General features: G+C 39.9%; 3 protein-coding genes across 7 annotated transcripts; all 3 read right to left on the reverse strand.

Moving 5' to 3' along the window:
• Positions 1 to 21479: 21479 nt before the first annotated feature.
• LOC113884550 (cytochrome P450 26A1) lies at positions 21480 to 25613 on the reverse strand. The gene is made up of 7 exons (XM_027529178.1): positions 24834 to 25613; positions 24434 to 24658; positions 23897 to 24187; positions 23650 to 23808; positions 23035 to 23169; positions 22277 to 22429; positions 21480 to 22016 (listed from the first exon to the last, which is right to left on the reverse strand). Exons 1-7 carry the CDS (start codon positions 25020 to 25022, stop codon positions 21675 to 21677), a joined length of 1494 nt encoding a protein of 497 aa, XP_027384979.1. The 5' UTR covers positions 25023 to 25613; the 3' UTR covers positions 21480 to 21674.
• A 3826-nt stretch (positions 25614 to 29439) lies between these two features.
• On the reverse strand, positions 29440 to 37878 carry LOC113884513 (cytochrome P450 26C1). The gene is made up of 6 exons (XM_027529137.1): positions 37485 to 37878; positions 36744 to 36968; positions 35981 to 36256; positions 34458 to 34616; positions 32284 to 32613; positions 29440 to 30116 (listed from the first exon to the last, which is right to left on the reverse strand). The coding sequence occupies exons 1-6, from the start codon at positions 37686 to 37688 to the stop codon at positions 29739 to 29741; spliced, it is 1572 nt and encodes a 523-aa protein (XP_027384938.1). The 5' UTR covers positions 37689 to 37878; the 3' UTR covers positions 29440 to 29738.
• A 1492-nt stretch (positions 37879 to 39370) lies between these two features.
• Positions 39371 to 229286, reverse strand: EXOC6 (exocyst complex component 6). Of its 5 annotated transcripts, none has more exons than XM_027529582.1 (23): positions 229091 to 229286; positions 176190 to 176361; positions 174880 to 174927; positions 174701 to 174791; positions 171995 to 172040; positions 167008 to 167212; positions 164506 to 164658; positions 161808 to 161876; positions 160068 to 160151; positions 153976 to 154022; positions 153735 to 153855; positions 152174 to 152245; positions 147181 to 147278; positions 144551 to 144656; positions 139011 to 139120; positions 130250 to 130361; positions 129575 to 129709; positions 118576 to 118755; positions 105821 to 105850; positions 94422 to 94563; positions 77388 to 77461; positions 41636 to 41748; positions 39371 to 40636 (listed from the first exon to the last, which is right to left on the reverse strand). In XM_027529582.1, the coding sequence occupies exons 1-23, from the start codon at positions 229204 to 229206 to the stop codon at positions 40504 to 40506; spliced, it is 2457 nt and encodes an 818-aa protein (XP_027385383.1). In that variant the 5' UTR covers positions 229207 to 229286; the 3' UTR covers positions 39371 to 40503. The 5 variants fall into 5 exon arrangements, with proteins under 5 accessions (XP_027385383.1, XP_027385384.1, XP_027385387.1 ...); XM_027529583.1 differs by lacking the exon at positions 229091 to 229286 and adding an exon at positions 215726 to 215864; XM_027529586.1 differs by lacking the exon at positions 229091 to 229286 and adding an exon at positions 215251 to 215427.
• Between the last annotated feature and the right edge of the window lie 59072 nt (positions 229287 to 288358).

Consider the following 288358-nt stretch of genomic DNA (forward strand, 5'->3'; position numbering starts at 1 on the left):
TATCTATGTGAGATACACGTTAATCATGAAGACACAAATACACTGAAAATAAAAGGATCATTAAAGATATCATGGTACCAGGGGCAATTCTTCAGGAAGGTAAAACAAATCTAAATCTGTAGGCATCTAAGAATAGAGTTTCAAAACTCATGAAGAAAAAAATAAAAGAAATCAAGGAGGAAATAGACAAACCTCTAATTGTGGTTAGATATTTCAATACTTCTCTTGCAAAATTTGACACAAGCAAAAAAAGTCATTAAGGAGCAACATCAACCAACTTGATAATCACTTTGAAAACATTTTGACAGTTTCTTAAAAAATTAAACCTACCTTTACTCTTTGATCCAGCAAATCCACTCTGAGGAATTTACTCAAGGTAAACAAAAGCATATGATCACAAAAAGACTTGTTTACAAATGCTTAGAGTGATTAACACCTTTTTCAGGCCCACATTGGAAACAACCCAAAAGTACATCAACAGATGAATGGATAAACGAATTGTGGGATATCAATAAACTAGATTTTTACTCAGCAATAAAGAAGGATAAGGGCTTTCCTGGTGGCCCCACGGTAAAGAATCCACCTACAATGCAAGAGACAGGTGTCCAATCCCTGGATCAGGAAGATTCCCCTGGAGAAGGAAATGCCAACCCACTCCAGTATTCTTGCCTGGGAAATCCCATGGACAGAGGAGCCTGGCGGGCTACAATCCATGGGGTTGCAAAGAGTTGGACCCACTGAGCAGCTAAAACAACAACACAGAGGGAGAAACTATGACAAACATATCCACATGGATGAATCTTGAAAAACTTTATATTGAGCAAAAGAAGTCAGATCCAGAAGAGTACATACTGCATGATTCCATTTGTATGAAGTTCTAAAATAAGGAAAACTAATTTACAGGGACAGAAAATATATTAGTGGTTGACTGGAGGACATGTTGACGCCATAGACATGAGAAAGCTTTCGAAGGTGATGGATATGCTTTATTTCTTGTCTGTGATGGTAATTATGCAAATGTATCCATTTGACAAACTAGTTGAGCTGTACACTTTAAAATGTGTGCAATTTAAGATATGTAAATTGTGCCACCAAAAGATTGGCTATTTAAAAAAAGAGTCTGAGAATGTAAAATGGTCCAGCTACTGTGGAAAACAGTTTGACAGTGCCTCAGAAAGTTAAGCATAAAGTTACATTATGACCTAGCAATTCCACTCCTAGGTATATACCCAGATGCTGAAACAGACACATGTACAGGAATGTTCATAGCTGCACTTTTCACGGAGCTGAAAGGTGGAACTAGCCCAAATGTTCATCAATGGATGAATAGATGGACAAAATATGGCGCACACACACACACACACACACACAATGGGATACTGTTGGCCATTAAAAGAAATGAAGTACTAATACGTACTACAAGGTGATGAACCTCAAAAACATTATGCCAAGTGGAAGAAGTCAGACACCAAAAGTCACATATTGTAGGATCTCATTTATATGAAATATTCAGAATAGGTAAATCCGTAGAGATAGAATTCAGATAGTGGTTGTCAGGGACTGAAGGAAGTGGGGAGATGGGAGAAAACTGCTTAATAGTCTTCCCATTGCGGGGACGGAAATGCTTTGGAATGAAGTAGAGGTGGTGGTTGTCCAACACTGTGAACATGCTCAATGTCTCTGAACTGTTCACTTAAAAGTGGTTAATTTTGTGTTATTTGAATTTTACGGCCATAGAAAAGAGGAGTTTCTTCCATTTCCAATTAAAAGAGAAACAGAAACCAAATTTGCCTCCATGCCCAAAACAACCAAAATGAATGGACAAAATACACAAAACAACGATTTTCAGGACACTTAAATCCTTCAGAATCCTGCAGCTGCTGTTTTCCCGGTCACTTCCCCTCCCCGCTGCACAAAGACTGGGACAGAGGCTGGAGTGACTGTGGTCAGCTGGACACCAGGCTCTGCTCCATCCGCATGTCTCCCCCTCTCCAAGTCCCTCCACCCACTATGTCTTTCCCGATCCCCCATACCCAATACCAGCTCCAGAGCTTTTTCAGCTCCCTCACAGCCTGCCAAAGCTTCACTGGAAAGGAAGATCGGCCCCAATTCCTACTTGTGCCCTGCCCTTCTGCTTTCCATGGACAGAGGAACCTGGTGGGCTACAGTCCAAAGGGTCACAAAGAGTCAGACATGACTGAGCCACACAGGCACGCACTCTACCCTTCTCCGTGTGCGGCTCCAACCACCCTCCCCAGCTCATCAGTTGTCCCCAGCCAACAGCTGCGTGTCTGCTGCTCTGGGCTCTTCTCTCCCCTTCCTACACTGAGGACAGCAATTCCAGGACTCTCCCTGACCGCTCAAAGGCCCAACCCAGCCCCCACTGTCAGGCACTTCTGGGGAAGTCCCCTGCTGTCACTCCAAGGAGATTGAAACAGTTTGGTTCTGCTTAAAGCTTCTGTTGGAGGAGTTTGTCACACATGCTAATGAACAGCCGGGCTGACAACAGACACAGCGGCAGAAGGGGCAGGAGTGGATTCTCATGAATTCTTCCTGGCTGCTGGGCTTGATAAGATTCAGGGAGATGACTGGGGCCTCTCCTAAATCCTAGACCTCCTCAGGGAGGTCGCTTCACCTCCCTGAGCAGCTAAGCTCTCAGGCTGTGCTTCTGGGGCCCTCCTGGGCTGGGCGAGGCAGGAAGGATGCGTGGGCAGAGCAAGTGTGGTCAGTGGGCTGGTGTGGAGGGCTGGAGGGCCCAACTTCTGTCCGTTCTCCCCACTGTGCCCAACCTCAGTGGCTTCTAAGCCAAGACAGAGGAGTCGCTGAGCAACTTATCTGAGGGTTTCAACAAGTCAGGACAGCACCCTTCCCACCACTATTCTTAGTGACCCTTTTCCTTCAGACATGAGTGGCTCTTACGCATTGTGCAGCATTCTGAAATACAGAAAACACAGAGGAAAATTAAACTACATGTGATCACATCACCTAGAGACAACCATCTTCATTCTGTTTTCATTTCTTCCTTATTTTCCTTCTGTTTTTAATGCATATGATTTTGAAAGCAAAAGTGGGTTCATGAAAATCACAGTGATGATTATTGAGCAAGTGCTTACCTGGCCTGGGTAGTTTATGCTAAGCCCTTCACCTGGATTGTCTCAATTTTTGCAATAACTCTGAGTGATGATATAATTATTATTCTACTTATGGAGTAACTGAAGCTTAAAGAAGTTAAATAGCTTGTCTAATGTCATCCAGCAATGAAATAGTGGGGCTCGGATTTCAACCCAGGAGATCTGATTCCAGAACTGGCCCTCTCACTCTTAAGTGTTTCAAAACCAACTAAATATCCTTAAATGTCTCTGAGTCCGTAGCCTCCAGGGTAATTTTTAATGACTACACAATAGTCTATTGTTAGAGGTACCATAATTTCCCCAAACCCCTATCAGAGGACATCATGTTGTCTTGAATAACACATTCTCCAACGAGCATCCTTATAGTTAAATATTTGCTCACAAACTAAAATTAGACTCCTTGGGTCAAAGAACATGTATAATTTGAAGGGTTTTGATACACATTGCCAAGACTGTCCTCCAAAAATAATGGACCAAATTATGCTTCCTACATCCCCATCCACACCAGACTACAAAGCATTCTTCATTCAAGTGATTAGAGGCAGCTCAAATTCTGCTGCACGAATAATAAAATTTAGATTAATTAGGAGCTCAGGGTAGCCCAACCTTTTCCAGGGGGAATTCCATCCCCCTAGGGCAGGAGAACTAAAGCCAGACACAGGACAGCAAGGAGCCTGGAGCAGAGAGCAAGATCCAATTTCTGCTTGATTGAATCAGCTCAGTAATTCTAAATTTCTCAGAAATGCCTTGTTTCAGCCATTGTCACAGAACAGTCACTGTCAGTGATCACAAGGGAGAATACTGTGTCAAATGTCATGAGTCCCTTGGCTGCCGAGTCCAGCTGGCAGCAGCCTGGAGCAGGGTGAGGACAGAGACCCGGGGGCCAGAACTCGTGGGTTCTCATCCCAGCCCTGGCACTGCTTACAAGCCCGAGCAAGACGAGCCTTGTCTCCTGCATGGGCCAATGCTGAGGGCCTGTGGTTCCTGCCTGCTCCAATCATCTATGTCCCAGAAGGAGACACTAACAAATACTAACAATTATTATGCTCCTATGAGATATCAGGCACACACCAAGCCCTTGGCTTGTGTCACCACATTGAATCTCCCCAAATCTAGGTGGTCTGCTTTGCGGTACTACTTTGGTCTTGTTTGACAGACGAGAAACCCAAGGCACAGGAAGCTTGAGAAATCTGCTTGAGGTTTGACTGGGGGCAAACGGCAGAGCCAGACATTGAACCCTGGACGGCCTGACTCACTTCTGGAGGGATGGCACTTGTCAACACTGGGCCACGGCCACGCTCCTATGATTCTGAAACAAGCTCCCTGAGGAAAGAACCATGTCCGAAGAAAGGTAAGGACCTCAGCCCCAATTACCCCGTCTCCTCTTTCTAGTCCATGCTGCTGCTGCTAAGTCACTTCAGTCGTGTCCGACTCTGTGCAACCCCATAGACGGCAGCCCACCAGGCTCCCCCGTCCCTGGGATTCTCCAGGCAAGAACACTGGAGTGGGTTGCCATTTCCTTCTCCAATGCATGAAAATGAAAAGTGAAAGTGAAGTCGCTCAGTTGTGTCCGGCTCTTCGCGACCCCATGGACTGCAGCCTACCAGGCTCCTCTGTCCATGGGATTTTCCAGGCAAGAGTACTGGAGTGGGTTGCCATTGCCTTCTCCCTTCTAGTCCATAAAATAACCCTAATCCATGACTACATTCCTCCTGAGTATCAGAACAGGCCCATAGAGTTGGACAGGAGCTAAGCCACCATCAAGAATATTCCCCAGAGGGAGAAACTAAGACAGCCTCCCACAAGCAGTTGCCTTTCAGCCTGAAATGATGACCCCTTAGTCCTCCACGAGCGTGGTGGTAACCACCTCAGACTCTTGTGTGTAACTTAGGAGACTTTCCTGTCTGAGGGAGAAGGGGAATTACCACCCAGGCCTGCACCCGAGGAAAATGCCCCCTCACTCAACCTTGAGTGACCAATCACCTTCAGACATATGGGTCCCCCCACCCCCACGCTCTATGGGATTTCCTGACTGAAATGCGTCCTCATCCCTTCAACAGTGATTTTGGAAGACCTATTGGTCAGGCACTTTGTTCTAGGTGCTGGGGGTACAACGATGTCAAAATAAAAACTCTTGTCTTCAAGGACTTTTGATGTAGTAAGGAACACAGACTGCAAACACGATAAGGAAATTATATGACATGTGAGATGGGGCTTCCCTGATAGCTCAGTTGGTAAAAGAATTTTCCAGCAATGCAGGAGACCCTGGTTCAATTCCTGGGTCAGGAAGATCCGCTGGAGAAGGGATAGGCTACCCACTCCAGTATTGTTGGGCTTCCCTTGGGGCTCAGCTGGTAAAGAATCTGCCTGCAATGTGGGAGACCTGGGTTCGATCCCTGGGTTGGGAAGATCCCCTGAAGAAGGGAAAGGCTAACCACACCAGTATTCTGGCCTGGAGAATTCCATAGACTATATAGTCCATGGGGTCACAAAGAGTCAGACACAACTGAGTGACTTTCACTTCACTTGTGAGATGGTGACTTGTGTGTTCTGGAGAAACACAAAGCCAGGAAAGGGGAGAGAGAAGGTGCTGGGAGGAAGGAAGCAATGTTAAACAGGGTGGGAGGGAAGGATGTCTGAGAAGGTGATGTGCAAACCTAGTTAGGACTTAAAGGTGATTAAGGGGCCGGTCAGCTGGGTGTGTAAGTAGTTGCAAGTGCAAAAGCCCCGAGACAGTAGTGTGGCTTGCACACGTGTGTGAAACAGCAAGGAGGCCAAACACAGATGAAGCAGCGGGGAAAGAAACAGGAGACAAGACAGACAGGCGAGAAGGGCAGGGGCTCCAGAGCACACAGGACCTCCTTGTGTGTGTGACCATCACAGCTTTGTTTGACTTTTACTCAGAACGATACAGGGAGCCCTTGCAGGGTTTTGAGGAGAGGGGTATCGTGACCCTGCTTGCACTTCTAAGGGGTCACTCTGGCCCATGTGTGGAGATATATAGGGGTAGGGCTGCCGCACTGGGCCAGGAACACCAGGTCAGGATCTGAAATATTGACCCTCAGTAAGCATTTCTTGAGAGATGTGAGTTGAATGCCTGGGTGTAAGGCCAGCTGAGAGTCCATGAAAAGAGTAAGACAAAAGGAGGACAGAAGGGGGACCAGGGGACACGGTTACCAGCGCATCGGGCAGCCGGGGCTGTGGCGTATAGACCTGCCAGGTGGAAGGAAGAAGCTAGTGAGACTGGTAACTAGCTGGCCAGCAAGTGGCAAAGCCCGTGGTGGCAGCCGGTCCTGTGGGCAGATGGCGTTTGTCCGCTCCTAAGCATTTGGTTTTTTCCACTCCTCTAATACTTCCTAAACTCCTGCTGTGTAGCCGGTGCCTTAAACAGAGAGCTCTAAACAAGACAATCAAGAACCTGCTGATTTCATGGGGAAGATGGCTAAGCAATCATATAAATAAGAAATAAAATAATTACAGGTTGCAGCAAGTGCTGTGAAGGATGCCACATTGATATAAAATAACTGGGGTCTAAGAAGAGATCTAACTAACCAACCAGTGAAGGGGAAAGAGTATTCCAGACAGAGAATACAGCATGTGCAAAGGGCCTGGGGAGGGAAAATCCACAGTCACGCTAGGAAATAAAAGGAAAGCTCCACGGGTTAGAAAGTTAAGCAGGGGCCCTGATACTCCCCACTTAGGTGGCCCAGGACTGTGAAGGGCTCTGCAGGAGGAATAGGACTGGGAGAACAGATGCTAGGAATACCTGCTGCAGGTAAGTCTTGGGCTCCAGGGATGCTCACTCCCCCAAGAGACCCCAGGAAAAAGCCATCAGCACCAGCAGCTCCAGGACTCACTCAGAACTTCAAAGGGCACCAATAACTGTTGCTATTAATAAGTGATCCAAGCATTTTAATACGTTTACACCTATTCCATGAGAGTCATATTTCTGCTTAAAAACAGAGAGAAGAAAACATCAAAACAGTCATCCCTTGGTAACTTCAGGGGGTTGCTCCAGGTATCTGGTATTTGTGTATATCAAAATCCATGGATGCGCAAGTCCCTAATATGAAATGGCCATGGTACAGGCAGCCCTCCGTATCCACAAGTTTCACACTCACAGTTAAACCCGCAGATGCAAAACCCATAGATAGGAAGGTCCTGACTGTACTGTACTCCTTCTGGGTGGCACCCCAAAACAAAGGAACTCTATACTAACTCTATACTAATTTTAAGCTCAATTTTTTGGTTAAAATGAAAAAAGGAAAAACAAAACCCATGGGAATGCTAATTAAAATTTGCCTTCATCATACATTTTTAAAAATCACAAAATATGCCAGTTCTATTCCAACTAATGTGAAAATGTATATTAAATTTATGATATCCCACTAAAGGAAAGATCCTGTTCCTCAGAATAACAGGGGGAAAAGGAGAGACAGTATTTCCCTAGTGGCCCAGTGATTAAGGCTCCACACTTCCACTCAGGGGGCACAGGTTCGATCCCTGGTCAGAGAATTAAGATCCCACATGCCGCATGGTGAAGTCAAAAATTTTTTTAAACAAACCGATTAAAAAATGGATAGAACCCTTCTAGATGATACAAACAGGTAAACAGCATTTGCCAACAAGAAAAATCAAATCCTCTCTCAAGTACTTCTAAAGTAACATCAGCAGCATCTTCCCAACTCACAATACCGTCATCTCCCTTCTAGAAACCCTGGAAGCCCCACTTCTCCCAGGCTCGAGTGCAGACACCTGACCCCAGCTGGACCAATGGAACTCTTGCCCAGGAGCCTGGATGACAATAGAGAAATGGCTTATCAGTCTTGACAGACGGACAGAACAGATGGGAGACTGACTCAGTAGTTCCCTGCCACCTCACCTGCCCCATCTTCTGGAAAGTGAGAAACCACCCAGTCTCCCCACAGGTATAAGCCCTTTCTGTGGCTGGATCTGGGGAACCCAGGATAAGCTGAATACACAAGGGCTGGGGCATCCAGGATCCCCATCCAGATGCAAACAAAGCACTTTCTCCTTGGGCCTCCCTTTCTCCATCTAGAAGACCATTGAGTGCCTCTTGCCACTCTACAGACTGTGGCTCCTAAAGACAAAAGCAGTTTTGGTTGGGAATTGGGAGGCAGATTTAAAGTTCCTACCTGTTGTAGTCTGAATATCAGTGTGTCCCCCACCCCCAAATTCATATGTTGACATCCTAACCTCCAAAGTGACTGTATTTGGAGATAAGGCCTGTGAGGAGGTGATAGGTTAAAGGAGATACTACAGGTGAGGCCTTAACCCTATGGGACTGGCATCCTTATGAGAAGAGGAAGAGACACAAGCTCCCTCTCTTTCTCTCTCTCTCCCTCTTTCCCTCTCCCTCTCTCCCTCCCTCTCTTTCCCTTTCCCTCTCTTTCTCTCTCTCTCTCTCCCTCCCTCTCTTTCCCTCTCTTTCTCTCTCTCTCTGTCCTTCAAGGACACAACAAGAATGCAGCCACCTGCAAGTCAGGAAGAGAGCTCTTACAAGGAATGGAATCAGCTGGCACCTTGGTCTTGGACTTCCCAACCTCCAGAACTGTGAGAAAATAAGTTTCCCTTGTTTATGCCACACAGTCTGTGCTATTTTGTTATGACAGTCTGGGTTGACTAAGAAGTCACCTCTTTCTCAAAATTGGGCATAGGAGGCTCTCCTGTGGTGAAGTTGCCCAGCAGCACCGCCTGAAAGACCTCTGGAGCACACACAGCCTGCTGCAGACAGCAGGCACCAGCTTCCGAGGCATGAGCAGGAAGGTTCTTTGGCAAGCCCCCCAATCTGCCCTGGCCTTGGCCCTTGGCCACCCCACTATCAGGATCCGAGAGCAGACACAATTCTGCCAGCCGCCTGGGTGTCCATCCTCTGGTCCATTGCCTGGTCCATTCCTGCCGATTCCTCATGGGCAGAGGCAGCCCCACTGGGTAAATGAGCAGCCTTGAATACAGGAAGCACAGCCCAGGACTGGCTGGCCAAGGAGAACTGGCCCCTCCTGACACGTTTCCCAGGCTTTCCTGCTGGGACATGTGGAAAGTGCCAGACAGGCAGGGGCGGGCTTGGGGGGAGGCCATGGAGTACTGGGGGCTGGATGGCTCTGAGCCCTTCCTCCAATGAGGCTGCAATCACCCCAGATGTATATAGAAACTCCCCTCCCCCTCCACTTTCATCATCTCAGTTGACACACGGCTTCCCCTAAAGCTCCCAAAATGCTATTTTCATTCCATTGTGTTTTCACTCATGTACGAAGACCTTAACATTCACTAAGATGGAAGACAGGGAGGCTTCCGAGGTAGCTCTAGTGGCAGTCTCCATCCGCCAACACAGGAGACTCGAGAGACGTGGGTTTGATTCCTGGATCAGGAAGATTCCCTGGAGTAGGAAAGGGCAACCTGTTTCAGTATTCTTGTCTGGAAAATTCCATGAACAAAACGATCCAAAAATGGGAGAGAGGGATGACAAAGCAGATCTTTGTCCTATTTAAAAGTGAAAGCTTGGTTCCTCAAAATCCAACTTTTACATCTTTTACAAAATGCTTCATCCTCCCTTTGTAGCTTTCTCTCTCTCTTAGGCTTACATCTTGCTTTGTGCCCTTTGCTATTACCTGCTGAAGAGACCTGAAAAAAACAGAAGCACAAAAGCCTCTCTCCGTCCTCCCTTGGCTTCCCTCCCATCCCCTTTTCTACACACCATGCCCACTGACGTCATTCTCTCCCTCCAAACCTGTGCCCACAAGCCAACCTCTCCTGAGAAGCAGACCTGCTTGGGACACATTCCCCTGGTGTTCTGTGGGTTTCCAGTCCACAGACTCACCTATCCCTTCCCCAAACCGGCTTCTGCTCCTCTCAACACTCTCAGGGACCTCACCTGTGCCAAGTCACCTTGGCTCTCAAGCTTGGGCTCTTGGTTCCTCATTCCCTGATCTAGAGAATCACAGAGCCCCCCTGCCTGCTTGTCTCTGCTTCTGTCTCCTCCTTACCACACCCAAATGTGCCCTTGCTTGCTCTCCTCTGAACTTCTCCAATAAACTCACAACCGATTACCAGCTGGGGAACTTGGGAAAAGCCAGTTTACTTCCTTGAGCTTCAGTTATCCTCTCTGCAAAATGGGTATAATGACCGCACTGCAAAGGGCTGTGGTGAGGATAAACTCTGGTACCATATGTAAACTTTGGTACCTAGCACCATGCTCAGTAAGTGCCAAACAAATGTTAATGTGTCTCTCCTTCCCCCCACTTCTCTATGATGTGGTTTATCCTCTAGGGGCAAATACGATTTCGAGAGCCACAGTTTGCCAAAGACATCCTGCAATTTTCTGCTTCCAGTCACCAGCTGCAAGGGTATTGAGTGTCATTTCTTTCCCATATTAAACCAAGTTAATATTGTATAAAATTATCTGGTTATTTTGATTACTTACCTACAATTTTCAGATCAGGTATTTTAAAAATATCTGAATTTTTAAAAATAATTATGATTTTTTAAAGCTTGTCTCAGGAAGTTTTTATAAAACCAAGTAGAAAGAACTCATTCCCGTTAGGCACTAGTCCTCCTTTCTACTCTGCTTGTGAAAGGATTTGCAATTCAAATTGAGGATAAACTATATTTTCACTTAGAAAAGCACATTCCCTCTAGCAGTAAAATTCTTTTGAATAAATTCCCCACAAAAAGCCATATCTTTATATGTGTAACAATTTAACAAGAAAATGCTATTGATCTCTTTTCTCTTTTTTATTTTTTCCCATCATCTCTTTAATGATGAAATTTTAGAACTGCACAATCATACGCATTCACACACACCTCCTTTGTCTTTTTATATTTCTTCCCAACAAATCCTCACAAATGAAAGTGATCAGATTTAATTTAAATTATTTTCACTGACATCAGCTTAGGGTCAGATTCTCAGTATCAAAACGAAATGGAAAATTGAAATAAAATCCAAAGCTCCCATTGAATTATCCTGACAATTGCCCAAACTTCAATATCTCTCAAGAGAACTGCTTTCAGATCAGCAGAGAAGAAAAGGTGGGTTGATGTGTTGAGAAGTAAAGGACAGATGGCTCTGGAGGGTGGAGCTCAGTGCTTGAGCTCTGAGGACAGACCCTCTGGGTTGGACTTAAAAGCGAAGGGGCCCTGTTTGAGCTGATAACATCTTCGAGTTTCAGTTTTCTCATTTGGGTTGTTGTGAGGATTAAATTAATTCATGTATAACAGGACAGTGCCCAGCATACACTAAGCATTCAGTGACAACAGGAATCACTATTATTCCAACTAAAAATCAGTGCCCATTCCAACTATAAACCTGGAGGCAATATAATGTAATGATCAGAACCTTTTCCTCAGACAGCCTGGGTTCAAATCCTCTCTACCACTTACTAGCTGTGTGACTCCGGGCAAGTTACATAACCGTTCTGTGCCTCCGTGGCTCCATTTGTAAAAGGGGTATTAAAAATTGCACCTGCATCATGGAAATGTTGTGAGAATGTGAGATAATGTGAAATACTTAGCACATATAGCACATGCTCAATGAAGCCTGTCTGTTATTTTTACTTGCACTGTCTGAAAATATGGTTGCTGCTGCTGCGTCACTTCAGTCGTGTCCAACTCTGTGTGACCCCATAGATGGCAGCCCACCAGGCTCCCCTGTCCCTGGGATTCTCCAGGCAAGAACACTGGAGTGGGTTGCCATTTCCTTCTCCAATGCATGAAAGTGAAAAGTGAAAAGTGAAGTCGCTCAGTCGTGTCCGACCCTCAGTGACCCCATGGACTGCAGCCCACCAGGCTCCTCCGTCCATGGGATTCTCCAGGCAAGAGGGAGTGGGGTGCCATTGCCTTCTCCGGAAAATATGGTTAATTAACTCAAAACTGCTTTCCCAATCACAGCGAGATTTTCAAAAGGCTAATGCTCTAAGGCGAAAACTTCAGTTTCTGCTTAGGGGTCAGGCTGTATCACTACACATCTCCTGTTCGCGGGTAATACCTAGATAGCTGGGCAGGGAAGATAGGTGGATCAGTTCAGTTCAGTCGCTGAGTCGTGTCCGACTCTTTGCCACCCTTTGGACTGCAGCACGCCAGGCTGGATCAAACCAGGTCAAACAACGCTTCCCTGCGCAATTAGCAGCTAGAGTGTGGGCATGTGAGTTGGGCTCAGCCAATCAGATGCTCCCACCTGGGATGCGGTTTCTGAAAGCAAAGAGCTGGGGGCGGTTGGAAATGCGCAGGGGAGACTGAGGGCAGATCTGTAGAATATCTGTTCACTTCTACCACAGCACCTTCACTTTTCTTCTCTCCTAAAATTCTTAATTACAAAATCAACACATATTCTTTACAATCATAAGAAGCATCCATAAATGTACTCAGAAAGTGTAATTAATCCCTTTGTATAATATCCCCCTCAATTTTTCCTGCCAATTGCCTGAGTCCCTCTGCAACTTTTCCTCTCTGTTTAACAGTACTTGGTAGTTATCCCTCAAGGTCCGTGGACATCTATCATGTATGAACCTTATTATGGCTCTATAACTTTCCATGACATAAATACACCACTATTTTTTCAGACATTCCTCTTTGGACACACACCTTTTTGTCTATTCATTACAATTTTAAAAGCGTATTCACATTGACCCAGCAGGACTTTTAGGACTCAGTCCTACAGAAATAAAGCAATAGATTGTACATAAGCCCACATATACAAGGTTACTTATTGATTGCCGGTTGCTTGGAGTATCAGAAACTGGAAATAACCTAAATTCCCTGACATTGCCCCTAAACTCTGTTTTAATGGCATTTTGTTTGGGGAGGGGGGAGAATGTCAAATCTGAAAAGTGATTTATGAAAACCACTACACAAACCCAGGTGAGAATTGGGAACTTTCAATTCCTTCCAACAATGAAACTTTAGCTCCATTTATTTGGGGGAATCTGGGAGGCAGGAAGTAAAAGTAAGATGCTCATGTCAAGGTCAGATTACCATAGCACAAGTAGGTCATTGTTGGATCTAGTTCACCGACATGGACTGCAAATCTGAATCCTCAGAGAGCCCAAGCTCAGGTTTTGCTCCTATTCAGGAAGTCCTAGACCACCATGTGCATAGGAATCACCTGTGAAAGTCACTCAGTCATGTCCAACTCTGCGACCGCATGGACTATACAGTCCATGGAATTCTCCAGGCCAGAATACTGGAGTGGGTAGCCTTTCCCTTCTCCAGGGGATCTTCCCAACCCAGGGATCAAACCCAGATCTCCCACATTGTAGGCAGATTCTTTACCAGCTGAGATACCAGGGAAGCCCAAGAATGCTAGAGTGGGTAGCCTAGCCCTTCTCCAGCAAATCTTCCTAACCCAGGAATCAAACTGGGGTCTCCTGCATTGCAGGCGGATTTTTTGCCCGCTGAGCTACCAGGGAAGCCCCTAAGAATCACCTGGGACTCTTGTTAAACTTCAGATTGACTCAGCAGGTCTAGGGTGGGGTCTGAGAGGTGATGCACGTACTGCTGGTCCATGGACTATACTTCGAGTTGTAAGGATCTAATCAATTCATATCTGCTGTCTGAGCTGAATTTTGCTCATTTTGCAAATAATGTGGTTGATTAGGGTGATCGACCATCTGACTTTTCCCAGGACTATTGAGTTTTTGCATGGAAAATCCTGAGTCCAGGAAACAGGACAGTTAGATTAGGCAGAGTCAGAGGCCTGGAAAGTAATAGAAGTGAATGCAGTAATATGATTGGAGGCACTGGCAAACACAAGAGTCTACCACAACAGTCCACCGGTAGGCTCTACCCAAGAGGCTCCAGTTTGTAGCCTTGGCACACGTGATCCCTCAATCTCCATCCAGCTGAGAAATTCTGTAATAAAGTTTTTTTTCTGGTAGCAGTTTTAAGTTTCCATAGGTGATAGGTCACTACAAAATGTTGGAAATCAAGGACTGTCCAGAAAAAGAGATGAAAATGCTTCTAAGAGAGATCAGGAAAAGACTCTACCCACACACTCAAAAATTGAGTAGGGTAGCCAAGATGGCCCTCAATGGTCCTCACCTTCTGTATTCACACCCTTATGTGGCTCTCTTCTTCAATGGACAGGGTTAAACTCTGTCACCAATAAGATACTGTGGAAATGGAGTGTGACTGTCAAGGCCAGGTCATGAAAAAAACAGAGGCTTCAGCACTGTCTCACTGCTTTTTTGACCACTTGCTCTAAAGGAGGTCTTCTGCTTGGATACCCAAGCAGTCCTAAGAGAGACTCAATGCAAGATATGGAGACCTCCTGCCTTGTGAGGGAGCCATCTTGGAAGTGAATCTTCCCGCTTCAGCCAAGCCTTCAGGTGACGCAGCCACAGCCAACAACTTAACCCCAACCTTATGAGAGACTGTGACAGAACCACACAGCTGAGCCATTCTCAAACAAGCATTCTGAAAACTTCAAGGATCAAAGACCCAAGATGAAAAAAAAAAAAAAAAAAAAAAAAACCTATGATGTTGCAAACTGGCAGCCATCAGGGCCACAGATGGGCTTCATTTTGCCTGCACAATGTCTTAATGCTAATTAGTTGCCAACACCTAAACAGAGTGCATGCATGTGCGCTAAGTCACTTCAGTCAACAGAGTATTCCCATGCAAATCTGGATTTCCAGCACCTCCTGAAAAACTGGAAGAGTTTTCATTCCTACAGGTCAAGGACAGGCCAGACTGAGCAGCTCCTGCCACTTTAAAGGGGATTGGTAGGGAAAGAGACACATGTACCCCAATGTTCATCGCAGCACTGTTTATAATAGCCAGGACATGGAAGCAACCTAGATGCCCATCAGCAGATGAATGGATAAGAAAGCAGTGGTACATATACACAATGGAGTATTACTCAGCCATTAAAAAGAATACATTTGAATCAGTTCTAATGAGGTGGATGAAACTGGAGCCTATTATACAGAGTGAAGTAAGCCAGAAGGAAAAACACCAATACAGTATACTAACGCATATATATGGAGTTTAGAAAGATGGTAACGATAACCCTGTATACGAGACAGCAAAAGAGACACTGATGTATAGAACAGGCTTACGGACTCTGTGGGAGAGGGAGAGGGTGGGAAGAATTGGGAGAATGGCACTGAAACATGTGAAATGTCATGTATGAAACGAGATGCCAGTCCAGGTTCAATGCACGATGCTGGATGCTTGGGGCTGGTGCACTGGGACGACCCAGAGGGATGGTATGGGGAGGGAGGAGGGAGGAGGGTTCAGGATGGGGAACACATGAGAAATAAAGGTTTAAATTTTTTTTAATTAAAAAAAAAAAAATGAAAGGAAAAAATAAATAAATAAATAAATAAAGGGGATTGGTATGTCTTGTATCAGCACACGCACCAACCCCAGCTGTTTCTCTCCCTCATTCATATCACTTGTTAAATTACCTCCTGGCCCTCCTGATTTTGTGGTCCTTGGCTTAGAGATCAGAAAACTTTTTGTCGATTATTCTCTAAGTGTGGTCCTGGGACCAGCAGTATGAGCATCACCTATGCTATGCTATGCTAAGTCACTTCAGTCGTGTCCGACTCTGTGTGACCCCATAGATGGCAGCCCACCAGGCTCCCCCGTCCCTGGGATTCTCCAGGCAAGAACACTGGAGTGGGTTGCCATTTCCTTCTCCAATGCATGAAAGTGAAAAGTGAAAGTGAAGTCACTCAGTTGTGTCCGACTCTTAGCGACCCCATGAACTGCAGCCTACCAGGCTCCTCCGTCCATGGAATTTACCAGGCAAGAGTACTGGAGTGGGGTGCCATTGCCTTCTCCGTGAGCATCACCTAGTAATTCAGATTCTTGCATCGGTCTAGAAACTCCAGAGTGAAGCCTAATAATTTGTATTTCAGCAAGCCCTCCAGGGGATTCCAAAGCACGCTAACTTTGAGAACTAGTGTTTTTCCCAAATAAGAGACAAGGTTTCTAGTCTTGACAAATTTGGTTTCTTGCCTTGGGAAACTGTGTTGGTTTCCCAGGGCTGCCATTTTAAAAAGTACTGCAACTTGGTGACTTAGAACAACAAAAATTGATTTGTCTTGGGACTCCCCTGGTGGTCCAGTGGCTAAGACTCTGCTCTCCCAATGCAGGGGGCCTGGATTTGATCCCCTGGTCAGAGAACTAGATCCCACATGCCATAACTATGAGTTGCATGCCACAGCAAAGACTGAAGAGCCTGTGTGCGGCAACTAAGACCTGGTACAGACAAATAAATATTTTTAAAAAATTTAGGCGCTTCTTGTCTAGAAGTCTGAAGTGGGCTGCCTCAGAAAGCTGCAGGTGAATCTTTCCTAGACTTCCCGTAGCTTCTGGAGGTTTGTCGGGAATCTTTGGCATTCCTTAGGTTGCAGATTCATCACTTCAGTCCTCCATCTCTACACGGCGTTCTCCACGCATGTCTTCACCTCATCTTCCTTCTGTGTGTGTCTCCCTGTGTTCCAATTTCCCCTTCTTATAAGGACTCCAGTCAGATTGGATGAGGGCCACACCAAAGATCTCATTTTAACTTGATTATTTCTGTAAGGACCCTATTTCCAAATAAAGTCACATTCCTATGTACTGAGGGTTAGACATGTAACTTTTTTTTTTCTCTTCCGGGAAGAGAGATGCAATTTAAACCATACAGAATTCGTTTTCAGCTGTTCAGAAGAAGGCACTTTAAATGCTGAGGGTCCAGCCCTACTAATATGCAGCACCAGCCCCCAGCCCCACAAGAAATGCCAGCAGTCTGTACCCAGCATGCTCTGAGAGTCACAGTAGAAGGAAGAACCTGTAAGCAATTTAGTCTCAAATAATGTGCTCACCTGCCCTTGATTCCTGACACCTGTGTGAGAGTGTGTGAGAGTGTGTGTGTGTGTGTACACATATACACTTATATAAATACAATAGTTTTTTTCAATTGAGGACTATGCTACAATGTATCAGACACCGGATAGACTAACAGACACTGAACAGCCAATCCTAATTCTCTGTTGTGACCTTACATTTCTGTGAGCCTCAGATTTCTCAGCGGCAAACTGAGGGACCTGGATGATCTATCCATAATCTCCCTTCCAGCCCTAAAAACCTGTGACTAATTGACAAATGAACTTTCCATTTCAAAATACAAAATCCCCTACTCTATCATTAAATAAATCACTGTTATGTTGGACAGTATGACTGTACTTAATGAATCAACATGGTTTTGTCGAATATCTGTTGTAAGCAAAGCACCTTGTCCTCTTTTCACAAAGCATCTGAGTTAAATGGGTCTGTGAGTTGCTCAGATAAAATTCTTGAAGCATCTATGGTCAGATATGAGTGAGTAGATTTCTATGGTCAGAAATGAGTGAGTAGATTTCTATGGTCGGAAATGAGTGAGTAGATTTCTGACCCCTGGATAGTCTAGGGAGGGGATTGGCAGTGATGAAAAACTATAAGGTGTGTGTCGGCTTCGGTGCTGTAGTGCACGGTTATGAATATTGCAACATGATAACTCTCACCCAGAAAACCCACCACGTAATCCAGGGCTAAATTTCCACCCTGTCCCAGGGTTCTAACTCAAGTTGACTCTACTTCAAAAGAAGGAAAGCTTGTTTGGCCAAAAACCCATGAAGCATCAGTTTCAGGAATGTGACATGCTGTTAAACCACAGCCTTGTAAGCTTGCGGCTGCTGAGATTTTCCAAAGATGAAAGTTTCACTTTTCAAAGGAAAACATGGCACCGTGAAGCTGGAGAGACATAAGGTGAATGGCGTCGATTGGCCCCAGGAAACGTTCTCTCCCAAAGAACACCTCTTATGCGTGAGTGTGTTCCAGAGGAGGGCAGGGAGATACACAAGAATGGGCTGAATTTATAAGATTCCAGTGATGACACAGAGTGCCTACCTGTGAGTAACTTTTCAGGAGATGGAGAGAGAGGACAGTTGGGCAGAGTCCAGTGTCAGCGTGCAGCATCGTGGAGACCGGGGAGCACTGGGGAACATCTCAGAGCATTACCCCAGAAGCCAGGTCAAGTGGACGGTCAGCATGGCACAGCTGTGAGAGGTTTTGGGGTGCGAGAGCAGATGCAGGACTCGGGAGCCGCGAGCACCAGGTCACAGGGCAGGAGAGAGGTCTTCCAGCATCAGCATAGGGGTTCAGTGTCTCTCTGAGGACACGCGTCAGAGTCCCCAGGTCCCACCTCGTTTGACTCGGAGCTTCGGCGGAATGATCACCAAGGACTGCTGAATGCCTCTGAAAGAAGCTGTCAGGATGTCCCATCTCCCTAGATTGGAGTTCATCTGCATTTCAAAGTAAAATAAGGATCCGAGCAGTTGATACAGAGTCAAGTCTTGGGCTCTAGTTGTCTCACGTTTTCCTTATGTGGTACTAACATCTCCCTTCTTCTCGCTTACCCTCCTCTGTCCTTCAGAGCAGGTCTGAACCTGTATTTACTATAGCAGTCCTTTCACCGTTGGAAGGAAGGTGGGGCCCCCACAACCTCTCTATAAACATTCCTGGTTCCTCACACAGTGCTTTTGTGGGGTGGCTTCTAGGCTTGGTGAGGGTCATCTGAACACTGGCTAGTATGCACACATACATTGAAAAGCATAGGCCCCACTCCCAGAAAACTGAGAGCCGTTTTTCAGGGATGGTGAAAGCAACATAGGCAGCCCATGGACAAGGCTCGAAACCAGAGCCAGCTGACCTTAGATTCACAGTGGATAGTGGCTGCTTCTGAAACCAAAAGATGGTAGAGATCAAAGATCAACCCAGCCAGGGTGACCCTCCCAGAGGGGCCTAAAAGCCGTGACCAGGCCTGAGACTGAGGCTAAGCCACGGGTAACTGTGGCCTTTTGCTGTCTGGGGTAAAAGGAGGCCCTGGCCCAGAGTCTGTGGACACTGGATTTCATGGACACTGGTGGGGGAACCATTGGGTGCTGAGCTTGGCATAGCAGGGAGAAGCCCGCCCCCTTGTGGACCTCTGGGGGGTGGCAGGATGCAAAAAGCACCCTGAAACCTCCAAGAATATGCGGGTTCTGGGAGGAGCAGCCACTTCCTGTCTCTGCTCCCATTTTCCCAGTTGCCTGCAGTCTCCTGATGTGGACTGTCACAGGACAGAGAGTGGTGGGGGGGGACACAAAGGGAAGTTAGGAGGTGGACACTCCTGGACCTAGCTATCTGTAAGAGAAAGAGAAATCAGGCAGGTGTTATTAGATGTTGGGAGGAAAAGAAGGAAAAGGCAGCAGGAGGTCCTTCCTGGTTCTGCCACTTCCTGGGTGGCCCTGGGCAAGTTACAGTGCCCCTCTGGGCCTCCTGGGGCTACACTGGTGAAGGCTACAATCCCATTGCATGTCCTGCTTTATGGACTACGCTGGAAGTCTTCACATGCCAGTCCTGACAGTACTCTGTCCTTGGTGACACCATACCCCTGACTGAAGAGAGAATGGGAGGCTGCCAGGGCAGGAAGTACATGAGGAAGGGGAAACAGAGGGCCAGTTGGCAGGTTCACCCAAGGCCCAGGAGGGCACAGCATTGTGCCAGGCCCCTGGGAGCCCCAGAGAGTCCTTTCTTACAGTGGTCTCCCCGCCTCCCCCAACTTCCGCCGTCTACAACACACAGACCTCCTCCTCCTGAAACGCTTCTCCACCAGGTGACACATGGACGCTGATCCATAGGAGCCTGGGCTGTAAAACACACCTGCCCAGACCACGTGACCTGACCCATCTAAAGCCACACAGCAGCCACAGACATCAATCCTGCCTCACACTCACACACGTGGAAACCGCCTTCACTCAGTACTAAGCGCATTATCAAAGATTGTGTTTTTAATGTATTTTCAAGATAAATTTCTGTACTACTCTGTAATCGATGAATATAATTAGGCTAATTGCTTTGGGAAATGCAAGCCAGAAGCACTTTCCTCCAAGCTCTCGGGATAAAAATAAAGGCAGATTTTAAAAATTAAATTATATGATAAAATGGCTCAAATTTCCTTCTGCACTATGCTCATAGAGACACACGCTCACGGAGTCACCTAAGACGGTGTTTTGAAACACTGACTGTCCTCTGGCAAAAAGAGAAGTATTGAAACTCTTAAAAAATGACCTTGGATAAATTATCTGAAATAATGTCCTCAGGCTAGTGTGTTCCTAACTGGAATGATCCAGGGTGAATGTTACGGGGGGAAGAGTCAGCTTTGCACACCAAGGGAACTAAAGCTTTGACTGGAAAAAAAAAAAAACAACAAAACTGTATTTTCTCATTAAAAAAAAAAAGGCATTATAAGGTTATTATAAGGTATTATAAATTATTCTGTAAATACCCCTTAAAACATCAGAGGGTTCCAACTGAAGTTACAATCCAAGCTTCACCTAAAAAACTAAAGTCAGGTAGAACATGTAACTCTCATTGTAGTCAGAATTCTTTTCAAACACCTATTTAGACCACCCAGTTTTTCTGCAGTGTTGCCAGATTCTAAAATTGTAATGAAAATTTTAAAGTCCAAAACCGACAAGCCATCAGAGGTTCAGTAAGCAGATTGTGCCATTTCAAAACTGAAAATGTGCTTGCATAAGCAAGTCACCAGGCTAACCTTTCTGGATTGAGAGTCTGGCCTTCAGTTCAGAACATGGCTATGCCAGGGTCAGAAATGTGACAAAATTGCGCTTTCGCGGAGGTTAGCCAAGGTTCACAGGGTCATGACTGGGCCATTTTATCAGTCATGTCAGGCTCACACCCTATTGCCTGGCACAGATAAAAACTTTATCTGTCAGTTTGCTAAATCTACTCTTCCTGCCTCATTTTCAATAAAGAAAACCTGGATTCGCTTATCTAAACCAAAGACTGGCCTTTTCCAATACTGTTTTCATATGCAACTTCAGAGTAAAGGAAGCAGGCCAGTGATTTGGGGTCGTAGTCAATAACTTTGTCTTACCTGAAACTTTAATTTCAGAAAACAGTTCAAGCACTATGCAGTACCACAGATTTATGTGTATTAAATGTACTAATTATGAAAGTGTTATATTAGAAGAGGATCAACTCAAAGTGTTCTCTTTTCAAATTCAACTTTCTCTAAAGTAAAGCAAACCCCTTCTCATTTTTTAAATTAATTCTGATAGCTTTCCAAATACAGAATATAAACTATCATGGAAAAATTTACTAAATTACCTTTGGACACACACATATAATATATATTTTCTAATAACTATTAAGAGAAAAAAACAGGTAAGGTTTTTTCTTCCCAGAAAATAGATAGGCACAGATGACAAAGTCATGCCTGTAGACATTAGAAATCTAGTTAAATATATGAATATAAAACCGGTGAGTTTTTTCCCACAGGAATATTAAATGCAAGACGAGCACCTTCAGATTTTATTTTATTTGGAAACTATCCAAATTCATTATTTTAATATTTAAAGACTGTGGTACTGTAGAAGAGACACATAAATATTATAATATACATTTAAAAATTAAATATAATCAAATCAACACGACACTAGGTAAAAATGCCTATGTACACTTCAAATAAGTCTGAGGTCTGGGCTTTCTGGCCCATCAGATTTCCCCCTGGAAACGGGTGAACCTGGCCGGGAGATCATCCACAGGATACACAGTGGGACTCGTTTTCATTGTAGGAGGTCCATTTAGAAGCTGCCAGTCACAATGCCTGGCCAGCTCCACTGTAAATATTTTGAGAAGAATTTTTGCAAACTCTTTCCCTACACAGCTCCTAAGGCCTCCTCCAAATGGAATGAAGCTGAACCTGGATGCATCCTCTGGGTGAGGCAGCAGAAAGCGGTCAGGATTAAATTCCTCCTTGTTGGTGAAGATATCGGCAACATCATGAGTATCGCAGATACTGTAGATTACATTCCAGCCTTTGGGAATCTGGTATCCCTGCAAAAGATTATGATGTCCAAAGGGCTGACAAACTGAAATTCAACTGTCAACAGGAAAAAAAAAATCTAACACTTATATCCTTGGCGGAGTTTTGAGTTGAAAGAAAAGGAGGAAAGAGAGGTGGAGAGAGAAAAAAACACATTCAGGGGCAGGGCAATGTTATCAAAAGAAATGTAAGTCAAAGCACAGGAAACAAACGGAGATTTAAAACTACTACACAAAAGGTAGGGGCGGGTGAGAGAGAACTTTTAACTTACATTTAATTCAAAAGTCTTAAGGGCAACCCGAAACCCTCCTGGAACTGGGGGGTTCAGTCGAAGGGTCTCTTTAATAACACACCCAATGTACTTAAGCTGTTCCAAAATTTCCACATCCAACTTGTTGTCTTGATTGCCTTTGCAAAGTAAACCCTATCAAAACAGTCACACAGAGTGAACGGTTATTCTGCGCTCCAATAAAATCAGCCCAGCAGACGTAAACAGGGCTTAAGTGGCGGCTGGACCCAAAGAGCCTCATGATCCCAGAGTGTGGGGGGAACAAGGAGCAGCTAGTGACCATTTGCCTCCACCCCTGGGCCCAAACCATTATTTACAATTCCAAGATAATGCAGCTCACCAGTTAGAACCACCAAGTTTCTCCCCATCCCCCAGTCTCCACCAAGGCTGCTGGATGCCACCGCAACCCCCTAGGGGTTCCCATTCATGCCCTTGAACACACAGACCCAAGAAAGTCTGAAAATCTCCAAGGAGCCACCAAAAGTGGAGAAGAAACACAAGGTTGAACCCTGCCAGAGTGGGATCACAGCTCAAGATTCCTTCCTTCTTATTCACACAGTTAATTATCTTTCCCACCATCCAACCAACTCACCCTTAGCCCTGTACTTCCCAGATACTCAAGGAAGGCAGCACACTTAACTATTGGGAACTTGGCTAGAGAGCTGCTGAGGTTTTTAAGCTAATAGCCAGCCCCCCCTCAACTCATGCCAACACCCCACCCCCACTGCCAGTTTCCCTACCTTATTCTTCAGCTCCTCTCGAACTTTCTGGAGAACATGTGGGTAGAGCCCCAAGTAAGTGATCAGAGATGTAGCTGCACTGGCCGTGGTTTCATGCCCTCCAAAGAGAAGCTCTGTTGAAGATTGCTTTAATGCCTACAAGTGGATTAAGACCAACGTTTTGACAAGTCTGCATGCAATTTTACAGAGCAACTACTCAGAATAGAACTGAGGATTCAGGAGGGAAGATGAGAAGGGCTGAAAGTCGACTGACAGAAAATCCATTTAAACAAAATGCTAAGACCCTTTAGTTCAGCTAGAGCCGGAAAGGCCAGTAAGTTTCCACTCTCTTTGGAACTCTTAAAAGCGTTAGTTGTATTAAAGTCACCCAACATAACTCACATCTTGCAAATTCCAACTTTCCCTTTAAAACCTGAAAGGGATGGGCGACGAGGCCTCTCCGCAGAGCTCTGTAGACCCGGTATCTCAATCTTTGGGTCCAGTCCCTGGGGTCTGGGAGGGCTTCTCACTCTGGGAACCTGGGCCCCTCTGCGCGCACTTTGGAAACCCTAGGAATTGCTTTTGGGAAGCCAGGGGATCAAACTCCACCGTGCGGCTCCTGAAGCTGCGGCTTACCTGCATGTCCAGCCTCTCTCCTCTCTCCCAAGAGTGCTCGATCAACAACTGCAGGGCATCTTTGCAGCCCCCGCCCGCCTCCGCCGCCGGCAGCCTGCGGATCTTGGCGCGAATGTTCTCCTCGATGCGCGCGTGGATGAGGTCGCGCGCCTTCAGGCCCTGAGCGCAGAGAGCGCACCGCGGTGAGCAGACGTCCGGATCCCACGCCCCCGGAGCCCTAGCTCCGAACCCCACAAGGCGCCCTTACCCGGTACAGTCCGCTGAAGGGCACGTCTATGGGCAACGAGAAGAGATTGCGGGTCATTTCCTCGAAGGCCTCTACCAGCTGCTGCTCGTCTTCTCCGCCGCTCGCCAGCCGGGACTCGCAGCCCAGCAGGATGCGCATGGCAATGCGGAACATAAGGCGCTTCACCTGGGGGTAGACCAGGAGGCCGCGCTCGCCGCAGCTCAGCCATTGCTCCAAGTAGTTGCCCACTTCTTCGGCGATCACTGGCACGTAGCACTGAAGCGCCTCGCGGCTGAAGGCCTGCATAATCACCTGAACTCCGAGGAGGGAAGAGTATTAAAGCCCGGCCCCACCCGCCCCTCTTGCCTTCCAGGGTCTCCTAGACATCTACAACCCCACCAGACCCAAGGCACTTCCTGGCTGGGAAAGCTACACCGGGTTTGAGAGGGTCCCAGCCGATGCCTTATGCAGCTGGCGCTCGCCCAGCACCTATCTGCCCGAACCCCTTACTCGAATCGGGTCCCACTTCCTGTCCAGGCGCCGCCACCCCTCCCTCACCTTCTTGCGCTGCTTGTGCGAGGAATCGTGCAGGTTAGAGAGGCACCCAGAACCCAGGATGGTGCGCACTGACGCGGGCCAGTGGACCGACACCAGCCGGTGCTCTCCGAGCAAAATGCGCCGCACGTTGTCCGCTCCCATCACCCGCACCGTGGGCCGCCCGAACAGATGCGTCTTGTAGATGAAGCCGTATTTCCTGCGCTTCATCTGCAGGAACTTCCTTCGCTGCGAGAGGAAAGCGGAGGAGTGAGCGGGCGTGAGGGGGCGCCGGGGAGCGCCGAGCCTCCCGCCAGTCCTGATCCTGGCCCCAGTCACCTCCCTCCCGGGGGGCGCTTCAGTGGAAGTCTGGAACCGAGTCGGGCTCGGGAGAATCGTCCAATCCCGCCCCAAGCTCCCTTACCTGTAGCACCATCTGCAGTGTTTCCCCAAAGAAGGGGAAGCCCATCGTTCCGGGAGGCAAAGGGAGGGCACAGCTGCGGTCCCGGCTGCTCACGCAGTACAAGTCCCAGAGCTTGATCGCGGCCAGGAAGAGCAGCAGCGGCAGCACGAAGGTGCAGAGCGCACTGGCCAGCAGTGCCGGGAGCCCCATGGCGCGCCGCGACCTTCCGCGCCACCTGCCGCCACCCTCAGCGCTCTGAATCCCGCCGCGCGCCCGCTTTATAGGCGGCCCAGGTTGCTGCCCACGTTACCTTAGACAAATTAGTTCACCCAAAGTTCATCTTTAATTGCGGATTGGGCCCCTGGCTCCTCCCCCCGCGAGGCGCTGCCCAAATCTTTAACCGTTTGTTCCGCGCCGAGGCAGAGGCGGCGCCGTGGCGGCTTCTCTCGGAGCGCGCCTCCTGGGGCGCGGGGCTAGGAGCAGCCTGCTGCCCCCATACAAAGTGTGCGGGGCTCCCAGACGGCGGCAGGGGCTCCGGGGAGCGGAAACTCCACGCCCCGGGCTCCCTGGCGGTGTCTTCGGAATCTCTCCCGCCGGGTCCGACGGTAGGTCCCAGCCCAGAGCTTCCTGCACCCGCTTTCTGTTTTACAGGGCCCCCTTCCACCTGCAGAGGAAGTAAAGGGGAGTGCGTTCAGGGATCTTCAGCTGCCTTGTCCCGCAGGTGAGGAAATTGAGATCCAGAAGGCGGAGCAAAACGCAGGCCTCCTGACTCTTCCAGAGACCCCACAGAAGAGCCCAGAGCCAGGACCCAAGTGAGAGTTGGCGGGGATTCACGACCGGCTGACCACTAATTCCCAGATCCCCAAACCCCTCGAGGCTCACATCATGAAGTCTTGGAAGGTCCTACTTAAAGGTTCAAGAGAGCCTCCAGATCCCCAGGACTCCAGGTGCAACCCTGCTCAAGTCTGAGCCCTGACTCTGACTCCCTAGCCCGGGACCGCAGGGGCAATTCATCTGCGGCTCAGTGGCAAACAGCGCTCTGCAATCCGGCCAAAGCCGGATTCCGAGGGCCCTGGGGTTAGCAGCTCCAGCTAGGCAGAAGGGAAGAGGGTCCTTAATCCTCGCAGGATAAAGACACAGATGAGGAGGATGGATGGAAAGCCCAGAGTTTGGGCTCTGAGTCCCGGATCCATCTCTACTTGAATGATCTTGGGCAAGTCACCGCACATCCTTGAGCCCGTTTCCTCCTCCTTGATGTGAAGGTGATCTTTCCTGACCAGTCTACACCTACAGGTAGTTGTGAGTTTCCAAAAGTGGCTTATGGTTGCACATACCTTTCCCAGCCCCAGGCTGGGCTACCTTCGGCTAGGCTAAGGTTGCACATACTCTTCCCTACCCCCGGCTAGGCTACCTTACCAGGGTGACCTGGGATCTCCAGCTCCCACCCGGCAGAAACCCACCCAGAGGAGAGGGGGTGCTGGGTCCTAAACCCAGGCCTCTACCGGCCGCTGATTAAGAGTGTTGAGAGAATCCTGACTGGGAAGTGGGTCTTCTGGCCATTGTCCACCTATACGATTGGCCGCTCCTGCAGCCACAGCCTGGAGCTCGGACACTGCGAGAACCGCACGTGCGCTCCCCGTTTCCAACCCTGTCGAGCCAGTGGGACAGGGTCCGAACTTCCTCGGGCCAGTCAGGGCCATTCGCTCCCTCGGTTTCAACGCTGAACCCACCAGCCGCGCCGAAAACGAAACAATAATGTATAAGTTTGTTTAAAGCCGAAAAGCGGCTCTCACAGGAGCGAGTCTCACGCCTTGGAAAGCGTCCCTTGGAGATGGAAAACACTTTGATCCCGAGAGCTGTTAAGTTAAATACAAGACCTTCCCGCGTGGTCCCCCAACCGGGCGGGTCCGGCAATGTCTGCGGAGTCGCCGGGACCTCACGCTCGCAGAAACGTTCCACGCCTGGCTAGCCCCAGGATGTCTTTCGGAGAATCGGCGGTTCACCATAACCCTACACTGGTGTTTCAGAGGCTCCAGGGAAGGGTCTCGCCCACAATCGTTTCTTCAAATGAACTGACAACTGTAAACAGTGACAGACCACTTGGGGGCACCGGCTGGAACCGGGCGAGACGCCCTGGAGGTAATTCTCAGAAACCCTAGGCCCGCCCCTTTCTGGACGGTGCCTCCGGCCGGTGAGCAAAGCTGGCCAGCGGGGGCGTGACCTGGGGCCCAGTCCCAGTCCTCCGGCCTGACCCGCCTGTGACCCCTGCGGGCCGGACCGTGACATCTGAGTGAACTCTGCAGGGCCATCTCGCCAAGTTCAGCGCGCGCCGGGTCACAAGATGAGCGGGGCCTGCCCGCTGGAAATCGCCACAAAGGGGAAAAATGTTTTACTCTATCTGCCATTCAGACCCGCGTGGGCGACCAGGGGAAAGGATTAAATGGGATAGTGAAGAGCACTAAAGATCATCTTGAAGAGGGAAAGGGTCGGTAAATGACCAACCCAATAAGAACTTTGACCTAGAAACCTTACCAGGCTTTCTTGGGTGCTGGTGGGTAGAGAGAGGGCTTCGTTAGCTGGAAAACAAAATAATGTTTCTAAGATGTTTACAAAACAGACTGATGGTAAGGGTTAGTAGGGGTAGGGAGTAGTTTTTTGCTGGGCGGGGAGGTGAGCTCCTGACTGAGGTCAGCTGAAGCACCCCTCCCCCACTTTTCTCCCGTCAACACTTTCTTCCCTCGTCTTGAGCAGATTCCCACCCCTTCGGTTCTAAACCTCCTGTACTCTCTGCTTGGGGCTCTTCTATCCCCGGACACCCCTGGCTGGTTCCTTCCAAAGTCGAATGCCACTCTTTCCAGCCCCCAGCAGAGCCGCCAGGCACTCTGTATGACAGCCCTGTTTTATTCTCTCGAAACAGCTCTACCATCATCAGAATTATTCTTGCTCGTTTGTTAGTTTATTTACTGTCTCTTTCCTTTGCGAGCACACCAAGTCCAAGAGGGTAAGAATCGTATCTGCCCCTTACTCAGAGAATCAGAAGCAAGAGCTCTGATTTTCCTTGAAATGATGAGTCGATGTATCACTAGGAAGTCACAGTAAAACTGAAGCTGCCCTTTCAGAGGCTTATAGTTTAGTACAGACCACACAGCACGTAAATCAGGTATCTTGGAACCTGGGAAGTCCAGGCTTCTGAGAGCCCCGCCGCATCTATCTCTCCTCAAATCAGAATCAACCCCAAGCCCTGGTCTTCCCACCACCTCACCCTAGTGGAGCTTCTGAGATGAGATGTTGTCTCTGAAGCGTCAGGAGCGCCCTGAGGGCAGGCCTCAGATCTACCACTTTCACCGGCTCTGTGGCTCTGGCGCCTGCCTACAGATCCCATGGCGCCAGGGCCTGTGGTCAGCCGTGGGTGATGAATTGTTGCAGATGGGGTTATGACTGTGTCAGTTGAGCTCAGAAGGGCCCGCTGTGCTCCTGCTCCTGAGCTACTGGGCCCTGCCTAAGCCTGCTGCCTCCCCTTCCCTTCTGGCCCCAGGATCCACCTTAAGCCTAAGGTCAGGAGGGCACTTTCTGGTTCCTTCTGGTTCACTAAGGGGTCAGCTCAGGACTTGGAGGCAACTTCTCTGGCTCACCCATCATGTTCAACTGCCCCCAGCCTGTCCGAAGGTGGGCAGCAGGTTACAGCGTGTTAGGAAAAAAGGAGGCTCTTGGTTTAGATTTAAGCACTGTTGGGAACTTTTGTGTTGGAACCTAGGGATCACTATGAAAGGATAAAAGGCCAAGAGCTACATGGTGGCCACAGGCCAGAGACTGGAGCAGGGGGTAAGGGATGGGGTGGAGGAGAGCACTGGCTGAGTGGTCTAATCTCCGGCCTCAGTCTCTGCTTGTAATGAAGGAGGTTGAAGCAGTAAACCAGGGCGTCCCTGCAGTCAGCTATCATCTTGGAGATAATCTGTAGCTCAGTTCCCTGGGGCTATGCTCGAGAGTTTCCAGCAGCCTGGGCCCCAGGCTGTCCAGTTCCTAGCCCCTCTCTGGGTATATGAAGGGCAGGCCCTTCTGGGGAGGGGGTCTTTCTTGAGTCTCTGCCAGCTCCATCCCACTTTCCCACCGAGGAGCAGCTGCCCAGCTAAGCTGCAGCCTTCTCACTCAACTACTGCCAGGAAACGATTTCTCGGCCTTCCTGTTTTGGGTACAAATACCCCAAACCTCTCTGATTATGTCTCAACCTCCCATGAAAATAATCCAGCCTTAGAATCCTCTCGGTGTACCTATTCTCTCCTGTATAAATGGAAAGATTATATGCGTTCTTGAACTAGGAATTTTTCTTTTAAGAAATCGCCAGTAGAATCCGGAGCTGTTGATCCTGTTTAGAGCCCTGAAAGCGCCCGCAATTCTGGGTTTCTGCCGAGACAGGCAGAGTGGCCAGGGCGCACCTAGCGGAGGCCAGCTGCCTGAGGGCCTTCCGTTGGGCGCCTTCTCAGTGTCTTCCTATGGCCCAAAGCCAGGCCAGATATGCCCTCCTGGCGTCCCCGCTTCCTCGCTACAGTTGCGGGCCCTCCCTCATTCGACGGCCCACCCCACCCCACCTCCCCACGACCCATGCCTCCTCCCCAGCTTGAATCCTAGGGGGAATTTTTCCACCATCCCTGCTTTGAAATCCTGGGAAAGGCATAAGAGACTTGGGCCACCACCTTTCCTCCCTAAGGGCGCGAAGTGCTGGAGGCACCATCCCACCAGCCAGGACGCTTCACCAAGTGCGGTGGCGGTGGTTCATGAGTCTCCTCCCTCAGAGTCGGACACAGAGCTGCGTTCAGTAACCTTCTGATGAATGAGAGCGCGCCGGACCCGGCATTGGAGAACGGCAGATGGGCGGCGCCGCAAGCGCGCCGCAGCCGCTGGCCAAGCCAGGTTCCACAGCGCAGCAAGTCAGAGGCGTTGCCCATCCTGCGCCGCCGGAGACGCAAGAGGGTGGAAAAAGAGCCGCAGCCCGTCCACCGGGTGCACAATGGGCACGGTCTGCATGGCGGGGAAGGCAGGCGTGGCCAGTTCCCAGCGCGCCGTGCGCACCAGCTCCACCGCGAGCAGCTGGAGCACGGTCTGCGCCAGCTCCTGGCCAAGACAGCTGCGCGCACCACCGCCGAACGGGATATAATGAAAGCGGCCGGCGGCGCCCAGTGCATCGTCGCCCGCAGTGCCGAAGCGCTCTGGGTCGAAGCCCTCCGGCGGGCTGCGGTACACTGCGGCCGTCTCGTGCGTGTCTCGGATGCTGTACATCACGTTCCACCCCTTGGGGATCTGGTAGCCCTGCGGGGAGGTGAGGAGACCCGCCTGACCACCAGGCACCCGGAAACCCAGCCCTCACCGATCCTTCATCAAACAGGCTTCCAAACGGGCAGGGACGTGCGTCTTAACCGGAAACTAGGATACTGCTTTGCATTCCCGTCTGTTTCAGCTCCTTCTCTGGTGAGCTGTGTGACGTTGGCTACATCATCTCTGAGTCTCAGTTTCTTAAGTGATCAAGTGAGACCAAAAATGCCCACTTTGTTGTGAGGACTCAAATAACGGGTCTGACATATGTATTAGGGGTCAGTGAGTGTGCTCTGTTACTGTTCACTGTTTTCTCTGTTTTCTTCTCACATTAGGAGACCTAAATTCGAGTCCTGCATGTACCAGCTGCCTGCGTCAGAGCAAAGCAAACGACAGCTCCTTTACAGTCATCTCAATTTTTCAGCTCTTTACACTCAACTGAAAACTGCCTCTCTGTACTCACTAGCCATGAGCTGTACATAACCTTCAGATCCAGTAGCCACACTCTGAGAAGGTGCATGTGAGGATTAAATTGTTGGAAGGAAGCTTAAAATGATGAAGGCTTTCATGTTCCCTCAGCTCACCTCTTTTTCAACTATTCCACTTTTGAGAGGTCTTCCAGCCCCGACTATCCGGCTTCCTTGCTCGAACAGGCTTCAGGAGAGCCTTCCTCTCAACGGGCAAATAGAAAATCTTGAAATCATCAAGGCGTGCCCTCTCCTCTCTAGGCCTCAGTTTTCCCATCTGGCTGAGACCCCACCCCTATTCACTCCGGTGGTCCAGTGCTCTTCTACCTTGGTTTCCCTACGTCTTGCACCCCAGGCCTGCTCAGTGGTGTCTGAACTCCAAAATTCAGCATCCCAGACACTACTAAACACCTCACTAACCCACCTACCTTTGGGCCACGCCGTCTTGGTGACATGTGGTCCCCATCTGAGCCTTTCACTGCTCCAGTTCAAATGCCAGTTCCCAAAATGTTTTGGTATCATTCAGCTAGAGGTCACTCTCTTCTTCACACCAGTTTGTGATGAAGTTGCTGGCTCTGCCCCCCTTTCTTTCCACAACAGCGCCTCAAGGGCAGAATCTCTTTCTCTTGTTCAGTTGCTAAGTCGTGTCTGACTCTTTGCCACACTGTGGACTGCAGCATGCTAGACTTCCCTGTCCTTCACTAACTCCAGGAGTTTGCTCAAATTCATGTCCTTTGAGTCCGTGATGCAATCCAGTCATCTCATCCTCTCAAATTCTGGCATGCAATGGGGATACTGACTGTTTAAGGCGAAGGGGAGAAGGTGCCCACTCTGCCTGGAGCTGCCCAGGGATCGGGCTGGGGGTGGGGAGGTGCAGCGGCAAACACCCTCAGTTTGGCAGCGTTAGCGTTCCCCTCCCCCGAGTTAAAGTTGGAAGGGACCAAGGCAGCTTCCCTCCAGAGAGCAAACTGAGGCCCAGAGTGAGAAGGGAATTAGCCAAGGTCATACAGAGACGGAGCCGGGCCTAAACCTTAACTTTCTTGCCCCGCTCAAGCCAACCAGATCACTACCCATATTTTAATAATCCCGTTTTCCTGGAACCTGGCCTCAGCCAGAACCCTGGACAGGTAGCAATGATTGGTCCCTTTATCTTGTGAGAGTGCCAGAGAAATGGAGCACAGGACAGAGTGGGCGGCTCTTTGTGCACTACCCAGGCTCACTGGCTGAAAGGGGAGTGCTGGGCAGAGAAAAGGATGATTTTATTCTAAAACTGGCCTCTGAGTTGACTACCCAGACAGCAGTCAAAATCTTCGCAGGTGGCGCTAGTGGTAAAGAACCCACCTGCCAATGCAGGAGACGCGAGACGTGGGTTCCATCCCTGGGTTGGGAAGATCCCCTGGAGGAGGAAATGGAACCCATTCCACTATTCTTGCCTGGAGAATTCCGTGAACAGAGCAGTCTGGAGGGCTACAGTCCATGGGATCGCAAAGAGTCGGACACGACTGAAGCAATTTAGCACATAGCCCGGGGTCCCTAACCTTGCTTTGCGTCCTCAACTGTGGTTCCGGGAAACGTGATCGGATTCAGCCCATTTTCCAGGAGGCCCGGAAAAGGGAAAAGGAGACAGCGCCGTCCTAACCCCTACCCCACCTCCCAGCGGCCGGCTGCAAGGCGGGGCGGGCGAGCAGCGCACTTACGTCGAGCTCGAAGGTGCGCAGGGCTGTCCGATAGCCCCCGGACACCGGCGGCAGGAGGCGCAGCACCTCCTTGACCACGCAGCCGACGTAGCGCAGGTGGCCCAGCGCCGCCAGGCTGAGGTCGGGCTCGCAACCGCAGTCGGGCGGGGGCCCAGCGCCGCCCCCCGAGGCCGCCGGCGCGCAGCCGCACGCGCGCCCCAGCCCCTGTGCCGCCAGCTCCTGCTGGATCTTGGCGATGGCTGCGGGGTGCTGCAGGAGTAGCAGGACGAGGGACGTGCTGGCACTGGCCGTGGTGGAGAAGGCGGCGAAGAGGAGCTCCACAGCTGATTCCTGCAAGACAGCCCAGGGGCGCTGTCTCCATTAGCCGGTTCTCAGGCTGTGGTGCAGGGGCCCCCACATTTGCCATTGCGCACAGGCCAGATCGCAGAGTGCTCGGAGGCACGGCTACCTGGGAGGGTCTGGGAGTGGACTGAATCCCAAGTCCGCCACCTGGGGAAACCACAGATAGCCTTGGGAGGTTCCCATAGATAATGCCAGAACTTTTTTGGTGTAGTGTTCTTAGTGCTTTAAGGGAATTAAGTCATTGGATTCTCACCCGCAGTGTGTGTGGCACAGTTTCTGCCCGTTTTACTGAGGTTCTGAGAGGTGCCCAAGGTCCCTTCAGTCACCAAGCCCAGTAGTCAGGGCCAGGAGTCCAGCACTCTTAACCATGCAGTGTTGCCGACAATGCAGCTGGCCCTCCTGACCGGGACTGCTGCGGAATTAACCAAGGCACCTGCAGCAGCAGAAGCAGCAGCCTGGCACCAAAGTGAGCATCGTGGTCCCCTTCCCGCTTAGTGGTGGTCCCAGTGAGTGACTGCACTGCTTCCCCATCTGCACTGTCTGGAGGCTTCATCATCCAGGCCCCAGTCTTCACTGCCTGCCTGTGCCCTCCTCCCAACTCCTGGTATGGTGTCTTCCTTCCTGGCAGCAGCAGGTGTGTGTTTACACCCTGATGGATGTGATCACAGGGTGAATGCGGTGCCCTCCTCTCCAGCAGAGGCTATGTTTGCTCATTGTATAGAGTCTGGCACTGAATAGGTAGAATCTGCCTGTGGAATGAATGAGCTGATCCAAGGCTAACTGGCTGTTCTGGAGAAGATGGGGAGCTGGGACGGAGACCCTGGGGCTCCAAGGTCCTTCCTGACCAGCCAGAACTGAAGATTTCTGGCTAGTGGGTCCCTTCCTGAGAACCTGGACAGTGTTGTCATGCCCTCCCCAGCTCTGCCAAGGCAGAGGGAGTGTCCACGTCTTTCCATACCACTCCCCTTCCCAGCCTAGAACTATTCCTATCTGCCGGCTCCCCCACGACTCACCAGCACCCTGCTCATCTACTTCTAACCCCTTGACTCTTCCAGACTTCACAACCACCCAGAAGTTAGGAAAGAGATTGTTCGTCCCATTTTCAGAGAAGACACTCAGGCTCAGTGGCTCGCTAGTGGGAAAATGAGTGTCAGAGAAAGGATGGAAGCTGCTGATGGAAGGGATGAAGTGTTTCCATTTCTAACTCCCCTGCCCGCTGCCCCCCCCCCTCCCCCAGCCGCTACATTCCTTTTTGGGTTCTCGAGCAGGTGGGCCCAGGGGTCATTCCAAAGCTCCCCTCCTTACTTCCACTGCATGTGTTCTATGCATACATGGGGGAGGGGGTGGCAGTTTCTAATTCTCCAGTAGATGCTCAGTGGCAAAACAGACCAGTACCCGAGGTACCAGGTGCCGAGCTGGCTCATGGATGCGTAGATTTGGGGAGGAAAGGGGACACTTGAAGGAATTGTGGAATTTGACCCTGAACCCTTAGGATTTGTAGAGAAAAGGGGTGAACAAAGCGGCATAGGCAGGCAGACTGCAGAGGAGAAAGCATGAAGTGACAGGGAAGTGGGGAAGAGGAGAGCTGTTTGCTGCCAGAGGCTGTAAGGGAGGGCCTAGGATTCATGCCTTCGCTTGGCCCAAAGCCACAGAGGTAGGGGGTGCGGCTGAGCCAGGACTGGACCCAGGTCTCCTCTTTCCCTCACCCTGAGGAGTGTCTGTGGCTCCAAGTGGGGCCAAACAGGATGTTGCTCTGTTGTTCCAGGGATTCAGCCTGTGTGTAGAGACCTGCTATACATGCAAAAGAGGGGAGGAGAAATCCGGCCACATACCTTCAGTTCCTGCACTGAGAGCTCATGGCCCAGTTCCCTAGTGCTGTGGATGATCCCATCGAGGGCATCGCCTGGCTCCACAGCAGTCTTGTCTTCAAGAAGCTTCTGTGCAATGGCCTCCTCCAGGTGCCGATGCAGCTGGTCCCGGGCCCGAATGCCCTGATGTGTGGGGAGACAAGGGAGTTGGGGTAGGAAGGCAGAGGGGGCTAGCCCTGGACACCTACCCCCCACATCTTCCCAGTGCTGGTCTGGCTCTGCTGAAAGCTAGCATTAACAGATTCCCAGCTCAGCTCCACATTGTAGAAGGGACTCAATATAAAGGCTCAGGAATTTGTCCTTTACCCTCATACACCATTCTCTCTTGATGATCACAAGCCCCTCTTTGGAGCAAGGCAAACAGTTTACTGTCCTCCTAAGGGGAGGATGCTGAGGCTCAGAGAGGTCAAGCAATTGTCCAGGGTCACGCAGCTTCAAGTGTCTGTGCTTGGCAGATTACCCAGCCTGGGAGTTAGCCCACCGCCCTTCTCCTGCCTGCAGGGGCGGTTGGCACCGGTGCAGAGAGGAAGGGACACCTTGATGTACTCAGGAAAGCTCTGGCTTAAAGAACACTACTGGAAGTTCTAAACATTAGCCTTTGTAAAAAGGGATAGCCAGGAGGGCTGGGGTGGTCCCCCAGAGTTCAGGGAGCAAGCACAGTGAGAAAGCATCTGCCAGGGGAAGCATTTTGAGCACATCGGCTTCTTATCAGGGGAGACCGAGATGGGGTAGGGAGGTGTCAAATCTTGCCTCTGCCCCTACTAGCTGTGTGATCTTGGGCAAGTCATTTAACCTCTTGGAGCTTCAGTTTCTTCATCAATTAAATGAGAATAATATTTTGAGGAGGATTAAATCAGAAAAACGTACCCGAGGCAATCGGTCCATATATCAGGTCCCTTTACACATAACTATTATTTTTAATTGGGTGAATGAAAACCAGGACATTGGCACAGTAAGAAGCCCCAGATCAGTTGCTCTCTAAGTCCGGCCCATTGCTCTGAAGTTTGAAGAGGCCATGGTTCTCTAATCCGGAAACTAGCGGGCCTGGGGCCGCGGGCGCTGAGCCGACACCCACCCCTCTCCAACCCCGGCTGGCGCCGGCCTGGGCCGGGGGCGTGTCTGCGGCCCTTGTGCTCCCATCCGTTGCCCAGCCTCGGGGCTTCCAAAGAGGCGCTGCAGGCCGGGCCTGGAGGCGCCGCTCTGAGGAGGGGCTGGGGCGACTGGCTGGGCTCCCGCCACCGAGACCCAACGTCGGGAAGCCCGCGGCTGCTGGGGCTGGAGCTCGTCCCGCCAGGCGTGGTCCAGAGAGGGTGTGTGGCCCGCCCCGGCTCACACAGCGAGTCAGGACAGAGACCAGCCCCAAGGCCCACCGCCACCATGCCGCCTCCCCACACTAGGCAGAGCCTCCATCTCCCAGCAGAGGTGATGCCTATGGCGCACCAAGGGAGCCTCAAAGGGAAGGTCTGGGGCGGGCGGGGCGGCAGTACCTTGCGCAGGCCGCTGAAAGGCACATCGAGGGGCAGGGAGAAGAGGTTCTCCACGAACTGCTCGAAGGTCCGGGCCAGCTCAGAGCACTGCGCCTCGTCTAGCCGTAGCCCCAGCAGGATGCGCGCGGCCATGCGGAAGGTGAGCGCTTTAGCGGCCTCATAGACAGCGACCGGCCCGCGGGCCGCGCACCAGGAGCGCACCTCCCGCCGCAGCGCCCTCTGCAGGCGAGGCACGTAGCACTCCAGTGCCGCACGGCTGAACGCTCGAGCCAGGATCTGAGGGGAACGCACAGGGTCAGCCCTGCCAGCCGTCCGGTTTCCTCTGCTCCACGACTCCAGCGGAGCCAAGAGGCCAATTTCGGCCCCTTCTTCCTCTTCTAAGCGACCCGGACCCAAATGTGTTGGGTTTTGCTCTCGCCATTCCCTCTAGTTCTTGTCTGATGTACACAGTGCCTCCTCTCCATCCAGGCTCCAGGGGCCACCTACTCCAGGAAGTCGTCCCTAACACTGAGTTTGAATTTCCGTCGGTTCTGGCATCAGAGTCGCATAAGATAGAAGATGAAAGGATCTTTAAGTCCCAGTCCTGGCCTTATAAGCCAAACCCGGAGAAGGTAAGGGACTACCAACCCAATGCCACCCACTTGTCAGGGGCCCTGGTCAGGTTCACAGTGTATGCCTAACACCTCGCCCCGGCCTGGCCCACGGCAGCCGCTCAGAAGCCGCGGGTCCGACGTCCCGACGGCCGCTTCTGTTTTGGGCTCACCTTCCGCCGCTGCCGGTGCGACTCTCCAACCGCGCCGAGCAGAGTGTGCGAGCCCAGAAGGATGTGCGCACTCTGCGGCCACTGGCTACGCACAAGGCGGTGCTCACCCAGCAGGACTGTGCGCACGTTCTCCGCGCCGCTCACGCGGATCACTGGCCTGCCCAGCAGGTGCGTCTTGAACACCGTCCCGTAGCGCTCCCTGCGAGAGCTGTGGAAGCGCGAGCCCTGCGAGCCAGGAGCGAAGAGGGATGGGGCCACTGGGTCTCGGCTGCGAAACTAGCCCAGGGATCCCAACTGCCTCTTGATAAAAACCTCCTGCTCCAGGCTGGCATCTTCTTCTTTACAAAATGGTCTCAAAGGTGCCTGGCGACTGACTACCCTACGGGGATGTACATGCTCCCGTTCCCATTGGTGAGATGGGGAAACAGAGGCTTAGAATGGGGACCTGAGTGCCAAATAGCCCATGGCTGAGACGTGCCCCTGACTCCCGATTCAATGGTGGCAGGACATAGGGCCCTAGAACCCCTCTGTTCATCCCTGCGTGGCGTCGGGTCTTAGGTTGTGCTGGAGAGAACCCCAGTGACACACGGTCCCTTCGAGGGAGAAGCTGGGTAGAGGGGAGGGCTGTATATGCTCCCTGGAGCCCTGGGCGACAGAAGGAGAATGGCTACGAGCCCTGGGAACCTTGAGAGGCAGTGGGGGACAGAGAAGAACAAGGTGCGGAAACGACCGAGTGCTCACCTGAACTAACCAGTGCAGCGTTTCCCCGAAGAAGGGCCAGCCCATGGAGCCTTTGGGCAGGGGCAGGGCAGAGGCTCGGTCCCGACTCAGCGTCCAGCGGAGAGTCCAGAGGTGCTGCGCCAGGCTGAGTAGCAGTCCCGCGCCCAGGAGCGCGGTGCCCACCGCCCCCAGCGCGGACAGGCAGCTCAGCCCCCAGGGTAACATGGCGAGCCTGCGGGGGACGGGTCGCTCTAAGCGCAGGAAGCGCCGGAGCTGCGGCGCGCAGTGCTCACCTGTTCTGTCCGGAAAGGGCCCGGGGGCCTGGGGACCAAAACTGAGATTTACCAGGGGCTTCGCTCTACAAGCAGAGGGGCAGCGGAGGATCTCAGTGACCACGCGCCCTTAGGGAACGTGCCTTCATAGAGACCCGCGAGCTCAGGACTTTTTCCTGAGTCGGATGGCTCCCGGGCCAAAATGCCACCTCCTTGCGGGGGTGAGGGCTGCCTCAGGACCGCTCGCGCCGAGCACCTCCCACCGCCCTGGGTCAGCATTCCTTCGACAGAAGCAGCGAGGGAGGGCAAAGAGAGGAGCAACTCACCGGCTTGCCAACGAGGGCTGCGCTCACCCGGGTTGTGTAGACCCCCGCCCACCTCTCTCTTCTCCAGCCTTTTAACCCTTCTCGGCCTACCCCGGCAACATTTATATAGATACTGGATTGCTCCCTGCGGATTGCTCCCGATCCACACGACGTGACGCGCCTCTGCATATTTAAGGCGCTCCACGCAGGGTAATGATTGGAGGCGGTGGGCAGCGGCGAGCTCTCCGGGGGGCTGGTGTGGGGAGTGGCAGTAACTGCTGCGCTACAGCTCAGCCGGTGCCGTGCCCGACGCAGATCCTCGGGCGGGGCCTGCGGTTTCGCGCCAAGAACTTCCCGACTCCAAGCAGGAGCTCGGCGAGTGGACTGACCTAGCGCAGGGAGCTAACGGGGGCTCTCTCTAACTTCCAGGTGCGGGTTCCCAAGGCTCCCACGGCACTACAAGGTTAAAAGGGATAGGGGTTCTCCACTTTGCTCTGCTTTTATTTCAGGGAAATTGCGGTCTTCGATGCCTGCTTTGGCATCGCAAGCGCCTACAAAGGACGGCCTGGGTTGCGATTCTTAGACATCCCCTCCCCTCCGAGGTCTCCGGTCCACCACTTCCAGAATCCTTCAAAAGGGGGTAGTGTCACTGCTCCAAAGCTTCACGGAGACTCCCCCTAACCCCACGAGGAGCAGATACCCCCGGGCGCCTTTCGGGTCTCGAGGACCAAATTCACCGATCCCTCCCCCTTTGTATCCTTCCATCCCATTAGGCTACATAGTTGCTTTTCGGGCTTTTTGTGGGGCCCTAAATGCCCAGGACTCGGGCGTCCTAGTCACTACGGCTCAACCCAAGGGGTGTGCGTGTTGCGGGGCGGGGTGGTGGTGGGGATTGCCGGGTGCTTGTTTGCCTGAGAAAAGTAAACTCCTCAAGACCATCGCCGGTGCGAACCCACAGTTGTCTGCTCCAAACAGTGAAAAGGCGGCGTCTCTCTGAATCGGGGACGCCTCAGCCCAAGCCGGGGAGACGTCCCAAGTGCCCTGGAGGGCTGGGTAAGGCACTCGAGGGCCACCGCTTTCCAGTCCTCAAAGAGAACTAGCAGCTCGCCGTCTCCAGTAACTTCCAGAATGTATTGTATTGTACCTAGAAGTAACCATGCTTTCCATATAATATTTTTTAAAACGTTAAATACTTTAGGATTAGAGACGGTCAAGAGAATAAATGCTTTTCTTCGTTTTGGCGATACTCCCATTCCAGTAACTAAATAACAGCCTTTCTAAAGAAAGCAGTTGTTTCAAATCAGGAAACTCTAAACAGATGCAACAGCAATGAATTTTCAGCAACTTGCTCAACCTTTTTAATATTTAATCACAAAATCAAGAAATGCACATATAATTCTTTACACTTATTTTACAGAGTCAAATATAAGTTTCTTACAGGCATAAATTCTGAAAATGCAAAAGGATTATTCAGCATAAATACAATGAAGACAAAGTAAGGATCAGATTGATACTACCATTTGGACCACAGTAATTTACACAGAGTAAAATGTACATTCGTTTTAGGTTTTCCAGAGTTCATTTTGGTTTGGCTTGTTTCTGCAATAAGGATCCAGCACTGAGGTCTGTGCCTTGAAGAAAGTAACCCGACCCCTGTGGTAACTTGTGTGTGCAGGAGTGTGTCTCTCCTAGCACAAGTGGCACCTGAAGTGGTTAGCCCCACTTAGCTTCTGTCCTCCTAACTTGAACCAAACCAAACCAAATAAATGGGGTCAGCTACAAACAATATAGTTAGAAATATTAACCCTGCTGAACAGAAACAACATTGCATCTTCAGAAAATCCAAATACCTTTTCTTCATATTCAGATTAAATTAAACCACCCAAGTAGAACAAGTAATTCACATTCTTATTGGGTTACATTAAGTTCGATTTCAGGTTCCTTTAAATATTTGTCTATTTCCTCCCTCAGAATCAGCAGAATTAGACAATTTAGTCTACTTAAATACTAGTGAGGTGAAAATTCAAGCTACAAGTCAGAAAATGTCAGGGAAATGTCATACATGATTGCATTCCAAAACCAGATACTGGGAAGAAAAAAAAAACAACCAGAACAATCATTGAAGTCTAAATAGAAAAAACACCTATAGAGGCATAAGTTCTTCTAATGTATTTACACAATCAGTTTCATGTACAATTTTTGACCTGATTTATATATTACAGTTTTGCCTTTTTCCCCTAGAAGTGAAAAAAATTAATGTCACATTTTCCATATATAAAATAGTATTCATTTAAAAATCCATACAAATGATATTTATAATTCTTGTTTCTAAGCTCTCATCAGTGTCTTTTCCCTATTGTATTTTTTAATTCTGCAAACAATTTTCTGTATCATGACCAGTGCCCGTTAGAGATCAATGTTGAGTCACAGACTTGGTGTCACTGAGTACAAGCGATGTGAAGGCTATGTGTGTTGGGACATACCATTCACCAAACTTCTCAGCTGTTTCACAACTGTCTCTATCAACTTCTGTTTGTCTCGATCATTCTTCCTGAATTGAGCAAATATATTGTTCTTTTTGCTAGTATCCTTCATCCTAGGAATATATGTGAATGAAGAAGCTTAATAGAAGGAATTTAAAAGTTATACTGTAACAACTAAGATATCTTGGCATGCTCTGTGTTATCTCACACTAAATCTATGCTTGAAAAATATACTTCAAAGAAAATAGGTATTACTAATAGAGTTACAGAGATAGCAAACGCAGAAAATACTGGCAGCTTTATTTTGCATTCTACATGAAATGGTGTTTTTGCATTAGTATGTAAATCTAAAAGCATGTTTTCTTACATGATACTATTTTCTAATATCATTCCATAAAGTATGCTAAAATACACACCCTCTCAGACTCTGAAAATCATGCTCATAGCAAGACAAGGTGAAAGGAAAAACAACAGAAAATTTAAAGCAGTAATTTGTTTTGCCTCAGTGGTGTTTCATGGCACTGTAAAACAATTTATTTAAAACCGTTCCTTGTGTCCTTCTCAAATCAAATACACCACAGATATTTTGAAATGTGGGAAAATAAGACACAAAAATTGAAATTTTTAATAGTGATATCTGAAATATGATACAGAGAAAAGAAAACATGCTGCATGAGAAGGAAAAGAAACACCAACACCTGTTTTCTGGACAAGATGCACCAGTAAGTGTTCTGTTACTTCAGATTTCATAATATTATTTTTTCAAAAGGCATACTTCTCTACCTGTAAGGAATCCAAGCCCATCATGGTAGGCTTTAGATAGCATTGATGGCAAACTGATTCCAGTCCCTTTCTAAAGCTAATTAAGCCAGATATTGAGGACACAATAGGAAAAATGTTTAGTTCATATCAACACAAACAGAAATCTCGTAAAAATCTATACCAACGCTGAAGGCCAGAAAGAAGGCGGCTTATATTTTGGTCATTAAAATGAACTGAACTTTTAAGCTCCATGTAGACATTTTTCTTTTGATTAAAAATCTCCAGTTCTTCAATTATCACTGAATTACCAGCTGCTAAAATGATATGTGAAGCTTTCAGAATATACTCACTTCTCCAAAAGAGTAAGGGCTGTGTTTGGATTCACCCGAAGGTACTTAGACGCTGGCTGACCATAATCAGCTAGATAAGTAGACCAATCCCAAACCATAAACAGGTCGAGGAGCTGAGGAAGACGGGAAAAATGTTAAAGCAATTTTTGACTATTTATCCACAGCTAATACATAAAGTATATGCTACTCTTGATCCATTTGATCCATCTGCTTCTCAGATGGAACAGAATAACCAATCTTATTTTTAAAACTTCATTAACTACATTTTATAACCAATGTAGTGTATAGTGTCTTTTCACTTTTGAAATAACTAAAATTGTGAGGGGTTGCCTTTCTAATAAAGTACTTCATTGCATTTCCAAATAATTGTAAAATAATGAAAACACTTTTATATAAATACATTAACACTTGTTCTAATGTATAGAGGTTTAATCTTTACACATTATTTGGTTCATACTCAGATTTAATTAGTAAAGGTTGCCACTAACTGAAGAATTTTAAAGAATTTAAATTGAACCTTTTTTTTTTTTTAAGAGGTTAAGTATGTTTACCTTTCAAAGAAGTCGTTTACACCTAGACTTTCCCAAAGTAATTTAAACCAAAAAGCTCAGATAATCTCAATGAAGTGCATTCAACAACCTCTGCTGGATTCTCCCTGGTGATAGATCCTCAGTAGTGTTATGAAATGAGGTCTTCAGGACTCAGCTTGTTAACTCTAGGCAATCATTTTGTATAAACAAACAACAACAAAAAGGAAACCCTCTTGTTTTCCATAGTGTTTTAAAATTGACTATTTGCTTTATAATCTCCAGTTAGAATTGTTGTCAAATATAGACGTAATCTTTTAAAAGCAATGCCATGCCTAAACCAAAGCACCAAACTCCTTATCCAACTTTAAAACCCTAATCCCCTTTAAGCCATTTAAGACCAACTTCCTATCCCCATCTGAACTGTTTCAGAAAGCTAAATGCTTTACTTACTACCTTCCTTCAGTTTTTATATTATTCTTTCTTTTTGTTTTAGCTCACTTTACAAGTACGGGGTGTAGTGGTTTTGCTTTCAAATGAAGTATTTGTATTTCATAGAATACATGAGCCAATCCACTGACTCTGAGAGAGAGAAAACTTCTGGGGTGGTTAAAAACCAGAGAAAAGTTACAAGACACTAGCTCTTCCTTAGGAAAGACAATGGATTTGTTTGACTCTTCCCCTCTCTACTAATTAGAGACTTTCTTGTACAAAGAAGAAAATTCTATAATGAAAATGTTTGCTGCTAATATGAAAAGCCAGGCTATTTTTTCTTTCAGACAACATTCTAGGCCATACCAAGGGTTAAGACACTGGTACAGAAACTGCACTGAGACAATGTTAAAAGAATACACTGAAAAAGAAAAGGGAAGTACTCCAAGTACTCCAAGTTTACTCTTGCTAAAGCAACATTTCCCCTTCTTTCACAAGGAGGAATAGTTACTTTCTACACTCTGCAATGAAAATATAAATTAATATAACTTCTCTAGACTGTGATTTTGCATTATGTAAGAACCTTAGAAAAAAAATGGCCATTCCCTTTGACTCTAATCCTACTTCTAGGAATCTAACTTCAGTGAACAATAATAAAGGTAGATGAAATTTTATCAACAAATATATTAATCTCAAAAATGTTATTTGTGTTATCAAAAATTGAAGAAGGAAAAAAAAACACTGAAATCAGGTTAAATCTCAATGTTAACAGAAGGGTTAAACAGTGAGGTATATCTATGTATAGAGTGGTTATTCAAATCAATGCTTACACAGAATTTGAAATAACTTGGGAAGAAGCTTATGATAAACATTACTAATAAAATCACATAAAAACCCATCAAAAGAGACTGGAATAAAATTTGAGAAAATGTTAAGAATAGCTGTAATTTGTATGGTGGGATTATGGGTAACTGTGATTGTCTTTATTTTCATAAGGTTTACATACATACTTTATTTTCCCCCAATAAATTCCAATAACGAATTCCCCTCACACAGTTGTTAAAAGCCTCATTTTGAAGGAGTCCTCTTTCAGGTATGCATTTGTGTTTGCTCAAGTGTGTGTGGGCATGCGCACAGTCAGCAGAAAGTAACCACTTAATGTACTGGCTGCAAATTCCCTTTCTTTCCGAAAAGCAGCAGCAACATGACCTTTGGGATTTGGAAGAGGAAAAGGCCTTAAAATAAGAGCTGATCTACCCCCAGGTGAGAAAGGAGGAGCCCATTTAATGAATTTAAAACCTACACCAACTCCAACTGTGAGTACAGAAGTGGTTCTTCTACAGCACAAAAACAGACTTTCCTAGATATGCTCTTTTCTCACAAGGTCGGATACTCATATGCAAAGTTCTTATCTCTATAAATTTCTTTAGAAATTACAGAAACCACAAAATTTAACCTAATTGCCCATCTGTTGTTGTTCAGTCACTAAGTTGTGTCTGACTCTGCTACCCTATGGACTGCAGTAAGCAGGTTTCCCTGTCCACCATCTCCCAGAGCTTGCTCAAACTCAAGTCCATTGAGTCAGTGATGCCATCCAACCATCTCATCCTCTGTCGTCCCCTTCTCCTCCTGCCTTCAATCTTTGCCAGCATCAGGGTCTTTTCCAATGAGTCGGCTCTTGACATCAGGGGCTTGATACAGAGGATAGATTTCCTCATTACAAGGCATTGGGTCTAATGTTAATTCAGGTAAATGAACTTTGAGAAAAAAGCACTGCTTTTTCTGAATGGACTACGGGTGTCCCTCCATCCATAACAATTATAAGGTCCTTTTTCACTTTTTAAAGTACAGTTTTTTTGAGATGAAAGATGTAACACAAAACCAGGGCATTATTCTTGGGTCCTACGTAACACTATGCCGGGCCAGGCTCATGGACTGAGTCCATTTCTGCAAGCTGCTACCTGTGCCTATTTTGACCAAGAAGCAGGATCCCAGGTTTCTGGGATGGTTTAAAAACATGACTGCTCTGGAGCCAAAGTGTGACAGGAAGGGATGAGGAAACTGGAGTGGTGCCACCGACTTCTTCACTCCACAGTCACTGCTTTGGGAATGCCTCTCACATTCGTTGTGCTTTCACAGGATGTACTCTGTCCTTAAGGAAAACTTCACTTCTCTGTCGCAAGTTTTGCTTCCTTCAGATGGCAGTACACAAATAATACATCTGTTATTAATCACAAAAAATCTCCCTCAGTCTTGTAAATAAACTGTGAGACATGCTCTCAACAGGTGCATTTATTAGTTAACACATATAACTGAAATTCAAAGATGTAGATCAAACATGAACAAAAACAAAAATCTCCCCTAGATTATCCGCAAGCAGTTTTACAATTACTTATTAAAGGATAAACTCAGGCATATTATAACAAAAATTGGTATTAGGTTCTAAAAATGGGTTTGTTCCAATAGTCAAGTAAAGTAATTCCATCTTAAATCCTTTGGGGAAGTAAGCAAAGTATGGATCATACAAAAATGAATAGCAAAATAACGTGTCTCAGTTCTATTTCATCATGATTTATAAGATTACCTAAAATTAGTAACCTAACTTTTTTTTTTAACCAAGGATTTAAAAATGCCCTTCATAAGTAATCTGATAATATAAGGTGGATTTATGCCAACTTTTTAAAGTGAGTTGTACATTTCACTTCCTCAGTGATTCCTACGTATGTCCAGCAAACAAAAAGATTCGGCTTAAGAAAAGAAATGGTTCCATGGGTGGTCCATTTATATGCTCAAAATAGTTGAGAATCACTTCAGAATCACTGAAGAGTTAGTCTGTGTCAAAGCATTTAGCCTGCTGACAGTTTCCCATCCTAAATTGCACTCCAAATCTACACCCAAGAAACCTGGGGTCTCAGACCTGTTGAGATCACTTTGTGCAAAGGACACAATGAATCTAGGCCGACTTAAAACCATTCTATGGAACTCTTGAAGTGACTTTTTGCCTTTGTAAAAGTGAACCCAGAGTGCTAGGTCATTTTTTCCTTGAATCTGGTTTAGCTTTCTTTGTTTTGGGTCTTTGGGTTTTGCTTTTGAAGCACCTCAGGGGCAGTGACCCAAGGCAGAAGATAAATAAAGTTAAGCCAACCTCAAGAGAAAAGCAATTGGGGACACCAGGTTTGCTTTTGTAAATGTGAACAGTGATCTGGGGGCTCAGGGTCAACCCTAGTCCCCCAAATTCCCCTTTCCAAACACTAAATCCACCTGGGACCTCAAAGTTGCTTTGCAGATTCCAAAAGTAAACCAGGAGATCATTTTTCCTTTGCTTCCAAAAAAACAAAGCCAGAGCAAGGGTTCCTAGAGTGCTTCAGAGACTTAAATGACAACAAAAATCCTAAACCAGAATGTAGCTTTAAGGAAGAAATATGAGTAATTAGGCACTGGGGATTCAAGAAAAATGGGTCTTATTAAATTGGCCACAATTGGGGAGGGGGAATACAAGTACTTTTTCTAAATAGATGTTGAAATCAAATGATGAGCTCCATATGCTTTTTAAAGCACTTGGCTTTTACCCCTTTCCAGCTATCTGAAAACACATTTGGAAAATTCCACCTGCCGCACAGAAAAGAATTTTCAGTAGCAGATAGAAGGGGCTTGGGCAAAAACTAAAGAAGCAGTGTTGAGCTTCTATCCACTTCATTTTTTTGCCTCCAGGTGTTCACTGCCCTTGTGCTGCCTTTTGACTCTCTGATACACCTGACCCCTAACCCGTGCCTGCCCTCTTCAAATAGTCCATCTGCCAAATCCACTCTCAGCCAGCCTTTCCACTCCTAACTACGTGAGGATCAGGAGCGAGGTCTCAGCACATTGTGGCTTAAAGGCATTCTTCTCTTCAAGTCACTTAACTCCAGTGAACTGCACACAGCAGAAGCAGAATGCTCCTAAAGTATTTCTGATGATAAGCCAAGTAGTAGTCCTAGATAACTACTAGGTTGGTTTGGAATTTGGGGAAAAAAGAGGCAAAAGGAATTTACATCATCAGATTTATACACATCTGTATTTACTTTATCTTGAATTTCTTGGTCACTACCATGGCTAAAAGACCATGCAGATACATATATGTGTTTGATTTTATGTGGTCTATTTCTTTATTAAGATTAATTTTATCAAGTAATACATGGTTAATAATCAAATGGGGCACATCATAAAACCAACAGTCCACTATCCTACACTTTCCATTCTCAGACGCAGTCATGTTAACTCCTTCTAATACTGGTGATTACCTCAATATTTCTAAATATACTTATTTTTCTTGTTTTTATTTATCATCATATAGTTAGCATATATGAGGATTTATCTTACTTATACTACCTTCCTATTTTTGATAGTTATAATAATTTTTCTCTATTTTTGCTTTTATAATTTTAATATAATTAAACTATTTCCTCTTGCATCACCTTAATTTTTTTTAACAGTTTGGAGATGTATTTCATATATGGTCCAATTTATCCCTTTTAAAGTATACAAATCAGTGGTCTTGTGTACATTCACGGAATTCTCCAACCATGTCAATCGATCTGAGAACACTTTTATCACCCCATACCCATTAGCAATCAGTCTCCAAAGTGGAGTCACATAACATGTTTTTTGTGTGTCCAGTTTCTTTTACTTAAGGTTTATCCATGTTGTAGCAGGTATCAGTAATTCATTCCTCTTTACTGCAAAATAACATTCTGTTATATGGATATACCACGTTTGCTTATCCATTTATCAGTTACTGAACATTTGGGTTGTTCCCATTCAGGGGCTATTATGAATAATACTGCTATTAACACGTTTTTTGGTGGACATGCATTTTACTCTTGGGTATATATCTGGGAGTAGAATTGGTTACAGAAACTTTTAAGAGGATCTTTTGACTTTCCGTTTAGTAATGCAAGAATATTAGCACCTTATATAGTTGAGTTTTAAATAATTCTTTTGGCAATTGGGGTTTAAAATATTTATATTATATATTTAAACTCACATAACAAAAGATGTTTAACTGAAGTTTCCTAAAAAGTTCTGTATGAATCCAGACAGGTATTAGTAAATTATTATGAAGAATTTTTTTGGACTTTCCTGGCAGTCCAGTAGTTAAGACTTTGTGCTTCCACTGCAGGGAGCGTGAGTTCTATCCCTGGTTGGGGAACTAGGATCTTGCATGACATGAGGCACAGCCCCCTCCCCCCAAATAACTTTTTTATCTTCTACTTCTAAAATACAAAAAAACCTAGTAACTAGCCAAATAGAAAAGAACATTTCAGATATTTTGCTCAAGTAGCTGAGTGTGGTTTTGCTTTGTATGCCACCTTCACATGTATATGCGGCTTGTTTTTCTTCATGAGTACCTTGCTCAGTTGCCTCATGTTGTGGGATGAGTCACACACTGAGTGCTAGCACTTAACCTAATTACCCAAACCAGAAATCTGGATTCACTCTGCTTTGAATCTTCTCTCTCACAACTTCTGCTCCTTATTTATTGCCAAATTATGTCAATTTAATGTCTTAAATATTTTTTTCCTAAATATTTCTTGAATTCACTTGCTATCTACTTTCCACCACTGCTATTACTTCTGTCCTAGATTTAGATATCAGATTCTGTCCCCTGGGGCCTTTGGTCTTGCCTATTCCCTCTGCCTGCTCCCCAGGATCCATCAACCTCCACACTGCTGCCAGACAGAAGCAGCTAAAATACGTATCTGATCATGTCATTCACTTGCCTAAAACTTTCAATGACTTCCCAGCTCCTACAAGATAAAGTTCCAGTTCCTTAACATGACATGCAAAGTGATCTTTTGGCTTCCTCTCCTGCCTTGGAAATTCAAGCACCTAAACAAGGAACTACTCAAGAGTTTTTTTAACCATGATGATCCCCCACGAAATTGTCATTTTCTTCTGAGTCCCTTTCTCCTCTTTCTTCACCCAGGGAACTCTCACTTATTCCGTACAATTTAGGTCTGGATTCACTTCTCTCAGGAAGCCTTCCCAGACCACCGTGGGTTAGCTGTTCTCTCTCGTGTGTCCTCACATTCCCCTTCACAAAATCTCTATCACACTGTTTTTCACACTATGCTGATATCACAGTTACTATGTCCGTCTCCCCACGAAAGAATCAAATATCAATAATTCCTTCTGTAGTCTGAATGATGCATGACTAACTCAGCCCGACTTTTTCTTATATGGCAGTAGTGAAGCCTTTTCTCCTTCCTATTAATGTACTTTGTAAGTGCCTCAAAGCTGGTGACTTGTTTTGCTTAACATCTGTACCTTCACCTTTGGCCCAGTACATAGTATATAGCAGGAACCAAGCAAATGTTACCTTTTGACACAGAGTTTATGTCTATGCAGAGCCCACATCATATATACTAATAAGATAGCTATGTTATTATTTACTTTACTATTTACAATCAAGACAACTCTGAATTTTTAGTAATGCCTTATATTATTCTGAAAGCCAGATACTTAGTCTCTTTGATTTAATTTGTGCTATAGACTATAGTAAAATATTTCATAACCAAAGTTCTACTCCTGAGATTACCTTTTGTAATCAGTGATGCCACAATCAAACATGCTAAATAAACATTCCTGGGTCATACCTTTAATTTTCTATCCGGATTCATTACATCACATGCCACACATTACATAACAGGGAGTTATGTAATGACTTTACCAATGAAGCTCAGACTTCCAATACTAAAGAAATCAAACCTTGAAACTCATGATGTGAGGTGTTCCCTAAGCTTTTAGTTCTCTATGATAAGTCATTCTGTCATTGCAGCTCTGAAGAAACATGATCTGCTAATATGAACTGACTTTGGAAGAACTCAAACAACAAAGGAAAACAATATGGATCAGCCAATGAAGAATTGTATGCCAATGTGTCTTTACTCCAGGATATAGTAGTTGCTCAAATGAGAGAAGCTAGACTGGGCTGGGATTTCTTTAAGTACTCCTGTAGAGTACACTTACTAAGAAGAACAAGAGGGAGAGGATAACCATTTTTAAAGTTTGTAAGAGTCTAAGTGGCTACTCCTCTCCTCTCCTCCCCATGGTTGTGTTTTAAAATAATGCAAATGAAAACTTGGAGGCACAAATAGCTGGGTTAATTTAGTCTTAAAAGTAATTAGTGACATATGTTTTACTATAAAATTTTAGCAAGTCAAATAATATATATTATTTATAACTTGTCACTAGTTATAAACAGTGACTTTTAGCTTTTGAAAAAACAAAGCTAAACTAAAATTAAAACTAAATACTTCAGGCCCCAATACATATTATCATTCTATTCTTTGAAATGGAACTCAGGCCATTTGAGACAAATGAAGCACAACATGACCATTATATCCTAACTGCCTCAGGAGGAAAAGGGGGAGAGTTTCTATGGTAATAACTTAGCAGGAACTGACAAAGCAAATACCCCGGTTCTGGTCCTTGCAAGAAATTTTTGGGGAGGTGGGGAAGTGAATTTCAGATGCATGTCTCATTTGTTCAGCTTTCTAGAGATAAAGGTCTCTGTTTTATGTCCTAGAATATATTAATAAATGCAGACCCTTTGCCCATTTGCCTTAGATTCCCAAAGAATACAGAGTTAGCTAGTCTACTGTACTTAGTATGATGGAATAAGGAATATAAGGACCTTCGCAGTCTATATTAAAGACAATACTATAATATCTTGGTGAATATTTCTATGAAATATTTAACAGGGCTTGCATTGTCATTCATTTTTTTCTTTCAAATCTTATATTAGATTTTGTAACTTTTACTCAACTTAAAAATATATGTATTTTTTGTTCCTCTAAATCTAAAAGGCACTTACTTATGTTAAATAATTTATTAATCTCTAATTATCCAGGCCCCCATGAACAGTATGAACAGGCAAAATGATAGGACACTGAAAGATGAACTCCCTAAGTCAGTAGGTGCCCCATATGCTACTGGAGATCAGTGGAGAAATAACTCCAGAAAGAATGAAGGGATGGGGCCAAAGCAAAAACAATGCCCAGTTGTGGATGTGACTGGTGATAGAAACAAGGTCCGATGCTGTAAAGAGCAATACTGCACAGGAATCTGGAATGTTAGGTCCATGAATCAAGGCAAATTGGAAGTGGTCAAACAGGAGATGGCAAGAGTGAACGTTGACATTCTAGGAATCAGCGAACTAAAATGGACTGGAATGGGTGAATTTAACTCAGATGACCATTATATCTACTACTGTGTGCAGGAATCCCTTAGAAGAAATGGAGTGGCCATCAATGGTCAACAAAAGAGTCTGAAATGCAGTACTTGAATGCAATCTCAAAAATGACAAAATGATCAATGTTCGTTTCCAAGGCAAACCATTCAATATCATGGTAATTCAAGTCTATGCCCCAACCAGTAACGCTGAAGAAGCTGAAGTTGAACGGTTCTATTTAGACCTACAAGACCTTTTAGAACTAACACCCAAAAAAGATATTCTTTTCATTATAGGGGACTGGAATACAAAAATAGGAAGTCAAGAAACACCTGGAGTAACAGGCAAATTTGCCCTTGGAGTATGGAATGAAGCAGGGTAAAGGGTAATTTTTGCCAAGAGAACGCACTGGTCATAGCAAACACCCTCTTTCAACAACACAAGAGAAGACTCTACACATGGACATCACCAGATGGTCAACACCAAAATCAAACTGATTATATTCTTTGCAGCCAAAGATGGAGAAGCTCTATACAGTCAGCAAAAACAAGACCAGGAGCTGACTGTGGCTCAGATCATGAACTCCTTATTGCCAAATTCAGACTTAAATTGAAGACAGTGGGGAAAACCACTAGAGCATTCAGGTATGACCTAAATCAAATCCCTTATTATACAGTGGAAGTGAGAAATAGATTTAAGGGACTAGATCTGATAGAGTACCTGATGAACTATGGAATGAGGTTTGTGACATTGTACAGGAGACAGGGATCAAGACCATCCCTAAGAAAAAGAAATGCAAAAAAGCAAAATGGCTGTCTGAGGAGGCCTTACAAATAGCTGTGAAAAGAAGAGAAGCAAAAAGCAAAGGAGAAAAGGAAAGACATAAGCATCTGAATGCAGAGTTCCAAACAATATCAAGGAGAGATAAGAAAGCCTTCCTCAGTGATCAATGCAAGGAAATAGAGGAAAACAACAGAATGGAAAGACTAGAGATCTCTTCAAGAAAATTATAGATACCAAAAGAAAATTTCATGCAAAGATGGGCTCGATAAAGGAGAAAAATGGTATAGACCTAATAGAAGCAGAAGATCTTAAGAAGAGGTGGCAAGAATACACAGAAGAACTGTACAAAAAAGATCTTCACGACCCAGATAATCATGATGGTGTGATCTCTCACCTAGAGCCAGACATCCTGGAATGTGAAGTCAAATCGGCCTTAGAAAGCATCATTACAAACAAAGCTAGTGGAGGTGATGGAATTCCAGTTGAGCTATTTCAAATCCTGAAAGATGATGCTGTGAAAGTGCTGCACTCAATATGCCAGCAAATTTGGAAAACTCAGCAGTGGCCACAGGACTGGAAAAGGTCAGTTTTCATTCCAATCCCAAAGAAAGGCAATGCCAAGGAATGCTCAAACTGCCATACAATTGCACTCATCTCACATGCTAGTAAAGTAACGCTCAAAATTCTCCAAGCCAGGCTTCAGCAATACATGAATCGTGAACTTCCAGATGTTCAAGCTGGTTTTAGAAAAGGGAGAGGAACCAGAGATCAAATTGCCAACATCCGCTGGATCATCGAAAAAGCAAGAGAGTTCCAGAAAAACATCTATTTCTGCTTTATTGACTATGCCAAAGCCTTTGACTCTGTGGATCACAATAAACTGTGGAAAATTCTGAAAGAGATGGAAATACCAGACCACCTGACCTGCCTCTTGAGAAATCTGTATGCAGGTCAGGAAGCAACAGTTAGAACTGGACATGGAACAACAGACTGGTTCCAAATAGGAAAAGGAGTACGGTCAAGGTTGTATATTGTCACCCTGTTTATTTAACTTATATGCAGAGTACATCATGAGAAACGCTGGGCTGGAAGAAGCACAAGCTGGAATCAAGATTGTGGGGAGAAATATCAATAACCTCAGATATGCAGATGACACCATCCTTATGGCAGAAAGTGAAGAGGAACTAAAAAGCCTCTTGATGAAAGTGAAAGAAGAGAGTGAAAAAGTTGGCTTAAAGCTCAACATTCAGAAAACGAAGATCATGGCATCTGGTCCCATCACTTCATGGGAAATAGATGGGGAAACAGTGGAAAGAGTGTCAGACTTTAAAAATAGAAGTCTGGGCTCCAAAATTACTGTAGATGGTGATTGCAGCCATGAAATTAAAAGACACTTACTCCTTGGAAGGAAAGTTATGACCAACCTAGGCAGCATATTGAAAAGCAGAAACATTACTTTGCCAACAAATGTCCCTCTAGTCAAGGCTATGGTTTTTCCAGTGGTCATGTATGGATGTGAGAGTTGGACTGTGAAGAAAGCTAAGCGCCAAAGAATTGATGCTTTTGAACTGTGGTGTTGGAGAAGACTCTTCAGAGTCCCTTGGACTGTAGGGAGATCCAACCAGTCCATTCTAAAGGAGATCGGTCCTGGGTGTTCATTGGAAGGAATGATGCTAAAGCTGAAACTCCAGTACTTTGGCCACCTCATGCGAAGAGTTGACTCATTGGAAAAGACCCTGATTCTGGTGTTAGGGAATGCACACTGATTGATACTGCCTACCCTGGCCAGGCACCATGTAACCATTTGCATGAGTTGTTTTACGACAGGAGATCCTGAGAAGGAATATGGAACTAATTAGCCACCACCAACCGGAAGAGTTCAGGAAAGGTCAAAAGGAGATATCGCGTGTCCTCCACTTCCCAGAATTCCTCTCGCTAGCATCCATCTTGGCTGAGCGATGCGTGTGCCACCAGGAAAGACTCTGAATTAGAGTGATTGGCCAAAGACAACCCAGAAACTAATCCCATCAGCATAAAACCCGAGACTGCAAGCCACGCAGCAGAGCTGTTCTCCTGGGTTCTCTTACCCTACTGCTCTCCACCCGGTGCCCTTTCCCAATAAAATCTCTTACTTTGTCAGCAGATGTGTCTCCTCGGACAATTCATTTCTGAATGTTAGATAAGAGCCCTGTTTCGGGCTCTGGAAAGGGTCCCCGTTCCTGCAACACTGAGAGGGATTGGGGGAAGGAGGAGAAGGGGACGACAGAGGATGAGATGGCTGGATGGCATCACGGACTCGAAGGACCTGAGTTTGAGTGAACTCCGGGAGTTGGTGATGGACAGGGATGCCTCGGTGCTGCAATTCATGGGGTCGCAAGGAGTTGGACACGACTGAGCAACTGAACTAGAACTGGAATTATCCAGGGGCTTCCCAGAAGGTTCAGACAGTAAAAAAAAAAAAAAAAGCTGCCATCAATGTAGGAGACCCAGGTTCGATTTGTACGGATATAAGAGTTGGACCATAAAAAAGGCTGAGTACCAAAGAATTGATGCTCTTGAACTGTGGTGCTGGAGAAGACTCTTGAGGGTCCCTTGGATAGCAAGCAGATCCAACCAGTCCATTCTAAAGGAAATTAACCCTCAATATTCACTGGAAGCACTGATGCTGAAGCTGAAGCTCCAATACTCTGGCTCCCTGATGCAAAGAGGCGACTCACTGGAAAAGACCCTGATGCTGGGAAAGTTGAGGGCAGGAGAAAGGGGTGACAAAAGGATGAGATGCATCACTGACTCGATGGACATGAGTTTGAGCAAACTCCGGGAGATGGTGAAGGACAGGGAAGCCTGGCGTGCTGCAGTCCATGGGGTCACAAAGAGTGGGACATGACTTGGGGACTAAACAATTATCCAGACCTAACTGTATGTAATTACCTTTTGTCAGGTATAATAATTTGCTCAATAAACGCGTCAGAACACTTGCTGCTTAGTCTGTTTTCACAGATAAATTTGGTTTTTCCATAGCCCCAAGGCATAACTAAATATGAAAAAAAAAGGCGGGGGGGGGGCAGTTACGAAACTACATGCAGAAGCTAATTCACGAAGGTAGTAGGTGTGTAGAAGGTTCCATAGTTTACTTTGAGACTGGCGATGGCTGAGTGCTTAATTAGTTACAGCTCTCTGGTAACTCTCTGCTGCTGCTGCTAAGTCACTTCAGTCGTGTCTGACTCTGGGCGACCCCATAGATGGCAGCCCACCTAGGTAACTGGTTAACTCTCTGGACAGGGTAACAGTAACAGCACTGTGATGTGAACTTCAAAGGGGCAACAATGCAAACTTTAAGATGCCCCTTAGTTAAGAAGCAGCTATGGGTAAACAGCTATTGGCATCACTTTCACTACAGGTTTTAGCAGTAAAATACAAAAGGAGAAACTAAATAAAAACAACAGAGGAACTTTCTTGGGGAGATAAATGCAGCCAGTGGAATTAAAGGGCTTGTGATCTAAGTCCCACAAGGCTTGCAGGATGTGAATCTGCACTAAGGAAGTGCAAAAAGAAATCCCTACCTGACCTCTGGATAACCTAAACAGGAAATTAGGACATTTCTAAGCAAAATAGGCTGTGTCATCCTGTTAAGATAATTGTGTTTCCACTGACACTCTGCATAAGCATCTTTACACTAGGCCATCGGAAAAAGTTCGAGCCATAGCATCTCTTCTTTGTAATACGTAAAACACGGCGCCTGGCCCAGTGCCCTCAACATAGTTGAGGAGGTAAAAGTTTGCTGATAATTAGGAAGACAAAGAAGGGGAAAGAGGGTTAACAAACAGGTAAGAAAGTTGGAAGCATTCTTTAAGTATTTACAGAGAAGTTGAAAATAAGTATTCTTTTTAAAAAGGAATTTAATTCTTAAGCAGAAGCTGGGTTAATTAAGAGAATAGTCAATGATTTTAAAGAATGATTCAACAAACACTACAACTTACAAAGAATCAGCATTTCCTCCCCCCTCCACAATAATTAAAAAATATCTGACATTAGGTTTTAGTGCTGTAGGATGTTAGAAATCAGGTACCATTTGGTTTGGAAAACTCAAGCTCCTCCAATGTCTCACATAATCAATACTCTATGGATATGACTTGGTTTATTTGATTTCACTTGGATAAGAAGTGCTGTTTCGGGATTTCCCTGGCAGTCCAGTGGTTAAGACTCTGAGCTTCCACTGCAAGGGGTATGGGAATTCAATCCGGAGTTGGGAAACTAAGATCCTACATGTCTCACAGTGTGGTCAAAAAAATTTTTTTGTAATGCTTTTTCTTTTGACACCAACAGAGCATTTATATCTATACCTTATTAAATTCTCTTCCAATTAAGTTTTTTTTTAATCAGCTTTCATTTTGAACTAATCATTTAAGGTAGTAATAAACTCTGGATCTCAACTTCCTCTTTCATAAAATGAAGGGACTGTGTTTATACATGACACGTACTCTATTTGACACTAGCAATTAAAGATGATGATCCAGTGTTTGGATTCAAGGAGTTCCTAAGTGTAATGGAAGAGATAATACAAACATAATTATGAACATGTGAATTACACTGATAGAGTTATGTGTAGGTTATTATTATTAGAGCCTTCTCTTGCTTAGGAGAGTGAAATGCAAACCCAAGAAATTATCTTAGATGGTCCCCAAACTGGGTTTAATAAAGGAGTTAATCAAAGGAAGAGTGGTGGTTTTTTCAAATAGATGGGACAGCATGAAAAAAGGTACAAAGATAAGAAATAGTTTTGCTTATGGGGAATATAATGCACTTTATAGTGTTGCTGAACTGAAATACAAGTAAGGAAGTAGGTAGCACAAGATAGACTGGAGAAGGGGACAAGGGCTAGGTCATAAAAAGACATGTATGTCTTGTTTAGGAACTCTGGGCAGCCACTGAAAGATTTTACCCATGGGATGGAGAGAAGATGATGGATAGGTAGTAGGCAGGTAGTTAGGATGCAAAGAAGAGGATGGGTTTGAGAAATATTTAGGAGGAAAAATCCCCAGGGCATGATGAATGACTAGGTGTGGGATACAGCAGAGTGGTGCCATCAATCAAAACAGAGAAAATGGAAAGAAGATGTGATTCAGAATGAGGGAAGATGATGTGTTGAGAGCTTTAGCCACACAAGATGTAAGACACACATCTCAGTGGAAATGACTACCGAGCAACTGGATATAGCATTTCTGTCAGAGATAAGATGAAAATGGATGCGTTCACCCAGGTAAAGTGTATACTGGGAGGTGTCCTAAGAACAAAACCTCAGAGACACCAACAATCAGGGAGTAGTTGAAAAGAAAGCCACAAAAGAGACAGAAAAACAATGTTAAGAGAGTATAGTCTTTGAAGAAGAGAAAATTGGAGAGGATATGATCAACATTATCAAATGCAGTAGGAAGAACCAGTAAGATAAGGGCTAAAAATGTCCACTGGCCTTCCCTGGTGAATGCTGTTTTAGTTAGCAGTGTAGCAGAGCAGGTAGGATTGAAGAATCAATGAGAAATGAGGAAATAAGGATATAAATGCTTCTAACTCATTCTCTTAAGGAATCTGGGTGCAAAGGAGAGAAAAAAGGGATCAGAAATAGCCAGAAGGAGACTAGAGAAGATACTGTCAGATTCCCCTAGCAGTGCAGTGGTTACGACTCCATGCTCCCAAAGCAGGGGGCATGAGTTTCATCCCTAGTCAGGGGAGATCCCGCATGCCCCTGGGAAAGCCAAACAAGATTCTCTTTCTTTCCTCCTCTCAGATAGGAAAGATCTGAACATGTTTTTAGGCTAAGGTAGTTCGGAAAAGGATAAAGCAGAGGAAAGGTTCAGGAGTAATGAAACAAAGTCCCATAAAAAAGGAAGACAAGAGAGCCTTGAATAAAATGGCTACCTATCATCTGATTCTAAAGGAAGGAAAGGAAGATGAGTGCAAATACAGATAAACTGTGACTGCAAAAGCAACAGGGAGAGATGGACAGTGACGGTAAGGAAAGAAGGAGGTATAAGAGGCTGGAGCTTTCACTCGAGTGGAAGAACAATGAATCTATGAATAGAGATGAGGACCTAGGAGAACATCAATTTCTTCCACACTGTGCAGCTTGTGGAAGAATACGTGGCTACCACTAGTGAACTACTACAGGGTTAGCATTCCCCTTGCTGCTACTGCTGCTACTGCTAAGTCACTTCAGTCGTGTCCGACTCTGTGCAACCCCATAGACGGCAGCCCACCAGGCTCCCCCGTCCCTGGGATTCTCCAGGCAAGAACACTGGACTGGGTTGCCATTTCCTTCTCCAATGCATGGAAGTGAAAAGTGAAATTGAGTCGCTCAGTCGTGTCCGACTCTTAGCGACCCCATGGACTGTGGCCCACCAGGGTCCTCCGTCCATGGGATTTTCCAGGCAAGAGTACTGGAGTGGGGTGCCATTGCCTTCTCTGTAGCATTCCCCTTAGAATTCAATAATTAGGTAGCAGAGAAAACATTCTGCCCCAGAACAAAAGCCGTAGGGCTGTTTACATTGGAATGAAGGTATAAAGAAAGGGCTAGAAGAAGCAAGAAGGTACAGAGTAAACAAAACAACAGGGAATGAGACAGGAAACAGGTTGGGAGGTTGGAAGGAGTGGATAAAGAAAGCAGAACGAGTAGGGAGAAACTTTATTGAGCAATCAAATATTTAATCTTCTAGAAAGAAAGATGCATGCCTGGGAAGTGCCAGAAATGATAATGACCAAGACTCAGGAAGAAACGGAGAAGGCTGCCATGAGGTTTTTAAAGGGCAGAGAGGCCTCTGAATGTGGATGTCTCAGGACTCTGAAGAGCAGACCATGAAAATTACTGACTCACAGACTGAAGGTAATTAGAAGATGATCTGACATTTAAGAAAACAGAAGAGAGTCAAAGAAAAAGAACTATAAATTGTAAAACACTTTAGGGACTAAACTATCACTTAACATTAAGAACTAAGCATTGTAATGTATACCTAAGAAGGAAGTTCAGGCAAAAATGCTATAATGATTAATTCTCAAATCAATTAATCCCTTCAGCAAATCACATCCTTTCCATATATATTAGCAAAAATTTTCATCATGAGTGTATTATACATTTGGCTCTTAAGTCACTACTGACTTAAAAGACACTAACCTAAATTTAATATTTGGTTTTATAAATATATGAGTGGAATGCATTCCTTCCAAGTGCTAGCTTAATGTTAGCAGTGTTGAGTTCCCTGAGCCATCTAAATTTGAGGATGGATGGCTCTATAGGCAACTGAGAACTTCCTGAAGTTTAGAATATATACATATACCTAATCTGGGGGTTATGTCTGTTCTCACTTTCCAACCAAATTACGAGACTTCCAAGGGCAGCATAATATCTCTTAATTCTCTTTTGCTGCTAAGTCGAGTCAGTCATGTCTGACTCTGTGCGACCGCATAGACGGCAGCCCACCAGGCTCCCCCGTCCCTGGGATTCTCCAGGCAAGAATACTGGAGTGGGTTGCCATTTCCTTCTCCAATGCATGAAAGTGAAAAGTCAAAGTGAAGTCGCTCAGTCGTGTCCAACCCTTAGCGACCCCATGGACTGTAGCCTACCAGGCTCCTCTGTCCATGGGATTCTCCAGGCAAGAGTAATGGAGCAGGCTGCCATCGCCTTCTCCGAATTCTCTTTTAGGGTACTCTATAAAAGCTGGTTAACTGAACTAAATTACATTTCCTAGAACACTTTGAGAAGCAAAAGTTTAAGGACTGTGTTTTTTCTCTGAAAAAAACATTGCCACAAAAGAAGAGCAGAGAAATTTACACACAAGTAAAAGCTTCTAATTAGGCCACTAAAAAAGATTTGCACAAACACAGCCTGACTCTCGGGACTCCTCTACACATAGATTACTTAGAAGATTCTGATAGTCTTTACACAAAGTTCATTAATCACCTGTTCATTTTTATCTCTATTTCAGACCATTCATCATATTTGTATATAACTTTCACTTGACCATTTTATTCCAGTGAAGTGGAGACTTTTCTATACTTTATAAAAGGAGAAACTGAGTTTCAGGGAGATTGTCTAGTTCAAATTTATATAAAGATTAGAATCTAATTCCCTAAATTTATAAATTAAGTGCTTAAGTAACTTATTTAGGATGGTTTAATTATACAAGATTTCCTTTTATTTGTATGTATAACCTATCTGCTTTCAATAAAAAATGCTTGGTAAGGTTTCTCAGAACACTTCTGTAAGATTTCACATTAGATATAGCAAATATAGTAGGGCCAACCTAGTTGCCCAAAAAACCTAAATTTTGTTTTATGCTGCAAAAAGATAGTAACAGTGGATATGGTGTTTCTGGTTATAGTATTCATTAGTATGTGAAACAAATAGTACATTATTCTTTCTGACAAAGCATTTAAATATTTAAACTTCTCATAAATTATCCTCACAACTCAAAGAAGTTGATAATTAAAAAGAGAAACATTTCTGTTTAATAAAAGAAAAAATTATTAGAGAAGATAATTTTTCTTATAAATGAATAATTGGAATTTAGACAAAAATATGAATTAATTTTGAGAGAAAGGATAAAGTTCCCTTTTGGAAAGCATCAAATACTGATTTTATATCTAATATTACTGGATGTACAATATTTATTAAGAGCCAGAATATCACTTTTTTTTATTGATGGCAGACTATTCTAAAAATTTTAACCTATCCCATGTCAGTGAAAAAAACAGCAAGAATATCAATGATTTAAAAATTTAAATTTATGACTATCTCTATTTACATTATGCACTGGCTTATAATTCCCAGTCCATGGGGACAAAGCCTTACTTAAGTAACATACTGACAATGTACATCAAAATTAATCATACTATAATACTTACAGATAAGGAATATTCCATATTTGCCCAAATGCACACTTATACAAACAAGAAATGAAAAAGAGTAAAGCAGATTCATATTTACCCATATGAAACAACATAGTATTGCATGAAAAATGCAAATTATAGCATATATGATCCATTCCCCCCCAAGAATTCTACATGTGTGCACAAAGTGGATGCATGTGTGTGTGTTTAAATGTGTGTTTTAAAAGGTCTACAGGGAAACACAGCGATGATTCTGAGAGACTGACGAGGAGGAAAAAAATGAGGCCCTTCTTTTTATACATTTCTACATGTTTGATTTTTTTGTGTTTTAAACAGGGAGCATGTAATGTTAATTTTCTGATTTTAATAACAGTAGTTAACTAGTAGTTCAGTTCAGTCTCTCAGACATGTCTAACTCTTTGCAACCCCATAGACTGCAGCATGCCAAGCTTCCCTGTCCATCACCAACTCCTGGAGCTTGCTCAAACTCATGTCCATCGAGTCAGTGATGCCATCCAACCATATTATCTTCTTTTGTCCCTTCTCCTCCTGCCTTCAATCTTTCCCAGCATCAGGGCCTTTTCCAATGAGTCAGTTCTTCACATCAGGTGGACAAAGTATTGGGAGTTTCAACTTCAGCATCAGTCCTTCCAATGAATATTCAGGACTGATTTCCTTTAGGATTGACTGGTTTGATCTCCTTACAGTCCAAGGGACTCTCAAGAGTCTTTTCCAACACCACAGCTCAAAAGCATCAATTCTTTGGTGCTCAGCTTTCTTTATGGTCCAACTTTCATATCCATTAATGACTACTGAAAAAAACCACAGCTTTGACTAGACGGACCTTTGTTGGCAAAGAAGTGTCTCTGCTTTTTAATATGCTGTCTAGGTTGGTCATAGTTTTTCTTCCAAGGAGCAAGCGTCTTTTAATTTCATGGCTGCAATCGCCATCTGCAGTGATTTTGGAACCCAAGAAAATAAAGTCTGTCACTGTTTCCATTGTTTCCCCATTTATTTGCCATGAAGTGATAGGACCAGATGCCATCATCTTAGTTTTTTGAATGTTGAGTTTTAAGCCAGCTTTTTCACTCTCCTCTTTCACTTTCATCAAGAGGCTCTTTAATTCCTCTTCACTTTCTGCCATAAGGGTGGTATCATCTATGTATCTGAGGTTATTGTTATTTCTACCAGCAAGCTTGATTCCAGCTTGGGCTTCAATCTGGATCTAGCCTGGCATTTCGCATGATGTACTCTGCACATAAGTTAAATAAGCAGGGTGACGATATATAGTCTTGATGTACTCCTTTCCCAATTTGGAACCAGTCTGTTGTTCCATGTCCAGTTCTAACTGTTGCTTCTTGACCTGCATACATAATTCTCAGGAAGCAGGTAAAGTGGTTTGCTATTCCCATCTCTTTAAGAAGTTTCCACAGTTTGTTGTGATCTACACAGTCAAAGGCTTTGGCATAATCAATAAAGCAGAAGTAGATGCTTTTCTGGAGTTCCCTTGCTATTTTGATGATCCAACAGATGTTGGCAATTTGATCTCTGGTTCCTCTGCCTTTTCTAAATCCAGTGTGAACATCTTAAGTTCATGGTTCATGTACTGTTGAAGCCTGGCTTGGAGAATTTTGAGCATTACTTTGTTAGCATGTAAGATGAGTGCAATTGTGTGGTAGTTTGAACATTCTTTGGCATTGCCCTTCTTTGGGATTGTAATGAAAACTGACCTTTTCCAGTCCTGTGGCCGCTGCTGAGTTTTCCGAATTTGCTGGCATATTGAGTGCAGCACTTTCATAGCATCATCTTTTAGGATCTGAAATAGCTCAACTGGAATTCCATCACCTCTACTAGCTTTGTTCGTAGCGATGCTTCCTAAGGCCCACTTGACTTCCCGTTCCAGGTAACTATACAAAACATTAATTACCATTGGGGAAGCTGGGTGAAGTATACATAGGACCTCTCTCAACTGTATTTGTAACTTCTTGTAAATTTGTAATTACTTAAAAAACCAAAAAGAACCATGAACATGTATTATTTTTGTAATTACTATGTTATTTGGTTTTTTCCCCCTTGCTTTCAAAAAATCATTTAGAGAGCAACTTTCCAAAACTACAAAACAGCTCCAAACTTTTAACCTTAATTAAATATATCACAAAAATCTATTAGCTTAAAATTTGAATCAATAACTGAAGAAGGTATGAGCATAAAACTCCATACCTAGTTAAGTGCATAAGCTGTAAGGCACCAGAATTACGACACTGAAAGGCAAAGCCATTCAGGTACAGCCTAATCCTTCCTAATCTAAGCTCTCCCAAAGGGCAGCATACTTTTCTAATATCTGGACCTTAGAGGTAAACTTTGCGAGATGTCTGATCTTGTTATATTCAGAAGTAAACCCCCAAAATGTCTTCCTTTAATTCTCTGGCACTTCAAATGAATTTAGGATTGTCGAAGGGAAAAATGCTTGCTGGAGGAGCTGTGTGAACAAGCTTGTTGTCCTGCTACTATATCTAGTCAAGCATTTGGATACTACAACTTTGGCAAATCCCATTAATACTTTAAGAAGTCAAAGACTTTAAAACTTCTAAAGAAAGTTCCTGTGAAGTAGTCAGAGGGGCATGTTTAAGCAAGCAGAATGTGTATACAATATAGTAACAAATATAATGCAAACAAAAGAAGATTTGTTTAATTATAGTGGAAATAATTGTTATTTAAAAGTGCCTTCTTCCTCATCATAAAAGAATAAACTGGACTAGTGGCAAAAGAATTGTATGTTATGATGCCTCAAGATTAGTAACAGAAGACAGAAATTTCAAAGTAAAGTCTTGGCAGACACCCAGTCTCCAAGGCAAGAATTATGGCCTAACAATTCCTTCATAACTTTCAAGGCTCGTTCATGTCCCTTTGCTGCTGCTGCTGCTAAGTCGTTTCAGTCGTGTCCGACTCTGTGCGACCCCATAGACGGCAGCCTACCAGGCTCCCCTGTCCCTGGGATTCTCCAGGCAAGAACAGTGGAGTGGGTTGCCATTTCCTTCTTTAATGCATGAAAATGAAAAGTGAAAGTGAAGTCACTCATTTACGTCTGACTCTTCACAATCCCAGGGACTGCAGCCCACCAGGCTCCTCCATCCATGGGATTTTCCAGGCAAGAGTACTGGAGTGGGGTGCCATTGCCTTCTCCTTTAGGTAGAAACCAAAGTTGTTCAATTTGAGTCAAACACAAGTATATATTTATCAGGTTTCTCCTATCTTTCTCTGGTGAAGTACACTTGACCTTCTTTCCTAAATTTTATAACGATTTGAGGGCATGTTAGAGAGAGATTGTCAGACTATGTAGAAAAGGATAGAAGAAATTAGGTGAGAGTGGTAATGAGAACAGAGAGGTGGGTTCCCAGGGTACGTCCCTTATTAAACAATATTATTAGAAGGAACTACACTCATAGTTTAACATGATACAGAGCTGGCACACCAGTCTTGCCATCACCCTGATGAAGTATAGTATACTCAAAGAGATGGTAACTGCTCACTCAATGAACTAATGATCCCTACAATGCAAGTTTCACACAATCCACTAATTTTAGCAACAAACATTAAGCATGTCATGAAAAAGATCTCTCCCATAAGTAAATTATACACCATTTTCCCACACAGATTTCACTAAATCATTGAAATAGTTCAGGAAACAGTTTCCTAACAGCACACGGTAGTTATTAAAAGAAGGAGGAATTCATCATATTAGACGATTTCCTCTACAATAATGTCCTCCTCAGCACACCATTTGGATTCTTCAAAGGCTTTCTTTCTACACTCCTTAATTTCCATCCTATTAGCCAAGATACCTTTCTGAATCGAACAGTCTTTATCTTCAACTTTATCTTCTGTGATACTAGCTAACTCATCTCTCAGATTGTGTAGCTCTTTTATTGCCTGCTGTTCAATTGTTTACCCAGTAGCTGGCTATAGAAGGCACTCAATAAACACTTGTTGAATAAATGAATTAGTAAATAAACAAATGACAATCCATACATACATAATGCCTTTTACGACAAATGCTTCTAGGATTCCACTAACAATGTTTAATTTACTTATACACTTCCTGTTGCAAAGGCGTCTTAAGGTGTGTGTGCATGCTCAGTTTCCAGTTTCCCAGGAGCAGTGGCGGCGAGATAACTGCTGTTAGGTCACATATGATGCCTTTGTGAATCTACTGAAAACACTGGACCCTCTTCTCAGAAATATGCACATATAGAAAAGATTTTGTATAAATCCAAACCAACCGGTGATCCCCAGGTTAGAATCCCTGATTTAAGGCATGTAAGGACCTTTATGCAATGCAATCTATGTTATAACCAATTCCTGCTCATGGAGTTGAATGCGTAAGGAAACAATAATAAAAAGCTGCAAATCATTCCTAACAGATCTGTCTATAAAGTGGTAGAATATAAGAATCAGTCAAATCAGTCAAATCAGTAATAGTCATGGATAATGGGCTGTTGAGTTACCTCATGCAGGTTGAGAGGTCCAGATTTGGAATTTATCATGAAAGAAAATGGCATGTGTGTTAATGACATATGTAATTAAGAAAACAGATCTGCAAAGGGAAGAGGGGTTTTAGGGGCTGCCTCTTTAAAAAACGGCATGTACTATACTCCTGTTCCAAGTATATGGAGTCACACTGGCTCAGGATATGGATAGTCAAGTTCCAGACATTGATAATGTTTTTAAAAAAAACTAAAAGGAATCGGCTTATATTCAGAATTCAGAATGTCCATTGACTCTTCTGGGAGCCAGAGAACCTTCCCTGGGTACCATTAATAAAAGATGCATATGCAGGGTCACAAAATGACTTTTAAAAAACATCTTCTTTAAATTAAATCAGATCAAAGAAGTGATGGAAGGTAAAAGTTTTTTTAGGTGTACAAGTCCTCCTTTGCTGCCAGGGAGGACTTGGTGATAGGTAAAAGAGACAAACTGAATAAAGCAGCTTTTGTTTCCCTAACTCTTCTCTTTTTTGTATCTTAAGGTGCTTACGGCTAAGTTAATGTGGCTACAATCCATGGGGTTGCAGAGCACAACTGAGGACACATACCCCCCCACACAACAAACTGTCCAAGCAAAAAATTTCTGTGAGTCCTTTTCCTAAAGGACTCACAGAAGTTTTTTCACCACATTATTAGTACCACTAAGTAGTAATACTATTTTCTTTGTGACATTTTGGCTTTAAGATTCTTAATTTGGAAGGTATTACGGTTTTCTGTCTTAAGGAAAGGTACAATTATCTTGAAAAAAGTCACTTCAAATGTATTTGCTTTCCAGGTGGCACCATGGTTAAGAATCTGCCTGCCAATGCAGGAGATGCAAGCAATGTGGGTTCAATCCCTGGGTTGGGAAGATTCCCTGGAGAAGGAAACGGCAATCCAGGAGATGTTCTTCACAACAAACAAAATATAGAACTTGATTATTTTATCAAAATATCTCTCTTTCAAAATTTTCTCATCTCATTTACAGTGCATTACTAATGGAGAAAAAAAAAGTAGCAAATATATTCTTTATTTCTCTCCAAGTATGCATACAGTGGCTCAATAACAATAGCCTTGATGATTCACTAAGGAATGTGACAACTGTTAGGATCTGAACTCCATATGAGCTGGTATTTTAATTTCCCTCTTAAATCGCTTCATTCTTCACAAGCAATCCTGTATTACCGTTTCATTCTTCTTAAAAAACAAGTTATTCTGTATGACTGACTGACTGGTTTACTGAAGCTAAGCAGCATTAATCCTCTAGTAATTACCATCCTTCATAAAATCATCTGAATTTTTTTAAAAAAAAAGGAAGTTCAACAAATTATTTTTGAAAGCTTTCTACTATTTTTCATCATTTTTGTATTATCTGTGTTTTAATATTTAAATTTCATCTATCTACTAAAAGGCTTATCTATTTGCTTTCACAGGCTTCTGTTTTAACCAGAACATAGTTCTAGAAATCCATAGATTAACGCATTGCAGCAGTCCAGGTAATTCAGTGTTTTCAAACTGTGCTATAGAGCACTGATTTGCAGGACAGGAAGAGATTTTTTTTTTTTAAGACTATATTTGTGTGGATTCATACTTGGACTTTCTGTTCTTTCTCTTACAAAAAAAAATTCATTTATTTATTTATTTGGCTGCACATGGTATTAGCTGCAGCATGCAGGATCTTTCAGTTTTGGCATGCAAACTCTTAGTTGTGGCATATGGGATCTAGTTCCTTGAACAGCAATCGAACTTGAGTCCTCTGCATTGGGAGCTAGGAGTCTTAGCCATGGGATCGCCAGGGCAGTCCCCAGAGACTTTTTTTTTTTTTTTTAAGTATTTTATACTCAAACAAGCCTGATGGTGGTGGTGGGAGGGAGGGATATACCTTAACTATAGGACTCTCAAAGCCTTCAATGTGCTAATAAAATTGTGAATTTACAAGAGAGGAACACAATATTCAGGATTTCCTAAAATTAACTGACTATAATCTACTTTCTTCATGACTCACTGTTCCAAATAAATGTTGCTTTAAGTTCTAGTTTATATTTAGTCATTGTTGATCACTCAATTAAGGCATATACTGCCTTTGTCTAAATTCCTATAATTCCCCTACTAAAAATATTTCTTTATCCGTAAAAGAACAGTTGGTTTTGGAGCAATGACAACATTTCTTTTACTATCCCTAAATGACCAAGAGAAATCAAGAAATGTTTGTAATGCTTACACTTTTACATGAAAAGGCAGAGAAATGTGTCATGTATTTTTTAGAACTATTCCCATAAAAAATAACTGAAATAGTAAAGAAAATTTTATTTCTTTTAAAGTATGTTTTTTATAGGGAACATTAACTTATATGGAGTATCCCAATTCCTAATACCAAATTAGGAATATTTGGTAATACCTACACACCAAAAATATTTTTTAATATAGCTGAATAATTTGCATTCACTTATTCAACATTTACTGATTGTTTACTATGTGCCAGGAATAGCGTTAAGCAATAGATGTACAGTAGTGAACAAAAAAGACATGATTCTTGCCTTCATGGGCTTATCGCTTTGCTTTTTTCTTTTATGTTACCTGTATTGTTATGAATACTTGCTCCAGAACTGCTTTATTTTTAAAAATACCCTTGATGTGGTAGGGATATAGTTAGGCTGCTATTTTAAAACCTCAGCCCTATAACTAATTTGTTAATGAGGAATGGCATGAATCATGAACTATAAGCATACAGTTAACTGGGGGACAACAGAAAGCATGTTACTTGTATATTACAAATACATATCATTTATGTTTCAAAGTCTTGTGTTTTATAATTATTTTACATTGAAATGCTATGAGAGCCAATTCTTTTCAATAAATGGTGCTGGGTCAACTGGATAACATATGGAACATAATGAATCTTGAACCTTACACTCTATACCATGCACAAAAATCAATTCCAGATGCACTGTAAACCTAAATATGAATGGTAAAACAATAAAACTTTTAGAAAAAAAATTTACAATTTCAGGGGTAGGTAAAGACTTCTTAAATTGAACAATGAAAAGAACTGATTAATCTTGAAGGAAAAAATGATAAATTGGATTTCATTAAAATTATGAGCTTTTATTTATCAAAAGCCATCAGTAAGAGTTAACAGACAACTCACAGAGCAGAAGATACCTGCAATACACACACTTGAGAAAGGACTCATAGTCAGAATATACAAAGAACTTCTAGACATCAATAAGAAGTAGACAATCCGACCCTCAGTGACCCCTTGGACCGCAGCCTTCCAGGTTCCTCCATCCATGGGATTTTCCAGGCAAGAGTACTGGAGTGGGGTGCCATTGCCTTCTCCAAATTGAAGAATAAATGGCAAAAACTTGAAAAGGTTATTCACAAAAGAGGATATTCAAATAGACAACAGATAAATGAAAACGAGTTCAATTTTATAAGTTATCAAGGAAATGCAGATTAAAGCCACAATGTAAAAGTATTTAATACCCACTAGAAAGCCTGAAAAGGAAAGACAACTAATATCAAGTGATAGCAAGGACACAGAGCAGAAAGAACTCTTCTACACCGCTGGCTGAAGTATGAAGTAGTACTCTTGCTTTGGAAAACTACTTCACAGTATCTATTACAAATGATTATAAACCTATTCCCCTGACTCAGCAATTCCACTCCTAGGTAAAATACCTCAACAAAAATGTGTGCACATTCATCAGAAGACATGCAATAGCATGCCATGTTAACACAATTTATAACAGTAAAACTATTATCAATTCATATCCCGTCAGTATATAAATTACAGCATATTTATATAATGGTAGACTACACAGCAAAGAGAATGAATGAACCATAGCTACATGTAACAGCATGGATAAATTTCACAAACATAATACTGAGCAAAAGAAGACAGAACCAAAAAGTTAGTAGTGCATGATTCCACATATATAGATATGCCTATATGCTTAGACACTCAGTTGTACCTGACCCTTTGCAACCCCATAGACTGTAGGCCATCAGGCTCCTCTGTCCATGGGATTTTTCAGGCAATACTGGAGTGGGTTGCCACTTCCTTCTCCAAGGGATCTTTCCCACCCAGGGATCGAACCTGCCTTGTACTCAGATTCTTAACCAACTGAGCCACTGGGGAAGTCCTGATTCCATGTACACAAAGTCCAAAATCAGACAAAATTTATCTGTGGTGTTAGAAATCATTAAAGTTATTATCCTTTGAGAGGGAGAAGTACAGTGAGGGCTGGTGGTCTCTTTCAGGGTACTTCCTAGTCAAGTTGTTCTTTTTGATTTGGGTGTTACAGAGATGTATTCACTTTGTCAAAAATTAGTAATAGTACACCTATGAGTTGTTTGAATGTATGTTATATTTCAATAAAACATTTATCTGAAAAGTGCTGTGAGTTCCAAATATATCTTACACAATGCGAATTCTCTCTAAAATTCTCTACACACAGTTCAGAGGAATGATCACTCCTCTTTTCTCTATTTTGCCAGAAATAAAATACTTGAAAATGGAATCTAATCCTATATAGGAAAAGAAAAACTGTAATTTTTATGGCACAGGGTTATTGCTCCTTGGAAGAAAAGCTACGACCAACCTAGACAGTGTATTAAAAAGCAGAGACACTACTTTGCCAACAAAGGTCTGTCTAGTCAAAGCTATAGTTTTTCCATGGTCATGTATGGATCTGAGAGTTGGACCATAAAGAAAGCTGAGTGCCAAAGAATTAATGCTTTTGAACTGTGATGTTGGAGAAGACTCTTGAGAGTCCTTGGACTGCAAGAAGATCAAACCAGTCAATCCCAAAAGAAATTAGTACTGAATGTTCATTGGAAGGACTGATGCTGAAGCTGAAGCTCCAATACTTTGGCTACCTGATGCGAAGAGCTGACTCACTGACAAAGACCCTGATGCTGGGAAAGACTGAAGGCAGGAGGAGAAGGGGATGACAGAGGATGAGATGGTTGGATGGCATCACCAACTCGATGGACATGAGTTTGAGCAAGCTCCAGGAGTTGGTGATGGACAGGGAAGCTGGGAGTGCTGCAGTTCATGGGGTCAAAAGAGGCAGACACAACTGAGCAATTGAACTGAGCTGAACTGTAATAGGCAGCAGAAAATGGTATAGAAAATGACTCAAATATAAGCTAATAAGAACCACGTATTTGATTTTCACTATAAAAGGATACCTCTCTAATGGTTTAGACTATATATTCCCAGATTTTTTTTTTCTTTTAGCCACACGGCATGTGGGATCTTAGTCCCCCAATTAGAGATCAAACCTATGTATGGCCCTTGCAGTGGAAGCACAGAGTCTTAGCCACTGGATTGCTGGAAGTCCCCTAGTATCACATCTTTAAAGGCTCTTCATATGACAAGGTATCCGATCTCTCATTATCCTTGTAATTCTCTCTTATGTGTTCTCAAATCATGCAATACTTAAAGCACAGTCTTAACAGCCTCAAATCACAATAGTCTAACCCAAATATCACACATTCATTAATGCAGTCTAAGAATTCCCAGCACACTGCTGGTTCATTTAAAAGTTAACTAAAACAACCAGATCTTTTTCATAATAAAAGTCAGATTTACCACATTCTGTATTTTTAAAAATTTAATTTTAAAAAAGTTAAATAGAACACTCAACATTTTTCTTGCTAAATGTAACTTTGTTGGCTTTGGCTTATCACTCTAGTCTACAGAGAGCACTTTGATTCTGTCTTCTATCATTTTAGGTAAGTCTTCTAGCTTTGTGTAATCTATATATATAATTCATATTTCCTCTATGTATTTATCCAAGTCATCACTTAAAAAATATGTTCATTCCAAACTGTCAAAGACAGACATCGAGAGGGTGTTGCTAGAATCCTGACTTAAAGCAGCATTTCCCAAAGTATGTTCATGTAATACAACTCCAAATTAGCAAGGGATATATTCTGTGAGTTTAGGTAATGTTGGGTTACCAAACCATTTCTCAGTCCTTACAATTCTAATGCACGTGGTAAGTCTCTAAGAGGGGATCAGAGTATAAAGTGTTTCCTAAACTTAGCTGACTTAGAATCTTTTTTAAAGAAATCTCTTCTCATCCTGAGAAATCAATGTTCCTGGAAAGACACTTCAGGACATACTGCTTGAGGGTGATAATGATGCATTAGCCAATATTCTCTGGGGAAGAGACTGTTTTATTAGCTTCAAACCTATCTAACTGCATTATCATCTAACCTACCTCAAGCTCTCCCTATTATCTGAAGGATTATCAAGATATTGTCAGATGCAGCAATAATATCTTGCCAGTCTAATTTATCACAAAGTGAAATAGGACCAAGTAAAGAGGATTTGGTATTAGGATTATTAGTGAGCCATGAATGCTCAGTCTACTGTGAGAATTATGCTCAATAAGAAGCTATGAAGGTGAGAGAGATATTTTTAAAGTTTCTCACTAACTTGGCTACATTTTAAAAGTTTTAGTGATTAAACACTAATCTTTAGTTTCCTGGGAAATTCAGTTATATGGGACACCTCTTTTTTCAGTGACATTTAGTGAAGTTTTGCTATGTATTAAGAATGAGTTATTTTAAAATGTATTACTGAATACTATATATTATATAAAGAATCTTATAATAAAATATTTAAATTTTTTAAGGTTTTCATTTTACATATTTTGAAATTCTTTTGAAATCCATTTGAAAGATTATATTTAACAAAAGAGATGGTCTTCGTAAAAGAAAATAGATACAAACAAGTTTATCAAAGTCCGTCATCATTTAGTGACTTCATTTCAGAACTGGGGGTAGAAGGATGGTAGGCTTTACTTACTAAAAAAGTATACACAGACAAATCATGTTCAAATAGCACATTTAAAATTGAGTGAGGAAGGATACTCCCATAAGACAGTACCAGTACTGCTAATCCTCCACACTGTCTACTGGGTCAGTAGGTCTTAAAATGTTGTTGAGATAACTGGCTTCCATTAGCAAGCATGTGATTGGCAGGATGATAAAGTCTTTTCACTCACAGGTCAGCTATTTCCTTTTCTTTAGAAGAGGGCAATTCTGATGATCCATCTTTTAGCTACAGTCTCTCATTGAGTCCCAATTCTCTTGCCTTCAGCTTTGATATGGTTCTAACTTTCCTCTTGTATCAGCTCATACTTGTCATCAACTCCTCTATTCAGAACAGCAAGTACCAGGAGTTTGACCTCAGGGCAAAGTCCGGGTGGGCAGGTAAAATTTGACCACTGGACCTACTTCCTAATCTTTCATACCCAGCAATTCATGAAGCAGTATCAAATTCAAACTGAAAAACAGAAGCATGACCTCTTATAAGTACTATGAAAAGGGCTCTTTTGCCTTTCTAAGTACACTTGAAAAGAACTGTCAGCTGCCCTATTAAGACAGAAATGGATCACAGACCAGGAAAAAAAGAAGGAAAAGTGCAGAAATTCAACTGAAATGTAAATAAAAGTGTTAGCACCCTCTTTATGTTTGGTGATATACTACTTTACATAAAAGTGTTAAAATAATATGCTGCTATGAAATATCTTTATGAAGGCAGGAACATAACACTATTGAAACTTTAAGGCATCCTTATTTAAATAATCAGTGACACTGATAAAAAAATTATATCACCTCATATGAGATTAAAGCTTTCAAAACAAATTTTATTTTTGGCCAATTTCCATTCTTAGAATTTTACCACTAAACTACTTGTAAGTTAATCTGAAAAACAAATATAGGTGATAAGTAACTATTGTTATCAAGTTATTATTAAATCCATGCCTCTGAAATCATAAAATTCATGTTATATCACCATGGTCCAGGACTTAAAGAATTAGCTGCATCCTGTTTTAGAATAGATAAGTACAAGAAGAAAGTATGATTAAATGTTAGCATTAATAATCAGGGAAAATAATTTTAAGCCTCTTTTAAGACTAGAAAAATTAATACATAAAAAGCTAGTTCATCAAAATTTTCTATCCACTACTCACTTTCACTGCATACTAACTACCATACTTTAAAATTGTGTTTTATATTAACTGGTTATTTCTATATTAATCTTTTAACAGTTCTATGTACTTGTAATAATTCTAAATGTTTTAGAATTCTAATGTCAGAATTCTAAATGTTTAGAACAGACTTTTTTATTCACTTAAATCTCTTCAAGAAATTACCTTGATGAGGAAATGTCAATCTGGACTTAATGCCTCTAAGTGCACATACCTGATAAGTAAATCAACCAAAAAGACTTGAAATATTTATTAATATTTATAACTATGCTTTAATAACAATTCCCTAGTGGGCTATATGCTTGTAAAGAGAATTTTTTTGCTGTCAAATGATGATTGTTTGAAGGAAGAAAGTACCTAGGATTAGTTTTAATCTGCTGTGAACCAACCACCTATCTGGACAAATCAAGGAACAGAATCTTTGCCAAAAGCATTATAAATTATGTGATCCTACAGCAACATGGATGGACCTAGGGATGAATGGACTTACCATACTAAGTACACAGACAGAAAAAGACAAATACCACGTGATATCACTCATATGTAGAATCTATTTAAAAAAATGATACAAATGAACTTACTTACAAAACAAAAATAGACTTACAGAGATTGAAAACAAAATTATGGTTACCAAAGGGCAAGCGTGAAGAAGATGGGTAAATCAGGAGTTTGGGATTAACATATTCACACTACTATATAATAGTATAGTAGTATGCTGAAGTGCTGTGCTTAGTCACTCAGTCAGGTCTGACTCTTTGCAACCTCATCGCCAGCCTCCTCTGTCGGAGATTCTCCAGGTAAGAATACTGGAGTGGGTTGCCATACCCTCCTCCAGGGATCTTCCCAACCCAGGGATCAAACACATGTCTCCAGCTTTGCAGGCGGTTTCTTTACCATCTGAGCCACCCAGGAAGCCCCGTAGTAGTATAGCACAGAGAACTCTACTCAATATTCTGTGATGACTTATATGAGAAAATAATCTGAAAAAGAATAAATATATGAATGTGTATAACTGAAACAACTTGCTATACACCTGAAACTCATATAACATTGTAAGTCAACTATACTCCAATAAAATTTTTTAAAAATTATGTGATCCTAACTACAATCCTCAGTTCAGTTGCTCAGTCGTGTCCAACTCTTTGCGACCCCATGAACTGCAGCACACCAGGCCTCCCTGTCCATCACCAACTCCCGGAATCCACCCAAACCCATGTCCATTGAGTTGGTGATGCCATCCAACCATCTTATCCTCTGTCGTCCCCTTCTCCTTCTTCCCTCAAACTTTCCCAGCATCAGGGTCTTTTCCAATGAGTCAGCTCCTCGCATCAGGTGGTCAAAGTATTAGAGTTTCAGCTTCAACATCAGTCCTTCCAATGAACAACCAGGACTGATCTCCTTTAGGATGGACTGCTTGGATCTCCTTGCAGTCCAAGGGACTCTCAAGAGTCTTCTTCAACACCACAGTTCAAAAGCATCAATTCTTTGGCACTCAGCTTTCTTTATAGTCCAACTTTCACATCCATACATGATCACTGGAAAAACCATAGCCTTGACTTAGACAGACCTTTGTTGACAAAATAATGTCTCTGCTTTTTAATATGCTGTCTAGGTTGGTCATAACTTTCCTTCCAAGGAGTAAGAGTATTTTAATTTCATGGCTGCAGTCACCATCTGCAGTGATTTTGGAGTCCAGAAAAATAAAGTCAGCCACTCTTTCCACTGTTTCCCCGTTGATTTGCCGTGAAGTGATGGGACTGGATGCCATGATTTTAGTTTTTTGAATGTTGAGCTTTAAGCCAACTTTTTCACTATCCTCTTTCACTTTCATCAAGAGGCCCTTTAGTTCTTCTTCACTTTCTATCATAAGGGTTTTGTCATCTGCATATCTGAGGTTATTGATATTTCTCCCCGCAATCTTGATTTCAGCTTGTGCTTCTTCCAGCCCAGCATTTCTCATGATATAATCTGCATATAAGTTAAATAAGCAGGGTGACAATATACAGCCTTGACGTACTCCTTTTCCTATTTGGAACCAGTGTGTTGTTCCATGTCCAGTTCTAACTGTTGCTTCCTGACCTGTATACAGGTTTCTCAAGAGGCAGGTCAGGTGGTCTGGTATTCCCATCTCTTTCAGAATTTTCCACAGTTTATTGTGATCCACACAGTCAAAGGCTTTGGCATAGTCAATAAAGCAGAAATAGATGTTTTTCTGTAACTCTCTTGCTTTTTTGATTATCCAGTGGATGTTGGCAATTTAAGAAGAGGTGGCAAGAATACACAGAAGAACTGTACAAAAAAGATCTTCACGACCCAGATAATCACGATGGTGTGATCACTCACCTAGAGCCAGACATCCTGGAATGTGAAGTCAAGTGGGCCTTAGGAAGCATCACTACAAACAAAGCTAGTGGAGGTGATGGAATTCCAGTTGAGCTATTTCAAATCCTGAAAGACGATGCTGTGAAAGTGCTGCACTCAGTATGCCAACAAATTTGGAAAACTCAGCAGTGGCCACAGGACTGGAAAAGGTCAGTTTTCATTCCAATCCCAAAGAAAGGCAATGCCAAAGAATGCTCAAACTACCGCACAACTGCACTCATCTCACATGCTAGTAAAGTGATGCTTAAAATTCTCCAAGCCAGGCTTTAGCAATATGTGAACCATGAACTTCCAGATGTTCAAATTGGTTTTAGAAAAGTCAGTGGAACCAGAGATCAAATTGCCAACATCCACTGATCATCTACAATCCTACATGAGATTATAAACTAGAACAGCATAAAATTCATAGAGAACTGAAAAAATAGTAAACAATAAATATCAAAGGACTCAGTTTTCTATATAATCTTACTAAGGGAAGAGGACAGCAACAAAGATAACTACTTGTGAAGAAAATAGCTCTACCATCAATAGTAAGAATATCTTCTGGTAAACTGAAATGGAAGTTCAGAATCCACTTTTTTCATTTTCTACTATCTTCTCCAACTTAGTAAAGCTAATCATCTATAGATCTAGGTAGCTAACCATCTACAGATCTAGGTCACTCATAACAGTGTCCCTTGTTTGGTATAATACACAAGTGCTGACTGTAAACATAAATAAATGTGATTATATTTTAATTGTTCAGTGCTTTACAGATTATAATTGGGCAACAGGAATGGCTTTTCCAATTTCCTTCTAAACATGACTTGAAATACGAGTTATTTCCACACGATTCACTGTCATATAAGTATTCCTAGCCAGTTTGTGGATACCATGATTCTCTAAAGGATTGTTAAGTTCCATAAGGATGGAACTATCTCTAGTGATACTTTGTGCGTATTTTAACCACATCTCCCCTCTCCAAATAATTAGTACCTAGTAGTTCATAATTACTTATTGAACACTTGCTTGGAATGAGAAAAAGCAGCTCTATGTTCAAACATTTATTGAAATCAGAGCTCTTTAACGTCACTGTGGAAGAGTTTACTCATACCAATGGTGGAGCCCCATCTATCTCCACCCCCCAAAGGGGATGGGAGCATTAATAGGCTGATATTTAATTCTATCTTCATCTGGTTCTTCTTGCCAAAAGCAGCAGTCACTCCTGTTGTCAATCCTAACACTCCTGAGCCCTCTTACTTGGATTTACCCCTCCTCCACACTCTTGCTTGATTAAACATCTTAATCCTGGGATTAAGAAAGAAAAAGGAGGGGGAAAGAGGAAGAAGAGCATAAGAAGAAAAATTATGAGGGAGATGGGACAAGGTAATATGGAGAAAATAAAGAAAATGACAATATAGTAGAGATGTTAAAGACTAGTAAAAAGAATAGAAGAGATTTAAAAATCATCACATTTGTCATTATATTTAGAATTATATGACTGGAAAAGAATTATGTAAACGTCACCACCACCACCATAATTAATTACCTTTAAAAATTAGTTTTATCCTTCTTTCTGGAGGCATACAGAAAAACCATAAAAATAGCATTCTTTACACTGACATTTTAATCAAGGGATTCCTTTTTAGGTTGTAATAATTTATACTTAACTTGGGTCCTAACACTAATGTTATACTACCAAATTTTCATATATGACCATAAAATCACTAAGAACTTAAAGTATCAATAAACCAAAGGATAAAGTTAGTATTTAGTCATGTGCTTTGCTAATAACAACTAAATTAAATAGTCACCAACAAGAATGCCCGATGAGGTTGAGACACTGAATGGATACAGGTTCAGAGAGAAGGACCAAACACCTAGTTATCAAAGAAGCACTTCTCTAAAGAAAAGTTGTTTCAAGGCAAAAACAAGCATTACTGTAGCATTAAAAAAAAAAAAAGAAAAGAAAAAGGCAAGAGGTAGAAAGCAATAAATGAAAAGCACATTATTACATCTTACTTGTCTGAGGTCAATAAATGCAAGTTGTAGGGTATCCCCTTGGAATCCTGGCACCGGCTCAGAGCTGGCAAACACTATTAAAAAAAAAATATATATATATATATATATAAACAAAATTGCAAAATATACAAGGGTTTAAGTACTAAATTAATTTCTACTCATTAAAAATATATTATAATATTTACAAGTAATCATTTCAAATAAAGACTATTTATAATCTTCAATTTCACCACTGAGAATGTTCTCCACACCTATTACCACAAATATTTCAATCATTTTAAATTTCTAATCTGCCATTTAATTACTCTAAATCATTAATTACAATAAATTTTAAATGGTTATCCCACAAAAGTTCAAGGATAGTAATATACTTCAATCAAGAAATGTTTTTTGACTCTTTTTAGCCTAAGGTGAATAGAAGCATTTTGAAACTATACCGATGGCATGGTTATCAAAATATTTCAAAACATCTGCTTTGTTATAGAATATGCTCCATAAAATCCTACTTCTAGCTAACAGCAATAATAGGCAGCCATGTAAGAAAGCAACATACAGGTAAGATGTTCAAATTAGCAAAATGAGAATGATGCAGAAATGTCTTTTTTTCAAATAATTTTTTTCCATAAAGGAATCCCAGTTCTTTAAAAACTAGGGATATCTTAAAAATTAGATTTCATAAGACAGATTTCTTAATATCTTTAGACAAAAAATATTTTGAAAGAGCCAAGCTACACAGTTAGAGATCATAATTCCCAGACAAGTGATTAAACCCAAGCCACTGCAGTGAAAGTGCTAAGTCCTACCCACTGGACCACCAGGGAATCTCTTTCAAAAATTTTTTGTACTTACAAAAATTTAATACTAGTAACACAGCTTTGTTTAGTTAATTGAAGACAATCTAAATACTAGTTATTCTGAAAACAAAAGCCTTGTGGCTCATTAAAAAGACCCTATCATTTTACACACTTGCTTCTCTGATAAGAATATGAATGTCTGCCACCACTTGCCCTCCCCACTAATACCTGACTTTTCTTAGAAAGTATGGCAAATTTTCCATTTGTTAATTTATCTGAGCCAGTATTTTAGAAACCACAAAAATTTTTATATAGATTTTGGAATAACAAAAATAATTCTTAAGTATTTTCTATGTGAAATATAGTTTAGAAAGGCTCAAAATCAACAATTAAAAACCATAAATATATGAAAGTCTAGAACAGCTTAATTTATTTGGCATTTTTGGAGAATGAAGAATTCAAATTAAGTTTTTATTGTGCTTGTTGTACAGTTAATGACCATTTTTACTTTAAACAGAAAAACTTTTTTTTCATCATAAGCATTTTTTCCTAAAATTTTAAACTGCATCATAATTCTTTCCATGTCTTTTTAAAAAATAATACTAAATACTATTTAAACTTTTCTTAATTCTCCTCATTGATAACCATTAAGAACAATTTTTATTCTACACAATAAATTCCCAGGGCTGCTACAGTATTAACTGTTTTCTATTACATTTAATAGCTCAGAATGCTGTGTTAAGTTCTTTTGTCTATATTTTATAATTTTTCTGCCTTCTCTCTTACAGTTTTAACATAAATTCGTACTCCCTGCTCTCTCACTCATCTCTTATTATGTCATCTATAATCTTCTTGAGCAGGTAACTCAGCTAATTGTACTAGAATAGTATCTAAAGGAAGAAAAAATACAGCCTGAACAGGATCGTCTCCCACAAGTAATGTGAATGAGTTTATATATGCCTTTGAGTATATGTACCTTTTAGTTACTCAGAGTTACACCATTTTCCTCCCCACTTCCTGGTTCTCTGCTAGGTAGGTACTAAGTAGCTATGCCCATTAGATAGATGACTATATTCACCTTTCTCAGGCCCCCTATTTCTGGAAAACTAAGATTCATTCGGCAAATCTAACCATACTTTTCATTGTTTAGTATAATTTACTCACATCACTGTCTTTTCATATAATGGAAAGTAGAAAACTTTGGGACATCCCTGGTGGTCTAGTTGGCTAAGACTCTGAGCCCCCAAAACAGGGGGCCTGGGTTCCATCATTGGTCAGGGAACTAGATTCTACATGCCACAATTAAGAGTCTGCATGCTGCAACTAAAGATCGCATGCTGGAACAAAGCTCAAATTTCCCATGTGCCATAACTAAGACCTGGCCCAGCCAAAAAAGAAAAAGAAGTAGAATAGTTCCTACTGGTGCACCTCCATCACCCCCTACCATGGCCCAGATAACTGGGTTACCTCTCTTTAATAACATGAGATCTTAACTGAAAAATAACAAGCAAAATTCTAATACCTTAAAAGTAAAGATTTTTTTTTTTTATCTAAAAAGTTCTTTTCTTAAGACCATCCAGCATATTGCTGGCTTTTTTGGCAAGTCTCAGGCTACTCTTTCCAAGGAACAATTAACTATTAATCCCCAGTGGTCTCTAACCAAGACTATAAATGTTAGCTCAGCTTCTACCATCACCATATATACATACACACACACACAGACTTCCTATAATACAAAGAGACTTACTTTATATATCAGACACAAAAATCAGCTCAATTCCAATTATACTTCAATTATTATCTACTTAATCTTCCAGAGTTTTTCTACACGGAAAATAATCTGTCAGTTTTCTTCTCTTTCAATTCCTATTTGAGAAACTATAGTTTAATAAGCCCCAATGCTTGGCATTAAACCAAAGAGCTTAGTGTTAAAATTACAATAGTACCATAAATTTATATAGTACTTTATAGCTTACAAAGCACTTTCTCACATACCATCGTCTTTGATCATTATAATAACTTATCTTAGTAAACAGGGCATGCAGATGATGGATCACAAAGTCCTGCAGCTAGAAAAGACACTTTCTTGAAATATCTCTAACAGTCCTCTGAAGGCTCAGTTTAAAGGCACCATGTTCTTAATTTTAAAGGGCAGGAACGTTTAAATTGATTTGTCCAGGATCACACGGCTAATTCAGATTTCCTGATATTCAATTCATTGATCCATAATCTGATTAAGTATTCAGCCTCATCTTATATACCATCTCTCCTAATTATGTAACCAATATGGAAGTGAAATTCACTACTTTATAGCTCTCAGGTCTTTCCCACAAATGATTCTTAGGGATAAAAGGCTTCATATCTTTTTCTTTACTTCTTTAAAACTCAGATGCAGTCAATCCTGTTGTTTTTAATCTTCTACAGTATCTTGAGTCTGAATTTGTATCTACCTTAATTCAAGCAATCATCATTTCTTGCTTGGATTACAAAAATACACTCCCTATTTGGTCTCTCTGCTTCTTGTGCGCTATCTTTCCATCCACTTTCACCAGTATGATTTATATCAGATGTAAATATGATTTGTGACACTTCATAGTTTAAAACCTTTCACTGGTTCCCCATCACCTTCCCAGTAAAGTAGACAAGATCCTTTATAACCGATCTCTTTAAACTGATCTCTTAACCACTTCTGTAGGGGCGCCTGAAACTTCTTCCATTCCAAACCACCTGCAAAGAAGGAAGTCTTCTTTGCGCCACAACCTCTTTCACAGCACCTCTGCTCCTTCTGCCTGGAGCATCCTTACTCTTCTTCTTCAGTGGGGAACTCTTATTTATCCTACCTACCATTCCATGTATCTTCTATGGAAGACATCCATTACCCTGAAGGTTGGGTTAGGTCCCTCCTCTGTGATCTCACTGCAACTCCTAACACAGCCTAACTACAGTACCTATTTTGCTATCTTATAATTCATTGTTTACCTGTCTGCATTTTCCCACCAGACCATATAACTATGGGACAGTGTAAATCTAGAACATTCTGTGCATATTTAGTGTATTTATTTCAAAATAATTAAGGGTGGCTAAGAATACTCCAAATGTTTCCTTTAGCCAAAACTAAATTGTGAGTTCATCCACCAAACAAGAAGCTCACAGAAAGAGAGATTTTGGGGCTCTTTTTAACCTTCACATACTCTGTGCCTAGTGTACAAGAGATATTCAGTAAATGTGTTGAATGAATGAATAACACAAATAATTCATTTATTCAAATGTTGTCCCAGTAATTCTAGAGACAGATTTCAAGCTATGAACTTCTTAAAGAACTGATGACTAATTTTGTTTGGGGATCCCTTTAGTTTGTCTTCAGATCCCTCCTTGGCTCATTCACATTCTCATTTTGTATATGCTTTGTCATTTTCTTTGTTCTTCTCTCTTGGGCCAGCTTTTTATTATTTTTATTTAATGATACCTACTTCCTAATATGATTTCTTTGTCTTTGTCATTTAGTCAGACCATTAAGAGTATTTTTTAAAAACACATGTTGATTTTGATCTTTCAATAAGATATTTAAAAATAGGTTCCCAGCTTTCTAAAGTTTTTTGTTGCTTTTTTTTTAAAGAAAGCCAAAATCTTTGGGTTTTTTTTTTTCTCTTAGTGCCTCCAATTTGATTATTTCTTCTTAAAAACAAAATAACTTCATGATATATTCATTTCCTCTTATTTTTTGCTGTAACATGGAACTTAATATTGATTCTGAGTTTAAAAATTCTCTAAGATTAGAGAAGAAGGTGTCATCTTATTGGGAAGGTAGAACTTTGCTGTATTAGTCTAACTGGGAAGAAGATAAGACTGCATTAATTTAGATGAAACTGAAAGCAAAAAATAACATCTGCTAGAGAAGTTGTGGTAATAATGACAGAAAAAAAACAACTTCCAAATTGTAAATCTATGAAGTTTTAAGAGAATAAACAGTATCTATAGGGGAAAAAAAAGAGCTTCCCTGTTAGCTCACATGGTGAAGAATCTGCCTGCAATGCGGGTGACCTGGGTTCAACCCCTGGGTCAGGAAGATCCCCTGGAGAAGGAAATGGCAACCCATTCCAGTATTCTTGCCTGGAGCATCCCATGGACAGAGAAGCCTGGCAGTCTACAGTCCATAAGATTGCAAACAGTCCAACATGACTGAAGCAACTTAGCACACATACACATGGGGGAAAAAACACTAATTATTTGTAAATATAACAAGACTTTAAGTAGGAAAATATGCCCTTCCTGCCCTCAGGATCTATGCACAGATGTACAGGATTTGTATGGAGGAAGGAAAGATGGCTAAGAAGTCAGGCTATAAGTATATATCTTTGGCATGAAAACATAAATCCTTAAACAATCTTGTCCTAGGCAGACAGTTATCTATCATAAGATGTAGATTATTTGGAAACAATCTACACAGAGTAGGAAAAGTTGTCAGGGGTTGGGTGGAAGTTGAAGAAAGAATTTCCAAGGAATCAGAAGAGTAAACAGATCAAAAGACTGAAAAAGAAGATGAGGAGGCTAAGCTAAATAAAGTCTCAAAGCTTTGCTTGTGGATAACAAGGCAAGGGCATATAAAATGGAATAATTTTGTAACTAAATAAATGACTGACTATAAATACAAACAGTCTGCCTATTGAGATTTCTCATAATTCCATTTCTCATGCTGAAGATTTAAGGTAGCTAGTTAGAACCCAAACTTTGGCTAGGCAAAGTATTCTATGTGGAACAGATGTGTTATTAGAAGGGATGATGAAGAGCACCATCTAGTGGTTTTCCTAATGGTGAAGAACTCATGCCTGGAATCCGAGGACTTGTGAGATTTCTGGACTGTTATATTCCGTTACACGTGGCGGTGGAGGGCAAGCCTCTGGAACCAACTGCCCCTGTACATTCGTCACCCCACTCATATAAGGTAGTGTCTATTCCTCTCCCTTTCTTGGAAAAGGAGCAAATTTGATAAATTTGATACCCTAAAATGCCATTAAAACCAGGAACAAATTCAAGTAAGCAAATAATATAATAGCATCCAGCTCACTTAACAACACCAAGAAAAAGATACTGAAATATCCCCTCATACCATCAACATAATTTTCCCAGAATCCTTTTATTTTGGCGTGCAGACCTTTTTCAAGGCTAGAAGAGAGGCCCTGAGATCATAGCCACATACATACAAAAAAGTCTTTATAGGTTTTTTTTTGTTTGTTTTTTGAGGTGGGCTAAGTCTTTATCCAAATGCAAAAAAACCCAGGCCTTCAAATGTAGAGATTCACCTACTTCTCAATAACTCATCATTGAAAAAGATACCAGTGCTCTTTAACTTGGAGCTTTTCTAGTGCTTATGAATTTAAGATGTTAAACTCTTAGGAGCTGATGACCTCAACTAGATTTTTGTATAGAATATGTTATATGAAAAAGTATATTCTCAAAAAGTATATGAAAAAATATAGTCTTATTCTGGGTACTTCAAATCCTTTGGAAATGTTTGGTTATTTTTTTTAGAGTTGTGAAGGATTTCTCAGATATCATTACAGAAGCTTAAGAGGGTATTTTAATTTTTTCCTCTACACAGTTGCATTTGTAAGATATCTTATATTGGAACCCAATATATAAGACATGTTTAATAAAACAAAAGCACATACACAGACTTAGAACATCAGCTTCATGCCAAGCTTGGCAAATGCCTCTCCAACTAAGAAGTGATTTCTCTGGAACTTATATAAACTCTGTAACAGGATCAAAGGGTCAGTGTAGTTCAGAAGGGGGCTACATTTGCAGTTCCAAATGGATGCCTTCCTGACTTCTCCAACCATATAGTTATACTAATAATATTGGTTATGGTCAAGTTAACAAAAAATACGCACTTTATTCATGCATAAATACTACCTAATACTCTCAATCCATCCACCTTTTAACTAAATTAGGTCTGCTTCTTATACTCTCTCACAGTGCCATCTACTTCTCTAAAATTTAACAACTTGTAATCATATTTATTTGTGCAATCATAAAATGAATGTCTTCCCACTGGGCCTAAAACCCAGAGGGTTAGGACCTTTTCTGTTTTGTTTACACTGTATCCCCTAAATGCCAAATACTTTGTAGATGTGAAGAAAGTAATTAACATATGACTTTGACGTTCATACTCTTCTTTGTCTTAAATTTTACTACCTCTGAATCCTAGGACCTGCCTCTTGAGAAACCTATATGCAGGTCAGGAAGCAACAGTTAGAACTGGACATGGAACAACAGACTGGTTCCAAATAGGAAAAGGAATATGTCAAGGCTGTATATTGTCACCCTGATTATTTAACTTATATGCAGATTATATCATGAGAAATGCTGGGCTGGAGGAAGCACAAGCTGGAATCAAGATTGCTGGGAGAAATATCAATATCAAATATCAATACCTCAGACATGCAGACACCACCACCCTTATGGCAGGAAGTGAAAAAGAACTAAGGGGCCTCTTGATGAAAGTGAAAGAGGAGAGTGAAAAAGTTGGCTTAAAGCTCAACATTCAGAAAACGAAGATCATGGGATCTGGTCCCATCACTTCATGGCAAACAGACAGGGAAACAGGGGAAACAGTGGCTGACTTTATTTTTTGGGGCTCCAAAATCACTGCAGATGGTGACTACAGCCATGAAATTAAAAGACACTTACTCCTTGGGAGGAAAGTTATGACCAACCTAGACAGCATATTGAAAAGCAGAGACATTTCTTTGCCAACAAAGGTCCATCTAGTCAAGGCTATGGTTTTTCTAGAAGTCAAGTATGGATGTGAGAGTTGGACTATAAAGAAAGCTAAGTGCAGAACAGATGCTTTTGCACTGTGGTGTTGGAGAAGACTCTTGAGAGTCCCTTGGACTGCAAGGAGATCCAACCAGTCCATCCTAAAGGAGATCAGTCCTGGTTGTTCATTGGAAGGACTGATGTTGAAGCTGAAACTCCAATACTTTGGCCACCTGACACGAAGAGCTGACTCATTTGAAAAGACCCTGATGCTGGGAAAGACTGAGGGCAGGAGGAAAAGGGGACGACAGAAGATGACATGGTTGGATGGCATCACTGACTCAATGGTCATGAGTTTGGTAAACTCCGGGAGCTGTGATGGACAGGGAGGCCTGGCATGCTGCAGTTCATGGGGTTGCAAAGACTTGGACACAACTGAGCTACTAAACTGAACTTAACTGAACTGTAGGAAAAAGTTCTATATAAGTTCATATGATTTCATCCCTAACTCAGACATTTTATCAAGTCTGACCTGTGTGTGTGTGTGTGTGTGTACATGCACCCTCAGTTATGTCTGACTCTTTGTGACCCCATGGACTATAGCCCGCCAGACTCCCCTGTCCATGGTATTTTCAAGAATAACAGAAAAAGACCTGAAGATAAATGACAGAAAGGGGAATGAAAATAATTCTACAAGAAAATACTCAAGAAATTATGACTGCTCAGGTCAGAACAGATGAAGTTAAACGGTCATTTAAACGTAGTCATCAAATATGTGAAGAATTTCATAAATGATCAGTTATGTATATACCAAGAAGTTGAATGGTCTTGAAAAGAAGTACAGCAGCATCAACTGGCCTTAACTTTTTACCCCAAAGAAGCAGCATTTTATTTATTCATTTATTTATTTTTGGCTGTGCTGAGAGGCATAAAAGATATTGGTTCCACATGACCAAGGATCAAACCCATGCCATCTGCAGTGGAAGTGTGAAGTCTTAACCACTGGATCTCCAGGGAAGTCCTTGTCCTTAATTTTTTGATAACAAAGTTAGGAGACTCTAGAAAAGTAAATGTAGACTATAAAGACTTCTTGATTTGTTAATTTGTTCACTTATGCAACAGATACTCTGTGAGCACAGCATTCTGCAGGGTGCTGACAATTATAAATTCTATATTGAATTTAACTTCTATCCTACATGATTGTATCTCTTCTCTTTCCCCTTTCTTCTTACCCTTCCTCATCTTCGTTTTTTCCCCTCTTCATACCACCCACCCCAAACATGGGATGCATTCTCAGGTCTCTTCCACTAGGAGACTCTCTGATTCTAACCACCTAATTCATATCAAATTTATTTATTTACTATCTTTATGTATTCCCACCTTCAAAGTGTTTGGAATCCATTTTCTTCTCTTCACTCCCCCTGCCCAAAGTCAAGTTCTTTCTATCCTTCATAGGAAAATGTTCAATAGTCTTTTAAAACGTCTTCCTACTTGCAGTACCTCTCTCATTTCAGTTTAATTTCCACATGATAGAGTTAGCTTTCTATAAATTTTACCATGTCCTGGTCTTTATTAAAAAGTTTCAATGTATCACTATTGCTTATTAACTAAAATCCAAGCATTCAGAAGTCAAGTTTTTTCAGCCATATCTTTCAATACTTTCAATCATGCATCTTATAGTCTAGCTACAAAAGACTGTATGAAGATTCCGTAAGCATTCTCTCATCACAGTGCTTTTTAGAAAACTGTTTTAACTTTTACTTATTTATTTATGGCTGTGTTGGGTTTTTGTTGCTGCACACGAGCTTTCTCTAGTTGCTGTGAGTAAGGGCTACTCTTCGTTGCTGTGCACAGGCTCCTCACTGCAGTGGCTTTTCTTGTTGTAAAGCACAGGCTCTACGCACACGGGCTTCCGTGGTTATAGCACCTGGACCCAGAAGTTGCAACTCATGGGCTCTAGAGTACACAGGCTTTAGTTGCTCCATGGAATGTGGAATCTTCCTGGACCAGGGATCAAACCCATGTCCCCTGCATTACCAGCTGGATTCTTATCCACTGTACCACCAGGGAAATCCCAGGACAGTGCTTTTCACCTTTGCCATTCCCTCTGTTCAGAATGCCCTTCCTTGCTTCTGACAAAATCATACTCATCCTTTAAGACTCTCAAATTTCACTTCCACGATAGTCAATCTTTTCAATCCCATGGCATGTATAATTAATTGCTCCCTCTCTTCAAGTAATATTTACTTCTATAAAGAATTTATGTTCTACTATAGCTATTTACATGTCTGTTTTCTCCCCATCCAGTTGTGAGATCTTTGAAACCTGATTCATCTTTTTTATTTCCCAGTAACAACAGGTAATAGGTTCCCATTAAACATCTGAATCAAAATGAATCTTTCCTACAAACTAGTTGACTCTACAAGGAAAAAATTCAGTTACAGACTGAAATTTGAGTTCAAGCCAGTTTAAAGCCTGAGAAGTCTGTGTGTCACAAGAAATACCAGGGAAAAGGGCACAAACATATTTGAAAAAATAAGTGAGCACATGGATGAATCAGTTCTAACTCTTTCACCATTAGAAAAATGAAACAACAACTAAAAGCATAATGGCTGAATGACATGAGAAACTGAATTACTTCTAACTTTCTACCTCCCCAACTTCAGCTGGTTGTGCTATTTGTTTCTACCTGCAGAGTGGCATTTTAAGGCCTAGGAAATATATGCATAATGTTTTTACAAAGTAATAAGGATGGAAAAATAATCAAACTAAATAAAAGGAACATTTAATTCAAAATAAAGGCCATTCCTGATGCTTAGATTTGATGTTCACCTCTTATCATTTAAAATCTTTTGACTCAATTTCTTGAGATGCCCAGAATCTTTGGTGGTTTATGATACCTAGGTCCTGATCTCTGCTATCTGACTTTCTTGGACTCTGGATTTCTTACTAGCATAAAACAGACTAGTAGGATTTTGTGTTAATCCCACAAACCAATCACAGACTTTTAAGTAATAGTTTCTGAACCTTTTGAAGGGAAAGAAATTATTTTGAATTAATATGGACTTATGAAGAATCAGAGCAGTAACATTTTCTTCTTTGAAAAACTAATTAAAACTCAAGGACAAGGAAAACTCAATGGCCATTATTATTCCTATATGCCAGCAAGGCATCCAGCAAAGTCACTCATCACTTTGACTTACGACTTAGATTCAAAACTATGAGTTAAATTCAAGTAGGGAATTAGCAACTGGCTAAAGAAATCTAAAGACACCCACAAGATTCTGAATAATGGATCTAAGTCAATATGAACAGATAGATCCATGCAATGTGGTTCTCAAACCTTACTGTGCATCAATACCACTTGAAAGATATATTAAAAAAGAAATTGCTATGTCCTGTGCCAAGAATTGCTAGCATACTGAGTGCAGCACTTTCACAGCATCATCTTTTAGGATTTGAGATAGCTCAGCTGGAATTTCATGACCTCCACTAGCTTTGTTCATAGTGATGCTTCCTAAGACCCACTTGACTTCACATTCCAGGATGTCTGGCTCTAGGTGAGTGATTGCACCATCGTGATTATCTTGGTCATGAAGATCTTTTTTGTACAGTTCTTCTGTGTATTCTTGCCACCTCTTCTTAAGATCTTCTGCTTCTGTTAGGTCCATACCATTTCTGTCCTTTATTGAGCCCATCTTTGCATGAAATGTTCCCTTGGTATCTCTAATTTTCTTGAAGAGATCTCTAGTCTTTCCCATTCTATTGTTTTCCTCTATTTCTTTGCACTGATCACTGAGGAAGGCTTTCTTATCTCTCCTTGCTATTCTCTGGAACTTTGCATTCAAGTGGGTATATCTTTCCCTTTCTCCTTTGCTTTTCACTTCTCTTCTTTTCACAGTTATTTGTAAGGCCTCCTCAGACAACCATTTTGCTTTTTTGCATTTCTTTTTCTTGGAGATGGTCTTGATCCCTGTCTCCTGTACAATGTCATGAACCTCTGTCCATAGTTCATCAGGCACTCTCCATCAGATCTAATCTCTTAAATCTATTTCTCACTTCCACTGTATAATCATAAGGCATTTGATTTAGGTCATACCCGAATGATCTAGTGGTTTTTCCCACTTTCTTCAATTTAAGTCTGAATTTGGCAATAAGGAGTTCATGATCCCAGCCACAGTCAGCTCCTGGTCTTGTTTTCACTGACTGTATAGAGCTTCTCCATCTTTGGCTGCAAAGAATATAATCAGTTTGATTTTGGTGTTGACCATCTGGTGATGTCCATGTGTAGAGTCGTCGCTTGTGTTGTTGGAAGAGGATGTTTGCTGTGACCAGTGCATTTTCTTGGCAAAACTCTATCAGCTTTGCCCTGCTTCATTCCGTATTCCAAGGCCAAATTTGCCTGTTACTCCAGGTGTTTCTTGACTTCCTACTTTTGCATTCCAGTCCCCTAAAATGAAAAGGAGATCTCTTCTGGGTATTAGTTCTAAAAGGTCTTGTAGGTCTTCATAAAACTGTTCAACTTCAGCTTCTTCAGCATTACTAGTTGGGGCACAGACTTGGATTACTGTGATATTGAATGGTTTGCCTTGGAAATGAACAGAGGTCATTCTGTCGTTTTTGATACTGCATCCAAGTACTGCATTTTGGACTCTTTTGTTGACTATGATGGCTACTCCATTTCTTCCAAGGGATTTTTGCCCACAGTAGTCAATATAATGGTCATCTGAATTAAATTCACCCATTCCAGTCCATTTTAGTTTGCTGACTGAAAATGTCGACATTCACTCTTGCCATCTTCTGTTTGACCACTTCCAATTTGACTTGATTCATGGACCTAACATTCCAGGTTCCTATGCAATACTGCTCTTTACAGCATTGGACCTTGCTTCTATCACCAGTCACATCCACAACTGGGTATTGTTTTTGCTTTGGCTACATCTCTTCATTCTTTCTGGAGTTATTTGTCCATTATCTCCGGTAGCATATTGGGCACCTATTGACCTGAGTAGTTCATCTTTCAGTGTCCTATCTTTTTGCCTTTTCATACTGTTCATGGGGTTCTCAAGGTAAGACTACTGAAGTGGTTTGCCATTCCCTTCTCCAGGGGATTACATTTTGTCAGAACTCTCCACTATGACCCTTCTGTCTTGGGTAGCCCTACACTGGTGGAATTCCAGTTGAGCTGTTTCAAATTCTAAAAGATGATGCTGTGAAAGTGCTGCACTCAATATGCCAGCACATTTGGAAAACTCAGGAATGGCCACAGGACTTGAAAAGATCAGTTTTCATTCCAATCCCAAAGAAAGGCAACACTAAAGAATGCTCAAACTATCACACAATTGCACTCATCTCACATGCTAGTAAAGTGATGCTTTAAATTCTCCAAGCCAGGTTTCAACAATATGTGAACCATGAACTTCCAGATGTTCAAGTTGGTGTTAGAAAAGGCAGAGGAACCAGAGATCAAATTGCCAACGTCCGCTGGATCACAAAAAAGCAAGAGAGTTCGAGAAAAACATCTATTTCTGCTTTATTGACTATGCCAAAGCTTTTGACTGTGTGGATCACAATAAACAGGAAAATTCTGAAGAAGATGGGAATATCAGACCACCTAACCTGCCTCTTGAGAAACCTGTATGCAGGTCAGGAAGCAACAGTTAGAACTGGACATGGAACAACAGACTAGTTCCAAATAGGAAAAGGAGTATGTCAAGGCTGTATATTGTCACCCTGCTTATTTAACTTAAATGCAATGGCACCCCACTCCAGTACTTTTGCCTGGAAAATCCCATGGACAGAGGAGCCTGGTGGGCTGCAGTCCATGGGGTTGCTAGAGTCGGACACGACTGAGCGACTTCACTTTCACTTTCAGGCATTGGAGAAGGAAATGGCAACCCACTCCAGTGTTCTTGCCTGGAGAATCCCAAGGACAGGGGAGCCTAGTAGGCTGCTGTCTATGGGGTCACACAGAGTTGGACACGACTGAAGCAACTTAGCAGCAGCAGCAGCAGCAGAGTACATCATGAGAAACACTGGGCTGGAAGAAGTACAAGCTGGAATCAAGATTGCTGGGAGAAATATCGATAACCTCAGATATGCAGATGACACCACCCTTATGGCAGAAAAGTGAAGGAGAACTAAAGAGCCTCTCAGTGAAAGTGAAAGAAGAGAGTGAAAAAGTTGGCTTAAAGCTCAACATTCAGAAAACTAAGATCATGGCATCTGGTCCATCACTTCATGGCAAATAGGGAAATAGTGGAAACAGTGGCAGACTTTATCTTTTGGGGCTCCAAAATCACTGCAGATGGTGATTGCAGCCATGAAATTAAAAGATGCTTACTCCTTGGAAGGAAAGTTATGACCAAACTAGACAGCATATTCAAAAGCAGAGACATTTCTTTGCCAACAAAGGTCCATCTAGTCAAGGCTATGGTTTTTCCAGTAGTTATGTATGGATGTGAGAGTTAGACTATAAAGAAAGCTGAGTGCCAAAGGATTGATGCTTTTGAACTGTGGTATTGGAGAAGACTCTTGAGAGTCCCTTGGACTGCAAGGAGATCCAAGCAGTCCCTCCTAAAGGAGATCAGTCCTGGTTGTTCATTGGAAGGACTGATGTTGAAGCTGAAACTCCAATACTTTGGCCACCTGATGCGAAGAGCTGACTCATCTGAGAAGACCCTGATGCTGGGAAAGACTGAAGGCAGGAGCAGAGCCAACCATAGGCATAATCTTATAGGAAGCTGAGTTATCCTCTGTGATTTGTCTTTAAGTCCTGGTTTCTCCCTTTCTGTATCTACAGTACCAGAACCTTGGCCCTCATCAGGCTAGGGTTTATCCCTCTTGCACCTGATCCTGGACATCTTTAACTGAGTTATACCTTACAGTTTTGTATAATTTCTTCTAAGAGATTAGTCTTTTAAGAAAACATCAGTGTTTTAAAAGAAGCCTTCAGTAACTCCACCCAAATAAGTAACAAATGGGAGAAAGTGTCCTGTGATGGGAAAAAGAGGCAAAGCTGTGTGTTTATGTGCTTTTTCTAAGTAGAGTTAGGCTTGCTCTTCAAGGAGAGGTAAGAGAACAGAGAAAAAATCTAGGTACCTGAAGCTGCCTAACCAAACAGTAATTTCCATTTCTGAACAAATATCTAATTGAGAAGACACAAGCAAATGCTAATAAAGGGTTCAATGACCCAATTATCAATATTCTGAAATGCCTCAAGCAATACTTATATAAAAGTTTACATGAGTATTATACTGAAATGATCTCATAAGACAGCTTTTTAAAAATTCTTTTGGCATGCAGCATGGCTTGTGGGACCTTAGGTCCCTACCAGGGATTGAACCAGAGCCCTCCATAGTGAAAAACGCAGAGTCCCAACCACCAAACCACCTGGGAATTCCCCTGTAAGATAGCTTTTAAAGACTTTTAAGAAATCAGTTTCAAACTATTTGTAGAATGAATTAACAATTGCTTTGCGTTAGAAACTTTTAAAATTTTATTTATTTATGCATTTATTTCTGGCTGGGTCTTTCTGTACTTGGGCTTTCTCTAGTTGCAGTGAGCAGGGGCTACTCTCTAGTTGTGGTGCTCCAGCTACTCACTGCGGAGAAGGCGATGGCACCCTACTCCGGTACTCTTGCCTGGAAAATCCCATGGATGGAGGAGCCTGGTGGGCTGCAGTCCATGGGGTCGCACAGAGTCAGACACGACTGAGCGACTTCACATTCACTTTTCACTTTCAGACATTGGAGAAGGAAATGGCAACCCACTCCAGTGTTCTTGCCTGGAGAATCCCAGGGATGGGGGAGCCTGGTGGGCTGCCGTCTATGGGGTTGCACAGAGTCGGACACGACTGAAGTGACTTAGCAGCAGCAGCAGCAGCTTCTCATTGAGATGCTTCTTTTGTTGCAGAGTACTGGCTCTAGAGCGTGTAGCTTTGGCACACAGGCATAGTTGCTCCACAGCATTAGGATCTTCCTAGATCAGGTTTCAAATCCATGGCCCCTGCATTGGCAGGCAGATTCTTAACCACTGGACCACCAGGGAAGTTCCTGAAACAATTTTTTTTTTTTTTTAAAGATCTATATATTTGGCTGTGCCAGCTCTTAGTTGCTGTATGTACGATCTTTAGTTGTGGTATGTGGGATCTAGTTCCCTGATTAGGGATCAAACCTGTGACCCCTGTATTGGGAGTACAGAATCTTGGCCATTGGACCACCAAGGAAGTCCCTAGAAACATTTTAAAAAGTGCTTTTTGGTAAATATTTTAGTAAATACAATAAATATCATCTTGTAAATGACAGTTTTATTTTGAGAAAGAAATATAATAAAGGCTTTCTAATTTGAGAAAATTAGAAATGCTTTCTAGGAAAAGAAAATGGGTTCTTCTATGAGGGAAAACTATCTTTCTTTTGCTTTGTAGATTAGTATTTCTCTTTTTTTGAAGGAAATCGGTGAGTCTTTAAAAACTCTATTTTTTCGTGTAATAAATGATTGATAACTGTAATGAATAATTGAGCCTATACACTTATTCTTTTTAATGTTAATTATGTTTTTCCTAGCAGAATGCCTTGTATAGAAGCAAATATTTATTACTCACTGAAAAAACTGCCACTCCTGCTTCATCTGCAAGCCACTGACATTTAATTTTCTAATGTCTTTTACACAGAATATATTATTGCAAAATCTGCCCCAAGCAAGTATTTTATAATCCTTCTTGTGCCCCACTGTTTTTCAATTTATCAACAGTGGTGCCTGCCTAAACTGTCAACCAGGGATTTTCATCATTTAATCAATATACCATACATTTGAAAGAAGTGCTTAAAAATTATTCCATAAACTCATGTCTTGTATAGGGGTAATAAAACCTACAGCTAGAAGCATTTATAGCAAGGCTAATAACTAAACAGCACAATCAGTTTTGAAGGTGACTGGCTAATGTCAACATTAGATTATGGAATCTGCTAACCCGGTCACCTAAAGAAAATAAAGCGAAAAATAAGGGCAAAGGTAAAGACTTGAGAAATTCTTTGGGAGAGAGAATCAAAATGTCAGACTATAAAGAAACTGCAGTTGGAATACAGGTTCCTAAGAGCATTCTTTAGCAAGTATCTGAAAGTTTATGTGTGGAAAATAAGAATGACAAACAATAATTTCATTCATGTACTACAAACATCAGGAGAGTTCTGGCAAGAAGACAAGAATGACCAGAAGGAATAAAGAAAAAAAAAAGAATTATAAATAAATCACCTTTTTAATTATCCATTCAGACTGTCACTTTAGTGCCACTCTAGAGCCCTAAATGTGAAACTGAAATGTTTTCCTCTTCTTGGAAAGAAGTTGCTTCTAAGGCTGCCGAAAGTTTAGCTGGATCAGGCCTCCTCTCTCTTTAATGAACTATGCTACTCTATACCATTTTCCCATATAATTTACATATAGATTCCTAGAAATGCATCATTTTAACCAACAAGGTACTTACATTCACACTGTATGACATCTAGGTTAAACTGCTGAACGGCTCCCATGCTTATCTGTTTTAACTCACTGTCCAGCAGCATCTGCATTAAGGATGTTGACAGATGCTGGCAGGCTGACATGCAAGCAGTCTGGGCAACTTTCCCCTGTTGAAAACAAACATCCAAACCAAAAAATAAACAAACATAGAAACGTATCATATCATAAAGTATCACAAAAATTTTTCATGGCATTTTTTTTAGTGATGGCCTTTTTCTTTCTGTATTCTGAGTGGCTGTCTTTTAGCATAAGAACTGAAAGTAACATTCTGTTGACTTGTCATTCTCATGATATAAACATCATTAAAGCTATAATTGTATGTAGACAAATTAAAGTTTGTGTTTAAACTCTATTGATTATTTCATATCTCTTTAAATATCTCAAGTATTTTAAAAAATGCACATTAAAATATGCCATTTGTGACATAAAACAACCGTCATGTTGATGGAACATTTATTCATATAATGCTTTTTAAACTTTCCTTTATGTAATTAACCAAGCCAAGAATTAAGTTAATAGTGCAATTTATTATAATTTAACTATACCTAATATACTTTATAACATATACTTTCATATGTATGTAGTAAGTAAAATGTCTTTATAAAATATACTTTGAGTCATTAAGTTTTTACTGCTAATAGGAAGCTTAGTTTGGAGTACAGCTTCAATTAGGAGGGAGAAAAAGAAGCTTGCATACCAATATGATTTCACAATCATCTACAAATCTTTTTATTTAGTTTTAAAAATTAAGTTTTAAAATCATCTGATAATTTAGAAATATAAAGTTAAGTGAGCTACAAATACTTGTGGTTGTCTTTTGGTACAATATCATTATATTTTCTACTATAATAAGCTCCTAATTCTCCACATGAATTTTGACAGCCTTGATTCAGGCTGTATTTTCTTTAAAATTATAAAAACAATTTAAAATGTCTAGCTTCTAGATTATATAGCTGAATCACAATATTGCCTTTAGTATAAATTATTCTTTCAAGCAGACTTTTTATTTTAACTACAGTTGAAAAGAAAATATTACAAAAACTTTCAGGTAAAGCTTTCCAGTGTAATATCACGGCTAGTATGGCTATCTCCAACCCACAATTATGTGATTTGGTGAAGGACTGACACCCATATGATTCAAAGATCTATGACTAAGGTTAGAAATAAGAACTTTTGGAAGATGTGCCATGTTTTGCCTTATTAGCATTAACAAATATTCACCCAGTGATATGTGATCATTATGCTTTTCCTACTTATCACAGAGGCCAATAAAGCTACAAAATCACCAAAATCTTCCAAACATAAATGCTATAATATACTGATGCAAAAATGTTTACATAGGACTGATCTGTTAGAAAACAAGGAACACAAATATATTTTAAAGATGTTTACTTGAACAATTGTTCATTCGATTACACATTTAAAGTCAGACTAGAAACAAGCAACTTTTATGAGTCCTTATGAATCTTTAGCATTTAGACACTATGCACAGTAAAAAAAAACTGTGCATTTGAAATGGAATGCCAATATCTAAATCAGAAACTGCAAACAATATATTTGACAAATACTGATGAACTGCCAAAAAGGAATGTAACAAACAATGCAAAACCCAGCATGCTTCAAGATCCCCAAACCAAGAAGAATTAGTCTAGGAGACATGCAGCTCCATTTCCCAAGCAGAATAATATCAATATGAATGAGAAGCAGGAGGGGAGAGACAGAAAAAGAAGAAATCAATGCATGTAATTTAATTACAATGTAATAGGCTTGAAAAAACTTAATGGAAATGTCATTTTGATCTAATGGAACAACTAGCATGTTTTAGTTTTAATGTACTTCTCCATCAAATCAGCTCCGCGTCCTACTTATGTTGCCACTTTATATAATGCACTAACTGCAAAAACAGATTAATAAACTGCCAAAAACAGTTACTACTACATTCATTTCATAAACAAACACATTGCGTACGATTTTAACATGGGTTCAGATGCTACATATGACTATGCAGCAATAGTACTGGAGCCAAAATAATGGTACTAGTACAAGGCACAGGCTATTTCATAAACGTGGTGGATACGGGTAATGAAAACACACAAGTGTGCATGCGCGTGCATACACACACACACACACACACACACACGTGTTTCTCTTTAAGTAACACATGCAATTTCCTTTGATTATGCATATTAAATACAGGCTTATTGTTCTCAAAGATAGAAGTTTAAAATGTTTATAAAATATTGAAATGAAAAATTCCTTTTTATAGTTCAAAATTGATATCAAAGGTTCAAATCCTTTAAACAGTTATATTCTATAAGATCAATTTTTTTAATGTGTACTTTTTGACTATAAAATGTAAGCAAATTTTATCTATTACTTATTTTGAAACAGAAAATTTTAATATTCCAGAAACTTGCACATCCCCCAAACATTTTTGATGCCTGTAGCCCTTGGTACACTTTTGTATAACCAAAACACTTCTTTCCAAACACTATTTTGCTTTAATACTGTTTAATGCTTTAATACTGTATCACCTTCTAGAACAAAAATAATCTAAGTACTTTTACAACTATCTTTAAAAACCGGCCATTTTCATTACAGATGTCCTGGTTTTTCACAATACAACAAACAAAGCCAAAATAATTAAACGACATGACTGAGAAAATATAGCACATTTAGTATCAAGCACCTAGAAATTTCTGCTCCTCTCATCTGAAAAGTTAATCGCAACTATTGCTAACATTCTTTTTCTTTAACATAAATTTCAATAAGTAAGTAAAAACACCTGCCAAGCTTTTAAAGGTAACTACTTTTTTACCCTGCTCTCACATTTTGCTGAAAAACAACTTGCAAAGAGAGAAAACCCCTGGACAAACTTCTTGTATTTCAAAGGAACTTGTAAAAGAGAATCTGCTGACATATTAGATCCTTTTCGCATTACCCAAAAGCTTTTCTTCTAAGAACAATTGTGGTAAAGAGACATTTGGCTCCTAGGAAATTCCCAAAGGGTCAACCATATGCATCCTTCCATGGCACCTTCACAGTGCTGCTTTCTAGATTCATGTCTCAAAAGCAGCTTTCATCATTTACTTGTGTGTCAGTCAATATGATTTATGGACTGCATTCAACAAAGTCAAAGCATATAGAATGAGAAATATGACTACAATCTGCTAATTTGTTTTGTATTGAGCCACTTAAGAGTCAAAGACCTAATGTCAGACTGAGACCAGCAACACAATTAACCAGTCGGTGACAGATTCATCCATCCTCCCTGCCAGGCTGTGCCAATCAAAGACAGCATGAGGCGACATTTGGTGAAACCAGTAAGAAAACTCATTCTCTAAGTAACCTATGTGAGACCTTGATTGACACTTTTTGAATTTAGTTTGTGGAACACAGACAGTCTTTACCCAATAGTCCCTCACTGCAAGCTGTGAAATAAGGCTTTTAATGCCAATCACAGGAACAATAAACCACAAACCACCAACCCTCAGTTTAAAAGGAATCAAGAAAACACATCTGTTTTTATGTCAAGCCAAATTTCCAGAATAATTTACTATTATAGATTAGGTAAAGATACTCTGTTTCCTTTGAAACATCATAAAATGACATGGTAACAAAAATACAACACATTTTATTAGATTATAACTCAAAACAGTTTTGGTTTCAAAGTAACACTCTGATAGATCTATTCTAATATAATAGTAGGAGAAACGTAGAATACTTAAAAACTAATTTGACACATTTAAATTTTCATTTGAAGTTTTCATTTCTGTCTCACAATTCTTTTATTTCAAAGATCTAATAAAATAGGAAGGCTTGATTTCAATAATAATTATTTGAAAGCATTTTTCAATGCTGCTTTCATTCTCTCAAATACACTTTACATAAAAATGTGCTCTTGAAATTACAATCATTCTTTCTGTGTTGGTCTATTTTCCTTAAAGATCCCAGGAGAATCCATTTTCTTTTATTTATACCCTCACAAAAGATCAACCTTGCACAATATGCTACTTTTTATTTAAGTTAAAAAAATATATAGACTCAGAAATATTATGCACTATATTATTCTTTAAATTGATAACAGGTTTTGTTTTGAAAAGTTATGTAACTCTTGTCAGGAAAAACTTAAAAACTTGAATAAAATAATGGTCAATTTGAATATTAAATCTAACATTGGAAAGCAAATTTATTTATTCTGATTCTATGTGACTTTTAAAGTTATTTAAATAAAAACAGCAAAATACTGCTATAGTATTCAAACTTATTGCCTCTCAATTTGCAACGTGAATTTCAGTTATGAGATACGAAATAGCCTTTTCAGAGGGAAGACGAAAGAAGAAAGTAAATATTTTGATGAATTGGTCAGTCTCCTAAAGAACCACAATTTTTAGCCTTTTAAAACACACTGTCCAAAAGAGTGAGGTCTTTCATCAAATATGGAGTATCCAACACTAAAACCAGAAATGAATTCTTATTGAAAAATGATGCCAAGTTGAAAAAGACATTTTAATCTAAGAAATCCATTATAATTCTTTTTATTTTACAAAAGAATCCCTAATTTAAATTTCACTATATGAAACTACTTGAATGTACTACTATTCAAACATAAAAAATATTATTCAATCTGGAAAAAAAATACCTAAAACACAAAAATGTCCCCAAGGTGACTTCACAAATACACAAAGATTCCATCATCTAGTAAGGTTTTAATCTATTTTCTGGCTAAACACATGGTAAAATACTGAAATGTCTCTGATTCCCAATAATATAGAATGTATGTTTAAAGGTTTAAATATCAAGATGAATTTCTTTAGCAAGTTTTAAAAATAAATTTAATACAATCTTGAAAACAGTTTTGAGATTATGCCCCCAAAATTAATAGGTCTACCAAAATATACTTATTCTAATGTTCCTAACATTCTCCAAAATACCTCCTTTACATTTCTATATTCCTCTCATACTCTTCCTGTCTGCATCTAAGTAGCTCTAGTCCCCAAAGAACTGGTTATCACATCAGTTAACCACAATTCCCATAGCCAATTATGAATTCCCTTTCTCCTCTTAGGCTTTTCTTCTTTTAACAATTCTCAACCATAACGATATGAGACATAACATAAAGTATTGCTCTTGGGACACACGAACATGCACATTCACACACACACATGCACAGATTAAAAAGAACAGAAATATCTTAAAGTTGGGAAAAAAATTCTCCAAACTGGGGAAACTTCAGGTCACTTATATGGCACATTTCTATTTCATGCCTTATCCTAACTTCCTTATCCCAACTGTGTGTGTGTGTGTGTGTGTGTGTGTGTGTGTGTGTGCGCGCGCACGCGCGCACGCACGTGTTGTCACTTCAGTCGTGTCCAACTCTTTGCAACCCCATGGACTGTAGCCTGCCTGGCCCCTCTGTCCACAGGATTTTCCAGGCAAGAATACTGGAGTGGGTTGCTACGCCCTCTTCCAGGGGACCTTCCCGACCCAGGGATCGAATGCATGTCTCTTAAGTCTTCCACACTGGCAGGTGGGTTCTTTACCACTGAGCCACTAGGGGAGTCCCATCCCAACCACAGATCTCATTAAACTTTGGTGGCTTTTTCCTTCTTCTTCTTTTTTTGCTTTTCCTTCTTCTTAAACAATCTTTTGAACATGACCTTAGATGACATATAGCACTCAGATTTTTAGGTTCCTGCAAATATCATTGCTGCTGTCACAGCAGTCCCATGATATCTTCAAACCTCTCTTAACTTTAATAAGCAGAAAGAGAATGCAAGGACAAGTAGGGCAATGACGTCTAGAAGAGGTCAAGGTTTTGAAGCTATTGATTATACCAGAGTGTATACTTGTGGTGGATTCATGTTGATGTATGGCAAAACCAATACAATATTGTAATTAACCTCCAATTAAAATTAAAAAAATTTATATAAAAAAAAAAGAAATCTAGATTAAACACACTTTCGTCCAAGGTAGCATGAAGAGGAAGCTCGTCTGTGCTGTGTAGGAACTGACAGAGATATTTCCTACCTTCTAAATTCACTTAATAACAGCAAATTGGGCAATTAAGTTCATGTTTAAATAGGGAAGCAATAAAATATCAAGGCCCTATAACCTTCTCCCTTGGCAAATGTAAGAAATGCAAGAGAACCTTAAGCTGTAAACTTCCACATGTGACTGAATACTATGGTCGAGCCACAGGAATTAAGACTGAAAAACTGAAACATCCAAGAACTGTTATTATAGCAACAACTCTGTCCATAGCAGAGTCAGAGCCTCATTTTTTTTACATAAGCACCCAGCTCAGAGTATTAGGACTATATAATCATTAAAAACTACTATTTCACAACCCCAGTACAACTTAAAATTTGCAAAGAAGTTGTCAGAATCACTAACAAGTTAGAAGAGTATAGACTATTTCCACATAATCATTAGTAAAGTGGACAAATGTCACCCAAGCTGACTCTCTCTGATTAATACATATAGGTAGGAGGCTAAGTAAGTGAGTGTTAGTCAATCAGCATGTCCGACTGTTTGCGACCCTATGGACTGCAGCCCACCAGGCTCCTCTGTTCATGGAATTCTCCAGGTGAAAATACTGGAGTGAGAAGCCATTCCCTTCTCCAGGGGATCTTCTCCAACCAGAGATCAAACTCAGGTCCCCTGCATTGCAGGCAGGTTCTTTACTATCTGAGCCACTGGGGAAGCCCAATATATTATGAACATAGCCGTACATATGTAAACATAACACAGAGTAGGCCTTTGTCATTCAAGGCATTTATATCTAGATTTCAGCCTTTTAAGGATGGCTCCGAGAGGCCAGTACAAGTAGGGCTTCATTTGCTGAGACTCACTTTTGAGTTAGGTACTCTGTGAAATGGGTTGTGGGCAGGGAGGAACTACTCAGAGACTGAATACAGTCAAAGTCCCAACCTCCCCAAGTCAATGTGGCTTGGCTGTCTTCTGTTAATTGACATGGGTAAAGTAACTGTCATTAAGATCTATAGTTTTCAACTGTATCTTACAGTGTTTTCTGAAAGAAATTACATGGCACAGCCATATTCTCAAATTTGGGAATTCTCAAAGGTTTGGGGTATACTCATCTAGAATGTTAAGGATTTTTTGAACAGGTAATTTCTTTGGGCTAAATCCTAGATTGTGGGGATGTGGTTGGGGTAGATACTATTAGTCACTTTCAGTTGAGGGAGTACCTGGAAGAGGAGTTTAAACTACTCAGGGAAATGTATCCTGTGAGGAAAGGATACATATTAAAACAGAACGAAACTCATTATGGGAGGAGGGAGCAAACAAGGTAAGTCATCTACTAAGCACTTTTTTTCTAAAAACAATCTTGCAAATGACATTCAACAATATTCTGAGAGTGAAAAATAAGTCCTTACAGACATCTACAGTAGGTCTGTGTCAACTGTCTCCTTGTTTCCAAACAGACAAAGGCTTTAAATCTCAATGCTATTACCAGCTATCAGACCAATTTTCATCAGAGGCAGAAAGTTTTAAAACAGGACAGCTTCCTTACAATGCCTAGTCTCCTGAATGAAAGAAAAGGAAGTAATTAAACATTGTTTCATATATATGTAATATTCATCTAAACTTGCGCTTTTATTGGGACTTCAATGTGCAAAGTATCATCTCTTTTATCCTCACCCTTATCCATTCCTATCTGTTCTATACAGGGAAGAAAAAAAATACAGGTTCTTGAGCACCATCAGATCGTGGCTTGCACAGGAAACTTCTGACTCCAACATCTTTCCCTACCATCTCCTTTCTTTCACTCCAGGGGATCTGACCTCTTTTTCACTTTCTTTATCTGCTCATAATAAACATAATTCCAACTCAAACAATCTCTTATCCACATATTTTAGACTCTTTTCTCCCCCAATCCTTGGCCTACTTAACTCTAGAGGGGGGTGGTATGAGGAGAGAACTATCTTCTATTTTTTTCTTTCTATTGTGTAATACAGGTTAAAAGGAAAGACTATTTGCATTCCTAGAACTTACCCCTATGTGCAAAAACTCAAGTACCCTTACGAACACAAATTCTCTGCTGCCATCTGGTAGTGAAACTGCTAGATGGTATGTTTTCATCTGTTTTTGATACTGAATCTTCCTGTTAAAAATGATCCTTTGCTCATAAAGCTTTCATCAATTATATAGTCTGTTTCATCTATAGCCATAAGAGAGTGAAGTAAAAGGTTATTTGTAAGTGTGCATATACATGTATGTACTAATACTCTGTGTGTGTGTATACAGAGTCTGTTTTATTTCCATTTAATAAATATCTCCTTAATGTTACTTACAGGTTGGTCTTGTACTTCTCCCCTAATCCACTGATTTCCTACCAAAATTCTCTTGCTAAAAGCCCTTTGTTATTAATGCCACTACTTCTTCCAACTATGCCCTCATTAAAAGCAATTCAAAATACTGTTTTCTACAACCTTCAACAGCAGGGAAATATTTAAGTATGCTATGCTATATATGGGCTTCCCTGGTGGCTCAGAGGATAAAGCATCTGCCTGCAATGCAGGAGACCTGGGTTCAATTCCTGGGTCGGGAAGATCCCCTGGAGAAGGAAATGGCAACCCACTTCAGTCCTCTTGCCTGGAGAATCCCATGGACAGATAAGCCTGGCACATAAGGCTTACAAACTTATGAAATCAAATTTCTCACCTAGATTAGTCAGTATTTAGCTAATAGAGACATCAACTTAATACCCAAAAGAATCAGAGTTATAAAATTCAAGTATGTTCACTTTCAACTAAAAAGCAAGATTTTTTTTGCAAGTAACTTCCAATAGTGAAAATCACTTAACTGTTTTATCACATTATGAAAAAGCTTAAGAAAAAATAGAAATTCTATTACTAACACTGGACCTTGACTGCTTTCAACTTTGTCATTTATGTTTTCTCTCAAAGTTCTCTAACTTTCTCCACTGCACTGATATACTGTCAATGGTTTGCTCTTGTTGATTTTTGTGTACTTGTAACTTATTATAAAGTACGGAAATAAGTATCAAAATGTGTCACAGAAATACCTCGCTTATCACCATAGAAAGAACTATTTCAAATAAGTAACTTTTTTAAAACACTGGACATTTAAGTGCCAAATCTTTCTAAATTATTCAGTCACATTTATCTAAAACTGATCTCCAAATACATCCGTCCTTCTTAAATACAGGACAAGAAACAATCTGAGGTTCTTTTTTTTGGATAGCAAGGTTAGTTTCACTTCTGTATTCTGAATATGCATATGGTCTGTCTGCAGGAAATCTGTAAGCACGTTTAATACGTACTTAACAACTACTACATTTATTGAAATGAACTGAACATTTATTAAATGAGCAAAAAGGTCAAGTGAAAGCTTGAGGGCTGTCTCTTCAATAAGTCAAAGTGTTAGTCCTTAGTGTTGGGAATTTGCAAATTATTTTCGTGCTATAGGTTCGTCTTAATCACTATTCAACATTATAGTATCTACAGAGTGGTGATCTGAGTTGTTATACTATTCTTTCAAGGAGTTGTACAAGGAATGAGTAACCATGCAAATATTTCTACTCATCTGATGGTACTGATACCATCTTTACTATATCATATTCACATAGACATTTTCTAAATTCCTGTCTGCAAATAACAGAATGTAAACTTTCTCTTCAAAACTAGAAAGTATTCTATATTTGACAAATAAATTTCTTGATTCAAAACTTCTGATTTTTACAGTATACTTTTTTTTCTTGGTCACACCACACAGCTTGCAGGATTCTCAGTTCCCTGACCAAAGACGGAACCCAGGGCCTGGCAGTGAAAGCCTGGAATCCTAACCCCTAGGCCACCAGGGAACTCCCTGCAGTATACTTTTCATACTTTTTAAACATACAAGAAAATTATCTTTATAATAGTCTAGTTATTCACTATTCCTCTCACGTTAACTTTAAAAGTACTTATAAAGCACTTCCTCTACGTAAGACATTGTTTAGGTACTACAGAAGACACCATGATGAGTAGATATAGTTCCTGACATAATGAGATTAAATTCTGAAAGTAGAAAGAAGGAAAGTCTACAACCATAGTTCAAGACAAAATATAAATAAGTACCATAAAAGTGGGACAAAGAATCAACATAAGGTTAAGCAGAATCAGTAAAAGCTTCATGAAAGAGGTAGCATTAAAGATGGCTCTAGGAAGAGATTCAAAATTTTTAGTTATAAATGAAGACAAGGTAGAAAACTCAAGCTAGATGCAGGGCAGAGTGAATTTTCCACTTTAAATGCCCAGGTTAAATCATGGTCAGAAATGTATCAGAAAGAGACTGAGGTCATTTATTTGTTAGCCTGTGCAATTTTCACTTAATTCAGTAGATAAGTGAGAGACCTTGAAATTTTTGAATAGAGAAAATGAAATTAAAATGTGCTTTGGAGAGGATTATCTGGCTTTGATATGTAGGATGAATAGAAGTAATGAGAGACTATTGGCAAAGACAAATTAGAAGACAATTACGATAATCAAAATTTGAACTTTGATAATAGAAATAAGAACAGAAAGGACAAAATGCAGGTTAGGAACATTTAAATTTCAAATGCTAGATGGTATTTTTTCAAAAATAAGAATATTTTTCAATATCTATACTCAGACAACATTTGAGTTCTTATTTCAGCTCTTAAGAGCTTGTAACTGGAGGTGAAAAGGATGAACAAATACAATAAAAAGCAAAAATACGACAAAGCCACTAAAAAAGAGTAGATGCTGAGGAAGGCAATGAACACTATTGGGCTTGGTGAAAAAGAAACATTTGAATTGGGTAATAGGCTATACTGTGTTATGCACTGAGATTTCTACAAGTAGAGTCTGGGATAAGCGCTGTAGAAAAAAAGCAGTCATGAAAAGCACAGATAATCTTACAACAAATATAACAACTAATATGTTTTGAGTGTTCATTTTACGCCAGGCACTTTTCTGAACATTGCATGTATACTACCTCTTTAAACCCTCACAAAAATCTCCAGAGTATATATTCTTATTGAACTATTGAACTCATTTGCAGATAAGGAAAATATCTCAAGCATGGCCTGTCATACCTGCGATGACCACAGAGAGATATCCTCAAAGCACTGCACTCACCACAGATGTACCATAATATTAACTTTCACAATCAAGTCTCAGAGAATCTTGATTGCTTCACCAAAACAACTAGTTATTATCTTCAAACTCTGGCTTCCACAAAAACTACAAATGCATCAAGAACACTGTCAAAACAATTAAAAATTTCCATAAGCACCTAAGCAGAGAAAAATAAGCCTGCAGGAAGTTCATTATTTTCTAATTCACATGCTAGCTTGAGCTTGTATCTACTTACCGACATGGCTGCATGATCACTGCTGTTAGTCTGAGAAGGAAGTCAAACAGGCAATCATAAAAAAGGAAAATGTATTCCGATATCAACAGAAGTGGTGTTTAAAGCAGTAAAAAATTACACCATACACAAGCCAGCTGACTCTCTGTTGTTGTTACAATTTAAAACTCAAACTCTGACACCTGAATATCTGGTCTAGCCTGAACTGAAGGTGGCTCTACATATGGGAAGTTATCCTTTTTACCAAACACACAAGGAGTAAAGGAGAAACCACAAGCAGAAATGGAGGAAGACATTTAACTGGCCAGGTAGATACTGTAATTACCCACAGTAAGCAGTGGGTTGGCAGCTGTGTTATCCAGACAGTTCATTCTTCTGGAAGACTGGACCAGACTCTAGGTAACCTCTAGGTCCTTTCTAGATTTAACTTCCAAAAAAATTTGTTTGGATTAGCAAAATCCCATCACAACAGTTATTCAACTATGTTTTCCCAAAATCTTTCAAATTGTATAACAGGTATATAATTTGTATGTGAGATATAAAAGTCATAAAGCCAAGATGAAATTTAGCTAAAATTCTGTAATGTAGTCAATAAAAGTCAGTCAACAACATTTAACATATGAACATGAACACCAAGTAAGTCACAGGACTTGTGATGCTTTCATCATTGTTCACATTATACAATTTTTATGTTACTAAGTCATCAGATCAACATTATTCATTATTATTATATATTTAAAGATTAATATTGAAATAAGAAAAAAGTAATTTGTTAGCATATATGTATACAAAAAATATATGGTCATGTTTTCACTTGATAAGGAAAGTACCAATATGTATTCAAAGCTACTTATGCAACAATTTAAAAAATATAATTTTTGTATTTTTAATATAATTCTTTCTGGTATCACATAAAAGAAGAAAGGGTGACTAAAGCCTGTGATTGTACTACTGACTATTAACGTTCTCCTCTGCAGTTTCCAGTGAAGTCAAAGGACATGTACACCTATATATTTAATTCAGGGAAAAAGTATGAACCAAAGGACAAAGAACATAAAAGAATAAAACTAAAAAAGAAAATAAGGTGCCAGAATGAATAAATCTAAGTTTAAGTTAGGACTTTACACCTGTGTGACACTTAATAATAAATTTTATAAATAGGGACGTTAGAGGTGATCTCATCCAATCATTTTATTTCAAAGAGAAGGAAAGAAGTTGTTCAAAATCAAGACAGTAGACTAAGTTAATGTGTTTGCTTCCCACTGATCCTGAGATACAAGTGATACAAGAAGCACAGAATTACAAAACAGGAATAAAATGTTTAACAACACAGAAAATGAAGGCACGTGGAGGAATTCATTAAGGGATACCTTCTAGAAGACAGAAAACAGATTTTTCTTTAAAAATGTTAATTTATTTATTTATTTTGGCCATGCCACAAGACATGTGGGATCTTAATTCCCCGACCAGGGATCAAACCTGTGCCCCCTGCATTGGAAGTGCAGAGTCTTAACACCTTGACCACCAGGGAAGTCACCCAGAAAACAGATTAAATAGAGAAGAGAAAGCAACTGCCCATTACATGCTACCAGGGGAACTACAGTGGAGTTGGGAGCCAGCTATGTACTAGAGGTCCAGTTGTGCATATGAGAGAGGACAGATACCAGAAATGCAATGGGAAACAGGTTAAGTAACTAAAGATTTCTAGAACAACCGTGCCAGTGATCCCCTAACTACAGAGCACAAGCATTTTTCCATAGTGAGAGAAACTTCAAAGGGAGAGTTGAGACTCCTGGTGTAGGCAGAAAAAAAAAGAGAGAGAGAGAGCAGGAAGGAGGAAGGGGGGTATTGTGACAATGGAAAGAGGGGCAGTGATGGCTACACAATTTGTGGAGCTCAGTGCAAAATGAAAATGTGGGGTCCCTTGTCCAAAAATCTGTAAGAATTTCAAGATGCCAGCAAAGCACCAAAGCATGTGCAGAACCCTTCTAAACTCAGGACCATGTGCCATAGCACATGTTACACATCCATGAAGTCAGCCCTGAAGAGAGGAAACCACAATCTCATGGATAGCTCTATACCTGCTCACTCTAAGTTAAGAATCCTAGGCAAAGTACCTCCCAAATTTAAAACATTTCCAGTCAGATTCCTAACTAAGAGGGAAAAAAAAAATCTATCAAAAAATAGAGTATTTATACAGTAGCAGAGTAAACGCAAATCAGCGTTTCAGGCATTCTTTGTTAAAAGAGAATGAGAAGAACAAAGAAAGAAAAAACCTATTCAAGGGTAATATAGATAATTCAAGGAACAGAAAATATCTTTTTAAAAAACCCTCCAGGGACTTCCCTGGTGGTCCAGTGGCTAAGGCACTGTGTTCCCAATTCAGGGGGTCCAGGTTCGATCCCTGGTCAGGGAACTAGATCCCACATGCTGCAACTGAAGAGGCCACAGCAGTCAATTAAATTAATTAAGGATGGGGAACACGTGTACACCCACGGCAGATGCGTGTTGATGTATGGCAAAACCAATACAACATTGTAAAAACACCTCATGGAGATTTGAAAGATAATATATACATTAAAAAAAAAAGAATAGCATTCTATGAGAAAAGAACACTTTTAAAACAGAGTGACTCCTTAAAAATTAAAATATATAACTAATAAAATATTCTCTAGATGGACTGCAAATAAAATTGAGAAATCCTCCCAAAACAGAGAACAAAAAAAGAGATAGGAAATGAAGGAAAAGATAAAGAAGATCAGTCTAGAAACTCTTAACATCTAGTTAATGAGAGTCCAATAAAAAGAGAACAGAAAAGTGGAGGAAAAAATTATCTAACAAATAATAAAAGAGAAGTTTCTTGTGCTGAACTTCCCCTTTGACAGAAAGGGGCCATTGAATAAAGAGCTAAGTAAATGAAACACAAGCTTACATCTCCTCACATTATCGTGACATTTTAGAATATTAAAGAATAAAAAATAGATCCTAAAACCTGGATGCCAAAAGACAATGGAGGAACGCAACAAACATTGTCAGAGAAAAACTATTCAACTTAGAATTACTAAAGTATCAATCAAACACAAGGATACTGAAGGTATTTCATGATACGCAAGGACTTAAACAGGAGAAAGTTACTGTGGCAGTTTAGCAAAACCAACCAGTAAAGCTCTAAAAACACTTGAAATCCACGAAACAGTTTCCAACTCTGGAGATCAGAGAAAGAAAGTCCCAGGTAAACAGCTATACAGCAATTCTAGAGAGCAACTGGTACAAAGCAGACAGAGGCCTCTGTAGCAGTCAGAAAACATCAGATGAAGAACTGACAGAGTGAAGGGAGGGAGGCTGCTGTCTTTATCTTATATAGAAGTAAATTAAGATACTGACTAAAGAATAGGAATAAAAATAGGAGTATAACTATTTTATATAAAGAAACAATAAACATAAGAAATAAAACATCAAACTGAAGAAAAAGGATGAAGTGAGAAGTCACTATTGAATACATGTGCCTTATCTTTCATAGTAGAGACTCACAAGATATTCTCTTTTTAAGATAACCACCAGAAGAAATGAAAACATGGTGAAATGGTAGTCTGGGGTGGGGGAGATGGGAAGGCTATTTTCCATCCCAAAGTCTTCTGAGATACCTGACCTACTACCATGTATGCATATTAACTTAAGCAAATTTAAAAAATAAACTTTATTTTTAAAGTATTTTTTAAAAAACAACCTTCATTTTTAGTTCTATGAAATGAAATATATTAATTCTGTGAACTTCCAGATGTTCAAGCTGGTTTTAGAAAAGGGAGAGGAACCAGAGATCAAATTGCCAACATCCGCTGGATCATCGAAAAAGCAAGAGAGTTCCAGAAAAACATCTATTTCTGCTTTATTGACTATGCCAAAGCCTTTGACTGTGTGGATCACAATAAACTGTGGAAAATTCTGAAAGAGATGGGAATACCAGACCACCTGACCTGCCTCTTGAGAAACCTATATGCAGGTCAGGAAGCAACAGTTAGAACTGGACATGGAACAACAGAGTGGTTCCAAATAGGAAAAGGAGTACATCAAGGCTGTATATTGTCACCTGATTATTTAACTTATATGCAGAGTACATCATGAGAAATGCTGGGCTGGAAGAAGCACAAGCTGGAATCAAGATTACCGGAAGAAATATCAATAACCTCAGATATGCAGATGACACCACCCTTATGGCAGAAAGTGAAGAGGAACTAAAAAGCCTCTTGATGAAAGTGAAAGAGGAGAGTGAAAAAGTTGGCTTAAAGCTTAACATTCAGAAAACTAAGATCATGGCATCTGGTCCCATCACTTCATGGGAAATAGATGGGGAAACAGTGGAAACTATGTCAGACTTTATTTTCTGGGCTCCAAAATCACTGCAGATGGTGACTGCAGCCATGAAATTAAAATACTCTTACTCCTTGGAAGGAAAGTTATGACCAACCTAGATAGCATATTCAAAAGCAGAGACATTACTTTGCCAACAAAGGTCCATCTAGTCAAGGCTATGGTTTTTCCAGTAGTCATGTATGGATGTGAGAGTTGGACTGTGAAGAAAGCAGAGCCGAAGAATTGATGCTTTTGAACTGCAGTGCTGGAGAAGACTCTTGAGAGTCCCTTGGACCGCAAGGAGATTCAACCAGTCCATTCTAAAGGAGATCAGTCCTGGGTGTTCTTTGGAAGGAATGATGTTGAGGCTGAAACTCCAGTTCTTTGGCCACCTCATGTGAAGAGTTGACTCACTGGAAAAGACTCTGATGCTGGGAGGGATTGGGGGCAGGAGGAAAAGGAGACGACAGAGGATGAGATGCCTGGATGGCATCAACGACTCTATGGACTTGAGTTTGAGTGAACTCTGGGAGTTGGTGATGGGCAGGGAGGCCTGGTGTGCTGCAATTCATGGGGTTGCAAAGAGTCGGACACAACTGAGCGACTGAATTGAAATGAACTGAATTAGCAAATTAATTTAGAGTCTGAATGATTTGTCAACTTACATAATGTTGGTTAACTGGAATAATCAGGCCTAGACTGTGAATCTCAGGATTTTCAATATAGTACTGCATCTCCAGAAAAAAAATGCTTTAGAGTATGGTTTTAAAAGTTAGACACTATCCATTTCTATCTAAATCATGCACTTTCGTTCACTGGATATATATACTTATTTCTCACTTACAGAAAGCATAATGTTTTTTAAACTATTTATGGAAATTAAAAGTGCAAATTAAAAAGTTAGTGGCACCAGGTTCATTATTTACATATATCCCTTAGTGGTTGTAAATCAATAAAACATCTTTATTTTAATAAACACATCACTAGCATATATGAAAGAAAGAAATGGTAACTACTGTTTCCAGCGGATCACCACTGGGTCTTTAGGTGGTACTGTATTCACAGTAAAAGATTACTGAGTCCCACTTGGCCATCATGAATTACTAAATAACTGCAAGCTATTCAACAATATCTTGTATTTATAGACTTGTAAGTGGTGAATGAATGCTGAATGCTTTTAAAAATTTAACACTGAATGGTTTTCAAATTTTCTAGCTAATATAAAATCTTATTTAAAAAACACAAAGCTTGCTTACAAGTTAGGCTTAAAAATAAGTGTTATAAATGCATTAGAAAAAGATGACTTGTAGAACACACGTCAAAATGTTAACAGTAACTTTTCTTTTAAAAGATAACAGAAGATAACTTTTTTTTTAAATTTTCTTCTTTACTGAGCAATAGTTTTTAACTGTCAGGGAAAAATTATCAGAAACAAGAAAGTTCACTTACATGTTTGAAACAGTAAACGTTGCTGATTTCAAGAGTACTGATTTGGGGATAAAATAATATTTATATCTTTCAATAATCACACTTCACTGACATCAGCCAGCATGTGACCATGAGTCACTGTAAGCACTGTAAGCAGTCAAGCTGTAACAATTATTCAAACAAATATACTTTATAGTGAGTATCTTTAACAATTAATGAAGCTTTTAAAATACTATACAATGCAAAAGCACAGAACTCAAAACTAAATAATACAAGCCAAAAATATAGGCATAAATACAAGAGAAAAAAACTGTAATGATACTGAACTAAAACTAATACTATAGGCCTTAAAACAACAGAGGAAGAAAGGAGAAGGAAAGATAAAATATTTATTAATAGGTGCTATTTTATGTCAAGCACCCTGACAGCCGACTATTCTACACAAGATTTTATTTCATCCTCTGATAGTGCTACGGGTGACTGTGTTGAAGCTGCAACTCCAATACTTTGGCCATCTGATGCAAAGAGCTGACTCATCTGAAAAGACCCTGATGCTAGGAAAGCTTGAGGGCAGGAGAAGGAGATGACAGAGGATGAGATGGTTGGACTGTGTCACCAACTCAATGGACATGAGTTTGGGTGGGCTCCTGGAGTTGGTGATGGACAGGGAAGCCTGGCATGCTGCAGTTCATGGGGTCACAAAGAGTTGGACACGACTGAGCGACTGAACTGAACGGAACTGAACTGAAGTCCTATGGAGAAAATGGATTATGTCTATTTTGCAGAAGTAAAGGAGTTCAGAGAAGTTAAGCAACTTGCCAGGACTCCACAGCCAGGAAGTTAAAAATCTTAGGTTCAAACATAAGTCCTTCTAACTCTAAAGGCCACCCTGTGCTCTCTTCCCTTCATCACTCTGGTCCCTAAGAACAGTAACATATAAGGGGGCTTGACTCTGAGTCATTAAATGGTAAGTTTCCTGAAGACAATATATTTAGCAGGGCAGTTTAACATTCTGGGTATGGGAAAATACCTGTCATTATTATAAATATTGCTTTTTAAGTTACTGTTAATTCCTGTGGCCAGCAGAGAGCCTGGATTCTCTGCTATAGCACAGGGAAATGCAGATGAGGAAATAATCTAACATGGAAGCAAGGCAACTCTTTACTTTTAGTCCTCTGCATAGGCTTGCTGGCTGATTCTTAAGAGAAATAGGTGAAGAGAGTAATATACCAGTTCTCTCAGCCATTCAACCAGAGACTGGAGGCATTTAAAGTAGACATTATTGGTGACCTTCCAAATTCTACAGCTTCCTACCACAACCACAGTGTAGTAGAAAAGAGAAAAACAATAAAGTTCTTTCTCTGGGCTCCATCAGAACCATTATCATCCATTAAGTTCTATTGTTCTCATACCCTGTGAGAAGAGAACAAAATCCTATCAGGTGGATTATAACCTTTCTAGAATCAATGAAACCTTTACTAGGCAATGTGGTCAGCAACTACAAGTCATGACTCTCTTTGATGGGGAAAATATTATTTTTCCCCATTGTTATGATGCAACAATCATAGGGACTGACAAAAAGTAAATACGCAGTGAAGTTAAGAATGGAGCTTTTAAACTGACAGTCTTAGGTACATTTCAGGGATGGGGCGAGACAGTTATCTTTATCCTACAGGATCTACTTGTCTGTCCAATTACTTGCAATACTGGCCAATACTTGCACTATTTGAAAGAGTGACCCTTGGTTTCACAGCTCCCATTGACTCTAACTCATGGCACTGTTTATTAACCCTGTCAAAATCAAGAATCATGGAGCCAGAGCCAGCTCCCCCACATAATTTTTCATGGATAAATAATTCTACGTAAGCTGGTTGACTTGGGACTGACTGACTGTGATGAACAAATACATTATTAAGATTCTTTTAGTTTGGGAGAGTCCAAAACTGGGCCCTCTCTCTATCTGGGTCTAAAGGTAACCTCAAGATGAGGAATTATTTTTAGCTTAAAACATTTAAATCAAAATGGCAGCTTATACATCGCCATATATTGCTTAGAAAAATAATGCATTTAATAACACTGTTTTTTGCTTGAAAGAACACAAACTAACTGAATATTTTATACAATTTCAGCATTTCAGAGAATTAATATACTCAGCCATAATAATCAATCTTGCTAAAATTTACCATAGCCAACAACTTAATATTTTTCCTTGGGAATTATGCTTTCAGCTCATCCCTTGAATAAGAATATACTGTTATTAGTACCATTTTTTCTTTTCCTAACTGTAAACCATAATTTTCTTATTTGGTCATGTCCTATATATTGCTGTTGTTGAATTTGTTGGTCTACATTTTATATAAGTGAACTTTCCTTGCAGAAAAACCCATGTTAGATGACATAAAAATCCCAAATGGCACACACTCACCTAAAACTATACAAAATATTGTAATAGATCAGGTGAGTGACAGGAGTCTGTCATTCTCAATGTCAGCAGAGTCTGTCCTATGAAAAAGCAGGATTTCCCTCTAGATGTCAGCCACCTGAGGCAAGGCATTTACCCTAAACATTTCTAATATATAATCTCTCTTAATCTCACCTGAGCTAGGCACAAAATCCTTACCCATCATCTCATGTCAACCTGTGAAGCACATACTGCAACACAGAAACATGATGTGTATCTGTGTATACGTGCACACACGAGCAATGTGTTTACTTGTGAGAACTGGTTTTGGCTGGAAGCACAGAGATTTGTACTGACAAGGTGAATTCAAATTAATTCAGTACCTATTTAATGCATACTTTTTTGAAATTGCTGTAATACTGTTTAGTTGCTCAGTCGTGTTCAATTCTTTGTGACCTCATGGACTATATAGCCCACCAGCTCCTCTGTCCATGGGATTCACCAGGCAAGAATACTGGCGTGGGTTGCCATTCCCTTCCCCAGGGGATCTTCCTGACCCAGGGATTGAACCCGGGTCTTCCACAATGCAGGCAGATCCTTTACCAACTGAGCTACTAGGGAGGTGGTATAAAAATTATATATATAATACACAGGTTCCCTTTTTCAACTCAAGAAATAGTGAGGAATATAGTATCAACCCTGGGTAAGCTTCTAAAAGCTCTTTGACACAGACCCACCATAAAAATCTCTTTAAGAAATTCTTCTATTTTTAAGCAATATCTTCCTTCAAATATCCTAACTGGCCCTTTGATAGAGAAAGAGATGGAGAGAATAATATCTTTTTTTTCTTTTCATTTTAAACAAGGAGATGGTTAGAGGCAGTTGGGTAGGCTTCAGATTTAACTTTTTTGTGTCCACCTATATCTTATTATGATATTAAAAAGGTCAAAATTTCTTCCTACTTTTTTTGTACAAAACTATTCCATTCACATTTTAACAGTAATTCTTTTAGTTTAGAGTATAACTAAAGAGGAAATGTGGATCACAATAAACTGTGGAAAATTTTGAAAGAGATGGGCATACCAGACCACCTGACCTGCCTCTTGAGAAACCTGTATGCAGGTCAGGAAGCAACAGTTAGAACTGGACATGGAACAACAGAGTGGTTCCAAATAGGAAAAGGAGTACGTCAAGGCTGTATATTGTTACCCTGCTTATTTAACTTATACGCAGAGTACATCATGAGAAACGCTGGGCTGGAAGAAGCACAAGCTGGAATCAAGATTACCGGAAGAAATATCAATAACCTCAGATATGCAGATGACACCACACTTACGGCAGAAAGTGAAGAGGGACTAAAAAGCCTCTTGATGAAAGTGAAAGAGGAGAGTGAAAAAGTTGGCTTAAAGCTCAACATTCAGAAAACGAAGATCATGGCATCTGGTCCCATCACTTCATGGGAAATAGATGGGGAAACAGTGGAAACAGTGTCACACTTTATTTTTTGGGGCTCCAAAATCACTGCAGATGGTGACTGTAGCCATGAAATTAAAGGACACTTACTCCTTGGAAGGAAAGTTATGACCAACCTAGATAGCATATTCAAAAGCAGAGACATTACTTTGCCAATAAAGTTCCATCTAGTCAAGGTTATGGTTTTTCCAGTGGTCATGTATGGATGTGAGAGTTGGACTGTGAAGAAAGCTGAGTGCCAAAGAATGGATGCTTTTGAACTGTGGTGCTGGAGAAGACTCTTTAGAGTCCCTTGGACTGCAAGGAGATCCAACTAGTTCATCCTAAAGGAGACAAGTCCTGGATGTTCATTGGAAGGACTGATGCTGAGGCTGAAACTCCAATACTTTGGCCACCTCCTGTGAAGAGCTGACTCATTGGAAAAGACTGATGCTGGGAGGGATTGGAAGCAGGAGGAGAAGGGGACGACAGAGGATGAGATGGCTGGACGGCATCACCGACTGGATGCACACGAGTTTGGGTGAACTCCAGGAGTTGGTGATGGGCAGGGAGGCCTGGCGTGCTGCAGTTCATGGGGTCACAAGAGTCGGACACGACTGAGTGATTGAACTGAACTGAATGAGAAAATGTGCATCCCACCATCATCTGTTTGGTCTTGTCTTTCTTTTTCTTTCTTTGGTAGTGCCACTAGTCTTGTGGGATCTTAGTTCCTCAACCAGTGATTGAACTGGCCCCACGGCAGCAAAAGCATGGACTCTTAAACACTGGATTGCCAGGGAATTCCCTTTGGATCCCTCATAGGAAGAATCCAGTGTTTCAGCCTACTCATACTCAAATGTCCCTGTCATATCTTAAGAAACATTTCATCAACATATTATTCAAGATGTAACTGTACTATGACTACATAATAGGATGGAGCAATGCTCCTATTTTAGTCTCTGGTCTACAAACACCCAATAATTTCTTGGCCTTTTCTAAAAGAAAAGTCACTGATCATACTGAAGTAGTTTCATGAAAACTACTTCTATCAGAGTTTATTTCTAGTTAAGAATATGTTGTCAGTTTCAGGGCTTTGTTTTGACTTTGGTGGGAAGTGAGTTGTAAGTTATCTGGCTTAAAAAGTAAAACAAATTAAAGTTTCAAACAATTGACTCAAGAGGTATCATGATTCCTGATTTCAAACTACACTACAAAGCCACACTAATCAAAACATGGCATTGGTATAAAAATAGACACACAGAACAGTGGAGCAAAGTAGAGTGTCCAGGAATAAACCCACACATACATGGACAACTAATTTACAGCAAAGAAGCCAAGAATATACAATGGGGAAAGGAGAATCTCTTCAATAAACAGGGTTGGGAAAACTGGGCAGCCACACACAAAAATATGGAACTAGACCACCATCATATACTACACATAAAAATTAACTCAAATCGATTAAAAACTTGAAATTGGACTTCTCTGGTGGTACAGTGGATGGGAGTCTGTCTGCCAATGCAGGGGACACAGGTTTGATCTCTAGTGGGAAGATTCCACATGCCACAGAGCAACTACAGCCTGTACACCACAACTACTGAGCCCACACTCCAGATCCCATGAGCCACAACTACTGAGCCCCATGTGTTGCAGCTACTAAAGCCTGAGTGCCTCGAGCCTATGCTCCACAACAAGAGAAGCCACCTCGATGAGAAGCCTGTGTACCACAAGGAAGAGTAGCCCCCACTCACGGCAACTAGAGAAAGCCCAAGCCCATGAGTAGCAACAAAGACACAGCACAACCAAAAATACATAAATTAAAAAACTTAAAAAGACTTGAAATTATAAAGTTCCTATAAGAAAACATAGGAGGTAACCTCCCTGACATTGGTCTTAGCCACGTTTTTTTTTAGATCTGACTCCAAAGGTAAGAGAAACGAAAGCAAAAATAAACAAATGGGACTCCATGAAACTAAAAAACGTTTTCTGCACAGTGAAGGAAACCATCAACAAAATGAAAAAGCAACCCACCAAACAGGAAGAGATTTTTGCAAATCATATATAATAGCAGTTAATATCCAAGCTGTATAATGAACTCACATAATTCAACAACAAAAAACCAAAACAACTCAAAAACTGGGCAGAAGATCTGAAGAGCCATTTCTCTAAAGACATTTTGCTGGCCATATAGATGGCCAGCAGGCACATGAAAAGATGTTCAACATCACTAACCATGAGGAAAATGCAAATCAAAACTTCAATGAGGTATCACCTCATATCTATTAGAATGGCTATTATAAAAAACAAACAATCCCAAAACCCAGAAATAATAAGTACTGGAGAGAATGTGGAGAAAAGGGAACCCTCATATGCTGTTGGTGAGAATGTAAACTGGTGTAACCACTATGGAAAACAATATGGAGATTCCTCAAAAAATTAAGAGTAGAACTGCCATATGATCTAGCTATTTCAGTTGTGTATATTTCTTTGAAAAAAAAGGAAAAATAGTAATTTGAAAGTATATACACCACTATGATCACTGAAGCATAATTTACAATAGCCAAGATATGAGAACAACCTAAGTGTCCATGAATGGATAATGAAAATGTGCCATATATATGTATATATACAACAGAATGCTACATAGCTATAAAAAAAGGAAGGAAATCCTGCCATTTGCAACAACATGGATGGACCAGGAGGGTATTATGCTAAGTGAAATAAGTCAGATTGAGAAAGACAAATACCATAGGATTTCACTTTTATGTAGAATCAAACAAAACAAAAACAAACTCACAGATACACAGTACAGACTGGTGGTTACCAGAGGGTTAGGAGCTGGGGGAGGGTGAAATAGATGGTAATTCGATTTATGATAGTGGTCACTGTAGTGTTCACAAATACCCATTTATAATGTTATACACCTGAAATTTATATGATGTTATATACCAATTTTAACTCAATAAAAAAATAGCTAAATTAACATTTTTCACAAATTGATTTACAGAAAAGGAAATATTCAAACTAGGAAGTGGTTTAAATAAGTAAGCCTCCAACTAAAACTGAATTCTAAAATATATTTTAGTAAGCAAAATTATAACAATTTTTTGACATTTTTTATACTTACAGGCAAATGAGTAAACACTTGAAAGATGCTTCTCAAAAAATTAATAAGATCCATTAAATAACCACTAGCTCTTCCATCTGGCTCAGACATTGTCCAGTCATAATCAGCAAGCTGAACAAATTCATCAATTTTTTGATTAAGCTTGGTATATATTTCTCCCTCTGCTGCATGTCGGGCATCCTGACAGGATACAACAAAACAAAAAGTAAAAATCAAGTTACAGAATCAGGTTAAAAAAAAAGTTTTCTTAAAATTCCAAATTTTATTTTTTATATTTCTTTGGTTTAATATTTTAAACATTTATTCAAAATCCAACAAAACTGTAGGATTTCTGGTTGAAAGTACTCTATTTGACATCACTTTTCCCCCCAACTTCACTTTTACCTTTTTTGTCTTTATTTGGTAGTATAACTTATTAATTATCAATTCTGAACTGTTCTCACACCTCTAAGACCCTTCGGAGAAACAGAAATGGAAAACAAAAGTTGTCAAGAATGCAGACGACTTATATCCACTGACCCACTGAGGGAAACTAAGTTGGACTATCACATAAGAAATTAAATCATTACTGGTGTTTTGAGTAGAAGAGGCCCACCTCCCCACCCACTGCTCCCAAAAAGGTTAACTTCTCAAAACAAAAGAAATGGAGTGACCAAAAAAAGCAGAGTAAGAATACTCAAACATTTTCTGATCCATTAAAGCAACAAGAAAACTAGCAAAAATTGTCAAATCAATTTTTCCAGAGGTCTGGAAATTAATTCAAAACCTGCAGCAATTCAAGGAGGATCTACTCATGAAAAACTGCTGAACCTTGGTATGGAAATAAGCTCTGTGATGTTTTAATGTGCCCCTTTTCACTTTTCCTCACTAGCTCCAGGTTCACAGTATCCTTGAAAATCAATATCCCACAGTCAGTCAGTCAGTTCAGTTGCTCAGTCATGTCCGACTCTTTGCGACCCCATGAATCACAGCACGCCAGGCCTCCCTGTCCATCACCAATTCCTGGAGTCCACCTAAACCCATGTCCATCGAGTCGGTGACGCCATCCAACCATCTCATCTTCTGTCATCCTCTTCTCCTCCTGCCCTCAATCTTTCCCAGCATCAGGGTCTTTTCAAATGAGTCACCTCTTCGCATCAGGTGGCCAAAGTACTGGAGTTTCAGCTTCAACATCAGTCCTTCCAATGAACAACCAGGACTGATCTCCTTTAGAATGGACTGGTTGGATCTCCTTGGAATCCAAGGGACTCTCAAGAGTCTTCTCCATCACCATAGTTCAAAAGCATCAATTCTTGAGCACTCAGTCCAACTTCACAGTCCAACTCTCACATCCACACATGACCACTGGAAAACCATAGCCTTGACTAGAGGGACCTTTGTTGGCAAAGTAATGTCTCTGCTTTTGAATATGCTATCTAGGTTGGTCATAACTTTCCTTCCAAGGAGTAAGCATCTTTTAATTTCATGGCTGAAGTCACCATCTGCAGTGATTTTGGAGCTCCCCAAAATAAAGTTACCACTGTTTCCACATCTATTTGCCGTGAAGTGATGGGACCGGATGCCATGATCTTAGTTTTCTGAATGTTGAGCTTTAAGCCAACTTTTTCACTCTCCTCTTTCACTTTCATCAAGAAGCTCTTTAGTTCTTCTTCACTTTCTGCCATAAGGGTGGTGTCATCTGCATATCTGAGGTTATTGATATTTCTCCCGGCAATCTTGATTCCAGCTTGTGCTTCCTCCAGCCCAGCATTTCTCATGATGTACTCTGCATATAAGTTAAATAATCAGGGTGACAATATACAGCCTTGACATACTCCTTTTCCTATTTGGAACCAGTGTGTTGTTCCATGTCCAGTTCTAACTGTTGCTTCCTGACCTGCATACAGGTTTCTCAAGAGGCAGGTCAGGTGGTCTGGTATTCTCATCTCTTTCAGAATTTTCCAGTTTATTGTGATCCACACAGTCAAAGGCTTTGGCATAGTTAATAAAGCAGAAATAGATGTTTTTCTGGAACTCTCTTGCTTTTTCGATGATCCAGCGGATGTTGGCAATTTGGTCTCTGGTTCCTCTGCCTTTTCTAAAACCATCTTGAACATCAGGAAGTTCATGGTTCACATATTGCTGAAGCCTGGCTTGGAGAATTTTGAGCATTACTTTCCTAGCCTGTGAGATGAGTGCAATTGTACGGTAGTTTGAGCATTCCTTGGCGTTGCCTTTCTTTGGGATTGGAATGAAAACTGACCTTTTCCAATCCTGTGGCCACTGCTGAGTTTTCCAAATTTGCTGGCATACTGAGTGCAGCACTATCACAGAATCATCTTTCAGGATTTGAAATAGCTCAACTGGAATTTCATCACCTCCAGTAGCTTTGTTCGTAGTGATGCTTTCTAAGGCCCACTTGACTTCACATTCCAGGACGTCTGGCTCTAGGTGAGTAATCACACTATCGTGATTATCTGGGTCATGAAGATCTTTTTTGTACAGTTCTTCTGTATATTCTTGCCACCTCTTCTTAATATCTTCTGCTTCTGTTAGGTCCATACCATTTCTTTTATTGAGCCCATCTTTGCATGAAATGTTCCCTTGGTATCTTTAATTTTCTTGAAGAGATCTCTAGTCTTTCCCATTCTGTTGTTTTCCTCTATTTCTCTGCACTGATCACTGAGGAAGGCTTTCTTATCTCTCCTTGCTATTCTCTGGAACTCTGCATTCAAATGGGTATATCTTTCCTTTTCTCCTTTGCTTTTCACTTCCCTTCTTTTCACAGCTATTTGTAAGGCCTCCTCAGACAGCCATTTTGCTTTTTTGCATTTCTTTTTCTTGGGGATGTTGTTGATTCCTGTCTCCTGTACAATGTCACGAACCTCATTCCATAGTTCATCAGGCACTGTGTCTATCAGATCTAGTCCCTTAAATCTATTTCTCACTTCCACTGTAAGGCATTTGATTTAGGTCATACCTGAATGGTCTAGTGGTTTTGTCCACTTTCTTCAATTTCAGTCTGAATTTGGCAATAAGGAGTTCATGATCCAAGCTACAGTCAGTTCCCGGTCTTATTTTTGCTGACTGTATAGAGCTTCTCCATCTTTGGCTGCAAAGAATATAATCAATCTGATTTCGGTGTTGACCATCTGGTGATGTCCATGTGTAGGGTCTTCTCTTGTGTTGTTGGAAGAGGGTGTTTGCTACGACCAGTGTGTTCTCTTGGCAGAACTCTATTAGCCTTTGCCCTGCTTCATTCTGTACTCCAAGGTCAAATTTGCCTGTTATTCCAGGTGTTTCTTGACATCCTACTTTTGTATTCCAGTCCCTTATAATGAAAATGACATCTTTTTTGGGTGTTAGTTCTAGAAGGTTTTGTAGGGTTCATAGAACTGTTCAGCTTCTTCAGCATTACTGGTCGGGGCATAGACTTGGATTACCATGATACTGAATGATTTGCCTTGGAAACAAACAGAGATCATTCTGTCATTTTTGAGATTGCATCCAAGTACTGCATTTCGTACTCTTTTGTTGACTATGATGGCTACTCCATATCTTCTAAGGGATTCCTGCCCACTGTAGTAGATATAATCGTCATCTGAGTTAAATTCACCCATTCAAGTCCATCTTGATTCCTAGAATGTTCAGTTCACTGATTTCTAGAATGTTGATGTTCACCCTTGTCATCTCATGTTTGACCCACATCAGTGGTAAAAACCTGTGTTGGCCTGTCAGCGAACACAGCAGGGGCAGAATGAGTTGGCACTCCTTTAAAGCCATATTCCCAGAGAATTATCATTATTTGATCTATCTGGTGATTGCCTGGAAGACTCCACTTGCAGAGATGTCCTTTACATGACCTAAAAACAGGATTGTTGAGAGCAAAAAGGCTTTTTCCTGGGAGCATTTGTTAAAAACAATTAGAGGCAATTGCGTAACATCACAGACACTTTAGGTGGCAGATAACAACTAGGGTACACACTAAGCGAACCAAAAAGCTTAAAAGGAAAAACTTGGGAATGAAATGTCCATAGATGGCTTTGAAAAGCTCTGACGTATTCCTGGGAAGCTAGAAGACTGTGTACACGTGTAGGGCTGTGAACATACTCCAGAAAGACCTGAGAAAGCTCTAAGCTCTCATTTATAGCTGACCCTGAAGTTCTGTGTAAGAAGGACGTGAAGGTTAACGCAGAGGTGTCAAATGCCTGATTGCTGAAGGCATGCCCCAATAAATACAGAGAGTCCCTCAAAAAGACTGGGAGACTGATTGGTTCCAGATTTTTATGGAAATCTGTGTCCAATCATTAGCTGGTCACTAAGCTAACTAAGCAGAGACTTCAGTGGCCACAGATGACAAAAAATACAGACTTTACAGAATTAATTCAGAAAAGTCATGAAACAACCAACCATCTACCAGGAAGAAACAACAAACCTTGGGGAGAAAGGAGAATCTGATTATCAGAATTGCCACATTACAATACGACTTTATTTTTAATTTTCTTTGGCATATAATTGATTTACAATGTTGTGTTAGTTTCAGATGTACAGCAAAGTAAATCAGTTATACACACATATCCACTCTTTTTTAAGATTCTTTTCCCATATAGGCCATTACAGAATATTGAGTAGAGTTCCCTATGCTATAGAGTAGGTTCTAATTAGTTATCTATCAGAGTGTGCATATGTCAATCTCAATCAATATGTCAATCTCAATCTCCCAGTTTCTCTCTCCCCCACTTATCCCCTGATAACCATAAGTTTGTTTTCCACATCTGTGATTCTACTACTGCTTTGTAAATAAGTTCATTTGTACCTGCTTTTAAGGTTTCACATATATGTGATATTGTATGGTATTTATCTGTGTCTGACTTACTTCACTCAGTATGACAATCTCTAGATCCATCCATGTTACATTATCTTAAATGTCCAGATTTCAATAAAATTTGAAAGTTGCACAAAGAAACAAGAAAGTATGAGACACTGGACTTATAAGACAAAGGTTTTAAATCAGTCTTTAAAATAATCAAAGAACTAAAGGAAAATATGAGAACAATACCTGACAAAATTAAGTATAAAGAGATAGAAACTACTTGAAAATAAAGAACCTAATAGAAATTCTGTAGTTGAAAAATACAATAAATGAAACAAACAAAAAAATCACTCCAGGAGTTCAACAGCACATCTGAGCAGGCAGAAGACAACGACAATTTGATCAACAATATAAACCAACTAGGCCTAACAGACATCTATTGAACATTCAACATTAGCAGACCGTGCATCAGTCCCAAATGAACACGGGACACTATCCACAACAGAGCAAATGTTAGGTCATAGAACAAACCTTTAAAGCAAGGTTCCCCAACCAGGCCATCTAGCAGGAAGTGAACAGATGTGAACCTAAAATTGCCCACCTCCCACTTCACCCCATCCCCACCTGTGGAAAAGCTGTCTTTCATGAAAAAAGTCCCTGGTACCAAAAAGCTAGGACTGGGGCTTTAAAAGACTGATATCATACAAAGTATGATCCTTGACTACAATGGAATGGATATTTCTGGCAAAACTAATACTTATTGGAAATCCCCTGGTGGTCCAATGGTTGAGACTCCATGCTTTCACTGCTGAGGACACAGGTTCAATTTCTGGTCAGGGAACTATTATCCCACAAACCATGCATCATGGCCAAAAAGCAAAACACACACACAAAAAAACCTAATACTATTTAAATTCATGTCTTGACTAAGAGGAGACCTAAGTATCACTCACCATTATCAGTCACATACATTTGAACACAACTTAACCTAAGGTATCATTTGTATCATGTCCTATGAATTAAAGCGGTATAAAGACACTGAGACATCTTTCACCCTCAAGGATCTCACAATTCAGGAAGAGAATCAATACTACAAAACATGATTAGTGCTGCTGCTGCTGCTAAGTCACTTCAGTCATGTCCGACTCTGTGCGACCCCACAGACGGCAGCCCACCAGGCTCCACCGTCCCTGGGATTCTCCAGGCAAGAACACTGGAGTGGGTTGCCATTTCCTTCTGCACACTACTGAAGTTCAATCCCTTGGGTTGGGAAGATCCCCTGAAGAAGGGAATGGCTACCCACTCCAGTATTCTTGCATGGAGAACTCCATGGACAGAGGAGCTTGGCAGCCTACAGTCCATGGGGTTGTGAAGAGTCGGACACAACTGAGTGAAGAACATTTTCACTTTTATCAGAGGAATAAAACAAAGCAGGCTGAGGGACTTCCCTGGTGGTCCAATGGTTAAGACTCTGAGCTCCCCAAGCAGAGGCCTGAGTTTGATACATGGTTGGGGAACTAAGATCCCACATGCCTCTGGCCAAAAAACCAAAACATAAAACAGAAGCAGTATTGTTACAAATTCAGTAAAGGCTTTTTAAAAAAAAAAAAAAAGTCCACATCAAAAAAATCTTAAAAAAAAAAGAAAAAGAATAGAAGGAAAGAAGCACACAAAAAGATTTCATTATATCTTTTTTTTGTATTTATACACTAGAATACACTGAGTTATTTGGTAAGATATTTCTAAAAAAATGATCACTAATTATCACTTACGAGACTGTTAGGAAAATCAGTTTGGACTTCCGAGAGAGTAGTACTACAGTTGAAACCAAAACACTCTCAATCCTTATGATCTGATTAGAAAGTCAAGAACACATCAACTAACTCCTAAATTAAATTTTAAATGAATCAGCTTATAAACAAAGCAACTAATTTCTTCTTTGCTTCTTAAGGGACTTCCCAGGTAGCACAGTAGTAAAGAATCTGCCTGCCAATGCAGGAGGTGTTAAGAGATGCAGGTATGATCCCTGGGTCAGGAAGATTCCCTGGAGTAGGAAATGACAACCTACTCCAGTATTCTTGCCTGGTGAATTTCATGGACAGAGGAGCCTGGCGGGGGTCCCAAAGAGTTGGACATGAATGAGTGCACGCAGGCACATGTGTGTATGTGCGCGCGCGCACACGCACGCGCGCGCGCGCGCACACACACACACACACTGCTTGTTAAAGAAATAGTGCCCTCTGGAGGCAGAAACATATCTCACATAACTTAAGAACTTTTTAATTTCAACGTACAAAAATTAAGTGATATCATACTATCAGCGGTTCTTGACCACAGATGTGCAACAAAATCACTCAAAGAACTATTTTAAACAGATATATGCACAAACTCCATGCTAGTCCTCATAGACTATAAGCATATGTGTTTTAAATAAAAGATAAGTAGTAATATCACTGAAAATTTTAGTAAACATCTATGATTTATCATCTACTATCTTTTCTCCCTTCTTGGAAAAGTCTGCAAATATATTTTGGAAAAATCACTCTGCCCCCATTCACAGCTCTATTTGGTCTGGAGAGAACTGAATCTCTATCTAGTGCCAAGGATGGATACTGATGAGCTGATCATCCTCTTAACTCACAGGGAGTTCCACAGCAGCTAGCTATCTGCTTTTAGATTGATAGAGCATGAGGATATAAGGTTTAAAATTGTGACCTCGCAGCTGTTTTGCTACTAGAGAAGAAAACCTACAGCTGCCATTATAGGCTGAACATGAGGCCCAAACTACAAAAAGCGGAGTTAAAAATTAAAAGATGGAGGGACTATGGACACTCAATTCTACTTTAGGTTTTCCTAAGTTGTCATTTTCTGTATTTGCCTATTACTCCAATTTTGGTGGCAGCAGTGTGGTCTGTGATTTCACTTCTCTGAAAGATCAAGGAAGAGTTGTTGATATTTTCACAATCTTCTCAGCTTTTCACTTGTCAGGACAGAGTGACAACTTCCTAGCTCTTTACATGCCAGACTGGAAAAATGGAAGTCTGTGTTCATTTTTTAATTGAGCTATATCTATTTATAATTAGTGCCTGTATAAATTGTATATGTTTATATATGAATGTTATTTTTTTTAAGTGTTTTTTAGAGTCCATGTACCATGCCCTTGCTCCACAGGAGGAAAATTTCAAGTCCTTAATCAAAGATAATTTACCACTATCACTTTAGCCATAATAAAAAAAAAATTTGCTACATACTCATCAACAGATTAAAAAAGGCAAACTGATGAAGATCACAAGTATATACTTTCTAGGCACTTACACCTGCAATCACTGCCAGGACTCAAAAGGAAAGAACTCTTCAGGGCGGCAGGTTGGAAATGCTTCATGGAGCAAAGTTAAAGAGCTCTGATGCCAAACAGAAAGAATTGGGCCATTCCTCTACTACACAGATTAAAAGGGGAATGCTATTCCCGCTTTCCCCTCTGTTCTGATGCAAATCTTTCTAGTTAGAAGTCTTATATTAGCTTCAAGTAACTCTCAGTGTGGGTCCACGTTAATTTAAAAAAAACTGCAGTACTGCTGAAGGGCAGGAACCATTTACTTTATCACTCACAGATTTAGTACAATGAAAGGCAAGCTAACGAGACAGTCTACACAGTATTTCATAAAGTAAACAAATATATAAAATCACACACTTTGTATATGCATATGTGGGATTTTGGAGTATGGGTAATGGATGTATGGGTAAAAGGACCATGCATACAAGTGCTTATTTCTATAATCATTAAGTAACATAATAGGAATATGCTTGATCAGGCCATTGGACTGAAAAGAATTAGGCTGAAGAGGTTAACTAAGCAATCCATGCTAATGTCTGTAATCAAAACTGTACTTTAATCATCTACAGACTACTCACTATGAATGGAAATTCCCCCAATCTCCCTCAGGAATTCACTTTAATATTGATTTACCAATTCTCCCTGTTGAATTGCTTTCTTGTATCACAGTTTAAGATAAATAATTCCTCTTGAAACAGATCAAAGGCAGAACTGAAGAACACTTAATCTTCACATATTGAGCTTGAAATAGCTCTTGTTTTTATATCATCAAACAGAAACGGTTTCCTAAGTTCTGTGTGAAAATAAAAAATAAACAATAAAAAATAAGGATGCTCTACTATTTGTACAAGCTGAACTTGATTTCCTGATTTCCAAGAAAAGTCAAGGAGTATATCTTATGACAGTTGTACTTTCAGCTAAATATCTACAACTTAAGGAACACTGGCAATATGGACCAGAGCTAACACTTCTAAATTTCCTCCCAACAGGATGATTCTGAGAAGTGTATGTAGTTCCAGGATTCCTTAATCTAAAGCATCATGTTCCAGTATCTGTGGCACTCTGACTTACAACTGGTAATAAAAATTGCTTGACGATCCCTTGATCAATGCATTTCATGTTTTAATCAGAGTATAGGGTTAGCCTATTAAATATAATGCGAATCGTTAAATATGCTTACAATTCCAGTCCCCAGTAAATCCCTTCTTGACAGCATATGAGTAACACATGGACATAAGGACAGAAAACAATAAAGAAAGAGGATTGTATAAAATCTAACATTGAAGCAAAGAATCAATCAGCCTGTGGATAAATAAATGTTCATAAACTTGTGGAATCTCCTTCTATATTATGGTACTTATTATATCATATTTTCAAGTGTATTTTTACAGTTTTCCCTCCTTAGGTCCTTGAAGGCAGGGATTTATTTCTCTATTTTCAGCACCTAACAGAGCGCTCGGAGCACAGATCATGTACAACAAATGGCACTGCGCTAAGTATCCCCTTTAATCCTCATAATAACTGTATGACACAGATAATATATTACTACTCTAATTTTATAGATGATAAACCCAGGAGTCATTAAAATGAAAGAATGTGGCAAAGTCACACAGTAGTCTAACTCCAGAGTATATGCTTGCAATTATTGTACTATTTGCTGCTGTTCACTCAGTCAAGTCCAACTCTTTGTGACCCCTAGACTGCAGCATGCCAGGCTTCCCTGTCCTTCACCTTCTTCTGGAGCTTGCTCAAACTCATGTCCATTGAGTCGGTAATGCCATCCAGTCATCTCATCTTCTGTCATCCCCTTCTCCTCCTACCTTCACCCTTTCCCAGAATCAGGGGCTTTTCCAGTGAGTCAGTTCTTCGTATCATGTAGCCAAAGTATTGGAGCTTCAGCGTCGGCATCAGTCCCTCCAATGAATATTTAGGATTGATTTCCTTTAGGATTGACTGTTTGCTCTCCTTACAGTCCAAGGGACTCTCAAGAGTCTTCTCCAACACCACAGTTCAAAACTGAATATGTGAATGCCTGTTTTGTCCAGCTTCTATCTCAGTTGTTATAAATAATTTTATTAATTTGTCCACTCAGATATCATCTGCATTTGTGTCTTATGGATCAGGATGACTACATGTGCTCAAGAATCATCAGAGGAGCACATCTGGGGCTCAGGCTGCTAATTTTAGGAAACTAAGGGTCTTCTCCTGACTTAACACTTTCAAAGTCTGATTACTGTTAACGTTAGTTATATCTAAATACAAGTATTCTGAATTTCTAAAATATAAGTGATTATACTATGATCTTAAGGGATAAACTGGGTAATTTATCATGACTTCCCAGGTGGCACAGTGGTAAAGAATCCACATGCCAATGAAGGAGATGCAAGGGACATGGGTTTGATCCCTGCACCTGGAAGATTCCCTGGAGAAGGAAATGGCAACCCACTCTAGTATTCTTGCCTGGGAAATCCCATGGAGAGAGGAACCTGGCTGGCTATGGTCCATGAGGTCACAAAAAAGTCGGATATGACCAAGCGACTGCTGCTGCTGCTGCTGCTAAATCGCTTCAGTCGTGTCCGACTCTGTGCGACCCCATAGACGGAAACCCTCCAGGTTCCCCTGTCCCTGGGATTTTCCAGGCAAGAACACCGGGGTGGGTTGCCATTTTCGTCTCCAATGCATGAAACTGACAAGTGAAAGTGAAGTCGCTCAGTCGTGTCCAACTCCTAGCGACCCCATAGACTGCAGCCTACCAGGCTCCTCTGTCCATGGGATTTTCCAGGCAAGAGTACTGGAGTGGGGTGCCATTGCCGTCTCCAAAATGTCTGCTTACAGTGACTGAAATAAAAACTTTTGGTCAGATTTTTACATACCTTAAAAGTAGAAAGTCCATAAAGTCTTGTGGTATGGACAGTTTCTTGAGAAATATTTGTAATATTAGTTATAAAGTCCTCAAGGTATTTGCAGGCTTGTTCTAGGTGTGTGGTATTTATGATGATTTGCACTAGCTAGAAAATAGAAAATATCTTCAGTAAAATGCAGGTTACATGTATATACAAAGTCATTACATTTTTAAAAATAGGATTATTACTTTCAGCAACTGTACCATTTCTGCATAATTATAGCAGAAATTATAGCAATTAATACAACTGATTATCTGGTATCAAAAGCCTGCTACAAATACTGCTTATGAATGCTATCATTAAAAAAAATAGTCTATCAATTAATTTCAAATAACTTTTCAAGATACTTTTTCAGATTTTATACATTCACAAAGTTAAAAAAGAGTATTTTCACTTCATGTAAAGTCTGACAAACATAAATCTCTATATATCTTCTAACATCTTCAACTACCCACTATTCTCCATGTAAACCCTTTTCCCTCATATCACTTGAATTTACAATGAGACTTTAGTTTTAAAACAAATCCACTTCTATCAATAAATTTAAAATGAAAAGTTAGTTTTATGGGATGATGTTCAGCAATAAATTTATAATAATTGTTTCATACAATGAAACATTTAGCTATAAATATCTTTTTAACCTACCTCTGTCAAACCTATATGAGGTTTTTTAATAAGATTCAGTAAACAGCTACTCAAAGTTCTGGTCAGCAGCAGATTTGTAGATTTTCTAAGCATATCATCTATTTCTGTTGAGCTGAAAACAAAGGTTGATATCATTAAGCTTTCCACAAGGGTTATAGTTAGTTTCCTAAATAATTTAATGCAATTTACTAAAGTAACTTGCTCCAATTTTTTGATATTGTTATATGAATTACAATCATTCATATTTATTAACTCACATATTTCAATTCAACTTAGTTTCACAAAAAGGATACTTGCCATAAATGAAAATGTTCATTTATAGAAAAATTTAATTGTATTCAATTAACTGTTACAGTAAAACCATAGGGTACTTAGTATAAGGAAATAAAACTTCTTAAATTATGACTCCACTGTGTGACAGCCAATGACACTTTATATATGTGTATATAAAGACACTTTATATACACTATAGTTAAAATTATTTTTAAAATACAAATTGATGTGAACTGTCTGGATATAATTAATTGCTAGATTCAATTTTAATATAACTAAGCTATCCATTTCCACTGAGTTTCTTTTTTTAAAGATTTAAAGAAATTAACTGCCTTACACTAGTTTTAATTTGGGAGAGGGAGGAACTAACCTTATGTTTCTTAGCATCCTAAACATTGCTAAAAAAGGACTAAAAAGACTATTTTCTTCTAACCACTAGGCCTTTAATTTCAGTAAATAATGATATATTTTTTTGGTATACAGCCTCATAACCAAAACAATTAAGCTGTGTCCTAGATCAAGTTTTCACAGTCTTAGCACTACTGACATACATACAGGCTAGACAGTTCTTTGTTGTAGGGCTGTCTTGTACCATTGAAAGATGTGTAGCAGCATCCCTGGCCTCCATCCGCCTGATGCAGGTAGCATTCTTTCCCCTAGTCGTGACAACCCAAAATGTCTCTAGATGGTATCAGATATACCTTGGGGGAAAAAACTGCCCCAACTGAGACTCACTGACTCAAATACAGTCTAACATTTTAATTTTAGCACCCTTTTACTTTTTATTAAAATATTACTCTTACAAATCTATGAAGCACAAATATTTACTAGTTTATATTAATATTTATTTTAAATATGCAAATAGAGCATGATTTGATAAATCACAGGTAATTTTCACTACTATCCTAATGTTCTCCATTTTAATGCAGGTATTCTTCAATTTCTGCCAACTCTAATTCTGGCAGACCTGAGGAGACTATGTCTCTCTGATTCTTTTTATCTAAAGCCAAGACTGCCCAGGCAATGTATATAATTTCAGTAGGGTTTCAGGGTTACACAGCAGCAAACTAACAGAAAACTCTAATCTATCAATAGTGTCCCTAGAACAAGCAACGTACTCACGCTGATAAAAAGGAGGTGGTTGCCAACTCCTCTGGTTTCTTTTCTGACACACTCAAAATTATGCTTAAAGACACCCTGTATAGCATCCTTTTCAGATGAAAAGTTATCCATGACAGATAATGTCTTTTATTTCCCCTGAACTTCCTTGAATGCTGAATCAATACGTCTTTTTCTTCCATAAGTAAAAGCAGAGAAAGAAAACCTATCAGCACCTATGTCCTATTGGTACTGGTAAGATTTACCCAACAATCACCAGGATTTCCCCCACAAGGCTTTTATCCTAACTGAGCCAATTTTTCCCTTAACTCCTTGTCTTTTGAGATTATAACTTGTACTCTTCCTAATTTTTAAATAGCATTTCACAGTAATTAAATCTTAATATACAATGAATCTCCTAAATTATGCTACAGCTTAACCTTTTATGAAAGCTGAAAATTTCTTAAAGGTCATATTAGATCCAGATGTTTCCTCTGCAACCAAATAACGGAGACTTTGGAGTTTCTTCATGAAGTCATTTCATCACTGGCCCTGCTTTTATTCACATATAAAAAGAAACCCAAACATTTTTACTATAAGAGCTCTAAAGCATCTCCTTGTTCTAAAAATTTAACTGCAAAATGTTTAAACATAATAAAAGAGCTTTAAACACACAAAGTTATTTTCTATAACTCTTTTACTGACAAATAAAAAAAAAAAAGCAACGCCAGTAGCTCAATTTTAGGTCACAGATATAAATTTTTTAAATAAAAATACATGTCAGAAAGCTGATAATCAAGAATAAATTTATATACTTTCATATTAACTATGCTGTTTCTGTATTCTGAGGTAGTTATTACTTCATTAACAAAATGAAAATAGGCAATGTACTTAGTAAAGCTAATTTTTTAAAAACGTAAGCATAAATGCCTTGCAAGATGAATAACACAGTATAAGAGTTAATGAGAACTGAATACTGAAGTAACAAAATGACAATATTTTTATCAAGAAGAGAAGGAAAAACTAGACAATGTTTCCTGCTGTAGCATTAATATACAACATTTACCTTTTAGAATACTAGGAGTTCATAGGTAAAAAGAATCAGAACTGAAGGGGAAGTAGGGAAGCTTTTGGGAAAATTACACATAATATTGTGACTAATGGCTTTTATCTTTGGTATTACAAATGCTGTAAAAAAAATCAAATAACAATAGAAATCCACTGCCTCTCCTCTGTAAAGAAACAAAATAAAAGTTAATTCTAAGATGCTAAATTTCTATACTTCCTACCAATTAACAATATCTTAACTAAGTATCAGTCCTGTATTTCAGGAATCAACAGATTAGATTAGATAATAAAAAATACTTGTCAGGATATACATATTATACATGATACCCAGTGTTAAAGTAATATATATTTAAAGGAAAAATGAGGAGGACCAGTTTATAAATTCAGGATTGCAGCTTCAAGAATAATTCTACAATATAACATTTGAGCCAAGTTGTAGGATGACTGTTGAGATACTCCTTTTTTCTCCTTTTCACTTGCATACTTTACCCCAAAGTAAAAAATGAATGTATGCATCGTTGTTTTCAAAGGTAACTATAACCAGAATCAATTTGAGTGTATATAAACAAAGTTAAGTCCACCCAAGTGTAAGTCAAATTCTTTTTTGTCCCTTAACTTTGTCATCTAATTATTCATAAATACTCTAATTTTAGGGCCCCTAAACACTTTTTTGAGTGTGTGTGTATGTGTGTGTGCAATGCCTTTCTATTAATTATACTGAATGAGTTTTACTAGATAATTCTTATATGGATAATTTCATACATGCATTTAAGATAAAGATAAATCTGATATGCACAGATTTATCATAAATACCACAAAAGCGCCATCTACCAAGAGCATGATTAAAACAAAAAAACCAAAGAATATTAAAAAACCCAAAGAATATCTAAAATCATGATATTAAATTGATAAAAATTCACTTTATACATGGAAAATTATTCATATGAAACAATTCAGGTGAATCAAAGACAGTTATAAATTGTGCAAACTCAGGAGTGCAATAAAAATCTCTGAATCAAATAATGTAGCTGATGGCATTCAGTTAATGAATATAAAATAATGCTAAACAGTCCATCTAAAGTCAATCTGGAATCATGATCTGTTGTTATGGTATCAGTGAAAATGAAAGTGAAAAGTCACTCAGTCGTGTCTGACTCTTTGTGACCCCATGAACTACACAGTCCTGGGGACTTCAGGGACTATATATCTCCTCCTGGAGAAGGGAAAGGCTACCCATTCCAGTCTTCTGGCCTGGAGAATGGACTATACAGTCCATGGAATTCTCCAGGCCAGAAGACTGGAATGGGTAGCCTTTCCCTTCTCCAGGAGATCTTCCCAACCCAGGGATTGAATCCAGGTCTCCCACATTGCAGGCGGATTCTTTAACAGCTGAGCCACAAGGGAAGCCCCATGGTATCAGAATCACTACCAAATTGATTATATATTTCTAAAAATAGCTTGTTAACTACACTGATTCATAAAATGTGTGACTTGTGATATTGACAATGAGAGAAATTTACATAGATAATTATCTTTTATAGCATGAAACATTTCTCATTGACATTCTGAATCTCTACTACAAAGTGATGTGGGGGAAAAAAAGACATATCAAATGATATGACAAAAACAAGGAAATCACTAGATATGAAAGAATCATTTGATTTGAGCAATCAAAATATATGTTTTGTAATACACTTTGTGTTTTGAATTAAAATAATAAATGCAAACATTTTGTTAGCATTTTGTTATATGAAGTTCTTTCTATCCCCAAATAGTGAATTGGGAGTTGAAATGCAAGTTTTTTATAGTCTTCATTCTGGAACAAATTCACATGACAGACAGTAAAGCTAATAGGTGATTTAGTTATTATAATTTAGGTTTTCAAGTTCAAAAGATAGCACAAAAAAACCTGAGAATGTAACACTGTATTGTTTTAGTCGCTAAGTTGTGTCCACCTCTTTGTGACCCCATGGACCGTAGCCTACCAGGCTTCTCTGTTCATGCAATTTCCCAAGCAAGAATACTGGAGTGGGTCGCCATTTCCTTTTCCACAGGATCTTCCTGACCCAGGGATGGAACCCGCATCTCCCGTGGCTCCTGCACTGGCAGGCAGATTCTTTACCACTGAGCTACCAGGGAAACCCAGTGCTCTTTTTAGATATTTTAGATATTTAGATATATAGTGTATATAAGTCAGATGGTTCAGTGGTAAACAATCTGCCTGCCAATGCAGGAGCTGAAGGAGATGTAGGTTCGACCCCTGGGTTAAGAAGATCCCCTGGAAAAGGAAATGGCAACCCACTCCAGCATTCTTGCTGGGATAATCCCATGGACAGAGGAGCCTGGCAGGCTACAGTCCATGTGGTAGGTAGCAAGAGTCAGACACGACTGAGTGACTGAACATACATGCAGGTATATATGTCAAACCCAATCTCCCAATTCATCCCACCCCCCACTTCTGCCAGTGGTAACCATAACTTTGTTTTGTAATCTGTGCCTGTATTTCAGCTTTGCAAGTAAGCTCATCTGAATTATTTTTCTAGATTCCATATATAAGCAGTGTTGTATGGTATTTGTCTTTCTTTTTCTGACTTACTTCACTCTGTATGACAGTTTCTAGGACCATCCATGTTGCTGCAAATGCCACTGCTTTCTTCCTTTTATGGCTGAGTAATATTTCATTATATATATGCACCGTATCTTCTTTATCCACTCCTCTGTTGATGGACATTTAGGTTGCTTCCATGTCCTGACTATTGTAAATAATATTCCTAAACACTTTTTATATGTTTGTTCCTTTTCACCACTATTGATTCTGACTACTTCAAGTCTTTCTTCATCTGTCTTGAGCCACTGCCTTTATCAATTCAACATGACTATTTCTTCATCCCCTCCAAACTACCATACACATTGAGGCCAGAGTAAACTTTCTAAAATATTCCTCCAGTCATGTCATTTTTTAGTTTAAAATACTTCAACAGTTCCCCAAAGCCTGCAAATAAAATATAAACACTCCCAGCTCTAGTCCCACATCTGATACTGTAGTAATCCATCCTGTTTTATGCCTTATGTGCCTACCATGCGCCAAGCTACACTGAGTGCTCTATATACATACATCACTTCATTTAATTCTTAAAATAAACTATGAGTTATTTCTCTCATTTTATAAATGAGGAAACTACAATTTGATTGCCCAAGGTCCTACTACAGTGTGTCAGCATCAAGACTCAAACTAAGATGTAAGTCTGAAGCTTATGTTCTTAACTACTACACTATACTGCCTCTTTTAGATTAGAACTTTTAAATGGAAAAATAAAAGGAAAAAAATAGGTATAAATTTTGGCAGCTCTCAGACCATTAGAGCTCCACTATTGAAAACTACCATTGTAAAAAAGTTTGTAAAAAGTTTGTCATTCTGTTTCAATGAATACTCATTTGTATCCATTGTTTTCCAATGCTGAATGATAACAGTGTGTTATGTTGTACAGTTCAGAGAATACGTTACTTCTAGTTAGTTTTATGATTGCAGTTATAAGCTAATGTCTTTAAAACATATCTTTAGAAACTACAGTATGAGAGGCTAGTAGAGTATGATGAGGCAGTGGTTCTTAGAGCACATCAGAATCCCCCAGAGAACTTGAGTAAAGCCAAGGGTCCCATCCTCAGTTTCTAACTCAGTAGGTCTGCTGCTGCTGCTGCTGCTGCTAAGTCACTTCAGTCGTGTCCGACTCTGTGCGACCCCATGGACAGCAGCCCACCAGGCTCCCCCGTCCCTGGGATTCTCCAGGCAAGAACACTGGAGTGGGTTGCCATTTCCTTCTCCAATGCATGAAAGTGAAAAGTGAAAGTGAAGTCGCTCAGTCGTGTCCGAATCTTAGCGACCCCATGGACTGCAGCCCACCAGGCTCCTCCATCCATGGGATTTTCCAGGCGAGAGTACTGGAGTGGGGCGTCATTGCCTTCTCCATCAGTAGGTCTAAGGTTGCATTTCCAGCATTTTCCCATGTGATGCTAAGGCTGCTGGTCTGGGGACTATACTTTGAGAGTCATTGGCTTGTGAGAAACACACACTACAGAGTGCTATGTATTAGGTATTTGTATTCCTTTCCTTTCCTTTGCTCTCTAACTCATATTCTCTCAGAACAAAAATTAAGAAATCTTTTAAAGAATCCCTATGCACAAAAAAAAAGCAGTATGAAACCTAAAATCAGGTAACTCTTTTACCCTGGCAGAACACACATTTTATTTACTATTTATTTACACATTGTTTAAATCCAAAATAGTGGTAGCTTACCATAAGAGACACACATACAACAAGAAAAAAACAACTGTCATTGGCCTCACTGTTTTGGCCTGAAAAATACCTATTTATTTGAACTGCCTTCATGCCTTTTTATGACTTAAAATTCAGAAGAGGTCCATACTGAAAATGATTACGGCTATTAATTATATGAATTCAGAAAAGTGGATTTCAAAAAGGAAGACATGAAAGCTAGCATCACCACTCTCTCCTCCAGAGCATTCCCAATTACAAATATATTATATGAATATAATGCAGGGTCCATCTAGGTAGCCAGATATTTTCACTAATTTGGGAGTCAAAAGAACTGCTCCTTTATGACACATCTCATACTAGCTGGGTCATTCTGGATGAGGATGATATAGCCTCTTTGAGTCTCAGTTTCCTTATGTGCAAAACAAGGATATCACATTTCCCATATCTATAAATGTTGGGTATTGCCTTCATCACACCAGTTAAACGGTATTCTCTTTCCTATATAATTAATTTGGTTATAGGAACCAATAGATGCTTGTTGCTCTCCATTACTGAGCATGATACCAATTTGCTATTGCATTCTTTAGGTAGATATAGTGGCTCAGATGGTAAAGAATCTGCCTACAATGCAGGAGAACAGGTTCAATCTCTGGGTCAGGAAGATCCTCTGGAGAAGGGAATGGCAACCCCACTACAGTATTCTCACCTGGAGAACCCCATGGACAGAGGACGCTGGTGGGCTCTGTACTGTAGTACATGGGGTCGCAAAGATTTGGACATGACTTAGTAACACTTTCATAGCATTATTTATTAATTCTCACTGATTTTGTTTGAATCTTCACTTTAAGCCTACTCAAGTAAAAACTATTAAGAATATTAGCTTTTTGACAAGTCAGTGAAATAAAGGAATATTATTTAGCCATTGGTAACCTGAGCAAGAGAGAAACTAAAATAAATAAGATCTAAACAACTAGAGAAAAAATAGAAGAGATACTGGTAAAACAGATTTAACAACAAACCTAAGGTGAGAACTGTATTTAGTCCCTGATTCAAACATACTAGCTAAAAACAGACATTTGGGTGACAATTTAGAAAATACTGATATGGGCTAGAGAACAGATACTATGGAATAGTATTAATTTTGTTAAGTGTGTTAAACAATGAAATGTCCTTATTGTTTTTAGAAACACCTAAGTAGTGAGGGATAAAATGCCATTATTTCTAGAGTTTGATTTAAAATAATTCAGCAAATAAAACAGCTTATTATGGAAAAAGCATTTATTATTGTTAAATCAAAATGCTGAAAATACAGGAGTTTCTTTTCCTATTACCTCTACTTTTATATATATTTGAAGATTTACATAATGAAATGTCAAAAAATATGTACCATCAAATTTATATCAACCTAACCCTAAATGTCCGGAGAAGGCAATGGCACCCCACCCTAGTACTCTTGCCTAGAAAATCCCATGGACGGAGGAGCCTGGTAGGCTGCAGTCCATGAGGTCGCTAAGAGTCGGACACGACTGAGCGACTTCACTTTCACTTTTCACTTTCATGCATTGGAGAAGGAAATGGCAACCCACTCCAGTGTTCTTGCCTGGAGAATCCCAGGGACGGGGGAGCCTGGTGGGTTGCCATCTATGGGGTCGCACAGAGTCAGACATGACTGAAGCGACTGAAAAAAAAAAAAAAAAAAAAAACCCTAAATGCCACTAAAATGGGCTTGCCTGGTGGCTTAGATGATTAAGAATCTGCATGCAATGTGGGAGACCTGGGTTCAATCCCTGGGTTGGGAACATCCCCTGGAGAAGGGAATGGCAACCCATTCCAGTATTCTTGCCTGGAGAATTCCATGGACAGAGGAGCCTGGCGGGCTACAGTCTATGGGGTCAGACACAACTGAACAACTAAAACTTTCCTTCTACTAAAATATATAAGCCTTCCAACAAGGTACTAGTCCAATAAAGAGTCACGGCCTATAAACCAAATAATGTTTCACAAAAATAGCTTTGAAAAAGATACATTTCTCATTAGTAAACTTACCTCCGGTGTAGTGACTCTGAAAATTTAAGGCTGGCATAAATAAATTCTTTAACTTGAATATAAATATGAGGCACTGACTGAGACATGGGCAATTTCTTTGGGAAAGGTTGCTGTTGGAAGAAAAAAGAAGTTGATATTATTTCTGAAATTTTAGAAAAAGATATCCTAAACACCTCAAAAATGTAAAAATTAAATTTACTTCACATCTGAATTAATAGTTAATACCTGCATTTTAAAGCCTACTGTTATATTTCAATGTTATTTTTTAGATTTTAAGGAGAACCAAAATATTTCTGAAGAAAAAAATATGGCAATTTATCTGTTTCTTAAATCATATTATCAGACTTCTAACAAGCACAATACCTCTACATGTTCTGATGATAAGTATCCTACAGAAGATACATAACTACCTGTTTCTTTGCAGCCATAATACAAGAGTCAGTTTGTTGTGAAAGTTATGGGCCAGGTTCCTGGCTTAGTGTCATCAAATAATTCTAAGACTCCCTTCATTTGTTTGAATTGATGTCAATTCAAGAAGGTACCCATTTCATTCCATAACTCTTAGAATACCTTACAGCAGCTTTCTGGCCTGTATACCATCAAACACCAGAATGCAGCTAATGGTTTACAGTGTGCTTCTTGGTTAAAATGCCTTAACAGCCAACATCCACTAGCAAATTCTCAGCCCTAAAAGGTAAAACTCTTGAGGATTTTTACTAAGAGCCCTCTATTTATACTTTATGAAATCTAATCTTTACTTTTATCTTCACATGAATTGCAACTTAGTTTACATCATTGAAAGTACTCTCACCAAGGTCACCAATGACCTAGTAAATGTTAAATCCATGTGAAATGCCGAGCTGGATGAAGCACAAGCTGGAATCAAGACTGCCAGGAGATATATCAATAACCTCAGATATGCAGATGACACCACCCTCATGGCAGAAGGTGAAGAAGAGCTAACAAGCCTCTTGATGAAAGTGAAAGAGGAGAATGAAAAAGTTGTCTTAAAACTCAACATTCAGAAAACTAAGATCATCTGGTCCCATCACTTCATGGCAAATAGATGGGGAAACAATGGAAACAGTGAGAGACTTTATTTTGGGGGGCTCCAAAATCACTGCAGGTGGCAACTGCATCCATGAAATTAAAAGACACTTGCTCCTTGGAGGGAAAGCTATGACCAACCTGGACAGCATATTAAAAAGCAGAGACATTACTTTGCCAACAAAGGTCCATCTAGTCAAAGCTATGGTTTTCCAGTAGTCATGTACGGATGTGAGATTTGAACTATAAAGAAGGCTGAGCGCTGAAGAATCGATGCTTTTGAACTGCAGTGTTGGAGAAGACTCTTCAGAGTCCCTTGGACTGTCAGGAGATCCAACCAGTCCATCCTAAAGAAAATCAGTCCTGAATATTCACTGAAAGAACTGATGCTGAAGCTGAAACTCCTAATACTTTGGCCTTGGAAAAGCTCCTGATGCTGGAAAAGATTGAAAGCAGGAGGAGAAGGGGACGACACAGGATGAGATGGTTGGATGGCATCACCGGCTTGATGGACATGAGTTTGAGCAAGCTCCGGGAGTTGGTGATGGACAGGGAGCCCTGGCATGCTGCAGTCCATGGGGTCGCAAAGAGTTGAATATGACTGAGTGAGTGAACTGAACTGAATTGAACGAACTTTTCGTGTTAACTGATTTATCTGAAGAGTCTGACACAATGGGCCTCCTGCTTCTTAAATGACCTTTCCTTTTTTGGTATCTGTGACCTATACTGGTTTTCCTTTTATTTCTCTACCTTCTCTATATCTCCTCCTCTAGGTATGGTTCTATCCTATACCTTCTTTTCTTCTTACCATACATACTGTTTTTGGATAATCTCACCTACTCTCATCATGTGAGAGCCAATACCTCCCAAATCCACAATCTCGGCCCAATCTTTCTCCTGAAGTCCAAATGTGTGTATTAAGATACCACTGAACACGTCCATTTAGCTGTAACATTTGAGACATTCTCAACAGATCTCAAAGTGAAATAATCATCCCTTCTTTCTAAATCTGCTACTCTTTTATTTCCTATATTAGTGAATGCTTCCACCATCCAATGCAGAACCCTGGCTAGCATACTTGCCCCTCTATCTTCAGCATCCCAAATAAGCAAATGATAATCAACTTCTGTCATTCTTATCTCTTAAATATCTCAAATCAAATTCCACAGCTATTAACTCCCACTCAGGTCACCAATTTCTCTTGCCAAAATTACCAAAACAATCCCCAAGCTAGTCTCCCCACCTTACTCTTCTCCTATCCATTCTCCACACACTAGTCACAGAGATCTTTCTAAAACACAAATCCGATGAAGTATTTACTACTTGAAGACTGGTGGTGACTTCCTATAGCTGTCAGAGTAAAGGCTAAACTTCCTAACACTGTATAGAAGGTCTATTTATAGTCTGGCTGTTTCTACTTCATTTTTTGATCTTTATCTCTTGTACTTTATTACCCTGCCACTGATACTTTATACTATAGAATTACAGCTTTTTTTCCATTCTACTTGTCTTAATCCTTAGCATGGTCAACTTCTATGAATTGTAATTTCCCGTTTATTTTATCTATTCCTCTCTTGGCTACAAGTTCCTTGACAGTAGAGATGGAAAAACTAGCACATGGCACAGTGTCCATTAAACAGGAGGTAAATGATAAACCCATAAATGAACATTTATTCTTAGGTACCTCCAGCAGAAAGCAGCTTACAAAAAGTTGGTAGTAAAGACATTTGCAGAGAGCAGTCTCTCTAAAACTGGTAAGTTCAACCTTTCCAAATGTAGGGACTAAATTAGGAGGACTACAAAAATCAACTAAAGAGCTACCATTCTTTAAAATCACTTTATAAACATGGAAGAGATAACTCACTTTCAATTAATGCTTTGCACAATAATGAACAATATTAACTATTTCAAAGACATTTCAACAAGAATTTATTTTAATGACATTAAAGATAAAATGACTATGTTCTTATTTTAGCCAAAGGGTACTAGTTAAATTAGCACAGCTATCTGCAAAAATAGATATTTTTGCATGTATGTTCAGTCTTACTTTTCTCACTTGGTATTTCCACTGAAAATAGTAACTCAAGTTATTTGAAAGATAATTTTATATCTTTTAAAACTATTTTAATTGAAAATTATACTTAAGTTAGGAAAAAATAAGTATATACACAAACAACCAAGAGACTACTACAAAATAAGTTATGGGATTTCTAAGTTACCACATTTAAATTTTCCATGTGGCTTCTGCCTTAGTGATAGTTCTTTTAATGACAAATAATACACAAACCAATGAATACAATTCCTAACAAATTTAATCCTAAAATACCGTGGGATATACCCTACAAGCAAAGCCAAATATCCTTTTAACTATGAATCCATTTAGAATAGTTCAGTATAATTAGTAGAGATATTAGAGATTATTTAATTCAAAATTCTCATTAGACATTTAAGGCACAAATGCCCAAACAGGGTAAGTCACTCGCCCATAGTAAGCCACAGACAGATCCGGCACATGAATCCAGACCAAATCCAGTGCTATTTTTGCTGTTGTTTAGTCACTAAGCCATGTCCAACTCTTTTTTTTTTTGGGGGGGGGGGATTTTTTTTTAATTTAATTTTATTTTTAAACTTTACATAATTGTATTAGTTTTGCCAAATATCAAAATGAATCCGCCACAGGTATACATGTGTTCCCCATCCTGAACCCTCCCCCCTCCTCCCTCCCCATACCATCCCTCTGGGTCGTCCCAGTGTCTTTTGTGACCCCATAGGCTGCAGCCTGCCAGGCTCCCCTGTCCACTGGATTTCCCAGGCAAGAATCCTGGAGTAGATTGCATTTTCCTTCTCCATAGGATCTTCCTAACCCAGGGAACAGACCTGTGTCTCCTGCATTGGCAGGTGGATTCTTTATCACTGAGCCACCAGAGAAGCCTAGTGTTCTCTTTACAGATGCTATATCCTGAACACATTTATTACCAATAACTAAAACTAAACCAAGCCATGAGACAAAGCATATTCTTATAATATTTCCTGACAAGGATCTTTGATTGGGGCTTCAAAAATACAGAAATAGAATAATTAATCTGGTCTTCTGTGTGTATTTAGAATACAATTAGGTATATGCAATGGCAGCATTAGCTATAATCTAAAAGCTATGCATTTAATTAATTGGTCCTATATTTAGTGACTGTTACACATAATTTGGAACCAGTCTGTTGTTCCATGTCCAGTTCTAACCGTTTTATAGGGTCGCAGAGTTGGACACAACTGAGCGACTGAACTGAACACATAATTTGAAGCTGGAGCTCCAATACTCCGGCCACCTGATGCGAAGAACTGACTCACTGGAAAAGACTCTGAAGCTGGAAAAGACTGAAGGCAAGAGGAGAAGGGGATGACAGAGAATGAGATGCTTGGATGGCATCACTGACTTGAGGGACATGAGTTTGAGCAAGCTCCAGGAGCTGATGATAGACAGGGAAGCCTGAAGTGCTGCAGTCCCTGGGGTCACAAAGAGTCAGACACAACTGAGCAATTGAACTGAAATGACACATAATTTGCTTTGTCTATGTATAAATGAATATAACATAGAATTTTAATAAAAATTTATTATATTTACATAAAAATTTACAGTCACAATTCACACAACTCACTGAGAATTCACTCTTGTTCATTATGAAGGGATAAAAATGTAGAAAAGAACTAAATTATAAAGTGTTGGAAAAATAACAAAAAAGATTAAGGGAAAATATCAAGAATGAGGAGAACTAAAAAGGTGATATGAGCAGGAAATATGATATCCTTTTCTCATAAGATCTAATTCTACCCAGAGATACTGGATTGGTACAAGCATGTGTGTTTTTGTGTGCATGCACACACACGGGCAATCAGGTATATTTACAGAATATTCTAATGCTGGAAGAAATTTCAGTATTTCAGTATTTCAGCAAAAGAAATTTCCTTTCTCTATCCTATCTTTTGTTCACATCCTAATTCCAAAAATATACATTCTTACTTCAGAAAAAAATCCAGATGACTATTACCTTCATACACCTCTTACTGAACCAAGACAAACTTTTTTACATGAGTACGTTTCTAGAAAAAAAAAATTAAAATTAAGATCTTTCACAGTAATGCAAATTTCATAGAAATTCTCTCTTTCCCTACAAAATTCTCTTATTCCTATAATCTACTCAACATGTTTAATTTGGAACCCACCCAACATTTGTAACACCTGCTCTGGGAATCCACCTAACATTTGGGACAACTGCTCCTAGTAGCCCCAGGAAAAGTCCCTTCTTAACCTCACCAAAATAACAGTAGTAGTAACATAATCTTTAAAAGTTAACAAAAACATAATTAATTTTCTCAAATAACACAACAGTAACAACAAAAGCCTCAAAAGAAGCTATTCTCACAATGTCAGGTTAATATAATGTATTACTGATTAATTTATTTTGAAGAAAATTCTTGAAGTAAGAACAAAGTTGTACCTTTTCAAGGTCTGGATCTTGAAAGGGAAATTTACTTATGATTGCTCTATATTCTTCTTCACTAACAATAGGGATGGGGCTATAATTATCTTCTTCAAAAATGTCCCTGTTAAGAAAGAAGACAGAATTGAAAATTTAATATTAGAAAATACACCAATAGAGTGCTATAGAACAATAAGAAAACCCAATAATTACAAAATAATTTTTTGTTTGTCAGTTAAGGGTATAAATAGGAAAACAGTGCCTAATCACTCAGAATTCTAAAATCCAGTATCAAATAAGTGTCTTTCAAAATTAACGTGTGATCCTCTTTCTACCTGTTTATTTTACATCCTTCAGTACTTCAATTCCTTAGAACAGTTCCCAACATGATATAGTCTGAATGAACTAACTACAACTAAAAATGAGTTGAAGAGTATCCCAGTCATATTTCTTAACAGGAACAACTCTCAAGTTCCATGTCTTTTGTGTTCTCTTTCCAACTAGATCATAAGCTCCTTGAAGATGAAAACAATGTCTTCCATTTGTCTGTCTCTCACAATGCTGTACTTAGAAAAGCAGCTTTTACACTTAGTAAGGCAGACACATTTACTACTCACCAAACATCTATGTGCTTTCCTTGCAAACAGGCAGTCATATGACTAGTTTCAGCCACTGGACTGTGAACACAAGCTACATGTGTTGCTTTAAGTCTAAAGCATTTATGAGCTAACTGTGTGATCCTCTGTCCCATGGTGACAGGAGAGACCCCCCCATGTCGAGAAAGTAGAATCACAGATGGCAAAAGCCTGAGTCGTGGACTACTAGACCCACTATAAACTTCTGTGTAAGTGAGAAATAAAATGCCTATGTTTATCCAATGAGATTTTGTGTACTTTTGTTAGTAGCTTAACTCAGCCTTACTAATATACCTGCTGTCCAATCAACTTCTTTATAATCAATAATTCAGTCTGATTAGTATTTCTTGAGCACCTATTATGTGCTAGTCTCTGGGCTAACTATAATGAAAACTCTCTACCCCCATGAAGATAAAAGCAAGATCTTTGTTCTCAAGCCTAATAGGAGAGAGAGATATGCAAACAGATTATGTTTATAATGATGTTATGCAGGCAATAAATGAGGTACAAGTTTCAGATATAGGACAAAGGAAAAAAGCAACTAACTTTAACAGACTAGGTGGGGGATATCTCATGAGAAGTTTTACAGAGAAGCTATGGGCTGTGTAGGGGTTTTACAGATAAAACGAAACACTTCTAATGAGATTATGGGAGAATAGCATTTCCAAAGGATGGACCATAACATGCAAAAACATAAGGCATGAAAAAGTACGACTGTGGGGAGGGGCTGAATAAAACCACAAGTATGCAGTATTACTGGAGTATAAAGTATGCAAGGGACATGGTTTAAAATAAGGCTGGGCAGGTGGACAAACTGAGACCCAGATTTTATCCTATAGGCAATGGAATATCATCTGAGGTTTTAGGCAGAGGAATATGATAGGAAGAATTTCACATAGTAGGAGGAAAAACAAAGAAAAAGACAATAATGAACAGAGAGAGGCCAGGTAGAAAGATTGAATGATCCAAATAAAGAGCGATGAGGATTTGAATTAAAGCTGTATTTGTGGAGGCAGAAAGGGAGTGGCAGAAACAGTTTTTAAGAAGTAGAATATATGGGACTTACAAACTAAATGAGGATTATGAGGGAAAGTATAATCCTAACGAATCTGTGGTTTCTAGATAAGGAAAATGGACAAATGATATATATCTCACCTCATCACAGACATCTGCAGAGGTAAGGAACATAAGAGAAGGATATGGTTTGGGCAGTACATAATGAATATCTAATTGATAAATGGCTCTGGCATCTTAATGAGAGGCTGGAAATAAGTCATGTACCTGTGGTGCAGCCATTGTGGAAAACAGAATAGAGGTTCCTCAAAATTATTTACCATATAATCCAGCAATTCCACTTCTGGGTATATGCCCAAAAGAACTGAAACAGGGACCCAAACAGATAACTGTTTGTCAGAGTTCACAGTGGCATTATTCATTAATTGTCAAAAGGTGAAAACAACCCAAATATCCATAAGTAGATGAATGGATAAATAAAACATGATACACACAATGGAGTATTATTTAGCCTTAAAAAAGGAATGATATTCTGACACATACTACTACACCATGGATAAACCTTGAAGACATTATGCTTAGTGAAATAAACCAGACCAAAAAAACCAAACAAATTCAGACACAAAACCCAAACAATGTACAAACTACTTATATAAAGTAACTAGAGTAGTCAAATTCAAAGACAAAGTAGAATGGTGATTTCCGGGATGAACCAGAAGAAAAAGAGGTTGGGAAGGACTGTTTAATTGGTACAGAGTTTCAGTTTAGGAAGATAAGAAAGTTCTGGAGATGAACAGTAGTGATGGTTTCAACAGTGTGAACATACTTACTGTCACTGAACTATACATACATAAAAGGTTAAATGGTCAATTTTAAGTTACACATACTTTACCACGATAAAAATATAATTATAAGCAATTTTATTGCTAAATGCAAAAACAATTACTTCATAATTTGGCAATTTTTTTCTTACATTAAGGTACCATGGCTTAGACTAACCTGAAAACTCCAGCCCATTTCTTAAGCAATGTTTCATTGTATTGATCTCTTATTTCAAATAAAAGGTCAAAAAGTCGATTCACTGGAAAACCATAACCCTAAAACACACACACACAAAGCAGATATACAAGTAAAATAATTAAAGATATTCATTTTTAAAAGTTCAGAATACTAGAGAACTGTTTGAAGTGATCACTATATCAAATTGTATGCCATCTCAATAGTATGAAAAAAAGATGTCCTTTTGCCTTTCTACTAAGTTGCACCAGTTAAAAAGAGTCTAGAAAGTTTTATGAAGCTGGAATTATTTTTCCATTTCTTCTCTCTCTTTTCAGTATGGATTACATTGTTAACCTTAAAAAGTATTACAAGTCAGAATTGAAGGAAAAGTTCAAGATCACTGATCCACATAACTGCGTCTTGGGAAGCAGTCTCTAAATAAGATAGAAGAAAAAAAGAGAATACATGCTGTCTGAAACACTGTACTTTCAATTCAACGCTGACTTTGTGGTACAGGGAAAAATGATCAAATAGACACTCCAAAATTTTATTCCTTTGCAACTCCAAATCCACTGAAATCAAAACCATATTAGGACCAAACATTTCTGCTCACATCAGAGTTGTCCCTCTTCCCCTTCAAGGCTCACCTCTTCATCTTTGGTCTTGATCCTATCTCTTCCTGAAGGAACTGCTCCATGGATCAGCTACTCACTCTATTGCATTTTTAACTTCCACTACCTCCTTTCTCTTCACTAAATAAACTTGCTAAATTGCCTCCCATCTTTAAAACAAGAACAACTAAAGGGAACAAAAAAGTCCTCCTACAATTTTCTGTGCCCTGCAGCTGCCTCCTCTGTCCTTCCCTAGCCAAACCTACTACAATCTAATTCCCACCCCTATTCCTTTGTTGAAACTGCTGTCAATAATATCACGGAGTATCTCCTAAATAATTCTATGATCTCTCATTCTATCTTACTTCTGTCTCTTCTGCTTTTAACACCACTCTCTCTTTGTTCTCCTTTTATCTATGAGAAATCCTTCTGGATTCTTTTTCCTTCTATCTCCATCCTTCAATTTTTTCTTCTAGCTCTCTAGGGCAATTTCAAGTCAATTGACTTCAAACACACGTTCACTGACTATTCTCAATCTGTATCTCTAGCTAGACCTCTATAAATTCTAAATATTTAATTCCAACAGCTATTAGACATCTCCAGTCCACCAACAAGCACATTAAACTCATATCTTCCTACTAAACCAAGTGTTCTTCCTACTTCCTATTCCTGTTAATAGTTCTATCATCAATCCAATTTCTCAGGAAAGAAAACTAAATGTCATCTGCTACTGCTGCTGCTGCTAAGTCGCTTCAGTCGTGTCTGACTCTGTGCGACCCCAGAGACGGCAGCCCACCAGGCTCCTCTGTCCCTGGGATTCTCCAGGCAAGAACACTGGAGTGGTTGCCATTTCCTTCTCCAATGCATGAAAGTGAAAAGTGAAAGTGAAGTCGCTCAGTTGTTTAAATGCCCCCAAAACAAATATCTAACCACTCATCAGATTCTTTTGATTATACTCCTTTACAAATTTCATTCAAACCTATCATTTTTCTCCATCATCTACTACCTTTCTTTCTTCAGAAATCTTTCCAGTACCACTGTTTTATTTTAGGTCCTTAACATCCCCTGCCTAGATCACTGTAAAAGCTTTCTAAACTGAAATTCCAACCATCTGTCTCTCTCAACTCACTCTATTGCCAATTCATAAAATTATCATCTAAAAGTGCAAAGCTGATCATACCATTCCCCTAGAGGAGGCTTACTAAAGCCTCACAAAACATGCCACAATCTGGCTAAAACTACCTAATCAGTTTTTATTACCACTCTCTACCCTTCTTTGCTTACATTTAAACATTACAATTTCTAACATCACAAAGCTGGTCAGCCAGTTTCATGCCCATCACACTATTTGTTGTTGTCATTCAGTTGCCAAGTCCTGTCCTACTCTTCGTGACCCTATGGACTGCAGCACACCAGGCTTCCCTATCCTTCACCATCTCTCGGAGTTTGCCGAAGTTCATGTCCACTGAATCAGTGATGTCATCCAACCATCTCATTCCCTGTCGCCCTCTTCTCCTTCTGCCTTCAATCCTTCCCAGCATCAGGGTCTTTTCCAATGAGTCAGCTGTTTGCATCAGGGGGCCAAAGTACACCATACTATACTATGGTGAGACAGTATAGTCAGTTACCTATAACTGACACACGCTATTTGCCTGTCATTAATGCCTCTTCCTTCATATCTACTTGCTGAACTCACATTTCCTTCAAAATCCAGCTCACATTTCAACTTTCCATATAACCCTTCCCAACTCCTGGAATCAAAGTTATCATTCTATCTTCCAAGAACCCAAAGTTCTTTAATATATTACTAAATTAGTATGTCTTATTATACATCTTATTTGTTTACAACTGAATTTCTTAAATCCAAGAATCTTTATGTCCCTATTGTTATACTGATTTATATATCTATATTATCTAGCTGTTAGCACATAGCAGGTGCTCAAAAAAGGTTAATGAATGAATTGATAAATGCTTGCTTTTCATTTGCTTAATAGGCAATAAGCAGAACTATGAACATGCTATGTTGTGTTTTGATTTTTCACTTTATTGTTTAGTTAGCTTTGTTTTAGGTGATGAAATAGTAACATTTTAAAAAGAAAAATTCCCTTAGGATGGTAAAGTACCAATTTTTAAAATGAACTATTGTGCAATATGCTTTAAGATTAATTAGAAAAGATCATTCTTAATTCTCTCAACTTTTCAATTACTAAGTACAACTTAAAAAGCCAGCATTTATTTAATTCAATGTAAGATCTACCTAATAATCAGCTTGTCAATTTACAGCAAAATGAAAATATGGCACGATTTCTAAATAAGCAAGAACTGATTTGTTTTCCTCAACTTTATTTCAAAGCAGTAAGATCAGAAAGGTATATTTACAATCCATCAATGTTACTTTTTTAATGCCTCTGTAACCTGAATATTGCCTACTACTCTTTGATTCTCTGCAGAGTTCCTTGGAACCATACCAAATACTTAATCTAAAACCGAAATCTACAGTTGTACTCAAAATGCCAATTCAAGAACAGTCTGTACGGTTTTTAAAAGAGAGATAAAGAGTTTACACCAGAATATAAATCAATGCTGCTACTGATATCAATCAATGCTGCTATTGTTATCAAAAACAAAAACCAACTGAGCTAAATTTTGTACTTTAGTGACGTAGTTGATCTACATTCTGACAGAAATTTCTTTTCATTATTGATCCATAACAAACAATTTGTTGACCTGGGGTCCCCAGACCATATTTTGAGTAGCAATGCTTTGAGTAAATAAGGACAGCAAAACTCCAAGTTACTTAAAAATAGTCCCCAAATATTAAGGCAGTCTTTAATAAAATTACTAAAGTTTTTTTGCAGAGAGATCAGTATTACAGGTACATTAGTCACAAAATTTATGAAAGAAAAAAAGTCCCAAATTATTCTGGTTTTATAAGCTGTAAAAACTAATGAAGATATAAGGCAATAAAATAATTTACTAAATGAGCTTGTGATATTATCTCCTTAGGTTTAAGAATAAAATAGATAAAATAATAAAAAATATTATTCTAGGATGGACTCCTGTGATAAAACAAATAGTTTAGCATTTCCTAAAAGTAAAGGTCACTCAGTTGTATCCAACTCTTTGCGACCCCATGGATTATACAGTCCATGGAATTCTCCAGGACAGCATACTGGAGTGGGTAGCCTTTCCCTTCTCCATGGGGATCTTCCTAACCCAGGGATCGAACCCAAGTCTCCCACATTACAGGCAGATTCTTTACCAACTAAGGCACAAGGGAAGCCCCAGCATTTCCTAAAGCACTTTATATGAACCTCTACATCGAAAAGATACTCTAAGGGAAAAAAAAGATTTAAGAGTCAGATATGTTGGGAAAATGCTACATAATCACCTTACCTTTGGAAATGTATGCTATAAACTTGCTTCTAGCAGAAAAATCTCTTTTACTTCACTCCGCATTTTCTAAACATTTTTGACCATACAACTAGTATCACACTTTGGAAAACGTTGGTCTATATTTCACAAAAAGTTATTCCAGCTGTAACAATCCCATAAATTTAAGCATGGTTGAAAACTTATCAACCAATCAAACATCTATCAATCAATCAAACATCAAAAATCCCATAAGTTTAAGCATGAAAACTTAATCAATTCATTATTATCTGTGATCAAAAATGAGGGACAAGTTCAAAACTTTGATATTGATAACCACAAAGACAATGAGTTTTCAGACAATTCAGTTTTAATCTTATGTTAAAAAGAAAAAAACTCCAAAATGCAAAGTAAAGTGATCTGCTTACAGTCATAGCACACTTGAAATTAGGAAGAAAATGAGTACATACAGCTTTCAAACTAGCGTTTATTTTCATATACCGCATCACATTTAAAACTCAAAACAATTCTGAAAACTAGTAATTAATAAATTCACTTTCACAAATGAGGATCTGAAGTTCAGAAAACGTGTAAGCATACAATTAGTCAACAGCAAAAGCTGAACATAAACTCGGGTCTTTGTGATTCCACAGCTCACGTTCACTCTCCTCAGGCAGAACTTTAATATTCTAATTTCTAGTTCAGGGTTTTTCCCATTACATTGCGTACTTTTTTTTAACTGCAAAAATACTATATCTACTCCAACAGAATGACCAATATTTTAAAAGATGGTAATATTCCCTGATCTCTGTCCAAGCTTCATAATCAGGAAAGCAGTAGTATGAAAAGTTCTAAATGATAGGAGAATATCAATACATAAGTAAACATTTGATTATTGCTAATTTACTACCATTAAGCCACAATACAAGAAATGAGTATGGTCTACACTATATTTTGAATAGTTTTATGTGCTCAAATAGCCATTAACTGAATATCAGATTATCACCCACCTGTAGAGTATCTGCAAATATTACAATGAGATTCTTCAGCTCCAGAACAAGATCAGGATCGGTGCAATAAGACTGGGAGAATGAAGGGTAAGTGGGGGTAGAAACACAAACAAACACACATACACACACACCAGAGTCACTTGGTTAAAAATTAAGAAATAAAACTTGAAAATTTTTCCTTAAATTTGCTTGACTTACAATAAATTTCAAGTCTTGATTATCAGATTCACATTTGACTTCCTCTATTCACTAAAAAATTATTAGGGAAAGATCATGACATGACAAACCACTTTAGGTACTATATGAAAAGAAATTTTCCTGAAATTTGCACACACTTACTTTGGTCAAAGCAATGATGCTTGTATTTCCAAAAAAGTCTTTAGATTTTAAAGAACTAGTTATTTCAAATTGAAAAAATGGTTTATATTTCTACTTTTCAATTATTTATTTATTCTATTATAAAAGAGATGCAATCAATTATATTTTTCTAAGTGACAATTTAAGTATTTTCTTAGTAATCCATCAAAGGAAAATAATTAATTTCAAAAGGATAGTGAAATTCACTCGTGCTCCCTTAATAGCATTTAGTAAGATTGTAAATATGATATATTGCATTTAATATAATACGATTTCATACACGATGTCATGAAATCAATAGGGAGCATACTACAATATTACATATTCTTAGCTGGTCAGAATATAAACCATGATAAAATATAATGTTCTTTATTATATATGATAGAAAAAGTTGTAGTTCATTGGACAAATAGTGTACCCAGAATCTATGTCCCTGACAAGTAAAAATAAAATGTATTTATAATCTAAGTATCACTTAAACTAATAATCTTTCTTCAAAATATTTTCAATCTCTATTCTCAATAACAAAATTTTAAATAATAGATTATAAAATTTTAAGTTTGGGGAGATTTTACTGAAGGCAAACTTCCAAAACTATCTTAAGAAAAAGTGCACACTAAGAAATTATTAATTTCATTAGTCCTTATAACATAATTTTTACTTCCACAAAAGGCATATTATAAAAATATTTTATCATTTTACCCTTCTTCATAAAAAAGTTTTCATTACCTAAAGATTCACTACTCCAAATGAGTTTAAATTTTGACAACTGCACATTATTTTTAGGACATTTATAAGTGTACTACTGCAAATAAGCTATAAACATTCAAGAACAAGTTCTATTGAGTTTTAATGGTGGAGTTTATTTTGGAAACAAAGAATGTGGAATGATAATTAAAAACCCTTTCTTCATGGTGCTTTTCAGTGATCTAATGAAGAGGTCAGTTGAGACTAATGAGAACAGCATAATTCTCCATCTTCTATAATGCTGGACTGAAAGTGTCTTCAGAAGCCCCAGTCAGTTGCAAAATCACAGCTCAATATTACCACACAAACAAAAGCCTAACATTACTGCCTCCAAATCTGACAATTTTCAAAAAAATGTAGAACTAATGAAGGTACAACTTTCTTTTGACACTATCCAATTCATAAGTTCTTGAAGTAACTGAATTAAAAATTTAGTAACATAAATTATCTAACTTACTGAATGAGCTCTAAGGACAGCAATTATCTTTGAGAGGGCCATGTTCCAAAGTTCATCAGTGTATGCCCTGGTTACTAATCCTTGGGTCACATGTAAAATGTGATCTTCCACCACAAAGAACCTAAAAACAGCAATTGCAAAATAACGAGTTGAAACAAAATTCAAACCTAAATAGAAAATAATTAGTTTTGACATTTAACACAGTATCAAAATAATATTTGTTGCCATATTAGATACATACCCTACAATTTGAGTGAAATATCTTCTATAGCCATCAACTGTTTCATGCTGTAAATGAAAAATAAAAATCAATTTAAAACAATAGATATCAGTAACATAAAAGTAGTTGCAAATCAGTACAACATTTGTTAACAAATACTTATTGAGAGTCTACTATAAGCATATATTTTAAGGCACAAGGGATACACTGGTAAATAACAAAAAGTCCTTACCCTCATGGAATTTGCATTCAAAAAGAGACAAAATAAGCAAATTAAAAAGTCAGAACCTTCATCTCAGTAAGCTAATTCAATCCACTATCATCTCTCACTAGTCCTATTACATCCTTCTCCTACCTAGCCTTCCAAGCTTTCAGGCTTGTTTCCTCAGTCTATTCTCCAGACAGCTGCCAGAACAATACTTTTCAAAATTAATCAAATAAATATATCGTTTCCTAAACACCTTCTAATGATTTTTTTATCTGATTCATAATAAAAGTCAAATTCCTCTGAAATGGTCTACAATTTCCTATTGTTCATAATTTTAACAAAAAGAAAATATTTGATTATTTGAATTTCGTAAGAGCTTATTACATAAAATATTTCAATTAAGTTCAAATATTGTATTTTATTTCATGAAAGTGATCAAAATTTTCAAACATCTGGATTTTTTTTCAGGGAGGAGGCTGTTATTACACTTTTGGCTTAAAAATACTATGATCAGGGAATAGAGTCTACATGACACAAAAGTTGGATATGTCTTGATACCTGCTTTATAACATAGTATGTTGTCACATTTTACAGTGCTCAATATGTACTCTTAAAAAGTGTTTTTACAGGTGTGAAACAGAATTCTTTTTTTTTTTTTTTTGGCTGTGCTGCATGGCTTCTGGGATCTTAGTTCCTCAATCAGGGATCAAACTGGGCCCATGGCAGTGAAAGTACTGAGTCTTAACCACCGGACCACCAGTCTATTCAGTTCAGTTCAGGTCAGTCACTCAGTCAGGTCCAACTCTTGGCGACCCCATGAACAGCAGCATGTCAGGCCTCCCTGTCCATCACCAACTCCCAGAGTTCACCCAAACTCGTGTCCATTGAGTCGGTGATGCCATCCAACCATCTCATCCTCTGTCATCCCCTTCGCCTCCTGCCCTTAATCTTTCCCAGCATCAGGGTCTTTTCAAATGAGTCACCTCTTAGCATGAGGTGGCCAAAGTACTGGAGCTTCAGCTTCAACATCAGTCCTTCCAATGAACACCCAGGCCTGATCTCCTTTAGGATGGACTAGTTGGATCTCCTTGTAGTCCAAGGGACTCTCAAGAGTCTTCTCCAACACCACAGTTCAAAAGCATCAATTCTTCTGCACTCAGCTTTCTTTTTTGTTTTTAATTTTATTTTTAAACTTTACATAATTGTGTTAGTTTTGCCAAATATCAAAATGAATCCGCCACAGGTATACATGTGTTCCCCATCCTGAACCCTCCTCCCTCCTTCCTCCCCATACCATCCCTCTGGGTCGTCCCAGTGCACTAGCCCTAAGCATCCAGTATCGTGCATCGAACCTGGACTGGCAACTCGTTTCTTACATGATATTTTACATGTTTCAGCTTTCTTTATAGTCCAACTCTCACATCCATACATGACCACTGGAAAAACCACAGCCTTCACTAGACGGCCCTTTGTAGACAAAGTAATGTCTCTGCTTTTGAATACGCTGTCTAGATTGGTCATAACTTTCCAAGGAGTAAGCGTCTTTTAATTTCATGGTTGCAATCACCATCTGCAGTGATTTTGGAGCCCAAAAAGATAAAGTCTGCCACTGTTTCCCCATCTATTTGTCATGAAGTGATGGGACCGGATGCCATGATCTTAGTTTCCTGAATGTTGAGCTTTAAGTCTATTAGATAAGCCTATTATTAAACATGTTCTGTATTCTTACTGCTATTCTGTCTAATGGCTTATAAGATACTGAAGCATCCACAATGCTTATGGATTTTTTAATTTACCCTTTTAGTTGCAGCAATTTTGCTTTAAATACTTTAAGTCAATGTTATCAAGTATTTATAGATTCAAATTAACATTTTTTATCAGCTCTAAGATGAATTTTTTATAACTTAAGCTTTTTAAATTATATTTAACTATATACTGTTTCTATTCTTCTAATTGTTACAGAAATTACATTATGCATACTTAAATAATCAAACTCTAAAATTAATTAATAATTTTATTCTTTTCTGGATAATTCCAAAACAGTTCAGTTTCAATAACTTCCTAATATTTACTCTATTCACCCTAATATTTATGCTATTGTTATTGTGCATTTTGACTCTATCTCGTTTTAAAGATAAGATTCTATCTTGTTTTAAATTCTATCCATAATACTGTATTAATATTATTTTCTATAGTCAACACAGGTTTATCCTCATATTTATACTTTCTTTGCTATTCATTTCTTTTAGAATCTCATTTTTTCCATTTGGCATCACTTTCTTTTTGACTACAGTCTTTTCTTTCCTTCTAAGGGTATCTCGGTAACAAATTCTCCTCCTCTTTGTCTGAAAATGTCTTTGTCCTTGTTCCACTGAATAGAGAATCTCGGGTAGAAAGTTGTTTTCCTTCAGCATTGAAAATACTCCACTGTCTTGTTTACTTGAAAATAACCTCTTCTCTCTGGGTATTTTTAAGGTCTTCTCTTATCTTTGTTTTTAAAGTTAAATTTATTGTTATAATTTACATAAAGCAAATTTTACATATGAGAGTCTAATGAGTTTCAACAAATATAGACATTTGTGAAACCACACCAAAATCAAGATAGAGAATATTTCTACCTCATAACAAAGTTCCCCTTATGCCCCTTTGTAGTGAATCACTCTGCCCAATCCCTAACCCTTCACCACTGATCCCATTCTATCTTATAGTTTTGCCTTTTCAAAAATGTCATATAACACAAATTACACTATATGTAATTTTTTTGTATCTGAATTTTTTCACTTCCAGTAATGCTTTTAAGATTTATCCATGTCAAGAGGATCCTGAGATACACCAAATATGGACTGTGAACCAGGCAAATCAAAATGACTGGCCAAAGGAAACCCAGAAGAAATGCCTGATATAAGTGATTTCAATTGCCACGAGACAGTGACTCAGGGACCCTCTCTGTGAGCTCACCTGTGTATCTGTCCACACATACTATACTCCTTTTCCTCCTAATAAACACTTTACTTGTTTAAAAAAAAAAAGGATTTATCCATGTTATTGCATGTATCAGTTCCCTTTCTACTGCTAAGTATATAACATTCCATTATGTAGAGATACAACAATTTGTTTATCTATTCACTACCTCATAGACATTTGAAATGTTTCTAGTTTCTGGTATTTATGAATAAAGTTACTATGTTGCTAAGTCGCGTCAGTCGTATCCGACTGTGCGACCCCACAGAAGGCAGCCCAACAGGCTCCCTCGTCCCTGGGATTCTCCAGGCAAGAACACTGGAGTGGGTTGCCATTTCCTTCTCCAATGCGTGAAAGTGAAAAGTGAAAGTGAAGTCACTCAAGCAGCCCAACAGGCTCCTCCGTCCATGGGATTCTCCAGGCAAGAGTACTGGAGTGGGAATAAGCCACTATGTAGATACATTTTCAATTCTTATGGGTAAAAACTTAGGAGTGGGATTTCTGGGTCATATGATAAGTATTTGCTTAACATTATAACAAACTGTCTAACTATTTTCCAAATAGTTACAATTGGTACAACAGTCATATCTATCAGAAGCCTATGAGAGTTCAAGTTGCTCTCTGTGATATTGTCTAGATAATTTCTTCAGGTCAACTAAGAGAATTCATCAACTGTTAAAAGTTGTTCACAAAATTTTTCATTTTGGCTCATATATCTTTACTAGGTGTTCTACTTGATTTTTTTCACATTTTTTTGGTAATTTCTTTATAGTTTATGGCTCCCTATTGAGAAGGGCAAGCTTTTCTTTCTTTAAATATAATACTGTTATTTTATATAAAATAGTGTTATTTTATATTCTATGCCTAATAACTCAAATATTGAAAGTCTTTAAATACAATTTATTTCTGTTGTCAATATTTCTAAAGATTCTCACTTGTTCAATAATTAGTTCTGAGTATGAGTTGTTAATTTTCCTATTGAAACTTTAACTGTGGATACTCTTAACTTGGTATGAAGGTTCAGAGAAGATCTGCATTTGCTTCTAACAGACACCTGGAGACAAGATCAAAATGGAACGACTTTAAATTTTCAGCCTGAGATTTTTTTGACGATCCAAGTAGAATGAAATTGGATTGCAAACACATGTTAAGAACTGCTTCTTATGAATTATTAGGGATTTTTTTCTTTGTTCACTCAGCACCAGGATTTGGGATAGGCAATTTTCTTTAGTATGTTTGGCAGAAGGACCTGAGAGATTTTGCAAGATGGCTTTCTCTCTAGGTCATTCCAATAATGAGCTATAATTCTTTGGAGTCTCAGCCTTGTAAAGGAGAGAATCTCTCATCACCTTCTTTGGGTGACTCTGGGCTTCTGCCTCTATACTTCTACATCCTTAAAACTCATGCTTTCCCATTTAGCAGATTCCCCTTAGGGAAAAAGCTACATTTAGTGCTTCATTGGGACTTTACCCCAGGGTTCAGTGGTAAAGAATCCGCCTGCAATACAGGAACCACAGGAAACGCAGATTCAATCCCTGGGTCTGGAAGATCCCCTGGAGGAGGGCATGGCAACCAACTCCAGTGTTCTTGCCTTGGAGAACCCCATGGACAGAGGAGCCTGGCAGGCTACAGTCCTTAGGGTCGCAAAGAGTCAGACATGACTGAAGTGACTTAGAACCCACGCACAGTGTTTCATTATGCCTGTCTGGATTTGTCTTCATTTAAGTTTTCCTATTTTGTTTATCAGAGAAGGCAATGGCACCCCACTCCAGTACTCTTGCCTGGAAAAACCCCATGGATGGAGGAGCCTGGTAGGCTGCAGTCCATGGGGTCGCTAAGAGTCGGGCACGACTGAGCAACTTCACTTTCACTTTTCACTTTCATGCACTGGAGAAGGAAATGGCAACCCACTCCAGTGTTCTTGCTTGGAGAATCCCAGGGACAGAGGAGCTTAGTGGGCTGCCATCTATATCTTACATTTAGGTGTACTGGGGTATAAGTTATATCAGTAAAGCTCTTTTTCATGTGCTGCTTCTATGAGCTTCCACAAATGTATCTAGTCACATACGTATCACCATAACCAACATATAGAACAGTTTCACATTGACTTAGTAGTTTTTTTACATTATGGATTATTTTATTTCATTTTTTCCTTATTTTTCTACAGCAAATATGTCACAATTTTATAGCCAAAAAATACATGTATTCTTAAGAATGACTGATAAAAATCCCACAAACATAGCCCCTCCAGATTACTTATTTAGTCTCTGTCAGGACTATACTTTCCTATGTGATCCTCAGTGCATGTAAAAGAATTTAAGATTTAAAAAAAATGTTTTATCCAGCATCTTTAGTTGTTTTTTTCAGTAGACTACTTAATTAAGGTACTCAGTCTACCATTGAAGAAGGCAACGGCACCCCACTCCAGTACTCTTGCCTGGAAAATCCCATGGACGGAGGAGCTTGGTAAGCTGCAGTCCATGGGGTCGCTAAGAGTCGGACACGACTGAGTGACTTTACTTTCACTTTTCACTTTCATGCACTGGAGAAGGAAATGGCAACCCACTCCAGTATTCTTGCCTGGGGAATCCCAGGGACAGAGGAGCCTAGTGGGCTGCCGTCTATGGGGTCGCACAGAGTCGGACACGACTGAAGCGACTTAGCAGCAGCAGCAGTCTACCATACTGTCAGAAACTAATTACCACTCCCTGACATTTCATATTTATTGACTTTTCTTATTTATTTATAGTCTGTCTTCCCTAATAGAATGTAAGCTCATGAGAGAAGGGACTCATCCATTTGAACTACTGTAATCTTCACACCTAAACCAATTACTGGAAGTGGTAGGTGTTCAATAAATATTTTCAGTGGAATCCATGCTCTGAAGAAATTAAAGGGGTTAAAAACTGACAACATAATCAATTCAAAATTTCCATATACTTACCATATTTGACTGGGGTTGCAATACCAGTCTTGCCTGTTTCTTTCTTTGTTTTCGGTAATAATTTTCAAATGTTTCCTCATCACCCTAAAATAAAATCAGTAGAGTAATAAAAACACACATAACACAAACACATTTCTAAACAGATAACTTCTTTATTCCGTAAGGGTCATTTTTCAGTTTCTAACAACTAGAATTAAAAGCGGAATGGTATTTCACATTGAATACCAAGAACAAGATTTTGGCATTATAGTTCATAGGCAGTTACCTTGTTTGGAGTCATGACAATTAAGAAAACTAAAGCCAAGTTCCCACTCCAGTATTCTTGCCTGGAGAATCCCATGGACGGAGGAGGCTGGAGAGGTACAGACCACAGGGTCGCAAAGAGTCGGACACGACTGAGTGACTTCACTCACTCAAAGCCAAATTCAAACAATTTGACAGTTGCCCAACTTATCACTTAGGCTTTATACATTTTTGACTGACCAAAGAAAATACGGCTGTCAGTGAAGGAAACTAAGTAGGAAAATTAGCTATCAAGTCTCAACTTCTGAACATGTTGTATAAGAACTACGCATATCTCACCACAGGACAATATATTGTTTCTAACATGGTTTACCATTAATCTGCATCCAATAACAGCCAGGTATACATTATTCTTAAGTTTATATGGAACATTCTCCAAGATAGAGCATTGTGATGCCATAAAGACAAGCCTCAATAAATTTAAAAGGACTAGAATCATATAAAATATGATCTCTGATTTAATCAATGGGATTAAATTAGGAATCAGTAACAGAAGAACTTTAGGGAAATTCACCAACATGAAGATTAAACTCCATCTTGGTGTTTAGTTATTTAAGCTAAATTAGTTATTTAACTCCATTAAATAACTAGTGGGTTAAAGAAGAAATCATAGGAAATTAGAAAATACTTTGAGATAAATGGAAACAAAAACACAATACATCAAAACTCAGAGACTGCAGCTAAATCAGAGGTTAGGAGGAAATTTACAGCTTTAAATGTCTACATTAAAAAAGAAGAGTAATTTCAATTAATATCTTAAACTTCTACCCACATGAAAGAAGTTGAACACAAAAGGCCACATATATGATGATTCCATTTATATGAAATACCCAGAATAGGCAAACTCACAGAGACAGAAAGTAAATTAGTGCTTGTTAGGGACTGAGGTGAGGGGAGAGTAAGGAGTGACTGCTAACACGTAAGGCATTTCCTTTTGTACTAATAAAATGTCCAGAAACTATTTGTAATGGTTGCACATCCATGTGAATATGCTAAAATCACTAAACTATATATCTTAGAAAGGTAAATGTTTTGGTATATGAATTATATTAAAATAAAAGGATAATTGTTCAACCAAAAATGAAAACAATGTAGTCTGGCATAACAAATACATAAGTAACATATTTAAAAGTAACTGTGATACAACTGTACAGAGCCAAGAAGGAAGAAATGGAAAGTTCTTTTAAGTATACATGAAAAGTATACTTCAAAGTACATCCTAAGTTAAAGAAAGAAGTAAATGCCTCACATGCAGTGGATACTTCACAAATAAACACTGCATGTAGATTTGCAGCTCAATGAACTTGTAGTCAGCCTTTAGAAAAGCAGGCCTAAAATGCATACATGTCTTTTTAATAATATAAGTATATGCACCCACATGTGGGCCCACACACACATGTATACAAACACATATACACGTATACAAAAGATACTTACCAGAACAGAATAAATATGCAAACATTGGTAAACAGGGGAAAAATCAACAAGATCTTGTACAGTTAAGACCTGAAAAAATAAAACAAATTTTTAAAATTATAGGTCAAACTACTAGTCTACTGTTGAATAATACAAAGTTAAAATTAGACAAGAAGATTCATAGATATCATGTTATAACATTTAGCAACCATAAAAAGCATATAATAGAAACACAATGCCTTTTTATTATGTTTTGGCACCTGTTCATACCTTATTCTTTATATATTTATCATCATTGTTGATTATTTTAGGTTATAGGTCAATAAAGCAGGGAACCTATATATCTTTAACATGCTTAATAGATTATCAGAAAACTGCCATGGATAACTAGATATATAACTACTTCTGAAGAAGACAGTGCACAAATGTACAACTTAGTTACAGGTGAAGCTCCTTCCCTTATGCATCACTTAGCATTATTTCATCAAATTTAAGATATTATCACTTTTATTTTATGGAACACTAAAAAAGGAAAAAACACTACCACTTGAAACTATAATATCATCAATTTTAAGATGTATCCTGATTCTGAGACGTTAATATTTTTAAAGTACACTTTACAATGAAAGAAACAAAGTAACATAAAGTTTCCCAAACTCGTGAAATAAACTCTTTTTAAAGGAACACGTTTCTAGTCTTACAAATCCTCTGAGTGAACTTAAATTATTTTTATTACAGTTATTTATTTGTGAAAATGAAAGAAATAAAATGTAGTAATAATTAAATAGATCTGAAAGAACAGGGAAACAACCAAGTTTCTCTTAGAGTATGGATTACGGGAAGGGGAAGATGGCAATGCTTCTAACAGTTGAAAGATACATAAAACAGACCCAGGAAAATTGAGATACAAAGACTAGATGGTTCATTTTCACCATTCTGAATTTCAAGGGAGAAAAGACAGAGATTCTTTGAATATTGATTAAGAAGAACAAAAAAGCAGATTTTAAAAATGTTTATTTTATTCCAAGGGACCATTCAGGTCACATTAATTCCATATTAGAAAGACATTAAACCCTCTAAGGCAATTTATTTGTCTGTATATCAGACATCCACTATATATGTAAATATATGTATATACATACATACAAATATTAACATACATATACACACACACTCATAAATACATACAGTTTCACTTATCCTCAAGGCATATAATGCAAATGTACACATTGAACACTCAGTGGTTCCCACAACCACAGAGAAGCCATGCTATGCTATGCTAAGTCGCTTTAGTCGTGTCCGACTCTGTGTGACCCCATAGACAGCAGCCCACCAGGCTCCCCCGTCCCTGGGATTCTCCAGGCAAGAACACTGGAGTCGGCTGCCATTTCCTTCTCCAATGCATGAAAGTGAAAAGTGAAAGTGAAGTTGCTCAGTCATGTCCAACTCTTAGCGACCCCATGGACTGCAGCCTACCAGGCTCCTCCATCCATGGAATTTTCCAGGCAAGAATACTGGAGTGGGGTGCCATTGCCTTCTCCGCAGAGAAGCCATGGACACATATATTTATATGGTTCCTTTTTAATCAATCAATTAAAAGTTCTTACTATACCCTAACAGTGTCCTTAAAAAAAGAATTTAAAATCTCATTGACAAGGCAAAACTTATAAACAATTGGGAATATTAGACTTCTTATGGTATTAACTAATTCAAAAGGAATTCAATGGAAAAGATAAAAAGTAGGCTCAACAGATGACTTTGTAGAAAGAATAAAAGAAGCACTAGACAAGGAATGAATTTGAACATAGAGAATAAAAGAAAGAAAATATTTACAGACAATTTCAAGGTTTCTAGACTTAATAAAACTTTTTTAAGAAATTAAAAATTTAACTTTAATCATACTAAAAGTTCTTTGTACTATCTCAGCACCAACCAAAGAAAAAAAGGTAGGGTATCCAGAATTAGTCTAACTGGCAAGGTTAAGCCATCATGCAATTAAATGTTTGCCACAGGTAATTAAATTATGAGGGATCACTACAAAAAAAATTAAATTTATACTTTTACTGTTAATTATTGCAGAACACCTAGGTTAAACTATCTGTAGCCTACAAATCTATATCTTATTTATGTTATATATAAGACATATGCTATGCTAATGCTAAGTCACTTCAGTCGTGTCTGACTCTGTGCGACCCCACAGACGGCAGCCTACCAGGCTCCCCCGTCCCTGGGACTCTCCAAGCAAGAACACTGGAGTGGGTTGCCATTTCCTTCTCCAATGCATGAAAATGAAAAGTGAAAGTGAAGTCGCTCAGTCGTGTCCGACTCTTCGAGACCCCATGGACTGCAGCCTACCAGGCTCCTCCGTCCATGGGATTTTCCAGGCAAGAGTACTGGAGTGGGGTGCCATTGCCTTCTCCAATATAAGACATAATCTATATTTTATTATCCATATATTATATAGATAATCTATATCTGCCCACTATGCAATCTAACATTTTCAATGATTCTTTTGTTCTAATATCATTACAAACTGATCTACTTAAGTTCACATTACACATGGCAGGACTCACAGAGACAGTACAACTCAAGCAGAAAAAAACCACCCAATAATAGATGAGGGAGGGAGGAAGAAAAGAAAGTAAAAGGGGGAAGAAAAGAAAAGAATGAAGGAACAGATAAAAACAAAAAAACAGAAAAAGAAACAAATTCCCATCACCTCCTCTTCATTCTCATCCTCTTCCTCAAATGCATGTTTCAATACAATTTCATTCCTTTCTTCTGGAATTCTATCATTTATATACATAGTCTTCCCAAATTTTACATTATTTTGCTTCTGCAGAGTAACAGTGAAGATTTTCTGCTGCTGTGCCTATTTGGGGAAAAGAAAAGTTCAGGTTATTTGAAAAAATATTGTGGTCAAAACTGGTTTAAGAATTTCTTTGTACTTTTTCATCTTTTTAATGTCTGGAGGTACAGGCTCCGGAATGATGTCCCATTTTTTATTCATGATTTATTTGTACCCTCCTCCTTTTTTCAAGAGTCTTGCAGGGGGTTATCAATTTTATTTTAAAAGGTTAAGAACCAATTTTCATCTTTGTTGATCCTCCCTACTGTACTTTGTTTTCTATTATACTGATTTCTTCTCTTGATTATTTCCTTTCACTTTCTTTTTTTCAATTCTACTTTATTATGGTAAGCACATTTAACATGAGATCTACTCTCTTAAATTTTTAAGTGTACATATTCAATGTGTATATCAATACTTTAATACATTATTGCTGATAGGTATAATAGTTACAGAAGACCTCTATAGCTTGTTCATCTTTTCTTTTTTAATGGGCACCCCATGCATCTTGTGGGATCTCAGTTCCCTGACCAGGGATAGAGGCCAGGCCCACAGCAGTGAAAGCCCAGAGTCCTAACCACTGGAGCACCAGGGAATTCCCTAGACTGTGTTCATTTCATTCTGAAACTACGTCTGTAGATAAGTAACTCGTTCCCCTCTGGCAACCACCATCCTGCTCTTTGATTCAATGAATCTGACTAATGCATGTGCATGCATGCTCAGTTGTGTCTGACTCTTTGCAACCCCATGGATTGCAGCCCGCCAGGCTCTGCTGTCCATGAAATTTCCCGTGCACAAATGCTGGAGTGGGTTGCCATTTCCTACTACAGGAGGTCTTCTCAACCCAGGGATCAAACCTGTGTCTTGCATCTCCTGCATTGGCAGGCGGATACTTTACCACTGAGCCACTTAGGAAGCCTCAGGTCAACTAGTGATTCAATTATTTTAATGACCTTTGGTTTGGAGCACTGTCAAGATTTTATAAAAGAATTACCACTAATTCTTTTTTAAGAGGAAAACTAAAGACATAAACTTAAAAACGCTAGAAAAATTTAAAAGATATGATATCATACTGGAACATACATAAAATATGCTGCCTTAACTCCAATGGATTATTTGTAGAAAAAAAAATGTCTACTAACCTCACAGAAAACTATGATATCAAGTTGCAAGCTTATTTCATTTTCCACAGAAAGCATCCACAGTTTATGAACACTTGAAAGGCAGAAACTGTTACCCTACAACTGACTTAATTATTGACAAAAATGAGTATTCATACAGATTAATTGAGAAACCTTATATTTTCTTTTATGCATTTTAGTGATACTTCACTATCAGAGCCTCATTATCAGAGATTGAAAAAACTATAGGATTAATTCCAGCATTTTTATCTCACTATTTAATGCCTAATTAATGTTTTGGTAGCTCTGACTGTAAAGAATCCAGCTGCAGTGCAGGAGACCCAGGTCTGATGCCTGGGTCAGGAAGATCCCCTGAGGAAGGAAATGGTACTTGATGCATATTAGTGGAACATTCCCTCTGTTGGGAGAGGCCAGATTGTAGCTACTCTGTTCTGTTAGCATGTAGAAAGTTTACCCACTGCCTCTTTAGGGTGAATTTCCTCTAAGAGCTATACTACTGTTATTCAGGCCTTTCTACTCCCAGGTAATGAGACCATGTACATCACAGAAATCTACCTCTACCCTCACCTAAACCTTGATGCTGGCTCTAGAGGCTTGTGCTTAAGAAAATCATTGTCCCTTCTCACCCATTAACATCATTAACCTATCACTGGGGAAAAAAAAATCAGAATTCTCTTTCTCCCTCTGTGCCCAAACTTATTTTGTCTATGATATTCAATTTTTGTAGTAAAAAATCATTTATTTAGAACATTGCTTCCAAACTCTGATGGCTCAGATGGTAAAAGCGTCTGCCTACAATGCGGGAAGCTGGGGTTCAATCCCTGGGAAGATCCCCTGGAGAGGGAAATAGCAACCCAATCCAGCATTCTTGCCTGGAAAATCCCATGGACTGAGGAGCCTGGTAGGCTACAGTCCATGGGGTCGCAAAGAGTTGGACATGACAGAGGAGCCTGGTGGGCCACAGTCCATGGGGTCATAAGAGGCTTGTACACGACTTAGTGACTAAACAAAGTAAAGGATAAAATTTAAACAAGCCTTTTATGTAAGTAAAAAAAAAAAGTAAGCTTTGGATATATTCTATAACCTAGATTATTAAATACCATTAAATTAAAGTTTTCCTTTTAAAAAATGTACGTATCTCCATAACTGAGTTACTTTGTTGTACAGCAGAGATTGACACAACATTGTAAATCAATTATATTTCAGTAAATAAAGTTCTCTGTATTCTCACCTGTTTCATTGCTGTTTCACCTATTTTGTCAGAATGTTTTCGAATGCTTTCCAAAAAGTCTTTGAGGTCAGACATGGAGATTTCTTTAATATCTTCACGGAGCTTAGGAAGATTTTCTATCATTAGCTGACAAAACCGGTACTGACTAACCCGGGGAAAATACACATTCTCTAATTGTTCCATAGTCTTTAGAGCTGAATAATATCTGTGAGAAGTTAAAAAGAACAATCTGTAAAGGTTCTTATTTTATTTATTTTACAAGTAAGACCAAATAATCATTCCATCACTTCCATCAAAAAGGATACTGTTATAGCTAAGGTAAAGAAAATAACATTTACTTCTACATACTAATGACAAACTATAAACCATATGAAAAAGTTGCAGGAAGAAAATTCACTAACAAACAATACTGCATTTCATCTAAATCTACAACATCACAAGCATTATCATAGTCATAATATACATATCATATTAAATCATATCATATACATATATTAAATATATATGGATAATAGTTCCAAATTTTTAATTAAATTATTTGATATATGATTTCATGATATCTCTCTCATCCACATCTCCTACCATCAAAAAAGTACATAGTACAGACTTAAAGTAAAATACATTTAAGGAAATTAGAAGTATCACCTCACACTGTCAGAATGACCATCATCAACAATTCTACAAACAATAAATGCTGTAGAGGGTGTGGATAAAAGGGAACCTTCCCACATTGTTGGTGGGTTTGTAAACTGGTACAGACACTATGGAGAACAGTACAGAGGTTCCTTTAAAAACTAAAAATAGAGCTACCATATGATCCTGTAATCCCACTCATGGGCATATATCCAGAGAAAACCACAACTTGAAAAGTTACATGCACCCCAGTGTTCACAGTGGCACTATTCACAACAGCCAAGATGTGAAAGCAACCTAAATACTCATCAACAGAGGAATGGATAAAGAACATGTGGTACATATATAAAATGGAATATTACTCAGCTGTTAAAAAGAATGAAATAATGCCATTATCAGCAACATGGAGGAACCTAGAGTGTGTCACACTGAGTGAAGTATGTCAGACAAAGAAGAGAAATATTGTAGGACATACTTTATATGTGGAATCTAAAAAGAAATGATACAAATGAACTTATTTACACAATAGAACAGATTATCCACAGACTTAGATAACAAACTTACAGTTGCCAGGGGAGAAGGGTGGGGGTAAGGGATAGTTAGGGAGTTTGGGGCTGACATGTATACACTGCTATATTTAAAATGGATAACCAACAAGGTCCTACTTTATATAGCACAGGGAACTCTGCACAACATTATAAGGCAGGATGGATGGGAGGGGAGTTTGGGGGAGAATGGATACATGTGTACATATGGCTAAGTCCCTTTGCTGAAACTACCGCAACTATTAATCGGCTGTATTCCAATATGGCAAGTAGATGGGGAAACAATGCAAACAGTGACAGATTTTATTTTCTTGGGCTCCAAAATCATCGCAGATGGTGACTGCAGCCATGAAATTAAAAGACGCTTGCTCCCTGGAAGAAAAGCTATGACCAACCTAGACAGCGTATTAAAAAGCAGAGACATTACTTTGCCAACAAAGGTCCGTCTAGTCAAAGCTATGGTTTTTCCAGTAATCATGTATGGATGTGAGAGTTGGACCATAAAGAAAGCTGACTGCCAAAGAATTGATGCTTTTGAACTGTGGTGCTGGGGAAGACTCTTGAGAGTCCCTTGGACCGTAAGAAGACCAAACCATTCAATCCTAAAGAAAATCAATCCTGAATATTCATTGGAAGGGCTGATATTGAAGCTGAAGTTCCAACACTTTGGCCATCTGATGCAAAGAATGACTCATTAGAAAAGACCCTGATGCTGTGAAAGATTGAAGGTAGGAGGAGAAGGGGACGACAGAAGATGAGATGGCTGGATGGCCTCACCGATTTGAAGGACATGAGTTTGAATAAGCTCTGGGAGTTGATGATGGACAGGGAAGCCTGGCATGCTGCAGTCCATGGGGTGGCAAAGAGTTGGACACGACTGAGCGACTGAACTGAACTGAACTGATACCCCAATATAAAATAAAAAGCTTAAAAAAAAAAAAAGATTCAGAGACATTACACTAGAGCTTAAGATTTGAGATTCAATTTGGGAGTCATCCAAATATAAATCCAGATATTTTTTAAACAAATGTAAGTAACAGTAACTAATAAAAAACAATATTCGCCAAACCAAATACAACTGTGTGCTAGCTTGATTCTGTAGGTCACTGAATTTGCAACCTCCAGTTGATCAGTAGGAATAACACCTGCCTGTACCCAGTGTTTCATTACCCCATGTGGACACCCGTACTTACAAAAACATATGGCAGGGCATCATAAGCCCAAACAAGAGAAGTAGGGACTAAGTATCTAGTGAGATGACATACTGAATACATGTTTTCCGCTTTACTCCTTTTTGAAACACCAATAAAAAGATAATGAAGGGATTTTTTAAATAGCATAAACCCACACAGATGAAGAGATAAGGAAAAGAGTACAATGAAATTTTAGAATCTGGAAAGTTGATAGACCTGAGACCTGAGAAAATGAATTCTAACTCAACAGAGGAAAACCAAGAATAACCTAATTTATCCTACAAAAACTCCAAAAAGTACAGGAAGTGACAGGAATTTCACTATTTATGGATGCACAAGTGTCCAATAGAAGGGCTATTGTAAGGAATAGCCCTTACAAAACCCCCAACAGAGGGCTAAAGTAAGGAGTACTGGTTAAAATGTGTTTAAGAAGCAGACCCTAGATTTTCTTCCTGACAAGCATCTAAACAACTGCCTTTTTCCATCTTGGCAAAATGCTAAACAGACCAAACCAAATAATTTCTAAAATGGGGGACACTACTCAAGCTTGAGGGCAATAATATGTTGCTGCTTAGTCTCTTAAGTCTTGTCAAACTCTTTTGCAACCTCATATACTGTAGCCCACCAGGTTCCTCTGTCCACTAGATTTCCCAGGCAAGAACATGGGAGCGGGTCACCATTTCCTTCTCCAGGGGATCATCTGGACCCAGGGATTGAACCTGTGTCTCTTGCATTGCAGACAGATTCTCTACCACTGAGCCACCTGGGAAAAGGATTAGTTGAGCCCATATATAGTAGATGCCCTCTTCTCCAACTCACAACCCAGAATACCAGAAGTCAGATCTTTACCCTTCAGAGAGGAGACAGGAGAAGTCTCCTCTAGAAAATCTAACCAGTCCCAGAAGAAACAACTCCAGATTCTAACATCACAAACTCCCCAACTAAAAGGGCCCGCTCCAGATAACTTTACAGTGAAACTCACAATAAACCAGTCCCACCCATACACCCAGAGCTTCCAATCAGTTTTCTATGTCCATTGCACTAGGCTCAGCTGTACAGAATTTGTCTGCAATGCAGAAGACTCAGGAGTTGCAGTTTCAATCCCTGGGTCAGGAAGATCCCACGGAGGAGGAAATGGCAACCCACTCAAGTATTCTTGCCTAGAAAATCTCATGGACACAGGAGCCTGGCAGGCTACAGTCTATAGGGTCGCACAGAGTTGGACATGACTGAGCACTCACACACACCATGCACTAAATATGAGCACTCACCAGGGAATCACCAGACATCTACTTATTAGCTGCAAAGAGAAAAACATACCTTTTCTTAAGCCATCCCCTTAAGCAAATGATCAAATTTAGGATAATCTAGAAATAATCTGATAGCACATGACTTCTGTTGCTTTAATATCATTTATGTTGTACTCTTACCAAAAACATTTAATCTGAATCTAAACATGATAAAATAAACAAATCCAAAATGCCCCGGTCTAAAACTAATCTGAACTCTTTCATGAAAAACAAAGCAAAGTGGGAAGGCTGTTCTAGATTACAGGGACAAAAAATATATAAAAGACATTTGGGGGACAAATGGGGAAATTTACATATAAGTATTAGATTATGAAACATCTGAAGAAATACATAATGCCCCAAGCTTGAAAATAGTGAAGCAACAGTAAATTTAGTTATTTAAAGACATAAATGTAAACACCAAAATAATTTCTTAAAAAAGGGAAAAGTTTTTGACCCTAGGAAGAAGGACTAGTGAATGGCAAGAAGGGAAGGTGATGTCTGGTCTTTCTTTTTTTGCAACAAACACACAGAACTATTAACTATTATTTAAAATACGAGGATGTACAACTTTGATAGATAATATATATTAATAATATATACATAAAATAAAAGACTCAGAATAGTTTGTGGGTCATGTATTAGGAAGGAATAAAATCATTCTACTAATTAGTACCAATTGATAAAGTCCAATAAAGTTCAATGCAAAGCATTACACAAAGCAGTACATACACAAATCTCTTGAGTACATATTTGCATATAATGCGCTGTGATAATTAAGTAGCTATTAATAAACAAGAAGTGATTATTTCTCTGTTTCAAGCATGTCTGATTCTGATTTTTCTACACAATTTAAAATTGTTCATCTTTAAAACATTTTAAACATAATTATACCTAACGCTCCTATGGCGATCCATAAACTAGTTTAAATCATCTTTCATCTGTCATGTATTCATGTGTATTATAAAACAGAACATGAACTACACAGTCCAGATTGTTAATATGTAACTACCCACACTTTGCTTTCACAAAATACACACTCAGCCTTTGACTGTATGCAACATTAACATGTTAATATTTTTGCGTTCTTGTTCAGAATACTGTCTTTCATCAGTATTACCAACCTTTGATATGTAAGGGCAAGGATCCAAAAATAAATGGATAAGGATTGCTGTATTGAAAGACCCTGATTGGTAAATTGCATTAACAAAGAACAGTTAAACATAGAAAGCAAAACTTCAGATTATTCACTATAATTTACAGTCATTTTCTTTATGCTTTCAGTAATAGGAAAAAACCTCTTATTAAAAACAGGAAAGAAACTCACCTTTTTGTACTCATCTGTTCTTTTAGCTTACTGTACATTTCCAGCACTGCATTAAAAAAGAAAACTTATTTTAGCTTTCCAAATTAAAAAAGTTTGAAAGATGAAAATAAAGCAGGGAAGAGCATACTGTAAATTCAATAATTTTCTCTGTACTTTGATTTAGGCTTATATTTTCAAATAAAATTTTATACTTCAAGTAAATGAAAGCATTTTAGTTTCTGCTTATATTGAACACTCTATTACATAAATTAATACATTATATCGAACTGGCAACACTTGCACAGGCTGACACCTAAAACTGAGACATCAACCTAGTAACAATTATCCTAATCAAAAACTTACTAATATTTCTTGCTGCAGTGGAAGGAGAAGTGTGGTCTTAGTTACTTGAGAGAGAAAGTTGAGCAATAGTGAGATTAACTGATTTTGACTCAATACACTAAATAAATAAGGTAACTGCTGTAGCTCATGAAACAAAATTTTACACCAAATTCACAGAAAAAGAAAAATCTCAAATGTTTACAGCACAGAGTAAATTATAATAAAGGCATAAAGAAACATAACAAAGTATCTTTGTTTATCATTTCCATCAAAGGCTCAGAAATGTAATTATTCAATAAAATTGTTAGAAGCTTCAGCAAGAAGACACACTGCCACCAAAAAGGTCTCAATGCAACTATGCAGAGTACCACTCATCCTTAGTAGAATTTCGAGGTATAAAGCAGGTGAATTACTGTTAGATCATTAAGCTAGCTCACATTTTCCTAGACAAGAGAGATAGACACATTTTTTTCCAGATTTTTTACACTCTTATGGCTACTCCCTAGGGGGTTTCAAGTTCACAAAAGATATTGTTTAATTGTCTGAAAAACCATAAAAACTGCAGTGGTGGCTATAATGAACCAGCCCTAACTCTGCAGACCCCATGTATATCTCTATCAAAGTCCCTTTATTGCAATGTAATATATCTCACATTTTCCATCCAAAGCATTAGAGTGAACACATAACCTAGGAAAAAGCCTAAAACTGCTGCTACAACTATAAACTTGTTTTGAAGTCTATTTTATCTCAACAATTCATGTAAATTTCACATCTACCTTATATTATTTCCATATTGTTTTCACATAAAAATAATACTTTCCCCAAAATAACTAACTACAACACCAGGAAAATTCATTGTTTACCCTGTGACTTCTTATATCCTCTCTTACCCCTCTTAATCTAAGGAGGAAGTTAGGCAATTATACAGTAATGGTTTGTTTGTCTTTATTCACATTAGACAGTAGGATCCTTCAGAGCTGGGACAACATCATTTTCAACTTTATATTTCTAATATCTACCATAATGCCTGACACAGAAAAGTATGTACGAGTGAATAATTAGATAGAAGGATGGATGGAGGGAAAGTGGTGGTTCTGGATGTGGCTGTTAAGAACACAATGTTTACATGAACTCAGATTTCCTGTTCAGCCTTGAGAGTAAAGACAGTAGCAATAAAAAACTCTTAACTTCTACTTCCCTTTATTTCTCTATTTCAAACAGCTCATTAGGGTTGAATAAGCTGAATTTACTCTTCCTCATTCCATGAGAACCCAATTTTTTTAGGCTTACTTCTTACAGTTCAAGGACAAAGCATTCAAACTTAAGAGGCTGTGTTCATGACTTTCAGTGTATATGATGGTGGCAAAGAGGTATTATTAAGCATTATTATAAGGAACTAAGTTTCCAACCCTAAAATCTAACACAATAAGTAGATATTTTATTTACTCAAAGTTAATGTGCACATATCCCTGGTCCATCAGAAATTAAGATGAGCAGAACTTCAGTGACAATAAAAAAAAGAAACTTTATTCTTACAAGTCAGCAAATAATTTTTCTTTAGCTAATACAATATGCTAATGTAATGTGTAGTCTAAGCTAAATTTACATTATGTGAATATTATACAAAGCACCTTATTCTATCTCCCTGGATATGGAGGTTCAGGTTCCTTCCTTACAAAAAAAAAGTTAAAAAATAGGACACTGAGATGGATTTAGCTTACTATATTAAGAAAAAGAAGTCATCTACCTGTTTCCTTTTTTTGAACAGGGTATATGCAGGTAAAGAAAATACTGGCTAGTTTATTCAGAATTTATTTGCAATGTCCCAGTAGTATATAAGTCCTAACAGAGAGACCAGAAAACTCAGAAACCTAGTAAGTCAGTCTTCCCAAAACATAGGAGAGAAAGGCAAGACTGAAAAAGGGAGAATATGTGGCACTTCTGTATGTTATCTACTAGTAAAATGAAATTGGGAGCAAAGACCAACTGCTTAAGTGACAAAAAGAAAACAGTGGAAAACTAGAGGTTTAAAAAAGTAGGCAAATTAGGAAAATGAAAGAAAATGGAATCAAAAGACACTCTCCATGGGAAAGTATTCTGCGGGGGGAAAGGAGGGGTTGGGGAGGGACAAAGGGCAAACTAGGCTGAAAGGGAATGAAAAGGTAGAGGCTGTTCTAGGAGACTGATGTGATAGACCATCAAATAGGCGCCTTATAATACGGAAAAAGATGGAAATGCAGAGAGTAAAGTAGATAGGAAGGAAAACCATGGGCATTGGGGGAACAATCACCACGTAATCTATAATTCCTATAATGAAGAATGATTAAACACCATTAAATTACAATTTCACCAAGCTGAATGTTACATTACAGATGTTTAACTCACCTGGAAGGCATAACTGTAATTTTTCTACTACAGTTGTAATATTCCTCTGCTGAATTCTACATCGAATAATATCTTCTGTTTGGACTATCACCTTAAAGAGAAGAAATGCCCGTATTTAAAATGAACAGTTAAATTGCATCCACATATTGAATACACAAAAAAATAAATCACTTTCTCACCTCCTTTCCAGCATCTTGAAATCTTCGGTTGGTATCAGTAACTTGCACCTTAAAAATAATTTCACCTTAGTTAGACAAATATGCATAAAACTGCCCTGATGTAACTGCTCACCCTTGTAATCAGATCATGCTTCATGAGAAACTTAGAACAAAGAAATGCAAATTCAAATTAACTCTACAGCTTGAACTTGAACTTTTGATTGAAAAGGGCTTTTGTTAACTTCAATTACTTATGACAGTTCTTTTTAACAGATTCTGTGGCAAACTTCTCAAATTTAATCTAGATTTTTGAACTTTACTTGCTTCTCTAAGTCTGTCAAACAATTCAAATCACTGACCCAATTGACCAGTGGTCCCTTTTTGATAACTTCAATGAGGTCTATGTGCCATTCATTGTCTGTAGGAAATGGTGATTGCATTTTATGGTAATTAAACATTCATACTTTGCTGAATGCAAACACTGGGTGGTTGATTAACATCAAACACGGAAATCTCAATCCACAGCAACATTTTAATGCTGCAGGTGCAGGCAAAGCTCAACCTCAAATTTTCCCACATATTAAGTGACTCATTAGGTCATCATAGTAAGGAAGCACATTCTGGTTTATTAAAAATCTCATTAATTTCTGAACAATGATGCTCAGTGACCTCATTGATGCCGTATTTGGTCTCTTGTTATCTGAATATCCTTTATATAATGGTTTTCTAATCATAACCTTTGGTGAACCAGGGTCGTTCTGTCTGCTAAGCTCTCAAAATGTAAAGAAAGATAAATAGGACAATTCTTATAACTAAATACTTTATATTCTGACAGAACAAATCCAGGTCTTATTTCATAAATAATGTTTTAGCTGTGTGGTAGAAAATGCAGACCAACTTGCTTTAAGAAAATTACACATTGCTATGAAGTGAAGAAAAAAAAAGTTTCACTATTATTAAATAATTTGGAAAACACAATCACTTATCATAAGTTTTTCCAAATTTTCAGAAAATAGTTTTTTATCAAAAAATTGTACTCATTGTCACTTGAGAACTCTAAAACCCCAAATGAGGTCTTTCACTGTGCGAATTTTTTTAGTTCATTTCTTGTAAGGAAAGAAATCCTGTTAAGTCAATGCATTACCAAAAAAAGAGAGAGAGAGAGAGGTAACTCCTGTCATCAGCATAACAACTTTATTAATAAAGCATTCCCAAATATGTATACTAATCCACTTAAAAACAGTACATTTAATAATAATTTGTAAATATGCACTATAAATATGTAAGTGATTTGAGAGCAAAGGTAAATAGAATTTTAACATATTTCTTACCTTAAGTTTCTCTGCATCAGTCCTTACTTTAAGGAGTTCTGTTATAGCATCTACAAAACCCTGATGATGAAAATTACACATCTTTTCAATTTCCTTGTCATGATTACGAATACAAGCATCTAACTTTTCCATAAACTTCTTGTGTGCATTTGGTTGGTCATCATACACAGACCTGTACAGACACAAAAAGAAAGCTATCATTAATTTCCCAGTTCACCAAAATTTCTTCATTAAGCTCAATCTCTACAAAAGCTGATATTTTAAAATAAAATCTCTGAACAAACAAACTAGGTTGTTAGTAATAACATCAGTAGAAACAGTTTGGAGAAGGCAATGGCACCCCACTCCAGTATTCCTGCCTGGAAAATCCCATGGATGGAGAAGCCTGGAAGGCTGCAGTCCATGGGGTCGCTAAGGGTCGGACACGACTGAGCGACTTCACTTTCACTTTTCACTTTCATGCATTGGAGAAGGAAATGGCAACCCACTCCAGTGTTCTTGCCTGGAGAATCCCAGGGACGGGGGAGCCTGGTGGGCTGCCGTCTAATGGGGTTGCACAGAGTCGGACACGACTGAAGCGCCTTAACAGCAGCAGCAGAAACAGTTTGGGTGAAAAATACTTAATTCTTAATACTTAATACTTAAAGAGACACAAGTCCTCTAGATATATCACTAAGTATCTGGAATTAAAGGTCTGAGACTTAAGAGATGAGCCTTCAACACACTAGTGCTCAAAAAAGAATCACTAACTGAATGATTAAGGAATGAATAAACAAACTTCTGCTTTCTACAGCATTTATTATGTGTCAGGACATATTCTGAGTGCTTTATATATTAACTCTTTAATCCTCACAACAAGCCTATAACATAGAAACTGTTATTACCCTCACTGACTTACAGATAAGTTACAGATTATGTAAACTGTCGTAGATTCCACAACTAGCAAGTGACAGCTAGTTGCAGTTGTGGAATGAACATGAACATGGGATCTGAATCCTGGTAATGTGGCTCCAGAGTTCATATTCTTTTTTTTTTCTATTTTTTGGCCATGCCTCATGACTTGTAGGCTTCCCTGATAGCTCAGTTGGTAAAGAATCTGCCTGCAATGCAGGAGACCTCTGTTCAATTCCTGGGTCGGGAAGATCCCCTGGAGAAGGGATAGGCTACCCACTCCAGTATCGCTGGGCTTTCCTTGTGGCTCAGCTGGTAAAATATCCACCTGCAATGCAGGAGACCTGAGTTCAATCCCTGGGTTGGAAAGATACCCTGGAGAAGGGAAAGGCTACCCACTTCAGTATTCTAACCTGGAGATTTACATGGACTATCCATGGGGTCTCAAAAAGTCCGACACAACTAAGTGACTTTCACATGACTTGTGGGATCTTAGCTCTCTAACCAGGGATCAAACTGGTGTCCCCTGCCATGGAAGTATGATGTTTTAACCACTGGACCACCAGGGAAGTCAAGAGAGTCCATACTCAAGTACAAGGCCACACTGCAGTCACCACAATGTTCTCTAAACACTGTGTTTACACTCCTACTGTATCTCAGGTCCTGCGGTCTTGACACCAAGGGACTTCCCCATCCACTATGCACAAAAGGATTAACCTTACCCAAAGAAACATTTGGGTCTTGCTCCCAACTCCTGGGCAGTTTAGCCTTCAGAATGTCCTGCCTGATAGATGCCTCTGTTTACTTGGACAATGCAAAATGGTCTAAGTGCTGGGAAAGACTGAAGGCAAAAGGAGAAGGGGGTGGCAGAGGATGAGAAGATTAGATAGTATCACCAACCAATGGACACGAATTTGAGCAAACTCCGGGAGACAGTGGAGGACAGAGGAGGCTGGCATGCTATAGTCCATGGGGCTGCAAAGAGTCAGAAATGGTTTAGCAATTGAGCAACAATATGACTTATAATGTGATTTACAGTTAATGGGGGCAAGGGGCCACATGCGATCAGTTCTGGAGGGGCTGAAGACTAAGGTCAGCAATTCAAGCAGTCGGCCGTGTCTATGGAATCAACCCCCAGGAAAAACCCTGGACACCATGGCTTGGGAGAGCTTCTCTGGTTAATAATACTCCATATGTGTTACCATGCATCATCACTAGGGGAAATTAGTGCTGTCCACATGACTCTCGGAGGAAAAGACAACTGGAGCTCCCCGCTGGAACTCTCCTAGACCCCCGCCTGACCTGCCTTTGCTTGCTGTTAATGTTAATCTATATCCTTTTGTCGTAGGAAATAGTAACTGTGAGTGTAACAGCTTTGCTAAATTCTATGAGTCCTCCTAGAAAATTAATGAACCTGAAAGCAATCTTGGGGACCTTCCAAAAATGTGCTCCCCCATCTGTTGCCCACTGTTGAGGTTCAGTTCAAGTCCCATTTCCTCCAGCAGGTCTTTTGCAATTATTTCCATGCCAAGTGAAGAACTGAGCTAGAACTAGGCTCTGATCTTGGATGTCTTCTCTTTTCTACCTATGCCAGTCTAAATCTCTTCTAGGCTTGGAACTTTAAATTCTATAAACATGGAAGGTGAAAGTGAAAGTCGCTCAGTCCTGTCTGACTCTTTGCGACCCCATGGGACTATAAGTCCATGGAATTCTCTTGGCCAGAATACTGGAGTGGGTAGCCTTTCCCTTCTCGAGAGCATCTTCCTAACCCAGGGATTGACCCCAGGTCTCCCAGATTGCAGGTGGATTCTTTACCAGCTGAGCCACAAGGGAAGCCCAAGAATACTGGCGTCGATAGCCTACCCCTTCTCCAGGGGCTCTTCCCAACCCAGGAATCGAACCAGGGTCTCTTGCACTGCAGGCGTATTCTTTACCGACTGAGCTATCAGGGAAGCCCAAACACTATATAAACACTGACACCTCCCAAATTTGTATTTCTGGTCCTGACCTCTCCTTCGACCTTCATACTCACGCATCTCTCTAATCAGATGTATGATAAGCATATCAACTATGGCCAAAATGAATTCCTATCTTCTTTCCCAAACCCTGGTCCTCCCATGGTCTTCCCTCATCTTAGTAAACTCCATTCTTCTAGTTGTTGAGGCAAAAAACCTTGAAATCACTCTTGACGATTCTTTCTCTCACCTCCCCACTAAAGCAATCCAACCACATCTCACTGCTTCCTCACTGGTATCACCCTGGACTAAGCCATCCATGTGTGTTCCCTAGATTATTCCAGACAGCTTCCTAACCGGTCTCCTTGATTCCACCCTTATTTCCCTTCAGTCTGTACTCAACAAAGTAGACAAAATAATCCCACTAAAAATAAAGTCAAACCCTGTATCTTTCTTCTGCTCAAAACTCTTTTTCTTACAACAGCCTGTAAAGCCCTATGTAATCCTGCCCATGTTATCACAGTGACCTCATCTCCTAGTACTTACTGCACACCAGCAGCACTGGCCTCCTTGTGTTCTGAAAGCACGCTCCTGTCCTGTCCTTTGCACATGCTGTTTCCTCTTCTGATCACATTTCTCACACATGGCTGCCTCCCTCAGGTTTTCTGGTTTCCTTGATGAAGCCCTTTCTGGCCACAATATCCACATTATAAACACACACACACACACTATTCCCTTTCCTGCTTTTTTTTTTTTTTCTAAAATGAAGGAATTCACTTTGTTACTGTATCACTCTTACCACTATTTAATATACTCTACTTCACACTTTTGGTTTTTATTTTTGCTCACTGGAATGTAAGCTGCAGGAAGGCAGACAGTTTTTGTCTGTTTTGTTCCCTGCTGTACAACCAGCCCTAGAATAGAGTCCCTAATGTAGCAGATGCTAAGAACTGATAGACGGACGAATTGATAGATGGAATTAAAAACATCACTTAGTAGCTTTTCAACCTCAGATAAGCCACACAAATTCTCTGAATCTAAATTCTCTCAAAAATAAAACAGGGATTAAAAAAGTATCTACATCAGAGAGTTATAAGGATTAAATTAGCAAACATATGAAAAATTCTTAGCACAATAACTGACACATAGCAAGTACTCAAAATACACCGGCTACTATCACAGAATGTATGTAAGAGTCAAATAAATCCCTGTTAAATAAGTGAACCATCTGCCGAACAATTATGTATGGAGAGCAATATCAAATACCTAACACTCAATTATCCATGCTGTAGGGGCCGACTACCAGTAACACCTGGCAATTGTATAGGGACTTTTGTAATTTTAAGGTCTAATGTTTCATTTGTTTCTTACACCATACCACAGAAAATATCATTGCCTCCTTTTCACAAATGAGGAAGCAGGCCCAGAAATACTAAATGACTTGTTCAATGTCACTCCCAACTCATGCTTTTCCTACAATGAATATACATAGCTAACAAGAACTCTTAATTAAACTAACAACATTATCCCAAAGAAAAATTCGCGTTAGCTGACATGCGTGCATGCTAAGTTGTTTCAGTATTGTCCAACTCTTTGCAACCCTATGGACTGTAGCGCACCAGGCTCCTCTGTCCATGGGATTCTCCAGGCAAGAATACTCAAGGGAGCTGCTGTGCCCTCCTTCAGGGGATCCTCCCCACCCAGAAATCAAATCCAAACCCAAGTCTTACGTCCCCTGCATTGGCAGGTGGGTTCTTTACCACTAGAACCACCTGAGAAGCCCCCAACTGACCTTGGTATGCTATAAACAAATTTTTATCTCATAATTGTGAACATGTGTTACATTTCTTTAAGTAATATATATATATATAAGCTTATATATATATATAAGCTTTTCTAAGATTATTTTTTACGTATTTTAATAAAAGCTTGATATTTATCTGAATCAAAATATCTGTTAATAAACAGAATATACAGAAAAAACTGCCTCTTTTTTTTTCCCCTTTCACTGCTGTAGCAGTGTAGCAAAAAACTAGCAAGAGACATTTCAGGACTGCCCTGCTACAATGTCCCTCCAAAGGAAAGTTTGTGAGGTGATACTGTTACCTCTTTTAAAAAATGACAATAATATATAAATGGAAGAGAAACAATGGTTATTTCCCAGAAGTCTATTTTATTTTAGAAAGTTCTTTAAATGTACCCTTTAGTGTATTTTTCCAATTTAATCTTTAGAGTTTTAAAAACAAAACTACGTTCATTTTATAGTAATTCAGGACACAACCTGTGCATCTATTATAGCATCTATTTATATATATGTATACACACACACACACATAAATGGTTATATATGCTGATATATGATATTTATATACATATATATGGGTATGCTGAAGCCGAAGCTCCAACACTTTGGCCACCTGACGAGACAAGCCGATTCATTAGAAAAGACCCTGATGCTGGGAGGAGAAGGGGTCGACAGAGGACAAGATGGCTGGATGGCATCACCAACTCCATGGACATGAGTTTGAGCAAGCTCTGGGAGTGACGGACAGAGAAGCCTTGAGTGCTGCAGTCCATGGGGTCGCAAAGAGCTGGACAGGACTGACAGGACTGAACAACAACAATGGGTAAAATAATGTATTACAGCATATATATTAATATATTTAATAGCAGTATAATTATTATAGCAGGTGAACACTTTTTTTCCTACTGATGTTATTAGAATGTAGAAAAACAGTAGCAGGACGTATGTTATACCTATTCTCCATTAACAGAAAACCAAAGCCTGAAATGGGTGCACTATTCACATTCCATGCTTTGTGCTATTAGAATAGAACTGTAAATCCCAATACAGGAAATTTAAAAAAATTAAAGAATTAGTATTGTGAATGAGAAGAGTAGGTCTCGATCTGCCTACTGATAAGTCTTAATCTTTCCTGATCCTTGGTAACTATCTACTCCTGAGTACAAACTGCATCACAAGCTGATACAACCACTTGTATCAACCAAAATCCGTATCAATGAGATCATTCTGAGCAGAGTACACAGAAATGGGAAGTCAAGATAAAGAAATGTTCTAAATCACAGAAATCCGTTACATTTAAACAAAGTATTGAGGGATCAAGCAAATGCCAGAATGCAAACTTCATCACAGTTCTCAGGTCTTTGATATTCTCAGGTCCTGAAAAGAACCCTAGAAAGTTCATAGTTCTGTCTTTCTCAATTTAATAGTTGCAGCACAAATCTAACCAAACACAAGTACTCACAAAGGCATTAATCAATACATGTAGTTGATTTAACTCTCTACCCACTGTGATGAACAGTAAGAAATAACTACTCTGACAGTAAAAAAGTGAAAGTGAAGTCGCTCAGTCGTGTCCGACTCTTAGCAACCCCATGCACTGTAGCCTACCAGGCTTCTCCGTCCATGGGATTTTCCAGGCAAGAGTACTGGAGTGGGTTGCCATTTCCTTCTCCAGAGGATCTTCCCAACCCAGGGATTGAATCCAGGTCTCCCGCATTGCAGGCAGATGCTTTACCATCTGAGCCACCAGGGAACTGCTCTAAACGTGTGCTAATAAGGCCAATAACAAATAGCTAAGTGAATAGAGACAGGAAGGGAGAAAAGGTGGATATGTATAAGAACACTGGAAAAAGGAAGAAAAGAAAAGCAATTTTTACTTTAAGAATTTTCACACAGCAAGAATTACCACTCTTTTCTCTGAAGCAATCTATGCTTAATTACAGATAATCTGGAAAGAAGGTGTAGGAGACAGATATGGAGAGAAGCAGCAGCAATTTCCCCCAGAGACTTAGTGGACTAACTGCTGCTGCTGCTGCTAAGTCGTTTCAGTCGTGTCTGACTCTGTGCGACCCCGTAGACGGAAGCCCACCGGGCTCCCCCGTCCCTGGGATTCTCCAGGCAAGAACACTGGAGTGGGTTGCCATTTCCTTCTTTGATGCATGAAAGTGAAAAGTGAAAGTGAAGTCGCTCAGTCGTGTCCGACTCTTAGCGACCCCATGGACTGCAGCCGACCAGGCTCCTCCATCCATGGGATTTTCCAGGCAAGAGTACTGGAGTGGGGTGCCATCGCCTTCTCCATAGTGGACTAAAGAGGAGTCATATTCCGCTTCTGGCTTAAGGTGGTAAAGATTGCCAAAAAAAAAAAAACAGTTACACATGACCATGTACTCACTATTAAGTGATTTACTACAGCTTAATGATGCTATAGATACTGTCAGCATCCCATTTTACAAATGTAGTTTGGGAATATTAAGATTTTAAGTCCAAAATCACAGAGTAGTGGGATCAAGATTTAACCTTAGGTCTGCTGCTGCTGCTGCTAAGTCGCTTCAGTTGTGTCCAACTCTGTGCAACCCCATAGACGGCAGCCTACCAGGGTCTGCTGTCCCTGGGATTCTCCAGAAGCCCAGTGCTCTTAACCATTGTTTTAGACAGCCTCTCCAGTCAGAAATGGTGATAAGCACCATGAGAATGCAGAGAAGTTAGCAGCATAGAAACTAACCAGATCACCTTTGAAGATCAACAATTGAGAATGACTCGGTAGGGAATCCCTGATGTGCGCTGTTGCACCCATCAGGTAAAATCATCTGATGAACAGAAAAAGGGGATGAGAAGTGAGGCATAGCTAATTGTTAGGCAGTATTAAATTACAAACGCAAGAAAATAAGGAGGAACAAAGTATGAAGAGAAAACTGAGGGCCCGGTACTTGGCTGACCTCAGCTGAAGGGGCTCTGAAAAACATATTTTTCTTTTTCCTTTTTATGTCTTCGAATGATAGTTACCATTCTTTGAAATTTTCACTTGCAGGGCAAGAAGGAAATACCATTCAGCATTATTCATTCTCCGAATCCTAAACTGGTTAAGCAGTTGTATCCATCTAATGAGTGTGCTAGATATACTGCTGTTCTAAATTTTCAAGCAGAATACAATGTTAATGAAAATAAGCTTTTCTTCTTTCAAAATGTCCCCAGGATTTTATAATGTCTCTTGGCAAACCTAATCAAGTTCCTATAAATAAATACAGATATGACAAACCTAGAAAGAGTGAACATTAGAAAGTCAGTAAATTTTCCACTACCCTCATCCACTACGGTTGCAACTTAGTGCTCCATATATAGATAACGACTTCAGTATAAGAGTCCTGTCATCACTTCCAAAAGCTTAGCACAATAAAATCTAACTTCTGACAAAATAATGCTAATCAGACAAAAATGCAGGTACGAAATCAATTTAAAAGAGATGACTTTAAAACTTTGCGAAGAAAAACAAAGATAGACTCGCTACACTATGATTTTATTTACATATTTTTAACTAGCAACTAGGATTGCATAAAAGCATTCCTATATGTCATTTTTAAAAAGCTATGTTTTAAAAACATAGCTGAAAAACAATTTTTTGGCACACACTTCCCATCTTCATTATATCTAACCTATAACAAAGTGTGGAAATATGAGTTATCTCTTAGTATTTGATCATCCGATTTATCAGACTTATAGAATTTAAACAAGTAAATAAATGATACTTCTGAAATGCTTTCTTGAATTGTATGTATAGGGCTCCACCTAGTGGTAATAAAATAAATATAAGAAAACATGTCATTTAAATGTTAAAACTAGTTCTTTGAAAATTAACATTTGTATCATCAAATCAAATGTCCTAACAGAGGCATTCAAGCTATTTTGATTTTTTGGACAGATGTTACATTCTGTTATCAATTCACTATTTTTTTAGGAAAACATCTTTCTGAAGAAAAACATCAGTCACAAGCTACTGTGTGAAAAAGAACTCTTCTTATTACTAGCAACATTAGGAATTTTTTGTCAAAAAGCATAAAAAATACCCTTATACTGTTCTCAGTATCTTTTTCTTTCATTGTGTCTTCACTGAAAAAAAGATTATATCACTAACTGTAAAGGAAATCTATTTGTTTCCGGAGAAATGATTTTTTTAAATTTCTAGTAATAAAAAATTGCTTTTGCATCCTTTTGACCATTCTGTATTTTTCCAGTCCACAGGCATTTTTCTATTCTCACACCAATGTTTCAAATGGCATATCAAGTTTAATTTCTAAAATATGAGTCAATTTTGTATTTCTAGTAATTAGTATTCAAGATTTGGTATTTCATATTAATGAGATTATTTATGATACTTTTTCAGCAATTTCATATTTATATTGAATGTTTTTCATGTTCTAAGTACCAACCAAACTGATTAGTACTGAAATTTTGGTTACTATTAATAACTATAAAATATACTTTTCTAATATTAAATATATTTATGAAAATTAACCACCTTATGATTATCAGCTTTGGACAAATTAAGCATTCCTAAAAATGCTGCTGTGAAGACAATGGTAAACATAATATAGAAAAACTGACCAGAAATTTTCAAAAGCTATTAAAACCATCCTATCCAATTCCTATCCAATACAAGTTACTTGCTATCAATCTCAAAAATAGTTTTAAAAACAGGTTTTTGGTATATCAGCGAATTTGGTAAATTCAGCAATTGGTCATGCAACACACCAATCATCTGGCAATTAATTTCAGGCCAAGATTCGAAAATATTTCTTTTATAGAAGCACATGATGAATTACTAGTGTAAGTTCTTTCAGAATGGGGTATATATAAGCCCTGAGTATAAAAGGGCGGTTAAACACCAGTGAGATTTGACTTTGTCTCATCAGCAGTTCTGTGTGTCCACTGTATGGATCCTGGAAACTAGGAGAAGATACACTGAAGTACTCTTACCCAAAGGGCATGGTTTTGGTAATCTTAGGCTATGTAAATTGGAAATGTAATCTTATTTTTCAGTGGAGCAGTCTCTTCAAAGCCAGTTTATAACCCACTTGAAAAACCTGCAACCAGAGTCAGAAATGGGGACTTGAAACACTGCAACTCTCTTCAACAGCCTTTAGAAACATTTAAGGTACCCAAAATGCCAGTAATATCCATTTGAGAAACAATGAGCTAAAATATTCCACAACAGCAAGTGAGTTATCATTGAGGAGAAAAACCTCTTTTACACAAAGTCACATGATCTGGAATTCTTTTTTCAAAAAAAACAACGAATAGCAAAGACACCATGTCCCTATCTTAAATACAAAAAAGGATTGCTCAAAGTACCACTCTATCTTGGGGAAAAAAAATTTATACTACAGTCACTTAGCAATTTAGAACAGCAAGAAAGAAAATAGTCAACATAAGGTACCATGCTAAATGTTAGCACTCAACATTTTTCCAACCATTTCATCAAATATATCTAACATGAATAACAACTTTCCCATAACTTTCCCTGATTCTTTGTAATCCAGGTGGAATTAAGAAGGGAAACAGATAAAAAAAAAAAACATTAACAGCAGCATAAAGATAAAGGAGAATTCTAATAATATTCATCAAACACCAACCATGTACAACAGAAACTGAAAACTAAGTGCACAAAACAGTCATTGCACAGGTAACATTAATACAGAGGACAGCTGCTCTCTAAATCATTAACATTTATCTGCACTGAGCCTAACTCTTCAAGGGGGCAGGAAAGGAAATATAGTTTTATAACATGGTTCCAAAATTCTTTAACACATCTTCCATTGAGAGGTAGGGTCTATATCCCCTTCCTTTGAATTTGGACAGGTTTATGATAACTTCGACCAATAGAACATAACTCAGGTAATAATATGTGATTCCAGAAGCTAGAAAGAAGCCATGCAACTTTCACACACACTCTGGAGAAAACTACCATCACGTAAGAAATGTAACAATCCTAAAAATGACATTCTGAAGGGGCCACATGTGGGCATGCCCAAATGACAGCCACCCCAACCGCCAGCAGTATGAGTGAGCCACCACAGCTGTCTAGTCCCGCTGGGCCTCAGCTGATTTTGGCCCAACCAGCAACCAATATCTGACTGCAGCCACATTAAAGACCCCAAGACACAACTGTAGAGGAATCTGTCTTCAATCTTTTACAAAAGTTTTCAAGTACAAGAACAATCTGTTTGGACATCTGTATAAAGTATCTAAAACAGAATTAAATTCAAATATTTTCTAGAATAATTCCTTTTTTCACTATTTCTTTTTTCCTTTTGGTACTAATCCTTTTTGGCACTGTCCTTAACTTCTTTTTCCAACCCAGGATGCTTCTCCCTACAATATGCCTCAATCTTAAACTTCCTTCAAAATTCACCTCAAGCTAGTTTCTCTGGGATACTTTCATGAATACTGAATAATAACTGTCCCATGATCTCCTGCTTCCCTGGTGGCTCAGATGGTAAAGTGTCTGCCTGCAGTGCAGGAGACCTGGGTTTGATCCCTGGGTTGGGAAGATCCCCTGGAGAAGGAAAAGGCAACCCACTCCAGTACTCTTGCCTGGAAAATCCCATGGACAGAGGAGGCTGGTAGGTTACAGTCCATTGGATAGCAAAGAGTCAGATACAATGGAGCGACTTCACTTTCCATGACCTAGAATTTTCCCAGCGCTATTATACACAGTCTATAATACACTTTTATTTACTTGTATAATATATCAAATTTATTCTCCAATAACTTATTGCATGTTTTATTTTCTAAATTCCTTGAGAACTGAAGGTGTCTTCCACTTCCATACTCAGTTCATAAGTGTGAGGATGCAAAGAACTGCATCTTAATGAACAGAAAAGGTTCACTAGAGGGCACTCTTCACCTAAAAGTAATCTCTAGAAATCCAATATATTTCTTTTCACTGTTGCATCAAAATATGGTATGAATCTAACATTCAACTTAATTAACAACTAAGTACTATGAATCAAAATAAAAATAATATTTCCTCCTTTTCTGAATCTACTTTATCCTGTTATCTACTGCTTTAATATAATGGTTCAAAACAGAAGAACAAAAACAGACAAACGAATAGAGAGGTAGGGCCCTGCCCACATTCCCTTCTCTCTGAGGAATCCAGATTTTTGTCTCTGGTGCACGTAAGGCAGAATCTTCCTGCGACCAGTATGGATTTTAAACACTGGTGAGTCTGAAAGGACCACAGGTTTTTCTGCAGCTCTTTTCTAGCATTTGCCAGCCCCGTGCCTGGACTGATTTGAATACTTTTTCTCCCTGTGCCATTTCCCTTCCATTTACCCTTTCTGCCTCCCACCGCCCTTGGATGAATGGATTTTTGTAATTTTAGCTGTTGTGTTTTGTGGACCTGTTTTTTTGTTTTTCTGTGAAGCACATATATTGGATGTGGGAGGGACAGGTGGCTCCGCTGCTCCTGGTCACTCCCTTTATAGCCATCACTGTCTTGTTTCTTGTAACTCAGGTTAGATTTTGGTCTCTTGCTCCACTGCAAAAAAACAAAACAAAAACACAAGCCTGAAGACACGGGACAGAAGAAAGACCTCAGCCAGATCTCCACTGGGTTTGAGGAATGACTTTCCTTCTTCCCCTTGCAGGGGAAAAAGCTTTTTTCACTGGTACATTTAAAGCTCCCCAGAGATAGGGAGGTACCAATTTCGGACAAGTGCCACTGCAACACGGATACTCAGAGAACCTGAACTTTTAAACTCTGGAGGTCTGATCTTGACTGTTGGCCACTGCTGGGTCTGTCTGGTGTTTCAAAGGAATATTGGGTGCTGCAAATAGGAACTGAAGGGGTAAACTTATTAAACCCATTAAAAAAAAAAAAAAAAAAAAAAAAGAAATAAACCCACACACCTACAATCAATTAATCTATGATAAAGGAGGCAAGAATATACAATGGAAAAAAAGCAGTCTCTTTAGCAAATAGTGTTGGGAAAGCGGGACAGCCACATGTAAATCAATTAAATTAGAACAAAGACTCCCTCACATCACATATAAAAATAAACTCACAATGGTTTAAAACCTAACTATAAGACACGATACCATAAATCTCCTAGAAGAAAACTCAGGGAAAATACTCTCACATTTAAAACGTAGCAATATTTTCTTGGATCAGCCTTTCAAGGCAAAAGAAATAAAAATAAATATAAACAAATGCTGCTGCTGCTAAGTCGCTTCAGTCGTGTCCGACTCTGTGCGACCCCATAGACGGCAGCCCATCACGCTCCACCGTCCCTGGGATTCTCTAGGCAGGAACACTGGAGTGGGTTGCCATTTCCTTCTCCAATGCATGAAAGTGAAAAGTGAAAGTGAAGTTGCTCAGTCGTGTCAGACTCTTCACGACCCCATGGACTGCAGCCTACCAGGCTCCGTCGTCCATGGGATTTTCCAGGCAAGAGTACTGGAGTGGGGTGCCATTGCCTTCTCCGATAAACAAATGGAACCTAATCAAACTTAAAAGCTTCTGCACAGCAAAGGAAACCATCAGCAAAATGAAAAGACAAATTATGAAATGGGAGAAAATATTTGCAAATGATGCAATCGACAAGGGGCTAGTATCCAAAATATACAACTCAATATAAAAAAAAAAAAACAACCCTGCATACGAGACAGCGAAAGAGACACTGATGTATAGAACAGTCTTTTGGACTCTGTGGGAGAGGGAGAGGGTGGGATGATTTGGGAGAATGGCATTGAAACATGTATAATATCATATATGAAACGAGTTGCCAGTCCAGGTTCGATGCACGATACTGGATGCTTGGGGCTGGTGCACTGGGATGACCCAGAGGGATGGTATGGGGAGGGAGGAGGGAGGAGGGTTCAGGATGGGGAACACGTGTACACCTGTGGCGGATGCATGTTGATATATGGCAAAACCAATACAATATTATAAAGTTAAAAAATTAAATTAAATTAAATTTTTTTAAAAATGAAAAAAAAACCCAATCAAAAAATGGGCAAAAGACCTAAATAAGTATTTCTCCAAAGAAGATATACAGATGGCCAATAATCACATGAAAAAAATGTTCAACACTGCTAACTATTAGAGAAATGCACATCAAAACCACAATGAAGTATATCACTAGTCACAATGTCTGTCATCAAAATGTCTACAAACAATAAATGCTGGAGAGGGTGTGGAAAAAAGGGAACCCTCTTACACTGTTGATGGTAATGTAAATTGGGAGCAACCACTATGGAGAACATTATGGAGACTGCTTAAAGAACGAAAACAGACACAAAAAAAAAGAACTAAAATAGAGCTACCAAGTGATCTAGCAATCCCACTCCTGGGCATACAGCCAGAAAAGACAGAAAACTCTAATTCAAAAGATACACGCACCTCAATGTTCACAGCAGCATTATTTACAATAGCCAAAACATGGGAACAACCCAAGTGCCCATCAACAGACCACTGGTTTAAGAAGATGTTGTGTATGTAACATATACAATGAAATATTAGTCATAAGAATGAAATATTGCCATTTCCAGCAACATGGATGGACCTAGAGGTTATCACACTAAATGAAGACAGAGAAAGATAAATAGTATATATCACTTCTATGTGGAATCTAAAAAAAAACAAATGAATCTATATACAAAACAAATAAAGTCACAGACATAGAAAACAAACGTAAGGTTACTAAAAGGGAAAAGGAAGGGGGAGAAAGATAAATTTGGAGTATGGAATTGAAGATACAAACTATTATATATAAAACAGGTAAGAAACAAGGATTTACTGTATAACACACAGAACTATATTCAATATCTGATAATAATATACAATGGAAAATAATGTGAAAAATATATATATATAACTAATCACTTTATTATATACCTGAAACTTAACACAATATTGGAAATCAATTATACTTGAATTTTAAAACTGTTTAATTTTAAAAATAACAGAACAGAACCATAACCACCATAAAAATTTTCTGGCAACTCCAAGTTCCTATGGGAAGTATGGACAATCTAGTGTAGGATAAACTTTTATAGATTATACGGTGCCTGATATATCATAGGCACTCGGATATTAAAAGAACACACAGAAATTAAAGGTCACCTTAAAGTCACTGTTTGCATTTGTAGTAAATACGTAAGAATTTACATATTATATTGAAAACTGATGGGAAATTAGCACTGATTCATAAGTTAAGATCTAAAAAAACTAAGTATCAGTCAAATATAAATGAAAATGTATTTCACTTCTCCACCAGATTTGGAAAAATCCACAAATAGACAATTTTTATTATTTTTTCATGTTAAACAAGTGTCTTATATATGAGGATAATGCTAAAATTACTGAATGAAAAACAATCTAAAACTTCTAACAGATTTGAGTTTTTAAAACTACCTCTGAACTATACAACATAAGCATTTTATGGGAAAAAACATGTCAAGTCAAGTTAATGTTTAAAAAATAAGTTTTGGAGGTCCTGGAAAAGATGTAAGTATATCCTAAAGTAAAAAAAAGAACTTTACCAAACTGTAGAAAATATTAAAAATGAAAGTCTGATGCAAATGAATTTCATGTGAACTATCGAAGAAAGGATTCCAAAATTATGCACTTTAAAAATAAATATATTAATACATACTTAATTTTTACAAGGCATTTTTCAAAAGACACTGTGCCAAATAAATGCAATTGAGAAATAATGTGGAAGAAAAGAGAAAGATGGTAATCCTGATACAAGCCTGATCTTAACCCCTATCCTGACCACAAAGTCCACTTCTGCTGGTCATTTCACAGCTTAGAAGAAAAAATGGAGAGAAGAGGTTGAGAAGAGCAATTCTGTGTCCACTCAAAAGCAGAATATAAATTAACAAAATTAAAAATAAAAATAATCTTTTACATTTGAACTGGTGCTTTGCAATCCACAAAGCAATTTTGCATACATCTTATATTTGATCCCAAGAACCCTAGGGAAGCAGACAGGGCAACCGGTTTTATCTCTGCCTCACAGATGAAGGAAATGAGGCTCAGAGAAACTAAAGGATTTGCTCAACAGCAGGTGCCTACAAAAGGCCAGAGCCAAGTATACAATCCAAGTCTTGAACTCACAAGGAGTGTTAGAGGATATTGCACAAAACAGAAAAGGAGCTCACTGCAAAGAAAAATCACCATTCAGTAGATGAAATTCTTTATCTTAAATATGTCAGTAACATATTCATTACACATTTCCAGACTTTCTTTCTTATTACTATGGCAATGCCTGTATTAATGAATTCTCTTGAAATTAAGCTCCTTTAAAATGAAGTTGGCGATACTCAAACAACAACAATACATACACACACTCTCTTCACAAATCACACAAAGAATAGTTGCCTGCGTTCACATCCAGGCATGCAAAAACAGAAAACAAAACAACAAACAAACCATTATGCATGGATTCTATTAGGCCTGGTCTACCAAACTGAAAAGAACTAGCTCTTCTACTAAGAAAGGCTAAAAACAAACCTGACTTATGTTCTTTTTACTACAGGAATGAATGAATGAGGATAGAAATGATGAAAAAAGAGAAGGCAGAGAAAGATGGTGTCTTGTTTTTTCATCATTCAGAACTGAAAAAGGGCCTGATAAGGGTAAAAAGGTCAGTAATCTTTCTTGCATCAAGTGGTTTCCAGTCCTAGAGAGAACAAACCAGAAACTGGTCTTAACTAAAGCTACTGGAGGCCTGTATTTTGGAACACAGAGGAATAAAGAACCTATATGTGACCCAGTACAAGTTTAAGATAGAGGACCCTCCCTTCCTGAGTATAGTTCTGGTCACATTCCTTACTGTTTCCAATCTTAATATAAACCTTCTTCCCTTTTTTCCCTTCTTCCCTTCTAAACATTTTTTAGTTAAAATTTAATTGTTTTTATATTGCAGCTTTCATTATTTGATAATCTAAGCCAGAAGGCAAAGGCTCAGAAGCCAAATAGCCTATGTTCTATATCTAGCTCACCACTTACTAAGTACCTAGAGTAAATGACCTAATCTATCTCTACCTCAGTTTCTTCATCTGCAAAATGGGTACCTCATTTGCTTCTTATGAAGATTAAATGAAATAACATAAACAAGTTTTTTAAACAGTGGCATATAGTAAATATTAAAAAATGTTACCTATTACTTGTGTGTGTCTGTGTGCTTAGTCATTCAGTTGTGCGCTCAGTCATTCAGTCGTGTTTTCCAGGCAAGAATACTGGAACAAGTTGTCATTTCCTACTCCAGAGGATCTTCCTGACCCAGGGATAGAATCTGTATCCCCTGCATCTCCTTTACTGGCAGGTGGATTCTTTATCACTGAGCCATCTGGGAAGCCCTATTACCTATTATTTACTACTTGATTATTTTCACTTCCAGGAACAAAGATCCTAAGAAATTATTTTATTTCACAAAAAAATAAGAACCACCTAAATGTGCAACAATTAGAAGACAATCAAACAGAGAATTAAACTTCATTTTCAAACATTTAATAAAATTCAACATTTAAAATGTTGAATATCATAACCAATAAATATTCAACAAGTAGCATGTTGTTCTAATATTAAAAATGACTAGAGTTTTGATTATCCTTAAGCAGTAGGGAAAATGTGATTTTTTTCTCCTATTCTATATATTCAAGTTTTCTATAATGAAGGTTCTTGTTTTTCATTAATTCAATGCAAAAAGTATTTACTGAGAGTCTATTGTACCCATGGCATTATGCTATGTAACAGAGTTGGAACTAATCAGGGATGCACGACAATAATAGGCCTCACCGACTATTAGATTAGGCCTACATTTAAGACATTTACTTAAAGTATACAGGGAATTCCCTATGGTCCAGCGGTTAGGGCTGAATACTTTTGACTAGATGGCCCAGATTCAGCCCCTGGTTGGGGAACTAAGATCCTGAAAGCTGTGCAACACAGCCATACAAGAAAGAAATAAAATATACATATTAAGACATACAACTAAATAACACTGTGTAGCATTCTTAAAAATCCATGCTATAAGAATTCAGACACAGAAAATATACATATATGTGTGTGTGTGTGTGTGTGTGTGTAGTTATATACCTCCACATAGAATGCAGTGCTCTGAGATGCCAAGATTTCATAAAGGCAATATGACCTAAGAAGGGAATTCCGTGATAGGTAGGAAATTGAGTAAGTGGAGAAATAAGGAGGAAGGAATTCAATCATGATAGACACAGCCAGGAAAAAAAACAGCCTTGTGAAAAAGTTTAACTGATACAAAGGATACCTGCTGAAAACGGTGGGAATTCTATTCTAACTCTTAGGAGTAGTTAGTAATTTTTCTCTAGGCAGGGGTCTGGGAGTAACAAGACCCTTCTCTGATTTTAATAAAAGTTACAGATCTTCTCCTAGAAAAGTGCACAAACACAACTGCATGTATTCTTTGTCTCTGAAAACTACTGACCATCCGCAAGCCTGGACGAGCAGTACAACCTCTTCTCATCACACTGCACTGCACCAGAGGTGAACTGACTGAGTTAGTTCAGTCAGACACATTCTTTCAGGAATTCTGAAGCAGAATTCAGAAACAGTCAGCTTATGACGTACGGAAGCTGTATGTGGTCATCCTCCTCAAGGGCAAAGAGAAGCAGAGAAGGCCAGACCTCAGAGAGTAAGGAAGACAGAGTGAAGCATGGAGAAACAGAAAGAAATATGGTCTTTTACTTCTTTGTTCCAGTCTTGTGAGAAGTATTTCTGTGGGATACCCAGTAACTTTCTATTTTTTTTCTTAAGTTAATTCAAGTTGGTTTGGTACTTAAAACTAAAACAAAAAATCCTTAACAAAGACATACATGCAGGCACACACCTACACACACAACTTCTTACAGTTACGAGGAGTTGACAAACCCCCTTATCTGACTAACATATTAGAGCATGTCTTCCCAAATGAATAGGTTACAGGCATACCACAATAACAGTCATCCCAACCCTCATTCTAACTTTCTATTTGTGTCATGATATATAAAATGCTGGGAAGAGTATTTATTTCAAAATAATTCAGAAATAAAGGCGCAGTTTAAGTAAACAGATGTTTGTGGAAAAGAAAATGTCAAACAGGCCTCTAGAGTAATAATAAAAAACAATAATAATATAATGCCATCTAGCTTTTATACAACACTTTTAATTTCTTTAAAACTTCCACAATATTACATGGCCAAGTAAAGAACTCAGGATAAGTTAAATATCCTAAAATACCACTGTTGGGTATCTAAATCAAGTAGGTATCTTGTAGCTACAGAGTAACAGAACTTTTAGCAACTCCAGGAGTGTATAAACATAGAAATATATAAACAGAATTTAACTTCTTTCACCAAAGAATGCTAAAAAAGATTTCTTGTTCACAAAATATTCACTTTTCCCATTAAATATTTTATCTAGTTTGCTACATGTGCTCTTAGAACACTTTAGTAAATAATGTCCAGGTGCTTCCTTTAATTCAGTTGAAAGTATTCTGTCAAACAATATTTTAAATGACAGAGCTGACATATCCTAATTTTTTTAAAAAAAGGACACACTCACATCTTAAAGGATCATACAACCAATCAAAGCATCAAGATCAAACACAGGCAAAAAATAAAGATGATTTTCTCTATATTTTTGATGTTATATTTTACTTGCCTTGTTTTCCTCTATGTGCAATTTCTCGAACTTGCTCTCACTAATAGTATCCTGTTTCCATGCTTAGGAAAGGGCCTAGTGCAGTCTGTTCGTTAACATTACTTCCTATAACTAGGACTGACATTCTGTAATACTGACATTAACACTCACTGAAATTCTGGTTAACAACACAGCACAACGATGATCGTTAATGGACATCCTTTATGGTGAAATCTGAATTGATAATCAGCTAACACAGATTTGCAATAGACTTCCTCCTTCCTGTTTTTACACTCCTGACCAAGATGTCTCTTCCTGTTGACTTTTGTGCTACTTGGTAAAAAGCTAAAGATGAGAAATGGAAAACACCTGATACATATAAATTAAATTTCTCCTCTAGGGTAACAAACTGAATTGCTAAGTAATTTAATTCAAAAAGCTTAAGCAAGTAAGCAGATTAATGTATGCAGAGGTAGACTATTTCTCTAGAAAAATTTAGAAAATTCAACAAAAATATCAAACTGTCTATAGCAGATCTAAAGTGCAGTTTGCCTAATAACCTAAGATCTCTCATCTATATATGCTACCAAAGTCCTTTACAGCAGTTTTAATCTATGATTAAGGCGAAATTCTCTTAAGACTGACTTCTCAGCAAAACAGCCAAAAACAAAACAAAAACCACCATTCATCATGGAAAACAAAACAGAAAATAAACTGAGCTTTATTCTTATAACCTGTATACTCTATGCTAAAAACTACAGTTCAAGATCTAGATATAATATATATTATACCCAAAACATAATACCCAAAACTTTAGCAACAAATGTTCATAAAACAGAAACTCTAAGAGATATAAGAAGTGAGAGTAACAAATTAATAAAATGGGACAGTAACACACCTCTCTCAGTTCAAGAAAGAAAGAAGATAGAACCGACCTATTTAATAGTCTGTGTAAAAATGAGAACTCAAATATAAAAAAGAATATGCTTTATATTTAAGAGTACACGAAACACTCATGAAAACTAACCATATATTAAGCCACAAATAGTAAAACCTCAATGAATTCCAAAGAATAGGATTAGTGAAAACAGATTTACCTAACTGTAGTGAAATAAAATTAAAAGCCTTTTTTTTTAAAATAAAAAAGACTTCACATCTGGAAATTTTTTTAAAACATACTATTAAAAAAGCTGTTGGATCAAACTGAAAATATAAAAATAAAGCAGAATTTCTTTAAAATAGCAATGAGGAAAAAATATCAGAATATATGAAATACAGCTAGATCAGTCACCAGAGAAAAATTAATAGCATTAAATAATTATCTCAATAAAACAAAATAAATGAATCAAGTACAAAACACAAAAAGCTAAAAAAAGAACAAAATAAATCAGAAGAAATAAATCATTACATATAAAGGCAGAAAGGAATGACTTAGAAAATAAACTACTGGACTGAATAAATCCTGAGACAGATTTTTCTTTTTTTAAGTCAACAAAATATATCAACTACTAACAAACCTAATCGAGGAAAAAAATGAGTGAAATCACAAATACTGTATTCTAAATGAGAACTGACAAGGGGGGTAAAACAAGCCATCAAAAACTGAAGGAGATTTTAACATGAGACTACATTACACAACTCTACTCAAATAAATTTGAAGAGATGGATAATTCAAAAGAATACAACTTACTGACTCTCTAGACAAAGTGTAACACAAAACCAACTGTAACAGAAAAAACAAGAGAAATGAGTTAAGATGCTCATACAAGGAAAAAAAAGAGGCACCAGACCCAGTTGATTTCATCATGTAATTCTAACAAACCTTTAAAGATTAAATAATAATCAATGCTAATTATACTATTCTAAAGCACAGAAAAAGAAAGAAAACTTCTAATTTTATTTAATGAGATGAGCACAACATTGATTCAATGACGTGAGGAAAAGTGAAAGTCAAGTTGCTCAGTCGTGTCCCACTCTTTGCAACCCCATGGACTGTAGCCCACCAGGCTTCTCCGCCCATGGGATTTTCCAGGCCAAGAGTACCGGAGTGGGGAAACCGCACCAAAAAAACTAGACCATCTCACTTACGAATATCAGTGCAAAAAAAAAAAAAATCTTGAAAAGCATACGCACAAACAGAATTCAACAGCACACTAAGAGAGCAATTCACTAAGACACAAATGTGATTTATTCTATGAAGACAAGACTATTTCAAAAACAATGCATTAATAAATTCAAGCATATTAATGTTATAATGGTATACAGCACATGAAGAAACATGTAGACAACGAACAGGATAAAAAAAATCTGAGATAGACCTACTACATATAAAAATTTAGTAAATGATACCAGCGGCATCTGAAATCAATGTGAAAAAGATATACTTTTCAATAAGAAGTGTTAAGATAGCTAGCTGGTTTGCAATATTAAAAAAAGACAAAGGCACATCATACTCCAGGAAAATTAAAAAAGGATCAGAAATGTGAAAGTAAAAAATAAAATCATACAATTACCAAAAGAAAACATGAGTGGATTTCCCTATAACCTAGTATCATGGAAAACTTTCAAGCAAAAAGGAAAGATTGATGAATTTTACTTTCATAAAAACTTTTGCATGGCAAAAAAAAAGACATTAGCATAGTAAAAGAGAAAACTTAAAAATATTTCCAACTAGTGGCAAGAATTGGAAAATATTTTGAATAATTTTGAAAATTTTGAAATATTTTGAATAATAGAAAACAATCACTAAATGTTTCATCCAGCACACCCTTCTAGATTATCTGTGGCTTTCACTGTCTTTGAATTATTTTACATTTCTGTAAATTGCTGGAAACTGATAGTGATGCAAGTTACTTTTGCCCATAGAAATGTAACACACTTTTATCAGTGGAATGCAATTATTATTGCCCTGTAGATACTGACCAATTATATGCCTATTGATAAATCTATTTCAGCATTCTCATAGGCCAATATCATTCTTTTGCCATTGCCTTTGAAACATTTGTAACATATTACTGGTTCCCTCATTACTTAATAAGTTAAATAAAATCTTTGGAATGCATTAATTTACTACCTGTATGACTTCCCTGGTGGCTCAGATGGTAAAGCGTCTGCCTACAATGCAAGAGACCCAGGTTCAATCCCTGGATTGGGAAGATCTCCTGGAGAAGGAAATGGCAACCCACTCCAGTATTCTTGCCTGGAAAATCCCATGGACAGAGGAGCCTGGAAGGCTACAGTCCATGGGGTTGCAAAGAGTCAGACATGACTGAGCAACTTCACTTTCTTTCTTTCTTTCACTATCTGCATGCGGGGCATAATTTTATCATTTTTTAAAATTATCTTGTTATAGTTTTGGAGAGTTCATCAAAATTCCCAGTGGACTCACCGGGCAGAAACAGGAAACTGCATTGCCAGAGATCTTCACCTCTATGTGAGGTTTTTGTTTTTGTTTTTGTTTTTTGGTTCCACAACCAGGGATTGATTTTGCAGTGAAAGTGCAGAATTCTAACTACTAGGCCACCAGGGAACTCTTCCTTTTTCTTTTTAGATATTTATTTATTTTGGCTGCACTGGGTCCTGGTTGCAGAACTCAGGCTCTTCACTGCCCCATGGCATGAGGGATCACTGAACTGGCATCCCCTGCATTGCAAAGCAGATTTTTAACCACTGGACCTCCAGGGAAGTCCTCCTGCTTTCGTTTTTAAAGGTCTCCTAGGAGGAAAACCCAAGTGGCAACATACATGTAACTTGACTGACTCCCTGTTTCTCTGAATTTGGTCTCATTTTCCTCTCTACAGACCATGGCATCGGGTCCCTTCAGTTCATGGCAAAGAGAAGAGGAAAAAGTATGAAGCGTTGACAGATATTATTTTCTTGGGCTCCAAAATCGCTGCAGACAGAAACTATAGCCATGAAATTAAAAGATGCTTGCTCCTCGGAAGGAAAGCTATGGCACATCTATGTTTTTGTTTAGTCGCCAAGTCGTGTCCAGCTCTTCATGTTCCCATAGACTGTGGCCTGCGAGGTCCCTCTATCCATGGGATTTCCCAGATTCAAACCAACATCTCTTGCTTGGCAGGTGGAGTTTTTCCACTGAGCCACCAGGGAAGGCTATGACAAACCTGGACAGCATATATTAAAAAGCAGAGACATCACTTTGCCAACAAAGGTCTGTACTACGAGTCAAAGCTGCTATTTTTCTAATAGTTATGTACAGATATGAGAGTTGGACCATAAAGAAGGCTGAATGCCAAAGAATTGATGCTTTTGAACTGTGGTGCTGGGGAAGACTCTTGAGAGTCCCTTGGACTGCAAGCATATCCAACCAGTCCATTCTGAAGGAGATCAACCCTGAATATTCACTGGAAGGATTGATGCTCCAATACTTTGGCCACCTGATGCAAAGAGGCAACTCATTAGAAAAGACCCTGATGCTGGGAAAAATTGAAGGCAGGAGAAGGGGGACGACAGAGGATGAGATGGTTAGATGATATCACTGACTCAACGGACACGAGTTTGAGCAACCTCTGGGAGATGGTGAAGGACAGGGAAGCCTGGTGTGCTGCAGTCCACGACACAGCTAATGAACAACAGCAACGTTGAGCGGGAGGATTAGTCAAACTATTTTAGGGAAGGGGTGGAGATTTCCAGGCACTGGGCCACCACCCATCTTCTGGTCTTTTGATGGTGCCCTAGAACTGTCATCCTGCTTATTTAACTTCTATGCAGAGTACATCATGAGAAACGCTGGGCTGCAAGAAGCACAAGCTGGAATCAAGATTGCCGGGAGAAATATCAATAACCTCAGATATGCAGATGACACCACCCTTATGGCAGAAAGTGAAGAGGAACTAAGAAGCCTCTTGATGAAAGTGAAAGTGGAGAGTGAAAAAGTTGTCTTAAAGCTCAACATTCAGAAAACGAAGATCATGGCATCTGGTCCCATCACTTCTTGGCAAATAGACGGGGAAACAGTGGAAACAGTGTCAGACTTTATTTTTTTGGGCTCCAAAATCACTGCAGATGGTGACTGCAGCCATGAAATTAAAAGACGCTTACTCCTTGGAAGAAAAGTTATGACCAACCTAGATAGCATATTCAAAAGCAGAGACGTTACTTTGCCAACAAAGGTCCGTCTAGTCAAGGCTATGGTTTTTCCAGTGGTCATGTATGGATGTGAGAGTTGGACTGTGAAGAAGGCTGAGCACCGAAAAATTGATGCTTTTGAACTGTGGTGTTGGACAACTCTTGAGAGTCCCTTGGACTGCAAGGAGATCCAACCAGTCCATTCTAAAGAAGATCAGTCCTGGGTGTTCTTTGGAAAGAATGATGCTAAAGCTGAAACTCCAGTACTTTGGCCACCTCATGCGAAGAGTTGACTCATTGGAAAAGACTCTGGTGCTGGGAGGGATTGGGGGCAGGAGGAAGAGGGGACGACAGAGGATGAGATGGCTGGATGGCATCGCCAACTCGATGGACGTGAGTTTGAGTGAACTCCTGGAGATGGTGATGGACAGGGAGGCCTGGGGTGCTGCGATTCATGGGGTTGCAAAGAGTCGGACATGACTGACCGACTGAACTGAACTGAACTAAACTAGAACTATCATGGCACCTCTGGGTCTGTCATTTAGCTTGCTAATTGAGGATCAAGGTCTAGTCAAAGTGACTTGTCTACCATCTTGGACCCCTTTGAGTCTAATCAGCTTATGTTGTATCCTTGGGCTATGTCATGCTTTCAAAAGCTGTGTCCCGCCTCCTTCCCTCCTACTTCAAAACTATGACCAAAGAAAATGAAAAATGACTTTTGACTGTGTGGCCACAATATTCTTTAGACTCCAAAGAACATAAATTAAAACTTTTTGGAAACTGTCCGACTAAGAGAAAATGCTTTTCTCCCCCTGTGCCTCAAGACCACGGCTCTCAGGGTCACTTATTTAGACCATCTCTAATTCCTGAAATTGAGAAGGGGAAAAAAAAAAAAAAAAAAACAAGAAAAGAAGGCTTTAAAATTTTTTACTTATTCCAACTCTTACTATAAACTACTGAGTTTTATACTGTGATTACTGACTCATGACTAAGTCTGGGAAATGAAGCCATGAGATTTCACGATGTGTATGTTTGGGTGATAGTAGTTTAGTCTCTAAGTTGTGTCCAACTCTTGTACCCCCATGGATGTAGACTGCTGGGTTCTTCTGTCCATGGGATTTTCCAAGCAAGAATACTGGAGTGGGTTGCCATTTTCTTCTCAGAGGGATTCTTCCCAACCCAGCAATCGAACTCAGGTTTCCTGCATTGCAGGTGATCTCTTGCACTGCAGGCGGGTTCTTTACAGACTGAGCCACCAGGGAAGCCTTGTGTCTGTTTGGATACATGTATGTCTCAGAATGTGTCTTTGCCTTTGGACACTGTTGCATTTACATTAATTTGTAAAACAGCTCTATTTAATTGGCTTAAAGCAGGCACTTAAAAATCAAACAATTCTAAATGCAAGAGACACTGAGCTATATGGTTTAACGTTTGCTTGTTGATATATGTGTATCAGTACTTTTGACTAGTTGTGCTAAGTCACTTCAGTTGTGTCTAATTCTTTGTGACCCTCTGGACTATAGCCCACCAGGCTCCTCTGTCCGTGGGATTCTCCAGGCAAGAATACTGGCCTGGGTTGCAATGCCCTCCTCCAGGGGATCTTCCCAACCCAGGGATAAACCCAAGACTTGCCTGGCAGGCAGGTTCTTTACCACCACAGAGCTCACATGAACAAAACCAGGTAAAAGAAAGAAAGAAAGAGAAGTCGCTCAGTCGTGTCCAACTCTTTGCGACCCCGTGGACTGTAGCCCTCTGTCCATGGGATTCTCCAGGCAAGAATACTGGAGTGGGTTGCCATTTCCTTCTCCAGGGGATCTTCCCAATCCAGGGATCAAACCCAGGTCTCCCGCATGGCAGGCAGATGCTTTATCCTCTGAGCCACCAGGGAAGGGTTCCTTCCCTAAGCCAGGGAATCCTTCCCTATTGCCTCAGGCTCTGCCTGTGACACAATGTTAATTGAGATTCTGCCTTTTAGACTAGCCTTGTTACAGGTAAGCTCTATTTCATCTTGTGGGCTTCACTGGTGGCTCAGCTGGTAAAGAATCCACCTGCAATGCAGGAGAACTGGGTTTGATCCCTGGGTTGGGAAGATCCTGTGGTGAAGGGTAAGGCTACCCACGCCAGTATTCTGGCCTGGAGAATTCCATGGACTCTACAGGCCATGGGGTCGCAGAGACACAGTGAGCAACTTTCACCTTCATCTTGTAGCCAGGAGAAAGAGAAAGAATGGCTTTATTACTTTGCCAGGCAAAGGGGGAACACAGCACCTCAAGAACTGTGCCCTCCTCCCTGGTGAATAAGGAGAGTATATAATCAGTCAGTTTACCAAGAAGAACCACAGAAAATGTGAAGAGTCCTCCTGTGATCAGAACAAACCTCAGAGACTGGCCTGAAAAACTAACACTGTACTCAAACACATATTTGTACATCATGTTCACAGCAGCATTCATAACAGTCAAAAGTTGGAAGCGATCTGAGCAAACAAATAATGGTTGAACAAAAAGTAGTATATATAAATACAATGAAACATTATCCAGCCTCGAAAAGGAAGGAAATTCTGACACAGCTACAACATGCATGCATGGACCTTGATGACATAACGTTAAGTGAGACAAGCCAGTCACAGGACAATTATGATTCCACTTATATGAGGTATCTAAAGCAATCATATTCTAGAAAGTATGATGGTAGCTACAAGGGGCAGGTAGGAAGGGACAATGGGGAGTTACCATTTAAACGTGTAGAGTTTCAGTTTGGAAAGATGAAAAGTTCTGGAGATGAATGGTGGTGATGGTTGCAGAGCAATGTCAATGTACTTTATGACATGAATTGTACATTTAAAAAGATAAATTTTATGTTACATATATTTTACCACAACTTTTAAGTAACATTTAAAAGTCAAGACTGGGGAGATCAGGGGATTTAATTCACTAGAAAAATCATTAAGAAACTCCCCAGGCCAGAATACTGGAGTGGGTAGCCTTTCCCTCCTCCAGGGGATCTTCCTAACCCAGGGATCAAACCTAGGTCTCCCACATTACAGGTAGATTCTTTACCAGCTGGGCCACAAGGGAAGCTCATGAAATAGAAAGATAAATGAAAATTTTGTCCATTTATTCCTTCAAATTTACTAAGTGTGATCTAATGTGTTCTAGCTGCTGGAGTGTATAGTAGATCCTGGTGGTGCTATTCACCTCCCAGCAGCTAAGGGCTCATAGCTACCCTCTTCTCTGGAGAAGAGGGAGGCACTTCTCCTGCAAGCGGGAGGCACTCTGCCCAATAACGCCTGGGAAGGTATGTCCCCGCTGCCAGCACACACACTCTTGGGGCAGACTGTAGCCAATGAAAGATTGCTGGAGGTGGGAGTAAAAGTTCAGCTTCAGTGCCTCAGAGTGCAACAACTTTGTGATATCATTCTAACTCCAGAGCTTCTCCTGGAATCAGGCTGAGGCTACACGTAAGCTGAACCCACAGATTTACTGATCTCTTCCCTATCCTACTTTCCTCACTCCTGCAAGTTTCACCCAAACATACTGCCTCAACAAATCACTTGCATAAAGGGGGGAAAAATCTACCACTGGAAAAGGGACCAAATTTAACTAAATCAGATTGTGAAACAACTTATGCCCCTGGATATTGTTGAAAACAATAAAGCAACCAGTCAGCAATTACTGGAGTCTAATATCTGAGTGTGATACCAAGACAGGCAGACAACTTAACAGAGAGATCAGGGAAAAGAGACAAAGAGAATTTTGCTAAAAACACTGTCATTCCAGAGTGACTATGTGCCAAGACTGTGCCCTCTGAGGAGCCACAGCAGAGACTTCACATTGTGAGGAAAATAAATACACGTTATTAAAACAGTACAGCCAAGCCATTAATTAACAAGCACAAAAATAAGCCCCAGAGGGTGGTAGGGTGGTACTGGGTTTAAGTATCCAGAGTTAATACAATATACTGTCTATACTGTCTGAATTTTCCAGTTTTCAACCACAACAACAAATTATGAGATAGGCAAAGAAATAGGAGACTCTGACCTACACACAGGAAAAGAAACAGGCCCTGTGAGAGGGCCTAGCTGGAGGAGTTAACAAAGACTTCAAAGTACTATGTTCACAGAACTAAAGAACACCATGCTCAAAGCAGTGAAAGAAGGTATGATGGCAGTGTCTAATAAAATATTTGTGACACAGAGAGAGAAATTATAAAAACAACGAAGTTGGAATTCTGCAGTTGAAAAGTCAACAACAGAAACGAAAACTCATCAAAGGATCTCAGCAGCAGATATAAATTGACAGAGGACAGACTACTTAAACACAGAGCAACAGAAAAATGTAATCCAAACAAGAGAGAAAAAAGCATGAAGGAAATGTACAGAGCTTCAGGAAAATGTGAACACCACTAAGCACACCAACATACACGTGATGGGAGTACCAAAGTAGAGAAAGAAGAAAGAATATTTAAAAAAACAATGGTTAAAATTTCCCTAATTTGATGAAAAACATTAATTTAAACATCCAAGATAATCAATAAACTACAAGAAGAATAAACACAAAGAAATCCATTCCCAGACACAACACAGTAAAATAATGAAAGACAAAAGGAAAATCTTGAAAGCAACAAGGGGGTGGGATGGGGGGAAACCACACACAAGGGGATCCCACTGAGATTAACAGCTGACTTATTATCAGCAAAAACGCAGGCCAAAAGGCAATGGGATGATACATTCAAAGTGCTAAAAGAAAAAACTGCCAACCAAGAATCTTGTAACAAAGCTCTCTCTAGAAAAATGACGGTAAAATAAGGACACTTGCAGATAAACAAAAGCTTAGAGAATTATTAACAGCAGACCAGTCCTAAAAGAAATATGAATGGAAGTCCTCCATAAGAGCATGCCCAGATGGCAATGTGAACACACACACACACAAACACCAGTAAGGATAACTATGGAACTATAAAGACACTATAGTGACTTCCCTGGTGGTCCAGTGGCTAAGACTCCACTTTTCACAGTGGAGGGGGCCCAGGTTCTATCCCTAGTCAGGAAACTAGATCCTACATGCCACAATTGAAGATTTCACAATTGAAGATGTCAGGGCAAGTAAGACCTGCCACAGTCAAATACAAGATTTTTTTTTAAGACAGTATAAATGCATCTTTCTTCCTTTACTGATTTAAAAAGCAAGTGCAGAAGACAACATGTACATAACTGTACTGACAACAATATATATTTCAACTATAGAAATATATTTGAAAATAACAGCACAAATGTGGGAGCAAAGCTGTACTGGAATAAGAAAAAGCTGTACTGGAATATGCTTCTCCCGCATATCTTGATTCCAAAAACTCAGCATCAAATGAAGAGATTTATAAATGGTAAATAAGGCTAACATAACAAACTCTATAAATATACTTGCTCTCCTTCCCTCAGCTTCTTTGGAAAATAAAAAACTACATGTAGTAAGAATTATAACAATGTATTGTTGGATTTGTAACATCTATAGATGTAAGGTATAATAATAATAGCACAAAAGAGGGACTAGAGCTATGTTGTTACTGTTCAGTCACCCAGTTGTGCCCGACTCTTTGTGACTCCACGGACGCAGCAGGCCAGGCTTCCCTGTCCCTCACCACCGCCTGGAGTTTGCCCAAGTTCATGTCCATTACATCAACGAGGCCATCCAGTCACATCTTTTCCTCTGACACCCTCTTCTTCTTCCCTCAGTCTTTCCCAGCATCAGGGACTTTTCCAATGAGTCAGCTGTCCGCATCAGGTGACCAAAATACTGGAGCTTCAGCTTCAGTATCAGTCCTTCCAATGAGTATTCAGGGTTGATTTTTTTTAAGACTGACTGACTGGTTTGATCTTCCTGCTGTCAAGGCACTCTCAGCACCATAGTTCAAAGGCATCAATTCTTTGGCGCTGTACCATCTTTACAATCCAGCTCTCACACCTGTACATGTCTACTGAGAAGACCATAGCCTTGACTATATGGACCTTTGTCAGCAGAGTGATGTCTCTGCTTTTCAACACACTGTCTAGGTGTGTCACGGCCTTCCTGCCAAGAAGCAATCATCTTCTGATTTCATGGCTGTAGTCACCATCTGCAGTGATTTTAGACCCCCAGAAGAGGAAATCTGTCACTGCTTCCACCTTTTCCCCTTCCATTTGCCATGAAGTAATGGGGCCAGCTGCCATGATCTTAGTTTTTTAATATTTGGTTTTAAGTTGCCTTTTTCACTCTCCTCCTTCATTCTCATCAAGAGGTTCTTTAGATCCTCTCCACTTTCTGTCAACAGAGTGGTATCATCCACATATCTGAGGTTGTTGATGCTTCTCCCGCATATCTTGATTCCAGCTTATAACTCACCCAGTCTGGCATTTCTCATGATGTGTTCAGTGTATAAGTTAAACAAACAGGGTGACAACAGATAGCCCTATCATACTCCTTTCTCAGTCCTGAACCAATCAGTTGTTCCATACAGGGTTCTAACTGTTGCTTCTTGACCCACATACAGATTTCTCAGGAGGCAGGTAAGATGGTCTATATACCCATCTCTTTAAGAGCTTTCCACAGTTTGTTATGATCCACACGGTCAAAGGTTTTAGCATAACTGAAACAGAGGTAGATGTTTTTCTGGAATTCCATTGCTTTCTGTGATCCAGAAAGTGTTGGCAATTTGATCTCTGGTTCCTCTGCCTTTTCTAAACCCAGATGGGCCATCTCAAGGTTCTCGGTTCATATAGTGCTGAAGCCTAGCATGCAAGATTTTAAGCATGACTTTACTGGCATGGGAGACAAGTGCAACTGTCTGATGGTTTGAACATCCTTAAGTAATGCTTTCTTGGGAACTGGGATGAGAATTGACTTTTTCCAGTCCTGTGGCCACTGCTGGGTCTTCCAGATTTGCTGACATATTGAGTGCAACACTTTGACAGCATCATCTTTTAGAGTTTTGAATAGCTCCACTGAAATTCCATTGCATCCACTAGTTTTATTGACAGTAATGTTTCCTAAGGCCCACGTGACTCCACACTTCAGAATGTCTGGCTCTGGGTGACTGACCATACCATCACAGTTATCTGGTTCATTAAGATCTTTTTTGTACAGTTCCTCTGTGTATTCTTTCCATCTCTTCTTGATCTCTTCTGTTTCTACTAGGTCTCAACCATTTCTGTCCTTTATTGTGCCCATCTTTACATGAAATGTTCCCTTGGTATTTCCAATTTTCCTGAAAGGATCTCTGGTCTTTCCTCTTCTATTGTTTTCCTCTATTTTTACTCATTGTTCATTGAAGAAGGCCTTCTATATAGAATAGTTCTGAATCTCACTGTAATTAATTTAGAATTAATCTGAAACTCATTCTGAGAGCAACCACTAAGAAATCAATTTTTTAAATACTGGAAAAAATCATTAAAGTAACTAAAATATTACACTATAAAATATTCACTTAACAAAAAATAGAAAAAAAGGAACAGAGCAGCAAAAAAAAAAAAAAAAAAAAAGACATACAGTAAACAAAAAGTAAAATGACAGATACAAATCCAACTATATAAATATTAACATTCAACATGAATAGATGAAATAGTACAGACAAAAGTTAGAGATTATGGGCTTCCTTGGTAATTCAGTGATAAAGAATCCACCTGCCAATGCAGGAGACATGGGTTCAATCCCTAACCCAGGAAGATCCTACGTGCTGTGGAGCAACTATGCCCATGTGCCACAGCCACGGAGCCTGTGCTCTAGAGCCCAGAACTGCAACTGCTGAGCCCACACACGCCCTAGAGCCTGTGCTCTGCAACAAGAGAAGCCACCACAGTGAGCGGCTGCACACTTACAACTAGAGAGGAGCCCTCACTTGCCACAACTAGAGAAAAGCCTGTGGGGCAACGAAGATCCAGCAGTCAAAAATAATAAAATAAATAAAGTTATATTTTTAAAAAGTCAGGTTATGAAACTGGATAAACAACATGCTCCAACAATATGCTATCTATAGGAGATATACTTTGGATTCAAGGACAAAACTAGGTTGAAAGTAAAAAGATAAAAAGAGACATACCATACAAAGAGCAACCAAAAGAAAGCTAGAGTAGATTTACTAATATCAGACAAAACAAACTTAAAAACAAGTCTAGAAGACTTTCCTGGTTGTCCACTGGTTAAGACTTCACCTTCCAATGCAGGGGGTGAGGGTTCAATCCCTGGTCTGGTAGCTAAAATCCCACATGCCTCAGGGCCAAAACAAAACAAAACATAAAAAAAACAGAAGAAACACTGTAACAAATTCAATACAGACTTTAAAAAGCAATTTAAAAAATAAAATAAGTGTAGAGATAAAGAGGAACATTTTATAATGTAAAACAGTCAATCAATCAAAAATATATAACAAGTATCACTATGAACAAAGCTAGTGGAGGTGATGGAATTCCAGTTGAGCTATTTCAAATCCTAAAAGATGATGCTGTGAAAGTGATGCATTCAATATGCCAACAAATTTGAAAAACTCAGCAGTGGCCACAGGACTGGAAAAGGTCTGTTTTCATTCCAATCCCAAAGAAAGGCAATGCCAAAGAATGCTCAAACTACCACACAATTGCACTCATCTCACACGCTAGTAAAGTAATGCTCAAAATTCTCCAAGCTAGGCTTTAACAGTATGTGAACAAAGAACTTCCAGATGTTCACTCTGGATTTAGAAAAGGCAGAGGAACCAGAGATCAAATTGCCAACATCCGCTGGATTATAGAAAAAGCAAGGGAATTCCAGAAAAACATCTACTTCATTGACTATGCTAAATCCTTTGACTGTGTGAATCACAACAAACTGTATAAAATTCTTAAAGAGATGGGAATACCAGACCACCTGACCTGCCTCCTGAGTAACCTGTATGCAGATCAAGAAGTAACAATTAGACATGGAACAGACATGGAACAATGAACTGGTTCCAAGCTAGGAAAGGAGTACATCAAGAGTGTATATTGTCACCCTGCTTATTTAACTTATATGCAGAATACATCATGTGAAATGCCGGGCTGGATAAAGCACAAGCTGAATCAAGATTGCCAGGAGGAATACCAATAACCTCAGATATGCAGATGATACCAACCCATGGCAGAAAGCAAAGAGGAGCTAAAGAGCCTCTTGATGAAAGAGGAGAGTGAAAAAGTTGGCTTAAAACTAAACATTAAAAAAACTAAGATCATGGCATCCAGTCCCATCACTACATGGCAAATAGATGGGGAAATAATGGAAACAGTGACATACTTTATTTTCTTGGGCTCCAAAATCACTCTGAATGGTGACTGCAGCCATGAAATTAAGACACTTTCTCCTTGAAAGAAAAGTTATGACAAACCTAGACAGCATATTAAAAAGCAGAGACATTACTTTGTCAACAAAGGTCTGTCTAGTCAAGGCTATGGTTTTTCCAATAGTCACGTATGGATGTGACAGTTGGACCATAAAGAAGACTGAGCACTGAAGAACTGATACCTTTGAACTGTGGTGTTGAAGAACACCCTTGTGAGTCCCCTGGACTGCAAGGAGATCAAACCAGTCAATCCTGAAGGAAACAAACTCTGAATATTCATTAGAAGGACTGATGCTAAAGCTGAAGATCCAATACTTGGCCACCTGATGCAAAGAACTGACTCCTTAGAAAAGACCCTGGTGCTGGGAAAGACTGAAGGCAGGAGGAGAAGGGGGCAACAGAGGATGAGATGGTTGGATGGTATCACTGACTCAATGGATACGAGTTTGAGCAAGCTCAGGGAGATGGTGAAGGACAGGGAAGCCTGGCATGCTGCAGTCCTCGAAGCATCAGACACAAATGGGCGACTGAAGAACAACAAATACACATTTATGGGCTTCCCCAATGCCTCAGCAGTAAAGAATCTACCTGCAATGCAGGAGACTCAGGAGATGCAGGTATGATCCCTGGGTAGGGAAGTTCCCCTGAGGAAGGAAATGGCAACCTACTCCAATATTCTTGTGTGAAAATCCCCATGGACAGAGGAGCCTGGTGGGCTACAGTCCAAAGGAGCACAAAGAGTCAGACACACTGAGCAAACACATGCACCTAAAAACAGAGCCCAAAATACATGAAGCAAAAACTACCCATTGCCCAATAATGGGCAGAACAACAAGTAGACGATCAAAAGGAAAGTAGAAGACCTGAACAACTATAACCTAATGAGACCTAAGAGACATCTATAGCATCTTCCACCCAATAACATCAGTATACACATTCTTCTGAAGTGAACATGTAACATTCTCCAGGACAGACCACGTTAGGCCATAAAACAAGCCTCAGAGAATTTAAAAGGATTGAAATCATACAAAATATGATCTCTGACCAAATACAATGAAATTACGCATTAGTAACAGAAAGGCATTTGAGAAATTCACAAATATGTTGAAATTTAACAACATACTTAAATACATACATACATAAATAACCAATGACTCAAAGAACAAATCACAAAGGAAATTTAAAAAATACTTTGAAATGAATAAAAACGAAAACACACAATACCAAAACTTATGACATCATGTTAAAGTTTATAAAATTGACAAACTTTTAACTGGACTGACTAAGAAAAAGAGAGACACAAATTACTAAAATCAAGAGTAAAAGAGGGACTTTCCTGATGGTCCAGTGGTTAAGACTCTGATTCCCAATGCAAGAGGCCCAGGTTCAGTCCCTAGTCAGGGAACTAGATTCCATATGCCACAACTAAGTCTCTCACAGCCAAAAAAAATTAATAGAAAAGAGTAAAAGAAAAGTCAGTACCACCAGTCTTACAGAAATAAAAAAGGTTATAAGGGGATGCTATGAACAATTCTGTGATTCCTAGGTGGCTCAGTGTTAAAGAATCTGCCTGGCAAGCAAGAAATGTGGATTTGACCCCTGAGTCAGGAAGATCTCCTGGAGAAGGAAATGGCAACCCACTTCAGTATTCTTGCCTGGGAAATCCCATGGACAGAGGAGACTGGTGGGCTACAGTCCATGGGGTCACAAAAGACTCAGACTGAGCACACACACACATGAACCATTTTATACTAACAACCTGATAACCTAGACAAAATGTACAAATTTCTAAAATGACACAAACTACCAAAACTGATGCAGTTAAGAATAGAAAATCAAAACAGACTTGTTATAACAAGAGACTGATCAATAATCAGAAACCTTCCAAGAAAGAAAAGCTAGATGGTTTTAGTGACAAATTCTACCATCTATTTAAAGAAAAATTAACACTATTCCTACACAAAGTCTTCCAAAAAGTGGGAGAATAGGGACACTCCTCACTCATTCTATCAGGCCAGCTTTACTCTATCAAAGCCAGCTAAAGACATCACAAAAAAAGAAAACTAGGTGCCAATATCCCCTGTGAATACAGATGTAAAAACACTCAATAAAATATTAGCAAGCTGAATCCAACATGTTAAAAAGATTATACTCCATGACCATATGGGATTTATTACAGGAATGTAAGAGTGATTCAACATTACACACATATATACATAAATATGGTACACCACGTAAATAGAGAAATAAAAATACAATTCATCTCAATTGAGGAACACTAACCAATAATAAGGTATTACTCTCATACCAAAACCAAAGACGTCACCAGAAAATAAAAGACAAATAGCTCTTATGAATATACATGCAAAAATCCTAAACAAGATACTAACAAATGGAATCTGAGAAGACTCTTGAGAGCCCCTTGGACTGCAAGGAGACCCAACCAGTCCATTCTAAAGGAAATCAGTCCTGGGTGTTCATTGGAAGGACTGATGCTAAAGCTGAAACTACAATACTTTGGCCACCTCATGCAAAGAGTTGACTCATTGGAAAAGACCCTGATCCTGGGAGGTATTGGGGGCAGAAGGGGATGATAGAGGATGAGATGGCTGGATGGCATCACCGACTCAATGGACATGAGTTTGAGTAAACTCCGGGAGTTGGTGATGGACAGGGAGGCCTGGCGTGCTGTGATTCATGGGGTCACAAAGAGTCGGACACGACTGAGCGACTGAACTGAACATATAAAAAATGATTATACACTATGACCAAGTGGGATTAATTCCAAAAATGGAAGGTTGATTTATATCTGAAAATCAATTAATATAAAACACCACTGTGATACGATAAGGAACAAAATCCACATGATCATCTCAATGGGTGCAGAAAAAGCATCAGAAAAATTCAACACTCCTTCATAGTCAAAACACTTGACAAACTAGAAGGGAATAACCTCAACCTGAAAAACAGCATCTATGATATTCCCACTGCAGTATACACAGAATGCGAGTTGTTTCACAACTTCACCAACACGTCGTATGGTCAGTCTTTTTAATCTTTATTTTTATTTTTGGCTGCACTTAGAGGCTTGCAGGGTCTAAGTTCCCTGACCAGGGACTGAACCTGGCCCAGCAGTGAAAGCACACAGTCCTAAGCACCAGACCACCATGGAATTCCCTACATTTTTCTTTTTTTTTTTTTTTTACCTTCTTGAAACATTTAAATTTTCCCATAATAAGTTTTTTTTTTAATTTTAGTGTTAGCATTTCACTCAGTGAAACCTCAGGAATAAAAAAGCATTGGCTTAAACTCTGTTCAAGAGAAAGGACTGCTAGCAGTGCCTTCCACGGGTGTGTGCAGGGCCTGCTTGCAAATGAGAGATGACAAGAGTATATATAGAGTAAGTATGAGTCAGTGTAGTTCACTAAAGAAAAGAGTGTGGGTTTCAACAAAGTGAGTAGGTGATACAAATGTCACCAGCGAAACAGAATGATACCACCACCAATACATATATTCTATCTGTGTTACAAAAATCTCAGTGTACAGTTGACCCTGAAACAATGAGGGGATCGGGCCGAGGACCTTTCATGAAGTGAAAAATCCACATATAACTTATTGTCCATACAATGGGTTCTTCTATACCCCAGGTTCGGCATTTCCAGACGCAACCAACTGCGGATCCTGTAGTATCACAAAAATACGTTAAGCATGTATTTTTTCTATTTGGCCGAGCCACGAGGCTTTCCGGATCTTAGTTCCCCACACCAGGGGTCAACCGGGCCCCCAACTCCTCCCCCAGCGGTGAGAGTACAGAAGTTCCCAGAGTTGTTGCTGTTTAGTCACTAAGTTGTGTCTGACTCTTCTGTGACCCCATAGACTGTAGCCCACCAGGCTCCTCTGTCCACGGGATTTCCCAAGCAAGAATACTGGAGTGTGCTGTCATTTCCTTCTCGGGGATCATTTAGACCCAGGATCTTCCTCAACCGAGTCTCTTGCGTCTCCTGCATTGGCAGGCAGATTCTTTACCACTGTATATGTATGAAATGAGATGCCAGTCCAGGTTCGATGCACGATACTGGATGCTTGCGGCTAGTGCACCGGGATGACCCAGAGGGATGGTATGGGGAGGGAGGAGGGAGGAGGGTTCAGGATGGGGAACACATGTATACCTGTGGCGGATTCATTTTGATATTTGGCAAAACTAATACAATTATGTAAAGTTTAAAAATAAAATAAAATTAAAAAAAAATTACAGGTATAAATGAATTCACACAGTTCAAATCCATATTGTTCAAGTCAGCTGTAGTTAAAATTTTTCTTCTAAATTAATTTCACCTGCTTTCAATGATCCCGCCTAGTACATTTTCTCAAGAAGAAGCACCTCTTTCCTAATCAATACTATTTTCAAAAATGGACTGTTGTAATAACTATACCACACACTATACTCCTTCAGTTTCACCATGCAGTGAGGAAAACAAAGCTTCCTTTAAATGTATGAGTTCAACTTTCATTAGTAAATGCAGTTTTTATAAAAAGTGTTATACTGAAAAATTAAGGAAATGCACTAATCATATTTATATCATAGAGGGACCTTCATGTGACAAAAATGTATCATGTACCTACTACATGCTTAGGCATACAGGAGTGAACAAATAGGCAAGGTCTCTAAATTCCCGGGCTTTCTGGGTATCTAAACACGTACCCCTCCCCTGTCTACAAATAAAAAAATCGAGGTCCAGAGAAGTTAAATGATTTGCCCACGACCGCACACTTCATCAGTGCTAAGACTAGTGTAAACCAAGAATCCAGTTCTCTGTAGTCTCAGGCCAAGGTCGATTTACTTTGCACTACAACCACAGGTCCACATAATGACAAAAGCACAGTGAGTCCCAAGTTCCCTAAGTGAATAATAATTTCATTATCATCACACCGAAAAATGAAGCCTTATATTTAAAGAGCAGTCATTCTTGAAGAAAGTGGCTAACACTCTAATGGATCACTAGAGTGCCTGGGTTTACTAGGGCAATAGATAGTCTGGAATAGTCATTGTTCTTGTACTATTTTTAAACGGTGGAGATTCTTTTTAAAATAAACGGGGAAATGCATGCAAAATTAAACATTCGCAAATAAATAAAAGCTTCCCAGACTCCAGAGAGGCTTGCCGGGCGAGCGCACGGTCACGATCAGTCACATCAGCGCGTTCCTGAGCGCCAGCTCCTCCCCTCCCGCCCACGCTCCCTCCTCGCCCACTCCGGCGGCGCGGGAGTACAGAGAATGGTGCCGGCGACTCCCGCTCAATTTCAATTCTCCCACGCCCTCAGCAGCCCAGCGCGCCAGCGTTTCCACCTGCGCGCGAGTCGGCACCTCTGTCCTGCCGTCTGCCGGCACTTCACCTTCGTCCCGGGCACGCCCGAGGCGGAGCCGCCCTCAGCCCCGGAGCGTCGCGCGAGCTGGGAAGCCCCAAGCGCGTTCTCGAGACCCCAGGCCCCGGCCGGGGCAGGGCGGGGCGGGGCGTCGAAAACGGGGCGGTGCCTCGACTCCCGGGGTCACAGGCACCGTGGCAGCCACACCCTCCAGCTGCGCAGTGACAGCTCCCGCGGCTGAGGCGGGCCGCGCGGACAGGTGCAGTCGCCCGTGCCGCCCCGCCCGGGTCCGGGCTCAGGTCCTGGCCCGCTGCGCCTCGGCCCCCGCCCGGCCGCCCGCCTCCTCGCGCACCACCTGTCGGGCCGCTTCGCGCGCGGCCGACGGCGGAAAACTCGCCCGCCTCCTGACGAGCGGCCGAAGAGGGCAGCCAGAGATCCCGAGAGGATGAGAGCTTTACCGGAGGGTGGGCCCCACGCAGGCGGTGTCTGTGCTCTGGATCTCCTGCAAGATCCGCTCGTGCTCTGGGACGGTGCCCGGACCTTCGCCGATCTCCGCCATCTTGGCTGGAAGCTGAGGAGCCGGCGAGGCGCGGCGCCGCGCAGACCGCGGGGGCGAGCAACCTGTGGCGCGAGCGCGAGGAGGCGGGGAAAGGGGCGGGGCGGGCGGCGCTGGGGCGCGTGGAAGGCCGCGCACGGGCGCGCGACCGGGTCACTGTCCCCGCACCTGGGGGAGGCCCAGGTGCTGCCGGCCGCTGTGCGGAGTGGAAACGGGCCACCTCCAACTCTCGCCCGGTACTGGCCCCCTAGTTGCTGTCTAGTAATTGGCCCTGCTTAAAAGCATAGATCCCTGTATTCTGTGTTCAGACCCTGTGCTAGCACTTGGGATTATTTCGTAATGAGGCAGGTCGACAATAAAGGCTACGGGAATGTTTACCGAGGAGGCATGGGTGGTGGAGGGTCAGAGAAAGGAAAAATCAAGAAAAGCAAAATGGTATGTGGGAGTAAGATTTGTTTTAGGAATGAACCCAGAAGAACCCAGCTGGCGAACAAGGACGACCGCTCTGAGTGGATTCCTGTTCCTGCCCGCGTAAAGTTCACAGAGGCCAGTCTACTTGGAAATAAATTATAAGCGCCAGAAAAAGTAAATGACGTAAAACGAAGACATTTTATGGCAAAGATACAAGAAAGACCCAGTGCAGTGTGTGATTTCATGCCAAAGTCCTTGAACCCAAGTGCCCCCAAGTTGCTGTGGCTGGGATGAAGTGGGGAAGCCCTTGAGAGAAGTGGGCTTCAGAGAGATGGGAAGGACAAGCAGGTGCTTGGAAGAGTCTTGTTTATGGGACTGCTGAGTAAACCAGTTTGTCATGATCAAATCAGCGACTGAGGAAGATTAACCAGAAAGAGAGTACATAACCTAGCCCTGAGGGACAACTATTCTGGTCTCCGTTAATCCAGAGCTCAGCATGTCCCTTTGAGTCAACCAAGCTCTTTATTATACAGCTGTGTAACTCACTCCAGAGAACTTTTTCTAGAAGCTTTTACTACTTCCATCCTCCTCCTACAAAAATCCTGCCGAACAGTTAAAAGCATGACTTCCGAAGACGGGTGTGCTCAATTTAATCCCCTAGTCGTTCACTCTACAGCTGGGTGACATTGTCAGAACCTAGTCCCTTTATAGTTAAGTTTCCCCATCTGAAAATGACCATGGTAGTCATTTTCCTCATGTCATGACCTCATTTTGCTGTCCCATGTTGTGTTAGCTTTCTATGACTGCTGTAACAAATTATCACGAACTTAGCTTAAAACAATTCAAATTTATTATGGTTCTGTAGGCTAGAAGTCCAATACGGGTCTCACTGGGCTAAAAATAAGGTGTCAGCACAACAGTGTTCTTTCCAGAGGCACTAGGGGAGAATTTATTTGCTTATGTATTTCAGCTTCCAGAGGCCGCCCACATTCTTTGGCTCATGGCCCCCTTCCTCAGTCCTTCAAGTCAGAAATTTTGCATCTCTCTGACCATTTTCCTATAGTCATATTTCCCTCTGACTCTGACCTAGGCCAGAAAAGATTTTCTGCTTTTAAGGACCCATGGCATTAGGTTCGACACAACTATAATTCTGGAGAATCTTCTATCTCAAGGTCTTAACATTAGTCATACATGCAATATCCCTTTTGTCATGTAAGGTAATATATTTACAGATTCCAAGGATTAGATTGTGGAAATTTAGGGGGAACCATTATTCTGCCTATTGGGACCATAGTAAGGTCCCAATAAACTTTACTAACATATAAAAATGTCCTTCTTCCTATTAATCTGAAATTTCTGTCCTCCTTGGAAATTTCAACTCAAATTTAATCTCCTTCATAAAGATTTCCCTAAGGAATCAGGTGGCTCAGGGGTAAAGAATCCACCTGTCAATACAGGAGATGCAGGTTCGATCCCTGGGTCAGGAAGATCCCCTGGAAACAGAAATGGCTACCCACTCCAGTTGTTCTTGCCTAGAGAATTCCATGGACAGAGGAGTCTGGTGGGCTATAGTCCATGGGGGTCACAAAAGAGCCAGATACAACTTAGCTACTAAGCAACAGCAACAAGCACTATTCCTTCTTGTTGCTGTTGCTTAGTTTAATTAATCCATAAAACCTTCTCACTAACTCTAGGTTGAAGTTAGCCCATTTATCCACTCTACCAACAACTGTTTTAATAGTGAGCACTTGTTTTGATTGGTTCTTTCTTATAATTTGAATTTTGTTTGTTTTTGTACTGTTGACACAGAACAGAAATACATGGCTGACTTCAGTGCAGGCTAACTTGAAAGACCAAAAAAGCTCTGCTACATCCATATGTTTATTCTACCAAGAAACCCTATCACAAGCCTGTTTCCACTGTCTTTTTTTTTTTTAACCATACTGGGAGGCATGTAGGATCTTAGTTCCCTAATCAGAGATCTAACTGACACCCCCGGCAGAGTCTCTTAACCACTGAACAGCCAGGGAAGTCCCTATTTCCACTGTCTTGATAGTACAAGAGAACCCATATCTTCCCTGGGAAATCTCACTTCCTCAAGCTGTGAAAACATACAGAAAAAAAAAATTTCCCAAGTCCACCAGCACTTTCATATCATGTTAAGGTCCTTAAGTTCAGAGATGCCCCCCTTTTGTTTTAGCTTTCCAATTTCTTATAGTTCCGCCTAGAGTTCTGCACGTGGCTGAGAGAAAGCTGGAGGGGTCTTAAAACCAGACAATGCTGAAGTTCTGAAGCCACTGAAAAGAGTTCAGGATGACTTAGAAAGGGTTCCAAACAGATCTGAGCCTAAGGCCAGAGTTTAATTAATCCATTATTGGTAACAATTAGAAATTAGAACAATATTAAATTGTAAAAAGTTAATTTCTTCAAACTTGATCTTTATACAGTTGACATTAAATATCACATCTTATAATGTGGTATATTCAGTTGCCTTGATAGAAATGTGCAACACAAACAGAAAAGGTTACCTCAAATTCCCTGAGGTTCACCATCAGAGTTTCACTGCAAGAAACTATACTTACGGGCTTTTGTTAGAGAGTATATAGTTTATATATATACATAAACTTCACCCATTCCTCTGGTTATTTAAAATTTTACTCTTGGGTCAAGTCAAATCCCTGTATCCAGACCCCAGCATTTTGGCCCTTCCCCCAATTGCTTTTTATTGAGTAGTAAGACAAAAGAAACAAATTTTTTTCTTGGCAGACTGAGTCCTCAATTGCTGAGGTACCATCATCCAGTGTTAGCACATCTGAGATGCAGGTTCAGCTCTTGAGAGGGAAAATCAACCTTTTGAAAACTGAACCTGAAACCAAACATAAGATCTGAGGACAAATTTTACGGTGTCCTACAAAGAGAACAGAGAGCCAGTTCTCTCTGCAGGAAAAGGCAAGCTATCTTAGCTCAGATGATGAGCAGGACCAGAATTCATTGCTCTAAAGAGTAAAGCAAGGTGAGGAGAGTAGGACATATGACAGAAGCCAGCTTCTTATTTGGCAATCAGCTTCTAATGGGGCATTTCTTTACAGTGTTCATTATCCAGACCTTTCCCCTCTTCTCTTCTCCAACCCTGATGCAATCTATCCAAACCCAGCTCTAAATGCCCTTGCCCTGGGAAACCAACCCTACTTACATACTCCTCACTCCTGACCTGTTTCAACACCTGCCCATAGGGATTACCTCAGCATTAAGTAGCAGTCTCTTCCCCTTAATTCAAGTTAAGATGGAAGGAAGTCCATTTACCACATCTTATAAAACAGCTCTAGCTGGTTCCCTCTATGACTTCTGGTAGATCTGTTAGTACTTGAAGTTTTTGGGTAAGAATTTAAAGTTTAATGTCCTAAATAGCTCACTATGTAAATTTTAATTATGGACATAGATATAACATGCACATTAATGTGAAAAAAGGCCTAAAGTGCTACATATCTAGGGACTTCTCTGGTGGTCCAGTCAATGGATAAGAATCTGCCTTCCAGCGCAGGGGGTGTGAGTTTGATTCCTGGTCAGGGAACTAAGATTCCATGTGCCACAGAGCAACCAAGTCTGCATGTGGCAACTACTGAGCCCTGATGTCACAACTGGAGAGTCCATGCAACGAAAGACCCTGTGTGATACCACAGAGAGCCTACACACCACAACTAAGGCCTGATGCAGCCAAATAAATAAATGTTTTAAAAAGTAAAGGCTACATTTCTAAGTCTCCGAAATAAAGAATTTCAGCTATAAACCAAAATAATCTTAATAGCTATTTACTGAGCACTATTTTCTAAGCCTTTTATATTATCTAATTTAACCCTTACTAATTCATAATTTTATTGGTAAATAAGGTAGTACTAATTTTACTAAAATCTAATTTCAGCCTTTGGGGTACTCTTGCTATTTCCAATTTAATTTGGAGAAACTGAGACTTAGAGAGATTAACTCACTTGTCCAAGGCCACATAGCTAGTGAGTTGGAGAAGATGGAGCTAATAAGCTGTTCTTGCTTTTCCTGTTAATAAAAAAGTCAGATAAGAAGACTGTTCTGATATTGTTTTACCCAAGGAATAAATGACTGTCAGTCTGGTCTGAGGAGGCTGGGGATAGTAGGGCACATTGGAAGATTGCACATGTTTGGTGAGTTATTTGGGGAGCAGTGGACATTGATTTCCAGAAATCCAGAAACCCAAAATTTCTCTTCAGGACTCCTGGGAGGGAAAAGATACCAGGAAGACTGACAGGGCAGGAGACGTACTCTGTGTCCAGTAGGAAACTAATCAGCAAAGTAAGGGTTTAATCTGTAAATAAAATCTTAGTCACTAAGAATTTATACTTTGAGCCACTTGTCTACAGACTAATAACCAACCTCGGGAAAGCCCCTCCCTCAGAAGGAGGCTATAGAATGTTGCTGCCCTGGTCTGGCATTTAAATGGGTTCAAATTCCAATTCATATCTTACTAAATGTGGGACCCTCTGTAAAAGGACTTAACTTGTCTTTGCTTCAGTTTCTTCAAGTGTGAACTGGGAGCAATAAAAGTCCCTGGCTTACCAAGCGGTGTGGGGATTAAGGAAGATGTGCTCGTGTGTGCTTAGTCGCTCAGCTGCATCCAATTCCTTGTGACCCCACGGACTATAGCCCGCCAGGCTTCTCTGTCCATGGGATTCTCCAGGCAAGAATATTGGAGTAGGTTGCCATTTCCTCCTCCAGGGAAGCTTTGCAACCTAGAGACAAACCCACATTTCCTGCATCTCCTGCATTGGAAGGCAGATTCTTTACCATTGCATAATATAATATATCCTTTACCATCTATTAGGTAATCCACTCCGGTACTATTGCCTGGAAAATCCCATGGACAGAGGAGCCTGGTAGGCTACAGTCCAAGGGGTCGCAGAGAGTCGAACACGACTGAGTGACCTCACTTTCTTTCTTTCACCATCTATTATATTAAAGAAGATAATATATGTATAATGTTTAGTCCAGAGCTCATCCAACATGAAGCATTGGAGGTGAGGATTATCTGACATTTGTTATTCAACCAAAAAGCCCAGAATTTAGCTTCCTCTTTGGTAAAATAAAAATAAAAAACAGACACAATAATGTTCCTTTTTCCCTAATCATTAACAAAATAGGCTAATTTTGTTTCAGAGCTCTCTGAACCTGAACTTCATTTTTTCTCTGAATGCTTGATTGGTGGAAACTGTCTGAAAGTTGTTCTTATTGTGGAGAGGGAGCCAGGACCTTGTCTTTAGGTTAGACTCTTGGCTCTGGATCCACTTTAGTGAGCCCTCCGGATCTTGCTTCTAAGTCAAGTGCCTCTTTGTCATCCTTGGAGACGATGCTCATCTTCTGAGACACACACCATGGTGGCAAACAAATCGTTGAGTCTGTCTTCATTTCCAGGCACAGGGACAATGTCTGTATTGTTCACCACCAGCCCAGTTACTATTTGTTAAATGAATAATCCACATGCAAATACTACTTCTCGTGTTATATTGTTGTAAAAGCATGTCTCCTGAGGTAGGGTATATCTCCACAGAGAGTCCCTTCCTCATTCCTAGGAACCCCATATCAGACTTCCTGATCTTTAACCTCTTGAGAATTTGCTATTATCATTGAGATGTTTCTTAAAGAGTTTAAGAGCCTTTGCTACATAACTGCTGAACTTTATCAAAATGCAGAACACAGGGTAGTCTTCATTGGCTCTAATCAATTAAGCCTTCCATTTTAGCCACTCTTTGGAGAATGCCTTGACAGCTGCGTTCCTCCAGCGTCTACCTTGGTACAGTGACCCCAAGTGGCCACAGTCTGTAAGTGCAAGAGAATGTGAACAAAGCCCTGCCAGGTCTGGGAGGATTCCTTCCTGCTGCAAAACTGTGTCCAGGAATCTCTTCCATATCCCACAGGGGAGAACAATAGAAGGAAACCTGAAATTGAAGCCAAATAAAATCAGTTTTTATGAAATATGGGCTGGTCCTCAAAGAAGTTCAAAAGTAATTAGCCCCAGGTTCTCTTCATTCAACAGTTGCTTTTCTTCAAAGCTTGCTGTGTGCCAGGATCTGTGCTAAGCTTTCAGACAGAGCTGGCTCATCCGTGTGGGGCTGAAGAAGTTGCTCTTGGGTTAATACTCTGCCATCACCATCCTCTGGACAAGGGGGACTCCATCTTCATTTCACATTGGTCCTGTAAATTATGTTACTAGTCCTGCCCTCAGAATGATGTCCAGAAAGCACCATTAACTTGCTCATTGCAAAGCTAAACATTTTAAAGTCCACTGAGCAATTAAAGAGTAATAGTATTTCCTCTGAATTCTACTCTCTCTCTCTTTTATCTCTCCTCAACAACCCCAACACTGGCTTATAATATGAACTATTTTCTCTTCTCTTTCCTCCTCATTGTTGTGTGTTTTTTTAATTATTATTCCTCATCCTGTTCAGTGCAACATCTCCATTCCTCACTCTTTCCTCATTTAGCTTTCCTTCATTGCCTGTTGCCCTTTCTGCTTCTCCTCTCACTTGTCCTATTTTTTTTCTCCTCTCAGCAAAAAAGATTTAGAAATGTAACTAATGTAATGAAATGATAATAACAGCTGATATTTACTCCCTGGCCACTTTTGTAAAATAGCATCCCTGGATCTCCCTATCCTTCACCCTGATTTGTTATTCTTCATAGAATTTATTACTGGTTTTTAATTTATTTTTAGCTCTCTTCACTAAAATGTCAGCTCCCTGGGAGCAGGGAATTTCCTGATAGGGCAGGGAATTTGCTGTATCAACAATACTACTGACCATCCTTGACCACTGTCTGCCACATCGGAGATGCTCCATAGATATTTATTTACTGAATGAAGGACTGAGCATTGTATGGCTCATGTATGAGCTGCTACATTAAATATACTGAATGCCTAACTTGTATAAGCCTTCTAATAGTTCTATCTATAAGTATAGAGGCAAAATTTGAACTGGCTCCAGAGTTCATTTAACTGTAAATAAATTCACTTAACTGTAAATAAATGAAACTATCTCCCTGCTTGGAATACTTTGTTCTCAAAATACAAAAAGAAATTTTAACTTCTCTCTAGTGTTTCCCTGAAGATCAAGCAGCTAACAGAATCATTTAAGTATTCAGTGAAAATTTGGCAACTACATAGCCCACTGTCATCAGGAACCCCAAGCTATCCTGGGGTGCTGCAGACATAGCAGGCCTCAGTCATAATTAGGCCCTTCTTTGGATTCTATTTTATATCCACAACATTCAGCACACTACCCGACTCCCATAAGACATTAGATGAGGTCATGATATTATATTAGTATCAAATATAAGCCTTAGTAAATAGGATTTTGAAAAAGGGATACCTCTCTCCCTTAAATATTTGCAACCAAAATAAAATTTACATTATTCAGTATTTCCCACCTGCCCAGAATTTCAAAATGTCATGAATGCTAATTTACTTCAACACTCTAAGTTATATATTACATTATGCTGAAATGTATATCCCAGTGTAAATTAAATATAATAATAATAATTGCTAACATTTATCAAGCATTTACAATGTGCTAGGCTGGTCTTGTGTTAAGCACTTCATATACATTAATCATTTGATACAGGTTTTATTATAATCCCCATTTTGTAGTTTTAGAAACTAAGGCCAAAATCAAACAACTAATAAATGTTATACTTGATCTTAATCAATATATTTAATGAAATAAGATTTCTATGAAATCTTACATTTCTGAAGATAAAAACAGCAAGAGCATCCTAGAATTCTACAGCTGAATATAACCAGTTATATTTTTTAGTATGTCATCCTAAGATTTTATTGTGTTTAGGTTGTTGGTGTTTTGTTGTTGTTGTTGCTTTAATATTTCCTTTCCTAAAAGCATGTTATCTTCATTCTTAAAAACATTAAAGTCAAAGAAACTACAATATCCTGTTTGCTCTTAAACTGGTAAAACTCCACGCTCAGCTTTTGGAAAAGAGCCAAAGAGAGTCTGTGAGTACAAGTGTAAAACAATTATGTTATCATAAAACAATTGCAAAAATTTCTTCTGGTACGTCATCATGTACAATTCTCTTTTCCTCCTATTTTTCCCAGCCCTCAGCAGGGCTTTCTTTGGATACCTCCTCTTTTTCTACCTCCCACTAACATTGCACTTCTCTTCAATCTCTTTATCTCTGTCTCAGCTCTTGCAAAAAATTTCTGAACTCAAATCGGTTCAGACATGTTAGAATTTTAGGACCTGTTCTAGGAGGCTAACAACAGACATGCAGGACCCCATGAGGCATCATGAGCCCAGGCTATGAGAGGATATCCATGGTGGGGGCAGGTCTAATGAGGGAGGCTTGGCAGCTGGAAGTTCTAGCATAAATATGTTAGGGTCCTGCTACTGTGCTGTCCTAAGACCGTAGCCACCAGCACTATTTTACCAGAACCACCCTCAACATGAGGATTCATATAACCACTACCAATGCACTGGAATTGATATACTAGTTGAAAACTATTAACTGTGCTTGTGCAAGGCAGCTGGTAATACTGGATAAGGCCCAAAAAAGTACTAGTCTTGTGGATTCTTAAAGCATGGCTCCAGACAGCCATTAAGCCTACCAGGGACACGCACGCCCCCTAGAGGGAGCAGCTGGCAAGGAGCTGGGCATGTCTAGGCCAAATGGAGGAACTGGAGTAAAAATCATAAAACCAAATGAGAAAATCTAGTGGAAATTACCATATGGTGGTAACATGATAAAAAACAGTAATGCCCAGGGCAAAAAGGATTAGGACAGCAAAACTAATTTCAGACCCCATCTGCTCATGAGTTTCAGCCTACCAAGAATCTGTCGGCCAGGAGATTTTGAATGCCCAAAGCAAAGCCAAGCTAGGGCAACCCAGGCACTAGCTGTAGATCTTTCTTTACATTTCTCTCTTTTCTTTGAAATTCAATCACTGTCTGCATGTCTAACATCAAATACCGCTTCTCCACCAATTCAATTATTAGAGCTACCTGATATGTCTTTATTGGGTATTTCATTGGCAATACAAATAAACCATGGAAAAATATAATGTCTCAGCTCCCCCTAAAACCATCTCTCCTTTAAATTTAATACTTCAGGCAGTGGTCTCATTTCACACATAGATGAAAACAAACACAGGATCTCAGGATCATCTGATCCTTTTCCACTTTTCCACCAAAACAGAAAGAAGACCAAAGGAGCTGACCCAAGAGCCCAGTGGGGAGGTCAGGCAGGAGACAGGATGGGCCACCTGGAGAAGCCTGCTCTTGGAGCAGCCTTGTATGAAATCAGGAGGTAGGGGAAGGAAGCCTGGGCAGGTGGAAGAGACGATGGCCACTGACAATGCTGGATGACTTGAGTCCCAACCTCAGCAACTCGCTCACGACTCCTCAGTGGAGGAGACCCATTCTCTCAGATGATGGTGAGGCTGAGAGTGACAGGAAGGGCTGTGGAGCCATTTCTAAATGACGCTAGTAGAACTCTTCTACGCGTTTTGAATCCCTGAGCTCTCTGAGCTCACCCTGTTAGAGAAACAAACCCCTGATCTAACCCTGATCTGAACACTGGCCTCAGAAACAAGGTGGGCAGGGAGATGAAGCTAACTAACAGTTTGGGATTTTAAAACAGAAAATGTCTGTGGGAAAATGCCTTTCTTTTGTGACACGGAAGAACAACTAGGAGAGCTCTTGGGTATTTTCTCTCCCTCAGTTTCCACGTACGAGGTTTCTCCCCTGCATTCCCAGCCCCATCTTCTCAATATCCTAACCTTCCCTTCACTGTCGCTCCACAAAGCCTCAGAGTAGGTCCTGTGAGTAGGTCAGAGTAGCCCTCCTGGTCAGTCTCCCTCCAGCCAAACTCTTTTTCCACCCTCTCTGCCTTTAGAACTTGTAACTATTCAAATCTATTCAAATACTTCTGCCTTTTCGTATTCCCTGAAATGATGACTTTCTCTCTGGACTACCTTTTTTCCTTTGTCTTGTTAAGACTATCATTAGCTCAGAAGCTCATACAAATTAGTTCAACAAATATTTATCTAGCTACTGTGTGTCAAGTATGGTAGAAGCTTCTGCAGAGGATACTAAGATATAAATATATAGTGCCCTCAGGAATCTTTAGCCTGAAAATGGTTATAGCACAAAATACATGTGAGCCTACATACACCCAAATGAGTCAGAATAAATGCCCTGAATTCTTTGGGGCTTCAAAGGATGAAGCACTCACCTGTGGTTGATGAATCAGAGAGACTTCACAGAAGAAAGAATATTTGAGCTGTGCCTTGCAAGATGGGCTGGATTTTGGCAGACAGAAGTAAGAGTGCAATTTAATAAAGAAATGGAACCATGAGAACCAGAAGGAAGAAAATCTCAGGGCATATTATCAAACAGTAAACACTCCAGTTTGGCCAAAATGGAAGTCCTGTCTTTATTTCCCAACCCTCATATTTGGCCATATGAGCTGACATGTTCCGTAAGAGGAGTGGACCAGAATAGTTGACATTGGAATATCAATAACATACATAGGGAAGTGCTGAAAGGCAAATGCCAGCCCAAGAAGTCTTCATCTCATCAATGATTACAGCAGTTGTTTAGGAAAAGGAATTTTGGTGAATATTGTCTCAATTAAAGGTTTGTTGGGGGACTTCCCTGGTGGTCCAGTGGCTAAGACTCTATGTTCCCAATGCAGGGGGCCCGAGTTCGACCTCTGGTCAGGGACTAGATCGCACATGCTGCAACTACAGATCCTGCATGCCACAACGGAGATTGATGATCCCGCAGGCCACAACCCAGACCCAGTACACAAGGCGGCTCAGATGGTAAAAATCCACCTGCAGTGCAAGAGATATGGGTTCGATCCCTGGGTTGGAAAGCTCTCCTGCAGAAGAAAAGGCAACCCACTCCAGTATTCTTGCCTGGAGAATCCCATGGATAGAGAAGCCTGATGGGCCACAGTCCATGAGGTCCCGTAGTCAGAGCTCTTTGTGAAGCTAACAGTGGGCAATCTAGGTCCACGGGTGGTGACAGGCAACACCTGGACGAAATATGTTTGCAGTGTCTGCTCTTGCGATGATGGGAGAGTGCTGTGACTGCAGATCTAAACTGACTCTTTCCTTTAGGAGACCTAGTACAAGACCCAGGACATTTACCCTCAGAACAGAAGGTAGGACACATCCAGGAACCAAAACAGGAAGTCAGGTCCAGTACCACAGCAAGACTAGCTGGTAGTTTCAAGGATGGATGAAGCCTGTAGATATTGGCCAGGGCTGAGAGACCAGGGGAGATGTAGAGAGGATCAATGGATGAAGCCTGTAGATATTGGCCAGGGCTGAGAGACCAGGGGAGATGTAGAGAGGATCAGGGGTTGAAGACTAAGGGCTCTGAAGCAACAATGGCAGCAGAGGCCACAGTAATCAACACATGTCCAGGCTTCCCTGGTGCCTCAGATGGTAAAGAGTCCACCTGCAATGCAAGAGACCCGGCTTCAAACCCTGGATCTGAAAGATCCCCTGGAGAAGGGAAAGGCTACTTACTCCAATATTCTTGCCTGGAGAATTTCATGGACAGAGGAGCCTGGTGGGCTACAGTCCACGGGGTCACATAGAGTCAGTCACAGCTAACACTTTCACTTTTTCAGGCTCCCTTTATTCCCCTCTCGTGTTCCCCTTTGACTTCTGACCTAGCCACCAGGCAGATGCACAGGTTTTAGAAGGTGCTGGTATAGTATAAAGTATGTTCCACTTGGAAAAATTACCAAGTTTCCCATTAGCGAAAAGCTTTGGTTTTTTTCTACCTGTTGAATAGGATAAAAAACACCTGCCCTTATTCATGGATGTCCATGATGCTCAGATAAAATGAAGGTATAAGTAACAGTTATAAATGGAGTTGTAATTATTTTTCTACTGTACCTACATATTGATCAAGAATCAACCAATAAATACCAATAGCTTCCAATACCCCCAACCCTACCTAGGCCCTTTGGAAAGATTCAGGATACATTTAATGCAAAATCAAATTTAAATTCAGATTTAAACATATCTGCTCCTGGATCTTTCTGAGACTAAAAAGACAACACCAAAAAAAAATCCTTTCACTTAATCTACAAATATTAGTCAACAAATATTTATTGACTGTCACTATCACAGTCAGAGATTGCCATCCTGTTCCCATACTGTTAAGTGTCAGATACAAGCAGGCAGTCAAAAAGAATGAAAATTTTTAAACTGCACATTTAACACAGAGATATATGTCTTTCATTTTAATTCTGTCCTTGAACTATGCAAATTAATCCTCATCTTACCAAAGAAACTATTTTTTAATCTTCTGTAGAAATAAAAAATACATATCCGAGAGCACCCCATATACCCAAGAGCAGCAACAACACAAATAAGCATTCTGTGTTTTTTCCTACAACTCACATCCACATCCACTCAAATATAAATGAGTTTCAATGATACGACTAATTGTTCTCTGTATTTTTCACTAAGCAGTATTTTAGAGATAACAAGTGAAACCTGATGTAAATAAGATGGGATATCTATTTGGAGTTGGCATGCAGCCCTTTTTGATCACTTGAAAGTCATTTCTATTTTTTAACCTTGTGGTGATGAATCATGAAACAAATATAATACAAACAATGTGGATAATTTATTCACCGTCATTTCTCTAAGGATAAAACTTCGAGATTAGGTGTATATAGAATTGCAATCATTTCTCAAAAATTATTTTTTATTGTTATAGAGAAAAGTATAAAAGACATGAATAAGACTACTTTATCACCACCAAAGAAGAAACAGCAAAATATAAAGGAGCCCTACCTTAAAGTAGCTTCAATGGGCAGCTCAAAAGACTGAATCTCAGCCAGCACATTCTCATAGGTTTGATCTGGGTCTTCTTCCAACATTGCTCCTGATTTTCCAGCTGCAGACATCATATTTTTTTAATGTAAGACAGTACTTTATAAGAGAAATGTAGTTGTATTATAATTACCACAGGGTCTCTCTGTCCAACCAGAGTAGCAGCAAAAACTGAGCTCACTGTCTGACTTCATGCTATCGAAATCCTTGCTTCCAAGAATGTTGCACAGCTGTTGCTGTCTTGTCTCTACTTATAACATTTTACTTATTATTAACCTTGACACAGTTCAGAAAGTTCCTGCCTGATGCCTGCTGTATTTATTTACTTGTTTCTCAAATACAGTAACCGCAAACTTTGATAGGAATTAGAACAATTACACTATAAAAAGTTATGAAAGACAATTGACTTGTTGAGGCACATATTTTAATGTTGTTTATGCTACATATGTGATTAAAGTTATACTCTCAGTTATTCCTGCACCTCTACCCTTGTTCCCACGAACTCAAAAAAATAACAACAAGAAAAAACAGTCCTCTCGGGTATGATTTTGAGGTCACTGGGCAAGCACTTTGGTACCCCATCTCTTTCATTTCTCCACACTCTTCACTGCTGGGTGAAGTTCGGCCATGATGGATCCATTCCTTTTTTTTTTGTCTCCTGTTCTAATACAAATGCTCCTGGAAGTGGTTGTATTTTATCCCTATCAGTTCCTTAGGCCTGACTGTGAGTGAGTTTGCTACATCCTTTTGATGGGAAGGGCAAAAGCATGAAGATGCCAGGAGGTTGAAGAGGGCTGGTTGCTGCTGAGAGGAAGAATGCATGCAAGAAGTAGAGGCCTAAAATATCAAGGGAAAATGTGGACAACAGATAGCCCCAGGTAGGCCTAAAAAAGTAAATAGGTACAAATTTCCCATTACACTCTGTGCCAGATCATCTTCAGTTCTGAGTTTAACCTCATGATTTCTTGTCCAGTACCACAGACTGCATATTTAAAAGAATGAACAGGTACTTCTCTAGTGGTTCAGTGGTTGAGTCCATGCTTCCACTGCAGGCGGCATGGGTTCACTCCCTGGTCAGGAAACCAAGATTCCGCATTCCACATGCCATGCAGCCAAAATAAATAAAGGGATGAGTCGTGACATTCTTCCATATGAGTCTATTTTTTTTAAGTTTTTATCCGATGTGGAAAGAAACTGAAATTCTTTGTCCTCAGAATGTACTGTTCATGTAATCACAAAGCACATGTTATCAATTGCATCAGTTTTTCACTTCTCCCTACGTCCATACCCTTACCAGTGCCTCACCAAGTGTCCCTTAATGCTCCAAGACTTTGGGCCTAGCCCTGCAACTCCTGCTGACCAATGATATATGAGCCGAAGTAGCAGTACTTGAGCTCTAAGCCTAGGCTTTGCAAACATGTTTCTCTTTGCCCTCTTACACCTCTGCCATTGCCTGAGAAAAACATGTCCTGGCTGGCTTGCTGGTCCAAGGAGGAGGAGAGGTACATGAAGCAGAGCCATCCCCATGGATCCACACAACTGCAGAGAGAAGCACATTTTCCCATCCAGCTGCAGCATCTGATACAGAGCTGCTCACCCCAGCCTGGGCCAGATCAGCCGTGCCCCACATCCCCACAGACACAGGAAGAACAACGAATGATGGTTCTTTGCAGCCACTAAGTGATGGATTATATGAAGCAATAGCAAACCAGTGCAGCATTCTTCACATCAATCCCACCAACAGGCTCAACTCTTAAACCCTAGTTTTCCTCCTTGGCAGAGTGGAAGAAATGCACCAGGAATATGCCATACACCATTTCCTCCAAGAGGAAGTAATCATGGCCTCCTTCAAGACCTGACACAAAACAGTAACTTTCTGTCTGTGTTAAAATCATTTATATGGGGAGAATGGCATTGAAACATGTATAATATCATATATGAAACGAATCGCCAGTCCAGGTTCAATGCAGGATACAGGATGCTTGGGGCTGGTGCACTGGGATGACCCAGAGGGATGGTACGGGAAGGGAGGTGGGAGGGGGGTTCAGGATGGGGAACACATGTACACCCGTGGCGGATTCATGTTGATGTATGGCAAAACCAGTACAATATTGTAAAGTAATTAGCATCCAATTAAAATAAATAAATTTATACTAAAAAAAAGAAAAGGAACAGAGCTTCTTAGAAAAAAAAATCAAAAAATCATTTATGTGCAAGGTTTTAAATTTATGGACTTCCCTGGTGGCTCAGATGGTAAAGCATCTGCCTACAATGCGGGAAACCCGGGTTCAATCCCTGGGTTGGGAAGATCCCCTGGAGAAGGAAATGGCAACCCACTCCAGTACTCTTGCCTGGAGAATCCCATGGATGGAGGAGCCTGGTAAGCTACAGTCCATGGGGTTGCAAAGAGTCGGACACGACTGAGCGACTTCACTTTCACTTTTCACTTTAAATTTATACCAAATTATCAGATTATCTAAAAACAGAATGTCTATTTGATTTATATTTGTATTTCTCTTAATACTTAATGCATTGCCCTGTAAGTGCTCAAGAAACACTCACTGAATGAATGAAAGATGGACAGCAAAACTACAGGCTAAGAGGTAGTTCTGCCTTATGAGGATGTGTTTGGTCCAAATGATGCAAAAAGCTGAGACTTCCAGATAGAATTGATCAGACTGTGAGAACACATAAATTCATGATGGGAAATCATTCTGGTCATGAGACAGTATTGGTCATCACTTTACTATATTGTAGAGAACAAATACACGGGTAAGGCCACATCACATACTCATGAACATATACCCGTGATGACCTGCTGCTGCTGCTGCTAAGTCACTTCAGTCGTGTCAGACTCTGTGCGATCCCATAGACGGCAGCCCACCAGGCTCCCCCATCCCTGGGATTCTCCAGGCAAGAACACCGGAGTGGGTTGCCATTTCCTCCTCCAATGCAGGAAAGTGAAAAGTGAAAATGAAGTCGCTCAGTCATGTCCAACTCTTAGCAACCCCCTGGACTGCAGCCTGCCAGGATCCTCCGTCTACCCAGCCTTAAATATAACATAGTTAAAAAATTGACTTTTATCCCCAAATAATGCAAATTTTTATTTTTAAAATTTTCAACCTTACAGAAGAATTACAAGAAGAATATCAGATAACCTTCATCTGATTCATCCATTGTTAACATTTTGCTACATTTGCTTTCTCCTTTTCTCTTTGTTTACTCAAGGGGATTCGGTAATGTAGGCATATGCTTTTAATACAAATAGTGATAAAATTGTGTTAATTTAAATAGAGTATTTTTAGAACAGTGTTACACTGTAAAGTAGTATAATTAACAAACCACAATAGCTTTGACTCATAGTTACTGCCCGACCCTGTTCCTACTGCATAGCGCTGTTATTCTCTTCCTGTATAGCCAACCCCACCAGGAGACTCAACGTCTTCCTGGTTGCCTCCATCCGCCCCTCAACTCTCCCCATACCTCCTCGACTCCCACCTGGCTCTCTTCTGCTCCTCCCACTTCGGTTAAGTGAATTTTTTCTCTGCCTCTTACTTTCTTCTAAGCCTTGTAAGAGGCAGGCTACAACTTCCTGTTTCCACTGACTAAACCAGCATCTTCCTTTTATTCAAAACTTTCCTTGAGTGCCATTTCCTGCCGGAAGTCAGCACAGATTGAATGAACAGAAGAGACTCTCCTCCCAAGAGAAACAGTCAGGAAAACAACCTCCCCTATCCCATAGCGCTGACAACAAATTCACCAAATAAGGGAAAGAAAGGGAGGTAATGGAAAAATTTTAAACAGCCATATTCCAAGATACCCATAAAAGAGAATGGGGAGTATGACTGGAATGTTCCCAGTCTCAACCTTTAGCCCCACCTCCCAGCTGCAGCTCAGACTCTTCTACTACTCTCTGGAGTCAAGTCTGACCACTGACGGGAGACAAGTACGTAGCTCTAGGCCAGTGACTCTCACTGGGTGATCCTGTCTTCTCCCAAACGTAGGGTAATGCCTGGAGACATTTTTGACTGTCTCAAGCTGAAGGTGGGTTGGAATCCAGTGAGCAGAGGCTAGAGTTTCTGCTAAATGCACAGTACAGTCTCCCACAACAAAGAATTATCTAGCCCCAAATGCCAGTAGTGCTGAGGTTGGGAAATCTAGCCCCCACTGGATCTTGGGGACACACCACCAAGCTATGCCCTGATCCTGGGCCCCTCTGTAAGCATTTTTTTTTTTCTTCTCTGTGACTGAGTCTTTGTTTTATTAATCTGCTAGGAACACTCTAGAATTAGAAACTGACTCTTCTTTTAAAAGTAAGTTTATTATTAAAAAAGAAAAATCTTGGTCAGTTTTTGCATCCCTCCCTCAGCAAAACTGGAATCCCACCTTCTAACACTGCATTGGAACCACCAATGGGAAACATTATGCTCATGGGTGTCACTGGCACAGGTGCCCCTTTTGCAATTTGCAGTCTCTTGGAATTACCTGGTAGCCTGGGGGCAAGGCAGGGGTGGCTGAAAGGTAGAAGGTACCCTAAAGAGGTGGACTAGCCTGACAATTCTCACCAAGAGAAATGGTTCAGTTCTCTTCAGAGCTGAAATCTGAGTTCCACCCTTTCACTCCTACTCCATTCTTTCCTGAAGAGGTAGTTTCCTCACTTTTATAGGTAATTCTTACACCTCTGTATGTTTTGATGGGTCCAGGAAAAAAAAAAAGACTTGGCTACCTAGGAATAGAAGAGAATTTCATAATATAATAAAAGGAGTCTATCTAAAAAAAAAGAACCAACCCTGACCAGACTTCCCTGGTGGTGCAGTGGATAAGAATCTGCCTACCAATGCAAGGGACACAGATTCCATCCCTGGTCTGAGAAGATCCCACATGTGGTGGAGCAACTCAGCCCATGTGCCACTGAGCCTCTGCTCTAGAGCCTAGAAGCCACAACTAGTGAAGCCCATGCACCTGGAGCCTGTGCTCTGCAGCAAGAGAAGTCCAAACACTGAAACTAGAGAATAGCCCCAGTTTGCAGCAACTAGAGAAAAGCTGGAGCAGCAGCAAAGACCCAGCACAGCCAAAAATTAAATAAAACAAACAAGTCTCTTGGATTGCAAGGAGATCAAACCAGTCAATCCTAGAGGAAATCAACCCTGAATATCATTGGAGGGACTGATGCTGAGGCTACAGCTCCAATACTTTGACCACATGATGGGAAGAGCCAACTCATTGGAAAAGTTCCTGATGCTGGGAAAGATGGAAGGCAGGAAGAGAAGGGGATGATAGAAGATGAGATGGTTGGATGGCATCACTGACTCAACGGACATGAGTTTGAGCAAGCTCCAGGAGATGGTGAAGGACAGGGAAGTCTGGCATGCTGCGTCCATGGGGTACACGACTGAGTGACTGAAAACAGCAACAATACAAACAAACCTCGTTAACATCTTACTTGGTGACAAAATGTTAAACATTGGACTCCTCAGTTCAGGGAAACAACAATCGTTAGCTCTATTTGAAACTGACCTGGAAGTCCTAGTGATAAGGCAAGATAAAGAAATAAAAGATATAAAGATTGGTAAGAAAAAAGAAAAATTGACATTTGCAGAATCCACAGTTGTATTATATAAATACAACAAATATCTAGGAAGCTGATGTGCTAACCAGGACTTGAGAGTCTATTGGGCCACAACTGAAAGTGCTAACAGGATTTTAAAATACTAGGGAATGACACGGCCCAAGATTTCAGAAAGGCAGAATGAGGATTTCCGATCCCAGTGGAGCCAGAGGTCAGAATTGAGTTAGGGATCTATAAGATGAGCAAAAACACAAGAAAATCTAGAGCAGCCTGGATGGGTGGGAACGCCTGAATGGTTACCTAGGATGACCTTTAGCTTTTGCAGGTACTATATAAAGTCATCTGGTGTGGTGAGTGGATACGCTAGCTTTTAGGGTTGGGGTGAGGCCACAAGTTGCAGCAGCTCTTTGTATGTCATAAGACCTACATAACTGACCTTTCACATCTGACTCGCTGCCTTACCATACACGTCTGACAGTGGAACTTGAAACACAGGGACACTGCCTAGGCATAAGACCTGAGCACAAGAATTTCCACTTCCTCCCCCATAAAACTCAACATGTGAGCATCTAAACTCCACAACAGTGACTTGTGTTTATCTGTTCCTCCCTTCCCCTACCTGGTATCTTCTCTGCCCAGCAAAACACTGGTTTAATTTTAAATCTTCAAAAAGAAAAAAAAAAACACTTCAGCACTATTATTTTCAGGAGACTCTGAGGAACATGTTTTGTTATTTGAAAGTTAGTTTTTTAAGGAAAAAATCTATGCCATCCAAAATAGTGTTTCCAGAAAGCCATTCTATATATTTTTTCCTATCATCTTCAAAATTCAGGATGTAAAATTTCATTACAAAAGGGATTTTGGTCCTTTAATGAATCTGTGTTTTCTCAATAAACTGTAGTGGCTACTGTTCTTTAAAGGATAGTTTTTATACTGGCTGTACTGCACAGCTTACAGGATCTTAGTTCCCCAAGCAGGGATTGAACCGCAACCCTCAGCAATGAGAACATGGAGTCCTAACCACAGGCCCTCCAGGGAATTCCCAAGAATAACATTTCTGAGTAATTAAAAAAAATTTTTTTAATATTTTCTAAATTTCTGACATAACTCATCATATTTTTCTGTTTATAAACTCATAGAAGAGATGGTGTTTCCATGAATATCGTATCATTACTATTATCTGAACTTCTAATCCCTGGAACACGCCCTGGTTCTGTACACTTCAGAACCTTTATTTATACATGCTGCTTCCTTTATCTAGAATACCCTCCCTTTCTTGTATGGAACATGGAAATAATAACAGTATCACTGACCTCATATGGTCGTTGTAAAGATTACAACGACCTTTTGAGCATGTTGACTTTTTGAGCACAGACTTTTGGGCCTTTATTAGGGAGAGCACTCTGGAGAGTGTTTGGCACATGAATATCAGTGTCAGCTGTTACTGTCAGTACTGTTTCAAGGCCTTGTTCAAATGCCACCTGGTTGTATAGAATGATTGGCTACTATCTCCCATAAGCCTTTTGAATATATTTTTCTGTTAAACACTTATCAACCTTATTGGACTATAAGCTACACCAGAGCAAGGAATGTGCTTTATGGTTCTTTATATTCCGAGCGTTTAGCAAGGTGTATGATGGTCCGGTATGAACAGAAGACTTCAGTGGGAATGACGAATATAAACATGAGTAGTGTTTATATTAATTAAATGGACTTTTTCAATATGACAAGGAAATTCTGGATTAATTGTTGTAACTAACTGCGATTATTCCTTTTCCTTTTCTTTATGCAAATCCGGGATTTCATTAAGAAAAGGGAAAGCTAAAATCATTTTTCTGAGTTCTCAGTAAACATACTTGCAATGGTAGAAATAGCTTCCCCAAGTAAATACTTGAACCTTATACCTCTTATGTTTGTTATGTGAGGGTTTTCTGATTGCAAAATTTTAGGGCACCCTTGTTGATCTTTTCCAGAGTAAATCTTAAACATTTTCATCCGGGCCAATAGAGAATCAACATCAGCAGTCCCATTGTCACAGAGCTGAATTATGGCGCTACCTAGTGGTCAAATTTTGGCACAGATTTCGCTGAAACTGGCTCAGGCTTTTCTAGGTTTTAATTTTAGTTTTTTACATTGGCAATTGTTAAATGTCATCAGAAATCACTAAATATCTTGCTCTGTTTTTCCTGGTGTTTCTGAAAACTGTTCTATCTGTCGTTTATCCTCCGTTCTCCTAGTTCACACCTCTTCAGCAGAACTAAGAAGACATTCGGCAAGGTCGGTTATCAAGCTGCCAAAGTTAGCCCCTTTCTCCCTCAGAAAAACCTGGATCTTGACCGTCAGATTTCAGGACACAACTTTTTTGGGCTGTGATGTGAGAGGATAGGTCACCGTGTGCCCCATCTGAGTCCACGCACGTCTGGCAGGCAGCCCGTGGCAAGTACACCCTTCTTGCACACATTCTTCTAAACAATCATCTCTTTTCCCTCTTTTGAAACCAAACAATTCCCTCAAAAATACGGTTTGAGGCATAAAATAGGAAATAGTACTGAGCAAGCGGAAATGTTTTGCTTTAAATACTGAAGCCATTTGTTTACATTAAGAAATAGTCTGCATTCAAAGCCCATAATTGAAAAGAAACATGAATCATCAATCACAAGGAGACTTCATAGATAAGAAATAGGTGCTGGCCTGAACAATTGTATTAAATATGAACAACACTTCTTGGCAGCTTTTGCTGAGTCATTTTTCAGGAAGTGGGCTGTCCAGAAAGATTTCTACAAGAGGAACAATTGACAATATTTTCATATTAATAACCTGCAGTGACTTTATTGTTCTCAAAACTTTTGTTAATAAGTATTTTCCTGTTCAGCCAAAAAAAAAAAAATGAATCAAAAGACAAAGCTTAATCTGATTTATTTTTATATGTTTGGAATTCTTTTCTTCTGTAAGTGATATTAAATATATTTAAATAAGAGTTATAAAACATCCTCATTCATATAATATCAGGAAATATTTTATTCTGAATCTTTTTTGTTTTTTTAAAGCATATGTGCTATAGTATATACTGGGCTCATTCCTTAGAGTGATTCCAAATAATCATTTTGGATTCAAATTCCTTTCAAGGCAGTGGCCATGAAAGGTTTGAAGACTCTGAGAGTTCTCTCGGTTACCCTCCTCAGATAAGGGACAATCAGGGTGGGCTCCTGGAAGCCAACTAAAAGATTGGGCCATTCATACAAAGTCCCCTCAGAAAACTCCAGTAAAACCAGAGAAGACAGACAGGGTCAGTGAGTTCCCTGGAGACTCCCAGGTAGACATATTTGGTGGTCCTGTGCGCCAGCACTGAGACTCTCTCTCTCTTAGTCTGTGACAAAGGGCTGAGGTCATCTGCCCACCAAGGGGACAGTAAATTGAAAAATAAGATCATTGTATGATTATGATTTCTGTTAGTATAAAAAATGATCATGCTTGTGGCCCTGACTTAACACAAATATATCTCCCACAACCTGCCCCCACTCTACCTGCCCCCACAGAAGCTCTGCTGAGAAAGCCTCCTCCCTTCACACGTGCAGTGCAGATTTCCTTCCATACTAGGTGATACGCAAAGCAGTCCAGTAGCAGAATCAAAGCAGGTTTCTGTGTAGCGTAACAGTTGCTCGCCCAGACTCCAGATCTGCATTTCCTGGGTTCAAATCCTACCTCTGCTAATTATTAACTATGTGACCTTGGGAACCTTCTGTGTCTTGAGTTTCCTTATATACATAATAGACAAGCCCTTATTTCATAGATTTGCTGGAAAAATTAAACTAAATAATGCAAATAAGTTCTTCAGTACAGTGTTAGGAAAGTAAAAAAATTTAAAAAGCATTGTGGAAGCGTTAGTATTATGCCATTGCTTAATGAGGAACCATATTATAAACCATTGAAGATCATTTGTATTTTTAAGTCAACTGTTTTATAATTTTGCTATAGTGAGTAGTATTGTTCTCCTATTTCCTTTGTAATGGACAGGTGAGATTTTCTCTGATGCTCAATGGTCAGAGTTTTGAAAATATCAGTGACCCATAAAGATGTTAGCAGACTACAATACTCTCGCCTGCTAAGTCATTTCATGTGACTTAGAGTTGTGTCTGACTTTTTACAACCCTATGGACTGTAGGCCGCCAGGCTCCTCTGTCCATGGGATTCTCCAGGCAAGAATATTGGAGTGGGTTGCCATGCCCCACTCCAGGGGATCTTCCCGACCCAGGGATCAAACCTGCATCTTACATCTCCTGCATTGGCAGATGGTTTCTTTACCAATAGCGCCACTTGGGAAGCCCACAATACTCATATACCTAAATAAAGTTATTTCTTGTGTATTGATCTTTATGTTCTGTTAGTTTGCTCAGTTGCTCAGTCGTGCCCAACTCTTTAAGACCCTATGGACTATAGTCTAGGCTTCGCAAGTGGCGCTAGTGGTAAAGAACCCACCTGACAATGCAGGAGACATAAGAGACGTGGGTTGGATCCTTGGGTCAGGAAGATCCCCTGGAGGAGGACATGGAAACCCATTCCAGGATTCTTGCCTGGAGAATCCCATGGACAGAGGAGCCTGGTGGGCTGTGGTCTATAAGATTGCAAAGAGTTGGACATGACTGAAGCAACTTAACACTCACACACGGACTGTAGCCCACCAGGCTCCTCTGTCCATGGGATTTTCCCTATCAAGAATACTGGAGTGGGTTGCCATTTCCTCCTCCAGGGGATCTTCCTGACCCAGAGACCAAAGCTGCATCTCCTGTGTCTCCTGCACTGAAGGTGAATTTTTTACTGCTGAGCCACTGGAAAAGCTCTCTGTTAATTTACTGATTATTAAAAAGAAAACTATATATTTAAGAACCTACTCTATACTAACCCCCTGAGAACTCCACAAGGAGTGGAGAAATTTCTCCTTTATTACAACCAGACTGAGAGTAGGGGTCTGGGAGTGAGATACCCCAGTCCACACCCAGGATGGCATGTACATCTGCTGGGAGAATTTCCCTTGGGGTCTCAGTGTCAGGCTTTGAATGCAGATCCTAGGCACTCCTAGACACTCAACTAGAGCCAGACATCCTGGATTATGAAGTCAAGTGGGCTGTAGGAAGCATCACTATGAACAAAGCTAGTGGAGGTGATGGAATTCCAGCTGAGTTATTTCAAATCCTAAAAAATGATGCTGTTAAAGTGATGCCCTCAATATGTCAGCAAATTTGGAAAACTCAGCAGTGGCCACAGGACTGGAAAAGGTCGGTTTTCATTCAAATCCCAAAGAAGGGCAATGCCAAAGAATGTTCAAACTACCATACAATTGTGTTCCTTTTACATGCTAGCAAGGTAATGCTCAAAATCCTTCAAGCTAGGCTTCAGCAGTACATCAACCAAGAACTTCCAGATGGACAAGTTTGGATTTAGAATAGGCAGAGAAACCAGAGATCAAATTGCCAACATACACTGGATCATAGAAAAAGCAAGGGAATTCAAGAAAAACATCTACTTCTGCTTCATTGTGTGGATCACAACAAACCGTTAAAAAACTCTTAAAGAGATGGGACTATCAGACCACCTTATCTTCCTAAGAAATCTCTATCAGGTCAAGAAGCAACAGTTAGAGCTAGACATGGAACAATGAACTGGTTCAAAATTGGGAAAGGACTTCGTCAAGGCTGTATATTGTAACCCTGGTTGTTTAACTTATAGGCAGAGTATATCACATGAAATGCCGAGCTGGATCAAGCCGGAATCAAGATTGCTGGGAGAAATATCAACAACCTCAGATGTGCACATGATACCACTCTAATGGCAGAAAGCAAAGAGGAACTAAAGAGTCTTTTGATGAAGGTGAAAGAGGAGAGTGAAAAAGCTGGTTTAAAACTTAACATTCAAAAAACTAAGATCATGGCATCTGGTCCCATCACTTCATGGAAAATAGGGAAAAATGGAAACAGTGACAGACTTTATTTTCTTGGGCTCCAAAATCACTGCAGACAGTGAGTGCAGGCATGGAATTAAAAGATACTTGCTCCTTAGAAGAAAAGCTATGACAAAACCTAGAAAGTGTATTATAGGCAGAGCCATCACTTTGCCAACAAAGGTCCATATAGTTAAAGCTATGGTCTTTCCAGTAATAATGTACAGATGTGAGAGTTGGACCATAAAGAAGGCTGAGTGCTAAAGAATTGATGCTTTTGAACTGTGGTGCTGCAGAAGACTCTTGAGAGTCCCTTGGATAACAAGGACATCAAACCAGTCAATCATCCTAAAGGAAATCAACTCTGAATATACATTGGAAGAACTGATGCTGAAGCTGAAGCTCCAGTACTTTGGCTACCTGATGCTACTCATTGGAAAAACCCTGATGCTAGGAAAGATTGAGGGCAGGAGGAGAAGGAGGCGATAGAGGATGAGATAGTTGAATGGCATCACTGACTCAATGGACATTAGTTTGGGCAAACTCCGGGAGATGGTGAAGCACAGGGAAGCCTGGTGTGCTGCAGTCCATGGGGTCGCAAAGAGTCTGACGTGACTTAGTGACTGAACAACAACTGTCTACCTCCAGAGCTCATAACCACTATATGATACTGTCTTCCTTGCTCATTGAAGCTTCACATCCCAGGACCATCCCGTTTACCTGAATCTTAGAACCTTCCATTCTGTGGGCAACCCCAGAGTTGATCACCTATTTGGTCTATCTTAGGCTCCTGGAGTTTATTTTTAGAGATAAAGAAATGAATCAAGATTAGAAAAAAAGAGAATTCCCAGCATCAGGGCAGTCCAGTGGTTAGGACTCCGAGCTTCCGCTGGTGAAGATCCAGGTTCAATCCCTGGTCAGGGAACTAAGATTCTGTGAGCCACATGGAACAGTCAAAAAAAAAAAAAAATTAGAAAAAGAACCCCAAATCCCAGGAAAGAATCTCAAAAGAAAAAGGACTAGATTAAATGCAATTTTACTGTTTCCTTTTCCACTTTGACATTCCCTAATGACCACTAAAGAAGGACTTCACTGAAAAGAAAGGGGAAAGCTGCCATTTTCTTGTAGTTTTCCTTCACATAACCCTGGCTTCTCCTTCTCAGCCTCCTTCTTAGGTTTCTTTTTGTCAGTCTGTCCCTTAAATGTAGCTGTTTCGCAGGAATCTGTCATCAACTACATTTTCTTCATACACCAGACTCCAAGAGTCATCTTCTGCTTGTATGTTGACAAGTCCTAAAACCGAAGTCTTCAATTGCACATCTCTCCTAAGTTCCAAACTTCACTTCTAAAAACCTACATAACATCTCCACCAGAATATCGTGTCTCACTGGCATTTGACATTCAGCATGTCCCAAACTGAGCATACTAAACTTCTCTATCTTAGCCTATTTGAGCTGCTATAACAGAATACCATAGATTATGTGGCTTACACAACAAACATTTCTCCCAGTTTTAACGTCTGAGAAGTCCAAGATCAAAGCTAGCCTATCTTTGGTCTGGTAAGAGGTTACTTCCTGGTGCACTATGGCTGTCTTCTCTGTCTTCTCACCATGTCCTCATATGGTGGAGGGGGAGAGGGAGCCCTCTGGAGTCTCTTTTGTAAGGATGCTAGTCAAATTCTTGCAGGCTCCACTTTCATGATCTACTCTCTTCCCAAAACCCATGACATTGAGGATTAGGTTTCAACATATGAATTCTGACGGGACACAAACATTCAGTCTACAGCACTCTCCTCCCACTGTAAGCCAATCTCCATACATCACACACCCATCTACTAATAACAATGATATTCTCAAAACAGATATTTTCAACCTACTCTTGCTCTCCAATCTTTGCCTATCTATGATCCATTAGCTCTGAGCCTGGTAACCTCAGTTCCTTTGTATATACTGTTTCTTCTGTCTGGAATGCCTTTCCATCTGTCTACGTGGTGAAAAATTTTTTTAAGTATTCTCTAAGACTCAACATAAATGGCCCCCTTCTCAAAGCCATCCCAGGTCTTGGATTGTACTTCATATGGGACATAATTTGGACCCAGGAGACATACCGATTTTATGTCCAATATAAACTATAAATTCTTTGAAGACCATCTCTGGTCTTATTTCCCTTGGTCCTATTCATGTTTGTAGTTCTCAGAGCACTTAGTTACAGGACCTCATACCCAGAATCCTCAACATATGTTTGCTAAAATAATCGATCAATGAATGCAGTAAAAAGGAATCATTGTGTTTTAAAGTGGTGAGCTATTTCCTCCTACACTCAATTCTTTGTCTTCAAATTTCCCATTACCTACTATCACTTTTCTGAATTGGTCACCACTCAGAAATTTTAATGTTGTAAACAGTCTACCTTGCAAAACATTTTGGAGTATATTTGGTTTATATGGCCTGACGCTATCTGGCCCCTTACAAGGACATCTATTGTAGAGCAAAAACTGAGGGAATGACTAATGTGAATTCCTTCACTTCAAACACACTATGATAAAAAGAAAAGTTTCCATTTATACCAGGTTTTGCAGGGCTGTGGTTCAGTAGGTGATCTGTATGCTTCCTTTTTACTTCCCAACACATGTGTTCCTTTGTTTCTCAGGAAGTAATCATCGTGTAGCCATGGAAATCAACGAGTGCAGAGGAAATGTTGCAGGGGAATAATGAAGCCAACTAACTCAACTCCACAAAAGCTGGTCACATCCTAAAATAATTAAAGTACAGCCATCCAAATGCTCTTAGAGGAAGTGTTAATCGGTGCTTGGTATTTTGACAATAACCTGTACAGTGTGTGAAAGCATTTCAAAAATTCTAAAGCATTTATAAAATGTAATATATTATCAAGATGAATGAACAAATATTAATTGAGTGACTACTATGAACTAGGCCCTTTCACAATATTCCTTCATTTTACCATCTCAACAGCTCTATGGAATAGCTATTTTGGATATTATTTCCATCTGTAGATTAAATAATAATAATAAAATGTGGACTCTAAGACCTGCCCAGAGACTTGTAAGAGACAAGCACTCAGTGGTAAGAGACAGCACTTGAAGAAGCATGCTCTTTCCACCAATCAGAATTTATCTTAGAGATGACCAATCAGAATTCACCATAGAATGAATACTGTTCCAGCCCATGGCCTGAATCCTAAGATGGACTCAGCACGGAACAAACCACTTCCCAACCGATTTTGCACACTTATGAGTAATATTCAGCAGTTTATTTCTCTGCTTAATGAGGCCTGGAATTCAGGCCTCAGAGGCCTTGGAGGTGGATTGTGATTTGGAGGTTTAAGACCTTTCAATAACAGGAAAGAGCAAGACTATAAATTGTTTTCTTTTAAGGCATTTATAAGCCGACCAACGTCAAGGAGGGCGGCAGAGGGTGAGATGGTTAGATAGCATCACTGACTCAAAGGACATGAATTTGAGCAACCTCCAGGAGATAGTGAAGGACAGAGAAGCCTGGCATGCTGCAGTCCATGGGGTCACAAAGAGTCAGACGTGACTTAGCGACTGAACAACACCAACCAGCACCTCAGCAGTAACATTCCAACACAATGCAAGATTAGTACTGCTTTTCTTATAGTAGATTTTGTAATGTCATAATCTTTTTAAGGATCCAAAGTTTGTGTTATACAGAAATTTATCTTGAAATGATATTTCAGAGGAAGGCATTGAGAATGCTAACAATATTTTATTTATTTATTGCTAACAATATTTTAATCTTTATTTAGAATCTTAAAGTAATGGAACTTAGGGAAAACTTATGGACTCAGACTCATAAGCCATACCTTGTAATTTATGCAAATTATATTATTAATTTAAGCCCTATACTGTATAGTATAAGTCTGTCATATTACTCAGGCTTCCTAGGTGGCTCAGTGGTAAAGAATCCACTTGCCAGTGCAGGAGACGCAGAAGACTTGGGTTCAATTCCTGGGTCAGGAAGATTCCCTGGAGAAGGAAATGACAACCCACTCCAGTATTCTTACATAGAAAATTCTCACTCATTTTAAGACCAACCTATATAGTTCCCTGGAGAAGGAAATGGCAACCCACTCCAGTACTCTTACCTGGAGATTTCTATGGACAGAGGAGACTGGCAGGCTATATAGTCCGTGAGATCGCAAAGAATCAGACACAACTGTGTGACTTTCACTTTTCATATATATTTCAACACAGAAAAAATTCCCTCAGAAGTGCCAGAGGTACAAGTCAATTCCAAAGCTTTAATCATGTCATTACTGATAGTGGTAGGAATGTGTTAGTTAAAACTTGGAGAAATTTTTCTTTATCATAAGCAGTCAATCACTGTCATTTACTGAGGGCCAGTTTTGTGCTTAGCACTGTGCTGCTGCTGAGAAGTCGCTTCAGTCGTGTCTGACTCTGTGCAACCCCATAGACGGCAGCCCACCAGGCTCCCCCGTCCCTGGGATTCTCCAGGCAAGAACACTGGAGTGGGTTGCCATTTCCTTCTCCAATGCATGAAAGTGAAAAGTGAAAGGGAAGTCGCTCAGTCATCTGACTCGTAGCGACCCCATCGACTGCAGCCCACCAGGCTCCTCCGTCCATGGGATTCTCCAGGCAAGAGCACAGTACTAGGTTCTGTAAAAGATACAGAAGAAATATGTGGCTGCCACTTATGACAGGGTGAATTGGTAGAAATTATGTTGTTTCAAGTCACAGAAAAAGAGCCTACAAGTGGCCTTTGTTCTCTTGTGTAAATGAGTCCAGAGAAGGACTAGGACAGTCCAGGGCTGGTGTGTGCACTTATCTGCATGAGGTTGGGAAAGACAGAACAAAAGATATTTGCTTACAGGGCCATTTTGAAGGTAGTTATGATTCCATTAGAATGGAAAGAATGAGAATGGAGAGAGAGGAAGTATCTACATTAGCAGCCACCAAAGGCAACCAGGCAGAGGGACAGTAGAGCCCAGGCAAAAAGATCAAGGTCTTCAAAATGAAAGAACAGTTGAGTTTGAATCTCTGCTTTGCTACTTACTAGATACAATAGAAGCAGCAGGATCAACTAAAAGCTGGTTTGAACCAGCAAAGTAGTAGGGAGATGGGAGAAGTGGTCAGATTTTGAATCCATCTGAAGGTAGAACATGGGATTTGCTAATGGATTAGAATGTGACATATTAGATAAAAAGGGAGTCAAGGGTGATGCCAGGATTATTTTTATTTAAGCAACTAGGAAAATGGAATTGGCACTTACTGAGAAGGGGAACTGGAGAAGGCAACGGCACCCCACTCCAGTACTGTTGCCTGGAAAATCCCATGGACGGAGGAGCCTGGTGGGCTGCAGTCCATGGAGTCTCGAAGAGTCAGACACGACTGAGCGACTTCCTTTTACTTTTCACTTTCATTCATTGGAGAAGGAAATGGCAACCCACTTCAGTGTTCTTGCCTGGAGAATCCCAGGGACAGGGGAGCCTGGTGGGCTGCCGTCTGTTGGGTCACAGAGTCGGACATGACTGAAGTGACTTAGCAGCAGCAGCAGCAGAGAAGGGGAACAGTCTGGGAGGAGCAGTTTCCTGATGGCAGTAGCAGATCAGATGCTCAGATATTTATTAGACATCCTAGTGGAGATGTTAAGCTGGAAGTTGGGCATATGACCTGGAGCACAGGGAAGTATAGTATAGACTGCTGCTGCTGCTGCTGCTGCTAAGTCACTTCAGTCGTGTCTGACTCTATGTGACCCCATAGACGGCAGCCCACCAGGCTCCCCCATCCCTGGGATTCTCCAGACAAGAACACTGGAGTGGGTTGCCATTTCCTTCTCCAATGCATGAAAGTGAAAAGTGAAAGTGAAGTCGCTCAGTCGTGTCCGACTCTTAGCAACCCCATGGACTGCAGCCTAATCAATATATGTGAGTGCTAAATTGCTTCAGTCGTGTCTGACTGTTTGCAACCCTGTGGACTGTAGCCTGCCAGGCTCCTCTGTCCTTGGGATTTCCCAGGCAAGAATACTGGAGTGGGTTGCCATGCCATCCTCCAGGGAATCTTCCCGATCGGGGGATCAAACCTGCATCTCCTGCATTAGCAGGCCAGTTCTTTACTGCTAGCTCCACCTAGATATAGGGAGTATTTAAAGCCCTGAGATTAGATGAGATCATCAAGGCAATAAGTGTAGATGGAAAACAGAAGAGATCCTAGGACAGAATCCCTGGGCACTTCAACACAGAATGATCAACACTGGAGATCAAGAGATCTCCAACATTCAGTGATCTAGGAAACGGAAAGAATCAGGCAAAGAGAATGAGAAACAATGAAGTAAATGGGAAACCATGAGTGTAGTGTGAAGCCCTGTGATGGTGATATTTATTTGAGAAGGGAATGATTGTTTAAGATGTTGCTTGTAGTTTAATTAAGATGAGCAGTGAAAATCAACCACTGCATTAGCCTTGGTTGCCTTTTAAGAGTAGGCAGTCTCTTACATTCATCAGTTTGTAAGGCTAAAAGCCACATGTGTTTGGAATCTCATTACGACTGTTACACAAGCAGCAAGCCTGCTCTTGCTCCAGCCCCACTCTTGCCTCGGGTGTGGAAGGGAACGATCCATCAGTACCTCTCCAGCCAGGCTCTTTAGACAAGAGCAACGAAGAACGATGGACTGTGCAAGAAATGAAAGGAAAAAAAGCCCCAAATCAAACTTCTCAAGAGATTCATTCTTTCCGAGTGGGATGCCAGGACCCACTTTTTCCAGCCAGCGTATGACAAATGTATTCCCAAGCATCTTCATATCACTGGCTAACTTCACAAAAACATTGTGGAATCAAAAGAGCATTTACACCAGTGCTGCTGAAATTCTCCTTTCTCTTTCCCTGCCAGCCACTGAAAACCAAGGTTTCTCTTAGTATCTAAATTGATGACTCCATAGTTAGGCATCTTCAACTTCCCTTATACAAGTCTCTTGTCGGGAGTTTAGAATTCTTAAACCTTGTTTACTGAGCAATACAGGCCTAGAAAAAAAGAAATCATTAATCAATAGCTTTTTTTTTTTTTCAATTTCTTTTTAAAAAAATCCCCCAGGACCAAATATGGGACCAGGAACAGGAGTTCTGGGTAAATGTGAGTTTACTTGATTATAACAAAACCAGCAAGTATTGTGTTTTTCTTTCTTGAAACTTTTTAAAAGTCATTGGAAAAGTTTAATCACCAAATGCTACTCCTTTTCTCCTTTTAAGTCGAGTCCTACAATACTTACAACACTTGCCACCCTTCACAAATCCCAGATCCTATAAAAGGTTGAACTTAGATTATAAGGTAAAGATTTGCCATCAGAGAATGGAACTAAAATCAGAATGTCCCACTTCTGTGAGTTTAAGAAAAAGCCTTTAATGGTTCTTTTTAGTGTGGAGTTTGGGGTTGAGGAGTATTTAAAGCACTAAACTGTCTCTCCAGTATTTGAGGGGATTAGGTTTAGAGTTCATTGTGTTGACTGTCTTTTGAAAGATTAGATAGTTTAGTTAGGCTCCTACAGACCATGGAAATGTCTCAGTGTTTATTGACTGTCTGCAGTCATTATCAAAGACTCTGAACACAACGACACCTTGTAAACAGAAATCCCATTATTTTTGTGGTCCTGATAAGATTTACTGAGGATTTAATTTTTTTATGATTGACTGGCCAGTTAAAGATACTAATACAGTACAGGGACCTATGATAAATGAGTATGAATTCAGTCAACAGATTTGCCCTTTTATTTTGTTTGGAAACTACAATCTCCTCTTACTTGTATATCACAGAAAGTTTTCTGTATAGTGCTATGTTTAAAACTACTTAGGTATATTTGAATATGTTATATGTATTTCTACTAATCCTTCAGTGATCTACAAGTGGATTTATGGTTTTAGAAAGATGACCCAAATCTTCCAGTATGTAGAAGAATTCCATGGATAGTGTATTAATTTAGTTTGGGAACATCATAAGGGCTTATGTGTTGGAAGGTTGGGACCCGCATTTTAAAATGCTTTAATCAGAGACTTCTCTGGTGTTCCAGTGGTTAAGAATCTGCCTTGCAATTAGGGGACATGGGTTTGATTTAAGATCTCACGTGCAAGGGGGCAACTAAATCAGTCTGCCGCAACTAGACAGAAGCCCGAGTGCCCCAGTGAAGATCCTGCATGCCACAGCTAAGACCCAAGGCAGAGAAAAAAAGTTTAATAAATATTAAAAATAAAGTGTTTTAATCCAACTAAAATGTGAGAAGTCAGGCAATATACATGTTGCATTTGACCACGGGTAAAAATCCATGGGATCAGCATTATTTTGATCTCTGATGGGCGAGGGGAGAACTCCTATTCAAGCTTCCCTCCCCGCCCTCCAGTAAGATGTGTGCAAGATGGGAAAGGGTAAGAGAAGTAGGGTCTTCCTGGGGACCCATATGCAAGACTTCAAGAAAAGATGACTTCTACAACATTGGGCATTTAATGAAAGCAAGAAGGAGGCCAGCTGCAGGAAGTGTTGGAAGAAGGGTAAAGTTCAAGAAGAAAGCAGAAAGACAACTGTGATTAGACAGTTTTGCCTGGGAGCAGTGGAAAGTGTTCCCCGCCCCCCACCACCTTTGATTACTTCAGAATGAAACATAAATTACTTAACGCAGGACACAAAACCCTTACGATGAAACCCCAACACACCTTCACAGCCACAGCCCCAGCCTTTGATCCCAGCCATCATGCCCCAGCCTTTGCTTTCACTGCACCCTGCTTCCTCACCTCTTCACCCTGAACACCCAAATGTCAGCTCTCCTGCCCTGCCTTTGCAGACTCCTGCAGACACCTTTCTCACTTGCTCCACTATATTCATGGATTTTTCTTTATTCCTTTGTGTGTCCAGCTTCCCCACATCTGTAAGCTGCGAGGGCAGGACTCACTCTTTCTTTACAACCCCAGAGTCCAGCATATATAGTATATGCTTAATACATGTGTAAGGAAGGAAGAAGGGAGACCTCTGTCTATGCCTTTGCTTACACACCCGCCCCATTCTCTCTTCCAGTAGGAAGCTCACCCATCAGTCAAAAACCAACTGCTTTTTGAAGAGCCCCCTAACCAATGATCTCTCACTTCTTTAAACTCCCATAGCACCTCCGTGAGAATTACACAATTGACACTCTACAAACTTGTGTCCTCAGCTTAGTTGTGTTTTTATATATATATGCCATTTCCCCAAGCGTAATCAAAGAGCTCTTTGCAAGTCTTTAACCGCCTTGCATTATCCACAGCGCCTAGCGGTACCCTGCTTAGGGTCGCTTCCTACTTCATGTTTGTTGAATAAGGAGGAGAGGGGAAAGGTCTGAAAAGTAGCCCAGGAAGGTGATTTTGAGAGTCACAGTGAAGGAGAAGCATACACAGGACAGCCCAGGCCAAGACAGACGTCAGGCATAAGGAGCAGCAGGCAGACTGCCCCCCAATCCTCAAGGACCTCAAAAAGGAGACAACGAAAGTCTACCAAGTGTTTAAGAAGGAGTGGGGGAGGGTAGGTATGCACTTAAGCCATGGCACTGCAAATAGGAACAAATGTTCACTGTTGATTGCTGGAGACAAACCAGGCAAGGAGAATGTTAGAACAATGAGAACTCACTGAGCACCAATTATGTGCTAAGTGTGTAACATACATTTTTTTAAAACATCTTTTTTTTATTTTTTTTTTGGCCATCCCTCTAGGTTTGTGGGAACTTAGCTCCCTGACCAGAAATTGAACTCAGGCCACGCCACCACAGTGAAATTGCCAAGTCCTAAAAACTGGACAGTCAGGGAATTCCCTAAAACATCTTTATTGAGATAAAGTTCACATAGCATATAACCCACCAATTTAAAGTGTATGATTTAATGGTTTTTAGTGTATCCACAGAGTTGTGCAACCAACAGCAAAATCAATTTTAGAAAATACACATCACCCCCAAAAGAAACATGGTTCCTATTTGTGGTCACTCCCCATTTCTCTTATACTGTCACCCCTCACTCCCATCCCAAATCCAGCCCTTGGCAACCACTAATCTACATTCTCTTTCTATAGATTTGTCTGTTCTGGACATTTCATGTATATGGATCATACTACATGTGGTGTTTTATGACTGACTTCTTTCACTTAGCCTGATGTTTTCAAGGTTCATCCCTGTTGCAGAGAATATGAGAAGTTCATTGTTTTTATTGCCAAATAGTATTCCATTGGGTGGATTTATGACATTTCATTTACCTGTTCATTAGTTGATGGGTAGTTCAGTTGGTTCTTGACATACATTCTTTCATTTATTCTTCCCAATACTCCTGGGAGGTAGGTATTAATGTCCTCATTTCACAGAGGAATAAACTGTGGCTCAAAAAGGTCAAATACTCTGCCCCTTCATGTAATAATGGCACTGAGATTGAACTGAATCTGCCTGAGTCCAAAGCGTCTATGCTTAATCACCACCTAGGGCAAACATTGTCAACAGAGGCAATTAACCATGCCAAACTCCAAAGACTCAGAGATCACTGATGTCCCCCACCTTTCAACCTATATGTATATAGTATATATATGTAGGTATGTACACATGTATCCAGCTATAAATTTTCAATGTGTTAGTTGGGTGAAACAGCAGAAAGAACATGAGTTCTAGAGCTAGAACACCTTGATTTTTGAATCCCACATACTAGCTTTGTGATTTGGGACAGATTGTTAAAATTCTCTGAGTCTCAGTTTCCTCACCTCTAAAAATGCAGTTAATTTCTACTTTGTAGGGTAGTTGTGAAGATTAGATGAGCTGACAAATATAAAGTGCCTGACATGTAGTAGATAATCAAAATATGGTAGCTATTATTATCATTACTGTTTGCAGTGGTACCGAGAGCAAGTAAAATACACACCACACCATACTTACACACACACACACACACACACACACACACACACACACACTTCCTTCATAGAGAGGAATCTGAGGAGATTGGGATATTTAGTAGTGAGAAATCCAGGCAGGAGTCTCCAGTGGTAGTCACACAAAGATAAGGGGTAAGAGCTCAGGTGAGAGGTCAGGGCTACAGATTTGGGGGTTATCAGCATGACGGTGAGGGTTGAAGCTGTGACAATTATTCAGGTAGAACTAGGCAGAAAATAAAGAAATGAGTCTCATGTCTGAGCCTTGAGATGTCCACAATTATCTCCAGGAAAAGGAATAAGAAGTAGTATAGGGTATAGAAATAAGTGTTTGGAAGGGTTGTGGTTATATCAGAATTGCATTCAATTTTGAGAGCCAAAGGAGAAAATACATTCGAGGAAGGGATAAGAGGTAGAGGGTAGAAAGTTGAGAAGGTTACACTGTAGAAAGATTTGCAGTAATGAGATCAGGCAGTCAGGAGATCAGTGGTGACCTTCAGTGCTGAGCATCTGTCCATCTACCCATTCCTTTGTTGAGCACTCATTGACCACTCACAGTGCACCAGGCATGTGCTGCACCTTTAAGAAACACATGGATACAACACAGTCCCTTGCTGCACTGAGTGTGACACAAAACAGAAGGAACGTTCAATGTTCTGTGACCCCTTTTGTCTATGAGTTGGGCCCAGCAGGGGAAGCTAGGTCTTCAGGGGACGAAGGTGATGGCTGGATAGAGAATTAGCAAATCAGGAGGAAACTTAAGGGCATGTTAAAGGCAGGCTGAATGAAGGAGGGGGCTTTTTAAAGAAGGAATTTAAGGAGGCTAAAGAAGCAACCTTTGGGTTTACATAATTGACAAAAATGTTATCTGGAGGCTTCTCCTCTCATTGGCTTATAGTTGAGATATTGCTATACTGAATCTATCAATTTTTGAAACTCAGAGTGAATTTTTTAAAATTGACAGCACATTTCCAGTGCATGTATTAACAATTTTCCTCCAAAGATCTTCAAGGATCTTGAATTTTTTTCATCCCTGAACTTTGAATAAAATGGATCCTTCAGAAAAATGCTCCATCTTTATCATTCAGTTCCAGTACCTTTTATCTGTTACAGAAACTGTAGACTCCTCCCCCTCCACACCCCCCAGCATCCAGTCCAAGTACCCTCATCTGTGGCCACACTTGTTATTTACCATTAAAACAAATAGACAAAGAACAGTGTATAAAAATCAATTCAAAAGTTATGAATAGGAAACAAAAAGCAAGCATAATAAAAACAAAAATAAGAAATAGTACCAGAAACCCAAAAATCAAAAGGAGAAAATCATGACATATTTATTACTACAGTAAAACAAGTTAATATGGAAAAAGTTAAATAAAAAAGTTTAAGGGTGAACTTAAATTTTTAAAAATGGAACAAACTGATACCACAAGAGTCAAGAAGCTTAATTATTGACAAGCTAAAGTAACAATAAAACTTAAAAGTGGATAAGAAAACATTAGTAACATTAAAACAAAAAGACAATAGATTTTTAAAAATATAAGCAAAGAAAGGAAATAAAATTATAAGAATAAACATACAAAATGAGTGTAAGTTAAAATAGCAAAGAAGAGACCAAATTAAGAACCAAAATCTCAGACATAAAATCATATCAAAGGTAAAGTAGGTAAAATTAGTGAAAAGTAAAGAGAACTATAAATTAGAATGAAAAAATACACTAACTCAAAAATACAAATATTTTTAAGGCTAAGGTGTTAAAAATAAATGTTGAATAATAATGAAACACTCATTTAAAGGAAAAAATTGACAATAGTGTTCAATTCTAATGTAATCCTCTGGGTTAAAGGAAGCTACCTTCATGCTGGTTCCTGCTGAAGGGTGAAGGCAGAATCAACAGAATAAAAGCATAACAGGGTCTCTTGTCCTCCACTGATGGTAACACAAATGCCATGTTCTTGGTTCCAAGGCAGCTGGAAGTGGTTAGGTCCCCAGGGACTCTCTATTGTTCAGTCACTAGATCATGTCTGACTCTTTGCAACCCCATGGACCACAGCACGCAAGGCTTCCGTGTCCTTCACTATCTCTTGGAGTTTGCTCAAACTTATGTCAATTGAGTGGGTGATGCCATCCAACCATCTCATCTTCCTTTCCTCCTGCTCTCAATCTTTCCCAGCATCAGGGTCCAATCAGCTGGTCAAAGTATTAGAGCTTCAGCTTCAGATCAGTTCTTCCAATGAATATTCAGGCTTGATTCCCTTTAGGACTGACTGCTTTGATCTTGCTGCCCAAGGGACTCTCAAGAATCTTCTCCAGCACCACAGTTCAAAAGCATCAAATCTTCGGTGCTCAGCCTTCTTTATGGTCCAACTCTTGCATCCATACATGACTACTGGAAAAATAATAGCTTTGACTCTACAGACCTTTGTTGGCAAAATGATGTCTCTTGACTTTTAATATGCTGTCTAGGTTTATCATAACTTTTCTCCCAAGGAGCAAGCATCTTTTAATTTCATGGTTTCTGTCACCATCTGAAGTGATTTTGGAGCCCAAGAAAATAAAATCCATCACTGTTTCCACTTATCCCTCATCTATTTGCCATGAAGTGATGGGACTGGATGCCAAGATCTTAGATTTTTGACTGCTGAGCCAGCTTTTTCACGCTCCTCTTGTCACCCTCATCAAGAGGCTCTTTAGTCTCTCTTCACTTTCTGCTATTAAAGTGGCATCTTGTGCATATCTGAGATTGTTGATATCCTCCCAACAATCTTGATTACAGCTTGTGATTCATCCAGCCCAACATTTTGCATAATGTACTCTGCATATAAGTTAAATAAGCAGGGTGACAATATACAGCCTTGATATACTCCTTTCCCAATTTTGAACCAATCCATTGTACCATGTCCAGTTCTAATTGTTCCTTCTTGACCTGCATACAGGTTTTAGGTAAGGTGATCGGGTATTCCTTTCTCTTTAAGAATTTTCCAGTTTGCTGTGATTCACACAGTCAAAGGCTTCAGCATAGTCAGTGAATTAGAAGTAGATGTTTTTCTGGAACTCCCTTGCTTTTTCTATGATCCAGCGGATGTTGGCAATTTGACCTCTGGTTCCTTTGTCTTTTCTAAATCCAGCTTGTACATCTGGAAGTTCTCAGTTCATATACTGCTGAAGCCTAGCTTGAAGGATTTTGAGCATTACCTTGCTAGCATGTGAAATGAGCACAACTGTACAGCAGTTTGAACATTCTTTGGCACTGTCTATCTTTGGGATTGGAATGGAAACAGACCTTTTCCAGTCCTGTGGCCACTGCTGAGTTTTCCAAATTTGCTGACATATTGAGGGCAGCACTTTAACAGCATCATCTTTTAGGATTTGAAAGAGCTCAGGTGGAATTCTATCACCTCCACTAGCTTTGTTCGTAGTAAAGCTTTCTAAGGCCCACTTTGTCTTCACACTCCCGGATGTCTGGCTCTAGGTGAGTAACCACACCATCATGGTTATCCAGGTCACTAAGACCTTTTTTGTATAGTTCTTCTGTGTATTCTTGCCACCTCTTCTTAATCTCCGCTTTTTTAGGTCCTTGTCGTTTCTGTCCTTTATTGTGCCCATCTTTCCATGAAATATTCCCTTAGGATCTTCAATTTTCTTGAAGAGATTTCTAGTCTGCCATTCTATTGCTTTCCTCTATTTATTTGCATTGTTCATTTAAGAAGGTTTTGTTACCTCTCCTTGCTATTATCTGGAACTCTGCATTCAGTTGGGTATATCTTTCCCTTTCTCCTTTGCCTTTTGCTTCTCTCAGTTATTTGTAAGCCCTCCTTAGACAACCACTTTGCTTTCTTGCATTTCTTTGTCTTTGTGATGGTTTTGGTCACCACCTCCTGTACAATGTAAGGAACCTCCATCCATAGTTTTTCAGGCACTCTGTCTACCAGATCTAATCCCTTAAATCTATTTGTCACCTCCACTGTGGATCAAATCAAATCATAAGGGACTTGATTTAGGTAAATCTGAATGGTCTAGCGGTTTTCCCTACTTTCTTCAATTTAAGCCTGAATTTTTTTTTTAAGCCTTCAGTTCAGTTCAGCTCAGTCACTCAGTCGTGTCCGACTCTTTGCGACCCCATGAACTGCAGCATGCCGGGCCTCCCTGTCCATCACCAACTCCCGGAGTCCACCCAAACCCGTGTCCATTGAGTCGGTGATGCCATCCAGCCATCTCATCCTCTGTCGTCCCCTTCTCCTCCTGCCCCTAATCCCTCCCAGCATTAGAGTCTTTTTCTGATGCTTTTCCTGATGAGTCAGCTCTCTGCATCAGGTGGCCAAAGTATTGGAGTTTCAGCTTCAACATCAGGCCCTCCAGTGAACACCCAGGACTGATCTCCTTTAGGATGGACTGGTTGGATCTCCTTGTAGTCCAAGGGACTCTCAACAGTCTTTTCTAACACCACAGTTCAAAAACATCAATTCTTCTGCACTCAGCTTTCTTTATAGTCCAACTCTCACATCCATACATGACTACTAGAAAAACCATAGCCTTGACTAGATGGATCTTTGTTGCCAAAGTAATGTCTCTGCTTTTTAATATGCAGTCTAGGTTGGTCATAACTTTCCTTCCAAGGAGCAAGCACCTTTTAATTTCATGGCTGCAATCACCATCTGCAGTGATGTTGGAGCCCAGAAAAATAAAGTGAGCCACTGTTTCCACTGTTTCCCCATCTATTTGCCATAAAGTGATGGGACCGGATGCCATGATCTTAGTTTTCTGAATGTTGAGCTTTAAGCCAACTTTTTCACTCTCCTCTTTCACTTTCATCAAGAGGCTTTTGAGTTCCTCTTCACTTTCTGCCATAAGGGTGGTGTTATCTTTTAAGCCTTAATTTTGTAATAAAGAGCTGATAATCTGAGCCACAGTCAGCATCCGGTCTTGTTTTTGCTGACTCTATAGAGCTTCTCCATCTTTGGCTGCAAAGAATATAATCAATCTGATTTCAATATTGACCATCTGGGGATGTCCATGTGTACAGTCATCTCTTGGGTTGTTGGAAGAGAATATTTGCTATGACCAGTTTTTTCTTTTGGCAAAACTCTGTTAGCCTTTGCCCTGATTCATTTTGTACTCCACAGCCAAACTTGCCTGTTACTCCAGGTATCTTGACTTCCTTCTTTTGCATTCCAATCCTCATATGATGAAAAGGACATCTTTTTTTGGTGTTAGTTCTAGAAGGTCTTGTAGGCCTTCATAGAATCATTCAACTTCAGCTTCTTCAGCATTCGTGGTTGGGGCATAAACTTGGCTTACTGTGATGTTGAGTGGTTTTCCTTGGAAACAAACTGAGATTATTCTGCTGTTTTTGAGATTGCATCCAAGTACTGCATTTTGGACTCTTGTTGACTATGAGGGCTACTCCATTTCTTCTAAGGGATTCTTGCCCATAGTAGTAGATATAATGGTCATCTGAATTAAATTGGCCTATTCCCATCCATTTTAGATCACCAATTCCTAAAATGTCAATGTTCACTCTTGCCATATCCTGCTTGACCGTGTCGAATTTACGTTGATTATGGACCTTGAGTCATGTATGGATGTGAGAGCTGGACCATAAAGAAAACTGAGAACCAGAGAATTGATTCTTTTGAACTGTGGTGTTGGAGAAGACTCTTGAGAGTTCCTTGGACTGTAAGGAGATAAAACCAGTCAATCCTAAAGGAAATCAGTCCTGAATATTCATTGGAAGGACTAATGCTGAAGCTGAAGCTCCAATACTTTGGCCACCTAATGCGAAGAGCTGACTCATTGGAAAAGACCCTGATCTGGGAAAGATTGAAGGCAGGAGGAGAAGGGCATGACAGAGGGTGAGATGGTTGGATGGCATCACCAACTTGGTGGACATGAGTTTGAGCAAGCTCTGGGAGTTGGTGATGGACAGGGAAGCCTAGTGTGCTACAGTCCATGGGGTTGCAAAGAGTCAGATGTGACTGAGCGGCTAAACTGAACTGATGGACCTAACATTCCAGGTTCCTATGCAATGTTGTTCTTTACAACATTGGACTTCACTCTCACCACCAGACACATCCTCAACTGAGCATCATTTCCACTTGGCCCAGCCTCCTCATTCTTTCTGAAGCTATCTCTGCTCTTCCCCATTAGCATCCTGGACCCTTACCAACCCAGGGAGCTCATCTTCTGGTGTCATATCTTTCTGCCTTTTCATACTGTTCATAGGGTTCTTCTTACTAAATTATCTGTTATTTTGGAAATGTATTTATTTTTCATGAGATACATATGTTAACAGGTAATGGCATTATTGTTGTTATTTTTAAATAGATTAATAAATATTTAAATTTTTAAACAAAAAACAATCAGAATCCAAGCCTTTCAAACCTCCCACCCCACCATTACTGCCACCATCTCTACCACCAAGAATATTTCTGGTTGAGTAGGAATGAGGCGATGCCTAGGAGTACTCATTCTTAATAATTCTCTTGGGATGATTCTGATCCAGGTAGGTAGTCCTCAGACTATACTTTGGATAGGAGCTCTCTACAGTCCTTCATTCCCCAAAATATAAACAGGAAAAAAGGGAAGAGAAATACATTATTATCGGGTCAAGAAAGAGATTTCCAAATGGCATTTTGGTCTCTTCTGAGTAGATTTCAGAGTCAGTCAGGTGACCTCTCCAAAGACTAGTGTTTCAAGTTAATGCCTCAAAGTGTCATGGCTTCCTCACCTGTCCTTAAACCTGCCCCTCTGGCCGGGCATTTAGCTGTGTTTGAACTCAGTGTTTCCTCTGGTAAAGCTTTCCCCCATTACAGTCACTTCTCAGAGGATTTATAACCTTCAAGGTAAAGGTCCCTGAAACAAACCCCGGAGGATGTTCCCCACCATAGACTCATTAAGAGCACTTCAGGTACCTTAATGTCCCCAGTCCTTGGATTTATTACAACATGATAAAGCCTCTTTTTAGAAAGCATACTCTTAGTTCCATTTATCCAGCAGGCTTTTCCAGAAAAGAGATTAGAAGTAAAATGATTTGAGATGGAATCAAAGAATTTTATCTTTTTAATTAGTATGTTAAACACAGGAACACCTAATACAAATATTTGACTCTGTGGTTGAGCATTCGCTCTGAGGTCACCAAGGGAAATTTATAGGGAACTCTGAAGGCCCTCACAATAATTGTCTTGGGTTATGACTTCTCGAATTGCTCTTCATTGCCAATAGCACTGCATTTGGACATAAATAAAATTTGCTGAATTAGGGCACTGTTCTGGTTACAATGTTTAATCTTCACTTTAAATGAGCTGTGGTCATTGAAGCCTTTTTGTTTCATGGAAGAGGGTACCTTTACACTGGGTAAGCTCTTTTTATACAGCCTAATGACTCACTAATTTAAAATCCTTTCTGGATCAATGCCAGGCTGGTCTGGTCAACTTGGGGAGGGGAGGAAGCAGAAAACTGTTATAAAAATATTTTAGGCTGGGAACTATACTCAGTATTTTGTAATAATCTATATGAATCACTTTGCTATATAACTGAAACTAATACAACATTGTAAATTGACTATACTTCAATAACAAAATTTAATTTTAATCGACAATAACAAAATTCAATTTTAGAAATAAAAAACTAAGACAAAACAAAATTTTAGATTAGTAAAATTCTACAATGCATCATTTATCATTAAACATTATGCAAATGATTCATTAACTGCTTTGGTGGGGAGGAAGAAATTACCAATCCCATACTCAAACAGTATCTGCTTTGCATGGAAATCCATGTCAAAAGTGAGATTTAATATTTCATCACATGATGTGTTACACTGTGGGCTCTGGACTGTCTGTCTCTGATGTCCCAAATTTGTTCTTGCCTGAGGTGAGAGGCAGCCGTGTTGTGGAGAGAGCACAGGCAAAGGAACCTCCAAAACCAGGATAGGAAAGGGGACAAAAAGGAGAGAGGGAAAATCCCAGGAACAACGAGTAGGGTGTATGAGTGTATGGTCCATTTTGCTGCTAAGTCACTTCAGTCATGTCCAACTCTGTGCAACCCCATAGATGGCAGCCCACCAGGCTCCCCCGTCCCTGGGATTCTCCAGGCAAGAACACTGGAGTGGGTTGCCATTTCCTTCTCCAATGCATGAAAGTGAAGAGTGAAAGTGAAGTCGCTCAGTCGTGTCTGACTCCTAGCGACCCCATGGACTGCAGCCCACCAGGCCCCTCCGTCCACGGGATTTTCCAGGCAAGAGTACTGGAGTGGGTTGCCATTGCCTTCTCCATTTAGAACACCTTTAAATGAACTTTTGCCTCTCTACTCAGTTTTTACTTAGGGCTATCTTTAAACCCTGTGTTGGACAGAACCTTGAAATGGCTCCCTTTTATAACACACTCCTCCCGTATCACTCCAAAGATTACTGTCCCCCTGCACAATATGTGAAATTCTTTATTTCATTTTTGCGTCTCCAGGCTAAAACCCAGAGCCTGGTACATGGTCTATATTCATTAAAAGTTTGTTGAATAATGGACAGATGGATGGAGAGAATACAGAATCATCAATTTAACACACCTTTAAAGTATATATCTTCTTATGAAGGTATAGAGGACTGTTGGGCAATGTCATTAACGTGTAAGGATTAAGTTAATTAAATACCTTGGAAGGAATTAAAGTGACAAAGAATTTGAGCAGAAAAGAGAGGAGAAGACAGGCCTGGCTCAGGACATCAAAGAGCAGTCAGAAGCAAAATGAGAATTTCGTACACCTGGTGGACTGGAGCGAGGATGTAAAGAATCCCAGTGAATTTTCCAAACTGGAATCACACCACTGTTCTGGCTGGAGGCTTTGTCTCTCTTGAACTTTAGGGAAATAATTTCCTGTCTATTCATCCTCCGCTCCAGTTTCAAGTCCCTGAAAAGCCTAACTATCCTCAAAGCAAAAAGCCTAACTATTCTAGCAAAGAAATGTTTGTCAGACTGATTTTGAGCATATAGGGAGGGAGGATATGGGATGGTGTATCTCTGAGAGAGGGCTGGAAACAATCAAGACAGGCATCAGCAGTGGCCCTCAACCATACAATGTGAACAACTTATTTGATTTCCCAGTTTCTGATAGACATGCCATCTTCCTCTCTGAAAATGATGCTACTTCACCACCATAAAGGTGACCATTGCAGGAATTCCCTGGTGGTCCAGTGGTTAGGACTCCATGTTTCCACTGCAGGGGTCACAGGTTCAATGCCTGGCTGGGGAACTAAGATCCATGGGCTTCCCTGGAGGCTCAGCTGGTAAAGAATCTGCCTGCAGTTCAGGAGACCTGGGTTCGATCCCTGGGTTGGGAAGATCCCCTGGAGAAGGGAACAGCTACCCACTCCTGTATTCTGGCCTGGAGAATTTCATGGACTGTCCATGAATTTCATGGAATTCCATGGGGTCGCAAAGACTCAGACACAACTGAGCGACTTTTGCTTTCATACTGAGAGGAGCAGCCAAAAAAAATAAATAAAGACCTTTGCATTTATTGTTTCTCTAATAAAAACAATAGTAATTTAGAGCCTGTTCATTAATGGAGAAATGGTTAAACATATTATAGACTACTATACAACACTTTAAAATGAGGTTGATAAGTCTACCGATATGAAAAGTTCTCAAAGCCATATTGTTAAATGAGAAAAGCTAATCTGGGTGGCCCCCTTACCTGGTTTTCCGTTTTCAGCTTCCCTGGTTGCTCAGTCAGTAAAGTGTGGGAGACTTGGGTTCAGTCCCTGGGTCAGGAAGATCCTCTGGAGAAGGAAATGACAACCCATTCCAGTAATCTTGCCTGGAGAATTCCATGGACAGAGGAGCCTGGTTGGGCTACAGTCCATGGGGTCCCAAAGAGTTGGACATGACTGAGTTACTAACACTTTCACTTTTCAGTTGGGAAAAAGTATGCTGTTTCACCCATTTTTAAAAACCACACATGTCAACAATATATTTTGGATGTGTGCATATTTGTAAAATCATACAAATAGACCTAGCAGCACCTCACTGCTCATGGTAGTTGATCCTGGAAAGGGGATTAGGACCAGTCAGAGGCAAATAGGTCAAAGGTGACTTTTGCTTTATCTATATGGTTACTGGGGGCAAAAGGAAAAAAACTCAAATTATGGCCTTCCCTCACATCTGGTGGGCCTCGCCTACTCCTGGCCTACTGGGTCATTATCTTCAAAGACTAGAACCAGTGTATTTGCACTTTACAGAGTCTAACCCTCTGTTGTCCAGTACAGTTGTTACATGTGGTTATGAGCACTTGAAATGTGGTTAGTCCCAATCGAAATAGGTTATAAGTCTAAAAATACAGGGATTGAACCCAGGTCTACTATCTGAGCCACCAGGGAAGCCAAAAATATACACCAGGATTCAAAGACCTAGTACAGAAAAAAAAGTAAAATAGCTCCTTAATAATTTTGCCTATTGATTATATGTTGAAATCATATGCTAAATATATGATTTAAATTAATTTTCTTGTTTCTTTTACTTTTAAAAATGTGACTACTTAAATTATACCATATGGCTTAATGTTACATTTCTATTGGACGGTGCTAGTCCAGGTGATGAAAATTTTAAACATGCCAATTACATGAATAAATTTATATTTGAAACATTTTTTTCTATCAAAGGAAACTTAGATCTATACTTTAGCAACTTTGAATCCATTTTGACTAGTTTGCATTCAAAAAGTACACTGAGTAGATATCTCCAGAACGTCATACTTCAGTTTCTCATTCTGTAAAAGAATCTACTTGTAAGATGACAGTGAGAATTAAAAGGGACTCCCTTTTTAAGATCCTTCATCTGACAATGCCTATATGTGAAGTCATCTTTAGGAGGAGGCCTAAACCAAATTATCCTCTTTCTCCTCCCAGCTATTCAATGACCCTTGTAAGACCCAATAAATGTGAGTGTTCTTCTCCTCCTTCCTCAATTCAGCACTAAAAAGGCACTCATTCAACTATCAATTGCACCACGCAGATTTCTTAAATGATTTTTTTTTCACGTTAACTCCACTTAATACATTATCTCTTTTGGGGGTTTTTTCCTTCTGGATTTGTTTAAGCTTTTTCATCATACTCTTTCAAAATTAACACCTCATTCTCCAAGCAACCTCCTCCAAGCACCCCTTTCCTCCCCTCTGCCCACCCACTGTGTTGGCTGCAAATACAGGCTTCCTAGAAAACTAACTGCTTTATCCAGCTTTAGTGATTTGGACATAGCTGTTCATATTTGAACCACCATTTCCTTATATGTTCTAATTTCACTTTCAAGTTCTTTTTCCTTGGTTACTTGGTTCTCAAATTACAGATCACTTTTTTCCAGAACGATGGTAAAAGTAATTTTAGTACACGTTGTAGCACTGAAGTATTTTCCCCATCCTTTATTATACGATTAAGACTGCATGCTAAGTCATCTCAGTCATGTCTGACTCTGCAATCCTATGGACTGTCGCCCTTCAGGCTCCTCTGTCCGTGGGATTCTCCAGGCAAGAATACTGGAGTGGGTTGCCATTTCCTTCTCCAGAGGATCTTCCTGACCCAGGGACTGAACCCGTGTCTCTTGTGTCTCCTGCATTGGCAGGCGGGTTCTTTACCGCTAGTGCCACCAGGGAAGCCCGAGTAGTTATACACAAGTAGTTGAGCTTAAACTGTACATTCAAGATCTGTTCAATTCCCATCAGGCAAATTAATCTTTTTTTTTTCTAAAAAAAGTAATTGAGCCAGACTTTTTTTTTCTTCTCTCTAACATAAACAAAAGTTTCTCCCTAACTCTCAGTTGATAGGGGACCTTAACAAAATAATGAAAAGTAACATTTACTTAGTCCTTATTATAAGCCACGCACTGTTCCCTGCACTTGACATTTAATATTTTTAACAATGATTCCCCAGCCTGTTCAAGAGGAAATCGCTGGGCAAAAGTACTAGTTCATTATCTTGTCTTTCTATTTGTTTTTTTTTTTTTTTCTTTTGTGTACCCAGGCAAAACTCTGTCCCAGGTTTCACAATCCCTGGTTTTGAATATTCACACCCAAAGTCACTAATCTTTCTTGTTAACACCTTATAGTTTGGCCCTTGATTAATTCAATCAGTGATTAGCACTTCTACAATAAGTGTTAATCTCTCTTTTAAAATACCTCAGAGCTGGGCCCTTTGCTGAGGCTTTCTGCCCTAACCACATTATACAGGACAGGATTTCCCTATTGTGAGCGATATCTACAAAGCATTTCCCATGCACACCACCAGCTTGGGAACGGCCTGCTTCAAAGTCTGCTGGTACAGCTGAAGCCTGGAATTATAGGCTCCGGTTTGCATCCACCACTTGCACTAAACTCCAACTGTGTATGACTCTTAAGTCTGTTCAAAGCAGCTGGCCAGATACTTCAACACCAAAAGTGAATAAACCTCCAGAGGGCACCCTCAGGATTCTGGGCCTGACAGAGCCCTGCTAGGCAGAGCTCTCTGTTTCCTAGCCGCCCAGATGCTAAGCTGCTCAAGTGTGAGAAATAGAGCCTTCACAGAAGCAGCCAGCACAGCCCCAATAGCCTCAGCTGGCAGGTGTGAAGGCTTCCAGCTCCCCAAGAGCAGTTCTCTCCCTGAATGGATGCGAACTAACAAGTAATTTGGGTGATTCACCCTATGCTGTCCTTTCTATTTCACAAGTGAGGATATGGGTTTACCTTAGAAAGTATCTGTCTGGTAAGTAGCAAGGCCTGGGAAGGGACCCCACGTGAAGAAAGACAAACAGAACAAGCTCACTTCTTCTTTTCCATGTAAAGGACAACAGCTTTGATCTTGGTTTCCTGGTGGGTGGTCACTTTCATTGGAGTGCTGCATTTTCAACACTTCATATGAAGGTCATATGAAGGCAAACTTCTCCATGCTCCCCGCTACTTATAGACTCGTAGGGGGGTTCTCTCAACTCGAAAGAGTGTTCTAAGAGATCTTTCCAACTAATTTGAATATTTTCCTTTATAGCACAACAGTATTATAAAGCACAAAGATCAAGTGTAGTTTGGGGGCTGCTCAGGTGGCACAGTGATAAAGAATCTGCCTGCTACTGCAGGAGACGTAAGAGACACAGGATTGATCCCTGGGTCATGAAGATCCCCTGGAGTGGGAAATAGCAACCTGCTCCAGTATTCTTGCCTGAAAAATTTGATTAACAGAGGAGCCTGGTGGGCTACAGTCCATGGGGTTGCAAAGAGTCAGACACAACTGAAGTCACAACTTTAGGATACATTTGTGCATCGTTGGAGAAAACTCTTGAGAGTCCCTTGGACTGCAAGGAGATCCAACCAGTCCATTCTGAAGGAGATCAGCCCTGAGATTTCTTTGGAAGGAATGATGCTAAAGCTGAAACTCCAGTACTTTGGCCACCTCATGCGAAGAGTTGACTCATTGGAAAAGACTCTGATGCTGGGAGGGATTGGGGGCAGGAGGAGAAGGGGACGACAGAGGATGAGATGGCTGGATGGCATCACTGACTCGATGGATGTGAGTCTGGGTAAACTCTGGGAGTTGGTGATGGACAGGGAGGCCTGGTGTGCCGTGATTCATGGGGTCGCAAAGAGTCGGACATGACTGAGCGACTGAACTGAACTGAACTGAACCCAATATTCCTATTCATCAACTCTTTGACATAGGTGAAGCAAATATCTTCATTCCATTTCACAGATAAGGAGGTGGAAGCCCAAAGAGATCCACTGTCTGACCTAAATCACACAGCCACATTATTGAGTGGAAAGTGAAAGTGAAAGTCACTCAGTCATGTCCGACTCTTTGTGACCCCATGGACCATACAGTCCAAGGAATTCTCCAAGCCAGAATACTGGAGTGGGTAGCCTTTCCCTTCTCCAGGGGATCTTCCCAACCCAGGGATCAAACCCAGGTCTCCCGCATTGCAGGCAGATTCTTTACCAGCTGAGCCACAAGGGTGGAGTTGAGACCTAAACTCAGGTCTGCCCAGTTTACATGACAAGAACATAATCATTGAGTTTTACTGAGTTCTTCCTTAATCCGTGGGATCAGATTTTGGTGTGAGGTAGTTATTAGCAGCAGACCAATGGTTAGAGTAAACAAATAGGTAAGCAGTATAGCTGCTCTGGCATAAAGGGAGCATATACTTCTCCATGGTCAAGTCAGGGGGTTGCGGGTAGCAGCCAGTAATGCAAGACCCTTGGAACTGGGGTAGAGAGAGGTGAGAATCCCAAAGGAGCAGCCAAGGGCAATCATGAGTGAGAGTGTGTTCTCATTATGCTTTACCCTCACATTCTTGAACCACTGAATAGTTCTTGAGCTTTAAATATGGGGTAGTGAAGGGCTTAATAAAACACAGATTCCTTGTCCTACATATTCCTATGAATCAAAATCCATGAGAGTGACACCAGGGGATGCACATTTGGATAAGCTTCCCAGGGATGCTGAGCACGCTTGGAGAGGCGAAGGCAGACTGCAGGGCAGATCTGCAGGTGTGTGTGGCTTCCTGCAGCAAAGACAGCTCAGAATTGAATGAGAGCAGATGGGCAATAAGAAAGCTTTCTCATGAGCTGAAACAGGAAAAGACAGGAATAAGAAGTATGAAAGTGCAAGGAACAAGTGTCCTGAGTTCTCCCAGAGATGGCTCCAGCAACACAGAGGTGCAGGCAAGGTCAGAGAGAGGACCTGGCTACCTGGGCATCTACTACTAAACTGAGACGGTGGACCAACTAACAGAGTCCTGCTGTAGTGGGAGAGGAAGTGGACAAGAGAGGGCAACATCAAGGAAGAGACTTGTTTATATATTTTGTACCAAGCCTTCCATTCTAACTACCACCTACAAAGACACACAAAACATCAAAACATATTTTTTTTAAACAGGAGCAATAGAAGTCTTTATACTTTAGGAAAAGGTGACTTCAGAAAGGATGTGCATGCAAGATCATTTGTTGAGACAGGTAAGAGATGACAAGGCTCAGTCTTATGCACTAAAGGAAGACATTTGTCAGAGGCAGACTGGAGACACTGGGGGTTATTTTGGAGGGCTATTAGGAAGACAAGACTACAGTTGATATCTTATATGCCCTCACTAAATCTCAGATCCCTCATCTGTAAAATGGGGATAATATATTACTTTTGACATGGGACTGTTGAGAGAATTAAATGAGATAATGTACATGATAATGTGTGTGATGAGTTTAACAGGCATATAGTAAGTGCTGCTGTGACAGCTTATGTCATAGGATTGTCAAGTAAACTAAGGGAAATAATGATTGCAAAACTCTTGACACAGCACCAGCACCTAGTAAATGTTCCATTAATGGTAACTAAAAACAATACTTTAAATTTTAAAATAACATTAGATAGTATAAGACAAAAATAGGAACAAAGAAAAGAGCAAGGACTAGAAAACTAACAAAGTGATCCAACTATATCAATAATCCCTTTAAAATGTCATTGGTATAAATACACCAATGAAAGGACAGAGATTGTCAGTGCAGATGAAAAAACAAGACTGAACTATATGCTGTCAACAAGAAATACACTAAAGACACAATAAACGGATGGAGGAAGAACATACCACACTAATGCTAATCATAAGAAAGAGTAGGTGTATTAATTTCAGACAGAGCAAACTTCAAATTGAATCTGCTGGCAATGCAGGAGACTTGGGTTTGATCCCTGGGTCAGGAAGATCCTCTAGAGAAGGAAATGGCAGTCCACTCCAGTAATCTTGCCTGGAAAATCCCATGGACAGAAGAGCCTGGCTGGCTACAGGCCATGAGGTCGCAAAAGAGTTGGCACAACTGAGCAACTAAACAAGAGACTTCAAAGCAAGGACAGTTACATGAGATAAAGAAAGGTATTACATAATGATAAAGGGGTCACTTCTCCAGGAAAACATAACGATCTTTAATGTGTGTGCATCTAACAATAGAACATCCATCTACAACAATCTATAGATTGTTCCATCTACAATAGAACATCCATCTACAAGATGCAAAAACTAACAGAACTGCAAGGAGAAATGGATGAATCCACAGTGATAGTTGGAAAGTTGAACACCTCTATCAGAAATGGACAGATCCAGCAGGCAGAAAACCAATAAGCACATTCTGAACTCAACAATACCATCAACCAGCTGGATATACTCAACATCTATAGACAACTTCACCCAGCAATAACAGAACATACATTCTTCTCAAGCTCCATTGTGACATTTACCAAGATAGACCACATTCTGGGCCATAAAACAGACTTTAAAAAATTTAAAAGAAGGACTTCCCTGGTGACCCAGTGGCTAAGACTCCACACTCTCCATGCAGGGGGCCCAGGTTTGATCCCTGGTCGGGGAACTAGATCCCACATGCCAAAACTAAAGATCCTGTATGTGGCAAGGGTCTGGGTGCCACAACTGAGACTTGGCAGTTGTAAGTCTTTATTTTAAAAAATAAATATTTATTTTTAATTTAAAAGGAGAAAAATCATACAATGTCTGCTCTTAGACACAATGGAAAGGAATTAGATTAGAAATAAATAACAAAAAGATAACTGGAAAATTCCAAAATACCTGCAGCTTAAACAACACAATTATAAACTACACACGGGTCAAAGAGAAATCTTAGTTAGAAGAAATTAATTTTTGAACTGAATGAAAATTAAAATACAACTTATCAGAATTTGTGAGATGCCGTGAAAGCAGTGCTTAGTGGGAAACTTATAGCATTAAAAATACTAGAAAAGAAAATCTAAAATCAATAATCTAAGCTGCTGGTGCTACTGCTAAGTCGCTTCAGTCATGTCCGACTCTGTGCAACCCCATAGACGGCAGCCCACCAGGCTCCTCTGTCCCTGGGACTCTCCAGGCAAGAACACTGGAGTGGGTTGCCATTTCCTTCTCCAAATAAAGACCCAGCACAGCCAAAACTAAAGAAATAAAAATAGAAACTTCTTTTAAAAAATTAAATAAAAAGATCCACATGGTGACCATGCTATAAAAGGAAAAAATTTAAGACCAATATTCTTAACTTTCATGTCCAAAAGAATACTGGGGGGTAAAAACTAAAAGAAACAACTTTCAAAGCCCACAAGAGAACAGAGCACATGACACTGATTTTACTGAGAAAACGCTGGTCAGGCTAAGAAGAGAGATGATAAAGAGCAGCAGCAGCGGAGCAGAATCAACCTAATTATAGTGAGGCTGTGAGACTTTGCCCCATGTCTTTGAGTTTTCTAAAAGGTCAAGAAACAGCAGTTCAGTAACATTGTTCTTGGTTGGAAAGGCAAAGATTCTCATAAAGTTAAGGAATGGAGGAGAGCTTTGAGAGGTCAGTCCTGAGTCTGGTGGTATTCAAAGGGCCTATTGGGGAAGAGTCTTCAGTACAGAAAGAAGGGTACTACCTCTGTGGAGAGGTCAGAGGGGAGAGGAAGTTCCCCGAGAACTTCTCTTGGAAGAAGTTTTATTTTAATCTGTCTTGGAAGAAGAGAATATTTCTCCTCTCCCAGCCGGAGAAATATTGGTCTGAATGTTTTGACCTTGTTGAAGTAAGAGGCAGGAGAAACAGAAACAAAGACTAGATGTGTACTTCTCCTCTTGTTTCCCTGAATATACTTTCATTCTCTCTTTTCTTCAGCAATTTATATTATAGAGTGCCTACCATGAGCTGGGGCTTCCCTGGTGGCTCAGACAGTAAAGAATCCACCTGCAGTGCAGAAGACCCAGCTTTGATCCCCAGGTCAGGAAGATACCCTGCAGAAGACAGTGGCAACCCACTCCAGTATTCTTGCCTGAAGAATCTCATGGACAGAGGAGCCTGGCAGGCTCCAGTCCATGGGACATGACTGAGCAACCAACACTTTCACTTCTTTACCATGAGCTAGGCTGTGTGGGCTAGGTGCTGGGAATGCAGCAATAAATGAAGTCCTTGCTCTCATAGAGGAAAACAATAATATAATAAATAGAAATGGATAATATATCAGGATATGAGAGGTGCTGTGAAGGAAAACTGGCAATGGAAATGGCAACCTATTCCACTATCCTTGCCAGGATAATCCCATGGATAGAGGAGCCTGGAGGGCTACAGTCCATGGGGTAGCAAAGAGTCAGACACAACTGAGTGACTGAGCACATGAAGGAAAATAAGGTAGGTAAATGATGGTGACTTCAGCCATGAAATTAAAAGCCACTTGCTCCTTGGAAGAAAAGCTATGACCAACCTAGACAGCATTTTTAAAAGCAGAGACATTGCCAACAAAGGTCTGTATAATCAAAGTTGTGATTTCTCCAGTAGGTATGTATGGATGTGAGAGGTGGACCATAAAGAAGGCTGAGCGCAGAAGAATTGATGCTTTTGAACTGTGGTGCTGGAGAAGACTCTTGAGAGTCCCTCGGACTGCAAGGAGATCCAACCAGTCCATCCTAAAGAAATCAACCTGAATATTCATTGGAAGGACTGATGATGAAGCTGAAGCTCCAATACTTTGGCCACCTGATGCGAAGAGCTGACTCATTAGAAATGACCCTGATGCTGGGAAAGATTGAAGGCGGGGGGAGAAGGGGACGACAGAGGATGAGATGGTTGGATGGCATCACCAACTCAATGGACATGAGTTTGAGCAAGCTATAGGAAATGGTGAAGGACGGGGAAGCCTGGTGTGCTGTGGTCCATGGGGTTGCAAAGAGTCAGACACAGCTGAGTGACTGAATAAGAACAACAACAAATGAATAGACAGTGATAAAGTGCTGGTGTGCTGTTCTATATGAGGGAAGGTTTCTCTGAGGGGGTGGAGTCTGAGAGAGACTGACCGAAGGGGTTCGCAAATAGACTCAGCCGTACCATTAATAGGAATGTGGTAAAATGTTTCTTGTGGTGCTGAATCTTCAACTATTATTGCACTGAAAAAGTGAAAATGTGGTACCCAACTGGAAAAAAAAAATTGGGGACAGGGAGACCAGGAAATGACAAGCAGAAGAGGATGGTGAGTTTTGGTATCAGAAAAACGTGGGTTTGAATCCCTACCCTGCGGTGTGACCTTTATGAAGTTATTTAACCTCTTTAAGTCAGCCTCACTTTCCTCAGTCTGCAAAACAGGAGAACTAAGGTGTCAGCTTTACCGGGTCATTATAAGAATCATAAGAATTCAATGAGATGATACATATGTATGTATGTATGTATACATGAATATATATTGACTATTAAGCCCAATGCCTTGTCATGTTATAAACTTTTTTAAATGATAGCTATTATTATTGACCAGATGTTACAAATTGGTGTCATTTTCTTACTCAAAATAATTTTGGAACAAAGATTGACATACCTAAAAGGAAAGAAGGGTTTTAATCTAAGATCCATGGATCTCTATGTCAAAAGTGTCCATGGATTGGCTTTTAAGAGGTCTGTGAATCCCTAAAACTGTGTAAAATTGGGGGAATATAAGTGTCTTTTTCTGAAGAGTGTAGCTAGCTTTCATTACATTCTCACAGTAGACTAGTTTGACAAGCCACCATTTGCCTTTGTTGTTTGCCAGCTTTTTCTGTTTCAGATTATTCTAATTGTCTGATTACAGTGTGGTGGTTTTTTTTTTTTTTTTCCAGAATAATAGAAGTTTGTAAAATGAACAAATATATTTAAAGGTCTCTCTCCTTATTTTCTTATTAACTTAAAAACATTGTCTATTGGCGATAACATTGTCTTTCATTCTACATTTTACTTGTTAGAGCTGGAAAGTGAGTTCTTATTCACTCTGAAATGTCTTAAAAGCTGCACTTCCTCCTTGGTTTGATTTTCTGATTCTGTGCTTAAAAGTCAGTGCTGCTTTGTCATATTCCTTATTATCTATACAATCTAATTTCCATTTTTCAGTGGAATTTTCTCTTATCTATCATTTGCTAGTACAGCTGAAACCCAGGTTATGTGAGTAATACAACCTTTGACAAAAAAAGAAAGGAAATGAAACTATGCAATTTGAGCTTAGTAACTGAAAGCTTCACAATTGCAGGCAAGATTTAGAACTTACAAAATATTACTCTAAAATTTACATATTTATCAAAAACTGGTACACGTCAGTTGCAACTTGAGGGAATGACACATTGTATTTATATCTGCACACTGTTGGTTAGCTCATTTAATACATTGTCCATATAATGGACTGTCACTGGCTCCCTCAGGTTGTCTTCAAAGAGAAGATGACAATATTTGGTGTCTGATCCTCCTAAGAAAAGTGACTTAGTCAATATGTGTGCATGCGTGCTGAGTTGCTTTAGTTGTGTCTCTGCAACCCTATGGACTGTAGCCCTTCAGGCTCCTCTGTCCATGGGATTCTGGAGTAGGTTGCCATTTCCTTCTCCAAGGGATCTTCTCAACCCAGGTCTGAACCCACATCTCTTACATCTTCTTCATTGGCAGGTGGGTTCTTTACCACTAGCGCCACCTTAAGACTCTTGATAGCAAAAACCACATCTACCTTTAATTGGACTATGCACAGAGAGAGAATTCATAAGCTCAAGCAACTAAAAAGTCTAGGAATCAATCTCTAGATTTAGACCCAGCTGAACCAGAGTCCCACACTATCAGGCCCTCTCTCCATCTGACTATTGCATCTCAGCAAGCCCCACACATGTGGGGATCCTGGTAGATCAAGACTTACGTTTCCGTATAGCCAGGACTCCCAGGCAAGGTTTCACTTCCTCAATAAGTCCAACGGAAGCTCTTGCAGGAATTAAGGGTGTCTTGTCCATCCTGCCTACACATGGCTTGTGAATGGGGATGCTCTAACCAATCTGCATGGGCTGGATATGGGAGAGACTGGATTTCCCTTGTCACTCAACACACATTTTCCCCAACTGCCCACACAGAATTCTAATTACTCAGAAAGAACAGAGATCCTTTGATCTTAGGAAGAGCTTGCTCTTATCCTGACTTCTGGGGTTAATTATGATTAAAAATGTCATTCCTTTAGCCCTATTATTGGTCTAGGAGTTGCCATGTTATCCAGTTCCAACCAATGAGAAATAAGCAGAAGCAAGCTGGGCGGAGCATTTTGGAAAGATTTGCTTTTCTGGAAAAAAGAGCTGGCATGATTCTTTTGCTCCTTTGCCCTTTACCCTTCTTTCTTCTTGGATTATGGATGCAATGCCAGGGAGGCAGCAACCATTTTGTGACTGTGAGAACAGCAATATGAGAATGCATACAAATACCCACTAAGGGTGATAAGCCAGAAAAATAGAAATTTCCTGAGTCCTTGGTAGCTCCAGTGAACCCATGGATTACCCCTGACTGTCAATCTCCAGACTTACTGTATGACACAAGAAACCCTTGTTTGTTTAAGCTACTGTTAGGTATATTTCCAATTACTTGTAATCAAACACAATTCTAACTGTTGCAGATGCTATGACCAGAAAAATAAATAGATGCTGGGCAGATAAAAATAATGAATTTTCACCAGAGATACTGAGACAGTGATAACCCAAGGCTGGACTTTTCCCTTTCTTCAAACAGGTAATAGGAAATCACTTCCTAAATGAAAAAAAGAGCAAGAAGAGGTAGAAAGACAATGCAGAAAGGAATATGGAAGGACCTCTCAGACTAATTTAGTCTTCCTTCCTTCTTCACTGAGAGCAGATAGGGTGACCTACAGTGAATTATAGTTTCCTCCTATGAAAAATGGGGACAGTGACTTCTACCTTCAGAACTAGGGTTTTTTTTTTAATTCCATACTTGCTTTTCAAGAGAGTTTATTAAAGCATAATGTAATATATATCACTAGTTAAAGAGGTGGTTCTTGTACCCATGAATCAGTGCAACTTGAACTTTTACACCTAGAAACCACACTCTTGATCACTAGTTACCAGCAGGAAACCTACAATATATGTCCTAACCACTATGCATACTCAAGAGATAACACCTACCAGATGCTAAGTGTCAACTTCCCACACGATATCATCTTCATTCCAGGTTGGGATTTTTGTTGTTTTTCCTTCCAATTTATCTCCAGCAAATATAATAATTCTTAGTGTATACTGAGCACTCAATAAATATTTGTTGAACAGTTGAATGAATCTCTTACCTCATTAGGTTCTAGACTTTCTTCCTATTTGACCTTCCTATTTCCCTAAGTGTGCTGAAATCTGTTCATTCCCTGAGGTTCACAGGAGGCGTAAAATTGTGAAATAAAGGGAAGGATGCCTGCTGACTTGAGTCACTTCAAGAGAAGTGGTGACACACTGAAGTGACACAGATGCCAGTTCAGCCCAGGTCATGTCAAAGGGACATAAGCCAAAGATTCAGTCATTCTGAATTGCCACATCTTTTAAAAACAGCACAATAATAATAGCCTGCCACTGTGCTAATGGCATTAAAGATATGATCTCATTTACTCTTTCCAACAATCCTCAAGGACAAGTACAGTGCATCCAGGAGTGCTCAGTTGTGTCCGACACTTTGCGACCCCATGGACTGTAGCCCACCAGGCTCCTCTGTCCATGGGATTTCCCAGGCAAGAACACTGGAGTAGGTTGCCAATTCCTACTCCAGGGGATCTTCCCCACCCAGGAATCCAACCCCTGTCTCCTGAGTCTCCTGCATTAGCGGGCAGATTTTTTACCACTGTGCTACCTGGGAAGCCAAGGTCAGGTATAATCACTCCTATTTACAGATGAAGAAACTGGGATTTAGAGAAGATCCATCACCCAGATAGTGAGTAATGGAGCCAGCATTTAAATTCAAATCTGTCCAACTCCCAGAAAAATACTCTGAATCATTTTGCCACATGACATTATCTGAAAGCCAAAGCCCCTGAATAACAAATATGTCTGTACAGATGGGTCATGAAGTGCAAAACCAGCCAAATCTTCTAATCTTAGAGTAATCTTGGTGTGTAGGAGATAGCCAAGTTCCAAAGTTCATATCATTACTCATAGATGTCCAATACCATTGGTAACAGGCCTCCATTCAAAAAAAGGGACAGATGTTCCCCACTGGCCTGTTATTTATTTTAAATATCACCCCTGTGAATAGCTTTTAGTCACATAATATCATAGTAGGTCATTGGAAATCAATAACATTCTACTTGGTTTTGGTTTATCCAGACATGGCAGGCAATTCAAATTTATTTCATATGATGTTCTTTGAAGAGAAAATGTTATTGAGTAAATTGGTGAGTGTGTCTTTGCCCAAAACCATAATGTTGAAAAAGCACTTCTTATGGTGTATCTGCAGAGAAGGCAATGGCACCCCACTCCAGTGTTCTTGCCTGGAGAATCCCAGGGACGGGGGAGCCTGGTGGGCTGCCATCTATGGGGTCACACAGAGTCGGACACGATGAAGCGACTTAGCAGCAGCAGCAGCAGCAGCAGCAGCATGGTGTATCTGGGCTTCCCAGGTGGTACAGTGGTAAAGAATCCACCTGTCAATGCAGGAGATGCAGCCTCGATCTCTGGATCAGGAACATCCCCCAGAGAAGGAAATGGCAACCCTTTCCAGTATTCTTGCCTGGGAAATCCCATGGACAGAGGAGCCTGATGGGTTACAAGTCCATGGGGTCTCAAAAGAGTCGGACAATTCAAGGACTAAACGACAACATGGTGTATTTATTTAGAGTACGTTGGAATGACGAGTCATTATACCAAAAGATAAAGCGTTATTGCCCATAAAGTGGTTCAACTTTTCAAGAGCTTTTGTGATGAAAAGTCATTAATTGGGTGATCATTGTAGAACTCTGTACAATGAGCCTGCATGCTTCAAGTCCCCATTTCAACTGTGGGCCCATGGTCAATCTTGTTTCATCTATCCCCTCTCCCAGTTTTCCCAGATTATTTTTGAAACAAGTCTAGATCATATTTCATTTATAAGCCAGAATTATTTTTGGAAAAGAAAAATCCTAAGCTTTTAATACGTTACATGCAAATCATGGTGGAGTGAAGTTCCACAAGTATTCCCCAATATTACATAAATGTCCTGATAAAAAAAAGCTTTTCAAAAAAACAAAACAAAACAAAATCTTTCATAATAAGCATTCATAATTTAGGCACAGTTTCAAAGTTCAACTCTTTCATATTAGCTTTGTGACTTTTGGCAAATTATATAACTTTTCTATAAGCCTCTGTTCCTTCATTCAAAAAATGGGGGCTGGGGACTTCCCTGGCAGTCCAGTGGTTAAGACTCTGCATTTCCACTGCAGGGGCCACAGGTTTGATCCCTGTTTGGGGAACTAAGATCCTATATGCTGCATGGTACAGCCAAAGAAAGAAAGTGGGAAGGGCTGGTAAAGATATTTCATAATGTTGTACTGAGCAAATAATACGTAATGCACTTGGCACAGGCATAGGCTCATAAATACATAATAAAGGAAACTCTTTTCTTCTTTCAATGTCTGGCACAGAGCAAATGCTCAATAAAGTATTGCTTGCTGCTGCTGCTAAGTCGCTTCAGTCGTGTCCGACTTTGTGCGACCCCAGAGACGGCAGCCCACCAGGCTCCCCCATCCCTGGGATTCTCCAGGCAAGAACACTGGAGTGGGTTGCCATTTCCTTCTCCAATGCATGAAAGTGAAAAGTGAAAGTGAAGTCGCTCAGTCATGTCCGACTCCTAGTGACCCTGCGGACTGCAGCCTACTGGGCTCCTCTAGCCATGGGATTTGCCAGGCAAGAGTACTGCTTCAGTTCAGTTCAGTTGCTCAGTCGTGTCCGACTCTTTGCAACCCCATGAATCACAGCATGCCAGGCATCCCTGTCCATCACCAACTCCCGGAGTTCACTCAAACTCATGTCCATCGAGTCGGTGATACCATCCAGCCATCTCATCCTCTGTCGTCCCCTTCTCCTCCTGCCCCCAATCCCTCCCAGCATCAGAGTCTTTTCCAATGAGTCAACTCTTCGCATGAGGTGGCCAAAGTACTGGAGTTTCAGCTTTAGCATCATTCCTTCCAAAGAAATCCCAGGGCTGATCTCCTTCAGAAGGGACTGGTTGGATCTCCTTGCAGTCCAAAGGACTCTCAAGCGTCTTCTCCAACACCACAGTTCAAAAGCATCAATTCTTCAGTGCTCAGCTTTCTTCACAGTCCAACTCTCACACCCATACATGACCACAGGAAAAACCATAGCCTTGACTAGACGGACCTTTGTTGGCAAAGTAATGTCTCTGCTTTTGAATATGCTATCTAGGTTGGTCATAACTTTCCTTCCAAGGAGTAAGCGTCTTTTAATTTCATGGCTACAGTCACCATCTGCAGTGATTTTGGAGCCCAAAAAAATAAAGTCTGACACTGTTTCCACTGTTTCCCCATCTGTTTCCCATGAAGTGATGGGACCAGATGCCATGATCTTCGTTTTCTGAATGTTGAGCTTTAAGCCAACTTTTTCACTCTCCACTTTCACTTTCATCAAGAGGCTTTTTAGTTCCTCTTCACCATACAGTTATTCATGACTGTGAGGGACTCCTGTGACATCTGATGGGCTTGCTGGTTTGGTTACCCATGCTTGGTAATACTGATGAGATTGTCTGACTCTAAATCTAGAAGTTTTTCCCAGGGATGGAACTTCCCTGGGCACAGCTAAGATGAACAATCCATTTCCTTCCCCTCACACCTTCAAGCTAGTTAAAAGTAGATAGAGCACAAAACCTAGGATAGAAAAACAGATTGAAAAAGAAAGAAGAATTCACCCAACTATATTCAAGCAAATGGAAGATCTAGAAATAGCTTCACATATTAAGCATTAGCAAGATTTTCAGAAACAGTATGGCAGCTATGTAAATATGTTGCAACAAAGAAATGAGGAAAAGAGCTCAATGACAAGATCATAAAAAAAAAAGATAATGAGATTAAAAGGGAGGTGGAAGTTAAGGAAACAAATCAAAGGCTAAAATAATACTACTGAAGAACTATTAAGTAAATATAAACCATAGGGGAAATAATAGGCATTTGCTGAAAATTCAATCATTAATGCAATAAATAGGCTTCAGTTTTGTTTCTTAATGACTATGGTTAATAATTCAAAGACACTAAAGTAAATAGAAAGAAGATAATAGAAATGGAAGACAGATGAAACTGTCCAAATTAAAGATAACAGATGTCCCTGAAGTAGTAAACCTAACAAATCATACAGACATAATGTTTCAAGTTCTCAAAGAAAAAAATTTCCCCTAAATGAAGGAAAAATTAAGTCTACATATTAAAGGAACACACAAGTTACAAGGGAAAAAAACCGTGTAGTACAAACAACACTGAGAACTGAACTTTAAGGATAAACAATTCTTAAGGAAAATAAGCAAGAAAAACAAGTCATTTGTAAGATTTTTGTTTTGTTTCCATAAGCCAAACAAGCTTCAAACCTTCCCTGGTCTTATTCATGCACGAATTACTGGAACATGCTTATAAAGATAAATTGTAATGCACCAGTAAAGGGAACAAGTTAACATCTCAAATGTGAAAGTAAGTTCAGGGAAAATAATACATGTAAATCCTTTTTTGAAAAAAAAAAAATTCCAATGATGACTCCAAGGAGATAAATAGAGAAACCATGGCAAAAGACCTATGTCAAAAGACAAGGGAGCAATATCTACTAAATTATGAGAAAAAGAAAGTGTACCTGAAAATTTTTATATCAAGCCAGGCTATTTTTCAAGGTAACAGAACAGCATTCTCAAGACTACATACATTCAAGAGCTACTACACAGTCTTCTTGGCAGAGAGCGATGGTGGCAGGGAGGCTACTTGGTGATGAAATACATATGAGCCAGAGAGGAATTAAAGAACTCAAGGATGGAGAAGATATGATCAAAGACTGGTGCAGAGCACTGAATTCACTTACACACAGAACTAAGATTAAACAACTGTGGAAATTATGGTTACAAAACAATATAAATACTAAAAACCTTAACCACTAAAAAATAAAATGAAATAACTAAATTCAGCAGGGGAAAGGTGAGATAAGAGGCATTTTTCCGGTACTAATGTCCTCAGTTCTTCTGGGAGTACACCAAAGATGCTCTCAAAAATTGCAGCATGAAAGTGAAAAAAAAAAAAAACCCCATAATGATGCAAAACTCTTAATGCTCATTTTAATCTTAGGAGTATCTTTAAAAACCTAATTTTCCTTGTGATAAACATTTATTTAAAGTTCAGCTGTTCCTTCAGTTTAATTTATTTTTCTTTTGTCAAATTTAAATAGGATTGGACTTAATATTGTTATCTAAAAATAGCACATCGGGAATGATCCCATTCCTAACTAGCAGTCTTTTTCTCGACCTGTACATAAGATGTGTGAAGTAATATTCTTTTATAACAAGGGTTAACGTCAGGTCTGAGGGTAATTGTTTACTTTTACCCTGTTCTTTGCTATCTCCATCTCCTTCCTCTACCTCCTCCTTCTTTTGGAAATGAACTTGAATTCTCTTTACAAAAAAGCAATCAGTATTCTAAAAAGTAAAAGTGAACAGGGAAGATAGTTGGTCAATGCACAGACTCTCTGTCATGATTCACCTGCTTATGAGCCCATAGATATGATCTTAACAAACTTTGGTCACATTACACCTTGTAAATGGGAAACACCAGTTCCAGAGAAAATCCCAAGCAAGCAAATGGTAGCAAAGAGGATGACGGACAAGGACATGAGAAGGCAACTTGAGGAAGTGGACAAGCTTTGGTTTGGAATCGGAAGACCTGAGTTCTTTCTGTGGTTCAGACACTTCTGTGTTACTTTGGATAATCTCCATGCCACCTTGGTTATATTATTGAACTTTTCTAAGCACCAGGCCCAACATTACAATATATTCCCATTTTTCATGAAAAGGTGGGAATATGTGTTTTTAAGTACAATCAGACCAGATCAGTCGCTCAGTTGTGTCCGACTCTTTGCGACCCCATGAATCGCAGCACGCCAGGCCTCCCTGTCCATCACCAACTCCCGGAGTTCACTGAGACTCACCTCCATCGAGTCAGTGATGCCATCCAGCTATCTCATCCTCTGTCGTCCCCTTCTCCTCCTGCCCCCAATCCCTCCCAGCATCAGAGTCTTTTCCAATGAGTCAACTCTTCGCATGAGGTGGCCAAAGTACTGGAGTTTCAGCTTTAGCATCATTCCTCCCAAAGAAATCCCAGGGCTGATCTCCTTCAGAAGGGATTGATTGGATCTCCTTGCAGTCCAAGGGACTCTAAAGAGTCTTCTCCAACACCACAGTTCAAAAGCATCAATTCTTCGGCGCTCAGCCTTCTTCACAGTCGAACTCTCACATCCATACATGACCACAGGAAAAACCACAGCCTTGACTAGATGAACCTTTGTTGGCAAAGTAATGTCTCTGCTTTTGAATATGCTATCTAGGTTGGTCATAACTTTCCTTCCAAGGAGTAAGCATCTTTTAATTTCATGGCTGCAGTCACCATCTGTAGTGATTTTGGAGCCCAGAAAAATAAAGTCTGACACTGTTTCCACTGTTTCCCCATCTATTTCCCATGAAGTGGTGGGACCAGATGCCATGATCTTTGTTTTCTGAATGTTGAGCTTCAAGCCAACTCTTTCACTCTCCTCTTTCACTTTCATCAAGAGGCTTTTGAGTTCCTCTTCACTTTCTGCCATAAGGGTGGTATCATCTGCATATCTGAGGTTATTGATATTTCTCCCAGCAATCTTGATTCCAGCTTGTGTTTCTTCCAGTCCAGCATTTCTCATGATGTACTGTGCATATAAGTTAAATAAACAGGGTGACAATATACAGCCTTGATGAACTCCTTTTCCTATTTGGAACCAGTCTATTGTTCCATGTCCAGTTCTAACTGTTGCTTCCTGACCTGCATACAAATTTCTCAAGAGGCAGATCAGGTGGTCTGGTATTCCCATCTCTTTCAGAATTTTCCACAGTTTATTGTGATCCACACAGTCAAAGGCTTTGGCATAGTCAATCAAGCAGAAATAGATGTTTTTCTGGAACTCTCTTGCTTTTTCCATGATCCAGCAGATGTTGGCAATTTGATCTCTGGTTCCTCTGCCTTTTCTAAAACCAGCTTGAACATCAGGAAGTTCACAGTTCACATATTGCTGAAGCCTGGCTTGGAGAATTCTGAGCATTACTTTACTAGCGTGTGAGATGAGTGCAATTGTGCGGTAGTTTGAGCATTCTTTGGCATTGCCTTTCTTTGGGATTGGAATGAAAACGGACCTTTTCCAGTTCTGTGGCCACTGCTGAGTTTTCCAAATTTGCTGGCATATTGAGTACAATATCATGATATTAAACACTGAAAACTAACCAAAATATTTTAAACACTTTTAGATTACACAGAGTACATGTGAGGCCATATTTCACCCTGTGGGCTTATCAGCTGGGGACTAACAGTCACTTTTATGTACTCGTCAGTGGACAAAGCTGGACCTAATGGAAGTGGTCCTACACACTTGTAAGAGCCAACTGTGTGATTCTTCCCAACTCTGTCAAGCTACCAGTGACATCACATTGGGAGCCTGAAATCAGCCATGGCTGCAGTATTTATACCATGGAAATAATAAAATGCTATAAATTTGTCCCCTTGCCCCTCACTGGTTCTGAAACAGAATACCACTGCAGCTATCTGTCCCAGCTGATCCCATGGTTATTGTACTGTACATTAGAACTAGAAGAGGTTGAAGATAGCCTGCAAGAAAGGAAAAGTCAATCAAACTAGTTAAAGCTAACAGGAAGAATTTAATTTTTTTTTAAAAGGGTTAGGATTGAATTGGAGAAGGAAATGGCAACCCACTCCAGTATTCTTGCCTGGAGAATCCCAGGGACGGAGGAGCCTGGTGGGCTGCTATCTATGGGGTCGCACAGAGTCGGACACGACTGAAGCGACTTAGCAGCAGGGTCAAACTACCACATCTTAGGGAAGCAAGGGTATGGTCTCCTGATTAAGAAAAGAGGAAACACAGATTTCCCTGGAGGTTAAGACCCCATGCTCCCAATTCAGGGGGCCTAGGTTTGATCCCTGGCCAGGGAACTGGATCCCACATGCACAACTAAGAGTTTGCATGCTGCAATGAAGACTGAAGATCTGGCATGCTTCAATAAGATCCCGCACAGCCAAATAAATAAAAATCTTTTAAAAAGAGGAAACATGACTGGATGCCACAGAGTCCCTCTCTCTCCATCACTAGCTTTGGCCTCTTTATTGGTGTTAGTTTCATTGTCTGTTAAAGCTTCTCCTTTATGGCAAGAATCAAGGCTAGGGGTGGAAAAGAGAAGCACTTGCTCCCCAAAGGGCACAGGTCTGCTACTGGCACATGGGCACTTTCTTCCTCTAGGGTGAGGGAGACCGACACCAGGGCGCACAGCAGCTTGGTAGGGAACAGAGGGTGGCTTACAGTCCTTGTGGGCCCTGGTCTAGGTGCCTGTGTTCAGCCAACAACTTACACAGCTGTACATAATGGCCCCATATGAGCACATTCTCCAAAAGTGGTGCCTTTCAATAAACTTTGGCAAAGATGTTGATGTAACGGTGTTAAGTACGTGATGAAAAGGCAACAGGGAAGCAAGGATCATTTGGTTCAAAATAAAGTCAAAACCATTCATAATTAAACTTGGAAATCCATAAGAAGGATGCTCCTCTCTCCTTCCCCCCTTTTTAAAATAAACTTTCTCTTTGGGGATAATTTTAGATTTAATAAACATTGCAAAGATAGAGAGTTGCCTTCCCAAGAAATAGGTGACCCAGATGAAATGTTTTTGTAAACTTTCTGAAACTTACAAAAGTATAAACATATGATATTTACTTTCTATTTACTCCATTAGTTTTTTTTTAAAGGGTGGAAGTTAGCTTTAAAGTTCAGAATCTTATGCTAAGTTCATTCAAAATTTATTTTGAAATATTTACCAAGTGTGGATGTCTCCACTCATATCTCTACATAAGATCTTATATTGAAAATAAAGCCAAAGGAATAAAAAAAAACTTAATTATAACAAAGACAGTTCAGTCATGGTCTTCTTTCATTGGACAAGGATTTCTTGATATGTCCCAAGCATATTAAGACAGAAAACATACAGTGATATGGAAAACAAGCTCCATCCTTACCCTAATGGACCTTCTAGATTAGTGGAGGAGACGGACAAAAGAAACAAAGGTCTAGAGGACACAGGAAAGGGACATAAGTCTGTGAAATGGCATGAATTGGTAGGACCGGTAACAAACTAAAAAGAGGGTGCACTGACTAAAAGTTTTTCAAGTTTAATTGGGTTTTTTTTTTTTTTTAAGTCAAAGCCAAAAAATCTACATGGGCCATTGAATGCATGTTTAGGTACATTCGGCTTATAGAGCATCTGAAACATTAAATGAGTATTTACACAAATAATTAAGAAGTAGAAGTAAAGAATATTTAAAAAAAAAAAATCTACAAGGGCCATGAGGAAGCATAGTAATGGCCCTTGACTACAATTCCTGAGGAAGTGTAACTTCCTGAAAGTTTAATAGGAGTGAGCTAGGCAGTAAGTACTGGGGGGAAATGATTTGTGATAAATGGAAGAATAGTAAGAGGGCACAGGATATTTGAGAGTTCAATGTGACTGAAGGCCAGAAAATGATTGAGGGAAGTAGCAAGAGATGAGCTGAAGTTTCAGGGGTCAGATAATGAAAGACTGAATAGCCTGTGTTGGGAATTTTGAACTTATTCTAAAACTAACAGATCACTTTTATGTGGAATCTAATTAAAAAAAAAAAAAAAAGGAGGGGTACAAACAAACTTACTACAAAACAGAAGTAGAGTCACAGTTTAGAAAACAAACTTACGGTTACCAAGGAGTAAGGTGGGGAGGGATAAATTGGAAGATTGGGATTGACATACACACACTACTATATATAAAATAGATAACTAATAAGGACCTGCTGTATCATACAGGGAAATCTACTCAGTACTCTGTAATGGCCTATATGGGAAAAGAATCTAAAAAATAAAAAAAGAATGTATATATGTATAATTGATTCACTTTGTTGTACACCTGAAATTAATACAACACTGTAAATCAACTATACTCCAATAATTTTTTTTAATAAAAATAAATTTAAAAAAAGAAACTAATGGAATTTCACTAAAAGGTTGGAAATGAGAGCGATTTGTTCTTGTATGTATGTGTGTATGTATGTATGATACTCTGGTTGGAGTGTGCAGAACTGAATGGAGAGGGAGGTTAAGATTGGATGTAGTGGGGACAATCAGGATGATGTTGCAGTAGCTCAAGTAAGATAGGCTGGGCTTGGACTAAGGGGTTGAAGCTTGGAATATAGACATTTTATCAGATGGGATTAGGAGCATCTGTGACAGAAAACTCCAAATTACAGTAACAAGGACACATAGATATTTATTTCTCTCTCACATAATTGAATACTGTACATAGTTAACTTAAAATGAGATTGGTGGCTCCACAATTAACAAGGACCAGATTCCTTCTATCTTGCTTCTCAACATGATTTTCATCTCCTGATTCAAGACAGTTGCTCTAATTCCAGCCATTTTGCTATCATTCCAGCCAACATAAATGAATAAGGGAGGAAAAATGGCATGTCCCCTCCCTTTAAGATCATTTCTAAAAATGACGTGACACTTTTGGTTACAACTCAACATAGAACTTAGTCACATGGCCCCATCCAGTTGCAAGGGGTACTAGAAATAAAATTGTTATTCTAGAGACTACAGCCCATCTGAAAATCAAGTGTTCTATGACCAAGGATGGAAGGAACAACAAGCATTGGGGGATATTCAACATCTTCTGCAATAAAAGTAGGTAAAGGTGAGATATATTTTAGAAATAAAATTAACAGGATTTAAAGATAGATTTAATGGACAGGGGTGAGGAAAAGAGAAGAAACAAACCTAATTCCCACCTTTCTGACATAATCAACTGGATAAGTGGCAGCACCTTTCTGGAAGTAGAGAAATGAAAAAAGCAGCAGATTTGAAATAAAGAACAAGAATTAGCTGCTGGGACCATTACCACTCAGCCCTCAAAATTATTAAAGAAACAACCTAACAGTTACCTTGTATACCCTTTCAGAGATGTTCTATGTCCATATAGCCGCATGCATGTATAAGGGTGTATAATCTGTTTACTAACACACACATGTGTGTTTACACATACCGTTTCCCCCCAAAATGATAGGTTTCAATCGCACCATTATATATTTTGAATTTTTTGCTTCATGCACCAACATAGATTTACAAATTTTTTTTTGCACTTAAGTATGAAACTAAAAGTAGACTTAGAAGTTAAAACATACAATAATATTGAATTTTGTATTTACCTGTGTAGTTATCTTTACTGAAGATCTTTATCTCTTGCAAGGGCTTCAAGGTGGACCTGAGGACTCCCTTTAACATTTCATGTAAGGCAGGTGTTCTGTTAACAAATTCCCTCAGCTTTTGTTTTCCAGAACATCTTAATTTTTCCTCTAATCTTTAGGAGTAGTTTTGCCAGACACAGAATTCTTGATTGACAGGTTTTTTCCCCCCACCACTTCAAATATTGCCTCCCATTGCCTCTGTCTGAGATATTTGGCTATTAATCTTATTGAGAACCCCTTAAACATAATGAGTTTCTTTTCTCTTACTGCTTCCAAATTCTCTTTGTCTTTTGAAGTCTGATTATAGTGTATTTTGGTATGGACTTCTTTGGGTTTATCATACTTGGATTTAGTTGAGATTCTTGGATGTGTAGAGTCATCAAATTTGGAAAGTTTGTGGTCATTACTTCTTTAAGTAATATCTCTGCCCCCTTTCTCTCATCTCCTTCTGGGACTCTCAAAATGCTTATGTTGGTTGGCTTGATTTTACCCACAAATATCTTAGGCTGTGTTCACTTTTCTCTTTTTTTCTTTCTGTTCCTCAGTATGGATAATTTTAACTGTCTTATCTTTAAGTCCATGATTCTTTCTTCTCTCTGCTCAAATTGTCTATTGAACCCTCTAGGGAATTTTTCTTTTTATTGTACTTTTCAGGTCCAGAATCTCTAGTCCATTTCTTTTTATAGTTTCTATCTACTGGTGTTTGTCATTGTGTTTGTATATCATTTTCCTGGTTTCTTTTAATTCTTTGTACATGATTTCCTTTAGCTCTGAACACATTTAAGACTGTCAGTTTAAAGTCTTTGTCTAGGAACTCCTATGCCTGCTCTCCTTCATGGATAGTTTCTGTCAATTTATTTTTATCCTTTGGGCCAGATTTCCTTGTATCTTTGTATAATTTGTGAGTTTTGTTGACAATTGTATATTTAAATTTTATAAATTGAGAAATCATATATTCTTTCTTCTCCAGGGTTTGCTGTTCTGATCGCTGAAGGCTGCAGTTGTCCATTTATTTACTGACAAGTAAATAAATTTCAATTTATTGACAAGTCCATTTATTTACTGATTTTTGTAGAGGCCGTATTTCTTGTTGTGTATAGCTACTGACAGAGAAGGCAATGGCACCTCACTCCAGTACTTTTGCCTAGAAAATCCCATGGATGGAGGAGCCTGGTAGGCTGCAGTCCATGGGGTCACTAGAGTCAGACACGACTGAGTGACTTCACTTTCACTTTTCACTTTCATGCATTGGAGAAGGAAATGGCAACCCACTCCAGTGTTCTTGCCTGGAGAATCCCAGGGACAGGAGAGCCTGGTGGGCTGCCGTCTGTGGGGTCGCACAGAGTCAGACACAACTGAAGCGACTTAGCAGCAGCAGCATAGCTACTGAAGTCTCCGTTCCTTTGGCCATGTTCAGTTAGTGCCTAGAAGAGATTTCCTTGATTCCAGGAGCTAAAACAAACAAACAAAAAATAAACACCTCTCCCCTTCTTTGTAGATTGGCTGTGTTGGGGCACTATTTTAACAGTCAGGCTTCAAACAACTTTGCCATAGCTTTCACTTGCTACTTGCACTGAGCCTAAAGATATCCAGAAGTGATAGCTGAGGGTTTTCCAGGTCTTTGCTGAGGATGTGCCCTGCCTTGTACATATGTGTGGCCTTCTGAATTTCTCAGTATATATGGGCTTCTTTGGAGAAGGCAACGGCACCCCACTCCAGTACTCTTGCCTGGAAAATCCCATGGACGGAGGAGCCTGGTAGGCTGCTGTCCATGAGGTCACTAAGAGTCGGACATGACTGAGTGACTTCACTTTCACTTTTCACTTTCATGCATTGGAGAAGGAAATGGCAGCCCACTCCAGCGTTCTTGTCTGGAGAATCCCAGGGACAGGGGAGCCTGGTGGGCTGCCGTCTATGGGGTCACAGAGTCGGACACAACTGAGGCGACTTAGCAGCAGCATGGGCTTCTTTGAATGTCCTAACTTCCCACAATAAGTCTCTCCTCAGCTTTTTCTCCCAGGCTTTAAGCAGTCTATTGTATGCCCCAATCACAGTCTTTTGTCTTAGGTAGCGGAGGGGTTTTTCTTCACCTTACATTGTTATAAGCCATATCCACCACCTTTCTGCCCCAGTAAGTTCTGAGTTAGGTGAAACAGACGTACCTTGTGTTGATCCTCCAGGTAGCCTCCAGACAAGTTAGAACACATAAACATAATGATTTGAGTAAGGTCTGCTCTGCCTTCTTCAGAACCAGGGCCAAGTCTCCGACTGGAAACTCAGGTTGCTATCTTCAAGACTGCCACCCAATGAAGGAGGGAGTGGGGCAAGGGCAAGTAAAAATGCCACAAAAGTTTTCTACCACTTTTAAGTTAACTTTCTCTTGATTCAGCATTTACTTGGTTGCTCTGAAAATTTTTTTTGCTATTTTCCAGAGTTCTGAAAAGGTTGGCTTTTAGTTTCTAAATGTTTTTGCTTCTGTGGAGGGATGTGTATTTGGAGCCTACACCATTTTGATGTTGTCATCTTTTAGTAAGCTTTTAAATTTTGAAATAATTTTAGACTTTAAAAACGTTGCAAAAATAATACAAAGAATTCCTCTCTACAAGAGTGCTCTCATAGCTTCCCCAAATGTTAATATTGTTTATGATCACAGAACAATGATCAAAACCAAACTAAATTAATATTAATACAATATTAGCAAATCTACAAATCTTATACAAAAGTTTCCAATACCTCACTAATGATCTTTTCTAGATCCAGGATGGACTCCATGATCATACATTATATTTTGTTTTCACGTGTTCTAAGTTTCCCCAGTCTAGGAGAGTTCCTTAATCTTTCTTTTTCTTTCATGACCTTGATATTTTTGAAAGGCACTTTCTAGTCACTCATAGACTGTCTCTCAGTGATGCTTCCCCCTGGCTAAATGTAGGTACCATCAGCCCTCTTTACCCTCAGGTTCTGTAACCATGGATTCAACCAATTATGGATCAAAAATATTTGAAAAAAATTCCAGAAAGTTCTGAAAAGCAACTTTGCCATATACCAGCAATTGTTCAAATTGTATTACATATTATAAGTAATCTAGAGATGATTTATATAATAGAGGAGGATGTGTGTAGGTACTATGCAAATATCACATCATTTTATATAAGGGGCTTAAGCATCCAAGGATTTTTATAACTATGGGAGATTTCCAGAACCAATCTCAAGCAGATACCAAGGGATGACTGTATGTACTTTCTAAAAGAACAACACAGAAGTGATGCTGTGCCCTTCTCATCACATGATATCAGGAAACACACGATGTCACTTGATATTGCAAAAATAGTTACACAGTTTAGAGAGTTCCCCAGCTTCCCTTAATGTTAACATCTTACATAGCCAGGACATCTTTGTTAAATCTAAAATATTAACATCGGTACAATACTATTAACCACTATTTACTTGGATTACCAGTTTTTCCACTGTCTTCTTTCTGTTCTAGTATATAAGCCAGGAAACCACACTGCATTTAAAGG

This window comes from Bos indicus x Bos taurus, chromosome 26, assembly GCF_003369695.1.
Source record: "Bos indicus x Bos taurus breed Angus x Brahman F1 hybrid chromosome 26, Bos_hybrid_MaternalHap_v2.0, whole genome shotgun sequence".
Taxonomy (NCBI): Eukaryota; Metazoa; Chordata; class Mammalia; order Artiodactyla; family Bovidae; genus Bos; species Bos indicus x Bos taurus.

Excerpts from the sequence above, each read along its gene's own strand:
- LOC113884550 (XM_027529178.1), bottom strand. The coding sequence starts at position 25,022 with ATGGGGCTCCCGGCACTGCTGGCCAGTGCGCTCTGCACCTTCGTGCTG. Across the intron at positions 24,659-24,833 it reads CACTGCAGATGGTGCTACAG|CGAAGGAAGTTCCTGCAGAT; the intron begins GTAAGGGAGCTT and ends TTCCTCTCGCAG. Across the intron at positions 23,809-23,896 it reads CCTTCAGCGGACTGTACCGG|GGCCTGAAGGCGCGCGACCT; the intron begins GTAAGGGCGCCT and ends CTCTGCGCTCAG.
- LOC113884513 (XM_027529137.1), bottom strand. The coding sequence starts at position 37,688 with ATGTTACCCTGGGGGCTGAGCTGCCTGTCCGCGCTGGGGGCGGTGGGC. Across the intron at positions 36,257-36,743 it reads CGCACCGGCAGCGGCGGAAG|ATCCTGGCTCGAGCGTTCAG; the intron begins GTGAGCCCAAAA and ends CGTTCCCCTCAG. Across the intron at positions 30,117-32,283 it reads TGCGCACCTTCGAGCTCGAC|GGCTACCAGATCCCCAAGGG; the intron begins GTAAGTGCGCTG and ends ACCTCCCCGCAG.
- EXOC6 (XM_027529582.1), bottom strand. The coding sequence starts at position 229,206 with ATGATGTCTGCAGCTGGAAAATCAGGAGCAATGTTGGAAGAAGACCCA. Across the intron at positions 176,362-229,090 it reads CCCATTGAAGCTACTTTAAG|GTCTGTGTATGATGACCAAC; the intron begins GTAGGGCTCCTT and ends GTGTCTGTACAG. Across the intron at positions 174,792-174,879 it reads TTCAAGATGCTGGAAAGGAG|GTGATAGTCCAAACAGAAGA; the intron begins GTGAGAAAGTGA and ends CTTCTCTTTAAG.